The sequence below is a fragment of the Schistocerca nitens genome, chromosome 2 (genome assembly GCF_023898315.1).
Source record: "Schistocerca nitens isolate TAMUIC-IGC-003100 chromosome 2, iqSchNite1.1, whole genome shotgun sequence".
NCBI classification, from domain to species: Eukaryota; Metazoa; Arthropoda; class Insecta; order Orthoptera; family Acrididae; genus Schistocerca; species Schistocerca nitens.
The window spans coordinates 958,652,503-958,940,860 of NC_064615.1; the positions used below are offsets into that span (position 1 = coordinate 958,652,503).

Sequence of the window (288,358 nt, forward strand, 5' to 3'; positions counted from 1 at the left end):
CTCCCCACATCCACCACTGCTGGCGGCTCACCTCCAACTGCCCAGCGCTACGCGCTGTTCACAGCCAGCTGCCTAACACTACAATGGTTGAGTATTACAACAATGCAAAGCAGCCACAGACTGCACACGGCACAGCCGGTGATTTTCATACTGAGGTGGCGTTATCAATAAAAAAAACCTAAACAGCCTACTTACAACAGTTACGTACAAAACTAGAAACAGTAGTTAAATGAACATGAAGACAAAGTTCTGCAGGTATCTTCGGAGCCCCACCTAGACCAAACTTCCAAGCGAATTAGCAGTGCCGCTAACCAGATCGAATGGTGTAGTTATGGGAAGTAGACGTGTTGCCTAACGCGACAATTATGTTTCAATTTTAATGTAAATGTAGTGAAATGTCTAGTAGATGGGTACATAGAGTCATGAGTCAGAGACTTTTTGTTTGGTACAGTCAGTTGTATCTTAGTTTTACTTAGAAATATTAAATCTCTATCAGCTTAAGAATAAGTAAGCGGTAATCATGTATTCGTGTTGAGAAAGAAAGCTTGTGGATTTGTTGATAACGTGTGGATATAGTTAGTAACTAGCAGTTCTTGTGATCTGGTAGAGAAAATACAAGTGGCGTCCATAAACGTTGTAAGAATCAGTTTTGCACGTAACATCAGTTCCTCGCTGTCAATTCATTGCAGCCTCAGGACAACGGACCTACGACCTGCTTGCCACTGTCTGCGCAGGGGATAGGTTTGGAAGAATGCAGGTTGGTAAAACTTAACAGAACTGTGTAAATATCACTAAGAGCGGCGAAAGCAACAAGACATTTCATGTGTAAAGCATTCTCACTGCAAATAGCATCATTAACACGTCATCTGTAGTAACACAGAGGAGGCGGCTATGTTATTCATAATCGTATTATTAAGTCATAAGTTACTGTAAAAGTGAGATCCTGAATTAGTTAACAATACATCTAAAAATTTAACTTACGAAATCCCCATGAATGCCTCTGGAAAAAAATGGTTCAAATGGCTCTGAGCACTATGGGACTCAACTTTTCAGGTCATCAGCCCCTAGAACTTAGAACTAGTTAAACCCAACTAACCTAAGGACATCACACACATCCATGCCCGAGGCAGGATTAGAACCTGCGACAGTAGTGGTCTCGCGGTTCCATACTGCAGCGCCTAGAACCGCATGACCCCTATGGAAAACAACCATAACAAATTGTAATATTGTCAAAAGCTAATTGAAATACTAAGGTGACTCGTGACTTGTGGAATGATAAAGTATGACGAATTCCAGAATATGAATAAAGGATCCTGTCATCTTACAGCTGTTAGATTTAAAATTGCCAGTTGATTCAGACCTTGCACCACTGAAGATGTAATTTGATCTGACTGGCCGGAGCCAGAAACATAACGGCGAATGCCACAACCAACGCACATTTCATAAAATGCAGCTTCTACATCGCAAAGTGCTAACAACATTGCAGAACATAGGCTGGCCTGGCTTGCCGAGCAGTTCTAGGCGCTACAGTCTGGAACCGCGTGACCGCTACGGTCGCAGGTTCGAATCCTGACTCGGGGTTGGATGTGTGTGATGTCCTTAGGTTAGTTAGGTTTAAGTAGTTTTAGGTTCTAGGGGACTGATGACCTCAGACGTTAAGTCCCATAGTGCTCAGAGTCATTTGAACCATTTTTTGCAGAACATAAAACATATAAGGATGCACATGATGACAAACAAAAGCAGAAAAAGTGAAAATTGGTGGTAGTGAAATAACAAGGCTAAAAATGAGAAGACAGGCCTTTAATTTAGTTCCAATAGTTCTGTATTTATTGAAGAATTTTTATTTAATGAAGTCAGTGGAAATAAAACCTCATTGAAAATTGCTTGAAATGCTTTCAGAGACTTTGCTAAGATGGAACTTTATAGCAATGTGAATATATCATGTTACATATTGTAGTGTAGTATACATTTTGCTTATAATGAAATTTTCGCCTCTAGAGCCAATGTAGACGGAAAACGATTTGCCGTATGTGTATCGAGCTTTACAGGAATGATGTTCAGATTATGCGTTGTAGGGTTTTCGGTGTGAGTAGCGTTATAGCAGTTTAGTATCATGACTTGCCATTTGGCGCCGGTACTGGTATGCGACGTAAGACTGAAAATTGATCATCAATGTGCATTACTGTCAAATACGGTCAGCATGAGTCTGGAGAAGGTGAACTGGGTTTTACTCGTAAAGGTCGTGTATCAAAACACAGCAACAGTGCTGCTGCAGTTACCGAGTATCCACGCGTAAAGAAACAGGGAGAGGTCCCTTTCACGCACCGGGCTCGAGGAACGTGATTCGGAAATTAGAATTAACTGGGGATTTGGGAATTTCTTCTGGCAGAAGCCGACGGCCAACTACATTACGCCATAAACTGTTGAAGCTGCTGTTACCGCCACTGACAATGCTGGACAGAATGAGCGACCTTCAAGGTGAATACAAGCTGTATCACGTCAGCTGAACGATCCAAAGTCCACCGTTGTTTCCGCCAACTAGAGATCAATCTCTTCCGTGTTTCCAGGCCGTCGTGGATGCAGATGGTTGTCACACAGAGCAACGTCCGTATTGTGTAACTTAAAGATGGTACTCAATTAGGGAACGTTTCCCTCTCATGTGGAAATTAAGATGTCTTTGTGATTCTTGAGTTTCTCCCGGCGTATTTGATAATCAAAATATCCACGGGTGTGCTGCCGGTCTCTAGTGTCCAACGGGCACAATATTTCGGCGATCATACATGTCGCCATCATCAGGTGAACTGACGGACTGAGCTCCTGTGAACGTGCCGGCACGGAGATCCGTACGCTATGGCTGCTCAGAGGGAACTGGGTTCGGTCGCGGCGGCGGCCGATTTAAATACCCTCCGCCCGCGGCGCGCTCCCTCCGCCGTCCGCGCCCCGCGCCACGGTCGCGCGGTGGAACAGATTGCGACGGCGTGTGAGATGACGTCGGTGTGATGGCTCTGTCCGCCGTGGTCGTCACAACTATACGAGAAACTCAAGAATCACATCATACACCTTTACGGGGAGGAGATGTATCGCAGCATTAAGAAATTTGAAAAGTTGCGCCACCGTAGATGTCGTTTGCTAAGTACTCTTGCCTTTCTAAAGAGATGTCGTTCCGAGAATGTTGTTCCAAATTTTGCTAAGGTTACGCATCACATCGATTCTGTAGCAGCTAAGAGAATCAAGAAACGAGCCAGCCTCGCATTGGTACGTGAGAGAGTGCAATTCACCCGCCGGAGCCTTGAGTTTATCTCACAGGAATTACTCAAACTACATTTGCAACTGGCTAGTAAGTTCACTTCTTGTTCCTGGGACGTCAAACAGCTAAGTTCTCACGTCTCCTTGACAAACCATCTCTGCAGGTTCCGTGCAAGACTGTCATCAATTTGAGTGGCATGGTGTTGAGTGATGATGCGGTCTCGGTTTTGCAGAAAGGTCTCAACTTCGCTCCCAGCCGATGAAGTCAAATATCAGCAGTAAAGAGAGGGCGGCCATTCGTGATCTGAGGGAGCGCTCTGAAATTGTTGTCTTACCGGCTGACAAAGGCAATGCTACAGTGTTGTCTCCCATAAGGACTACACTGATAAGATGAAGAACCTGCTAAATGACGATTCCTACCGGAAGATCAGCGTTGACCCTACAAAGAAGGTGGAGAACAAGACGAGGGCGCTTCTCAAGGACGCAGATTTACCGGAGGGTGACGCTAAGAAATTGTTACCCCAAGGTCCGGTACCGCCTAGACTATATGGACTCCCGAAGGTTCACAAAGAAGGGGTACCATTACGCCCCATTATCAGCAACATCAGGGCACCTACATATTTTTTGGCCAAATACCTGACGGGACTATTAAGTCCTTATGTGGGTAAATGCCCTCATCACATCCGTAATTCCGTGGATTTTGTTAAACGCCTTGATAGCTTCAGGTTGGATGAGTCTGATATCATGGTGACTTTTGACGTCGTTTCCTTGTTTACGAGGGTACCCCTACGAGAGTCACTAGAATTGATTAGTCAGAAGTTTGACGAGAAGACCACTCAACTTTTTAGGCATGTCTTGACTTCCACGTATTTTCTTTTTAATGGAGAATACTACGAACAAACGGAGGGAGTCGCCATGGGTAGCCCACTCTCACCGGTGGTAGCGAATTTGTACATGGAGAACTTCGAGGAGGAAGCCCTGTCGTCATCCGTATGGAAACCTACTTGCTTTTTCCGTTACGTGGACGACACGTTCGTCATCTGGCCACATGGTATGGATAAACTCCTTGACTTCCTTACACATCTAAACTCCATACACCCCAACATCAAATTCACTATGGAGACTGAAATGGAGGGTAAATTACCTTTCCTTGACGTCTTGGTCAAGAGAAGGGCTGACGGCACTCTAGCTCATGGGGTGTATCGGAAGACAACGCACACTGATCTGTATTTGCACGCAGACAGCTGCCACCATCCTTCACAAAAGAATGGGGTACTTAAAACTCTAGTACATAGGGCGCGCACTATCTCTGACGCAGAACGTCTACCCCAGGAATTGGAACATCTGAGAACTGTATTTCGAAAAAAATGGGTACTCAGAGTGGCAGATTCAACGTGCTCTCCGTCCAACCACTGCAGCAAAACCTGTTGAGATGGATGAAGTCACGAGGGAGGAGGTAGGCACTGCATTTATTCCATACACAGGCGCACTCTCGGGGAAAATCGCCCGCATTCTGAAGAAACACCGGGTGGGAACTGTGTTTTGTCCTCCAAATAAAACTCGTGCACTGGTGGGGAGCGCCAAAGATGACCTCGGTTTGAGGAAGGCCGGCGTGTACCAGATTCCATGTCAATGTGGCAAGTCGTATATTGGTCAGACGATGCGCACCGTCGAGGATCGATGCCGTGAACACCAGAGGCACACTCGACTGATGTATCCGAGAAAGTCGGCGGTCGCTGAACATTGTTTGTCGGAAAATCACGCCATGGAGTATGACCGAACGAGGATTCTGGTACAGACGTCGAGATACTGGGACAGCGTTGTTAGAGAGGCCATCGAAATTCGCACCAATGACGACCTCATAAACCGTGACTGTGGCTATAATCTTAGCAAGGCTTGGGAACCAGCGATTGGGTTAATCAAGAGTAAATCGAGCAAACATATAGTTGTGACGACCACGGCGGACAGAGCCATCACACCGACGTCATCTCACACGCCGTCGCAATCTGTTCCACCGCGCGACCGTGGCGCGGGGCGCGGACGGCGGAGGGAGCGCGCCGCGGGCGGAGGGTATTTAAATCGGCCGCCGCCGCGACCGAACCCAGTTCCCTCTGAGCAGCCATAGCGTACGGATCTCCGTGCCGGCACGTTCACAGGAGCTCAGTCCGTCAGTTCACCTGATGATGGCGACATGTATGATCGCCGAAATATTGTGTCCGTTGGACACTATAGACCGGCAGCACACCCGTGGATATTTTGATTAAGATGTCTTTGTTTCAATGGCTTATTCGTTATTTCTCTTTGCAAATAGCCGGCCGTTCTGGCCGAGCGGTTCTAGGCGCTTCAGTCTGGGACCGCGCGACTGCTATGGTCGCAGGTTCGAATCCTGCCTCAGGCATGGATATGTGTGAAGTCCTTAAGTTAGTCAGGTTTAAGTAGTTGTAAGTTCTAGGGGACTGATGACCTCACATGTTAAGTCCCATAGTGCTCAGAGTCACTTGAACCAATGTCTTTGCAAGGTCTTAAAAATAATTCCATAAAGTTTTATTGTCCCATGATTACTCGTTTATCATGGGGGCCGAGTCATATAGCGAAAGTTTAGTAATAACCACCCTGTATGATGCTGGTCTGTGTCGTATGCAGCTACGAAGTACACCACTGGCCATTGAAATTGCTACACCACGAAAATGACGTGCTACAGACGCGACATTTAACCGACAGGAAGAAGATGCTGTGATATGCAAATGATTAGCTTTTCAGAGCATTCACACAAGGTTGGCGCCGGTGGTGACACCTACATCCTGCTGACATGAGGAAAGTTTCCAACCGATTTCTCATAGCAGTTGACCGGCGTTGCCTGGTGAAACGTTGTTGTGATGCCTCGTGTAAGGAGGAGAAATGCGTACCATCACGTTTCCGACCTTGATAAAGATCGGATTGTAGCCTCTCGCGATTGCGGTTGATCGTATCACGACATGGCTGCTCGCGTTGGTCGAGATCCAATGACTGTTAGCAGAATATGGAATCGGTGGGTTCAGGATGGTAATACGAAACACCGTGCTGGATCCCGACAGCCTCGTATCACTAGCAGTCGAGATGACAGGCATCTTATCCGCATGGCTTTAAGGGATCGTGCAGCCACGACTCGATCCCTGAGTCAACAGATGGGGACGTTTTCAAGACAACAACCATCTGCACGAACAGTTCGACGACGTTTGCAGCAGCACGGACTATCAGCTCGGAGACCATGGCTGCGGTTACCCTTGACGCTGCCTGCGATGGTGTACTGAACGACGAACCTGGGTGCGCGAATGGCAAAACGTAATTTTTTCGGATGAATCCAGGTCCAGTTTACAGCATCATGATGGTCGCATCCGTGTTTGGCGACATCGCGGTGAACGCACAATGGGAGCGTGTATTCGTCATCGCTATACTGGCGTATCACCCGGCGTGATGGCATGGGGTGCCATAGGTTACACGTCTCGGTCACCTCTTGTTCGCATTGAAGGCACTTTGAACAGTAGACGTTACATTTCAGATGTGTTACGACCCATGGCTCTACCCTTCATCCCACGCGTAATCCTACACTCCAGCAGGATAATGCTCAACCGCATGTTGCAGGTCCTGTACGGGCCTTTCTGGATACAGAAAATGTTCGACTGCGGCCCTGGCCAGCACATTCTTCAGGTCTCTCAGCTTGTCACAATACGCCAGTCACTACTCTTGATGAACTATGATGTGTTGAAGCTGCATGGGCAGTTGTACCTGTACACGACATTCAAGCTCTGTTTGACTCAATGCCCAGGCGTATCAAGGCCGTTATTACGTCCAGACGTGGTTGTTCTTGGTACGGATTTTTAACGATCTATGCACACAAATTGCGTGTGAATGTTATCACATGTCAGTTCTAGTATAATATATTTGTCCAATGAATAGCTGTAATCATCTATATTCCTTCTTGGTGTAGTAATTTTAATGGCCAGTATTGTAGTTTGCGAAGCTATGAGCATCCGTTGACACAGAAATAAAGCTGTTCGTCTTTACGTATGAATAATCGGTACAGTGTCGATAACATTCGTCTCTTAGCTCCCGATGGATACAGGCTAACTGGAAGCAATTAGCAGTGTACTTCGTTTACCTTCGCATCTGTCGTGCGACCGTAATTTTCTGGATTACACAATAATTCCTGTCACGTTGAATTTTTAAAGTGTAAGAACCACGACAGACCACGAATTATGAAAATCCGGTACGTCCGTTTCTGCCTCACGTGTCACATCAGCCAACCCTCAACCTGTCGTTTGACATTCACATGTAGGAAATTGTTTGGATCCATGCTGCTGCGGAAACTACATTAACTCCTAACGCGCACGAAAGCGTGTGAGCTTGCAAATAACACGTTATAAAGAACTTCTGTTTCATTAACTCACGCCACAGCAGCAAGTTCAGTCCAGCCAAGTAACTATCGAAGCTTACATTGACGAGATACCCTGTAGCACTGTAGGAGCTCACAGTATTTGAATCAGTCGGTTACTTTGTTTATACATTGTTCATGGAGATAATAACTCCATACTGTATTCGGAATTTAAGTGTTCGCATGTATTTACAATACTTCGCATTTCGACACGCACGAACTGTTCGACTCATTAACTATGGGCAATTGCTCTCTCCTTCGCACGCAGCACTCCAGTTTTCCTCATTATATTCAATGAAATTAACATGAAAAGTTACATAAAGCTGAAATATTACATGCTGCGCGGGGTAGCCGGGCGCTCTCGGCTGCTTTGTCATGGTTCACGTGGCTTCCCCCGTCGGAGGTAAGAGTCCTCCCTCGGACATGGGTGTGTGTGTTGTCCTTAGCGGAAGTTAGTTTAAGTTGGATTAAGTATTCTGTAAGCTTAGGGTCCGTTGAACTCAGCGGCTTGGTCACATAGGACGTAACCACAAATTTCCAAAATAAAAAATATTACACACAAAGGCAAACATATTATAACGTGATTAAGGCGATGCACAGTTGTATATAATCGTTACTATAGAACAAACATGTGAAACTGCGAAGATGTATATAATTTACCCACATTCCTGTTTTGCAACAGCAGAAGATGAAGTAGCACTCTTAGCAACGCCTTCGCGCACACAACCAGCTGGCTGCGATTTGAGAGAGGTTCAGCAACACGACGGAACTGAAACCTGACCCATTATATTCGTCGCCGCCACGAACTAGCCTTCTGTGGGCGTGAAGTGTAAGAACAACAATGGGATACATAATTGGGGTGCAGCGAAAAAGTCCACTGCTCGTCTAACCTAAGACAAGTCTCCCATAAATAACGGCAATCGAGGACGAGCAACGACTGCGTGGACCTGTATATTGAGGGCACTTGTTTGGTCCCTGGATGGTTCTCGAATCTGTTGTACTAAACGACTTCCCCAGGAAGAGTTAGGTACTAATAAAACAACTGTGGCAATACATTCTCTCTTATTCTTAAAGGAGCTCACTACCACCTACTGTGTTAGAAGAATTCATTTCAGGCAACGCATTCGAAGTACTAGAATAAGCAACGACCTGCCACTGTTCGCATTTCTTATGGCATAGGGACTAGTTTGTGCTTACGAGAATAAGACAGCCGAAGGAGGTAAGCAAGTCATCCCATCTGTATGGCCTCCCACTTCCGTAGGTGCGTAATGAACAACTACACCCTCAGCAGAGCGGCAACAACCTATGTTTCGGCATCCCCTGCTGCTGATGTTATGAATCATAGTCTTACGTATACAATGGTTTGGTGTAAGTGATTTGGGAAATAGTCTGAGAAAAGTTGCAGCTCTTATAATGCAAGCTCGAGTTATATATGTGATTTGAAATACACACTGACCTTACATTTGAATAGTATTATCAATGCTAGTTAATGTTTGTTTCTTGTATCTGGTGATTTTGTTGATGTGGTCTTCAGACGTGAGACTGGTTTGATGCAGATCTACATGCTACTCTATCCTGTGCAAGCTTCTTCTTCTCCCAGTACTTACTGCAACCTACATCCTTCTGAATCTGCTTAGTGTATTCATCTCTTGGTCTCCCTCTACGATTTTTGCCCTCCACGCTGCCCTCCAATGCTAAATTTCTGATCCCTTGATGACTCAGAACATGTCCTACCAACCGGTCACTTCTTCTTGTCAAGCTGTGCCACAAACTCCTCTTCTCCCCAATTCTACTCAATACTTCCTCATTAGTTATGTAATCTAATCTTCAGCACTCTTCTGTAGCACCACATCTGGAATGCTTCTATTCTGTTCTTGTCCAAACTATTTATCGTCCATGCTTCACTTCCATACATGGCTACACTCCTACCAATACTTTCAGAAACGACTTCCTGACACTTAAATCTACACTCGATGATAACAAATTTCTCTTCTTCAGAAACGCTTTCCTTCCCATTGGCAGTCTACATTTCATATCTTCTCTACTTCGACCATCATCAGTTATTTTGCTCCTCAAATAGCAAAACCCCCTTACTACTTTAAGTGTCTCATTTCCTAATCTAATTCTCTCATCATCGCCCGACTTAACTCGACTACATTCCATTATCCTCGTTTTGCTTTTGTTAATGTTCATCTTATATCCTCCATTCAAGACATTGTCCATTCCGTTCAACTGCACTTCTAGGTCCTTTCCTGTCTCTGACAGAATTACAATGTCATCGGCGAACCTCAAAGTTTTTATTTCTTCTTTAAATACCTACTCCGAATATTTCTTTTGTTTCCTTTACTCCTTGCTCAATATACAGATAACATCGGTGAGAGGCTACAACCCAGTCTCACTCCCTTCCCAACCACTGTGATACAAATGGATAAATATGCAATGACCAGTATTTTAGTAAAGAACAGCAGTTCTTAATGGAAAAATGTCTAGATTATTACTACAACAAGACTAAAACTTACAATGAACAACGTATTCCAGTTAGAGGCTGGAGTAATCACATCAAGAATGTGAGACGTGTTGGAAAAATGGCAGTAGAGAACCCGAGTACAGGCTATTGATCAGCACCATAAAAATATGGGGGGGCGTATTGGTTAATGTAGTCATTTTCAATTCATTTTAGACATCAATAGACAATTAGTAAATGAGATTGTGGCAAGCTGATAAGTCTGTCGTCGATTATGAAAATACACGCCAGTCTTGGGGCAGTTTACACACAGACAAGCGTGAGTTGAATTTAGGCATTTAGTGATGTTACTCCGGTTCGAAAAGTTCCACTGCTAGGGAGATACAAGGACTTGTAAAGTTTCCTCAGTTGCTTCCTTTCTTTCTGAGATTTCTCACTGTCACTGGTAGACATTAAGCTACATATCTGCATTAAACGCAATGCCCGTGGCTTACGGGAAGAAGCGGATGATTCTTTGTGTATGCTTCGAACCGATATACGAACTGTGGAGGATATTTGGGCTGATTTCTTTCACGAAGGAAAGTAGATACAAGACGTGTTCCAAATTTTGCAAAAACAATGTTTGCAATATATTAATGACAATGTCGACTTTCTGGTTCTTAGTAACAATGATTGTTATAATGGTGAATTTGGCTTCAAACATAATGGTATACCGTTCCATCTCAGACTTAATAACTTTTACATACATAATCACAGATACTCTGTCATCTTTGCAGCTGGTGCTACCGATGGGGGTATGCATTGTAACTGACCATCAAAACCTGCGGCGTTACTTCAAGGAGCTGAAGTACGCAGATGCTCATCTACAGTCGAAGAAAGAAGACAACATGAAGACATTGGGAGGATTCCTGCTGGCTGTATACCTGACTGTGGCAGTTGCAGTTTTCGCCACTAGTGGTCTAAAGACTGCCCGAATGTATTCGGGCCTGATAATAATATATTTTTTATTCTTCGACATGTTGGTGACGCTGCAGTTCGTTCTGCTGGAACTCGAGCTGTGGGCGCGGTTCCGCTTCCTGAATTCGCGCCTGCTTGAGATTGTCCCACCGCGCCACACACCGGCGTCGCTGTTTCGACCCACGAGGTCACTGTCTCCACCTCCCAGCAGACTTCGCCGGTTGTTAGAGGCGTACTTGGCACTGAGTCGCGCTGCCCAGCTGCTGCAGGACCACTTCGGAGCGCCGGTGGCTGTCACTGTAGCGCAGTCGGTGTGCTGCTCCACTCGAAGCGCGTACGAAGTGCTGCTGAAACAGCTGCAGCCTCAGTGGACCTCACAGCTGCACCTCAGCTCTTCGGTGGGCAACTCATTCATGTGGTTTGCGTCTCACTGGCTACGACTGTCCACCGTCGCGCTGTCGTGTGCGGCGGTTGAACAAGAGGCGGCTGCTGCCACTGCCCTCTTCCTGAGGGCCTCTGTGGCGTCTGAAGGTCGCTGTCCAGAACTGGAGGCCTTCTTGCCGCTCCTGGTACACAGTCCTCCACTGCGCTTCTCTGCCGCCGGCTTCTTCACGGTCGACCGCCGGCTGCTGGTGTCAACACTAGCCATTGTCGTCACTTACGTCGTCATCTTGGCTCAGATTACCCCGGCACAGTAAGCTCCTGCTGTGTGAACAACATATGTAATGGTAAATGGCAGCGTAACCCGCTCACGAATGGAGGTAATTCTTAAGTGCTATTCATCTGGCTGGTACGTTTACATAGTAGAAACATACAAGACACAATTGAGAGCTTGTGTTGAAGCAGCTTAGCTTGCGATAAGAGTTTGCTTTTGCTATGAGTAAACTGTGATATGCTAATGTGAGCTCATACGTAATCGCAGATGGCAATTGAGACCTGAATGTAATTTAGCGATTGGAAGTGACTAATGTAGATAAGACGCTATACACTAATTATTTCTGCAGGTATTATTATATTGCATTTATTAAGTATAATATGCATACGAAATCATAGCCATCACCAATCTTGTTCAAATATTGTACCACAACTGTCACATTAAATTAACGAATAGTATAAATAAATAAACTGTGAAGGAATTCTTAAAATTACACAAAATGAAACACAGAATGGTTTAAATATGTGGCAGGTTAATGTAGTATCTACAGACAATTTGACCACATGTGGTCTTTGTGATAATATGACATATCGTCAGTACGAACTGTAACAATAGCTTACGTGTTTCACTGGAGGCACGAATCACCATCACACCCACTTTTCCCTGAGATCACTCTAAACAGACATAAAAGTTATTGCAGATATGGAAGAAGCACAGATTTTGAGCAAATGTAGCAATGGTAATTCGTGTGAATCACTCATGTTACGGGAGAGACACTTGATCTAGGAAGTATTGTTAACCTGGATTGTGTTGGTGAAATGTGTAAATAAAACTTACCTTTAGGAATTGTGGTTTGAGTCATGATTTAGTGTAAATATTTCCAGTGTCTGTGTCTATTACCACGCAATAAAATGTATGTAACTCCGTTCCTACTTATTGTTGCTGTACATATTACAATTTCATTTTGATTTAAGTTTTTGCTGAACAAATATAGCACCTAACTGTTAACATAAACACATAATAGACCAAGCCAGAAACGTCCCATACATATAAATGTACCTTCTTGTAGTCGAAAAGAAGTCTATTGGCACCCACAATGTAGCTATAAAACAATAGCCCTGTGCATATAAATGCGTGGTACATGGACTGGAATTAATACAAACAACGCCGTTACCTGTTTATTCCATAAAGTTCATCACGCAGTTATTGTAACTCATATAATATGCTACTGCATGATTTACAGATCGAAAATTTTTACATCTGACTGTCAGAAAAGCTATAGTTATATGTGAAATACAACACTACTGAGTAGCGCAAATAAAAGCTGCTCAGACTAGTGGATAGGCTGGACGTGAATGTATGCATACCATCATATCCCGTGACGAGCACATCCCGTGTACGCCCGCCACATGATCCAAACCGGTTCTGAGCATAGTGCAGGCTGTGTCAAAGTGAGTACGGCAGTGGAAAGGTCAGCCTGATCGTAGTCCTAGCTGGCCACCCAAGTCATCTTATCTGTAAGTGTGCGGTTACTTTGTGTGGAGAGCCCTTCAGTGTAAGGTGTATCGCAACAACCCTCATAGTATTTCAGAACTGCAGCAGAATATTCCAGATGAGACTGAAACAATTCCACCTGTTCAAATCCACCTTCAGCAATTTGCTAACCAGGGATCAGAAGTGCCAAGAGATGAATGGTGGTCACTTTCAACATGTACTATGGTCAGGTTAGTACTAGATTTTCTTCCCTCTGCTGTGCTTCTTTGTGCCTTTGAACTCTGTTCTCTGTGCCACTTTCATTTGCGCCACCCAGGATGACTCTAAGGATATTATTGGAATCTTAGCGGAAATATAGTTGTATGGAGACCCTCTTTACTACACTGCATCTTATTTAGTTAGATATGTAAACATGATTTAGCCGTGTAGTCTCCAGTATGTACAATGTCTCCACACGAAATATTGATACCCGACGATAATTAGATGTAAAATAAGGATAATGGTACATTTTATTACTCATGATGTGTCGTATTTCACTTACTTGACAGCAGGTGAAATTATACAAATACATCGCATTTAAGTGTTTATTTATGTGTATGTATACTGTCAGCTACATTATATTAAAATTTTCACTTTTAATGTCAGTGATGTAGGTCATATTTTATGTTCTTTGAAGCCACAGCTTTCGTAGAGTCATGTTATTTCTTGTAAATAACAACGCGAGTAGAGAGTTGTTGTGTAATTTTAGGTCTTTATTTCGAGTACTATAAACTACACATTAATTAAGCTATTTACGATGTGTTGCTTCCATCTTCATACAAAAAGTACACAGATGTACATTATTCACACTGTCAGATAACTCTCATTCTGCTTCTTATTCTGGTTGCTAAAATTTGAAAAAGATGCAGTCAACATTGTTTTTTATGAATTATTCAACATCTTGAAAATCCACACCTAAAAAGCAGTGACTGTTTTCCATAATCTATGTCGTAAGTCAGACATTTAACGTAGCAGTAAACATCAGTTACTTAATAGTTTTCTAAAATTTTTCATTTAAGCTGATGTACTGTGTGACACCTTCAGCTAACTATTAATTTAGTTTGTTTGATGTTTAAGATGAGGCTTTCAGCAGATATCAATTAAAATTTGAAAACTGATTTGTTTAAAAACTAAATTTTGAAAGTTAGTTCTATCTGAATCTCTTGTTATCCAGGCCTTAGGCCCTTGAGTTGTTCAATATCCGGTGTGTGGCATTCACCAATGTTTTTACGTGAAATATTTTTAAGATAACGCATTCAGCGGTCTTAAATTAAAATTCTGAAAATTGATTTGTTTAAAACAAATTTTTTGAAAAATTTGCTCTATCTGAAACTCTTGTTATCCCGGCCCTGAGCCCTGAGTTGTTCAACGCCTTGTGTGTGGCCTTCAGCCAAGTATTTACGTGAAATATTTTTTATGCGAGGCCTTCAGCTACGCGTTTTCTCTAAAGCAGTTTTTGTACCTTGTGTTCGGGCCTTCAGCCATTCTTGTTTTTGTTGTGGTTTTGTGCCTTTATCCCAGGAGCTATCGCAAGTTTTCTTAACTATGCCTTCAGCCGTATTGTTTTAATTTGATCGTTTTGAGGCAATGTGTAAGTAAGCAGTTCTTAGGAAAATAAAAGTTGGTGTGTTTTGAGCAACTAACAGTAACTGATGACTGCCCCCTCCACAAACATAAACTGATCCGCTCTATCCTGCATAACCAGATCGCATTAACAGTTCTACACATAACTAAGTATGACTAAAATCATTCAAAAAGAAAACACCCAAGAGTACATCCGTGCACAACCCATTTACTACACAAAATTCTATAAGTCCTCACTCCTAATGTAACACGCCCGGGAGTACAAATGGGTGGGGTGTAACTTTAAGTGGTTGTCGTTTCGTGACCGTAAGCCCTGTCCACACCACGTACCTGGTAATCCCGCGGCGGTCGTACTGTTCTGCTCCACACTGCTGTTGGCTTGCCTGAAATTATCCATCGAAATATGCAAGCGGGTTTAGGGGATCCACTCAACGTTAAAACACAACAATGTCCTATGTCTGGTATGAACATCTATATTCTAAGACGATACGGAAACCACAGGTTGCACTGCGGTGATTGTTGATAATGCGTAAACGCAATGATCGAACGCATATCCTCACGCTGGCTACAAGACACTGGCACTTGACTGCACTCTATTATGGTAATTAATTTCTACTGATTCACATCAGGCCGGCCGGTGTTGCTGTGCGGTTCTGGGTGCTTCAGTCTGGAAACGCGTGACCGCTACGGTCGCAGGTTCGAATCCTGCCTCGGGCATGGATGTGTGTGCTGTCCTTATCTTAGTTAGTTTTAAGTAGTTCAAATTCTTGGGGAATGATGACCACAGATGTTAAGTCCCATAGTGCTCAGAGCCATTTGAACCATTTTTTGATTCACATCGGTTCATTCTGGGAGACCGAACACGGCGCGGATGGTTGATACTGTGCGACGCGCAACGAGAGGATACACAAATACGTTATCGGCGGCACTGCTCATTTTTAATAATATCTTGACGCACTTTCCTCTGAATTACTTCCATATTTAATCACTTTACTGTAACAGCACTTGTAGCAACACTTCAACCCGAATACTAAAAAAAGCCTCTCACATGCAGAGCTACACACTACACAACATAACAGTACTGTGTCCCGCGCTCGACTCACTACAGACGCGGCTGCCCGCAAAGATTCTCCACAACTAAGCCAGCGATATGACAATACGCTTACACTAAGCCAGAAATAGTGTTTCCCTACAACAGTTAGTGGCTTGTCATTAACAGTTGGACATGGCAAATATGACCATCACTATGTCACAAACTTGCAAATACTGGCAAATTTATTACACTGCCAAAAATCTCATGGTTTATGGTAACACCAACGAAACGCAGATTAATCCGCAGAATGTCATTGATATTACGTCAATTTTTTATTCATCCACGAAGGCTCCTACTGTTGACTGTACCCCTGTAGTGTCAATTCTGCAACCCTTCTCTCTCCTCAGGCTTGGAGCAGTGGGGCACCAAGTGCCCTAACTGGTTGTATTAAAAACACGTATTTTTACTGGCTAACTTGGGATCAGATTGAGTAGACAGACGCTGCGCAGGATTAGCCTAGCGATCTAAGGCGCTGCAGTCATGGACTGTGCGGCTGGCCCCGGCGGAGGTTCGAGTCCTCCCTCGGGCATAGGTGTGTGTGTTTGTCCTTAGGGTAATTTAGGTTAAGTAGTGTGTACGCTTAGGGACTGATGACCTTAGCAGTTAAGTCCCATAAGACTTCAGACACATCTGAAGTAGATCGAATGGAAGTCGTATCCTGCTGTAGATTAGACCTGAACAGCAGAGGTACGCGAAACTCGTCACTACATCTAACATTCTCAATAGTTGAAACCAATTTATCTAATTCAGCGAATATCAGAGGCTTGCTGCAGAACATATTTTGTCACTTGTCCTCTGGGTGCATTCACTCTGATACGTTATTCAGTCCTCTACCATCAAAACGCCGAAGCACAGGGCCACAATTGCGATCCAGATATCATAAATATACTGTACCAGAGTCTATTTCTGTCCCTGAACATGATAGAAATGTCTACTCACAAGATCATTGTGAATCCGGTTGTATAGATTTCTGCAATACTTTGCATATCCACTTACTGATTCTTCATCGTCAAGGGTTGCTTTAACTGTCACACTTAATTTATCTCGAGCAAGGGCTAAAAATCACCTGAAATGTCACCAAATCAGTGTCTTGGAGCTAGAGCGATGTAAACCCCTCTACGTTCGTCCTCTTGGGGTAAGGAGCTCATGTGTCAAATTTGAACCATTTTGGTCCAGGGATCTGGGAGGAGTTCTTACATACACTTACATAACCTCAGATTTACAGATATGCAGATAACCAAGAATGGAGTAGCAAATAGATCTTACAACCAAGGTATTAAAGTAAAGTGCCTTCTGGTGCCAAATTAATAAAACAGGCAAAATACGTTGTGGCAACAAAGAAATTAATTATTCAAAAATAAAACAGCTCAATGAAAATCAATAATAGAACAGTTAACGCTGTTGAATGGTCTGAAAGTGTAAATACAAAATATTAATATTAACTTTTGCCTACTGGTGCAGCAATGTGCAGCAAAACAATAAAAGACAACAGAAAATGGTCGCAAAATCGCGAAGGTTCGACCTCACCCAAAATAAGACTCAAGCATTCGAAAATTTCAGCTGAAGCGCACAAAAATGTAACTAGCTGGCCAGCTGATTTAACCCTTTCCAACCTGAATTTTTTTCTGGAGGATGGAAATTTTTTTTCATGGTATAATGGTATTAGGTGACTTTTTAAAACAGATTTTAGGTGTAAGATGTATACAAAAATATGTACCACTTTCAAAATATACTTTGTACGCTTGGCTTCTTCTTATGGAATAAAACCACGAATTTTGAAATATTCACTGTTATAACAAATAACTTTTCAAGCAATAATTACAATGCAGCATAACAATAGTAGCTATATTCATTTGTACAGTGGAGATATGTAACCGACCCCTTCCGCGTATTCTGGAGACAACAAACTTCTCCGTACTACTACACTGACCTGTTGATTTATTTTTTTGTGAAGCCCAAAAGTTGTAGCATTTGTACATGATAAAAAGATTGAACCGTCACAAATACATACGAGAGGTCTCAAAAAAATGGTTCAAATGGCTCTGAGCACTACGGGACTTAACATCTATGGTCATCAGTCACCTAGAACTTAGAACTACTAAAACCTAACTAACCTAAGGACAGCACACAACACCCAGCCATCACGAGGCAGAGAAAATCCCTGACCCCGCCGGGAATCGAACCCGGGAACCCGGGCGTGGGAAGCGAGAACGCTACCGCACGACCACGAGATGCGGGCGAGAGGTTTCGACTGGGGATAACATTTCTGTTCCAACTAAGAGACAGTGAATTTTAATGTACATAAAGCCAGTAGTCAAAAAGGGTTACTAAAAGGAAACAGATACCTTAATTATCTAGTACACTCAGAATTTAAGTAGTACATTAAGGTATCCAGTTCTTTGCTTTGAATTAGCTGTCAATTGAGGCAACTGGTAGCAGGCACATATAACTATACGGCGAGGCCCGTTTCTGGACTTCTTTATCATTTATACACAATAACAAAAAAAATAATCATATGCAGAAATATATTAAAGACGTTGCTTCTAACACAGGCACATATGCACAAATGAACTTAACAGCATGGACAAGGACATAAAATGCAAACCAGCAGGGAAATTTTAAAGAAAATCTTTTAAGACCACAGCTCACTAAAAGAATAACAATGTAACACATGAAGCTCCAGTGAGCACCTATCAGCTTCGCACCTTCAATAAGTACGGTAACGATTCTCCTGGTGCACAGTAGCAATAAAATTTAGAAAAGAAAACATGTCCACAACAAATCATGATGTTTGCTCTAAACGGCTACAAGCAGCCTAATACAAACAGGACACGTGTTTAAAAAGTTCAGATCGCTGCCGTAATGACGGAAATAGATGCTGACCGGAAAGGTTCCAACAGTTTTGAGATGATAAGGTCAGATTCCAATCTGTCCAATGATAAGATTTCTTGTGTATCGAATTCAGAGAGGCGTCTCAGCACAAAGAGCCATCAGGTCAGGCTGCCTTTTCTACTGTTATGATCACAGTGCATGAAGGCAAGCATATACACTGCAGCGTAAGCCCCAAAGATCACACAGTGCCGCCTGTATAGCCAACTCCCCTCACGTATGCGGTGAACGCCCGTATTTCACCGCTCAGCATCAGACCGCCCCCACTTTGCGGAATCTCATCCAGCAGTTAACGAGAAACCAGGGAAAGACGCTACCACAAAATGGCTGCTATCGATACTGCATATGCACATCTCACATAAGGCTGACACACAATGAGAGACACTTGAGAGGTTAGGAATCGGAAAGCATTTCACTACTGGCGGTATTTAATCAGGCTGTCGTCTGATTCCTGTTGGGCCACACGTCACGTCAAAATCAGCATTTGTTGTGCCTCCGTGTTTGTATGAAGTTCGTAGAGTACTTTTTGCTTTGAGGAATGTACACACCACATTTCAGCAGTCTACAGATATGTTATTTATGGGTTTAACCAACTGTGTGTTTGGTTTTTATAGAGACCTTTTTCACAGACAGTTGAGGAACATTCCAAATGGCTAACCAACATGTTATCGCGACTGAGAGGCCGGCACTGATGTATGAAGCTCGAGAAATGTTCTGTCATGGAGACTCAGGTTTAGTAACTATGTCGCATTATTAATTCTGGTGGGACTAAATTTGATTTGGGGCTTACAGAAAACATTAACTTTTTCCCTATATCCACCATTGTGAAGTAGTTTCTATCACTTCTAACCTGTTTCTATCGCTGATATGTCAAAGATTATGTTACTGTGACTAAGATTGACCATGCTATTGAAAAAGTGTTAACCTCTGAAGGGACTGCAGAATGTGAGACAGCAATGCTGTTGTCAGTGGTGGTGGGCGACTGGTGCTGGCACTGCTTAGGCAATTTGACAGTATGGAATGGAGCCCCCAGACTCGGGAGCCCACTGGCCGATGGCGTCGATACTCAAACGCTATTGGGCCCCCAAAACAGTAGGACAAGGGGGAGTGAGCGAAGGATAAAATGCGGGAAGAGACAGAGAACAATTACGTAAGAGACAAATTAGTTATTATCTTATCGGGGGTCGGTGCTCAAGTCAAAAATTACAAAACAATCATCTGGATCGCCCACTGTCATACTACTTATTATGTGCTTTTCTGTCCCTTCTGTCCCACATACTTAAAAAGGAGCAGTAATTAGTGTTTGCATTCCGGCTATAATAATAAACTTTTTCGCCCAATATATGAGTGTAATTATATTGCTGCCCGAACGGTTGGTCATGCGGTCTAACGCACGGCTTTCCGGGCGGGAAGGAGCGCCGGTCCCCGTCACGAATCCGCCCAGCGGATTTGTGTCGAGGTCCGGTGAGCCGGCCACTCTGTGGATGGTTTTTAGGGGTTTTCCATCTGCCTCGGCAAATGCGGACTGGTTCCCCTTATTCAGCCGTTCCCTGGGGGGTCCACTGGGGGCCGAACAGCACAATAACTCTGGGTTCGGTGTGGGGCGACGGAGGGGTGTAGTGGACTGTGGTAGTCGTCGTGGGGTTGTGGACCACTGCGGTTGCGGCATGGACGGAGCCTCTCCGTTGTTTCTAGGTCCCCGGTTAACATAACATAACATACCTATATTGCTTCAAATGAGAGACCAGTGTTTGATGCTTGGCCACTATACGGCATTTGCTAGTCTTCTAAAATCGGCAGACAGAACACACACACACACACACACACACGCACACACACACACACACACACACAGCAAATCGCATACATGCAGAACGTCTTATGCAATACGTCATAAAACGTATACAAAGATGAGAATCCGGTATTCGCAAGAAAGATAGTCCACATCACTGACACCCCTCACCCGCCCCCCAGTCTTGACCTACAGACCAGTAACGTCCGATGAGTTTTCAGTTTCAGATTGTCGATTGACATTCTTCCCACTTGATGTATATTCATAATTTATGTTTTTGACTTCCACTCCTCTTGCACGAAGAAAATCTTTACACCCATATGCTTGGATTATTCCAAATCCTCACAATTTTCAGCCAAGTTTCTTCGCACTTGGTTATCAATGAAGATGTCCATAGAATGGGGCTGAACATAATCTTGATCCATGTCACTGACAAAAGCTCCTCATCCATTTCGCTTACACAGAAGACGGAAAAAAACCTCTGCTTCATATGCAATTAGTGTAACAATGCGTTGATTTAAGCTGCTCCAGATTATCGCCACACTCTCGGAATTGTCAGATATGCACTAAAAGACCTACCATGATTTAGATGAGCTCCCCAGTCTTCATGAGTTTAAATTTTTATATTCTGACCCGAATTGTGTGTTTTACTCCCTGACAATGGGCCTCACTTGGGTTGCTGCTAAACTGGCCTAAATACGTTTCTAAGTCTAGCCTCCTTCCCCATGAACCATGGGCACAGTTAAAAAGGAGACACATGAGTATGGCTGGCCCATGAACCATAGACCTTGCCGTTGGTGGGGAGGCTTGCGTGCCGTACCGTAGGTGCAACCACAACGGAGGGGTATCTCTTGCGAGGCCAGACAAACGTGTGGTTCCTGAAGAGGGGCAGCAGCCTTTTCAGTAGTTGCATGGGAAACAGTCTGGATCATTGCCTGACCTGGCCTTGCAACATTAACCAAAACGGCCTTGTTGTGCTGGTACTGCGAACGGCTGAAAGCAAGGGGAAACTACGGCCGTAATTTTTCCCGATGGCATGCAGCTTTAATGTATGGATAAATGATGATGGCGTCCTCTGGGGTAAACTATTCCGGAGGTAAAATAGTCCCCCATTCGGATCTCCGGGCGGGGACTACTCAAGAGGACGTCGTTATCAGGAAAAAGAAAGCTGGCGTTCTATGGATCGGAGGGTGCAATGTCAGATCCCTTAACCGAGCAGGTAGACTAGAAATTTTAAAAACAGAAATGGATAGGTTAAAGTTAGATATAGTGGCAATTAGTGAAGTTCGGTGGCAGGAGGAACAAGACTTTTGGTCAGGTGAATACAGGGTTATAAATACAAAATCAAATAGGGGTAATGCTGGAGTAGGTTTAATAATGAACAAAAAATTGGAGTGTGGATAAGCTAATACAAACAGCATAGTGAACGCATTATTGTGGCCAAGATAGACACGAAGCCCACGCCTACTACAGTAGTACAAGTTTATATCCGAACTAGCTCTGCAGATGTTGAAGAAATTGATGAAATGGATGATGAGATAAGAGAAATTATTCAGGTAGTGAAGGGAGATAGTCATGGGTGACTGGAATTCGAGAGTAGGAAAAGGGAGAGTAGGAAACATAGTAGGTGAATACGGATTGGGGTTAGTAAATGAAAGAGGAAGCCGCCTGGTAGAGTTTTGCACAGAGCATAGCTAACACTTGTTTCAAGAATCATGAAAGAAGGTTATATAATTGGAAGAATCATGGAGATACTAGAAGGTATCAGATTACATAATGGTAAGACATTTCCAAGGGCAGATGTGGACTCTGACCACAATCTATTGGTTATGAACTGTAGACTAAAACTGAAGAAACTGCAAAAAGGTGGGAATTTAAGGAGATGGGACCTGGATAAACTGGAAGAACCAGAGGTTGTACAGAGTTTCAGGGAGAGCATAAGGGAACAATTGACAGTAATGGGGGAAAGAAGTACAGTAGAAGAAGAATGGGTAGCTGTGAGGGATGAAGTAGTGAAGGTAGCAGAGGATCAAGTAGGTAAAAAGACGATGGCTAGTAGAACTCCTTGGGTAACAGAAGAAATATTGAACTTAATTGACTTAAGGAGAAAATTTAAAAATGCAGTAAATGAAGCAGACAAAAAGGAATACAGACGTCTCAAAAATGAGATCGACAGGGAGTGCAAAATGGCTAAGCATGGATGGCTAGAGGACAAATGTAAGGATGTAGAGGCTTATCTCACTAGGGGTAAGATAGATACTGCCTACAGGAATATTAAAGAGGCCTTTGGAGAAAAGAGAACCACTTGTATGAATATCAAGAGCTCAGATGGGAACCCAGTTCTAAGCAAAGAAGGGAAAGCAGAAAGGTGGAAGGAGTATTTAGAGGGTCAATACAAGGGCGATGTACTTGCGGACAATATTATGGAAATGGAAGAGGATGTAGATGAAGATGAAATGGGATATACGATACTGCGTGATGAGTTTGACAGAGCACTGAAAGACCTGAGTCGAAAAAAGGCCCCCGGAGTAGACAAGTGGGAGAGCCAGTCCTGAGAAAACTCTACCATCTGGAGAGCAAGATGTATGAAACAGGCGAAATACCCTCAGACTTCAAGAAGAATATAATAATTCCAATCCCAAAGAAAGCAGGTGTTGACAGATGTGAAAACTATCAGTTTAATAACTCACAGCTGCAAAATACTAACGCGAATTCTTTACAGACGAATGGAAAAACTGGTAGAAGCCGACCTCGGGGAAGATCAGTTTGGATTCCATAGAAATATTGGAACACGTGAGGTAATACTGACCTTATGACTTATCTTAGAAGAAAGATTAAAGAAAGGCAAACGTACGATTCTAGCATTTGTAGACTTAGAGAAAGCTTTTGACAATGTTGACTGGAATACTCTCTTTCAAATTCTAAAGGTGGCAGGGGTAAAATACAGGGAGCGAAAGGCTATTTACAATTTGTACTGAAACCAGATGGCAGTTATAAGAGTCGAAGGGCATGAAAGGGAAGCAGTGGTTGGGAAGGGAGTGAGACAGGGTTGTAGCCTCTCCCCGATCTTATTCAATCTGTATATTGAGCAAGCAGGAAAAGAAACAAAAGAAAAATTCGGGGTAGGTATTAAAATCCATGGAGAAGAAATAAAAACTTTGAAGTTCGCCGATGATATTGTAATTCTATCAGAGACAGCAAAGGACTTGGAAGAGCAGTTGAACGGAATGGACAGTGTCTTGAAAGGAGGATATAAGATGAACATCAACAAGAGCATAACGAGGATAATGGAATGTAGTCGAATTAAGATGGGTGATGCTGAAGGAATTAGATTAGGAAACGAGACGCTTAAAGTAGTAAAGGAGTTTTGCTATTTGGGGAGCAAAATAACTGATGATGGTTGAAGTAGAGAAGATATAAAATGTAGACTGCCAATGGGAAGGGAAGCGTTTCTGAAGAAGAGAAATTTGTTATCATCGAGTGTAGATTTAAGTGTCAGGAAGTCATTTCTGAAAGTATTTGTATGGATTGTAGCCATGTATGGAAGTGAAACATGGACGATAAATATTTTGGACAAGAAGAGAATAGAAGGTTTAGAAATGTGGTGCTACCGAAGAATGCTGAAGATTAGATGGGTAAATCACACAACTAATGATGAAGTATTGAATAGAATTGGGAAGAAGAGGAGTATGTGGCACAGCTTGACAAAAAGAAGGGACCGGTTAGTAGGACATGTTCTGAGGCATCAAGGGATCACAAATTTAGCATTGGAGGACAGCGTGGAGGGTAAAAATTGTAGAGGGAGACCAAGAGATGAATACACTAAGCAGATTCAGAAGGCTGTGGGTTGTAGTAAGTACTGGGAGATGAAGAAGCTTGCACTGGGTAGGGTAGCATGGAGAGCTGCATCAAACCAGTCTCAGGACTGAAGACCACAACAACAACAAAGTCTAGCCTTCTACCCGTTGTCCAGTATAGATGATTTACAATTGAGATTTTGTTTCTGATGCATCCTGTCCGCTGAGCTTGTTTTCATGTGCCGCATTTTGTAGTTTTCTACTCATTATGAGGGATTTTCACTGGTTTCCAGTTCTCCATTTCAAATTCTTTTAACTTTTTTTTTTTTTTTTTTTTTTGCATGTGACGTTTGGTGTGAAGTCTGTGTTCCATTTTGTCCCGTAAGGCTAATCGACTGAATATGACGTGCTACTTCTACATCTTTTAATAAAAATTCGGTGTTTACATTTTTTCGTTTCCATTATTTCACTTTTCTCAAAACACACCTGTTGTGACAAGATGAAACTAATTTCGTGCAGCCATAACTGTACGTTCTTTGACTGATGTGGGAGATGTTTCGTCAAACAAGAACACATGAAATATTAGTTGACTTTATTACATTAATATATAAAAGACACACTTCTTTACCGCAGGAGTGCTGGATAATGGTGCTGTCATGGTCTAGCAAAGCATCGCTTTTCGCACTGATTAACAGACTGTTCTCCTGAGGTACAAGTTCATCAGAAACTTTAACGACTCGGTGGTCCTACGCTGCGAGGGTGACTCCTTCAAATGAGGTCACAAACTGGAGGAAACCTCTTTCATGTTGGACGCAATATTGACCTCAGCACCAGAGCGCTGCTATGCCGAGAGGGTGGCCTGGTCTTCTGGAGTGCTTCCCATTCTTTGTTGCATATTGCAGCGAGCCCTCGCTAATGTCTGTGATATCAATTCGCGTTGCCGAATTTGGTGTGGCTCCGCGATCTCTGATCGATACCACTATGTCATCCACATATGCAGTTACTACGAGCTCGCACTATAGAAGATAGAAAGCACAGAGCACACGCGTCAGCTACTTATCATAGTATACCTTGTTTGAGCAGAAACTGGTTGATTGTTTCACTCCACCTTCTTCCGAACGGAAGCAACCCACAGATGCTGTTTACGAGCCTGCAGATCCACTCATTGTTCAGCTCCTCTTGATCTTGAAGCCTTTGAATTTCCTTCATAGTTTGACTGTGGCATCTGTAAAACTAACAGATGCTGCCACACAGATTTCATCCTTCAAGCCAGCCATGCCGCAACGACATCTAAAGTATGAATTTTTCAGTCGCGTTCCTACAAGCAGCCAATTAGTTTTCGTTTTTACGACTGCACCGTAACATTTGTCAGAATCAATTCATGGTCTTCGCTCATTATCTAAAACTGCAACTCGTGAACTATGTTTGCCAATTATTCCATTTTCATTATGTTTCCGCTTGAAAACACATTTCATGAGTATCGTCTTCGGGTTCTTAGTATGTAGTACGAACGTCTAGGTTCGGTTTCACATTAGGTTTTCCAATTTTTCTGGCACTGCGTCTTGCCTATTGTTCTTATCGTCAGCTTATACGGCTCTCTTTACCTTTGGTGGATCTTTGTTCTTGGTGTGCTCTCCTTTTCAACTGCACATGCCTTCTTCTTTTCATTTGTTTTGCAGTCCTTCAGTCATTTCGGTGATCTGACTTGTCGCCTAGAACGACTAATGTTGTTTTCGTTTATTGTAGGTTCTTGTCATCTATTGTGGTGTAATAGTTCTCAGCACCCATTCCCCCTTCTGTCCTGTCTACATTGATTTGTTTGCAAGCTATGCATGTTTCCAAATTCTCACCGTTTCTATACCTATATTGTTTACAGCTGTTTCATTGCCTCCAGTGGTTGTTTCTTTTGTTACATTTTTGCCCGATTTTTGAGAAATTATATTTTCATAAGATACAACAATCAGACAATCGCTATATTTCCTGTTTCCAACTTCCATAGTCTGTAGGATTTCATGATCTGGGACTATCCCAACACTACATGATGTTGCCCTTTCAGTTCACATGTCAGAAATCGGTTTTTCATTTTTATCCATTAAAATTATCCGAATGATCGCAGGTGATCATTGTTTTTATCTAGGTCATGGCATTGTTTTTAGGGGTTTCCTTCGCCATTTTCAGTTGATGGATATCAGTTTCTCATGAGAACTGCCCAGTTATACTAATGTGAGTACCTGTCAAAGTCTTTTGCTTCTCAGATCGCCGTAGGACGTGGAGAACAGGGTCAATGGCGTTCTGGAAAGCACCGACCGCCGAGCGAGGTGATGCAGTGGTTAGCACACTGGAATAGCGTTTGGGAAGACTAGGGTTCTAACCCGCATCCGGCAATCCTGATTTACACTTTCTGTGATTTCCCTAAATCCCTTCAGGGTAATTGTGGGATGATTCCAATGAAAGGGCTCGACTGATTTCCTTTTCAGTCCTGCCCTAATCCGATGGGGTCAATGACTTCGCTGTTTGGTCTCCTCCACCAAATCAACCAACCAAGCAAGGTAACGACTCCAGTGCCATGGGAAGCTACGCTAGGTTTCTAGGCTGAGGATCCATGGATCGAACTGCCAGATTAAAGTGGTCCGACAGAATCTCTAATGGATTTAAATCCGGCGAGTTTGGCGGCTGGGGCAGTACAGTAAACTCATCCTGGTGCGCTTGGACAAACGCACGTGTACTGCGAGCTGAGTTACAGGTTGCATTGTCGTGCTGGTAGATCCCATCATGCCTACGATGAGGAAACTGCATGTAGGAGTGGACGTGGTGCCGAAGGATGGATGCAGCATTGTGGTGATGCATTGTGCCTTCCAGCATAACAGTATCTCTCAGGAAATCCCACGAAGACATTCCCCAGACAGTAATGTTCCCTCCTCTGGCCTGGACCCTTCGGACATTTAATGCAGGGTGTTTGCTTTCATATGTTTCACGCTGTACAGACCAACGGCTCTATGTCCGATGGAGCATAAAGCGTAATTCCTCTGAAAAGGCCACCTGTCGCCACTAACTGGACGTTCAATTACGATTCTGGTGTTCACGTTCCAGGCTTTGGCTCGCCGATGAACTGCAGTCAGCGTGGGTTCAAATGGTTCAAATGGCTCTAAGCACTATGGGAGTTAATATCTGAGATCATCAGTCCCATAGACTTACAACTACTTAAACCTAACTAACCTAAGGACATCACACAGGTCCATGCCCGAGGCAGGATTCGAACCTGCGACCGTAGCAGCAGCGCGGTTCCGTACTGAAGCACCTAGAACCGCTCGACCACAGCGGCCGGCTCAGCGTGGGTGCATGAAAGTAATGCCTGCTGCGGAGACTCCTAAGCAGGAACGTTCGGTGAAATGTAGTTCAGGAGACACATCTGGCAGCAGCTTGGTTCATCTGGACGGTCATTTGTTCAACAGTTGCACGTCTGTTCGCCCATACATAACTCCTCAGCCTGTGTCGCCTCGGTGCACTACAGTTTACTCGGCACCGGTTTTGAATAGCGCCAGTTTCCTGTGCACGGTATGCTTTAACCACGGCGCCATGGGAACAGCTTACTAACTTAGCCGTTTCAGAAATGCTTCCACCTTTGGCCAAAAAGCCAATGATATGCCCTTCCGAACGTAAGATAAATCGCTCGGTTTCCGCGTTACGACCATGACTACACTGTTTCCCGGGTCCCGCCGACATGCTTTATACACCTTCCATTGCTATTGCTGCCACTTGCCGTATGTGAATGTTTATTGCACGTTGATGTAGATTACAGATGGTGGTCACATCAATGTCGCTGAAACACATAATGTGCCGCTGCTAGTATTTCGTCCCAAAACGTATTGTGACCTCCTCTCTCCAAAAGTATACATTACACAGTATTTGAAAGGGACTGGTTCAGCCGTTCTGCACCACCATATTGTTGATGTGTGCCGGGGATGGTCAGCTGCTTCTCAATTCCTTCTTTTCGTAGATATTCTTCGAAATCTTTACTCACATATACGCCTTCATTGTCTGAATGTAGCAGTTTTATCCCTTTCACTTAAAAAATTTCTAAATGTTGTTGTTGCTGTGGTCTTCAGCCCAGAGACTGGTTTGATGCAGCTCTCCATGCTACTCTATCCTGTGCAAACTTCTTCATCTCCCAGTACCTACTGCAACCTACATCCTTCTGAATCTGTTTAGTGTATTGATCTCTTGGTCTCCCACTACAATTTTTACCCTCCGTGCTGCCCTCCAATACTAATGTGGTGATCCCTTGATGCCTCAGAATATGTCCTATCAACCGATCCCTTCTTCTAGTCAAGTTGTGCCACAAACTCCTCTTCTCCCCAATCCTATTCAATACCTCCTCATTAGTTATGTGATCTACCCATCTAATCTTCTGCATTCTTCTGTAGCACAACATTTCGAAAGCTTCTATTCTCTTCTTGTCTAAACCGTTTATCGTCCACGTTTCACTTCCATACATGGCTACAGTCCATACAAATACTTTCAGAAAAGACTTCCTGACACTTAAATCTATACTCGTGGTTAACAAATTTCTCTTCTTCAGAAACGCTTTCCTTGCCATTGCCAGTCTACATTTTATATCCTTTCTACTTCGACCATCATCAGTTATTTTGCTCCCCAAGTAGCAAAACTCATTTACTACTTTAAGCGTCTCAATTCCTAATGTAATTCCCTCAGCATCACCCTATTTAATTCGACTACATTACGTTACCCTCGTTTTGCTCTTGTTGATGTTCATCTTATATCCTCCTTTCAAGACCATGGTTATTCCGTTCTGCTGCTCTTCCAGGTCCTTTGCTGTCTCTGACAGGATTACAATGTCATCGGCGAACCTCAAAGTTTTAATTTCTTCTCCACTGATTTTAATTTCTACTCCGAATTTTTCTTTTGTTTCCTTTCCTGCTTGCTCAATATACAGATTGAATAACATCGGGAATAGGCTACAACCCTGTCTCACTCCTTTCCCAACCACTGCTCCCCTTTCATACATAAACTTTACATTTCTTGCATGATTGTATTACTTCACCTTTGAATTTTATTAAAAAATATTACCGTGTATGGCTAGTAATCATTAATAAATGTTACAAAAACTGAGGATACAGATATTACACCAGAGTGTACCACACGTCAAGGTTCAGTTTCCTGTTTTCAGTCTATTTTGGGAAAGACTTGCCTTTCATGTTTATTTCAATGCACACATCGCACGACTGGCGCTACTAGAGTTATTTTACTATATTTGCCCTGGTTCTTTATTTTGCCAACGTGAATGTGGTGGGCTAGCCTTCGTTTCCATAAATCCTTTTCCTGTCTAGTGTTAAGATTTGCGACAGGGCTACGACCACGCTTTGAAAAACTCAAGTTGTCTTCACTACACAGTACAGATTGTTTTTCTTTGAAGCTTTCGCAATTGTTACCCCATATTATTTAATGATTGTAGCTTCAGCTTTTGTTAAAGGTACCATCAGTCTTTTATCAGTCGCTTGTGGGACTGAAATAAAATTACACATGATGCCTGCAATGTACAAAGGTATGTGGAAGTCTATTGCTTGTTTTCCACGTTCATCTGATACATGCGCACACTGCCGAAAACAGTGCATTTTAATGTCTACCTCCACCTTCTTTTACTGAATCTTCACGTTCGTTACGACTGACGAACTTTTCACGTTAGTAAGTCATGCGATCTATTTCCCTACTGTCCAGAATCACTTATTTCGTTTTCTGGGAAAGTGGTGTACGAAGTGTACGAGAAAAGTAATGAGACTAACAACATTGCCAGTGGTCAGGCAATGCTGAGCTGTTCTACTTGTGTCGACCGATGTGTGCATCGCCTTACTGGTCCTCAGTCTAATTTTAAGCTCTTTACAACCATCACGTGTTTCTTAGAGTGCCATTAGTGGAGTTGTGTTTCTGCTATGTGTTACATAACTAGAGCAGCTGAATTTAGAGTGCCGTCATACAGTCAGGTTTTATGTGGAACTTGGGGAATCCTTGAGTGTGATCTTTGACAAATTGTAACAGGCCCATGGGGAACATTCCTCATCAAGAGCACAATTTTTTCACTGCCACGAATCATTTTTGGAAGGTAGAGAACCCGCTGAAGATGAACTTCGCTCAGGGGACCTCCAACTTCATATAACGACATAAACATCGAACCTGTGCGTGCTCTTGTGAAATAAGGCGTCTAACAACAGGGGTGATGGGTGACCTTTTGTTCACTTCCACCGTTAATCAAATTTTTACCGAAGATTGGCTCACTTTGTTCCAAAAGGGTACCGAAAAACCTCATATCTGAGCGGAACGGCAATCGAAGTAACGTGTGCGCTGATCCTCTTCAGAGGAATGGATCAGTCGTCCGATCACAGGTGATTTGTGTGTATGTGTGTGTGTGTGTGTGTGTGTGTGTATGTGTGTGTGTGTGTGTGAGTGAGTGTGTCTGGTGAGCCCTTGATGCAAATGTTTATCGTTAACGCCATTACGGCGACTTGTGTGTCGATGAGGATGAAATAATTGCGAATAGAGGACACCACCCAGTCCCTGATTGGAGAAAATCTCCAACTCGACCGGGAATTAAATCCTGGCCCCTTGCATGGCATTTCGACACGCAGACCTCTCAGCTACAGAGGCGGACGATCACAAGTGATGATATCTGGATTTTTTAGTACAATCCTGCCACAAAGCGGCAAATTTAGGTGTGGCACACTAAGACTTCTTCTCGACCGTAAATAGCTCGAATGAACAAACCAAAGATCAAAACAAAGCTGAACTGCTTTTTTGACAATAGGGATACTGTACATTAAGAATATGTTCCTACAGCACAAACTGTTCACCAAGAGTTATAGAAAGATGTCGTTGAAAGACTAGTGGACAAATGTCACACGGCTTCCTCCATCACGGAATTTTTGACCTCAAAAGGGATTCCTATTCTTCCACAGCCTATTCACTTGAGCTTTTTTCTTTCAGCGGAATTCAAAAATGTCTTCAGAGGACTAATTTTGGACTTCTGGATCACATTCAAAAGAATGTGAGCTACATGTTAAAGGCCCTAGCGGCTTAACCCTTTCAGCGCCGCTACCAAGACTCTGAACAATGACTCCGCCGATGTATAGGTGCCGAAGCGAGCTACTTCGAAGGAGACATCTGTGTTGTTTGAAAAAAGTATAAGGTTAGGTGGATAAAATATCAGTTTCAGCACTTTTCTCACACGCCAGTACGATGCATGTGAATACACAACAGTGGCCATTCATTTGAAGGATTGCAATTTGTGACCTTACGTCGTGCTACCAGTGACGCACTTTTCCTAGCAGTTGGTGTTACAGGATTTGAAGATATTACCGTGACTGTTATCACGCCGGCTATTGCCACGGCCTCGCCCCCACTGAAAACATTCGCCCCGCGTTGTTTGTTCTTTTCCGATAGTCAAACCTTCCGGTTTCTCGACTCACTTTCGTATTTCGTGTTTTTAAGTGGTCGTTTTTCTTCTAAAAGACGGATTTTGAGTTTATTAAGAGAAAAAGCGGCCTCACCGCACCCCACACCTCTTGCGAAAGTTTCATATTCGGAAGGTAGGCCCATCACGGCATGCCAAGCTGCTTTGCAAAGTACTTGACTACTTTGAACAGCAGTGGGCTGCTTCTCGCAGGGTAATCTAACTTCGATTCGTCAGTATTCTTTTCGATGTTGGCATATTACGTTAACGCAAGAATTCCGTTCCATAAATGAAAATGTGTAGGGAAATCTTTCAAATGAAAATATCTATGGAATTATTTCAACACGTCCTTTATTTCTTTCACAGCCTTGTACATCATCAAGTGAATTACTGTTGATAGTAGAATTCCCCTCGACCTTCCATCTTCCTTTCCTTCGTTTTCTGTGATTGTTTTTCCCACGACAGCGTAGATCGCACGCATTCGCTGTTTATTTATGAGAATTACCTCAATTTGTTTCGATCAGTGGTGGTCATTATGTTCATTCAACTGTTAGATTTTTGTCTTGTCTGCCGTATTCGCTTACATACTAGAAGCAAAGGATAAAGTAAGAAAATAATTCTGCTTATTTTCTTAGAATTCAGTCGTTTATCACTTTTACACTGATTTTGCAAACATCGCTTGCGAATCCTCTTCGCAATCCACAAAACCAAAAATTTTAAATATCAAAAGTTGCTCACTGTTTCTATCTTCCAACCTCTCTTGTTATTTAAATGGTTCATTTCATGTCTGTGGGGATAGGTGATCCTGTGTCCATAACCTGTGAATCCTCTTCGGAAAAGAGGCTGCCACCCCACACAAACACACAACGCATTGCAAATGAAAGAAAACAACTATTTTAACATCCATACCGAACGCCTTATACATTACCTTAATACATGAAGACAATAATGAGTACTTCGAAGTTCACGGGAAAGCAGGCTTTATCGCTGACAAGATTACTTGCACACGATTCTGAGAACATCCGGTTCGTCAGCCACTCCTTAAGCTTGTTGAAGATAGTGAATGATCCTTCTAAATCACTGTTACGAAAATTATTTTGTCAGATACCCAAAGATTATAGACATCAGGGTGATATGCTACATTATGAGAATAAACATACTGAGCTATGTCGCAATCTCTGTTCACTATAACTTCTTCCTCTTTGACTTACATTTATGACTCATGCAGCTTGAGATACTCTCTTAATAACTGTGGCATTCTATGGCATCGTTACTGTACATATCTTGTATATGCAAATGTGTTAATGAACCTTATATAAACAAGAAAGCGCGTTAAGCATAGTATTATGCGTCATTATTGGATGTATTGCAAACCAATATACAAAAAATTAGAGAATGCAATCTATAATCTAGTAATTAGGAAAATGAATAAAATCAGTTCCTTACAGTGACTGTGGTAAGGTTGCTCAATACCTTCCTGAAACATTTCAGTCGCAGACACTGCAAGTATTGTTATGATTAGGAATAGGAATGCCTTGCCTTGGAAGGCTGCATCTTTAAGAAATAAATCGTTTTTCCTTCTACGGGGAAACTGGTTTAGTCACTAATTTCTGTATCTTCAAATGGTTGGTTTGTGTATTTTTAATGAAGGTGCTCTAATGCAGTATAAGTTGGTAATTAACTCTTGACTTTCTGTTGCTTTTTCACACGACTGTCATAAAATTTCTATTGTGCTACGCCTCTGATACAGGATTAAACAGTCCCACGACAAGTGTACTATCAAGTTTTCTTTGAAGACAAGATTGCTTACAACTCAAGTACTCTGTACCTATTAGTATTAAAGATGCTGTGACAGATTCTCATCTGAGATTTCTTACTTAAATGTGTTTACTTATGTATATGCATCATCTTTAAGTTAACTTTGTCCCATGTCTCCAAAGATACTACCATATAACATTTGAGTAACGGAACAAAAACTGCGAATAACATTATAACCTACCGTTATAGCGCCGAAGCGCCGTAACAAATACGTAGGAAAAGGCCATGCACAGAATCGTGGTTTCGACCGGCTGGGGGGTATCTTCGTCCTTGGTTCCTATTTGAGCTAGGAACGTCGGGTGTAAAGACTTTCATTTAGACCAGATCAGCGACCATTTGCCTAGCAATTCGAACAACTGCCTACCTGTAGGTATGTTACATTTGTAACGTCCTTTATAAAATCGTAACGTTCTTTATAAAAATTAACTGATAGTTTGTCGATGAATATGAAATTCGTAATGTTTGTATTACGCAAATTTACTGCGTGACATGTTGTTGAGCAAATGGTCTGCTTAATCAGTTTCAAGATAAAGAAAAAAAAATTTTATCACTTAACTTGGTAATCAAATATGCAGTGCCCATAATGAAATCAATCCCTCTGAAATATGCCCAGTCTCGTGAGCCCCGAGTCCTACGTCCTTGCAAAATAAACTGACAAAATTCCCTGTGCAAATAAGCAATGAAATAAATTTTTCTCAGCTCTAGAGTCGTAACATATATAATCTTGGTATTCTGTTCTCTCCACAGTAGGCATCGAAAATATGCAATTTTGGCAGCCGAAGTGCAATGCGAGCCGTAAAATAATTTCATACAAATAATATCAGTAGATTAGCTGATAAATCAGTAACTTTGCAAATGTTCAGTGAAAACAATGGATTAGGCTCTGCGCTGCACAATGCTGCCCACATTGAAACTGATACAAACATTAATATTTTTCTGATTCTGACACATTAACATTTTTGTGATTCTGGTTGAAAAACGATTTCTTGTAAAGAGACATTCATTGGTTTTAAATAAACATGACATTGAAGAGGATGAGGTACTGATGAGGGGCTATGCTAAGACCGAATGCTTCATTTTGAAAACTGTATTCGAAATAAACTTCCACATTCACAAAATCTGATATGTAACATTTTACATTAACTTCAAAATCAGTGAACTTCTCAAATGTTCTTCCATTCTCAGTTACTGTCGTAATTAAAAACACTTGGATTGTTACGTGAGAAAAAGTCTGAAATCGTTTGACAAAATGGATTCCAAAATTTAACTTCTCTGTCTCAGGATTACAAAACACGCAGAATGTTAGAAATCGGATATACCTAATCAACCTCTACATTAAATCTTATGGAAAATACTTAGGTCCTGCATTCAAGGGTCGATATTGTAAAATTCAGCCAAATCCACATATCGCGTTGCTGCAAACTTAAAACTAAATATACACACTTTCATTACCTTACAAATTTGTTCTAGTTGCTTTCTCTTTGAGTTACAGAATAAATTCATTACTCTTCCATGATTTCAACGGATAATGGTCAGTGTTTGGTAACGATCACAATCACTTCAATTCTTGATAAACATGTAGCCTCACAAATTAATAATAAATACTTTACACTTTTATAGAAATAACTACGACTTAACTTTTACTGAATGTTTGTGAGCATAAACAATATCATTCATCATTTCATTTTATAAAAACTGTATTATGCTGCGTCCATAGACCAACAACTAATTCCTCACATCTAGCCACTAGCTTTAATTCTTACATCCTACCTATGGCACGGTACAATGGCAACTGGCACTGCGCTCTGCACGCTCCTACTTACAATCGGTTCTACAAGCTAGGCAACATCTTTGGTTCAGTAATGTCAAAGATATAATGTCTTCTACATATGACAGCCCTTTTGGGTCATATGTCATGAATTATATTACAAAACTGTGCTCCACATACAAGTGGGGCCCTATTCAGCAAGATGTGAACGACGAAATGGAGCTGGCGTCCATCCAAATTTTGTGAATCGACCAATTACTTTTCAGAAAGAAATTAATGCTCAGTTTGTGCACCATTTGCATATGCAGCGTTCGGATTTTAGGTGCCAAAGTCGCCGTCGTTCGGATTTTAACTGCAAATACATTCACCCGTCGGACTGGAATGAAACTGGTGGTTCATACGTAGTCCACCGGTGTATCGGACTTTGGTTTAAGATGAGTTTCAACAGTTTGAAAAAAATCTTGCTTTGTTAGGATTGTACGTGAAAGAAACACGAATTCTGTGTGTTTTCGTTACGCGTGCCACTTCTGTGTTTCACACTTGTGTGAATAGGTTCAAATTCTTTTAATATGGTAGACATATACATGTAATTAACGGACATACTTTTGTTTTGTGGATGCTTTATTCGTTGTCGTGATATAGCTGTCTAAAGTTGCAAGTGAAATATACATAAAAATCTTGTTTTACGTGAATCGCGTGCGCTGAGACGGTTGAAGTCATACAGATGATAATAAAAAGAAACTCACGTGAGTTTTTCTAGCATTTGATTCTTAATTTTTACTTTTTATTATTGTGTTCTTTAAATAAACAATGACAAGACAAGTAGACACAAATTTATGTTGCCTATAGAGGTGGATGCATCTGCTACAAGAAGTATAAGAAGGTGGGGGGAGGGGGGTGCACCTCTAATAGGAAATATTCCAGAGTGGAGTTGCATGCTTCCTAAACTTTACAACACGTTGTAACATATTGCAGGACATGACAAACGCCATGTTGGATGACACGAAGGCATGTATCATGTTATACCAAGTGACATCACATATTGCTATACCTTATTTGACATGATGTGTTATGTTACATGACATAAGTACAATAACTTGCAAGTAAAAAGTAGAATGTGTCAAAATGTTTGGAATCATAACTTTTTGAAGCTACCAGTAAGTGGAAAACTAGTTCTCTTATTTTACATCCGTAGCTGATTCCAGCAATGTTTGCATTTTTTGTGCTATTCTTTCTTCAGTCTGGTAAATATTCATCAAGTATCTTTTTTCCCGACAATATTTCTTTCGTGCATTTTCTGACATTTGGGAAATGTCTACGTAATAACTAACATTTATCTACAAAATTGAAAAATAAAGTTGTGCACGTGTATAGAAAGGTATAGAAAAACTTTTTGGTTCGATTAGTCTACTTCATATAAACATTTTTCCATTGACATTACTCCAATTGTAAAAGAAATTCGTAGCTACTACATGATAATCCTCAGAAACAATGCACAATCTCATGAGTGACAAGTGATACAACACAAGTAGCTATTTTGTTCACATCAAAACTTTTTTGTTTACGTTGTTATTCAATGTACAACATCCGTAAAACTTGAATAAAATATTCAATCATAATCCAAACCAATTTTGCCTGAAAGAACAGACACCATTTTCATCCAGTAGCCATAAACAATTAAGACACAGAGGAATAACAGACATTAGCTGCGAGTGGATATTGATTTAAATCAGTGGTAAAAGCTGAAAATTTGTACCAGGCCAGAATTCGAAACCGGTTTTTCTTTTTCCTAGACAGAGGCACTGACCACTGAGCCACCTGGACACAGTGGCCACTGCAACAATGCAGACTACCCTAGCACACATCCCGGCAGATCCAAATTCTCAACTTGTCCACACGCAACTAATGTAGCGCCCTTGCTACTGGCTGCAGTACGCCGATTCACGTAAGAGTTCAAGCCTTGTATGTATATCTGCTCTGAAGAGATCATTCCCCTTTATTTGAGCTATTTAGTGTGTGACCGAGCATGGATTTGGTGTAGCTTTTATTTGAGATCGTTAAATGATTTGTCGCAACATCGGACCTATAGGAATGGAACCATCCTTAAGGTTAAATTAACGTTACCGCTTGAAATGAAGAAAGTCATTAGATGACTGGACAGAAGTGCTGAGGGAACGGAATATTTTGGACCACCAAATGCTCGGTTAACCCTAGAACACTACAGGGGGAAAATGTTACATTACTACTAAACTGTGATAAATTGTACTATACCAAATTTTATTCAAAGGAAGTTGTAACCTCCCCCTCACTTATCGACCTCAATGACTGTGAAAAATTAAAGTGCGAGCACCTAATGGAAATTTGGGAAAAGCAATCGTCACCGAAGTTAATTTGTCGGTAAAGAGGGAGGAAAGGGTTACATCTAAATGAAAGGAAAAATGCAAATGAAATGGGTGGAAATTAATTTTGAGAGAAGGGTAAAATTAATAAAGAAAGTAAATGTGCGGTCGTTACGTTAACAATTAATTAGCGTCAATTAGATATTTGAGATTTGGGGAAAATTACGGTCGCCAATCCTATGGACAACTACTATAATAACTGAAAAAGAAAGGTTATTGCACATATAATTAGCACTAAAAGCGTGGCAACTGAAGGTTGACACATGTTGTGTGAAAACTGAATGTTTGTCAGAAGTAATAAATTTCTCTACACTCTGACTTAATTTAGCAGAAGAATTGATAAAACCTTAAAATTGAAAGTTAATTTAGTGACTTCATTAATAGTGAACTTTGTTTCTGAAGCACTACGAAATTTAATAAAATAAGGTTAGTCTTGGGCTACCTCAACAATCATTTCAAAAGCTACTTGAATCCACGCAATTTAGAAATAAGAGATTTAACTTTGAACTTGAATTAAATGATTCTGAATAATTAACAAAATAAAATGTAGTACGTACCGAGCTGGGCAGCAGTCACAGGTAAGCTAAAATATGGTAACAAAACCCGCGCTCTTAATTTGTGCTTGTGTAATCTAAATATTGTAGCCAGCTATGAATACTTTAACTGAATTTTGAAACTAAAGCAGTGAAATGGAATGATATTACTTTAATGCTGGCGTTTGAATTCCAGCGACACTCGGGTTCATTCCGGAAAAGGAAGGGACCCTGCTTGGTAATGCAATTGGGACAATGAACAACAAAGGTTCATGCTACGTTGCTGTAATTTTGAAACAGTTTGAAAAGCTGAGGTTTGCCATACAGTTCTAAAACTGTACGTGCTTCCATTGTTGGTTGATTGAAGATTTGAAGCCGTCGATCGAGGAGATGGCGACAGTCACTCATTGTCGGCTGTCGCTGTTGCAGAAGCTGGATGTTGGCGCGCCTTCTTCTCGACACGGTCACCAGGCGAAATGGGCTCTTGGTGTGCGCCAGCTAATGCTTCCCGTCCGCGACACCGTGTCAGAAACTATCATAGCAAGTCGAGCGCAATTACATGCTGCCAAACAGCGAAAGCGCGGCAACTCGTGGGAGCGTCACACAGCACACCTGTTCCACCGCCCTACTCCAGCCAGACTCCCCTCTGTCCGCGCTCCACGCGGCAGAGTTAACACTGCCAAAGATCCCAAACACTTTGGTTCTCCACACGACCTATCGATGTAATCGTTCGATAGCTTAGTTTTCCCTAGGCAAGACCCAGTGTAAAAATACAAATAGTATTTACAAAACAAACCAATTATACATTGACATATATATATATATATATATATATATATATATATATATATATATATATATACACAAATAGTAAAACAATAACAATATATAAAGACACAGAAATGTCATATCTTCAGGTAACAAAATTAGGAAAAAAATTATAGTACAATAGATGGAGATAGGAGGATACGCATTTTCGGCGTTACAAAATCATATTTTGTAGGGCATGCATGAAGTACAACTTTTAGATCTGAAATTGTATGTTACCTACCACACCTTACTGCAATTGCAATTTTTACCACCGTTTAATAATCTAGGGTTGATAGCTATTTATTCGCAGGCAAGCATTTTCGACCAAGCCACCATCTTCAAGTGACGGATTACTGCTAAATCAAGTTAAATTTGGAACTGGTACCATTTGCAGGGTCTGTCACTTACAGGTGGATCAGTGAAGATGGAAAACTATTTACCTTACACGTATCCAACCTCATAGGAATGTTATTCGACCGTTCCCTGCGGGATTTACGTTCTCTGTACTTTTAGCATGACCACTTACCGTCAGGTGCGGTACTGTTACGGTGACGTAGCGTCAGTATGTATTACAGTTGTAGACAGTCAAGGTGGGCCTTGAGGAGGTGGGTAGGACTTCAAATCGTTCAAATGGCTCTGAGCACTATGGGACTTAACATCTGAGGGCATCAGTCCCCTAGAACTTTGAACTACTTAAACCTAACTATCCTAAGGACATCACAAACATCCATGCCCGAGGCAGGACCCATACCTGCGACCGTAGCAGTCGCGTGGTTCCGGATTGAAGCGCCTAGAACCGCTCGGTCACAACGGCCGGCCCAGGGCTTTAGTCGTGAAACTGATTTATCAAAAGAACCACAATAGTGCTGTTGCTCTAAGTGACTAAAGAAGCACCGAAGGAGTGCGGAGAGGCCATCTTTCCATTCTGGGGTGGAAGAACCTGATACGGTAGTTTGATTCGGGAATTGCTTGTGGGAGAGGCCGATGGCCAATTGCGGTACAAATTGTTGAAGAAGCTACTGTTACCATGGTCGTAAATGCTAAACGCACCAGCTGTATCACAACAGCTGAACATTCCACTGGCCACCGTTACAAATGTGTTGCGAAGATTTGTGAAATTGTAACTGTAAAACTTCAGAGATATCGTCTATGCAGATGGTCGTCACATTAAGCAACGCTTCTAACCTAGAAAGTTAACATTCTACGCAATTATCAAATATTACCTTCTCACGTGAAAATGAAAAAGTATTTCTTTCAGTGGTTCATTCGCCATTTCTCCTTCGCATGTCTTTACAACTTTTTCCACGAAGATTCATTGCCCTACGACCACTCGTTTTTCATTCGTGGGCAGGGGGTGGGGGGGGGGTGGAGAACGATCTCAAGTAGCGAAAGTGTGTGCGAAATCTGCAACAACTGAAAATTATATTATATATTATAACAGCTTTTACTGATTCGAAGATGCCATCGTGAAACTATCAAATCGTTTTCCAATAAAAAGCACAGTTATGAGTCCATACTAGAAAGTCTGTTAGATAAGTACGGTAGGACAAATTGGGTCTTTTCTTATTTTGCTAAAAGTTTGGTCTGTATGGATCAAAGTGGGTCACTCTACGAAAGTCGGAACACATTACAATTTTTTCTCGTAGATCCACAAGAGGAACTAATTTCTGTGTCAGAAGAAACTCACAGGATATGCTAAACAAAAGGAAGATGCCCTATAAAGAGTTAATTACCTGTAATGCTCCAAGATGCTGTTGAATACGGCGTATGTATGAACTGCAGCCTTCTTTAGCCTCATCACACAATGCGGCTAGTAGGGTGGGAAACGATACAGTTACTTTTGACAGGCCAAGATCGATGATGGTTGCTGTTGTCATTCTTAGAGCTGTCACTACTCCAGCTGCTGCCGCTGCTGCAGTAGCGCTGGGGCCTGCTAGACGCAGTATTTTACTTTTTTAGTGAAACCATGTGAACAGCGTCAAGAGTACAGAAACGCCTGTTCTAGAATTACCTGATTTCAAAGAAATTTATGCTACGAACGCTCCGATATATCAGTGTAAAAAAGCTATTTAGAAGTGCTAATATATTTGCCACTCATATTTCTGATCTCTTTTTAAAGCTGTTAATATTCAACATTGACATAGGCACCAAAATTTGATAAATTAAATTTAAGGAAATTATTAAACTGGAATTACCTGACATATTGCTGTAGGAGTCACTAGATAATCGTTTGATTGTTTACGTTGCCAGAGAAAAATATATAAATGTTTTGGAAAGGTCATTTAATTCAGTTAAACAATGAAAGTCCTGTACAAATTCACTCATTGCCTTGAACTGATACTTGACAAGTTCCAAAAGTAAACACCGTATCCAGTCAGACGAGTAAAATGCAAAAAATCAAATTCAAATTTGTAGCTCTGCACTCTTGATTTCACATAACATGTCAGAACATTATATTTTTGTGTAAATAACTTTGGCTGCTCCTGGGTCAAGTGCTCCACAGTGTACATAACATTGAATGGACGCCAACTCCTGAACTGCCGCCACTCAATGAGATTTAGGTTCCTTCATTTGTTTTGTAATGCCTAACGCTAAAACGCAGTAACTGATTACTTTGGACTATGTCATCGGCGTACCTAAATGGTGGTATGCTTCTCAAATGAACCTCAATGTTGGAATAAATTGTTTCAGCATAAGCTATTATATAAGCTTCCTAACATCGTGTTTTAGATACTTAAATTAGAGTTCATGTTGCATCTACACAAGCAGTTGTTTATTGACAGTAGTAATTTATTAACACCAAGAAACAAGATACCTTCTCGAGACTTCTCAATTAAGTACTGAAAATATTTTGAAGTGTTCAAAAAAATGGCTCCGAGCACTATGGGACTTAACATCTGAGGTCGTAAGTCCCCTAGAACGTAGAACTACTTAAAACTAACTAACCTAAGGACATCAAACACGTCCATGCCCGAGGTAGGATTCGAACCTGCCACCGTAGCGGTAGAGCGGTTCCAGACTGAAGCGCCTAGAACCGCTCGGCCACACCAGCCGGCTTTTGAAGTGTATGGTGGCCTTCTCGCTATGAAGAGATAATCTTTGAACGTTATTTTGTTTAGAAAATCGGAGTGTCGGACTAAGAAAAGTGCCTAATCTGACATTAAAATGACGATGAGTGAGAAACAAACAGATAAAAGTTGATTTTCCAGACAGAGAGAAGGTAACTTATGTACAATTTTTGACCAGAAGCCTAAGGTACTGTTCAACATCTAAATCCAGAAGATATTTCTATATGCGCATAAAATGGCTTCTTTCCCCACAGAAAACCAAAGTTCAGTCTCAGCTGTGTCTGTTGAGTGGTGCTGACTGTAGTGAGTTTCCAATGTAATGTCAAGTTTTTTCTGTGTAAAGAAAACAAAAGAGAGACTTCGAAAGTCGGTTCTCGCACATAGCGTACTTCTTTTAATTAACACCAAACTACCAAGGACAGTTTCATTCAGCTTCTTCACATTCCAGTACTTCATGAGATGCTGTGGAATGCTTTAGGTTCTAAACCAGAGAATATATGCCAGGAATTTTATACCTCTGCCTCTTCTTCTAGGAAATTATGATCACTATTTAATTCCTTTTCGGCGGTTGGAGTGTTCACTTAATAACAGAGCTCACATTTCTTGATCGTATTCCTTATAACACTGATCACTTGTCGAAACCATCACCACCATGTTTAGAGTCTCCATTCTGAGTATGTATGCACATTCTGCATGATTCACTCATTTCGTCTCTCCCTTAGCAACCAGCTGTGTTAGATTCAAGTCAAGGCTTTAAGATGACCACATGAATTGCACCTTTACTCAAATCCCAGCCTCTGCAGAATCTTTACTGTTCACAGTAACAATGCACAACAACGATACTGTACTTCAGAAAGGTAAAACTTACTTCAACCACTGGGTTTCGTACTGACGACCTCGGAGGCGAGTGCCGACTACTACAGTGGCATACTATGACGATCTCGGCTACGGACCCGGTTGTTTACCAAATTTTTGGCATACCTACACATATGCTTATACTCAAGACTCATTTTTGACTCACAAGGCATGGGAAGTTAGACCTAGTGTAAAACGGAGGCTACAAGTGTCTGTCAGTCGAAGTCAGCATCCACAGAAGCGAAAGATAACCATTTTTTCTTCTCTATTTGATATAAGAAATGCTATGCGATTATTGTAATAAAATGCAGACCTTAGTTCACACGATCAGCTTTGTGAGTGATGACAAGTAGATTGGTGTATGCAGACACTTCAATGAAGGTAAAGAAACTTATTACACGGTATGACTCGACGTTGTCGTTATTATTATGTTAGTTCTGTTACAAGTGCGAATTTCAAGTGGTACATTGACATATATCTCCTTTTAGGTATCTAAGTTATTAAGAGAGGAAATGACCAATCTAGCTGATTTTTGATGTTAACAAAATTCTAGTAAAACAGGCAGAGGCTAAGTTTCCTTTAATTTACGTCTATGGCCACAAACTTTTTGTTAACACATTACCGGTTTCGTTGTTTAATGACCATGATCAAATCTGTTTCATAAAAACTAAGTCGTAACCTTACTGCGGCCATAGTGGCTGTTTTTATGAAACAGATCTGATCATGGTGATTAAAGACCGAAACCGGTAATCTGTTAACAAAACGTTTGTGACCATAGACGTAAATTAAAGAAAACTTATTACATATACGGGTCACTGTTATTTCGCGATGATGTCGCAGCATGTGAAAACACGGAGAGGCGTCTGTCAGAATGCCCTGCCGTCAGAAGGCAACGCATTGAACTGCAGCAGCATGATGGTGTGTGTGACGACTGTGGCCACAAACCACGCCAGCAGCCTGCCGTCCACGTTGAAGAGGCAGCAAGCGCTGAAGGACACAGGGCGGTGACGCACCTGCTGCGACAGCTGGCGCAGCTGCTGGGACAGCTCCTCCTGGCCATCCCCTGTGGAAAGCAATAGTAAATGCTACTCCCGTTCCAGTTATCAACATTTACCTGAACGGCGTAATAAAGAATGATTAGAGTTTAACGTTTTGTCGCCGTCGAGATAATTAGAGACTGAGCATCAACTTGTGTTGTTGAATAAAATTGCCTGTACCCTACTCAAGAAGCCATCTTGGCACTTATCTTAAGCGATACAACTAGACCATCTTGACTAAGTGCGACTGGATGTTGATGGCATTTTACTTTGCCTAAGTGCTTCACATTCACAGTTCAAAAAAGTGGTTCAAATGGCTCTGAGCACTATGGGATTTAACAGCTGTGGTCATCAGTCCCCTATAACTTAGAACTACTTAAACCTAACTAACCTAAGGACATCACACACATCCATGCCCAAGGTGGGATTCAAACCTGCGACCGTAGCAGTCTCGCGGTTCCAAACCGAAGCGCCTAAAACCGCTCGGCCACTCCGGCATTCACAGTTCATATGAGATAGGTTTGGTGATTACGCAGGCTGATCGAGTTGATGTACACGTTGTGTAGTCTACTATCGCTTGCTTACTGGAACAACATATCTCTCATTTTATGACATCAAGAGATTTCTATGGTTGGTGTTACTGATTTAAACCGCACTGGATAACATCGGAAGTTCACTGAGGCGTTTTGCGGATGGTGCTGTAGTATATCGATAGGTTGTAACAGCGGAAAATTGTACTGAAATGCAGGAGGATCTGTAACGAATTGACACATGGTGCAGGGAATGGCAATTGAATCTCAATGTAGACAATTGTAATGTGCTGCGAATACATAGAAATAAAGATCCTTTTGTCATTTAGCTACAGTATAGCAGGTCAGCAACTGGAAGCAATTAATTCCATATATTATCTGGGAGTACGCATTAGGAGTGATTTAAAATGGAATGACCATATAAAGTTGATCGTCGGTAAAGAAGATGCCAGACTGAGATTCACTGGAAGAATCCTAAGGAAATGCAATCCGAAAACAAAGGAAGTGGGTTACAGTACACTTGTTCGCCCACTGCTTGAATACTGCTCACCGGTGTGGGATCCGTACCAGATAGGGTTGATAGAAGAGACATAGAACATCCAGCGGAGAGCAGCGCGCTACGTTACAAGATCATTTAGTAATCGTGAAAGCATTACGGAGATGATAGATAAACATCAGTGGAAGACTCTGCAGGAGAGACGCTCAGTAGCTCGGTACGGGCTTTTGTTGAAGTTTCTAGAACGTACCCTCACCGAGCAGTCAAGCAGTATATTGCTCCCTCCTACGTATATGTCGCGAAGAGACAATGAGGATAAAATCAGAGAGATTAGAGCCCACACTGAGGCATACCGACACTCTTTCTTTCCATGAACAAAACGAGACTGGAATAGAAGGGAGAACCGATAAAGTTACTCAAAGTACCCTCCGCCACACACCGTCAGGTGGCTTGCGGAGTATGGTTGTAAATGTAGATGTGGATTGCTCATTGTCTCTCTTATAAATGCTTGTAGTTAGAACTTACATAGGTAATTTGCTCATGCTGAAACCATACTATATTCCATTAGTTTCTCCAGTGGCTGTTTTGCTACACTATGGGTAAAATTCTGAATGGTGTATCGTGTAAGCGAAGAAATGGCGAGAGGCAACGTAGCTCATGGCCCAGACTGGGAAACACAGGACGTACACTGAGGGAGAGTGGGATTCTAACACCACAGACCCCTCAACAGTTTCTGAAAGCTTCTCTAAATTGCGTTAAGGCAAATCACGAATGGTTCACATGTAGAGGCCATTCATTCAAGAGCCGACTGGTTGTCCTGATTTGTTGAGATCTTGTTATCTTCGAGACACTTGACTCTGTCTTCCTGCCCTTCAAATCCGAGGTGCACAAGTCAACCAATGGTGATCCTTAAAGAATCTATTCATCCCAAATCGTTTGTACTTTGTGCATGAAAGGAGAGATCACAGTTTCAGCAAAAACACGTTTTCTTGCTAAGTACGTTTTCTTTATTCCATTAACACATTTAGGAGTATCAGTCACTGTGTCTAGTGTCCTCGATTAGTGTCCAGTACTAATTTGGTGCATCCAATGAGAGTGCTTTTGCAATACACATGTTCACTGTACTTCCTGCTTTTTTAGCATAAAGTGCTATTGTGGTCTCGTGGGCTCTTTATGATTGAACCATGCACCCATTTACGATCTCCTAGTCTTGACCCATGCAGATCTGCTGGGAGTTTAGACGTGATTACCAATACGAAACAATGTATAATCAGAGATTATGTTTGGAAATCTGACCTAGAAAATATTCTAGAAGCATAATTATTGTATAATCTGCACGTTTGCATTGTTCCCCTCGTGGTTGCATGAAGACAAAATTACGATAATTATGTAATGATAAGATCTCCATAGTAGTGTCGAAAATGCACAGGTGTGGATCACAAATCTGACAGATTAGTAGATTACCTGAGTTTAGTTCAAAACCAGAGGCCCAGACCACGTGCTCTTTCTATCTGAAGAACAAAGTACCATAAGCATAATCGTTTTCTCTTCTGGAGGGGCGTGAGGCAGTGAAACACGATTCGTCAGAGATAAGTTGTAATTAGTTCTTTCTCTCTTTAGTAGTTGACAGATTAACGAAAATGTAAGGAATGGTTGATTAACTGAACATATTACAGAAAATGCGAGTGAATAACGATTAGATAGTAATATGCACTACTGAACGGAATAGAATGAATAAAGCGAATCAGTTTTCAATGTGAAAATTACAACTCCATTACACGCCTGGGAATAGTTCTCAAATTATACTACCCAAAATGCTAACTTTTCTTGCCTGCAAGGACCAGAGGTCACAACACAACTAGTAACTTGTCTCGCTTTAAAGAACATAGTGTGCAATAGCGGCTCTGATCTAGTTTAACAAATACATATTAACAATACATATTAGCCAAGCTTCAGTTCGTGCAGAATGTGGGTGACGACAAAAGGATGTGAAATAAAAAAAAAAAACTATTTTTACTTTTACATTATTCTTCCAGAAATGTAAAAATTCCACGTTCTATAACTGAAACAATAAAATAACTAGCAGTGGTAGAAAGATGCCAGAAAGGGAGCCAAGAAAAGTGTCAAATGCCCACACTGACACTTCTCCTTAACATATGAAAATTGTTTAGTAATGGATAAAAAGTATCTCCTTGTGACGGTTTAAAGTCTTTGTAGTGGAACACAGGAATCAAGTAACATTATAATCTAGCTTGGTGGTTTTACGATAAAAGAACGAGTTCTTCAGTTCGCATGATGTAAGTTGTTGATTAGTTTCGTGGTTCCACGTTAACTAAGACAATTTTAAAGTAGCTGTTTTCTTATCGTTTATCGTCCATCATTGACGTTAACATCTTTTACAGAAAACCCATGAAGTAATTATCAGCCTATTCAGGTCATGGATAACACAAACTTTAGGAGTTGTGAGCATCGTAAGATTGGCAAGAATGTTTTATCATAAGCACGGAAGTTCTCTACGTCCTTATTCCTTTTTCAATCGCTTATAGTATATAATCATCATTTGTTGTATCTGAACCATTGCTGAGTCATTCACAAGAATATCCTTTGTCCTAGTGCTAGGTAGACATTTACTGAAGTGCACGGCAATTGTTCATAATTTTCTTCAACAAGAGAATTTACAGGCTTGATGTGCTTATCGCTCAATGGTCGTTTACTGTAATGGTAACATATTTCGTGTTTCGAGGTAGCCTGCAACCAAGTGCCAGAATGGTCGGTTTCAAACCGCAGGAGCTCCCCCATTCTTTATTATGACTTCGTAGTTGTCTGGCCACGTGGAAATAAAAGAACGGCTAGTATATATTATGAGAGATATCTGATTTTTAGGTATGAATATATTCAGATTGCTAAAGCTGCAATGCTACTGAAAATTTTTTAGTGGTATTGCTAGATTCAATTTAAGCACAGACACATAAACGAGTATATTTCACTACCACAAACCTGTATCGTTCCAGACTACTAGTTCTTCGGCGAGTGCCGCTGTTTCCTTTGCCTCTGCTGATGTTGACTGACTTGCTACAGTTAAAACTGTCATCTGTATAAATAACAGAGCAACGAAGATTATGGAAACTGCCATTGTTATCAGTGATCTATAAAATGAATCCACGAAGATGCTGATGATAAAAAACATAATCTGAGTAGTCAACAAGAGAGTCTGCACTACATACATTAAAAGTCTTAGACTGTACATGTCGTTAAGAGACACTGCGAGTTTAGATAGAGTCATATGGAGAACTCTAAACTCCATCACTCGTTTTATTGTCACCGGCCGTGTGGAATACGACTGTTTCCGCGCTGTTATACAAATGATTGTCTGTCCACCACGAACAGATCTTACTCCACCGGGTGTCTGTTTGGGAAAGAAACCCAATTCAGTGAGTAACGCCCCGTTAAGCCACCTGAACCTCTGACCGAGAAGGAGACAAGCTGTGGCAAACTGTAGTAATATCAGTGACATTATGAAGTTATGCACTATCATAAGGGCAAAGAAAGGTGCTGCTTTAACTGCACAAAAAAAACTACAGATGCCAACAAAATGCACGCTTATTAGAGACACGCTCACAGCTAAGAAATATTCTATTCTCTCGTTGCCTCGCATTCTGTCTCTTTCCAGCTGATCGTCTGCTCGTTGAATTTCCATAATGAGTTCCATGAAACTGGGGCATCGTCGCGGTGGACAAGTAAGAATGCATGTGGTCGTGCTTGCAGTGCACAGCAAGCGGATAAGTATTCCTGTCAGAGCCCAGTAGGTCGACGTATGCGTTCTCAAGTCATAAAGCACATGCTTCGAGCCAGCGAAACCGAGGTAAATCATAGTCATTACGAGTGCAGTCTTGTAGGCGCGAGCGCACGCGATCACCAGTGGCCGGCTGGGTTTGCACAGCGGCACCCCACCTAGTGCGGACAGCAGGGACAGAGGCCTCAGAAAGTGTTCCAGGTCTGTGCGGCCTCTACTCCGGAAAAGAGGAGCCATCACTGCTCGCAACTGGCGCTGTACTGAAGCTTCGCAGACAAGCAGTAAAGTGTCCTGTCATTAGTTACTCACGACGCCATTTTGCTGGGAAATAATTAACAGTTAACAGGTATCTCCGAAGGAGTGCATCAACACGTGTCAGCGAAGTTTTCATTCGCTAATAGACACAGCCGTATCGTGTTTGCGGCGTGATGATTGAATTGCCTTGTTTGAATTTGATAGTCGCTTGCAGAATTTGCGATGAGATAGGGAAGTGTCACTTGATTAAATACCCATCGACATGTGGCAGTGTATGACGACCGAAATTCAGCTCACTTTGTAGCAAGTGAATTTGTGTAATGCTTTTACAAAATTAAGTACTTCCACTAATTGAGAGGGGAACAGCGAAACGCTGATGGAACACAAGATATATTAGAGGAAATCGCTTTGCGCTGCAACGCTGGCTGAACCAATCGACTGAGCTCGGGCAGCGAGAGCAGTTATGTTGGCGACCAGCACAGTGTTTCAAACTCTCAAGTAGCTGCATCCTCCTCAGAAAGCAACGTGTAACGAAGTGCAGATCAGCAGAATCCTCAGGTTGTTTTAAGCAGCTCAGGCAGTTCACTCTCGTCAACAAAAAATAATAAAAAGGATGTAATGGGTGACTATGTCTCAGCTAGTAGGAGACCGTTACAGCTACTGATTTTCAGGTAAAGCATATTATGTACGAGGATATAAAATGCTAGGAAATTTAAAAAAAATCGGACAGGTCAACTCTCTCTTCGTTCTATAGGTGAAATATTGTGGATGAACTGGGTGCTTAAATAACTGACAGAATATCTCATAATATTTTAATATCAGCAACAGCTAAATTTCATTTTATTTTGATACTATTGTACACTTTAGACTTTAGGCATTTAACAAGCATCCTCTTAACTAATTGCTGTAGCAGAACATTACATCTTAACTAATTCACCTTTATTAGTTCATAGCAGTAGTTTAAGAAGAATATAAGTTACATTAAGTGTAATTACGTACTGGATACATTTATTTGCTCTGTGAACATGAAACATCTCCTATGGCCAAAATTGACAATGAAGTGGAAGGTGTTGCTACAAATAACTTGTTCTGGCCATAAATCGCATCTTTAGAGAGATGAAACACACTTGTCAAAAGTATTCTGTGTTTATCTAATACTGCGTTTGTTGGGCCAGGAGCAGCCGCTATCTTAGTTGCATTTTAGCTACACCAGTGTTTAAAATACCATATACAACAGAGTAATAAAATATGGAATCATTTTTCTTCTGCATATGACAACAACAACAACATGACAACTGTAGGATTTAAGTGTACCGACTAGGCGGAGGGACTTTCATTTGGCCACTTTTTTTTCCGTGCGATGAAGCTCATTATACTGCAGCACACGAAATATTAGTCCACTTTGTTATATAAATGAATATAAAATTTGCTCAAATTCGACAAACCTTGTTGCCACAATTTAGTACAGGAAAATTTACAACGGCCATGGACTAGCAAAACATAAGTTGATGCACTAACAAACTGCTCTTTCGCAGTACAATGTCCTACTCCATCAGATGAGGTCACGAAATAGCCAGAGCACTTGCTGGCTTAGCACTACATTGACCTCAGTGAGAAAGCGCTGCAGAGCTGATAGGGGAGGCAAGGTCTTCAAGGGGCGCCTCCCACACGTCGTTACGGATTTCTGCTGGCCCTCGCTAATGTCTGTGGTATCGATTCGCGTCACCATCTTTGGTGTGGCAACGATATCTCTATAGGACACCACATAAGGTCTTTCACAATAATCTTCACGTTTTTTAAAAAGGATACATGCAAATAACGTCCTAACTTTGAAGAAGAAGTTATATTGGTTAGGGACTCACGCCAACAGAGGAAGAGCAATTTCACTGTATTTCCATGCTTAGATTCAATCACTGAAAAATAACAAGCTCCTTGATCAACAAAATATCATGGAATGTTTCTAAACCATTTACTTAACAATGATCGATGGAATATATACTATGTGAAGCAAAGTTGCATCCAGAACCATGGATTTACAGAACCCGTTGCTGAAACGTAGCCGTTCAACTCGCTTATTTTATTCCGGAAGGACACTAAAAGTTGTGGTACGGCAGCCATATAAAAGGCGAGCGTCAACTCGTGGCGACAGCGCCTGATAGTGTATGGGGACAGGAGCACGACGTCCGTCTCTGAACACATACTGCAATGCTAATGTGTGGCATAGAATTAGGCAAATGGGTCGCAATAAATTACTAACATGGAAGCCTCTCATACACACCTCAAGGAAAGAACAAGAAATAGGACGCATTGGATTCAACCGAACAACAGGAGAAGAGACAATTTTGTGGCATTTTTAAAACTTGTTGAGGACTTGTGAAATGATGCTGATAAATTTACGATGAATGTGCAAATTTTTTACGATCTATACGTAAGAATAGAAGATTCAGTCCAACGCCAACACGTCTTTCAAAGAATATATCCAATGTATACACATGTTCGCAGAGACAATCAAATGACTGAAAATATTACACCTTTTATATTTTATTGTGATTTTCATAACTCTTTCTAATTACTTTAATATTGCTTCGCAGAAGGTGAACTTCCTAACCAATAGCGCTTGTAAACAACATTTATTGTCAATTCCCACTTCCGGTAAACATAATTATCATCTTCAGATCTGCGAAAGCGTTCATACAATTTGAAATTATACTGAGGTAAAATCAAGTATAATAGCAGATGCATTTACTAGCACGAATCATAAAATGAAAGTATTCCACAATGTCCTTAAAGGCAACAAATTAGATATTTTAGAGAACTTACGGATATACTGTCACAAGAAACGGTATAAAGAAATGGACTTAATAACCAGATAGAATACATTGGCTATAATTTTTTCAAAATATTTCATGATGTCCTATGAATTACTTTCCGTAGCGAAATGCCCCTATCTCCCTTTTTCACATATAATTAAATATAGTTATCTTGTCAACCAATGTTTCACTGAGCCCATACACAGACTGTGTGCTACGATATCGTGCATTAACAGTTGGTGGTTTATTATTCTATGTGTCACTTAGGTGCAAGTAATTATCAGGATCTGTATGTACCGGGCTACAGTGAAATGCCAAATACAGATTCAAAATACACTTTTAAATTCAAGGAGTTCAGAAGCTGTATGAAGCACTGAACTAGCAGTTGTAAACCTTGAGCTACATATCAGGTCGTATTTCCTACACATTTTATTTCACATATTTATATCAAACGTCGATGATAAGCAGTTGAAGATCGTGGCATCGACCGCACTTACTTATCAACATTAGCCATGAGACAGATTTTACGTTACTCCTACGTAACCTTAGATTTTTGTCCACCCATATTTCATTCCATAGGTTACTTCACTGCATCCTTATATTAGCAATCTCATATGATTAACTGGCTCGAGGGCAATATTATGGGAATAGAAGGGGACGTAGGTGAAGATGAAATGGGAGATATGATACTGCGTGAAGAATTTGATGGAGCACTGGAAGACCTAAGTCGAAACAAGGCCCTGGGAGTAGACAAGGTTCCCTTAGAACTACTGATACCCTTGGGAGAGCCAGCCCTGACAAAACTCTGCCATCTGGTGAGCAAGATGTATTAGACAGGCGAAATAAACTAAGACTCCAAGAAGAATATAATAATTCCAATCCCAAAGAAAGCAGGTATTGACAGGTGTGAAAATTACCGAAATATCAGTTTAACAAGTCACGGCAGCAAAATACTGACACGAATTCTTTAACAGATGAATGGAGAAACTGGTAGAAGCCGATCTTGGGGGCGATTAGTTTGGATTCCGTAGAAATGTTGGAACACGTGAGGCAGTACTACGACTTATGTTACAAAATTGATTAAGGCAAGGCAAACCTACGTTTCTAGCATTTGTAGACTTAGAGAAAGCTTTTGACAATGTTGACTGGAATACTGTTTTTCAAATTCTGAAGGTGGCAGGGGCAAATACAGCAAGCGAAAGGCTGTTTGCAATTTGTACAGAAGCCATCTGGCAGTTATAAGAGCCGAGTGGCATGAAAGGGAAGCAGTGACTGAAAATGGTGTGAGAGAAGGTTTTAGCCTATCCCTGATATTATTCAATCTATATATTGAGCAAGCAGGAAAGGAAACAATCGAAAAATTAGGAGTAGGAATTAAAATCCATGGAGAAGAAATAAATACTTTGAGGTTTGCTGATTACATTGTAATTCTGTCAGAATCAGCAGAGGTCCTGGAAGAGCAGTTGATCGGAATGGACAGTGTCTTGAAAGGAGGATATAAGATGAACATCAGCAAACACAAAACGAGGATAATGGAATACAGTTGAATTAGATCAGGTGATGCTGAGGGAATTAGATTAGGAAATAAGACACTTAAAGTAGTAGAGGAGTTCTGCTATTTAGGTAGCAAAATAACTGATGATGGTCGAAATAGAGAGGATATAAAATGTAGACTGGCAATGGCAAGGAAAGCGTTTCTGAAGAAGAGAAATTTACTAACATCAAGTATAGATTTAAGTGTCAGGAAATCTTTTCTAAAAGTATTTGTATGGAGTGTAGCCATGTATGGATGTGAAACACTGACGATAAATAGTTTAGGGAAGGAGAGAATAGAAGATCTCGAAATTTGGTGCTACAGAAGAATGCTGAAGAATAGATGGGCAAATCACGTAACTGATGAGGATGGTCTTAATATAATTGGGGAGGAGAGGAATTTGTGGCACAATTTGACTAGAAGAAGGGATCGGTTGGTAGCCATCGAGGGATCACCAAGTTGGCATTAGAGGGGATCGTGGAGGGTAAAAATCGTAGAGGGAGACCAAGAAATGAATACACTAAGTGGATTCAGAAGGCTGTAGGATGCAGTGGTTACTTGGAGATGTAGAGGCTTGGACAGGATAGAGTATCATGGAGAGCTGCATTAAACCAGTCTCTAGACTGAAGTCCACGACAACATGATGATTAACTGACCCATCAATCTAACTCACCTCTGTAAGTTGCAAGGCAGCAATCACGTAGTATTTTCAGGGAGCCGCATTCCCTTTTTACCGTGGTTCCGGTGTAAGAGAATTAAGATGATCACTGATTCGTAGTCTTGTAAGAAACCAAATACAGGAATAAAACACTTTACAGCCTAACTTATTAAAACACGAAATTTTGTGCCAGGACCTGTTTCAGCCACAATGATAACTTCTTTCCAGCTGATCTTTATAGATTGCCACCTTTGCAGCTTCGTTACGTTTTGCACTGCTACTGCTACTGCTACTGCACTGCTACTGAGTTCAAGTCATTTGTTGGTCTATGAAGACAACATGCCCTACTAAGGACGCTGGCAACCTTGTGCACGTAGACATCGGGCAACGCATCACTGTGTACATAACATTATTCAGACATTGGGTTTTAGTCTGTACAAGCAGTGAAGATAAATACAGCTCACGGGAAGGTACTGCTAACAGATCTTAGTTATGAGAGTGTCGTGCGTCTGCCCGTGAATTTTATTTGTTCATTACGTACGTTTTTCTAGATCTTTCATATTTGTTTAACATGAAGGTAACTCACTGACTTTAGCATATGCAGTAATATCGTTATCGTTATTCTATATTTTTACGGAGTAGACTCCTGGAACACAAGGTAGCCTCAGATAGTGACTCTGACATGGACAATAAAATCGTGTAATTGTTGTTTCTATGTGAATTATTCCAATTATCTTGTAACTGCGTACATGGTAATTACTTAGGCTGTTATCCGCAGCTTTGATTGCTATCCAAATTACTTTTCAGAAGCACACTTTGTAACTTGAGTTCTGCATATTTCTGTAATTTTAATAATTTTACAAGTACATCTGCAGATTTCTATAAATAGCGAAGTATTGTCATACGGCAGTTTACTGTACATCAGACTGTAGAAAGTACACCAAGCTGTAAAGCAGATTCTACATGTAAGAGGAACTGCGCTGTAATTAAAATACGTAAACAAATTTACGTAAGAAGCATGAATCCAATAGCGACTCGTGTTGGTGGCAAATTGTCAATGTTTTCCGGCCACTACCGGTCATCACCTAGCGGTGCTTTGGCTGCAATGAAGTCACGGTAGTGTGTGGTCTGTGACACAAGTATTTGACGAATTACTCTGCATGTTGTTAGTTTAATCTTGACTTGTCGACGCATCGGTCATCTCGTCCCTCAGATATCTGACAATGTTTTAGAAACGGTACTTGTACAGCTGGTGTACGAGACGTCTAATAACCTTTTATCTAGGTGTGTTGTAACACGGTTTGCTTTTACAATGCAGCCGCTATGATACTCAATTGTATTTCGTATTGTACAAAAGCGGTTACAGGTCTGCAGAAATTAACGATCCATTCCGAAACTGGTAATCGACAATGAAAGTTGTTTACAAGAGATCTTGGCTAGGAAGTTCACCTCTTTCAAGAATTTATGCGGATCTCCGCTTTCCACTGAGTACGAGTTAACCAATGGACCATTAATATTTTTACATACTTGATAGATACTTAAGAATCAAATACACCTGTATTGAAATGGTCAAAATTTCAAATGCAAAACAACGCTTTAAATGTGTTTGAGCAAAATGTTCCTCTGAAGTCTTGGTGAATAGTGTCCATGAGATGTACTGCGATAAGCGGCCACACTTGCATTTACTGATCCTTTTTTGCGGTTTTTAATTCCTGACCAGTTTTGTAATACTTTCAGCTGGAGATCCATTACTTCAAAGTGTATAAGAAGGGAAGTATACGTTGAAAAGGGATATATGTCCACTTAGCCCTTGGTTGAAGGTACTAATTAGTTCAACTGATTCTCCCTTCCTTGTTTCTGGTTTAACGCTGTCACTGCAAAGGGTCCGAGAGGGGGGTGGTTGAAGGGGCTTATTTATTGCCATTTTTTACAAATATTGTATATCATGAAGTAGTCCCAGCTTGGTAGTACATGTTGTTAAAATTCTACTGGTATTGCTAAGAGATATTTTCAGGTTCTAAACAATACTTACACACAAGTATCTCTTTAAAAGCGTGTAGTTGATGTAAGTCAACAACATTTAACGAATTTTGTAACCGTTTTGAGGTTGGACATAAGTGACCCCCCCCCCCCCCCCCCTCCTGGTATGGTTAAGTAGTTGTACACATGAAAATTCGTACCAACGCCCCGATTTCAGACCGGGTGTCCTGCGCACTAAGCAGATATACTAATGTAAGTAGGCTGTTTAGGTTTTTTTATTGGTAACGCCACCTCTGTATAAAAAAATCACTGGCTGTGCTGTGTGCAGTCTGTGGCTGCTTTGCATTGTTGTAATACTCGCCATTGTAGTGTTAGGCAGCTGGCTGTGAACAGCGCGCAGCGTTGCGCAGTTGGAGGTGAGCCGCCAGCAGTGGTGGATGTGGGGAGAGAGATGGCGGAGTTTTGTAATTTGTCATGAACTGCTATATATATGATGATATCAAGGTAAATACATTGTTTGTTCTCTATTAATATCTTTCATTTGCTAACTATCCCTATCAGTAGTTAGTGCCTTCCATAGTTTGAATCTTTTATTTAGCTGGCAGTAGTGGCGCTTGCTGTATTGCAGTAGTGGGAGTAATGAAGATTATTGTGAGGTAAGTGATTTAGTGATTTGTGAAAGGTATAGTTTAATGTTAGTCAGGGCCATTCTCTTGTAGAGATTATTGAAAGTCAGATTGCGTTGCGCTAAAAATATTGTGCGTCAGTTTAAGCACAGTCGTGTAAAATTATTGAAAGGGGACGTTTCACTAACGACCACCCCACATCGGCAAAGTCGCTGTGCACAAAAGCGTGGACTACCCTTTCACGCCTCCCTGCTCGATCCAAATTCCCTTTTAAACCTCAGCCAGTTGGCATTCCTCCTAAATAGAGGCTCTCCAACTCTACTGAAATAGCATCTCAGCACAGAACGAAATGGGTGATCCTACCTGAAACCGAGGCATAAATGCTTTAATTATATGGGGTAGGGGTCAAGGAAGGAGCCTACGCAAAGAATGTGCTAAATATAATTACAACATTCGGGCGTCCCCTGGGCAACAGTGTTTCGCTGACTAATCCTTCCAACCGGCACTGCAACACAGCAAACTTGGCAACTACAGCATTAAATTCAAATGGTCTTCCTCAATACCCCAAAATTCTGACAATGGGTACAACCTTGATGCTCTGTTACCTGAATATCGAAGTAATCTCTAAAATCGAACATGAATATATCTCTCGTCTATGCTGTGAGAGCAATTTAGACATAATTACTCTATAAGAATACAGTGATCTCCAAAGCAGAGCAAAAATCCCAGGATATAGATCACCAGATGCTCTTCACTATGTACATCATGTGTACAGAATAGCAACGTATGTTACGATGGATATAATTGACTACAGACAACATTCTTATCTTGGCAGTAATGACATGCAGGGCTGCTATTAGCAACATCTACAAACCAGCACTATTGATTTGACCCACACCCCTATTCAGACTTTATACTGACCTTGGCATCTATGTTAGCCTTCTGCCACCGAGCAGTGTGTCAGCAATGCGCAAGTAGCAGCAAGTGGCTTATTTAGCGTTCATATAACTGTTGTAGTCAAGCTGAAAACTTGTTTGAGTGTTCTTAACGCACTTGTTTAGTTAAATCCGTCAAATCGTTGTGTAGTTTCGTAATTAGCAGGGGCAGATTTGCATTGTAATATGTGTGACGTGTTAAGTCGCGTAGTCGTATGTCATTTGTGTACTACTTTCAAATAGTCTTTGTACGTTACTGACAGTGCAGTTATCCTTCCGCCGCCCAGCAGTGTGTCAGCAGTGCGCAAGTAGCAGCATTACTGCGTATATTAGGCAGTCTTGTTTTTAATAACCGTTTAAATTTTGTGCCGAATTGTGTCTGCTCTCTGTACATTAGTTCAGACGTTCGTTGCACAACAGTATTTAGCATGGATAGGGACTGCGACTGCTTTGTTCGGATGCGGGTTGAGTTGGTATCCCTTCGCTCCCAGCTTCAGGCAGTGTTGGCTTCGGTCTCGGAGCTTGCGGCTGTTGCCAATGGGCTTCACTGTGGGGGTCTGGATGGGAGTTTGTCGGGGACGGCCAGCTCGTCCCACGCATCCCCCGATCGGACTACGGCTGTGGCTGCCCGGGATACTGCCCACATTGAGGCTGTGTTAGAGTGAGAGGTCGTCTCGAGGTGTGGCAGGGGGCGAAAGACATTCCGGAGGGCTGAACGGAAGGTCTCTCCAGTTTGTCTGACGAACCAGTTTCAGACTGTCTCCAGCTGATACTGATCTTCGGCCGGACATGGCTGCTTGTCCTGTTCCAGAGGTTGCCCCTCAGTCTGCAAGATCTAGGTTGTGGCAGAGGGTGGACTTACAGGTAGTTGGGAGCTCCAACGAGAGGCGCGTAATGGGGGCCCTTAGGGATATGGCTGAAAGGGAGGGGAAGAAAACGAATGTGCACTTCGTGTGACTACCGGGGGAAGTCATTCCAGATGTGGAAAGGGTTCTTCCGGATGCCATGAAGGCTACAGAGTGCACCCATCTGCAGGTGGTCGCCCACGTCGGCACCAATGACGTGTGTCGCTATGGATCGGAGGAAATCCTCTCTGGCTTTCGGGGGCTATCTGATTTGGTGAAGACTGCCAGTCTCGCTAGCGGGGTGAAAGCAGAGCTCACCACCTACAGCATCGTCGTCAGGGCTGACTGCGGACCTTTGGTACAGAGCCGAGTGGAGGGTCTGAATCAGAGGCTGAGACGGTTCTGCGACCGTATGGGCTGCAGATTCCTTGACTTGCGCCATAGGGTGGTGGGGTTTCGGGTTTCGCTGGATAGGTCAGGAGTCCACTACCCACAGCAGGCGGCTACACGGGTAGCAGGGGTTGTGTGGCGTGGACTGGGCGGTTTTTTAGGTTAGATGGCCTCGGGCAAGTACAGAAACGGCAACAGCCTCAAAGGGTGCGGCGCAAAGTCAGGACATGCCATTATCATCCCAAAGTGTCTGGATATGCTGTTTCGATCCACTTACTGATTTAACGCAAGACCAGAACTTTCTAGGATTTTCTGTCAAGTCAGTACACAGAATTTTACTTTTGAATTCAATGAACGCTTCAGGCATAGCCCTCCTTACTCAAACTTTGACATCGTTTAGCTTCTGTTTGTCTGAGAGGTTTTGGCTGCGTTTAAATTTGCGGTGAATCTCTCTTTGCAGTAGTTTCCTAACTTTGTTGTTGAACCACGGTGGGTTTTTCCCGTCCCTCACAGTTTTACTCGCCACGTACCTGTCTAAAACGCATTTTACGATTGCCTTGAGCTTTTTCCATAAACACTCAACATTGTCAGTGTCGGAACAGATATTTTCGTTTTGATCTGTTAGGTAGTCTGAAATCTGCGTCCTATTGCTCTTGATAAAAAGATAAACCTTCCTCCATTTTTTTATATTCCTATTTACTTCCACATTCAGGGGTGCTGCAACGGCCTTATGATCACTGATTCCCTCTTCTGCGCATACAGAGTCGAAAAGTTCGGGTCTGTTTGTTATGAGTAGGTCCAAGATGTTATCTCCAATTACTGATCCTTTTTTGCGCTTTTTAATTCCTGACCAGTTTTGTAATACTTTCAGCTGGAGATCCATTACTTCAAAGTGTATAAGAAGGGAAGTATACGTTGAAAAGGGATATGTGCCCACTTAGCCCTTGGTTGAAGGTACTAATTAGTTCAACTGATTCTCCTTTCCTTGTTTCTGGTTTAACTCTGTCACTGCAAAAGGTTTGAGAGGGGGGCGGTTGAAGGGGCTTATTTATTGCCATTTTTTACAAATATTGTATATAATGAAGTACCCCCAGCTTGGTAGTACACGTTGTTAAAATTCTACTCGTATTGCTAAGAGATACTTTCAGGTTCTAACCAATACTTACACGCAAGTATCTCTTTAAAAGCGTGTAGTTGATGTAAGTCAACAACAGTTAACGAATTTTGTGACTGTTTTGAGGTTGGACATACGTCGTGGCCCTCAGTCGTTAACTGCTATAACCCAAAACTGTTCCTTACCTTTTTTACTGTTACTGGATCGCCATCTGACTGCTACATCGAACTGCGACATGAATATACTTACTCTGTTTTAGTATACTTTCTTAGCTGCTGGTGGGCTGTCATAATAAATGGCTGTATTTATTACTAAAGCTGACGTTATTCATTAATAGCAAAGCTGACGTTATTCTTTACTTAATTTGAATGAAGTTACGTAATTCATAGTTACACTTTTTCTTGACAACAATAAAATTTTTGCAAAGTTTTACGTTAATGTTTTGTGGGATGGATTATAATTAGTAACGCAACATTGCTGGCAAAAATTACACTCCTGGAAATGGAAAAAAGAACACATTGACACCGGTGTGTCAGACCCACCATACTTGCTCCGGACACTGCGAGAGGGCTGTACAAGCAATGATCACACGCACGGTACAGCGGACACACCAGGAACCGCGGTGTTGGCCGTCGAATGGCGCTAGCTGCGCAGCATTTGTGCACCGCCGCCGTCAGTGTCAGCCAGTTTGCCGTGGCATACGGAGCTCCATCGCAGTCTTTAACACTGGTAGCATGCCGCGACAGCGTGGACGTGAACCGTATGTGCAATTGACGGACTTTGAGCGAGGGCGTATAGTGGGCATGCGGGAGGCCGGGTGGACGTACCGCCGAATTGCTCAACACGTGGGGCGTGAGGTCTCCACAGTACATCGATGTTTTCGCCAGTGGTCGGCGGAAGGTGCACGTGCCCGTCGACCTGGGACCGGACCGCAGCGACGCACGGATGCACGCCAAGACCGTAGGATCCTACGCAGTGCCGTAGGGGACCGCACCGCCCCTTCCCAGCAAATTAGGGACACTGTTGCTCCTGGGGTATCGGCGAGGACCATTCGCAACCGTCTCCATAAAGCTGGGCTACGGTCCCGCACACCGTTAGGCCGTCTTCCGCTCACGCCCCAACATCGTGCAGCCCGCCTCCAGTGGTGTCGCGACAGGCGTGAATGGAGGGACGAATGGAGACGTGTCGTCTTCAGCGATGAGAGTCGCTTCTGCCTTGGTGCCAATGATGGTCGTATGCGTGTTTGGCGCCGTGCAGGTGAGCGCCACAATCAGGACTGCATACGACCGAGGCACACAGGGCCAACACCCGGCATCATGGTGTGGGGAGCGATCTCCTACACTGGCCGTACACCACTGGTGATCGTCGAGGGGACACTGAATAGTGCACGGTACATCCAAACCGTCATCGAACCCATCGTTCTACCATTCCTAGAGCGGCAAGGGAACTTGCTGTTCCAACAGGACAATGCACGTCCGCATGTATCCCGTGCCACCCAACGTGCTCTAGAAGGTGTAAGTCAACTACCCTGGCCAGCAAGATCTCCGGATCTGTCCCCCATTGAGCATGTTTGGGACTGGATGAAGCGTCGTCTCACGCGGTCTGCACGTCCAGCAGGAACGCTGGTCCAACTGAGGCGCCAGGTGGAAATGGCATGGCAAGCCGTTCCACAGGACTACATCCAGCATCTCTACGATCGTCTCCATGGGAGAATAGCAGCCTGCATTGCTGCGAAAGGTGGATATACACTGTACTAGTGCCGACATTGTGCATGCTCTGTTGGCTGTGTCTATGTGCCTGTGGTTCTGTCAGTGTGATCATGTGATGTATCTGACCCCAGGAATGTGTCAATAAAGTTTCCCCTTCCTGGGACAATGAATTCACGGTGTTCTTATTTCAATTTCCAGGAGTGTAATTATATTCTGAAAACATTTCTTCAAATATTTACTGCTGGTAATGAAATGATTTTACAAACGTTCAATTGGGACTTACGTTTTACAATAATCTTACAAGTAGCATTGCGCAAACATGCCTTCAGTAGTCTTGAGCTTCGCAAAGGAAATAACTCAATAATATTAGTTCCTCTTATGATAATAGTTAGCTGATGTCTCTGTACTTCCGTTTATAATCTCTTGTAAATCATAGCTGGTGGCTGGCAGGTACACCGCTCCTCTCAACCTCTCGCTTCAGATCTGTTACCAACTTGCTTCACATCTCGCTTATTACTGACTTCCTACGAACGCGATAGTGCGGCCTCTCCTGCCAACAATGCTTTTTGGTGCAGACAATCCCTGCTACCATTACAAAATGTATCAATGCGCGGTCTTTCCGGCTCTTTTCTTAAAATGTATCCATACGCCGTCTCTCCTGCCCTTTTTAAAATTGTATCAATTTGCGGTCTCTCTTGCCAACAATACTTTGGCGCAGACATTCCCTGCTACCACAATTATTTCCAACATGACAAATAGTAATTATTTCTACTTCATCCTATTAGTAAAATATAAACATCTTTCATAAATTGTTGTTTGACAATAGAAAATAGAAATATACACGTCTTACAACGTACATTTTTCTGTTAATTGTTAGCTCCACGAAGAAGAGTGGGACTATTAACCTGTCATTCAACAAATCACATCACACATTCACTTTCGCACACTCTTAGCATTACGCGATGGGGTTTATTTCTCCATATGCGGCAATTGTGTTTACTTTCCCGGATGTGTGGAATGTGGCGTCGATAGAGAAACAGACAAAATCGAGGAACGTCTTGTTTTCATCCATTTTAGCCAGAATTGTCCCCGCGGATGCGTTCCGTTGCGGCGTGTCCTTAGGCTTGGTTTTGTGACAAAACTGCAGTTTGTACTCCCATAGCCGCAACCTTCTCTTGACTACATCCAGTACTGTCGAACGAGGTAACTGTAGCTGCCTACCTGCTTGTCGGATTGATTTACGAGGTTCACGCAGGAAAGATGAGCACGGATTAATTCAACAGTGGCCTCTGAGTGCTTGGCGTGGCGGCCCTACATTGAGAGCAAACTCCCACCTTCCCGACTGCATATGTCTCATTTCTTGATTGTTACGTAAGTGGGAACATGATCAGTTGGTCGCAGGCCACACTCAGACCGTAAACGACGTTGTACCAGTGTTAACAAACCTCAGCTCTACGAGAGACAGCACACAGAACACCTGGTTATGGGGAGTCAAATTGGCTAGTGGCGCGCATTTACGTGGACACAGCAGTTACGCGCATGCGCAAATGATACCAAGCGCCACAAGCAAGCACAGAAAACAGTTCTAGTACCATACGTGTTAAAACAAACGGCCAACAAATATGTCGGGTTCGTCAGAAGTTATTACATTTTACAGGGTGTTACAAAAAGGTACGGCCAAACTTTCAGGAAACATTCCTCACGCACAAATAAAGAAAAGATGTTATGTGGACATGTATCCGGAAACGCTTAATTTAATTGTTAGAGCTCATTTTAGTTTCGTCAGTATGTACTGTACTTCCTCGATTCACCGCCAGTTGGCCCAATAGAAGGAATGTAATGTTGACTTCGGTGCTTGTGTTGACATGCGACTCATTGTTTTACAGTACTAGCATCAAGCACATCAGTACGTAGCATCAACAGGTTAGTGTTCATCACGAACGTGGTTTTGCAGTCAGTGCAATGTTTACAAATGCGGAGTTGGCAGATGCCCATTTGATGTATGGATTAGCATGGGGAAACAGCCGTGGCGCGGTACGTTTGTATCGAGACAGATTTCCAGAACGAAGGAGTCCCGACAGGAAGACGTTCGAAGCAATTTATCGGCGTCTTAGGGAGCACGGAACATTCCAGCCTATGACTCGCGACTGGGGAAGACCTAGAAAAACGAGGACACCTGCAATGGACGAGGCAATTCTTCGTGCAGTTGACGATAACCCTAATGTCAGCGTCAGAGAAGTTGCTGCTGTACAATGTAACGTTGACACGTCACTGTATGGAGAGTGTTACGGGTGAACCAGTTGTTTCCGTACCACGTACAGCGTGTGCAGGCACTATCAGCAGCTGATTGGCCTCCACAGGTACACTTCTGAGAATGGTTCATCCAACCATGTGTCAATCCCCATTTCCGTGCAAATTTTCTCTTTACGGATGAGGCTTCATTCCAACGTGATCAAATTGTAAATTTTCACAACCAACATGTGTGGGCTGACGAGAATGCGCACGCAATTGTGCAGTCACGTCATCAACAGAGATTTTCTGTGAACGTTTGGGCAGGCATTGTTGGTGACGTCTTGATTGGGCCCCATGTTCTTCCACCTACGCTCAATGGAGAACGTTATCATGACTTCATACGGGATACTCTACCTGTGCTGTTAGAACATGTGCCTTTACAAGTGCGACACAAAATGTGGTTCATGCACGATGGTGCTCCTGCACATTTCAGTCGAAGTATTCGTAAGCTTCTCAACAACAGATTCGGTGACCGATGGATTGGTAAAGGCGGACCAATTCCATGGCCTCCACGCTCTCCTGACCTTAACCCTCTTGACTTTCATTTACGGGGGCATTTGAAAGCTCTTATCTAAGCAACCCCGGTACCAAATGTAGAGACTCTTTGTGCTCGTGTTGTGGACGGCTGTGATACAATACTCCATTCTCCAGGGCTGCATCAGCGCATCAGGGATTCCATGCGACGGAGGGTAGATGCATGTATCTTCGCTAACGGAGGACATTTTGAACATTTCCTGAAACAAAGTGTTTGAAGTCACGCTGGTACGTTCTGTTGCTGTGTGTTTCCATTCCATGATCAATGTGATTTGAAGAAAAGTAATAAAATGGGCTCTAACATGGAAAGTAAGCGTTTCCGGACACATGTCCACATAACATATTTTCTTTTTTTGTGTGTGAGGAATGTTTCCTGATAGTTTGGCCGTACCTTTTTGTAACACCCTGTATATTATTATATGATTAAACTGGACGTCCTCTAATACCAGATACAATATGCCGTGCACAGCAATATGCCGTTGCTACCACGAAATATTTAATTATCATTTTGTTTATGTTAGTGTTTTCTTTAGCTGTTTGCAACATATTTTCATGGTCTTGTAACAAATCAATAGCTGTGACTTGAATGAAGTAGGTTATGGAACAAATGTCTTGTTTCCCACAGCTTTTTTGTAGGTTCTACCTCCTTCCCACTTAATAAACGAAAATAAAATAAATTTTACTTCTATAATTTATTATGATTTACGACAACAATCAGATGTCATCAAAACACAAAAGAAATTTTCTTTAACAGTAGACTGAACCCTTTGCAGCGGTTTGCTAGTGACAACAAATACGTGAGACAGATACTTTTAAAAAAGGTATTAACAAAGCTGTTAACCTAATGAATACTATTGATCGTTAGTAGTAACGTGACATTGACTGATAACTGTTTCAGCAAAGTGGTGTAGAAATCGAAAAGCTTAATTTGAAATTCGCTTTATAAGCTAGCAGGCCATCAACTAACGAGGTTGTTTCAGGCTGTCAAGTCAGTTCCTCAGAAACAAAAGTTTAGTGGCACTCTTACAAATTCTACCTGCTATTGATTTCAAATATGGAGTTATTTCTTCCTAACTCACAGACGAGGCACGGTTTACAAATAGTACTGACGTCCTGTAGATATCCTTAAACTGCTGCTAAAATGTGTCACTACAACTAGCATGATTCCAGTTAAGACACAGAACTCAACACTATGATGGTACTTTACAAGAAAGTATGGATGAGATTCCGTGTTGGCTTCCAGCCCTTATGTAGATTATGGTGGGCGTTTGGGCTGGGGCCATTTCCTAAAGGAAGCGGACATGAGACGTGCTGCCTAAATCGCAAGATGACTTTGTGGAAGAAATTGATTACTCCTTCTGTATTCTGGTTCTTTGTGATACTAGTCATAACATTTATAGCTTTATACTCACATGTGAAATTATATCGTAAGATTTCACAGCTGATAACGCTCGCTTACTTCGGCTTAGATATAGTATCGTCACTGAAGGTGCTGTTGACGATGGGGATATGCATAACGACTGGACTTCGCGAATTACGACTGTATGGTAAAGAGCTGAAGAATGCAGATGCCCTCCTGGTATGGAAGAAGTCAGAAAACGTCAAGATGCTAGGAGGTTTCCTGTTGGGTATCAACCTAGTAGTAGTTGTTGCTTTGCTCGCCACTATTGCTCAACACTCAAACGGGCTCCGTGAGTACCTGGAAGTCATATTCTCTCTGTTCTTAGACTGTATGACAACCTTACAATTTGTTGTCCTGGAATTGGAGCTGTGGGTTAGATTCTGCTCCCTGAACACCAGACTGCAGGAGATGATTCCAGTGCGAGTGACTTCTGTATCTCTGGAAGGGGCTTCGCCGCCGCCACCTCTGGGCAGACTTCGCCAGCTGTTGGAAGCATACACGGCTCTGCGTCATGGAGCGCAGCATTTGCAGAACCACTTCGGAGTGCCTGTGGCTGTCAGCGTGGCACAGTCGTTGTGCTGCTCCACTTGTAGCGCCTACGAAGTACTGCTGATACAGCTGCGTCCCCAGTGGGCCGAGCAGTTGCCGCTCAGTCCATCTGTTGGAAACTCACTGATGTTTCTGACATCGCACTGGCTGCGACTAACCACAGTGGCGCTGTCTTGTGCGGCGGTGGAGGATGCTGCAGCGACTACTGGCGAAATTCTCCTGTGGGCCTCAGTGGTGTGTAAGGGCCGCTGTTCTGACCTGGAGGCCTTTTTGCCAGTAATTTCACACGGTCCGCGGTTGCATTTCTCCGCTGCTGGGTTCTTCAAAGTCAACCGTCGTTTGCTAGTCTCTGCATTAGCCATTGTCATCACTTACCTTGTCATCTTGGGACAGCTCACTCCTGTACAGTGAACAGGTGAGAAGGTTTTCTACCATACACATCATAGGGTCAATGGACATTATTTTCGACATACCCTTAAAGAACACCCTAGTAGTTTTGGAAGATGATGAAGAACTTGACCAGAGGGTATTAGGACCATCTACCAGTGATGTACGTCATAGCAGTGAGTTCATGTCTATCTTGGAGTCGAATGTATGGACTCAGTGCAGTGTAACAGGTAGACATGGGAATGTAATGGAATGGCAGAAAGGACCTGCCCATGACCACACCGTGAATGAAGTTGTCTGTTTTGTTGGTGTGTCTAGGTGGAATGTTCAAGGCGTACTGTTCTACTTGCCTCCATGCGACATGGGATCATTGAAAATGTCTGGGGCTGTTCGGAACAGGATGTGAAACATAGCAATCAGCAACACAGCAGTTTCTTGGCTTTACATTATTTAATCATCAAAAGGTTTCTACATAATGCACAAGCGAGATGATGTCTTGTGGTATTACCGAAATCTACTGAAGTATTTTTTGGTTCACTGTGGTTGTGTTTCACGGTTTTCTTTAAGTACTAGTTTTAGTTTCAAAATTATTGTCTATAATAATGTGCCAGCTACACACTCAGCTTTCTCCTTGCCCTCTTTTATCATAATTATTAATAATATCACTGTGATTTGTTTGGTAGGCCAGACAGTGAAGAGGAAACTTAACACTATTCCTTACAAAATGAAACTCTAAACTATTAAAGACTGATTGTTAGTCAGTACGAATTACTAATGTAATCATTTTATGATAGATATCTGCCACTTGCATGTATTAGAATTGCAAATATTATTGTGCTATCAGACCAGTAATGTTTAGCACGTTCTTAGTAATTTCTGAGATTGGTTGGTAACGTAAGGACAAGCATTGCGAACTGAAGCTGCAATGCTACTGGAGGGAGGCAAAAGGAGCTGGCAGCGCCGCATTTAAGTAGAAACAGTTTTACTTAACATATCACTTTTTGGATTCCGGAAGGTTTGCTCCACTGAGAATACTATTCATAAATGCACTCAACAAAATATTGAGATATGTTATTTTTTGTGAATTTTTCCAATGTGTTTAATTGTGTACATCATGTCACACGCTTAGAAAAACTCATATCTTATGGAATAGATGGCTTTACACACAACTGATTTAAATCGTTCGTAATAAAGATAATGCAAAATGTTGTGCTGAATTATTCGAACAATGTTGGAAGTGTACAAAATTTTGGTGACTGAGGAGATATGAAAAGGTAACCCACAGGGTTCAGTCTTAGATCTACATCTATTTCTTATATTTGTGAATGACATTCTACTTAATGTTCAGCATGCAGAAATTGTGTTTTTTGTAGGTGGTACTAGTATTTCAAAGCCAAAGACCTTGCCACAGTCAGTTGAATGGGTGTCGTGTGGTCTGCCGAGCACTGTTGGCAAGCGGGGTACTCTTAGCCCCTGTGAGGCTAATTGAGTAGCTACTTGATTGAGGAACAGCGGCTCCATTCACGAAAACTAACAACGGCTGTGAGTGTGGTGTGCTGACCACTTGCCCCTCCATATCCTCATCCAGTGACGCCTATATTCTAAGGATGACTCAGCGGTGAGTCAGTACTTTTGGGGCTTCAGAGGCCTGCTGGGATGGAGTTTAGTTTAGTTTACAATTGTAATGGCAAATCCCATTAGAAAGGAAGCCACACCCAGAAGAGGTTGTTGATGACGTTTTTCGTAGAATTATTACGTGGTTCTCCAAAAAAGGGCTGAGGACGCTATAGTCAGTTCATTACAGAGTCATACCAGCAACTGATGTACTACATGCATGAGAGTCAGTGAATAGGTTAGAATGCTCCAAATCTTTGGATGTGTATACTGATAAAACTTGAACTGGAGGAAACCTGTTACCAGGCTTCTCGAAAAACTAAGTCCAGCTAATTTCGCCTTTCATATAATATCTAGTCTTGAAATCCAACTACCACTCTTCTGATTCTTTTTGCATGTGGCTGTGCGATGATATCTTATGGAATATGACCACTTAGAAAGAAAATATTTATTTCTCAAATGTGAGCAATAAGAACAATATGTGCTGTTTACCCACAGTCAGCATGGAGATCCTCCTTCAAAAACTTAGGCATTTTAACTGCACCGTCACAGTACATAAATTCGTTAGTGGAATTCGCATAAATAATCGATCACAATTTGAGAAGAACATTGACGTCCATAATAAGATACCAGAGGACAAAATTACCTTTATTACCAACTATTAAAGCTGTCCCCGTCTCAGAGTGGAGTGCAATATGCGTCATCAAAAATTGTTGATCATTTGTGTAATAACATTGTGTGTCTGTCAGCGATCATAGCAAGTTTTAAAATTGACCTAAAATCATTTATCCTGCACAAAGTCTCCTACTCGGTGGACGAATATCTGTTTGACAACTGTTAGCCTAAAAAAACAACAAAAGAACACTTGAAAGTCTCTTCGGGTTTGCTGCCGGATCCTAAAATCAGCTTGAGTCAATACGATTTTGTGATCCGGCAGCAAACCCGAAGAGATTTTCAAGACTTATTACGCCGGGAAAGCCTACATATTCACAAAAGGAGACTTGTTTTCGAAGTGTAGTTGCATGAGTAGGACAAAAAATAATATACCCATTAATGTTAACACTAATCACGTACAGATATATCATATAAACTGACTCGTTCCACATCATTTAGATGAATGAAACGTTCAAATGAACACTGGAACATGTAACTAACTAACAAAACATAATGTGTCGGCTATGAGCCCAAACCCTTAATTTGAAGAATTACACCTCCTTCAGGCGAGTTAAAGGGGATAATTACAACAACATGGCAATTAATAGACTACTAGCATCCATTAATATGTAAGTAGAACCCTTCTTGCCTTTTTGTTTCCATGTTGCTCTATTTGTACACGTAAGATTGCCTGAAGATGGACACTGAATCCGCGGAAACCAATTAAATTATTTAAATGGTGGTACTGTGGAAACGTAGAATTTTATTTACTTTACACCGTGGGTGACATGGTACGTCACATTAAGGACATAATTACAAATTGATAAGGGTTTGAGACTGTTCCTAATACAGGGAGGTACATAAAAGCGTATTTGCGTAAGATCCCATGATTACAACTTACATTGCCGAAACCGGTCATCAAAATAAAAAGGTACTTAGCGATTTTGAATGTCTGAAGTTTTTGCTTCTATATCTCTCGTACAGATCTAGTGTGCTAAAGTGCAATGACAGAAAGCAGAAATACACAGATTTCATGTACAGCAAACAGGAGAAAACGAATCCAAAGTATAAAACTACTACCAGTATGGACTCAAAAACGGGATGATCTCCACCAGCCATCTATGTAATGTTACTGTATAAATACAAACACCCGTTTTAATACATCACTGAAAGACATTCTACCAGATGTCAATTATGACTGTTCATTACTTCTTTTAAATGAGCAGCTGTGTGTTTTAGGAAAAAACAGAGACTTTCCAATAGTAATACATCTCATATAAATTCGAATCTTCACGGACGTTGTTGTGAAGAAGAAAAACTAAATAAGAGACCATTTCGCATACTGGCTCGAAACCTCGATTTTCTGGTATGTATAACCATAATGCCTGTAACAAAAAGTGTATACTGCGACACGATGTTAAAATAAATGAAGAGGATGATATAGCTTTAACATAATGATTTGATCAGGCTGCTTCGTTACATGGTAGTAATTCGAGAAAAAAATTTAAGAAATTATGATGAACATTCCTAACAGACTGTATAGTTGGAACTAACATTCCTATAGTTTTTTGTGGCACTCATTTGCGTAACTGCATAAATGTTTTTGGTTCGCTGAAAAATCATCAGTAACGACACGAAGCTGTTAGATAAAAATATCGATGTTTAGTTTTAAGTTGTTTTGTAATAGATTCTGATTCAGAATCAAAAGGAGAAAAGAACTGATGAATAGTTTTTCAGCCTGTTACTGCTTTTGGCATTAGGAATTGGGGTGCGCCCACAGTAAGCATGAACCTCAATAACATATTGCAAAAACAATGAGATTTCTCTAGTGACACCGAGAACAAAAGAGAGAGCGAGAAACCTATCCGCAAGATGACGATTCGAGTAAGTTTTATTGCTTGTAGCTTATTTGTTGTTAATACCCAATTCAACAACGCTTCTACATAATGCTAATGAGATCGAAAAACTTAATGTATAATTCATTTTTGGTGTATGTAGGCCACCAGAGAATAAGGCGATTCCAAGCTGACATGCCTGCTATTGACAGTTTCACTTACGTTAGTTCCAAATAAACCGAAATTCAACTAATTTGAGCTGCAACTAATGTCATCCTGGCACTCAGATGGGACTGTTTCGGAATTGTAAGGACTTCCACTACACTTTGCAGTCTGTCACTGTAATTGATTAATCTTCACAGAAGACAAAGAGTTTAAACACAAGGCAACTAGAAATTTCGAATTGGCTTCACACTGTTATATGGGCTGCAAGTGGCACTTGGAGCAGCACCGTTGTGAGTAGGAAGTGAAAACACATTTTGCTGGAAACATCAGAATACTAATTTGAAGAATATAATACCCACATCTATTTCTGATTTATTCTGCTTATCAAAATGGAGACTGTGTACTCAATTGTGACATTTCAGATCTCATAACACTCACATAAATAGTCCCATATGTATTATCAGCATTGAAAGTGCTGCTGACATTGGGGATATACATATGTTGTTGCTGGCCTGCAGGAGACGCGTCATTAGACTGAAGAAATAGAATTACGATACTCACGTACTACTTAAGAAAAGCTACCCACTTGGTGTCTACCCACTTGGAGGTTACGGTAGGTGTCGTCATCGCTATTGCACAGACCTGTAGCAGGCTTTATGAATTCCTAGAAGTCATATTCTTCCAGTTCTTTGATTCCTGACGACGCTGCTGTTTGCGGTATTGGGATTAAAGCTATGGATGAGGGTGCGCGCCCTAACTGCTAGATTTATGAAGGCTCCTCCGGTGCCACGTTCCATTCTGGGTCCCGTGACTCACGTCCATATCATTTCCAGGATTGGGCTAGTTTCCTTGTCTTGCTCCTATCATAATCGTATACATAATTTGAACTCTGAGACGATATGTATATGTAGTGTGCTGAAATATTTCGTCATGAACAGTAGCCTTATTTCCTGTTGTGTTTCTTGCTGTAATGTCAGAGGTTTCGATTTTTCTATTGATGTCACAAAGCTTTATTAACGAAGTAGATTTTGTTTCTAAGACATCTTTTCTGCAAGAAGTGTGACGTTATGTGTATGTAAGAGACAGACTACAATACTGTGTCTATCAGTATATATATTTTTTTATTTACACGTCAAGTTCCGTAGTACCAAATTGAGTAGCAAATCTCCAAGGTCCTGGAACGTGTGAGTACATGAACTTACAACATAAAAGTAATAATAGATAAAAATAAATGTTCATGAACCTGAAAAAAAGTTAGTCCATAAGTTTAAGTAAACGCTATCAGGAATACAATAAGAAACAGCTTAATTTTTCAACGAACTCCTCGACAGAATAGAAGAAGTGACCCATGAGGAAACTCTTCAGTTTCGATTTGAAAGCGCGTGATTTCCTGCTAAGATTTTTTAATTCGAGTGATAGCTTAATGAAAATGTATGCAGCAGTATACTGCACAACTTTTTGCACAAGAGTTAAGGAAGTCCAATCCAAATGAAGGTTTGATTTCTGCCGAGTATTAACAGAGTGAAAGCTGCTTATTCTTGGAAATAAACTAATATTGGTAACAAGAAACGACAATAAGGAATATACATATTGAGAGGCCAATGTCAAAATACCCACACTCGTGAACAGAGGTCGACAAGAGGTTCGTGAACTCACACCACTTATTGCCTGAACCGCCTGTTTCTCAGCCAAAAATATCCTTCTGGAATCGGAAGAGGTACCCCAAAACATAATACCATACGACATAAGTGAATGAAAATAAGCGAAGTAGACTAATTTACGTGTCGAAGTATCACTCACTTTTGATACCGTTCGAAAAGTGAAAATGGCAGTATTAAGTCTTTGAACAAGATCCTGAACGTGGGCTTTCCACGACAGCTTACTATCTATCTGAAGTGTCTGCTGGAATCTGTAGATAGTAGAATATTATCGTTATTTTTCGTTAAATTCCGTAAATATAGTTATAAACAACCATGAGGGCAAAGTATTTCAGCTTCTGGAGGAAATTTAGTTGTGTGGTTCTATGCAGCTGTCGTGACACATGGTTTCAATGGGAGGAAAATAATGGAATGGGTATTCGGGGAGTGACTGGGGTATTGCAAACTACGTTCAAGGAATAGGAAAATATCTGAACAGGAAGGGAAGATCAGAGCCCTTAACGTTCAACTTGATGGTTTTACTGCGGAACTGATGAAATTAAGGGGGGTGAGGGGGGATGGTAAATACAAGTGGGGGGTGGTAGCTGGTACAGAAACAGAACAGTATGTAACAGTTTCATTAGTAGTTCAAGAAACAAATTTGACTTGCTACCTCAGTTAAGAAACGAAGGAGCTGAAGTAGACTTCGGTGTAGTTAAGGCGCAACAAATTTTCCTTAGGAAACCAACTGTCGCAAAGAAAAAATGTAGACAGTAGGACACAAGTTCTGTTCTTACGAAGTAGCCGTGGAATAGGTATGATCCAGATTTTGTAGGAAAAATTAAGTGGCAGGTATCTGGTCAGAAAATGTTTCAAGACCAGTGCATGTCTCTTCCAAGTGGTAGAGAATGTAAGATCCTTGTGGAAGGGCTTTACAAAGTAGGATCACGTTGTGATTGTGAGTGGAGCACGAATTGTTATTGATAGGGATCAGGGTTACAATTTTCAGAATGATCTGGTAAAAAAGCTTCTGTAACGAACCATCTTTGAGGTGTGGCAATGTGGAGTTGGACTGGCTGCTTTTTGTGGATACTATGTCAGATATGGGTTTGGTTCCTGTCGATGCTATTGGTAGGTAGGATATCAGTAGCCATGGCCTGCATCTGAATAGGAAAGGGAAGGGTAATCTGGCTGGGTTGATCGCAATATCCTTTAGGGGGAGGGGGTAGTGAAAGTCATAGATGTACCTGTTTCTTAGGCTAAGACACTGAAAGAGAGTGGGCAAAATGAGGTCCGCAGAAAGGTAGATACTAAAGGTTCTTGTAAAATAACGGTGAAAAATAATGTTAGCATATTGCATCGGAATAACAGAGGATAAAAAAAAAGTAAATTAAATTGTTTGTTTAGTTGATTTAGAAACAGAGTACGCAATAGATATAGCATACCTGTCTGAACATCATGTAGTCACATGTATGGGAAAGGTAACTGTAAGCAGATATAAGCTTTCAGCACATGCAAGTAGAGACAATATGGAAAAATGAGGAGTTGCTTTATATGTTAAAACATATCATAGTGTGAAAAACTTAGAAACCTAAAGGAAAATTGTGTAGAGCAACATATAGAATCATATGTCTGTCAACTTTAACTTAATAATGGTAATTTTATAATTACAACTATGTGTACATCACCACTGGGAAATTTTTGCAGCAGTTAGAGTGGGATGAGGTGGACCAGGACCGCAATCCTAATTTAAGTATTTCTAAAAACACAGTGAAATGCAATTATAAGAAACCATGGAAAAACCAGGGTTTACTATAGTGGTGAAAATATATTTTAGTTGGAAAGTGAAATATTTGTGTCAAGAAGAAGGTGTAATGACCCAGAAACCTTTAAATATTACAAAAACTACTGTACTATGTTAAGGAAGGTATTAAAATTTCCATGAGTACTATGTCTGAGATTAGTACCTGAGACAATTTGGAAAATTGTTGAAAGGGAAACGGGGCAATCAGGAGTACAGGAAGACTGTGGTACTATCAGACTGAATGGAAAGTTTATTATCAAACAATCAAAAGTTAAATATATTTTAATAATTATTTTTATAATGTCATTGGAAAAAGGATCCAGATGTTAATTAAAAAAGGCAAGACTATATTTTGAGGAGACAGTATCTATGCAATTTTATAAAACCGAAGTTCTACTCACCTCACCTACTGAAGCTAGGAAAATAATAAACTCACTCAAATGTATTTGCTCACATGGAGTTGATGGCATCTCCACCAAAGTACTAAAAACCACTTCCCAACAAGTAAGTAGGATTCTCAGTCACATTTGTAATAGCACATAAAACAGGGCAGTTTTCCTGATAGACTGAAATACGCTGTTCTTGAACTGTTGCATAAAAAAGGGGGTAGATCTGATCCCAACAACTACTCCACAATCTCACTTCTGACAGCTTTGCCCAAATTGCTTAAAACAGTAATGTATTCTACAGGGGCTTCACATTTTTAAAAAAATAAAGTACTAACAAAATGCCAGTTTGGTTTTGAGAAAGGCTTTCTAATAGAAAATACTACATATTCTTTTACTGACCAAATTTTAAACGCTCTTCAAACATCACCAGTTTAGATTTTCTGTGAGCTCTCAAAAGTTTTTGACTGTATAAATCATGAAATCCTTCTAGATAAGCTTAAATATTGTGGTATGGGGAGAACAGTGCAAAAATGGTTTAACTTCTGTTTTATTGGAAGAGTACCAAAGGTTGAAATAAAGAGTTCACAACATAAGCAAAAAGCAGCAGATTCCCAAACTGCAGAGGTATCAAGAATGGGATTTCACTTGTTCCAGTCGTGTGTCCCTTATTGTACTTAATATATGTTAATGAATTGACACACTGTATTGACGAATTTGAAAAGGCAGTTCGCTTGTCTGGTGTTACAAGTTTAGTAATCATATGCAACACTGAAGAATTGGCTAAAAAATTATAAATAATTCTTTTAGAAACTTATTAAGTAGTTCTCTGGAAATGGACACTCATTAAATTATTGTAAAATGCAGTGTATGCAGTCCTGTGTAGTAATTGGCACAGCACCACTGATAAATGTTGAGTTTGAACCGAAGTCTGTAGTTAAGGAAGAATAATCCAAATTTTGGGAGTATATGCTGATGAGAGATTGAACTGAAGTCTGTAGCTAAGGAAGAATAATCCAAACTTTGGGAGTGTACACTGATGACAGATTGAATTGAAAGATACACACTAGAGGTCTGCTGAAAGGTCTGAGTTCAGCTGCTTATGCTGGTAGGGTTATTGCAAATTTTGGCAATTAAAATATAAGTTAGTTAGCTTATTATGCCTAATTTCATTTACTACTTGGGATAATTCTTCATTAGGAAGAAAGTATTCATTGCACAAAAGCGTGTTATCTTAATAACAGCTGGAACTTCATGATACTTTCGGGTAATTCATCACTAGAAAAAAGTATTTATTGAATAAAAGCGTGTAATCACAATAATAGCTGGACCTAAGCCAAATCATCTTGAAGACATTTATTTAAGGAACTAGTGACACTCTCAGTGGCTTAGCAATGTATATATTCACTCAAGAAATTTTTTATTAGTATCCCATTGAAATTCAAATGCAATATCTACGTGCATAGCTTGAACAGTAGGAGAAAGGCTGATCTTCGCTATTTTGGGTTAAATCTAGCTCTCGTACAGAAAGTGGTGAATTACGCTGCCACAAAAATCTTTGGTCAGGTACTAAATATCACGAAAAGCCCGATAGATAGCCAACCAACATTTAAAAACAATTTAAAATAATTTGTGAATGACAATTCGTTCTACTCAACACATGAATTTTTAGATAGAGATCAGTAATCTTAGAAATAAAAAAACGAATATACTTTAATAATCGAATGTAAGGAAACCTTTTATTAAAATGACAGATTACACATCATTATGAAGTCACGTATTCATGACACATTGAACAAGCATTAATCCATCCTAATCCAGTCTTTGGCAGGTTCCTTCACCTCAATGGTTGGTAAAAATTCTGTGAATCTATTCCATTGGTCAGAATCTGATCCTCCAACCACATACAGGTAGATGCAGGTGTGACCATTTCTTCCTTCACTATCACACCCTCAGAATAGGCTTATGTAAGTCTTGACTGTATCAGTTGAACTCTTACAAGTTTCAGACTGTCTGCTATTTACAATCATAAAGTAATGTTGTTACTGCCAATTTACTGAGTGTTGTGAGAATGAGTGCAAATGCTCTCACTTGTCTACAGACTCTTCAGTTTAGTATCTAGATCATAATGTGTGTGTGTGTGTTTGTGTGTGTGTGTGTGTGTGTGTGTGTGTGTGTGTGTGTGTGTGTGTGTGTGTGGATGGTATGGTTTCTGACATTATGCTTTTCTTCCATCATAGGATTTTTCAACGAGATTGTGGAACAGATATGCATGCTGTGGTATAGACTTGTTCTCTGACAGTATACTACTAAATGTAATCACTCGGTGGCCTCTGCAGGAGATTAGTGCCTGGACATAGACACAATGGTCAGTGTAGTGGCTGTGCATGAGGCGAGTAATAATTTCACCCCTGTTCTACTTGTATATAAAGCATTTAATCTACCTCGTCTACTGCATGTGTTTTGTAGAAATAGAGAAGGTTGCTAAGTTCCCTGATGAGATGCCTAGCCCTTCTTTAGGAGATGTGCAATCAGTGACACCATTTTCATCACAGAGTTCTCAGGGATGGACTACAATTATAGGGGATGCATATGTATGAGAATGTGTGCGGTACCACAGGTACATGGTGCTTGAATATGATTCCTGTGCCTGAATTATTTCATAGAGACAAGTAAACTCTCTCTCTCTCTCTCTATTTCTCTCTCTCTCTCTCTCTCCCTCTCTCTCTCTCTCTCTCTCTCTCTCTCTCTCATTCACACACACATACACACACACACACACACACACACACACACAGGAGTTACTTATGAGTGTCACAGTTGTCTTTTGCCTTGCAGCAACTTTGGAACGTTCCAGAGGCTAGTTTTTGTCAGAACCACTCTACCACTCTCTGGCCCATTGGCATGCTTTCTTCATGCCTGTGTCCGCTGATACTGTGCCCATGTCATTTGACACCATGTCCATCAACAATGAATTCACAACGCCTCTTATTATTTACCTATCCTTGACCAATGACATTGTAATAGCCACCTGGATATACCTATCCATCGACTAGCAACAGCTCTATTGGTCTAGAACGGCAGTATCAGGTTAATAAGATGCCACCTTTAAACTACTCTGTGTACTAAGGTCCACATAGGCAACTATACTCCAGGTTACTGAGATCTTACTCAGTTTCTGAACACACCTAGCCATCCTGCAATGTGGGCTGAAAGTCCTCTATGATCTACAGTATCCCACCATTAAATGCTATGCAGTTTTATTCTGTGAACTAATACACCCCCAATTCAATTATAGGGGATGCATATATGCGTGAATGTATGCATTACCACAAGTTCACGATGCTTGAATATGATTAACGTTTTTAAATTATTTCATAGAGACACATACATAAACATACTCTCTCTCTCTCTCTCTCTCTCTCTCTCTCTCTCTCTCACACACACACACACACACACACGGAAGTTACTCACGGCGTGGGGGAGAAGTCTGGGAGGGGAGGGGGGAGAAATTGTGTTGTATCACAGAGGGCCTCGATTGCTGAGTCATTTAGACAATTCACCTCAAACGAAGCAGAGTGTATCTCGTATGACACTAAGCTATACACTTCACTCACTTGTGTATGATCCATTGTAAAGGGATTCTCCTATATCGATCTTACAAAGGATGTAGCTGTTGGACAGGGTTAAGATGACAAGTTTCGCTTTGCTTGGTCAAAACTGGCTTGTGAAAGGAGTTATAACGCAAACCCCCCAGTGCCCTAATTAATATGTCACAGATGATTTTTGCTCATTTTATAACTTTAATGGCATACATTGCCCATTCCATTTCAGGACGAAACTGAAGTTGAGAGGCACAATCCGCGTATATCAGTTAACATTTATGGCCTGATGCCAGAAGAAAAAGAAGAGGAAAAAGGAAAAGAAAGAAAGCCAGAAGGGGAGCACAGTTTGCAAAGTAAGAGGTAAAACGAGAAGTAGCCGAAAGCCCTACTTTTATAGATTTGACGGTCAGCGGCGAAAACATATAGATTTGTTGACTGAAAGGGAGAAAGAAATACTACATCAAGATCGACTTCACTCCCAACCAAGTAACCATCATGGTGAACGCCATTATTTTTCTATATGACTGAACTCATTTACTATGAGTGAATGTTTAGCAAACCATCTGATATATCGCTCTAGCTGAGTATCAGTACGTACGAAAATGACCACAGAGGCTGACAAATTTTTGAAGTTTAAAAAACGTCAGCCATCAGGAGCACTGCGCCATTGTAGTATACACTGATGGATTGCGTCCTCGCTTCTGCTGTGTGCTGTGAGGTGACCCAACTGCCTTCCATTGTTGCTTCAGAGCATGGCACGTACCTTCTGCGACAGTGTACAAAGATGTATCCACGGATGACCTTAGTCTTAACCATTTCAATTCATATGTCATAGAAATTACTGCAAGATTTCTGCTTGCTGAGTTCAAAGAATTTCATCTGATCTACCACATCGACTTTCCCATGACCAAATTGCATGAAAATTATGGATTGTACAAGAAAACGTTGACTATCATATTTGTGAGCAGCCATTAGAAAGAAAGTCGGAACCTGCATGTAGGGACCACTCTCATCTAACAGGGGTGTCCTGCAGTGCATCAGATGACGCATGCAAATAAAAATACCAGTTGCCACAACACAAATCCGTTTTCTGCCACAGTTCAGATGCAGTTACTGATTCCGTTACCTTTGAATTCCCTTTCACTCAGGTCGATGGAAAACCAAAAACAAAATAAACCGTTCTTGCATGCATATACATTATTTGTGATTGAGTTTGCTTCCATTCTTAAGCTACCCAGTGTTGATTGTGTCAAATAATCTCATACTACAGCTGTGTCGTGTTCTTGCATGTGCTACACGTCTCAGGTTAAATACAAAATTTTATCATGAGGCAACTATCACTGGTGTTATTCGTCCCTTGTTCATAATTACTTGTGAGCCACAGTCTTAGCTCCATTGGATTATTTTTGGAGAGAAACTAATTCCAAGATTTCAGAGTACTGCAAGCATGCACAATATATTAGCCTGCTTAATTTACTTCCACTGCCGCAAAAATAAGTGTAATAGAGTACCATTTTAGTAACATCTCTAACGGGATAGTTGATGAAGAAAATTTAGCGAGAATAGTGGATGCCATCTTACCTACTATGAATATTTGCTAACGATCATTGTAATGCATGTATTTTTTTTAATCATGAATGTTCCATAGCGTAACTAAAGATATTGTACTTCCTGAATGTGTACGACCTGAACACACATATGTAATGAATTAATTTTATATTCCACTTGGTACATGCATGTGGTGTGAAAAGAAAGAAATACTTTCATATCGATGTTTGCAGCCTTTTAATATACAATGTATGAGAAGCATTTAATTGCACATATACATTGTTAGAGCCAGAATCAGCATTTTGATCTTTACTTTGATCCATTAGTCTTGTACAGCACTTATTATTTTCCTTGTATGTGCACGGATTTTTACTGGACTAGATAAAAGATTTAATTTTCCAGAGTGGTAGCTATTACAAATTCGCATCAGTTTCATTTTAAGGTATCCTCTGAAATCATATCTTTATCGAAAATGTTACTATATTCCAACTAGGGCAATGTACAAGAATACTGCATGTCAGGGAAATCAGATGCATTTCGGCCTAAATTTTTTTGCAACTGTCTCCAATGTCTCCACTTGCGCATATGTGGCTCTGGACACCCGATTAGTATTTTGTGTGCATTTGATCAGTTCGTTCAACGAAAATAAAACAGATGCTTTACTATAAGATGTATTGTAGGTGGAACGTTCTAATAAATGCAGCAGAAAAACTCAAACAAGTGTGAACAAGGAGGACCATTTTGGGTTGTCGTTCTTTATGCACCCACAACAGAACGCAGTATATTAAAGTAAAATAAATCGAAGAGGCAGCGTTGGTGAAATAAGATACCGGAACTCAAGTTTCTAACTGAAAAAAAACTGTAGTAACTCTTCCTTCGATGAAAGCTGAAAATTTTTTCCAAGTACAAAACTTAAGAGGTGTCTCAGCTCCACAACCATTCATCATAACAGAGTAGTAGGGTATTAAAGTATATCGATTTGTAGCAGAAAAGCGAAGCAGCGATCCTAGATACTGTGTGACCACGGTATGTGTATTTTCTTCTCTCTCCATTTAGTTATCGTTACAGCAATTTGTCTCACTATTAGTATGGCTTTGGTAACGTAAGGACTGTGCAGCTCGTGCCAGTTTTGCGAATGAAGATCTTCATATAGGACAGACATGTGATTGACGTCACGCGCACTTCCGCGGATTTTTCTTCTGGGCCCTTAGCTGAAGGGCACTGAGCTGTGGTCGGGTACGCGGTACGTAGGACAGCTACGTAATGTGCAAAGTACAGAAGGAATCGCACTTAACAAAAGATTCACTTCCCATTGTCGCAGATAAACTTTTCCGATACATTCATTGCATTTCTTAATTTTATGCACATGGGGCATAGCACACTGCAGTTCGTCAGTGCGTTACCCTGCAGATATGTCTGACCTATAAGGGAAATTCCATTTTAATTGTGTTATTACCATTCCATTCAACTTTAGTTTTGTTCAGTCCACATATGGATGATTTGGTGAAACTATTAGTCTTCATTCTTCAAGATAAACTTTGTTCAGTAACACTACAGTGGACATGGGTTGCAGCATCCTTCCATTTTTGCCCGGTTGTTTATAATTCTGCAGGCACTACAAATCTGGTGAGTGTGTTCCAATGCATGTAGCAGTCTGATTATATAAATCTTCTGTGAAGGTTCTGGTGACGCTCTGCGCAATTCCTAGTCGAATTTTTGACGCACCATTTGTATTCGATACATTCCCTAGTTTGATTTATGGGATAAATGAGTGTTCTATGGTGAGTTTTGAATTGTTGACCACAAATATTGGGTTTTGTACAAATTATATATATAATGGTACTCCACATACACAGTTCCCACGAACTGAAACGCCTTTATCCCAAGGCACTTCTTTTCAATTTATTTGTGAATTCTGGACATGAATTTCAGCGTTTAGTTAAGTAAACAGATGGAGAGTAACAGATGGAGAATAACATACTAGTCAGGTAAAAATCACTTAAGATGTATGATTTTCAGTGTATTTGTTATGCAGAGGACTGTTGTTACATGGTCGTCGAATAAAATCTTTTAATAAGGGGTAATATAAGAGAAACATTTGAACCTGGTCTAGGAAAGGTTTCGAGAGATGCTTTATGTTAGGAAAAATTACTTAAGATGTATGATTTTCAGTGTATTTGTTATGCAGAGGACTGTTGTTACATGGTCGACAAATAAAATCTTTTAATAAGAGGTGATATAAGAGAAACATTTGAACCTGGTCTAGGAAAGGTTTCGAGAGATGCTTTATGTTAGGTAAAAATCACCTAAGATGTATGATTTTCAGTGTATTTGTTATGCAGAGGACTGTTGTTACATGGTCGTCGAATAAAATCTTTCAATAAGGGGTGATATAAGAGAAACATTTGAACCTGGTCTAGGAAAGGTTTCGAGAGATGCTTTATGTTAGGTAAAAATCACTTAAGATGTATAATTTTCAGTGTATTTGTTATGCAGAGGACTGTTGTTACATGGTTGTCGAATAAAATCTTTTAATAAGGGGTGATATAAGAGAAACATTTGAACCTGGTCTAGGAAAGGTTTCGAGAGATGCTTTATGTTAGGTAAAAATCACTGAAGATGTATGATTTTCAGTGTATTTGTTATGCAGAGGACTGTTGTTACATGGTCGACAAATAAAATCTTTTAATAAGGGGTGATATAAGAGAAACATTTGAACCTGGTCTAGGAAAGGTTTCGAGAGATGCTTTATGTTAGGTAAAAATCACTTAACATGTATGATTTTCAGTGTATTTGTTATGCAGAGGACTGTTGTTACATGGTCGTCGAATAAAATCTTTTAATAAGGGGTGATATAAGAGAAACATTTGAACCTGGTCTAGGAAAGGTTTCGAGAGATGCTTTATGTTAGGTAAAAATCACTTAAGATGTATGATTTTCAGTGTATTTGTTATGCAGAGGACTGTTGTTACATGGTCGACAAATAAAATCTTTTAATAAGGGGTGATATAAGAGAAACATTTGAACCTGGTCTAGGAAAGGTTTCGAGAGGTGATTTATGTGGGTTCTAACTAGCAGAGTTACTTTCAAGCATTTAAATTGTAACAAAATGAAGTTCGAAGCACAGTTTTAAAACTCAGTAGTTTTATTGCATACATTGTCATTCGTCTCTTATCATGCCTAATAGAGAGTTAGAGTAACATAAGTGTAGAACAGGAAGTTTTCATGTGCTCTAATTATAACCTAAGATTCACAAAGTCATGTTGATAACAAAGTCATGTTGTTTACACATTAGCTTATTATTGGAGGACACAGCTTGCTGATTGGGGGAGGAAAATATCACTACAGAACTGCTTGCCTGTGAGGTGTACCCTATGACAAGCTGTACGTGCAAACATGGCTTCTGTTTAGATTTAGTGTCACATCGCTGCATCTTGCTTCCCGTTTGTTGATACGCTGACAGCGGAATCACAGTTCAGTTTTGGTTTTCAGTAGCAAAATTAGGTAACAGGAATTTGTAGCCAATCAGGACATGGGTATATTAATATCCTCCTGGCATTGTTACAGCATACGCTTTCAGCAGCAAAACTGGAAAAAATTTCGGTGCTAGACTTGGCGCCGATTGCAAGGCGGTATCCTACTTGCTAAACTGTGAGCAGTTCTACGACAACAAGAGTCTGACTCGAGCTTCTAAACATGTTCCCCAAACTACCCCTTCTGCCTCACCACCGGATTGTACACGCTCGTTTCACTGTCCTGTCATCCACATATTAGGATATTTGAGAAAAGCAGTTTTTCTGTACCACCGTTTCCAACACCCATTCACATAGCAACACTATATGCCGAGCACAGCATTGTAATAGGCACATAGCAATGGACAGATCATAATGTGCAGTGACAGTTGTGGGGATAGCGTTGTCAAAGAAACTTCTGAGATGTAACTGGGAAATTACTTTATAAATAGAGGTGGATATTTTTCTCTGCGTCTTAACGAGACTCTCAATCTCTCTCTTATGTCACAAAACATGGATCGTGTTAGAGCCACCTGCACTCCCATTTTTCTTTAATATTGCACTTTAACATCTGAAACTACACATCTCTGACTGTGTAATGGTACTGTTGGTTTATGAAAGTGTGGTCTTCCTGCATACACTGTCTTCTGGTTTTTTGGTTGGCGTAGAGTCATCCTCTGAGAATTTAAATTGCCATGCACTGTGGTTATTTATACCTTGAAAATGGCAGCGTGTTAAGGTGTCGAAGTATCGGCGATTGCTGGGAACCCAATGGGGCTACAGTTGCCTAAGTTTTTTAATTGTTCAGTAATGTGGAAGAATCTCAAATGTCTCGTGGGCTTATTTCGTGTTCAAGCAGATGACACTGGATTCTCCAACAAGAATGCTCATAAACCAACTTCGGAGAAACTGGTCCCTGAATAGGACTAATCCAATGCCGTAACCAATGCCTGATAAACTTTACATCGCCGTGACATTACATCCTTCCAGTTGACGTGTATGCTGCAACCATGCAGGGTTAGAATCTTCGGTCTATCGTGTACAGCCAGTAACACCAGTGGAGAGGCGCCTACTTGTCAGGCTGTCCTCCGGCCTCGGCTCCTTTCTCACAGACCAGCAGCTCTGTGGCGACCTCTTCTTCTCTGTCGTCCCCACTCTTGCCTCTGTCCTCGTGCCCACCGCCAGCAGAGAGTCGGCTGCCGCCCTGCCGCCGTTGCCGCCCCTTGTCGGCGAGCCAGCGTAGCTGTGGCGCCAGCAGCGCCGGGTCCAGGCTGGTGGGCGACGTGGCACCTGTTGCGAAGCTGGCGGCGGCACCCACCAGCATCACCACCAACGTGCCCAGCAGCGTGTAGTACATGTAGGACACGCGGAACAGCGCTGGCACCGAGCCTGTGGCTTCTGGCCTGTAAAGCAACAACAAACACACCTGGCGTGATCCCAGAGTAATGATCAAACGTGGCTAAATCTCTGGGGTGCAGTGTGCACTACAATTCACACTTATTATACACTTCGTAAGTAGCCTGTTTACATGCTTATACACTACTGGCCATTAAAATTCCTACACCACGAAGATGCCTTGCTACAGACGCGACATTTAACCGACAGGAAGAAGATTCTCTGATATGCAAATGATTAGCTTTTCAGAGCATTCACACAAGGTTGGTGACGGTGGCGACACCTACAACGTTCTGACATGAGGAAAGTTTCCAACCGATTTCTCATACACAAACAGCAGTTGACTGGCGTTGCCTGGTGAAACGTTGTTGTGATGCCTCGTGTAAGGAGGAGAAATGCGTACCATCCCGTTTCCGACTTTGATAAATGTCGGATTATAGCCTATCGCGATTGCGGTTTATCGTATTGCGACATTGCTGCTCGCGTTGGTCGAGAGCCAATGACTGTTAGCACAATATGGAATCGGTGGGTTCAGGAGGGTAATACGGAACGCCGTGCTGGATCCCAAAGGACTCGTACCACTAGCAGTCCAGATAACAGGCATGGCTGTAACGATTCGTGCAGCCACGCCTCGATCCCTAAGTCAACAGATGGGGACGTTTGGAAGACATCACCCATCTGCACGAACAGTTCGACGACGTTTGCAGCAGCATGGACTATCAGCTCGGTGACTGTGGCTGCGTTTACACTTGACGCTGCATCACAGACAGGAGCGCCTGCGATGGTGTACTCAACGTCGAACTTGGGTGCACGAATGGCAAAACGTAATTTTTTCGGAAGAATTCAGGTTCTGTTTACAGCATCATGCTGGTCGCATCCGAGTTTGGCGACATCGCGGTGAATGCACATTCGAAGCGTGTATTCGTTATCGCCATACTGGCGTATCACACGGCGTGATGGGTGCCATTGGTTACACGTCTCGGTCTCCTCTTGTTTGCATTGACGGCACTTTGAACAGTGGACGTCACGTTTCAGATGTGTTACGACCCGTGGCTCTACCCTTCATTCGATCCCTGCGAAACCCTACATTTCTGTATGATAATGCACGACTGAATGTTGCAGGTCCTGTACGGGCCTTTCTGCATACAGAAAATGTTCGACTGCTAGCCTGGCCAGCACATTCTCCAGATGTCTCACCAATTGCAAACGTCTGGTCAATGGTGGACAAGTAACTGGCTCATCACAATATGCCAGTCACTATTCTTGATGAACTGTGGTATCGTGTTGAAGCTGCATGGGCAGCTGTACCTGTACACGCCATCCAAGCTCAGTTTGACTCAACCCAGGCGTATCAAGGCCGTTATTACGGCCAGAGCTGGTTGTTCTAGCTACTGATTTCTCAGGATCTATGCACCCAAATGGCTTGAAAATGTAATCACATGTCAGTTCTAGTGCAATATATTTGTTCAATGAATACCCGTTTATCATCTGCATTTCCTCTTGGTGTAGCAATTTTAATTGCCAGTAGTGTATGTTGGCAGCGTGATACATTAATAACTCTGACAGCGCTGTGCGCCCTCTATAAGAGACTCTGTGGCTGGTCGGACTCACAGTTAGAGGTAAATAGCCAGCAGTGTTGGAAGTTAGAAGTTAATAGCCAGTAGTGATGGCAGTTGGAGGTGAACAGCCAGAAGTGATGAAGGTTGGATGTTAATAGTTGGCAGTGGTGGAGGTTAGAAGTCTGAAGTGTTAGCACGAGCGGACGGTCTAGACTTGTGTCTGTCGTGGAAATTTAATTTAGTTGATGATTATTGGGACTGTATGTCACATTATTAAGGTAAAATTCGCTAAATACATTGTTTGCTCTACAACAAAATATTTCCTTTGCTAACAACATGCCTTTTAATAGTTAGAGCCTACAGTAGATAGAATCTTTTTATTTAGCTTGCTGTATTGGTGCTTGCTGTATTGTTGTAGTTAGAGTAATGAAGATTTTCTGTGACGTAAGTGACTTATGAAAAGTATGGGTTATTGTTAGGATTTCTTCTAATTCAGGACCATTTTTTGTGTTAATTATTTGTGCAGTCAGATTGCGTATCGTTGTATATTGTGGACCATAAATGAAGAGAATAACTTTGATCTGTATCTGTCAGGGAGAATTCTGTAGGTCAGCGTTGAAATGATAAAAATATAGCATAGTGATAGTACGTTCAATTTTATGCAGCAGTTTAAGAACATTGAGTAAGCATGCAGGAGCTCAAGTAAAATATAATAGAAACTTTTCAACTTGCTTGGAGAACAAGCAACACACAGCCACTGCGCAGGTGTTTGGAAATCGGCCAAACACAGAGCCCATAATCTCTAGTCTGCGCGCCAGCAAACACACACACACACACACACACACACACACACACACACACACATACAAAGACAGACAGTTATGCAACTGTAAGAAAAGGTTTGTCATAAGAAGTACTGCACAAAAATGTAGCACTGACCCCAGTCAATGCGGTGCTATGATTGGAAATCCTTACAAGTCTCTACAACACGATTCTATCCGCAGACTACTACAATAAAAACATGTGGAAAATCTACTACGTCCTACTTTCCCTGAAACTATACACCTACTTATAGCAGTTCATCAGTCTCAGTTTGCAGTTCTGCAACACGCTAATCCGTTGCCTCCTCATGCAGCCAAAAACGGCTCACCAGGAACAATGCCTTTCTTTTAACCATTATGCCTTCTATCCAAATTCCTCCTCTGACCCCATCTACCTCCTATATCTTCAACCTAACAGAAAATCCATTTTTTTTTGTCGTCTTGACCACTGGAAACCCTAGAAATGATGGCATTCCACACCCCTCTTCAGATCCAGGCATATAAACATCATATTAACTGCGTTCACTTATTGCATGATTTCTATCAGGCATGCCTGTTCACTATTAACAATATCAACTCCCGTATCTTCCATTTTCTTCAGGTGTATCCCAAAGCTTTGACCTCACTCCTCACATATGTTTCCAGGTGCTAAGTTTGTGTTCAGTCCATCTCAAATCACTCCAGATACATTGAAATACAGGAGCATTTCGAATGACCCCATTTTTGAAATTTCGAGAATCCATATATCAGAACAATTCAAGAGACATATAAGTTGCTGAGCCAAAACATTATGCCTTCTATTCAACAGCGTGTTGTTCCTATTTGCAACACAATGCTGCAGCGACTCTGCATTGCATGGGTTGGATGTGTAGGAATGTGCTACACAGAAACTGTGTTCATGTAGTCTGAAACTGCCATGATGGCTTCTGTTACTACCGCAGGTGCCATAAAAGATTTATTCCATATCCCCTATAGCACAATACACCTGCCATCAGCCCGCATGTACGGTGAGGTGAATATTTCCAGCAGCTGCTCACATAACAGCGTATCCAGATACGACCATAGGACTGGTGTTATAAGATAAGTGATTGATCTGATCAGGCGACACCTTTACATTGCCAATGGTCCAATCTCAACGATCCCAGGCGCACTGCGATAGCAACTGACGTAGTTTTTAGGTTAACACGTGCACACATGGGTATCATCTGACCCAGAACACCATGTTCAACAATGTACTTTTACCTCTATATCTACGTGACTTCTCTGCAGTTCACAATTAACCCTTGGATGCACGAGTGTTAGGACCTATGTTATTGCATGATGGGGGCCTTAGAAGTCCCCATTGAGATTTCTATCTACGTTTATTACGAATACTTACTTTTATTTACGAGTGAATACAGTCTTACAAAACATATCCGTATTTAGTTTAAGTTAGGAAAACATTAAAGAAAATGTTTGGGTATTAATTTCAGTGAAATAAATATCAGTTTAATCTCTACTAATCTTATTATTTTAGCATATAATAACTTATATAAGCACTTATATAAACTAGCCTTGGTGAGGTAAAACGCAAATCAGCGTGCACAAAGCATCCAAACACAAAATGAAAAGAAAGAAATTTCAAAGTTATATATTATATAGCAACAAAAAAATTAAGCTACGCAGCCCTGTGTCCAAATAAATATTAGACTGCTTGTCACAAAGTTCTACACATTACTGGAAACAATCTTCACAAACAAGCACACTGTGTTCATTGAATACACAGGATGGTTGAACAACATTGATCGATTTTCCTTTCCAGTTAACGTGGGCACAAAAAGCATCTCTTCTGGTCGTTTATCTTTGGTGGACAATACCCGTTTCCTAGCCCATTTTGAAGCCACTTCTAGCCAGTGCTTATAGGAGGAATCTTTGTATATCTGGAGTTTAGGGTCTGGGTTCTATATGTGGACGAATAAGTTCTAGGTCCAAGTCTTTTAAGAAAATCCTCTTTTATGTGATTTTCCATTTTGATATTCTGGATGTTGATTTGTGAATAAACAGAAAGCAATTATTACTTAAACATCCATTACATTAGCCTATGAAACAGACGTCATCTCCTTGTCTATCTTTGACAAGTGCAAGTACGTGCCTTTTGGTCAAGAGAACCCACACCTGATTTTGTTTCGTTATAAAATATAATAATTTATGGTTTCTTTTTTCAGTGAGTCTAATCAACTGCGGCGTCGTGATACGTGGAATTTATTAGCATCACGCTCTTATTCTTATTTCATGACATAACTCACAATAGTGCAATCATCTCTGACTCAAAATGCTGAAGACAGAACAAGTTTTGTCTTACATGGTTTCCTTTCATGTGGAATTTATTGTTTGCTATGGTGAATACTACCGATTGCTGTAATTTTATGCTTCAACAAATCTTGGAACCGGGAAACACTGGTAGAGTAGTTGTCCATCTTCATATTGGTTGAGCTTCCTCTAAGCGTCTTTGCCAGGGTGTTTACCACACGATCTGCAACATTAGCTTGACGAGGGTGACCTGGATTTTTCCTTGAGTACATTAGCTCATCTATAGCGTGTGATGTCAAAGAGTCAAGCCAGAATATCTCTATTCCATACTTTCCTGGTTTGCTTGCAATGAATTGTAAAAATCTGCAACGCACTCCGAAAGACACTAGCTGCTCATCTGTTGTGAAATTCTCACCTGGATGAAATTTTTGTCTACAGTTGTTTGTGAATAGTTCACACTCGTTTCAGAAAGCTAGCATAGTAGAATCTTAGCTTCTAGCTTGTCGAGTGTGTCGTCTGTCACCGAACCTAACGGCTCTCCTTATTTCTTAACACCTGTCTATAGAAGAAGTTGCCATTTGAACTGGTCTGCCAGTAGAGTTGTGAAATAATTTTCTTATAGAAATATCACAGATTCTGTGACTTGCTGCTAATAGGAAAATCCCTAGAAATGAACTGATTTCTTTATTTGTAACATTACACAATATTTGACCTGTTGTAGCTGCTGAGCGTCCTCCTTCCAGATTTTTACCATGAGCTATTTCATCCACAATATTATTTCTGATGAAGTAACTCCAAGCATCTTTTGCCGTCTGTGTATTTGTTCCCCTAACAAGATCTGAAGAAACTTTCACTACATTGTGAGTAAGTATTTTGCTAGAAGGAGCTAGTGATTTGCTCCACTGAGTTACATCGTAACTGATAAAAAAGCTACCAGTTTGGGCAGCACTTGCTATATTATTTGCATTTTAAGGCTGCGTTAAGCTTGGTATATTATTTATGTCTGAATTTTCTTGGGGTACTTACGACATTAACTTTACCAGCCGTTGATTTTGTACCGTTGAGACAGACGCGCTGAGGAGCTCAGCGCGTCTGTCTCAACGGTACAAAATTAACGGCTGGTGAAGTTAATGTCGTAAGTACCCCAAGAAAATGTGGCAGGTCCGTTATTGTTTAGAATGGATATCAATAATCTAGTAGAATGCGTTGGAAGCTTTTTAAGACTGTCCGCAGGAAATGAGGTTGTCTATAAGAAGGTAGGAACGTCAGAAGACTGTAACGATTTGCAGAATGACCTGCAGAGGTTTGATGAATGACGCAGGAGCTGGCATCAATATCTCCAAGGATGTTCTGAATGCACTAGAAAATCTGGTCCGATATTGGATAAGCTCGATTTTTTTTCCTTAAACGGCATTAAGGGACGTGTTAAAAGCATTCCTGAAGTCGAGGAACATGACTTCAACCTGAGCGCCTATGATTACAGCGCTGTGGATAGCATAGAGAAACAAAGCTAAGTTGGTTATTTTTATATAGGACACTTTTATTCTTCAAATACGTTATGAGCATAAAAGATTTCCCATAAATCTACAGTAGATTCACGTCAGCGATATAGTTGTATGCATATGTCCTATCACCCTTCCTGAAACAGGAACGAACTGCGCTTTTTTCCAGCCGGTAGGTACCCTTTGTTGCTCCAGCGACCTACGATAAATTGCTGCTAGAAAGGGAACGAGTTCTTTGGCATAATTTCTGTAGAATCTTATAGATATCTCATCTGGTGCTGATTATCCACCATAAAACTAGTTGTTTTTTCTTCATTGCGTGAACTCAATATCTATCATTTTTAAGTTCGTACGATGATTGAAATGAGGGACCGTTTACGATTTTAGGCGGTGAAAAAATTTTGGAAGACCGAATTCAGTATTTCGCTCTTCACTATGTTATTTTCCATTTCGGTGCTGTTATGGTAACTGAATTATTGAATACATCATTTCGAAGCTCTTACAAAGTAGGCTAGACTAATACCTCCTAGGGATTTTAGTCACGTCGGGTGACAAAATTTTATTCTCAATGTCAAGATTAATGATACTGGTGTGATACGCATAACCGAAGTATTTCATCCCAGACTTAAAGGTTCATATTGCATTTAGTGCTAATCGTATTTCAGAGCCAGTATTTAAGGTAACTACCCGTTAGAAAGTAGCGCAAGAAGCCTTTCGTTTTAATATCCCTGCGTAACCGATGACTAAAGAATAGCTCGTGCACTTAAGTCGCTTTACCGTATATATTAGACTTCTCATTATTACAATACTTCCAGGGGTGAGAATGTATAACTACTCAAATCATTTGGACGATACACGAAATATGTGTTGAGCATATGTGTCACACCAATATGGTACAACGAATTAAGTAAGCTTTAGCGAAGAACTGCCTCGCTATTGAAAATAGGGTGAAGTATAACTGCACCAAGTGTTTAAAACACCCATCGAGATCCAGCTACATGGTTCAAATGGCTCTGAGCACTATGGGACTTAACTTCTGAGGTCATGAGTCCCCTAGAACTTAGAACTACTTAAACCTAACTAACCTAAGGACATCACACACATCCACGCCCGAGGCAGGATTAGAACCTGCGATCGTAGCGGTCTCGCGGTTCCAGACTGTAGCGCCTAGAACCGCTCGGCCACTCCGGCCGCCCCTGCTACATGATCAGCTGATAAATAAAGACAGCGGTTTCCAGCTAAGTAAGGCCTTGAGCATGCTCAATGTACAATCACGATCAGCTGGAATGTCGAGTCACGTCATGGTAGCTCAAGAACTGAGATCTCACTATGTAGACGTGCCTCCTCCATGTCAGTCGCGTACCGAGCCCTGCGGTGGCAGCAGAAACACTGTGATTGCTTGCTGTTCTGCTGTGGACTTCCGCGTCCACCACGCCAACTGAGCCGTCCAAGGATACTGCAGACCTAAGTGCGACAGTGTGAGCGAAGGGATGTACAATAGCTTTCCCAGCGGAAGGCAAACAAATATTTTGGGGAGCGGTAGAAGTTGGCAACAAACTTCCCGAAATTTCGCCCCATTTGGACGAAGCCATCTGACTAATTTACCCGATGTTCCCCGAATGGAGTCTGACAAGCGAACTGAATGCAGAGCAGTCACTGCGCGACTGAGTCGGCTCCTTCCCTACCCCACGAAACAAGCTCACGGCTGCTGCGCATGCAGCCGTCACTGCTCAAGGTACACCTCGCCGATTGCACAGCGCCGGAGTTACCTGGGAGTGGTGGCGGCAGCGGCCGAGGCGATGGCGGCCGTGACGTTGGCGGAGCAGCCCTCCACGGAGACGGGCAGCCGCGGGTATTTCATCAGCCCAGTGGTGAAGGCGTGCTGCGCGCCCACCATCATCGCCATCACCAGCAGCATCCCAGTCGCAGACCCCATCACAGCGCCCTGCGACATACCAACTAGGGTGAGCCTCACGTATATCCTACCGTTTGCGAGAATGTGAGTCACGGATGACTTTAATAACGAAACGGTTCCTACTCAAACATGAACTCATAGTTTTCCAAATGTACAAGAGTTGCCCAGAAAGTAACGCACCGCATTTTCTTTTTCTCAGCCGAAAACAATGCTATGAAAACGAAACGTTAATACCTATTTACTGGAAGTCTCATGAGTGAGCTTCAGTCCCCGTTAGCTGAGTGGTCAGCACGGTGGAATGCCACGCCAAGGGGCCCGGGTTCGATTCCCGGCTGGGGCAGGAGATTTTCTCCGCTCACGGACTGGGTGTTGTGTTGTCCTCATCATCATTTCATCCCCATCTCCGACGCGCAAGTCGCCCAGTATGGCGTCGAATGTAATAAGCACTTGCCCTCGGCGGCCGAACTTCCCCGAATGGGGGACTCCCGGCACACAATGCCTCACGCTCATTTCATGTCATGAGTGAGCGCGCCAAGTTTCCGTCACTTCCGCCAGATAGCGTAGCTCCAGGACAGTTTCAAAATGGCGTCTGTTGGTGACGTACGCTACAAGCAACGCGCCGTCACTGAGTTATTGAGTTACTCCCTACAGAGAAACAAACTGTGGAGAACATTGACAAACGCTTGTGAAAAGTCTATGGAGCATTTGCGGTCGATACAAGTACAGTTAGTCGCTGATCAGGGAGGGTGAGGTCGTTAGAGACGCGCGGGATTAGCCGAGCGGTCTTGGGCCGCTGCAGTCATGGACTGTGCGGCTGGACCCGGCGGAGGTTCGAGTCATCCCTCGGGCATGGGTGTGTGTGTTTGTCCTTAGGATAATTTAGATTAAGTAGTGTATAAGCTTAGGGACTGATGACCTTAGCAATTAAGTCCCATAAGTCTTCACACATATTTGAACATTTTTTTTGAGGCCGTTAGAAAGCGGTTTGGCTGAGCTGCACGATTTGCTGCTGTAAGGGAGACCATGCACCGCTGTCACACCTGACATATTGCAGAGAGCTGACGTTGTCGTTCGCGAGAACGGACGCATTACGACTCGGCCGTTGACGCTGCATCTGTCAGTCGGCAAAGAAAGTTCACACAGTGAAGCACTGGCTTCGCCACCAGGACAAGGATTGGTACCGACAGGGCATACATGCTCTAGTTTCGTGCTGGAGGAAGGCCGTAAAACGGGATGGAGATAACGTGGAAAAATAGGGTGTAAAGATAAAACACCATTATTTCGTGGCTGGCTCTGAGCACTATGGGACTCAACTGCTGAGGTCATTAGTCCCCTAGAACTTAGAACTAGTTAAACCTAACTAACCTAAGGACATCACAAACATCCATGCCCGAGGCAGGATTCGAACCTGCGACCGTAGCGGTCTTGCGGTTCCAGACTGCAGCGCCTTTAACCGCACGGCCACTTCGGCCGATTATTTCGTGTTTGTAATTCTCATCACGTTCAATAATGAATTGTTGAAGGAAACAATCCGGTGCAATACTTTCTGGGCAACACTCGTAGCGTCCTTAGCCATTAAAAAGTGTTGATACAGTGAGATTAAATTGTTTTCAACGTTGGGATTCGAAACGAAGCTTCTACTTGTCGATGGAATACTTCTTGCTAAATACGCAGTCAGAACATAGCTCACATTCAACATTCTTCAATCTAGGAGTTCCTGTCCTGTACTATTACTAGCTCTTGTCTAAGTCGGAAATAAGTAGTGGGTGTGCAAAAGCTACTGCAATAATTCAGATACAAGTATTTTTTTTGCTGGGCGTGCAGTAACCTACAGATAATTTTCGTGGTGGGTCGACCTCTAGCAAACAGTAAGTGAACTCACAGGCATATGGAGTGCCCGTTACTGAATCCTAGCAAGATCAGATTGAGACAGGAGGCAGAAATCGCAGTATCACGCCAGCTCAATGTCAGCACAGCATACAGTTCCACCTAGATGACGGTGACGAGCAGATCCGCGTCAGAGGTAGCTGCGTAGCACATCAAGTGTTATACAATGCCCTAAGCAGTCACAACGCTTTTCCGGTAGTGTTTCAGAAATAAACAAATGAAAAGTCATTGCTACGGCAGAGCCACAACGGTAACGTCTCTGACGCCATTGCAGAGCATATATACATTTATATCGAAACGAACTAACATATTTCTTATAAGAGGACAGTATTCAATAGTATTCACTGCAACTCCCTCTCTCTCTCTCTCTCTCTCTCTCTGCCAGTTGTACTCTTCCTTAGAACCTATTGTGAAATAGCTCTTAGTATTAACTATCGTCGTTCTTTTTATCAGACTTTCATATTCTCAACTAACATTTGTAGTAATTCACAAAACATTCACGACTATACGTGCATTTCTATTTTACTTGTACATTATTATTATTATTATTATTGCCATTATTATAATTGTTACTGCTATTGCAATTACTATTTGTGTTATTATGCTGAAACATGACTCTCTAATCACTGTCAATATGTAGAAACATCACAAAAAGCTGTTACAAAAGCGACGTTTGTACACTCACGTTTAGACTAAACAGACTTTCATATTCTCAACTAACATTTGTAGTAATACACAAAACATTCTCGACTATACGTGCATTTCTATTTTACATATCCATTAGCATGTTGTGCAGAAATGATTAGCATTTCAGTCACCTCGGTTCGGCATGTATAATGTTGACTTATAGGCACAGGATCTGCCATGGGCTGTCATAAAACTGGTTCCATGCGCGATGTATAAGGCGCGAATAGCGTCCTGTGGTACAGTCATCCATGCTGCGTTCACCTGGTTCCAATGTTCATCTCTTGTGGTTGCTATTTGGTCACAGGGCTGCATCTGTCTTTCACCATATCCTACATATTTTCGACTGGTGACAAGTCTGGCGAGCGAAAAGTCCGGTAATCTGATAAGGTTGGGCAAAAGGCTGACATCCCGTGACACCAAGAAGGCCCATGTTCATGCAGCAAGATGTGGACGTGCATTGCCTTGCTAAAAATGGCGTCTGGGGCGTTTTGCGGAAAGGTTATGGCTACGAGTTGCAGGATGTCATTCACGTGGGCTACACTGGTAACAGTGCCCCAGACCCGCATCATTTGTGATTTGTAGTTGCACCCAATTGCACCCCACACCACAAGGCCTCGAGTCGATGCTGTTAGTCTTGTGCAAATACAGTCACTGTGATCCCGCAACCCCGTCTGCGGCGGACCAAAACCTGGATCTACATCTACATCTACATCTATACTCCGCGAGCCACCTTACGGTGTGTGGCGGAGGGTACTTATTGTACCACTATCTGATCCCCCCTTCCCTGTTCCATTCACGAATTGTGCGTCCGAAAACAATATGTGATTTCTATTTTTAATTTTTATTTAAATTTTGCAGGTCTAGTTCCGTAGGGCCAAATTGAGGAGCAAATTTCGAAAGTCATGCAACGTGTTAGCACATGAAATTACAACATAAAAGGCATAAAACTAATCTCCACCCGAACAGGTCCTGAAGGCCTAATGGTACCGACCGGCCGCCGTGTCATCCTAAGCCCACAGGCGGCAGTGGATGCGGATATGGAGGGACATGTAGTCAGCACACCGCTCTACCGGCCCTATGTCGGTTTACGTGACCGGAGCCGCTACTTCTCAATGAAGTAGCTCCGCAGTTGGCATCGCAAGGGCTGAGTCCACCCCGTTTGCCAACAGCGCTCAGCAGACCGAATGGTCACCCTTCCAAGTGCTAGCCGTTCCTGACAGCGCTTAACTTAGGTGATCTGACGGAAAACGGTGTTACCACTGCGGCAAGGCCGTTGGCATAAAACTAATTACAGATAACATAAAATATTTATGAATCCAAAAAAAGACAAGTTGTAAGTTTATGTAAACACAGTCAACAATATTACACAGGAATTAACTTAACTGTTCATGTATCTGCTCGACAGAATAGAAGGAGTGACCTATGAGAAAACTCGTCAGCTTCGATTTGATAGCGTCTTGATTTCTGTCAAGACTTTTGAATGTTCATGGTAGCTTGTTGAAAAGGGATGCAGCATTATACTGCACATTTGTCTGCACAAGAGTCAAGGGCGTTCGATGCAAATGCAGAATGGATTTCTGCCGCGTATTAACCGAGTGAAAGCTGCTAATTCTTGGGAATAAGCTGATATTGTTAACAAGAAACGGCAGTAGAGAATATATGTATTGAGAGACCAATATGAAAATACCCGGACTAATGAGCAGGGGTCGACAAGAGGTTCGCGAACTTACACTACTTATTGCCCGCACCACCCGTTTGTGAGCCAAAAATATCCTTTGAGAATGGGAAGAGTCGCCCCAAAATATAATACCATACGTCATAAGCGAATGAAAATAAGTAAAGTAGGCTACTTTTGTGTCGAACTATCACCTACTTCAAATACCTTTCGAATAGTAAAAGTGGCAGCGTTAGGTCTTTGAACAAGATCCTGAACGTTTACTATCTATAACAACCAAGAAATATGAACTGTTCTCTTTCACTAATCATATTCCATTCCTGTCCCCAGTGACGTCCTTCTATGCACCATTGCCGTCTAGCATGTTTCTGTGCATCCGTCAGAGGTACGTGGAGAAGCGGAAGACGCACACATAGCCCATACCGAAATAAACGGCGACGGACAGTCTTCTCTGAATGTGTAGGATGTATTACACTGAAACTTCCTGGCAGATTAAAACTGTGCCGGACCGAGACTCGAACTCGGGACCTTTGCCTTTCGCGGGCACGTGCTCTACCATCTGAGCTACTCAAGAACGACTACCGCCCCATCCTCACAACTTTACTTCTGCCAGTACCTCGTCTCCTACCTTCCAAACTTTACAGAAGCTCTCCTGCGAACCTTGCAGAACTAGCACTCCTGAAAGAAATATTGCGGAGACATGGCTTGAACAGAGCTTGGAGGATGTTTCCAGACTGAGATTTTCACTCTGCAGCGGAGTGTGCGCTGATACGAAACTTCCTGGCAGATTAAAACTGTGTGCTGGACTGAGACTCGAACTCGGGACCTTCGCCTTTCGCGGGCAAGTGCTCTATCACCTGAGATATCCAGTACGTCGTCTCCTACCTTGCAAACTTTACAGAAGCTCTCCTGTGAACCTTGCAGAACTATCACTGTTGAAAGAAAGGATATTGTGGAGACATGGTTTAGCCACAGTGCACACTCGGCTGCAGAGGGAAAATCTCAGTCTGTGTTCCACTGTTCCACTGTTGCACCAGAGCCGAGGAGGACGTAGGTCTGTCCTGCAATGCCATTTGAGTGTGGTGTCAATTTTCGCGGGTTAAGGTCTGGTTGATACGGCCTGACACATCTTGTCTTGTTCTATGGCCTTCCGTGAACCATTCTGTACAGATCCGTTACACTGCCGAAATACTTTGTCCCGAAAGAGCAGCAGTGTCCCGGATGAATGCATCACATTCCCTCATGCCAATAACTGGTCTTCTTTCAAACTCACTGATTAGACGGTACGGTTCAGATATAAATCTACGAGGTATCCCGCACGACTGCTGAAGTGAAACTGATCTGTTACTTTCGGTTCATAGCGACAACGAGAGGCACAGTCTAGTTTTACTGGATGGTGCTGTTGCGCCGCGATATCGTTTTTGACCTTGAACCCGCGTGCTAATCATTTCTGCAGAACATACTAATGTACAAGTACTGTCAATATGAAGTCCAATCTCTAGTCGTTCAGGGCGTTCTGGTTTTTCTGAACATGAGAGTATAAATAAAGCATTAAAATAAATAAATAAATATCCTCGTTGAGAAATGCTGTGACTGACGTAACATCCCTCTTGTGTGTGTTAGGGGCGGAATGTTGTGAGAGAGAAAAGAAAAGAGAGAAAGAGAGAGAGAGATTGCAAGAATGCTAGTTCAATTCTAAATCACTCGAAACGCAAATTTCTCTTCAGCAACGGTTATTAAAGATTGTAATGGTTTATGAAACAGAAAGCTATGAGTGATAACTGTACCGAAATTGTCACATCCCAAAAATACTGTCTGATCGAATCCAAACTTAGAGGATGTGTAGGACAGTATACCAATAGCAGATAATTTTAAATTGCCGACATAAGGCACATAGGAGGCCCATATGTGTACGGACTGTCAGCGTTTGGCCAAGCTCTTCAGCTATATATCCGCGACACAAAGTGGAAAAACCTGAATACAAGGGACTTAATGGAATGAATGATTGTGGTGTGGGGCGGCTGGTAGAATTAATAATTGTTAATAATATTTGGTTTGTTATGTAGAAAAGATGCATTTCCCGGCCGATGCACCATTTGTGGGGCGGCTGGTAGAATTAATACTTGTTAATAATATTTGGTTTGTAATGTAGAAAAGATGCATTTCCCGGCCGATTAACCATATGTGGGGCTGCGGGTGGAATTAATTGTTATATAAATGTTCCTATTATTTATGCTGTCTTTTGCCGTTCTCAACACTGGCTCTCTAATTACAATATTGGCAACCACAAAGTGATTAGCGAAACGTGAAGCCTGTAATTAGAATTCCTAGTGCCCACTTCATCTGAGAAATACACTTATAGCTACAGCTTATAGCTCTGAGGAATTAGGAGATTGTCTGGGATTCATAATCAAAAACGATCCTGTAAAAACGTTCGCTATATTCTGAATGTCACAGATAAAAAAAAAAGTATCCACACAATTCAACTACCAGAGAAGTTCAGAGTCTAATGCGCTGATGCAACTATAACTGTCCAAATTAAATGTTTAAGTGAATGCTCGCCATAATTTGATGATAATGTTCATCAAACGCCACGCTAAATAATGGTAGAATGTCTGTCCCGCGGCGGCAAGTGAAAATACGACATACGCAAACTGAAGATACATCATTAAAGTCATCCCAGAATCAACACTTCACTCGAAAATGATTTCATGGTTACGTGTATCCCGAGTAACTTATTACCACATACGAGGCTGTTTATAGCAATGATACCGACGCGACGCGACTCCTGGCACAGGTGGTGTGCTATTCAGCGTCTGGAGAGAACTGGCGCCTTTTTCTCGCACAGCGTTCTTATATATAAAGCCGCGGTGCGGACGGCTAAGGGAACGCCTGATCAAATCGGCTCACCCGACTAGCCGCTGGGCTAGTAATGCACCACTTTAAGTTATCGAATAAATAATTGCTTCCTTTGATGTTGGCCGATGCAGCTCTCAATTTAAATGTGCAATCAGCACACAGGTAAGTAATCATAATAAAAGTCTGAGGTGGCTAAGTCAAATATTTTAGGCGAGAGAATTAATTTAATTACACTACACGCAGTAGACGAGCTCTGAACTTGCCCTTTGGAGATACGCTATCGCTATAGTTTTATAGTTATTCAATTGAAACTTCTCACATCTTTATGATTATAGCGGATCTCCCTTCTACTTAAATTTAAACATCCTAGCCTTATTTATTCGCCTACTTAATCTATCTTGCTTCCTTAATTTTTAAAACAAAACCCAGAAAATTATGAATTTCAACTAAAATTTTAATTTGTGAGATCCTGAATACTTTTTCCACTAATTTATTATGAAAAAGGAATCTAAATATAAATTTTTAAGTTTCTAGCTCTTTTCTGTTGCGCCAATGATTTTTACAGAAAAACATCCAAATTTTGAAAATGGTTAAAGTTATTGAATAGATATTTAACACATATTGATTTAGTATTACTCCTGACATGCTAGAAACGTTTCAGGTTATTTACTTGATTTTTAAAGTATTGCGCAACATTTATGACGTCAGAGCTAGTTACAGCGGACTGGCTGGCACACAGTGGAAAGACTGATGTGAATTTATTACAGCGTGAGTAGGCTGCTTCCCTACAGTGGGGAAACAATGATTGGAAGGAACACGTAATCTGATCACAAGAGTGAATGATCGTAATGTTGTAGTAATGAAACCTACAGTTTAGTCCAAATTTCGTGCTGGACGTCGGAACTCTTGAGGTTCTGTGTCCATTACTGTACGTCGCTTCCTGCATGCTAGATTAATACTGAGCATGTAATTTCGCCGGCCTCCCTTCGTCCAAGAACAGACTGTACCAGACACGGGGACTCTGCTGGTGTATTGGTGGGTTTTCGGACGAAACTCATTTCATCCAATCCTCATGTGATGGACGCGCAAACATCGGAGACTACTGCTATGGTCAAAATCTGGTAAATTTCAGTTTTCAGCCCAACAGGAGGATAAATGTTAAATGATATATTTCCATGAGGCACTGTCTCTGATCTAGGAGTGTACGCATCAAGAGTAATCTTTACAACAAAGTCCAGAGGGAGGTCTTAGTGACAGTCACTTCCTATGTTTCAAGCAACTTTACCTGTCACATTTCATCAGAAGATCTCCTTACCACATACGGTGAGTGATGACAGCTGCCGCTTTCCTACTGTGCTACTCGCTTTTCCGATTTTGTTGTCCTTGCTGCTAATGGTTTCTCTTGGTGAGCTGACTGCTATGACCCAGCAGTCACTGTAGAAGCTTTGTGGAATCACATAGAAAGAACATTCCCCAGAAATGTGCCCCTGATCTTTTGGAGACAGCAAAGGACCTGCAAGGGCAGCTGAACGGAATGGACAGTGTCTTGAAAAGAGGATATAACATGAACATCAACAAAAGCAAAACGAAGATAATGGAATGCAGTCGAATTAAATCGGGTGAAGCTGCGGGAATTAGATTAGTAAATGAGACGCTTAAAGTAGTAAAGGAGTTGGCCTATTTCTGGAGAAAAATAACTAATGATGGTCGAAGTAGAGAGGATATAAAACGTAGACTGCCAATGGCAAGGAAAGCGTTTCTGAAGAAGAGAAATTTGTTAACATCGAGTATAGATTTAAGTGTCAGGAAGTCGTTTCCGAAAGTATTTGTATGGTTTGTGGCCATATATGAAAGTAAAACGTGGACGATAAATAGTTTAGACAAGAAGAGAATTGAAGCTTTATAAATGTTGTGCTACAGAATAATGCTAAAGGTTAGATGGGTAGATCACATAACTAATTACAAGGTATTGAATGGAATTGGACAGAAGAGAAATTTGTGGCACAACTTGACTAGAAGAAAGGATCGGTTGGTAGCGCTTATTCTGAGGCATCAAGGGATCACCAATTTAGTATTGGAGGGAAGCGTGGAGGGTAAAAATTGTAGAGGGAGACCAAGAGATGAACACACTAAACAGATTCTGAAGGATGTAGGTTGCAGTAGGTACTGGCGGATGAAGAACCTTGCACAGGATAGTGTAGCATGGAGAGCTGCATCAAACCAGTCTCTGGACTGAAGACCACAACAGCAAAACTTTTGAATTTCGTGCCAGTCTCGCCAGCAGCACAGGTGACTTTCTGACTTACTGAATTCCTTGAAACATTGCTAAACATTTATGCATCATCGTATTCTTCTTTCCATAAATGTCTCTGGTGATATCTGACAAACTTTGCAACACGTGCACCCACCTATGCACTGGTCTCAGAAACCTACACCATCTCTGTGTTTCAAGAGCGTAATAAAGGGTGGGTGGTGGTCTGATGAGGTGGAGGGAGAGGGGAGAACTTTACAGTTTGTTACAATCTCTCCTCGCATTCCCTTTCCAAATTTAGCATGTCACCACGGCAGTTTTAATATTTTACGGATACTTATGATTATAACACTAACTACGTAATATGCAAAACTGATGGTTGGTAGTAACTTTCGCTTGACGTGTACTGAAACTTGGGCCGTACACTCAAAGAACTGCTACAGTCCAGAACAAAAAGACATCTGAAAGAAAAAAATAGTGTGATGAACAGAAATGAGTTTTTATTTAAAAACAGTTCCTACACTGAAGTCACCGAGATTCAAGATGGTCCCCCGGTCTCAACAAAAAGCGGGACATGTTTCTTAATAGGGTGTGTGGTCGCCCCACACAGCACGTGCTGCTGTGCAAAACCGCAAGGTTGATAAGGAGTTGTTGTGGTTTGAGTTCCATTGCCCCACCAGCGCGATTTACAGCTGTTGGTTATATAATCATAGGTTCGATGGAACATCAGTTAAGAAAAATTCAAAGTTTGAAAAACATTTCGCAGAATCATTTAGAAGCACATGTACCGTGCAGCTGATTTAAGAACTATAGCAGCAGCAGCAAACTCTTTCGACTATTACAGCATCAGAATTTACGGGACAGAAAACTGAAATGTGCATTGACCATTATCAGTATTTCAGTCAGCACTACGACTCTGAACGCAGGTCTGCAATCCATGTCTGTGCAGATGTCTATGTGAGGAAATTCTGTTTCTGTCACTTTGGCGTTCACTCTAGGAGCCAGTGTACATAGTGACGACTGGCAATGAGGCGTCTTACATTGTCTGTCTAGTCTTTGCTTACTGTAAATATAAGTTTTTTATGTGGGCAATAGCAGGTTGATGTATACCTTGCTAAAGAAATTAGAAGACGTTTGCGGTAAAATATTCTACAAAATTCGTAGAGTCCGCTTGTGGCTGCTAATCCTCGTTTATTATGAAATCAAAGTTTAACTAGTTTCGCGGTAGTGAATCACATCTTCAGGTTAAATTCCTGTGGCTTGTCGGTCCTAAGAAAAAAGCACCTTATCGTTGCCATTTGCGAGGCTCTTGGGTTTCACGTTATTAGAAGTGAGCTGCGAAATGTGGAAACTGATATTTGTAAGTATATAGGAAGTTTTACTAAATTTTATTTTTTGAGGGGAGAGGAGGGAGACTGTCAAGACTCTCTTAAATCCGCGTGTAGAAGCCGAGTTGATCTAATAAGGAAATAGTCCAGTTCGGCTTGTAAAACACACCTTGAAATGTTTCGCACAGGAAAAATACACCGAAAGAAATGCATCTTAGCTGCTAAGGTGCACTGCAAGTATTCAAACAAATTTAAAGTTTCTCTATTTTGCCATGAAACGAACCGCTCATAACAACGGTTTGTACAGCATTTCCTGTTTAAAAAGCGCGATCCGGCGAATAAGCAGACACAGCTGTGATACAACAACGTAACGCTGCGCAGCGCAAAAGTCCAGAGTGCACATGCAAGAATTTTGAGCACTTGAATCATATCAAAAAGGTATCAGATTGTTAATTTTTCGAATAACTAGCAATTCATATTGACAGTTAATCTGTTATAGATGGAATTGTTACACAGGTGACTGGCGAGGAAATGAAATCAAAGTTGTGTGATACGTTATGTCATGTTAAATAACAAAAGGCTTCTACCAATCTGGACTTTAATATGTTTCCATCAAATATTTTACAAAAATTCCTGCAGCAGTGTTGTTATGATAATTATTGATTAATGTATATTTTACTAACAATGAAAAGTTATTCGTTTATACTCTGTAGACATCACGAAAGTGCGAAGTATATATTGAATGACGAAAACAAATATTTTCCTAACACAAGGAACATCTCATAAAAGGAAAAGTATTGTATTCAGGTGCTTCACAGAAATTACTAGTTTCATTTTGAGAGAATTAGTATGAAGTAAGAAATGGTCATGGCCTTTGTTCTGCATATTGTGCTGCGTAGCAGGCATATTTGATCAAATTCTTGCAACACGATGATGCACACTGTCGATGCATAAAAGAATGGAGTTTGAAGATACTGATACGCTGATAAACGTGAAACGTCGTAGAACCGCCGGCTGTCCATCAATGTTCTGCAAAATGATTTACACAGTCGAAAGGTTTCTTTATTGAGGGGCGCAATCGCACTATTACTTCTGGGCGGATGCCAAATTATATTAACAGTCTTTTCTGTCCTCCTCCAAAAGACTGATGTGTCGTTACGTCAGGGTAAGATTCCAACAAAGCAATGAATAATTTTCTGCAACTAGTAAGAAGACGTCCCAGACGTAGTATTGAAAATTATTCTCTTCCACACATACAGATTTTTACAACGTCGATTACAAGATTTTATGTTTTAGGGTTCGTGTCACAATCTGCAACAACGGAACCCTTCTAGGATCCCTTTTTTGTCATTTCGCCTGTCTGTCTGTCCGTCTGTCTGTTTGTCCGGCGGTTAAGAACTCTTCTTCTCAGGAACGGGAAGACGTATCATGTTCATTTATCTCACATATTATGGCCTACTCTCCCTAGGTAGTGTAAAAATCTTAAGCTTCTTCGTCGGTTCAACCAAACGTTAAGGCCATTCATGTCATTTTGATGCTCGAAAACTCATTTATCAAAACTTCCCGTTGACCCAGACTCATGATATTTGGCACTAGATAAGGTATCGCGGTACACATAAAGGAAAAAATCCGATAATTGTTAATTTGCAATTATATGAAACAAAAAATTATTTTTTGTCATTTTTATGATTATGTCTATTACTGCCCGGGTCTTAAGCAATTTTTCTCTGAGACAGTATGGCACATCAAGTTGAAACTCACTACTGGCCATTAAAATTGCTACACCACGAAAATTACGTGCTACAGACGCGAAATTTAACCGACAGGAAGAAGATGCTGTGATATGCAAATGATTAGCTTTTCAGAGCATTCACACAAGGTTGGCGCCGGTGGCGACACCTACAATGTGCTGACATAAGGAAAGTTTCCAACCGATTTCTCATGCAAAAATGGTTCAAATGGCTCTGAGCACTATGGGACTTAAGAGCTGAGGTCATCAGTCCCCTAGAACTTAGAACTACTTAAACCTAACTAACCTAAGGACATCACATACATCCACGCCCGAGGCAGGATTCGAACCTGCGACGTAGCGGTCGCACAGTTCCAGACTGTAGCGCCTAGAACCGCTCGGCCACGCCGGCCGGCTTTCTCATGCACAAATAGCAGTTGACCCGCGCTGCCTGGTGAAACATTGTTGTGATGCCTCGTGTAAGGAGGAGAAATGCGTACCATCACGCTTCCGACTTTGATAATGATCGAATTGTAGCCTATCGCGATACCTGTTTATGGTATCGCCATATTGCTGCTCCCGTTGGTCGAGATCCAATGACTGTTAGCAGAACATGGAATCGGTGGGTTCAGGGGGGTAATACGGAACGCTGTGCTGGATCCCAATAGCCTCGTATCACTAACAGTTCAGATGACAGCCATCTTATCCGTATTGCTGTAGCGGATCGTGCAGCCACGTCTCGATCTCTGAGTCAACAGTTGGGGACGTTTGCAAGACAACAACCATCTGCACGAACAGTTCGACGATGTTTGCAGCAACATGTACTATCAGCTCGGAGACCATGGCTGTGGTTAACCTTGACGCTCCATCACCGACAGGAGCGCCTGCCATGGTGTACTCAACGACGAACCTGGGTGCACGAATGGCAAAACGTCATTTTTCGGATGAATCCAGGTCCTGTTTACAGCATCATGATGGTCGCATCCGTGTTTGGCGACATGGCGGTGAACGCACATTGGAAGCGTGTATTTGTCATCACCATACTGGCGTATCATCCAGCATGATGGTATGGGGTGCCATTGGCCACACGTCGCGGTGACCTCTTGTTCGGTTTGACGGCACTTTGAACAGTGTGTTACGACCCGTGGCTCTACCCTTCATTCCATCCCTGCGAAACCCTACATTTCAGCAGGATAATGCACGACCGCATGTTGCAGGTCTTGTACGGGCCATTCTGGATACAGAAAATGTTCGACTGCTGCCCTGGCCATCACATTACCCAGATGTCTCACCAATTGAAAACGTCTGGTCAATGGTGGCCGAGCAACTGGCTCGTCACAATACGCCAGTTACTACTCTTGATGAACAGTGGTATCGTGTTGAAGCTGCATGGGCAGCTGTACCTGTACACGCCATCCAAGATCTGTTTGACTCAATGCCCAGGCATGTCATATCCGTTATTACGGCCAGAGGTGGTTGTTCTGGGTACTGATTTCTCAGGATCTATGCACCCAAATTGCGTGAAAATGTAATCACATGTCAGTTCTAGTGAAATATATTCGTCCATTGAATACCCGTTTATCATCTGCATTTCTTCTTGGTGTAGTAATTTTAATGGCCAGTAGTGTACATGTCACATACTAAGTTTATAGCCCCTTGGAGGGTGCAAATATTTTAAGCTTCTAATTCAGTGTAATCAGATAATCCTGCCACGTATGTAACATAATTTGATATTTGTAAACTCGCGCATCAGAAGCTATAGGTAACTCCCATTGACCTAGAATCATGAAACTTGGCAAGAAGCAAGAGTTCACAGTACAAACTAAAAAAATTTGAATCACATCACATAAAATATATCTTTTTTTGCCATTTGAACATATACTGCGTTTATCATCCGTCCAAAACATAACAGGAGAACATTACTGCATGCAAACAAGAAATGTAAGTTGTAGTCGCGTTTTAGTAGGTAAATAAAATGTTTTATTAAACCTTCTGATCGCGGGGAGGCACTTTACGTTGTGGCAGTCCACGGGACACAGAGCCGGAGGCTAGGCTTCTCAAGAAAGACTCCTTTTTTTAGTCGAAGTCTGGATCAGAAAAGACCAAAGCTGCTGTGTTCTGCCCTGAAGCATCTCGTGGTCGTGCGGTAGCGTTCTCGCTTCCCACGCCCGGGTTCCCGGGTTCGATTCCCGGCGGGGTCAGGAATTTTCTCTGCCTCGTGATGGCTGGGTGTTGTGTGCTGTCCTTAGGTTAGTTAGGTTTAAGTAGTTCTAAGTTCTAGGGGACTTATGACCACAGCAGTTGAGTCCCATAGTGCTCAGAGCCATTTGAACCATCTGCCCTGAAGAACGCTACAGAATCCACACAAGTGACCCGCCTCGCGCGAAGGATATTGGGTAAAACCGAAGGCATGAATACGCTAGCGTTTTTAGCAGAGGGCTGAGTACGTCTCTTGTTAGCAGCTTTAACCAGGCAAAACTGCATCGGTTCTGAAAGGCTGACAACATGTCTCACATAGGCACAGCCGAAGTTGCTCTGGGACAAACCTTGTAAAGATTTGACTGGGCTCTTTGATATAAAAATTTTCAAACCAGTTCCCTAAAATATTCCTTTAGTGGCTGCCACCCAGTAAACAACTTTGTCACTGAAACTATCAATGGAAACTGAAATTCGCTTCACTAATTACAATCGCGAGGTGCCATGTTATCTGTGTATTTATGTGCCGTAAGTGAATGATATGTGCCTGCCGTTTTGCACATGTGCTGTACATTTCTGTAGCCATGTGGTGAGCTACGAATTTGATAATTGTTCAACATTTTTTTACAAAAACACTTATTGTGTGTCGAAGCAACTAAAATTTTGACATTGTGTTTATTTTAGTTTACTCTTTCTCTATAAAAAAAATTCAAGGCAGATTTCGACGTGTCACAGCTGTATGATATCGGTGTTCCCGGATGGCAACTTCTGTCTCTAAGGAAGCAGGTGTGGGTAGCTGCGCAAGTGCAGAATCTGCAACATTTACACAATGACAGTATTACTGTTTATTATCCGATACTTCTGTACTGCCAGCTGATGACTGTGGCCCAGTACCACGGTGGTGCCTAGCGGACAGCAGAGGAGTATGCTGAGTCAACGGATTGTTGTGCCAGCACAACAGCAGCCTAGTACGACAGTGGCCTTGCTGCGTAAATCTGTGTCAGCTATGCAGTGTCAACTATGCAGACTAACAAGCTTTAAAGATGGATTAGTCTATACTGCACTTGGGCGAAAGGGTCTGGCTGGAAAGTGCAAACACCCCAATTTCAACCCAAGGCCATCGGAGACTAGGTAGTCTGCCAGGCGGTGACATACACTGGATAGTATCACCTCAACACATCCAGGTCGAAGCCTTGGAGCCATTTGGACTAGCTAACGACTCATAGAGCCGTGGCTTCACAAAGCTGATGATGCCGCTTCATTAGGCTGTACCTGCTAGGCCGACCATTCGACCTATGACTAGCGTGGAGATTCCGCCAGTCGAATGCATGGTTGTAATGGAATGCTGCTAACAGCTGAGTTGGGAGCATATATCCAGGGTGTCAGGGCTACAGGTATGGATATTGTGATAATTTGTACCTCATCACATACCCACGTCAATGTGTTAGTTTTTTCTTACATCCAACAGATTTCACACAAAAAAATCACATAATTTGCTATCTGACGTTTTCTGCACTGTCATAAAGGGGACACAATGTGGAATGTGCCTGTCTCTACAGAAATTACATATTGCATTGTGTTGTGATCACTTCAGTATCTGAGCTGCTGCCCAGGGTACAATAAACATTGATGGCTTGCATGTTCCACATGTTCTTCGAGGTATTAACCAACCTAATAACATACTACTTGTAATAGCTGTCATTATTAGTCTGCAAATGACTAAATTACTTATGAACATTGTCCAGCACACTGTTCTTAGGAATATCTGCACTTATATCCCTAACATCCTCTGTTTGCACTGGCTCGGGGTACTATGATAGGAGTATGGTTCTCTTCAGGCAGTCAGCTGTGGAAATGCTGCTCAGTGCCACAGCATGTAACAATCTGGTCAACTTGTGATGGTAAAATTCAATGTTGCAGAGTGATAAGCATATGTTATAGCACTGGCTTGCGGTGGAGTTACGCCGGTAGCTGGCCAGCATACACCTTATTTGATTGCTGAGGCTGATGCCGCAGTATGAGCCTGATACTCACCCACGGAGTGTCTTCAACTATTATCATTCAGCAACATTAAAGCCCGCATCTCGTGGCCGTGCGGTAGCGTTCTCGCTTCCCACGCCCGGGTTCCCGGGTTCGATTCCCGGCGGGGTCAGGGATTTTCTCTGCCTCGTGATGGCTGGGTGTTGTGTGATGTCCTTAGGTTTAAGTAGTTCTAGGTTCTAGGGGACTGATGACCATAGATGTTAAGTCCCATAGTGCTCAGAGCCATTTGAACCAAGCAACATTAAACCACGAAGTACTTGATGCGGCTCAAGCAGAACTATACTGTTAGATGCCCATACATTCAATACTGGCTGCGATTGGTGTTTTCTGTGTGGATTTGGCGTATTCGTTAATAACAAAACTATCCTTGATAACTGAGGGCTAGATAGCTCAACGTGGGTGTGATATGCGTCATAAAATCTTTTCTACACCTGAGAGACAAGTTAAACAGAACACCTGGGTGTGTCAACCACACGGAAACGATGTTTGGCTGCATTCATCCACTCTTTACTTCGGAATGCAAGTCCAACAGGTGCAACAGGTGCATGTAGCCATGTTCCTACATCGTAACAGAGTGATCCGTAACCGAGTCTTGACATATCACCCTGTCTACACTTGCAAGTTATAAGATAACCTGAGGAAAACGGGACATCAGTCAAGTAAAGGTGGGCTCCAGATTTTATAATTGTAAGTATTTATATGATATGAGGGAACTAGGGAATCGACCATGTAAATAACTTCTGAATTCTTGCTAATTTAAAATCACTTTTACCATTAGAAACAGACTTTTGTGCCTTTAAATGTTTTCACTTATAACAGAGGTAACTGGAGGATATTAGGGGACCAATTCTTGATCTTAAACATGCTGATGAAGTCGAAAAGGTAATCTGAATTGAAAAATGGCAGTCAAAAGAATCTGGATGGAGCTTTAGTGCATACAGGCAGTAATATTATCCCATTGCTACGTAGGCAGATGTAGCATAAGAGGTAGAAAGGGAAAATTTTGGCCAACATGAGTTACAGAGATAATGCAAGGGAAATAAACGAGGGAGAATACACATATTTATTATCTGTCACTTACCTTCCAGTTAGCCCACGGAAACACCATGCCCAAAGTGAATGTACCAAGCAGAGCACTGTTCGCAATTCCAGAAGTGCTGTATGCTAGCTGTGAAGAGAAAGAAGATGGCTCTGTCACATAATATATATAAATAAAAACTGATTCATCCTTAAGAAAACCAATTATTTGACGTCGCATTAAACAGATAAAAGTCATATTAAGAAGCTGCACATTTGATTAATGTGAAACGTATGTTTCATGGAGAAATATACTGAGCTCATTTATTAATTATGGTAGAGGTTGCATTGTATTATATGCATTAGGTTACAGAGAGAGGGAAATGTAATGCCTTTCACGTGAGTAGGGGATGGAGGTAGTTGTACTACAGTTACTGCATTTGTACCATGTCTTTCTCGTACTGGGTTTCGCAGTGGAATCTCGACAGCAGGTGTGCGTGTCAGCGAGGCATTAAAACTCATTAAATTGTACGTGTTCAATATATACAGTTTCTGAATGATTTTTGTTCCAAGAGTAATGCATTAGCATGGTAATTCATAGTATTTTCTGTCGTTCTTATTTAGAGATTGAGGATGTGTATAATATGCCAGCCTATAGAACAATAGTTATGGCTATCAATGTAGTAGGTGGAGCAGACTAGAGTTTCCAAATGTACCAGATGTGACATCTCGTTTTGTCTCTGCTCGATGGTGATGATTGTTCCAGTCGAGATGACGTGGATCGGCGTCCGTCGACCACGACAACGCCAGTCTGTAACTATTATAAAAACAAACTCCTCGAGCGGTTTGGTTATTTTTCAGATACTGTCTCTCAAAACTGATATAAACTTCTCGATGGAGCAGCACGCCAGAGTGTGTGCGCCGCCCTTGCTTCTTATTAAAGCAATCGTGTTCGATGTCTATCGATATTCTCCACTTGTAAATATAGCGACTGCACCACTCGATAACATGATGACTTCCTTGATCTGAAATGATAACCAAAAGTCCTTTGGGTGTTCGCGACAGACTTTTCAGTTTACGCGAAATTGCTGACTGTATTTCTTATGCCAGCCTTGAGAATGGGTATTCAAACGTTAAAAATATAATGTCTTGAATCATCAGACCATCACACAAGCCGATGTCACATCATGATTTTTGCGAGGATATTGCGTTGTTAATTATTATCCCGTCGTCAAGGCATCGCTACGTCGCGTATTCAACAACTACACGACGTAATTCCAGAGATAACATACCCTTGAGCAATGTTCAGAATGCGTCATATTTCGGTGTAAATTTATTGCTGTTTACAATTAAATTGTCACTAAATCACTTTCCAGTTTTATGTTATCCGAAAAATCAGTTAATTCCACAAATACACTTTAAATATCCATTAAATGATGTAGGTGACTCGAAGAAATAAAGTTGAATTAAAGTTCCGGTTTATTGTTCTTCGTAATTATTTGTCCCTACATGGAGCACACACACCGCACACCGATTTTTCATTCAGGGAATTGCGCCTGTTAGCATCAGCAATTCAGACTTTGACGATAGCTTCTGACAACACGGCGCAATTGTAAGTTGTTCGTAATTGTGACTACCTGTTGCCTACTCAAGTCTAACAATTGAGTTTATGTCGGCAATCAGTCTCTTTCTGTGCCCTTTGATGTTTGTGACTACTAAGTATCACGAAGGCTAAGTCCCATCACAAATCAGCAATCACACGAGTTATTTTTCTGTCACATATATCAACTATCCCGTTATCTGTCTAAACGGTAAAGATGATTTTACTTCAGTCCGACTTCTGACTAATTCTTCCAACCGTAAAACTTTTTAAACTTCAGATCGGTTTTAAAACAATCTAGTAGCGCTTAACATGTGTACTACTATTGCAAGAGTACAAGAGAGAAGTGAAGTTAACATCTCCATTGCCGAGTTACATTGTAGTCACAGCTCGATGCGGCTACAACTCTCTTCTAGGATAAAGGTTATCTTTGGTCAATTTATGGTCTGGGCTTTAACCTTCGAAAATAATTTTTTTTTAATTCTTTCTTTAAAGTTCCTGTTTCGTAGCATATGGTATTCTTTCATTCAGTCCTTTCTTTATGTTAAGCATTAGTATTTACATGACATTCTTGTTAATCAAACTGTCAATAGTGTAAATTTTGTTGTCAGCTGCTGTCATCACAGCCAGAATGACTTATTTTTCTATTTCTTTTTGCAACAAAAGGGTGTTCTTTATGGGTTCTATAATTGGGGTGTTACACAGAGCCTAGTACATGCGTTCCTACCGAGCAGACCAAAAGATGTGCCATGAGATGCCACAAGGTTTGTGTATCTAATGACCCTTGCTATGTCATCAGTCGGCAGGTACAAAGTATTTACTTCAATGAAAACAGCTATACTACGTGCATGTTATGTGAGGGAGCAGGGAGGCATCAGTGTTACCGTAAACGAATGATTTTTTACCACTTATCATTATCTTAAGGCAAATTATAGTTTTCCGATGTATATCTATCAGAACATGGACCAGTAAAACTATTAATTATATCATTATAACGGCTGTACGTCAGATTTGTAACAAACTTAATTTACCGTGAAGCACAAAATCTATGATAATATTCTGTTCCCAGTTCATAAGTAAATCGATCATGTCTCTTAAAGACAGTTCACTTACTAAGTTACATTACATACCGATTGATTGAATTACTGCATTTTAAAAACTAGAGTGTAAATTCAAAACTATTTTAGAATTTTAAAATGAAAAGTTCTGTTTTCAAATGTGATGTTTCACAGTCATTATATGTATGCATCTATTATAGCCATTATTGGCATGAACGTGCAACCTGCACACAAAGCGAAGTTCTTTCAGAGCAGAGCACTGAATGAAATCCAAATGCAGGAACAAGAACTTCAGTGCTGGCTGGAAATCCTATAAGCTAAACGGCATGATTGATACTGCCTCATGTAACGGATGTTCTAGACAGAATCACTGATGCATGCCTGGTTCCCGTTCCTGGGAGTTGCTCGGCTTACATGACATGGCACTCACATATATGGTGACCTTAAACAGCGATCTGTAGTGCCTCTGAGCTCCACCACCACCACGACCTGTGATGTCTTGGTAGTTTCTAAATGAAAGTTGTTATTATTGAAACATAGGAAGACAAATAACAGCAAAAAAGTTTATTTCAGTTCTTTGTAATAGAAAACTGGGTGTTTATTGACACATATCTTAAAGCAAAGTAAAATTTTCCCAGTCGGTGTTGCTACAATTTTCAAATTTGTAAACTACTTCTGAAAGCCATTTACCTTTCGGACTTGCTACCACTGAACATCAAACTCAAAACACTCGCCTGTGTGGATGGAAAAACGAAGTTACATATGGTGTCATATTAACTGCTTAACCTGCATGTGCATATTGTACTGATTAGCTGTAGGTTTTTTACAGCAGATTTTTGCTTATGCCAATAATTGCAGCGCAATCACACTGTAACATACTAGATGAATTATATAAACTTATTTTACGATTAGAAATAGCGTATTTTAATCCGCGTTTCTACTCATTATCTAATGTGTTGAGTAATGACAGATTGTCTAGCACTAAGTGAAAGATAACTGTCATTAATGATACAACAGTATATACAAGAATATCTCCTAGATACATGAAGACGGTAGATGATTCTTTCAGACATGTCCAATAGAACGGATACCATCGGTGACTATACCATGCAGCTCTCTTAGAGTGAAATGATAATTAAATCAAGACCCTAAGCTGTCGACAGGCGTTGATATACATCAACGGGGACAGCTGAAAATGTTTGCCCCGACCGGGACTCGATCCCGGTATGTCCTACTTACATGGCAGACGCTCTATCCATCTGTGCCACCGAGGGCACAGAGGGTAGGCTAACCGGCCATTGACCTTCTTCTTCTGTGTTGGATGCACACGCATTGTCCGAACTCTCACGGGACTCGGTAAGATTGTCTGCCGCGAGTAATGAGTGTAATGGGCAGGGGCACTACGAATGTAGTGTGTGGACATTAAGTTGGGAATGTGGGTCTCACTGGGAGCATGCAAGGGATAAATCCCTGCAATCCCACTATCTTCCGTGCCCTCGGTGGCTCAGATGGGTAGCCGGCACGGTAACTCAGCGTGTTCGGTGAGTGGGCTGCTTGCCCTTTGTAATAAAAAAATCTGAGTGAAGGAATCAACGATCAACTTGAACGGATGTCTTGTGAATCCGCCCAGACCAAGCGCAACGAACAATACCGAAAAACATGGAAAAAGGGAAAAAATGGTGGATAGAGCGTCTGTCATGTAAGCAGGAGATCCCAGGTTCGAGTGCCGGTCGGGACACACATTTTCAACTGTCCCTGTTGATGTATATCAACGCCTGTCGACAGCTTAGGGTCTTGATTTAATTATCATCTCATCTCCTAGATAGTTTCTACATTTTTGTGGCCATACTGTCCGTACTTGCTTTACAATTCTGGGGGATACATTTGTTCCGTCGTTGCAACTACAAAAATGGGAGATTTTTTTTTTCACCAGACGTTATTCGCTTTATTGAGGAAAAGCATCATCAGTGGTCTGTAATTAAGTTTTTACATATTGATTTTATTTTAGATCGAGAAACATTTTGTTAAGAATATGTTGTTTTTTACGAGTACTTACGGTGATTTTCGCTTGATTTCTCGCTTAGGCCCTACATAGGGAAACGCCTCAAAAATCAACGTAAGAACAAATCTGCATATTCTTAACGATATAAAATAAAATCAAAATGTAAAAACTTATAAACAGACCACCGATGATGCTTTACCTCAATAAAGCAGCGAAACGTATCTGGTGAAAAAAAAATCACGCATTTTTGTAGTTGCGACGACAGGACAAAACTACTCTCAAGAACTTCAAAATAGTACTTTGACGTTTATCTAGAGTAGTCAGGCACACATTTGGAAAGCACAGATGGATATGTAACAAGGGGAAACAACTTCACTTGGTCTGATGCAACTGTTAGCACAAGTTACATATGTAACATACATGTCAAGTATCCAAATACCTTGATATAACCAATTTTCTAAGCCTTATTGTTCAAAGTATGATTTAGATGAGGCTCATGAGAAAGTGTAACAGTACGTCGTCTAGAAACATTTCCTTTAGCGAAGTATTCATAATCGAAACCTAAAGAAAACGATGTGTAGGTAACAAAATCGAGCCCGGAAAATTATTTGGTTTTGGACTGACCTGCCTCGTTTGAAAATCATATTTCTATATTATGTAAAGAGTATCTTGTCTTTTTTCTGAATTTTTCAGTTCAAAAATGTTTGCGTCTGATCATTCAAATAGGAAAGCAAAATTTTCAAAAATCCAGTATTATTGTCTTGCAACCCTACCTTTTTATATACAAAAACACATACATTTACTATGAGAAGATGTTAACACAATAGTCCAGATAGAAAATATGGATTTCAGTTAATTTCGTTGCGGGATTTAGTATTCAACTGGTATAAAATTACACAATCTAAAATTTGCTCATCAGTTTAAAACCTGCCGTAATAGCCATTTAAAGAATATACCACCACTGTTTCTATACTGTGAATCAATGCAATATTATCACATAGTGTGTAGAGATATCTCTTACAATTCCTGTCTTATATTTTTTATTGAATATGTATAATGTAATAGATCGGCATTACAAAATTTTGTGAAGGCTTTCCTATAAGAGATATTAAATCGGCGCCATAAACATAGCCAAAGTCACTGTTCTGTGTGACGAGTCAAGTTTCTTGATGTTAGTCAGCAATACGATACAGTGAAATTCAGACATTACAAGTCCGTCAGCAGTATTCATGTAGCTATAAATCGCCCCTTGTGTACTTGTGTTGGGCATCTTCAACTCTTCGAACATCGTTGACCTATTTGGGACAAATTAGGGAACTCTTATGTGAAGTCTGCTCATCACTGAAGTTTACAACGGCAGTAAACATTCTTTGATTGAAATTTAACTTCGGTAGGGTCTGTCTGAAGTTGTCTGTTTGAAATTGATTAAGCACCTATCACTTCATCTCCTGATAAAGGAATGACGTACAGGGCAGTCACATTAAGGGTATGCTCTGAGCACTATGGGACTTAACTTCTGAGGTCATCAGTCCCCTAGAACTTAGACCTACTTAAACCTAACTAACCTAAGGACATCACACACATCCATGCCCGAGGCAGGATTCGAACCTGCGACCGTAGCGGTCGCGCGGTTCCAGACTGCAGCGCCTAGAACCGCTCGGCCACCCCGGCCGGCACATTAAGGGTAGCATTATAAGGTTTAATCTACATGTTCTTGCTAATTCTGATTAAATTTTGGGTTTAAACCAGTGCACAAGTTGTCCACAAGACGAATACTGAAGTGCAACAGTATATTATTTCCTATAACAATGTGTGCAACGCGTAAATAAATCAGAAACAACGAGCTGCTGGATACAGTATGAAAGCAAGTACATCTAAATGTGAATTAAACGTACAAAGGGAATTCATATACTTTGAAGTATCATCTCGAAGGAATAAATTTACTTAACTCTTTTCTGTTTCTTTTTCAGATAAGGTAGGGTGGGTTCGGTGATCAGGGTGGGAAAACAGGCCTGCTGCCTCTCAAGTTCTAATACACGTCACCACTGCTGTCAGTGAGTCTCACAGGGTAGCCTAGTTTCCTCATTATTTTAGTTAAGACTGGTTCTGGGTCGTCCGATGAAAGGCAAGTACGTAGAGTAACCTATTTTTATGCTCTATGCACAATGTTACAATCCATCATCCTACCGATTTGTGACAATTTCGAATTAGTTAATCATATTTATAATCATCTCTGTTCTTTTTAGCGTACTGCCAATACTACATTGTAAAAGGTCTGCTACAGCCGCTTTGGATTGTTTTGGATAGTGGAACGTCAAGATGCTTTGAAAATATGCCCAGAAATCATAGCATCAAACTTGTATCCTGATGCGATGGCAAATGTGACTGAGGCGGTGAAGACTGGTAAGATGTCTCTTTCTACAGCAGTAAATTAATTTGTTGTTTCATGAGGAAAGAAGAGTTGTAGGAAAAAATAAAGATCCATTACGTGATAGAAAGATTATTGGGAAATTAGTGAGAGTCATCAATGAAGAGCAAGAAGAGTGATATTTTTGAATTGGGATAGCAATTTTATGGATTTACAGCAAATGACCTACATACCGGGTGATAAAATAATCAGTATAAATTTGAAAACTGAATAAATCACAGAATAATGTATATAGAGAGGTACAAATTGACACACATGATTGGAATGACATAGGGTTTTCTTAGAACAAAAAAAATACAAAAGTTCAAAAAATGTCCGGCAGACGGCGCTTCAACTGATCAGAATAGCAGTAATTAGCATAACAAAGTAAGACAAAGCAAAGACGATGTTGTTTACAGGAAATGCTCAATATGTCCACTATCATTCCTCAACAATTGCTGTAGTCGAGGAATAATGTTGTGAACAGCACTGTAAAGCACGTCTGGAGTTACGGTGAGGCATCGGCGTCGGATGTTGTCTTTCAGCATCCCTAGAGATGTCGGTCGATCACGATACACTTGCGACTTCAGGTAATCCCAAAGCCAATAATCGCACTGACTGAGGTCTGGGGACCTGGGAGGCCAAGCATGGCGAAAGTGGCGGCTGAGCACACGATCATCACCAAACGACGCGCGCAAAAGATCTTTCAAGTGTCTAGCAATATGGGGTGGACCGCCATCCTGCAAAAACATCGTACGTTCCAGCAGGTGTTTATCAGCCAGGCTTGAGATGATGCGATTCTGTAACGTAGGGCGTACTTCTCACCCGTCACGGTACCAGTTACAATACCGATTCTGTAACGTAGGGCGTACTTCTCACCCATCACGGTACCAGTTACAATACCAGAATCACGCATTTCCTCGAAGAAAAAAGGCCCGATAACGGTAGATGTGGTAAATCCTACCCATACCGTGACTTTCTCGTCGTGCTCTTATTTTCGGTAGCCCAAATTCTGCAGTTGTGGGCTTTGACAGACCCTCGCAGCGTGAAATGAGTTTCGTCGGTCCACAACACGTTACTCAATCAATCGTCATCTTCCGCAATCTTTTGAAACGCCCACACCGCAAATGCCCTCCGCTTTACTAAATCGCCAGGTAACAGTTCAGGATGCCGATGGATTTTGTACGGATAGCATCGGTGGGTACGCCTCAGTGCCAACCAAACAATAGTGTATGGAATGCCGGTGCGACGTGCGACTGCACTTCCCCGTGCATAGACGAACCCGCTACAGTCTCCATTTCTTCCTGAACTGTCTCAGCAGCATTACGCCTTGTGCTCGGTCGACCCCTAGGAGGTCTATCGTCGAAACAACTCGTGGCTTCGAACTTCGAAATCATTCTCGCCACGGCTGCATTTGTCAACGGACCTTTACCTATTCGAATCCCCTTCCTGTGACGATAGGATCGTAACGCTGAACTAACACATTCCCCATTCTGATAATACAGCTTCACTAAAAGCGCCTTTTCAGGTAACGTCAACAGGCTGCGACTGCTGGTGCATCTGATTCTCTCTCTTTTTTTTTTTTTTCCTTTATTGTAATTTTAATCACCTATACAGGCGGGCTGGCAGCAGCATAGTACGCTGCTCTTCAGCCTTAAGTGGAACAATAACATGACATAGAGGCGATACAAACAATACAAAAAACGGCGGGCAAAAAATGGAGATACAAAAAACAATAAACAAGAAGCCGTTCCCGTTGGACAATAAAAACACTAAAACTTGTTGACACGGCGCACAAAACACGGAGAAAGGCGACAGCACATGTGAACAGTTGAGTTGGAACTGCACGAAACACAAAACGAAGCACACACACTAGACACTGATGGCGATGATCTCCGGCGCGCGAATGTTCACTATGCGTGTGCGAGTCCGGGGACCTGCCAAGAGAGGAGGAGGAGGAAGGGGAGCGGGAGAGGGGAGAGCAGAGATGCCACGGGCAGAGGAGAAAAGGGGGGAGGGAGGAAGGGGGAGGGGAAGCCCGGGGGAAGAGGGGTGGAGGGAGGTGACGGGGAAAAAGGAAAGAGAAGGGAAGGGAAGGGAAGGGAAGAGAAGGGAGGGAGGGTGCCTAAAGGAAAGGACACAGGAAGTGGGGGGGGCAGGGTCAAAGTTGATAGGAGGGGTAGATGGAGGGGAGGAGGACATCATCAGGGAGGGGGAGCTGGCGGAAGCCACCTTGGGAGAGGGTAAGGAGGGTGGAGAGATGGAGACCAGGTGGGACGTGGGCATACAGGCGCGGCAGCGGGCGGGGGTGGGAGAGGATCGGGGAGACGAGCGGGTGAGGAGGGTCGAGTTTACGGGAGGTGTACAGGATCCATATCCTTTCAAGGAAAAGCAGGAGGTGGGGGAAGGGGATGAGATCATACAGGATCCGCGTGGGGGAGGGGAGACGGATGCGATAGGCGAGGCGGAGAGCATGGCGTTCAAGGATTTGGAGGGATTTATAAAAGGGAGGGGGGCGGAGATCCAAGCCGGATGGGCATAACAAAGGATAGGGCGGATGAGGGATTTATAGGTGTGGAGGATGGTGGAGGGGTCCAGACCCCACGTACGGCCAGAGAGGAGCTTGAGGAGATTGAGTCGGGAGCGTGCCTTGGCTTGGATTGTCCGGAGGTGGGGAGTCCAGGAGAGGCGACGGTCGAGGGTGACGCCAAGGTACTTAAGGGTGGGAGTGAGGGCGATAGGACGGCCATAGATGGTGATGTAGAAATCAAGGAGGCGGAAGGAAGGGGTGGTTTTGCCTACAATGATCGCCTGGGTTTTGGAGGGATTGACCTTGAGCAACCACTGGTTGCACCAAGCGGTGAACCGGTCAAGATGGGATTGGAGAAGGTGTTGGGAGCGCTGTAGGGTGGGGGCAAGGGCAAGGAAGGCGGTGTCATCGGTAAACTGGAGGAGGTGGACGGGGGCTGACGGCGGCGGCATATCCGCCGTGTACAAGAGGTACAGAAGGGGGGAGAGGACGGAGCCTTGGGGCACACCGGCAGCGGGGAAAAAGGTGTAGGAATCTGTGTTATGGACGGTGACATAGGAAGGACGGCGGGAGAGAAAGGAGCCGATCAGACGGACGTAGTTAATGGGAAGGGCGAAGGTTTGGAGCTTGAAGAGGAGACCGGAATGCCATACGCGGTCATAGGCACGTTCGAGGTCCAGGGAGAGGAAGATTGCGGAGCGACGGGAATTAAGCTGTTCGGTAAGGAGATGAGTGAGGTGAAGGAGAAGGTCGTCGGAAGAGAAGGACGGCCGAAAGCCACACTGGGTAACGGGAAGGAGGCGGTGCTGGCGGAGATGCTGGTGCATGCGGCAGGTGAGGATAGATTCCAGGACCTTGCTGAAGACCGAGGTAAGGCAGATGGGGCGGTAGGAGGAGACGGCTGACGGCGGTTTGCCAGGTTTAAGGAACATGAGGATACGGGAGGTTTTCCACAGGTCGGGGTGGTAACCGGTGGACAGGACTACATTGTAGAGCCTGGCCAGGGTGGAGAGGAAAGAGACAGGAGCTTCACGAAGGTGACGGTAGGCTGATTCTCTCTCATTACAGCTCCTTTTATACACGATTGTCATGTGCAGTCACTGACGTTTTGCTGTCCAGCGCCATCTGTCGGGCATTTTGTGAACTCTGTTTTTTTTTTTTTTTTTTGTTCTAATACACCCCCATGTCTTTCCAAGCATGTGTGTCAATTTTTACCTCTCTATCTATATTATTCAGTGGTTTATTAAGTTTTCAAATTTATACTGACTTTTGATCACCCGGTAGATTAGCATTCTAGATGGTGGAGCGGAACGAAATACGATGTCGTCTTATACTAATAGCCCGTACAGGAAACAGGCCACGTGCTGAGAGAAGTGTAGGACTTCATAAGAATGCATATCAAGTAGTTCATATATATTATTTCTTTCTCAATTAAACGTTTTTGGTATGGTATCTTATACAATATTGACTCAAAGAATATAAGCGGCAATGTTCCATAGATAATGATTTCGTTTAGAATGACCACTTTAATTCACATTCTCCTTCATGCCAGGTGTGTTGGTACGTAGCTCGCCGCCAGTGGAGTTAAATGAAAATGGCGCAGCTCATTAATAAATTGAAGTATAGTTGGGGTAGTTTATTTTCAGCATTTCAATGCAAACGTCGCAACTGTAACCTATGCTGAATGGGTGAAAGTATGGAAGTGTAAGGAAACAATGCATCATCTCACGACACAGTCGTTAGGTGGCACCTAGACTTCCAGTATGGTCAGCCAAGCCGGAATGACGAAGAGTTAAGTGGCAGACCAACTCCCTGCAAAGTACTGGGAATCATAAGAGAACTGGAAGTCCTGTTACCTTGAGACCGTCGTAGGTAAATAGAGGTCATAGTGGAAAACCTTCAGGATCAACACGGCGTCCGCTGCTCGTGGTCTTGCGGTAGCGTTCTCGCTTCCCGCGCACGGGGTCCCGGGTTCAATTCCCGGCGGTGTCAGGGATTTTCTCTGCCTCGAGATAACTTGGTGTTTTGTGTCTTTCATCATCATTTCATCCTCATTCCCTCGCAAGTCGCCGTAGTGGCGTTAACGAACTGGTGGAGCGGCGGCCGAAACGCCCCGCGAGGCGTATCCCGGCCACCAATGCCGTACGCTCATTATTATTATTATCATCAGCACGGCATTTTGCACATGTCAAAGATCGCCACATACAGCGTTCCGCGACTATTCAAAGCCATCCAAATTGCCTTCAAACCAATAAAGCTGTGGCAGGCCAAACCCGATGGCTTCTTTAACCGCCCAATCAGCTGAACTGCGCATATCACTATACTACCGACACAATGGGGCAAGGCATGCAGTAGAAATATGTAGATTCTCCACCCACGAAGTAGGAGAACATCCAGTCATCATTGGTCAAAATATTCCTTTGGCTTGCCACGGTGTAGTGTTAAAAGATTGTGCTCGTAAATGGCAAACCGTCTCAGCAGCATACAACCAACACCTGAAGCTCATTCTCCTCAAGACACAGTGACACAAGTTGCTTCTTTGGCCTTTCAAATTTGGTCTCACCCTTCATGTTCTCCTGTCACCTCTTCTTTCTTCAATTGAAGAAACCATTGCATGAGAGGCATTTCCAGAATCATGTGATTTTCGACTTGAAACGTTTCGGGAATCGCCAAGATGCAGACTTGCACTATCGAAGTTCCCACCTGCTTGACTATCGTTGGGAAAAATGTATCGTACTGGCGAGTGACTATGGGGACAAGACTTGAAACCGTTACGAAATTTCGTAGTCGCATCATATACATGCTAGTTGAAACTTTACGTCTACCCTTAGAAACTATACGAGATGGAAAGTGCAGCTACAGCTTTAAAAATATACGCGACATAAAAATAATAATGGTTAATCACCGTATTATTCCAAACGAAAATGACTCAAAACATAGAATATCATACAAGGTGCTAAATGAGTGGCTGGTCACAGTACTTTTTAAACAAATTAATCCCTTCAAACGCCTGAGAACATTTTGGATGAAGCACTGACCTCTAAGACTGTGCCAAGCTGCTCCACCAGGAGGACGAGGACGCAGGCGACGATTCCCACGACGAGCACGATCGCCTTCATGATGAGGTTCACAGTCCGCTCCGTGGTCTTCTCCGTCAGCCGCGGCTGCACAAAGTCCTCGTAGATGGTTCCTGCCAGCGCGTTCATCGCGCTTGACATGGAGCTGTGGAAATCACCACAGGGTCACTGCAAACAGTCTTTCCTGAAGGCGTAAGGTCGACAGGTTTTTTGGTGTGTATCTAGACGAACACTGGACTTTCTAGGCCTACAAAGAATAATTAGTAAGGACAGGTAGCTGTATAATAAATAAAATTATCAATATGGGACAAAGCAGATTTCGTCTGCTTTGAATTGGACTATATCATATGTCTACATGAACTGTAAATCTGCTGCAGCAGTAAGAAAAGTGCAGATGCTACAATGCTGTGGAGCATTAGCACGACGTCTACAGACCCTCGAACCATATTCATGGACGTATATCCCCTGAAGACATAAGCATAAAAAGTGCTGCTAACTGTTGGCGTAAGAAACAATAATGCGATACAACACACGAATTTTTTGGGGTATCAGCAACTAAATCAGCGGTAATCTACAATTGAATATTTGCAGAATGTCAGCAGAGTTGAAAATCCTCAAACACAGGAAGGAGAACGTTTAAACTTCTTGCTCATGAAACTAAAGACTTCAGGTAACACATTTCGAGTCAGTTCGGATGTCCAGGGATAACATCTTTGACCAGTAACCAAAACGTACGTTCGAGCCAATACTTAAATTCTGTATAAAAAAATCATCAGTAATGGTGGCCTACGACATCCGGCATAAGAAGTCACCCTCATCCTGCCAATGTCAATGTTCTTCTCAAACAGGGCGGAGGAGTGGGCGAAGGTTCAGGGCACTCTCTTGCCCTTATGAAGGGAAGCTGTCCTCAAAAAGTGGGAAAACGAGGGAAGATCAGTGACATGAGGAAGCAGAAGGCCATGGAAGCCGCCGCGAGAAAGACACATAATCTTTATTTACATGACATATGGCCTATAGCTGAAAAAATATCATGATGATTTCTCCATCGGCAAAGATTCCTGATTAATCCTCCATTCGGGTCAATAGGAGGGGACTGCCAAGGGGGAATGGAATAACTAGCCATAGAATAACATTCTACCAGATGGAGCATGGAATTCCAGTAGGAAAGATGGGAAATCTGAAAAGGAAAATACAGAAGCTCAGTCTAGACGTAGTGGGGATCGGTGAAGTAAACTGTAACTTAACAGGAGTAAGCTGTTGGTGTAGATAGGTAATATGCACTATGTTCAAGCACCAAGAGGTAACAATAACAGTGGAAGACCAAGAACGAAGCACTCGGATTAAAAAGTGTGTAAGGCAGGGATACAGCATTTTGCCATTGCTGTTCAATCTGCGCATTGAAGAAGCAATAGCGGAAATAAAAAAGTGTTTCAAGAGTGGGATTAAATTTCATGGTGAAAGGATATCAATGATAAGATTCGCTGATGGTACTGCTACCCCTGGTGAAACTGAATAACAATTGCTGCACCTGTTGAATGGAACGAACAGTCTACTGAGTACAGAACATGGTTTGAGAGTAAACCGGTAAGATACAAAATTAATAAGAAGTGGCACAAATGAGAATAGGATGAAACTGTGAACAGGAAATAGGCGATGTTAGGGAAATATGGTGCTTTGAAAGCAGAATAATCCACGACGGACGAAGCAAGGAGGAAGTAGAAAGCAGACCATCACAGGCAGAGAGGACTTTCCTGTGCAATAGAAGTCTGAAGGCATCAAACATTGACGTTAATATGAGGCACCTCTAGAAATTTACGTTTGGAGCACAGCACTGTATGGATTTTGGACAGTGGGGAAACCGGAACAGGAAACCTAAACGTTCAGGGTGAAGTACTGCAGGAGATCGTTGAAAATTACGTGGACTGATACAATAAAGAATGTGGAGGTCCTATGCAGAATAGGCGAAGGAAGGCCGGAATGGAAAACAATGAAAAAGAAGAATGTAGATCTACAAGTGGTACGTGCCAATTGCTATATAGTCAAATACTCTTAAAATGGGAAAAAACTTTATGATCACTAACAAGTTTTATTGACTTTATACGAAGAGTATCGTTTAGGCAAAACTCTCTATATGACCATAATTTAAATCTGCACCAGTTATAACTGACAAGAACTTGCCAAGGTACAGGTTATATTCGTGATGCACTTTTCTAATTTCTAATCCCCGCCGGACGAACTTGATAAAGTATAGAGTGTCTGACGAATCGATGTTTACATACAATATTTTCACGACTGACCTATTGTTTTTCGTTGTTGACTCTTTGAGAGCGGATTGCAAACACGTGTATACCTTTGCTAGTGGCCACAGTCCTATGGTATTTTAGAAATGGTAACATAGCTCCACTTGGAATGTTGTTAAATTTATTTTTTTACGACTGCGAATTCACTATTATACTCGTATAACCTGAAATCGGACGTCGCTATTAAGTGCCAGGAAGACGTACTGACGACGTACTGGCAGGGATGAGGGAGAAATGGAAATACAGTGTCTGACAAAAAAAAAAAAAAAAAAAAAAAAGAAGAAGAAGCACCCAGAAGAAGAAGCGAAAATGAAATGAAACTTCTCGGGAACAGAGAGTAACTGATGTTACTTCAGTGATTACACACTCAATGCAAGTTTACAAAGGAATCAGTCGTATGAGGCCACTTACCAGTATTCTCCTGCGTCCCGTCTTGCTGCTGGATGTATCTACTGATTCGGTTGTGAAGGGTCTCATAAAAGCGTTGTATCCTCTTTTAGGGTTAGCTGCCCCACAACTGTTGTAACTGGTCTATGATAACCAGAATACTGCCACTTGATGTCAAAGATTGCCCTACACATGTTTTATCGCAGCCATACCTGGTGATTTTCTGTCCACAAGAGTATGTAAAGATGACACAGACGCTTAACAGAGCCACGTGCAGTGTGTGGGCCAGCAATGTCCTGTTGAAAATTGCAACACAACACTGTTGTATCAGAGGTAGCACATAACGACACACGATATCCGTGACTTATTATTGTGGCGTCACAGTTCCCATAATCACTTCCAGCTGTGTCCTGACCTCATATTCCATGGCGTTCCACGAAATGACGCCAAGAATATCACTGCTGCGGGTCTCTGAACGTCGGAAAAATAGGACTTCTACCGCCATCGCTACTGTAGTCGCCGAAGATCGTCATCTGGGGTGGTGCAGAGCCCTCATTCCTCGCTCATTACAATTCAATAACATTCGTCCACAGTCCATGCTTCACGGTCACGGCGTCAGTACAAACGCAATAGTTTCTGTTGTCATGGGGTCAACGGCCTTGCAGCGGTGGATTCACTGGGTCCCGTCAGGTCACCAAAGTTAAGCACTGTCGGGTGTGACTGACACTTCACTGGCTGACCATGTGCTGTTGACCTGCCGTGGTGCACTCTACCTCATTAGGTCATTTGAGGAGTTTCTTCACCTCGTAGTAGTGGCTCCTGGTCACACAATTGACAACTGTCAGGAGAACAGTGTGCTGCCCCAGGTCGCTCCATATCCACATTCGACGACGGCAGCCAGATGACGCTGACATAGTGGTGGGTCGGTACTTTGAGATGGGGGGACGGAATTAACGGTATAGGACGGTAATTTCCTATTTCGACTGCTACTAGACTCCGACCAATGGTGTGAGATGACACAAAACGGATGTTACTTACTCTTGGATGGGAGACGCAGTTTTGTAGGTGTTTCAATGGGCTTGGTGCGCAATTTAGCGATATTACCAGCTGCGGTCAGCGGTCATCGACTGGAATCCTAACAACGAGTAGGCCTACCCCTACGTTCCTCTGTAGTCCAAAATGGGGCTGCTGGCACGTCCAAATGCCCTACAAATCTGATATGGCACAATTCGACCAATTCGACCAAGAGAGCCACCGTGGTACAACAACCGAGTTATAAAACTGCTGCGGAAGCAAAGGGAACTTCACAGCAAACATAAACATAGCCAAAGCCTTGCAGACAAACAAAAATTACGCGAAGCGAAATGTAATGTGAGGAGGGCTATGAGAGATACGTTCAATGAATTCGAAAGTAAAGTTCTATGTACTGACTTGGCAGAAAATCCTAAGATATTTTGGTTTTATATCAAAGCGGTAGGTACATCAAAACAAACTGTCCAGAAACTGTGACCAAACTGGTACTGAAACAGAGGATGACAGACTAAAGGCCCAGCCGGCCGGGGTGGCCGAGCGGTTCTGGGCGCTACAGTCCGGAACCGCGCGACCGCTACGGTCGCAGGTTCGAATCTTGCCTCGGGCATGGATGTGTGTGTTGTCCTTAGGTTAGTTAGGTTTAAGTAGTTCTAAGTTCTAGGGGACTGATGACCTCAGAAGTTAGGTCCGATAGTGCTCAGAGCCATTTGAACCAAGACTAAAGGCCCAAATACTAAATGTCTTTTTCCAAAGATGTTTCACGGAGGAAGACTGCACGGTAGATCCTTCTCTAGATTGTCGCACAAATGACAAAATGTTAGATATCGAAATAGATGACAGAGGGATAGAAAAACAATTAAAATCCCTCAAAAGACGAAAGGCCGCTGGACCTGATGGGATACCAGTTCGATTTTACAAAGAGTACGCGAATGAACTTGCCCCCCTTCTTGCAGCGATGTACCGTAGGTCTCTAGAAGAGCGTAGCGTTCCAAAGGATTGGAAAAGGCACAGGTCATCCCCGTTTTCAAGAAGGGACGTCGAACAGATGTGCAGAACGATAGACCTATATCTCTAACGTCGAACAGTTGTAGAATTTTGGAACACGTATTATGTTCGAGTATAATGACTTTTCTGGAGACTAGGAATCTACTCTGTAGGAATAAGCATGGGTTTCGAAAAAGACGATCGTGTGAAACCCAGCTCGCGCTAATCGTCCACAACACTCAGAGGGCGATAGACACGGGTTCCCAGGTAGATGCCGTGTTTCTTGACTTCCGCAAGGCGTTCCATACAGTCCCCCACAGTCGTTTAATGAACAAAGTAAGAGCATATGGACTTTCAGACCAATTGTGTGATTGGATTGAAGAGTTCCTAGATAGCAGAACGCTGCATGTCATTCTCAATGGAGAGAAGTCTTCCGAAGTAAGAGTGATTTCAGGTGTGCCGCAGGGGAGTGTCGTAGGACCGTTGCTATTCACAATAGACGTAAATGACCTTGTAGATAACATCGGAAGTTCACTGAGGCTTTTTGCGGATGATGCTGTAGTATATCGAGAGGTTGTCACAATGGAAAATTGTACTGAAATGCAGGAGTATCTGCAGCGAACTGACGCATGGTGCAGGGAATGGCAATTGAATCTCAATGTATACAAGTGTAATGTGCTGCGAATACATGGAAAGAAAGATCCTTTATTACTTAACTACAACATAGCAGATCAGCAACTGGAAGCAGTTAATTCCATGAATTATTTGGGAGTAGGCATTAGGAGTTATTTAAAATATTATGATCATATACAGCTGATCGTAGGTACAGCAGATGCCAGACTGAGATTTGTTGGAAGAATCCTAAGGAAACAATCCGAAAACAAAGGAAGTAGGTTACTTGTTCGCCCACTGCTTGAATTTTGCTCAGCAGTGTGGGATCCGTACCAGATAGGATTGATAGAAGAGGTAGAGAAGATCCAAAGGAGAGCAGCGCGATTCGTTACAGGATCATTTAGTAATCGCTAAAGCGTTATGGAGATGTTAGATCAACTCCAGTGGAAGACTCTGCAGGAGAGACGCTCAGTGGCTCGGTACCGGCTTTTGTTGAAGTTTCGAGAACATACCTTCACCGAAAGTCAAGCAGTATATTGCTCTCTCCCACGTATATCTCGCGAAGAAACCATGAGGATAAAATCAAAGAGATTAGAGCCCACACTAAAGCATAGCGACAATCTTTCTTTCCTGGAACAATACGAGACTGGAATAGAAGGGAGAACCGATAGAGGTACTCAAAGTGCCCTCCGTCACACTCCGTCAGGTGGCTTGCGGAGTATGGATGTAGATGTAGATGGAGACATAAAATAAGTCCCCATTCAAACTCTGTCAACTGCTGATGATACCGTCTAAATTGAATATGCAGCATGTCCGTGTCTTTCACAGTGATCTTTCGAAATATTACGCTGTTCACACCCCTTATATACGTCACCAAGGCTCCTAAGAACACTGAAGCATCTGTGGTGGCGATTCTACCTGTCACAAAGAGCTGGTTCCCTAATCACTTACATATCCGCCAATGGCGTGTTCGTGTATGAAGATTTTTGGCAGACAGTGAATACGACGTCTGTTGCCACCGAAGAGGAGTCTCTGGCAGCAGTTCTCTCGTACCTGCGACACTGTTTGGACAATCTGTGTAGTGCAGACAAACTGTGAAGTCCTGTAGATTGGTTGATCTCAAACGTTTACATGATTACATTATTTTACGAATTCTGGGACTTCGGGAAATATCTGATACGATTTCACTGCCGAGACAATGCAGAAATGGATGGAGAAAAAGGGATGTTTTAACCTGTACAACGGCAGACAGTATGGCTGAGCGTAATACTTCTGAGAATTTGTGGGGGATGAGGACACTGCTGTAACCAAAGCATTGGAAGTCCGGACCAGGGTTCATCTTCCTCATGTTGAAGCATTTACTATTTAAAAAAGAACCGTAGATGCAGGGTGTTCTTTATTGATATAAGAACGACGCGTTTCATTCGGACAGGGCATCATCAGGCTATGTTAAAAGATCAGAAATTGTTTGCCAAAAGCATCAGTCAAGAAGGCATGATGGCGCATAAAACATACTAAAACGCAGCCTTATATCTTACGCGGCGTCATGCCTTCCTGATGCTTTTTGGAAAACAATTTCTGATCTTCTACCTTAAGCCGATGATGCTCTATCCGTGCGAAAGGCGTCGTTCTTAAATTAACAGCAAGCAGTCTGCAACCTACGCCTGTTATTATAAGTAATAACAGTGCAAAGTTGCTGTACCATGGCGCCAAGTTGAAATGGAACATTGCTTATGATGTATTCACTTTGTTTACACCTTCGTTGAAAGCTGACACCAAACGCCCTTATAATGTTTCCCTTAAAATGCATCTGCGAGTGCTGTGGTATCATCTTATATAATACAATACTGGCCATTAAAATTGCTTCACCAAGAAGAAACGCAGATGATTAACGGCTATTCATTGGACAAACATATTATACTAGAACTGACATGTGATTACATTTTCACGCAATTTGGGTGCACAGGTCCTGAGAAATCAGTATCCAGAACAACCACTTCTGGCCGTAATTAGGGCTTTGATACGCCTGGGTACTGAGTCAAACAGAGCTTGGATAGCGTGTACAGGTACAGCTGCCCATGCAGCTTCAACACGATACCACAGTTAATCAACAGTAGTGACTGGCGTATTGTGACGAGCCAGTTGCTCGGACACCATTGACAAGACGTTTTCAATTGGTGACAGATCTGGAGAATGTGCTGGCCAGGGCAGCAGTCGAACATTTTCTGTATCCAGAAAGGCCCGTACAGGACCTGCAACATGCGGTCGTGCAATGTTCTGCTGAAATGTAGGGTTTCGCAGGGATCGAATGAAGGGTAGAGCCACGGGTCGTAACACATCTGAAATGTAACGTCCACTGTTCAGTGTGCCGTCAATGCGAACAAGAGGTGACCGACACGTGTAACCAATGCCATGACGAATACACGCTTCCAATGTGCGTTCACCGCGATGTCGCCAAACACGGATGCGATCATCATGATGCTGTAAACAGAACCTGGATTCATGCGAAAAAATGACGTTTTACCATTTGTGCACCCAGGTTCGTCGTTGAGTACACCATGGCACGCGCTCCTGTCTATGATGCAGCGTCAAGGGTAACCGCAGCCATGGTCTCCGAGCTGATATTCCATGCTGCTGCAAACGTCGTCGAACTGTTCGTGCAGGCGGTTGTTGTCTTGCAAACGTCCCCATCTGTTGACTCAGGGGTAGAGACGTGGCTGCACGATCCGTTACACCCATGCGAATAAGATGCCTGTCATCTAGACTACTAGTGATACGAGGCTATTGGGATCCAGCACGGCGTTCCGTATTACCCTCCTGAACCCACCGATTCCATATTCTACAAGGGAAGTCATTGGATCTCGACCAACGCGAGCAGCAATGTCGCGATACGATAAACCGCAATCGCGACAGGCTACACTCCGACCTTTATCACAGTCGGAAGCGTGATGGTACGCATTTATCCTCCTTACACGAGGCATCACAACAACGTTTCACCAGGCAACACCGGTCAACTGCTGTTTGTGTATGAGAAATCGGTTGGAAACTTTGCTCACGTCAGCACGTTGTAGTTGTCGCCACCGGCGCCAACCTTGTGGGAATGCTCTGAAAAGCTAATCATTTGCATATCACCGCAACTTTGTCCTGTCGGTTAAATTTCGTGTCTCTATCACGTCATCTTCGTGGTGTAGCAATTTTAATGGCCAGTAGTGTACAAGAATCGAGCTCAAAACCCTAATATCCAAGCCGCAGCATGGGCGCAAACGCTGCCGTGGGTGCATAGCCACGTCACGGCTCTCCAGTGTGGAAGACGAAAGTAGCGCAGGAAACTGAAGCACACACCCGTTCCCCCGGCCACTCCCTGAAAGGGAGCACCTCAGCCGTATGGCGATGGGATCCGGCGTCTACATAGAGGCACCATTAGAAATGCAATATATTTAAACCACCACTCCGCAGCTACAGAGAGTTTCGTCTGAGGAAGGAAACTACAACGCGGCCGAAACGTTGCTTACTTTAGATTTTTAAGTATTATGTTTATAAGATGACATAGCAGCACACGCAGGAAGATTTTGATAAAATTAACAGTGACTTCGTTTTAGTTTCCTTGTGCCAGGATGTCGAGACACGAGAATTTAGGGCATAAAGATGGAGAATGCTCGCCACGTACCTGAGAGCAGCACTGAAGACTCCGGCCACGTAGAGGCCCGGCAGCATGGGGACGTGGGAGGCCACCTGCATCACATAGTGCGGCAGCAGCTGGTCTGGCCGCTGGATCGCCTGCAGCACCGCATGCCACACACCAGAAGGCACTCAGAACAGAGTTAAGGTCCATGCAGCAACAACAGTGTCGATGGTTGTACGACAGTGGAGCACCAAAGGGTTCGAGGTTTGCGGTACGTCAGTCGCAACTCTTATAAAAGATACAGTTATTCAGTAACCTAGAGGTAGTGCTAAGAGAATCATCTCGTACCGCAAGAATACTATACCTGTTGTTCTATTTATCTCGGCCACTCGCAAATAATTTTTTCTCCAGTACAAAATAAATAATGTATGAAGTAAATGATGTTTGGTTATGAGAGGCACACTACCCAGCAAGTTAGGCCTTCTTGTAACTTGTACGTTACGGTAAACAAGGAAATGCACATATTTCATTGAATCGGTCTTGTTCAGTTGATGGTTTTTGTGATTACAATGTACGCCAGCAAAGAGAAAATAGATTTACTGGTCATCTAAGGAGAATATGTTAGCAGAATAGTACAAAAATACGTAACTTACTGATTACATACGTAGTGTTAGATTTAATGACGTTCAGATAACTCACTTGAAAATTCTTAATGATAAGTTGTAACAGGCCGTGTATGTGAAAAATAGTTGATTTCTCACCTTGCTCATTAAGGGGTCGCAGTCGTAGTATAAGGAATAAACCAAGAGACCAGTCGAGATGCTGATAATGTTGGTGATAATGATACCAATTGTGAAACCCATCAGGGACCTACAACAACATATATCACAGGCAACATTAATGATATTTTCTGATTACTTGATTTGTTCAAAATATCTAACGTGAAACCAGAGACACAAATTTTACTTTCCCTAAAAGACTATATTATAAATTCTTGATCTGTACATAAACATCATTTATCTAGTTTACCATTAGCTACGAGTGAGAATTTCGATATAATTGTAAAGTCTGGCAAGTGAAAATAGTAAAGTCTCTGAGACTTAAGTGGTGATATTACTTTCCCCGCAATGCTGGCGTTTGGTTATTTCTATATAATTGTGTAATGTAAACTGTATGTTTGCAGTACTATACGTCTTTTGTAGCTATTGGGAGCTATTTTGTGAATGATCATTCTGAACACGTTCTCTGCAAAGCATTATCGACACTCTTAGAACAAGGGCTGTTTTAGTGAATGGCAAACTGTACGATAACAAGGTTGCGTAATTTTAGTGTTGTAATACGAAATGGATAAAAGAGTCCTCTACAGCGATACTCTTCTATAGCTGTACTGAGAAATGTAAAGTGAGCTATCACTCAGTAAACCAGTGAAACAGTGCAAAGAGAAAAAGGAAAAAAACAAAACAAAAAAACGTTTTTAAGAACAATTGTTTATGTTACTATCAGTACTAATTACTATCTGCAATGATTTCTGAAAAGCAAGAGACACATTTTGTGTTAGGTTAGACGAATATAGTCTTGCTAAAATCCTACCAAATATAGTGTTTCCTGCATACACTCCAAGGGATCACAGTTTGGGTCTCGGGTAGCCACTTTTCAGTCAGAGGATGTTAAGTTAATTTTATTAAGGGGAGTTAGAATGGAATTTATTTTTTTCACATTTTCGGATTTTTATCTCATTATAAAATTTGCAATTTTCTGCATAAAATTAATATATATATATATATATATATATATATATATATATATATATATATATATATATATATATATATATATATATATAACTCACATGGTAAGTACTTTATTTTTTAAAATATAATACACACCTGTCCAAAATGTTAAAATTTTTTCGCGCATTACTTCAAAATCTAATCAAATTGGTAATTTTTTATATCGAAGGCTATGGATTGCTGTATTATAAAGATTAAATGTTGGTCATGTCCAGAAGAGAATGAGCACCAGGTTGAGGAAGTTGAAACAAAGTTTGAGAGGCAAGGACCTTCTGATAGTAAAAGCTTAAGAGGTAGGCTGACAGAAAATATGATGAAATACAGCAGTATTATGGAATAGCTATCAGAAAAAAAATATTGAGGATTTGTTGAAAATGAAGCAGGCAGTATGGTCTACCTTCTTCCACAGACTGTCAGCTGATGAAAAACAAGTACACCACCTTTGCTCTCCTGGACCTGATTCATGGTGCAATTATCGCAATTGTAGTGTTGTAATACGAAATGGATAAAAGAGTCCTCTACAGCGATACTCTTCTATAGCTGTACTGAGAAATGTAAAGTGAGCTATCAGCAGAGTCTGCAGCACAGTTGGACACTAAGGAGTCCAGAAAGAAGAAAACAAGAAAAAACTTGGAAAAAGATCAAGAGAATGATATACAGTATGGTGCAAGGTGCTTCTGTGTGACTAAAAAAAAATTAAGCATATATTAAGTGAGTTACAGTCTTTTGAAACTTCGAAGTCGTTCCTGTAACTTTACATTTTCTGTTGCATTTTTCCCTATATCTCGGAAACCTCTTCGAGTAGAGTATTAAAATTTTCAGGGAGTAACAGCATACATATACTGAGTCTATCGAAGTAAAAGAAGAACATAATGCAATGTATAATTAAAATTATTTAGGATAACGTGCAAACAAGTATACAAAATTTTAAATGTTTAAGTAAAAAATTGTATTTCCGAAAACAGTGGCTGAAGTGCAATTATTGTAGTTCAGTAGCCTCCGAACATTCAGATTAATGTCCTGTAACAGTATTATGTCAATGGCTACAGTGGTTCCTGAAATACAGGGAAGCCAAGTCACTAAATTTACATTGTCGGGATACGGCGTTCCAACTCCCCCTAATAGGGTATGCAGTTCTGACGATGCGCTTGGTAATGGAGGCAACGCTTAAAAAGGTAAGAAATCTTAGTAGGATTTGCCAACTGGAAAACTTTCTGCATCATAAAATGGTGGAAAATTATCACAAAATTTGTTATATTGTGCAGGGAAACACAAAGAAGGAGCAATATAATTAGATGACAAAGAAAAAAGTGCTAGAACTAAAATTGTCTAAAATAGGGATTCAGTCTTTCTCCCCTACAAGTCAGTCTGTACACCAAACGAACAACGAGGACATAAAAAGAAGAGTTTCGAAAGTGGAGTGAAAATTCGGGGTGAAAGGATATCAGTTGTACAGTTCCTTGATGACAACTGCTATAGTCAGTGAAAGTGAGGAATGAGTACATAATCTGTTGAATGAAATGAACAATTTACTGGTCACATAACAAATGCAGAGAATAAACCAAAGAAAGCCGAAGCTACTTAATAGCAACAGGAATGAGCTAGCGATAAATTTCACTTCTGAACTGAATATACATAGTAGACGTAGTGAAATAATACTGCTACACTGCTACCTTTGAAGTGAAATAACGCATGACGGACGAAGCAAATAGAATCCAAAAAGGAGAGAATGCACTCAGCAGTCTGAGAAAACGTAAGGTACAGACTGCCCGTCTACGGGTCGCTGCAAAGCCAGAACATTGTGATCAGTTTTAGTAGAGCGTGGCTAAGACATTGTCTTTTATAATCTAAAGCGATACAAAGGTCACCGGTCCTTAGTCTAAAGGCCTCATGTCACCAATAACAGTACTTACTAACAACTAATAACGTTTATACTAGCGGTACTACTACTGCTATTCCATCTGTTGCTACTCCTGCTGTTGCTAATAATAATAAAAGTAATACCAATTCCTACCCCCCTTACAAGAAGATATTCACAGGCATATTCTCAAACTGAGAAATAACAGGGCTTCGGGCGAAGATGTTTTCATCAACGAACTCCTAAGAATTCAGACCGAATTCCCTCAATGAACTCACACAAATCAAGACAGAGATTTCGCAGTGAAAAACATCTTCATGACTTCTGTCGGTATGCGTCCTCCAAAGGGTTCAGAAGCAACTCGATCACAAAACTGGAGAGTATCAAACCGGATTTCGGACTTGTCGGAAGTGTATACGGCAGGTACTCAATTTAAAAACAACATTAAAATACAAAACGCTCAGAAATATTCCGATTAAATGCACATTTATGGACTTCAAAAAAGCGTGTGATGCAGTCGATTGGTAATATCTTTTTCTTTTCCTCAAAGACTCGGAAATCCAATATCTCATCATACAAACACTCACCAACACAGCAACCGAAGTAAAATACATCATTGAGGTGTCAGAACCTTTGTGATCAAAATAAATGCTTGGCAGGGCGCCGGTCTCTCCCCTACCCTCTTTGATATGGTTTTGGGCAAAGTCATGCGAGAGTAGGACAAAATTTTGTACGTACACAAAAGTAATCTTTCTGGCAGGGTATTCTGAGGGAATGAAATTTGGGCAGACTGCACTAGCTAAGAGCTTTGAAAAGTTGGGAAGATTTGGTTGGAAAGATAGATATTTGGTTTCAATGGGGCTACGTGTGCGTATAGTGACAAAGGTACAACATACTAGTGCCTCAACGAGTGTGGCATCAACGGTCTTTCGAAAGTGGTCGAGTAATGGCTGATTGATAGAGTAGGACAGATAGACTTTAGCTCTAATTGTAACAGGGATTTGTACCATTTTATATTTGAGGAGCGGTTCAACTCGACAATACGGTAGAGGAGACAGGGTGTAAGGATAGCTCTCCATAAAATGGTGATACGCGATGAAAAAGCTGGAAGTCACAAGTATATTGTACGCAGGCGTTTATCGCCAGTTCTAGACGCTGTGGACTTTTGTCACAGGACCTGACAGCATAACTTCGCTGCATTCAATCTTTAGAAGTGTAACAGTTTGTACAGTTTTGTTTTTCTTATTAAAAGGGAAGAGCTTCTCATATTTTCGAAGAACATGGAGAGACGCCTTTCCCTTCTTGCACATTGCATCCATTTTTGATCTTAGACTCGTTGCTGAGGGTCATCACAATAAATCAGCTGGACGAACTGGTTGCCAAGTTGGAAAGAGATGAGGCTACAAATTCAATAGGACAGTGCCAGTGTCCAAATAAATGTAGCAGTTAACGAATGCTCCATTGTGGCTGACGCAACACAGAATTGTTGTGATAGCTGCTGGGTTACCTTTTGGCGGCGGCCAAGTCTGGTAGAGCGATGAACCTCTGGACCATGTCCTGGTTGATGGCGCGTCCAGCCATCCAATTGGCAGTCACGCCGAGGGTTACCGTCCAGAAGGAAGTGCGCACGAACGGATTCAGCGTCATCCTGTAGAAAAAAAAAAAAATACAGTGACCTCACATCTGTCTCTGTCCTAAGTTCGACGCTCGTAAAGGTGAACGTATTGTTCCTTTGACAATATTCTGACTTGCAACAACCAAATGACTTTCGCTACTAACAAGGAATGTGCCCAGGTTCGAGCGATTAAGGCCGACAAAAAATTATTTCAGAACTGGAAGATGTGTTAGTCCTACAGTCCATCATATTTTAGTGAACTGGTGTGCTAGGAGATATACAGAGGGTTGAAATTCAAAATAGTAACTGCTATGGCAGTCAGTCGCAAATGATAGTTATTGCACATCTAGGTTTCGACGCTTTGTGGATGTTTTCAGGGTGACCGTGTGAAGAACCAGCTAAAACAAGGGAACTCGCATGTCTTATTGAATCTACAGCTGCATAAGCAAGTCAAGCATAAAATACATAGAAGTAAATGGCAGTTAAAACATTAAAACGCTTGTATATGCATACAGTCCCGACTGGACACGTCAGAGGTTGAGGTCACACTGAGGCAGCTATTTACAACACAGCAAGCTTTACTGTATGTCATACCAAAATACAGCGCCCTCCTTACATGTATGATGCATTGAAAAAGTATTAACTCTATTTTACCTTCACAATTCGTATGTTTTATCACTTTATTTATCGTTTTAAATTTTTTAAAATATGTATATAAAGAAAAAAGGTGCTTCTAACTAAAACTAGTCACTAATTTTTTACAGTTGTACATGAAGGTGAGCGTGTGAATTAGCCAGTGGGGTTAGTTATTGCGACACATTTTACATCTAAACATGATTTTAAAAAGTACAAAACAACTTATTGAAATATGTAAGTTAGTAAAATTTTATTAAAACCGCGTTACATACTAAATACAGTTAAAGGATCTGGCAGAGACATTAGTGGTGCTATAAGTCGTCGTACCATTGGTAGTATGTCGAAAGGCCAAGAATCTTCCTGCTTTGAAATGTCCTCTGTTATGTGTTCTACATCTACATGAATGCTCTGAAATTCACAATTAAATGACTGGCAGAGAGTTCATTGAACCACTTTCAAACTAGTTATCTACCGTTCCACTCCCGAAGAGCTCGTGGATGCTACGAACACTTGAAATATTTCTGTGCGACTCTCATTTCTCTTATTTTGATATGGTGATCATGTACGTAGTCTCTTTAACAGACCTGTTGCATATTCTCAGTGTTGTACTAGTAAATCGTGGTCTTTGGTTTGGTTTACCCATAAAATTATTTACGTGATCGTTCCAGCTAATGTTATTCGTAATTGTAATTACTAAGTATTTAGTTAAATTTACGGCTTTTAATTTTTTGCGTGAGTTATCGTGAAACCGAAATTTAGCGGATTCCTTTTGGTACTCATGTGGGTATCTTCACACTTTCCACAATTTTGAGTCAACTGCCACTTTTAGCACCAGACAAATATCTTTTCTAAAACGTTTTGCAATTTGTTTTGATCATCTGATAACTTTATAAGGCGATAAATGATAGTCTCATCGGCAAACAATCTAGGAGTGCTACTTACACTGGCCCAAACATCGTTTATGTAGATCAGGAACTGCAGAGGATCTATAATACTTTCCTGGTGAACGCCAGACATTTTTTCTTTTGTACTCGATGATTTTCTGTCAATTACTATGGTGACCTTTGTGACAGGAAATAACGAATCCAGTCGCACAACTGAGGCAATATTCCGTATGCATACAATTTGATACAAATCCATTAAAATTTACGCATTTTGGTGTTAAAACTGATAAACTGCCAACTTCATCATGTAATAATGTGGGAAACACACTACATTTGTCTGCAGCCACTTTGTACTCGCATGTGATCTTGAAGGAGAGTAATCATAACTAGGTCATTAACCCTTTGTGCGTCACATTTAGAAAAAAAATTGGGAATTTTTTTTTTTTTGTGATGAATGTTTACTGTATAAGTTGAACATATGCCATATCTATTGCAAATGTTCTTTTGAAGCTATTGGTCAGTAAATAAGACAACGATTCCAAATGGCTTCATTAGAAATTACATATTAATTACTCCAATAATGCATACATAACTGTATTGTAAACTTACCGTATTTCTTTCCCTTGCCCTTGAGGAATACGTAAAGTTGGTTCCATAACCAAGAATTTCACTATACACAGAATAAAACTAAACACAACAGTTATTATTCACTCACAAATGCAGTAGCACAACTCACGACACTTCTCTGCTATGCACTTCAAACAAACGGCGAGTCACGAAAGCAAACGCCACTGTGATCTGTTGACCAAACTTGGAACTACGTGAAGCGATGCCAGACGGTATCATTGAAGCATTGGGAAGCTCAAAAAAGCCAGGAATCCTTAATGATGCCATTTGGAATCGCAGACGCAGAAAGGACTAATTTCAGCTTAGTGCTTGTGTTGGGATCGATGAATGGTAGCCAAATCCCAATGATTTTTAAACACTTCCTAGAAGTGGAAGCTTCTAATGACCAGTGTCACACGAGACGACGCCTGATGGCAAAATCTTTCAAACTTCTCCAACGGCTCCATACGTCTTCCCTTATCGCCTGGGTGGAAACTTATAACACGTAAAGACAGAATTTGTGCACTGTGCCCACTTTCAACAAGGTGCTCAGCTAAGTTAGATTTTTCTGCCTCATTTCTGCCTGAACCTAGTTTCCAGCCATCTACCAGTTTGTCCCACATAGCAAGCATTGCAGTCGGGTCATTCGGTTTTATAGACACCTGACCCGTGGGGAAGATTTCTCTTGCCAACACCATTTTTTTTTTTTATTGTACCGAGGTACCCCGTAGCAGAAAACGCCACCTGGGCTTTGTAGTTTCGATGAATGGTGAGTGCCACGGCGTCCATCAGAGGAGTTGAGTGACTGTAGCAAGACGGACAGTGTTCATGAAAACTATTGTTGCAACAAGCTCAGAGCAACTGCAAGTAAGCAGCACCGTCTGGTGGCACAGGCAGGCGTCGAACCATGACGACCAAGATCTGCAGGCACTGGCAGGCATTTTCAAGCCCCGATCTCGCGGCCTTCGGCAGCGAGTGTTGTCGTGAACTCACAAATAGCTGCTATCCACACTGAAAAATATTGATGAAGCGGCGTTGTATTGCTGCTGCACCTTAGCAGTGCTGTGTGAGGTGACTTATGTGACTGGACTTCGTACATTCATCTCCATGTGGATACTGGGACGAGAGCTAATATTGCAAAATACCTAATGAAGGTAACACTATCAGCTGTACATCCTGGTATTATTCATACGCAGCGGTATCGGTGATACAAGGCATCGTCACCAAGCCCCTGGATATGGCAAGACTAATGCACTACAGGCCATTAAAATTGCTACACCACTAAGATGACGTGCTACAGACGCGAAATTTAAACGACAGGAAGAAGATACTGTGATATGCAAATAATTAGCTATTCAGAGCATTCACACAAGGTTGGCGCCAGTGGCGACACCTACAACGTGCTGACATGAGGAAAGTTTCCCACCGATTTCTCATACACAAACAGCAGTTGACTGGCGTTGCCTGGTGATGTTCAAATATGTGTGAAATCTTATGGGACTTAACTGCTAAGGTCATCAGTCCCTAAGCTTACACACTACTTAACCTAAATGATCGTAAGGAAAAACACACACACCCACGCCCAAGAGAGGACTCGAACCTCCGCTGGGACCAGCCGGACAGTCTATGACTGCAACGCCCTAGACCGCTCGGCTAATCCCGCGCGGCGTTGCCAGGTGAAACGTCGTTGTGATGCCTCATGTAAGGAGGAGAAATGACGTTTTGCCATTCGTGAACCCAGGTTCGTCGTTGAGTACACCATCGCAGGCGCTCCTGTCTGTGATGCAGCGTCAAGGGTAACCGCAGTCATGGTCCCCGAGCTGATAGTCCATGCAGCTGAAAACGTCGTCGAACTGTTCATGCAGGTGGTTGTTGTCTTGAAACGTCCCCATCTGTTGACTCATGGATCGAGACGTGGCTGCACGATCCGTTACACCCATGCGGATAAGATGCCTGTCATCTCGACTGCTAGTGATTCGAGGCCGTTCGGATCCAGCACAGCGTTCCGTATTACCCTCCTGAACCCACCGATTCCATATTCTGCTAGCAGTCATTGGATCTCGAGCAACGCGAGCAGCAATGTCGCGATACGATAAACCACAATCGCGATAGGCTACAATCCGACCTTTATCAAAGTCGGAAACGTGATGGTACGCATTTCTCCTCCTTACACGAGGCATCACAACAACGTTTCACCAGGCAACGCCTGTGAACTGCTGTTCATGTATGAGAAATCGGTTGGAAACTTTCCTCATGTTAACACGTTGTAGGTGTCGCCACCGGCACCAATCTTGTGTCAATGCTCTGAGAAGCTTTGCATGTCACAGTGTCTTCTTCCTGTCGGTTAAATTTCACGTCTGTAGCAAGTCCGCTTCGTGGTGTAGCAATTTTAATGGCCAATAGTGTAACAATTTTCATAGATATGGAATTAAATATTTCCGAAAACAATGATAAACGTATTTTTTCATGACAATACAAATTTAAATTTTCGTATATTTAGATTTAAAAGTGCTTTCACAAAGAAACACTTTCATAAAACATTTCGCCCCGTAGTTAACCTGCTACAGGGTTGAATTTCTAAAAATACTGATTCAAATATTTATTATCTTTTTAACCGACAAGCGAAATACCAAATTTCATGTAAGTAGCTTTAAAAAGACTTTAGTGGTTCTTTAATAATACTTAGCTTTCAAATACTTTTCACCCACTTTTTTGCCATCGTAGAGGTTAAATCAAAAAATTGCAAGAAAGCTGACACACCTATTGCGTTTCTTCTGACCGAGAAACCAAAGATCAATTTTCGTAGGTCTAGCTTCAAAATTGCTTTAATAGCAACAGATTTCCCAAAAATTTTGAAAAATCCATTCTTAAACGACTCTCACAGTAAATAAGATCAACACCCTTCCCAAACCTCTAGTTTCTATCCTTATAGTTTTTGCGCTGGAGATGATGAGTCGTTCGGTCAAGACACAATGTCTTATACACATACGTATACGAGGGTCACTCCAAAAGAAATGCACGCTATTTTTTTTTAAATCCATCTTCTATTCTACATGTTTGAAAGTTTTTTAAAGTGTGTAGATACATCCTTTAGGAACAATATTTTCATTTCTCCACACAATTTCCTTCCCTCTCAACTGCCTTACGCCATCTTCGAACCAGTGCCTTTATATCCCCACGGTAAAATTCTGGACCAACCTGTTGGAGCCACTGTTTGGCAGCATGCACAAGGGAGTCATCATCTTCGAACCTTGTTCAACGAAGAGAGTCTTTCAGTTTCCCAAAGAGAAGATAGTCACATGGAGCCAGTTCAGGACTGTAAGACGGGTGTTTCAGTGTTGTCCATCCGAGTTTTGTGATCGCTTCCATTGTTTTTTGACTGACATGTGACCGTGCATTGTCGTGCAACAACAAAACATCCCCCTTTTGCCGGGTGGACGAACACGACTCAGTCGAGCTTGAAGTTTCTTCAGTCTCGTCACATATGCATCTGAATTTATGGTGGTACCATTTGGCATGATGTCCACAAACAAGAGTCCTTCGGAATCGAAAAACACCGTGGCCATAACTTTTCCAGCAGAAGGTGTAGTTTGGAATTTTTTTTCCTGGATGCATGATGCCACTCCATTGATTGCCTTTTCGTCTCTGGTGAAAAATGAGGGAGCCATGTTTCATCACCTGTCACAATTCTTCCATGAAATTCAGCTCCACTATTCTCGAACTGTTCCAAAAGTTCGCTGCATACCGTTTTTCTTGTTTCTTTGTGAGCCACTGTCAACGTCCTGAGAACCCACCTGGCACAAACCTTTTTTAACGCCAACACTTTCAGTATTCTGCAAACACTTCCTTTCCCTATCCCAACGTAGCGTGACAATTCGTTCATTATGATCCGTCTGTCAGCAGTCACCAATTCGTTAACTCTCTGCACATTGTCTGGAGTGCAGTACGAGGCCTGCCACTGCGAGGACAATCCTCAATATTGCCGTGCCCGCTTTCATCACGTAACCTGCTTGCCCACCGACTAACTGCACTGCGATGGACAGCAGCATCTCCATACACCTTTTTCTACCTCTTGTGGATGTTTCCCACTGTCTCGTTTTCACAGCACAGGAATTCTATGATAGCACGTTGCTTCTGACGAACGTCAAGAGTAGCAGCCATCTTGAAGACATGCTGTGACGGCCCCACGCACGGGAACAGGTTGAACTAAGTTTGAAAACAAGCGGGAGGATGTATCTACACACTGTAAAACTTTCACACATGCAGAATGAAAACAGTACTTTTACAAAAATAGTGTGCATTTCTTTTGGGCCGGCCGAAGTGGCCGTGCGGTTAAAGGCGCTGCAGTCTGGAATCGCAAGACCGCTACGGTCGCAGGTTCGTATCCTGCCTCGGGCATGGATGTTTGTGATGTCCTTAGGTTAGTTAGGTTTAACTAGTTCTAAGTTCTAGGGGACTAATGACCTCAGCAGTTGAGTCCCATAGTGCTCAGAACCATTTCAACCATTTCTTTTGGAGTGACCCTTGTAGCCGGCCGGAGTGGCCGAGCAGTTCTAGGCGCTACGGTCGCAGGTTCGAACCCTGCCCCGGGCATGGATGTGTTTAATGTCCTTAGGTTAGTTAGGTTTAAGTAGCTCTCTAAGTTCTAGGGGACTGATGACCTCAGAAGTTAAGTCCCACAGTGCTCAGAGCCATTTGAACCATTTTTTGACCCTTGTAGATGAAGTAGCCACCGTTACGTGCGTGGCAGCTGAGGGAGTGACTCACTCGAAGAGGTCGACGCGGCCGCCCTGGTCTGCGATCCTCCAGACGTTGAGCGGCCCTCCAGCGGTGTAGAGTCCGAGCCCCATGACGCCCAGGCACGCACCGAGTGCCACCACGCTCTGGAGGACGTCCGTCCACACCACCGCCTTGAGGCCGCCCTGGAACACCACCACGTTCGTCACTACACCGTGACATTTCTATTGCTTGCGGTTCGCATTTCAGCCTGTGGTAGATAGCTTAATGTCAACTTGGGTAGGACATGTTCACTACAGAGTGGAGGATTCTTCTGTCACCAGTTACTGTGCAGATTCTGTGGATGATCTGCTTTGTAGACCCAATGTACACTACTGGCCATTAAAATTGCTATACCAAGAAGAAATGCGGATGATAAACAGGTTTTCTTTCGAAAAATATACTATACTAGAACTGACATGTGATTACATTTTCACGCAATTTGGGTGCATTGATCCTGAGAAATCAGTATCCAGAACAACCAACTCTGGCCGTAATATCGGCCTTGATACGCCTCAGCATTGAGTCAAACAGAGCCTGGATAACGTGTGCAGGTACAGCCTCCCATGCAGCTTCAACACGATACCGCAGTTCATCAAGGCTAGTGACTGGTGTATTGTGACGAGCCAGTTGCTCGGCCAACATTGACCAGACGTTTTCAGTTGTTGAGAGATCTGGAGAATGTGCTGACCAGGGCAGCAGTCGAACATTTTCTGTATCCAGAAAGGCCCGTACAGGACCTGCAACATGCGGTCGTGCATTACCCTGCTGAAATGTAGGGTTTAGCAGGGATGGAATGGAGGGTAGAGCCACGGGCCGTAATACATCTGAAATGTAACGTCCACTGTTCAAAGTGCCGTCAATGCGAACAAGAGGTGACCGAGACGTGTAACCTTACCATCACGCTGAGTGTTACGCTAGTATGGCGATGACGAATACACGCTTCCAATGTGCGATCACTGCGATGTCGCCAAACACCTATGCGACCATCATGATGCTGTAAACAGAACCTGGATTCATCCGAAAAAATGACGTTCTGCCATTCCTGCACCCAGATTCGTCGTTGAGCACACAATCACAGGCGCTCCTGTCTGTGATGCAGCGTCAAGGGTAACCGCAGCCATGGTCTTCGAGCTGATAGTCCATGGTGCTGCAAACGTCGTCGAACTGTTCGTGCAGATGGTTGTTGTCTTGCTAACGTCCCCATCCGTTGACTCAGGGATCGAGACGTGGCTGCACGATCCGTTTCAGCCATGCGGATAAGATGCCTGTCATCTCGACTGCTAGTGATGCGAGGCCGTTGGGATCCAGAACGGCGTTCCGTATTACTCTGCTGAACCCACCGATTACATATTCTGCTAACAGTCATTGGATCTCGACCAACGCGAGCAGCAATGTCGCGATACGATAAACCGCAATCGCGATAGGCTACAATTCGACCTTTATCAAAGTCGGAAAAGTGATGGTACGCATTTCTGCTTCTTACACGAGGCATCACAACAACGTTTCACCAGGCAACGCCGGTCAACTGCTCTTTGTGTATGAGAAATCGGTTGGAAACTTTCCTCACGTCAGCACGTTGTAGGTGTCGCCACCGGCGCCAATCTTGTGTGAATGCCCTCAAAAGCTAATCATTGTATATCACAGCATCTTCTTCATGTCGGTTAAATTTCGTGTCTGTAGCACGTGATCTTCGTGGTGCAGCAATTTTAATGGCCAGTAGTGTATTTGCACTAGCACTGCGTTTGCATTCATTGGAATTCTGTTATAGTGAAGGAGCAGAAGAAAGAGTTACAGGAGAATATCGGCTTGCTAGAAAGAATGAGAGGCCAGCGGCCGTGCCGTAGTGATATCACCGTTCCAGTCAGATTATCGAAGTTAAGCGCTATCGGGCTTGGCTTCCAATTGGAGGGGCGAGCGTCTGGTGAGCGTAGTTGCAAACGGGGTGCACTCTTGTGAAGCAAACTGAGGAGGTACCTGACTGACAAATAGCGGCTCCGGTCACGAAAATTGACAACGGCAGGAGAGAGACGTGCTGACCACATATTCCTTCATAGCCGCACTCAAGGACTCCTGGTCGGTCAGTACCGTTGGGTCTACAGAGACCTTTCGGACGGAGAGTAATAGTAGTGAGAGAGGAGAAAGAGTAATTGAGTTCTACACAAAAGTTTAGCAAGTCTGTTCAAGGAACATAAGAGCAGGAGATACACTTGGAAAAGTCAGGAGATACGGGAAATTTCCGGTTGGATTACATCACTGGGAAACCAGATATTGGATTTTGAGACCTACCCAGGAGCAGATACAGACTGAGATCACAATTTAGTAATGTCGCAAAGAAGTGGAATATGGAAATACCAGTGAGTGGAGACGGGTGCTTGAAGTACTCTCAGGCTGTACGTAGTGCGATAATGAATAGTTAAAAATGAAAGTTCAGTTGAAGAGTAATGAACATTTCTGAAAAGGGAAATCACGGAAGGTGGGAGGAGAAACAAAGATACAACGTAGACAACTACGAATATAGGCCTACTTCATTTGATCGACGAAATAAGGAAGAACAAAAATCTGCAGGTAAATTCATCAATACAGAAATACATATCACTTAGGAATGTAACAAATATGAAGTACAGGCACCTAAGGCGAAATGATTACAAGAAAAATATTAAGAAATCGAAAAAGCAATGACTGTGGGACTGACTCAGCTCACAGACAAGTCAAAAGAATCTTCAGTGAAATTAAAAACAATGGCGGTAATGTTAAGAGTAAGATGTTAATTCCACTTTTAAATGTAGAGGAGAGAAAGGAGTGCTGAGAAAGATACTCTGGAGGCATATTTGAGGGGGAATTGTCTGATGACCTGATAGAAGAGGAAACTTGAATAGACAGGGAAAAGATAGCGGATCCATTGTCAGAGGCAGATTTTAAAAGAGTTTTGGATGACTTAAGATCAAGTGAGCCTGATGACACAGACAAAATTAATTCAGAATTTCTGAAATAGTTGGGGGAAGTGGCAATAAAACGACTACTCACGCTGGTGTGTAGAATGTATGAGACTGGCGATATACTATCAGACTTTCGGAAAAAATTTCGTCCACACAACTCCAAAGACAGCAGGAACCTACAAGATCGAGAATTATCGCACAATCTCGTTAACAGCACAGGCATCCAGGATGCTAGCAAGAATGGTGTACAGAAGAATGGGAAAGAAAATGAAGGATCCGTCGGATGACGATCATTTTGGCTTCAGGAAATATTTAGGCACAAGACAGGCAGTTCTGACAATGTAAGCAAGACTGAAGCAAATAGAATTGGTCGTCCTGGAAAGCGTTAGACTATGTAAAATGGTGCAATATGTTCGAAATTCTGAGAAAAATAGTGGTAAGCTACAGGAAAAGACAGGTGATATACAGTACGTACAAGAAGCAATAGGGAAGGACAAGATTGGAAGACGAAGATCGAAGTACCCGCATTAAAGGGATGTAAGAAAGGGATGCAGTCCTTCACCTCTACTGTTCAGTCTACATGTAGAAGAAGCAATGACAGAAATAAAAGAAAGGTTCAAAAGTGCAAATAAAATTCAATGTGAACGGTGAGATTGCGAATTATACGAAGTTAAGGAATTCTAGCTAGGCGGCAAATAACCCCTGATGGACACAGCAAGGAAGAAATAGAAAGCAGACTAGTAAAGAGGGCATTCCTGGCCAGGAGAATCCTGTTATTATCAAATACAGACCTCAATTTCAGGAATAGATTTCTGTGAATGTCCTTTAGAGCACAGCATTGTGTTTTCGTGAAACTTGGACTGTGGGAAACCAGAACCGAAGAAAGTCGAAGTCTTTGAGTTATGGTGCTACACAAGACTGTTCAAAATTTAGTGGACTTATAAGGTAAGAGATGAGGAGTTTCTCAGGAGAATAGGCGAGGAAAGGAATACATGGAAAACACTGACAAGAAGAAGGGGGTGGGGGGATGGTATAACATGTGTTAATAGATAAGGGAGTAACGTCCGTAATATTCTGAAATATTACGTCTATTCTTCGAGGAACACAGACATATTAGTAATTTGAAAACGACGTATTAATTTTCCAGAATAATACTATTGTGAAATATTAATACTTTCAATTCAAGTTGTTATGTAAACTTCCGTAATGCTAGAGAGAGCTATAGAGGGAGAAATCTGTAGAGAAAGACAGAGATTCGAATACATGCAGCAAATAACTGAGGACGTAGGTTGCAAGTGCTACCCTGAGATATAAGAAAAGGTGGCACAGAGATTCCTGATAGCCGCTTCAGAAAAGTTAGATAACTGATGGCTCTGAAAAAAAACAGTGTTAAAGTGGAGCGTTCAAAGGGTTTTCTGTAGGTTTAGCATCATAATGGAAGCAAGACATCGAAACATGTTCACAGTATTTGTAGATGTAGAAAAAGCGCTGTAAAATGCAAACTGGTGCCAGATGTACGATATTTCGGGGTACTGGATATACGTTATAGGGAAAGATGTGTAATGTAAAATATGTAGAAATCGGAATACGAGAATTGAAAATGGAAGACCAAGAACCAATTGCCCGTATTACTCGAAGACAGAATGTATGACACGGATGCAGGGTGCAGTTCTGTTGTTCCTATTGTTTAGTCTCTACATCGAAGAGGCAGGGTAGAATTCGCGAGGGGCAAGGATATCCTTTACAAGCTGCTGTCCATAGTGTGAGCGAGGAAGAGTTACAGGACTTGTTAAAGGCAATTGATGGTCTATAGATCACACAGTGTGCTTTGAGAATAAGCCGACAAAAGACTTAAGTGATTAGGAGTAGCAGAAATGACATTATCGAAATTAACATCAGCACTGTTGACCACGAGTAGACAAAGTGAATGAATTCTGCTACCTGAGAAGGAGGACAACGCACGAGGTTGCAAGAAGGACGTAAACCCCAGTCTAGCACAGGTAACGGAGTCATTACTGGTCAAAAGAGGTTTACTAGTATCAAAGATTTGTGACAATTTGAGGACGAAATTCCTGAGAATGCATGTGGATAACGCGCCGTGTAAAACCTGAAAGTGAATGAATGAATGCCGTATGACTAGGGCCTCCCGTCGGGTAGACCGTTCGTCGGGTGCAAGTCTTTCGATTTGACGCCACTGCGGCAACTTGTGCGTAGATGGGGATGAAATAATGATGATTAGGACAACACAACACCCAGTCCCTGGGCGGAAAAAATCTCAGACCCAGCCGGGAATCGAAACTGGAGCCTTAGGACTGACATTCTGTCGCGCTGATCACTCAGTTACCGGGGGTGGACAAACCTGAAAAGAAGAGAATCGAAACCTTTCAGAGATGGTGGTAAGAAATTAAGATGTCTTCCATTCCACAATTGCTGCTGATACTGCAACCAGTAAAGGATTTGAGATAAAATACAGTCTTGCTTGCGGAGATTTTTATTTTCAAATTTCAATGGCGCTTTTCGCCTGAGGTAGGCATCTTCAGATTATCTGCAATGCAAAAAATTACGGAAATAGGTATAAGGAAACATCCTGATTCCACCTTGTGCAAAAACGTACTCTACGGGTAACAGTTTTTTGCAAACTTACAGACACAAGTCACGGCGCATGCTGTCCGTAAAATGATTGCACGTTATGAGTACATCGATAAAATGCGGCTGGGATACCAAAAAGTTGAAAATCTCCACTTCCTGTCAAGTGCGTTCCCCAAAATAACAGGACAGATGAAAAATTGCAGAGGATATATTTTAGGAATTGATAGAATAGAAGTAATTGGCTTTGAAATGGGAGTAAGTAGTGCAGTGGAATCAGAGACATGGCGTTGGTTAGACTATTCATTATCAAATGTGTAGGACCGTATTCGTATACAGAACGTAAATACCCTTATAAATCATTGTGCACATAATTTCTAAAATGATAGCGGTAAAAATAAATTTAAGCTTAAGTTCCGGTAAGGTAATTATACGTTATGAAAAGGTTGTCATACATCTAAAAAACAAGAATTATTTATGTCTTAAAGATAAGGGAGTCGAACAAGACGCCAATGAGACACCCTAATACTTCACCGCACCTATGTTAAACTTCTTTAAAAACGGACAAAAAATGATTGATTTTTGCTAATCATTGAGGAGGCCATCAAAAACGTGCGTTAAGCGATCTCAGATTCCTCAAGTATATTGAGTTTTTGACCAATATGGGCATAACGCAAAATTTGTGTCTTATTGATGGAAGGCGTACTATGTTCTACGAATAACGAGTGTAGTTTTTTCTGCCCTCTTTTTGTGAGCAGGTGTTCCTGAAACGTAGTTTTAAACAGTCTTTGCGTTTGTAAATAATCTAAAGATGTTTACCTCAGGCGAAATGCCTCTTTGGAATTTGAATATAAAAACCTCCGCAACCAAAAGTGTATTTTTATCTCAGAAATTACGATGTTCTTCGCAAAACCAATGAGGAGAAGAATATATGGAAGACATTGTTAAGAATACGGGACAGGATTGTCGATTATGTGTTGCAACATCAACGAATTAGTATTCGTGGGAGCACCAAAGGATATAAACTGTTGGCGAAGACAGAGACTGGAAAATTTTCAACAAATAATTGAAGATATTGCGTGCAAGTGCTACACAAACAAAGAGTCACGCACACGCTGGGAATTCATGGCAGGCGGCACGAAACCAGGTAGAAGACTCATGTCTTCAATTTAAAATAAAAAAAAGAAAGGAAGAAAGAAAGTTGCAAGTTGGAAAATAGTACAAGTACACCGAGACGTATACTGGAAGAATGGTTTGATGTGTATGAATGTGACTAACTGACTTCTTGATCTAGATCAGGAAAAGAACATCAGAATACTATAAACTGTCATAACTATTTTAAAAATCATGCTGTTTCTGAGTGTTAATACGAAAGGTTTAAGTGGTACTGAAATTCAACAGAAAAACTGAGTTGCAAAGATGTCTGAAAAAAGAAGGTGTATGTTTACATGTTCAGTAATGTGCTGTACTGAGTGGATACGGATTTCGTGTTCGCCTGGGTTATGCCAGGGGCAGAGTTACAGTCCATTTCTCTTGGAGGGGGGGGGGGGGGGGTTGTGACTGTTGAGTATAATCAAAACTACTAAAGAAACTTTGCGACTTCCTTTATACGAGGTGGCAAAGATCACTAGGAAGAAATGAGAAAATTTGTTCAATTGTAACACATTTACATCTACACTAGATGGATACACTTCAAATAAGGGTCAGGCAGAGGATTCATCGAACCACCTTCACAATAATTATTCATTATTTCATTCTCGAACAGCGTGTTGATAAAGCAAACAGCTATATGTCTTTGTGCGAGCTCTGATTACCCTTATTTTATTATGAATATCGTTTCTCCCTATGTAGGTCGACGCCAGCAAAATACTTTCGCATTCGGAGGAGAAAGTTGGTGACTGAAATTTCGAGAGAAGTTTCCGCCGCAACGAAAAACGCCTTTGTTTTAATAATTTCCACCATAAATCTGCCCTATTCCCTATAATACCAAGCGTGCTCCTCTTCTTTGGACTTTGTCGATGTTCTGTGTCAATCCTATATGGTAAGGAGCCCACACCGCGCAGCAGTACTCCAACAGAGGACGGACAAGCGTAGTGTAGGCAGTTTCTTTAGCAGAGCTGTTGCATCTTCTATGTGTTCTGCCGATAAATCTCAGGCTTCGTTTCGCCTTCCCCACTACATTTTCTGCGTGTTATTTCCCATTTTATTTTATTGCAATCGTAATTCCATGGCGTTTAGTTCCATTTACGGCCTTTAGAGCCGACTGATTTATCGTATAACCGAAGAATAAAGGATTCCTTTTAGCACCCATTTGAATAACCTCACACTTTTCATTATTTAGGGTCAACGCCAATTTCCAGACTATACTGATATCTTTTTTAAATCGTTTTGCAATTCGGTTTGATCTTCTGACGACTTTAATAGACGATACACAAAAGCATCATCTGCAAACAACTTAAGACCGCTGCTGCTAAATCGGTTACAAAAACGAGGAACAGCAGAGAGCCTTTGATATACTGCGGGGAACGCCAGAAATCACTTCTGCTTTACTCTGGGACTTTTCGTCAATTACTACGAACGGGCCAGCCGATGTGGCCGAGCGGTTCTAGACGCTACAATCCAGAACCGCGCTGCTATTACGGTCGCAGGTTCGAATCCTGTCTCGGGCATGGATGAAATCTGTGTGAAATCTAAGGTCATCAGTCCCTAAGCTTACACACAACTTAAACAAACACACACACCCATGGCCGAGGGAGGACTCGAACCTCCGCCGGTATCAGCCGCACAGTCCGTGACTGAAGCGCCTTATACCGCTCGGCTAATCCCGCGCGGCATGAATGTGTGTGATGTTCTTAGGTTAGTTAGGTTTCAGTAGTTCTCATTCTAGGGGACTGATGAACCCAGAAATTAAGTCCCGTAGTGCTCAGAGCCATTTTTGAACTACGAACGGGGACCTCTCTGACAGGAAATCACCAATCCAGTCAAGATTATGTCAGCTGTTACATATGTCGTGAAGCATTCATTTAATATCGATGCTGTCATGGCTGTCTCCTTTTCTGTTTGATACAGCCGAGTAACTAAGAATTTCGAACAAAAATTAGGACAAGGCGGTGATACAGTTCACAGAGTGCAGTTAAATGAGGATAACTGTGAATTGTGAAGATTTCGGATAAATAGGATGCAAAGAGTTTACTTTGCTCGTTCTAAGACGTGTTAGAAAGAAATTAGGTTCACCGAGGAAAAAGAAAGTCAGGAAATATTAGCCCGAGATAGAATTATTCAAAGGTCAGTCAATCGTTTATCAGCTGAAAGTGCAGTGCTTTTCAGTGAGAGTAACATTTTGTACAGCAGTCGGCGAAAACTGTAAAATATTTGAGGAATTTCTTTCCATGTACTACAGCTGCACTTGCTTTCCAATTACTGTTCAGAAAACTAATTCTGTGAACATTGGACCGACTTTAGAGCTGAGTTAAAAATAACAATCTGAGCACCATACAATAACTAACATTACAATATGACCATAGCATGGTGTACAAAACCTCCCATTGTCACATGGGGCAAGTTTCGTTTACGTTCATATTGTAAGAATCGGCTAATATAATGCTTAGCTGCTTTGCAGACATATCTGAAGCATTTAAAATGTAAAATGGTGCAAAAACATAAAAATTCTGAGAAAAGTTTGGAATAACCTGTAGGAAAAAGACGGGTAATGAAGAAGAACTAAGGATATGGACTTAAGATGGGCCGATATTTCTAAATGGGGACAAATTTCAGAAACTGATACCTGAGGGGATAAAAAATAAAGATGTTCATATCATCATATGTCCGGAAATTTGTTTCTAGGAGGCAAATTCACTTGGAGGTGGATGCAGACAGTGTAGGTTTCAATGATGAAAAGCGCACGTGATAACAAACCAAGTAAGTGGGAATATTCTCCCTGTTTGATGATGTAACCTTCTTCTATTTGCAGGCGGATTTTTTTATTTTTTTATTTTCTGATTAGCCGTTTCATAGTTATAATTTCAAAGCAAGACGCTGCGATTTTGTATATCGTTGTAGCTATTCTGGAGGAGAGAACACGGATGTAAACCTTGAGCTCTCGTTGGTTACATCATATGTCTTTATTAATAAATACTCTCTGCGTTTGTCAGTCACGAGTCTGTAAATCAGTTCGTTAATAGGTGCAATATATGTGAGACAGTGGTGGAGAGTAGCTGTCACACCTGCTCGCTGTCACTATTGTGAAGGGCGATATGCACCTATTCACCAAGGAGGAATGGCAACTTCATGGCCGCATTTCAATACAGCATCGCCGCATTCAGTTGTTGTTACGAGTAAAGGACAATCATACGCAAAGCTGCAAGTGATAGCTTCTGCAAGAGAGAGCTTTCTATACAGACATATTACGTCAATAGGCGTCAATAAAGTGACAATGAAATGTGCTGCATATTTTGGCAGAAAATGAAAAATCATTAGCTCTAATAAATACCGCAGGAAAGAATGTTGAGTGAAATAAAACTTACCTTACTCCTGCTGCCTGAGGTCTCGCTGCTGCCACCAAAGACGTCTACTTGAATCGGCAACGGTTCTATTGTTACGTAAAGACAGTGGGCTCTTTCTGCATAACTGTTCCAAAGTTTGTGTAAATGACACCCTGAATTCCTTCACTTCGGGGAGTACCTTCCAGAGCGAAGCGACAAAGGTGTAAAGTATCATTTGTCTTAAAATTCTTCGTCTTGTTAGTAACCCTGTTCTTGACAAACGCCCTAATAAGTTAAATAGCGTTGAATCAGCTATGCGGTACATTCAAGCACGGAAGTTTCTTTTCCTTATCCACTAAGCGCAATACACTTTCCAAAAAGTATTATTATGACCCAAAGATCAGTCGCGCATGTTCCAGTGTGTAAGCTTCAGTAAATTCCCGCCATGGCAGGGCATTAAACAGAAGCTCCACATTGTTGGGTTCCTCCTATGTAGTAACGCAGTCCTTTCTCGATCTCCTGGATGGGTTCGGTGATACTGAATTTATCATCGTGTGATATGGAACCTGGTCTACAAGAATCGCAGATCTGTTTGTTAATTTTTTGAGACCGCTCCTAAATTACTCTTTGTTGTGTCTGTCATTCGTCTCAGAATGATAACCTACTCCTCCTTTTTTGTGCAATGAAACATAAGTCAGCATTTTGCACGAACCAGTCTTCGTCCCCGGTGTGCCTTTTTCCAGGACCGGGTGGTGTCTGAATCCCGCCTTTTTAGCCATTCCTCCCTGATAAGTTTCTCTGTGATAATCATATACATTTTCCGAAACATAATGCGTCTTTTGTTCCTGCTATCCAAACTTTCTGGAATGATTTGCACCACACCAATTATCAATAGTGTAATAGACAGTCCATCCAATGTTTCGTAAGTGTTTGGTTTCCCGCAAGAACTCGCCGCTTTTTCCTGAAAAGTTGTTATTTTCCATCAGCAAAGGTTGAATGTAGAATGCTTTTTGTATACGAAGCGCATTTTCCGAACACCACGCCAAAGGGTAGTTTCATTTTTATCAGGAAAGTCTACCGCTTCAATCTTCAACTTTTCAATACGGCTGCTATAGTTGAAAATGGCTTTTGCGTATTTATGTCGTTGATTTTCCTTCTTATGATTCCCTGTGTAAACTCGTGCAATGAAGACTTCTTCCGCCTGCCGGTTATTTATTTTTTTGTTATGTAGGACGGAGTTTCAGTATACTCTCTCGGAAGCCCGCGCACGGCTCTTGTTCGGCCTCTAAGAAGCACGCGCACTGATAACCATAGACTTTTCACAAGTTTGTAAATGATGCATGGTTTCATACAGGTACAAGGCAACCTGCTGTGTTACGATAGACTCCTTCAAACGAGTACACAGCAACGAATGGGATCACGGTTGTTATCTATCCGACGGGAAGCCCCGCTGTAAATACTGAGACTATGAACAATGAAGTGGAAATAGTGGCTGGAGGCTACATTGCACACGCGATCAAGAGCGCGTTAAGACTCAAAAGCAAATAAAGTAATGAGTTTATATTAGCGCTTTATGTAGATTTTTGTGCATAAAAATTACAGCTTTGAAAGGTAACAACAGAGCTTGTATCTACATTTCTCGTTAATATGCATCTTCACTAGGCGAACTGCGGTAATCCACATTCACCATTATTAGGAGAAAATGTATAATCTGAAAGCAAGGAAAATTTGCCTGTAAGTAAAGAATGATTGTAGCTTTAAGCGGTAAAAGGGACGTTTTACTCCTAGTGACGGTCTGCTACCGCGTATTCCCTCCCCCCCCCCCCCCCCCCCCGCCTCAATGAACTAAAATTTATCATTCGTGCACCAAAAATGTAACTATTCCCACAATTCCCAGAAGATGGAACTCGTAGATGTATGTCATACTCTGTAACCAGAATACTAGCTCAAAGTCAAGGGTCAACTACAAGGTGCTGTGGAAGATCATGCCGAAGATATTAGTAGCACAGGTAAGGAAGTACAGTTGGAGAATATCGAAATGAATTCAGGAATGGTACAAGATATTTACCCCAAAACAACTGTTAGAACGTAGAGTCTTAAAAAACAAAAAAGATGTAGTAACTCTCGTGGCCTTCGCAGAGGCATTTGAAAAAATGGTTAAAATGGCTCTGAGCACTATGGGACTCAACTGCTGAGGTCATAAGTCCCCTAGAACTTAGAACTACTTAGACCTAACTAACCTAAGGACATCACAAACATCCATGCCCGAGGCAGGATTAGAACCTGCGACCGTGGCGGTCGCGCGGTTCCAGACTGTAGCGCCTAGAACCGCTCGGCCACACCGGCCGGCAGAGGCATTTGAGTTCATCGACTGGAGGACTCTTACAAGGATGAAGAAGAGAGGACTGGTCGGCAGTAAACGGGAACTAATAACGGCGATTCTGACAAAGAGAAGGGCGAGATGTAAGAGGACCACTATCTTGAAAGTATTTGAAAGGAAGGCTGCTGTCGACGGAGAGATGGATTATCCCCATTTTCGTTCAGCGTAGCACTAGACGAGGTGATCAGATAGCAGGGAGCAATAAGCGAGTAATGAAAAGAGATATATACAATAAAGACGCTACAAGGCCGTGGTGAGGTACGTAGCCATTTATACAACTGAGACGATAACACTGGGATGAAATAGTCCACGAAAACAACAAAAAGGAAAGAGAAGAAAACGAAGAAGTTCCAATACACAAAGAGATGGGGTGAGAAATGGCTGTGAAGACTTAGGAAAGAACTGTACTGGATCATGAATATAACAGTAGAAGTTAAATTGAAAAGAACTACTTTTGACAGACATGTAATCAGGATGAGTATGGATAGAATGGCGATATCTGATGGGAAACAACAGAATAGACAAGAGGAGAAACAAGACCCAAATGCGTTGTTGAACTCGAGTCAAGCAAGGGGCTCACAATGATGGAAGGGAAGGAAAATAGGAGAAGCATGTGCGTACCGACAAAATCGACGACAGAGGAGGATATAGTAAAAGAATAGAGCGTCCCCACAAAGCAGACAAGAGAAGAGGATACTGAAGATCCCGGAAGAGGAAGGAAATGAATAAAGATATTCTTGAAGTAGGAGGGCAAAATCTAATTCACGAAGAGGCTACCCGTTGTGTTAAAGAGGCAGTAACGCCAGAAGAAGAAAAAGTGTAAGAGGAAGAAGGAAATAGATTACAACTTCACTCGTAAATACCATGAAATCCTTCAGTTCCGATAACCCTCTGCTGGAGGCTTTGTTGCCTACAAAACACATTCAGATAGTGAATTTACATCGACAAGACCGCAGTAAACATTTTGAAGCGTTATGAAGAGAGCCCTCGGCTCATCTGTTAGTGGACTCAGTCCGTAAGCTGCTTCTACGTGTGTAAACAGTCATATATCACGGAAACTATGCTATGTTTTAGGTATATTATTTATTTACTCACCAACATAGTGTAGAAGATACACACAGCGCATACAATAGGTGAGATCACGTGCACACCGATACCAGAAACTGAAAGAAAGGAACATAGAGAATTACAGACACTCGCCTAAAACAATAAGTGAATTGATATGTTGTATGTGCACATGTGTAACACAGTGTGATGTGATAATTCATAAATTCTTCTGGCAGTATATTTGAAATACATTTGGCCAAATCAAATATTTCTGTTACTATTAGTTATTTTACGGATATGGCCCGCTAGAACTGAATGTATACCGGGGCAGTAGAAACAATCTTCTATAATTTCATGAAGTGTTTACTAACAGATCTGTTATAGTTACAGTACATGCGTTTGGTGGTAAGTGTCGAACCAAATGGTTCATTCTCAAGCCTGACCTTCGGAAGCAAGTGCCTAGTCTTCATAGCAAAGATCAGAATGGTAATATATGCTTTACAAAGTGATCGCAGACAATTGTCACAATCAAAATATGCCTACTTGGCAAATGTGATTCTGACTTGCTGAGTATTCACATCTTGATTGTGACGAGAATCTGCAGTCACTTTGTAAAGCACGTATCGCCGTTTTGGTGTTTGTTATTAAGTTTAGGCAATTACAGTGCAGCCCCAGTGGGTCAGGCCTGAGAATAAACCATTTGGTTCGAATCTTGTCACAAATATATGAACTGCAATTGTGACAGATTTGTTAATAAACGTTTCCTAGCATACTAAAAACGTTGTTGGTCCTTTATCAACAAAATGATCAAACTGCAAAATTCTTCTATAATTTTGGACTAGTAAGTGAAAATCAGAAAAAACTATTTCCATTGTGTTTAAATCTGGAAGGAGCTTCTGAGAAATCTGTTATTTTCATAATAAAATAGCCTTCGTAAATTGCTGTAGTGTACTCTATTTGAGAATTACAGCTGATAGTTACTGAAGACGGTGCAAGATGACAGTGGCGAAAAATAATAAAAAAATAGATGTTATGAATGGACGGCAGGTAAATCCGTTGCAATGGAAATGAGGAATTAAAAAGGCTGATTCACCTGCCTCTACCAATGCCTTCAAATACTACAGAAAATGTTTCCATACTCTCGACTCGCTAAGTACAAACTATTAATCATCCATAAGAATTGAACAGGACTTTTTTCTAGCAAATTTAATAAAGTAAATATTTATACTAGGCTTCGTTTTTGGTGCAGACCACGGTTTTCGAGCTATTCAAGAAAAACGCGTTTGAAGGTAACTTTTGTACATTTTTCTTGAATAATTCGAAATTACGGGCTGTAGCGAAACCGCTCCACAATAGGAAATTTAGCTATATCAAATTTCCTACAAAAAGGTCCCGTTCATTTTTTCTGTAGGACTAACAGTTTGCAGGTAGCGAGCGAGGGAGTATGTAAATCTTGCACTTGGTTTCTGACGCCATTACGAGTTGCATAAAAACAGTGGTAGGGGAGATGAACAAACCCACATGTTTTCAGACAACCAATTACACGCTTAAAGCAATATTATCAGTCAGATATACACTACTGGCTATTAAAATTGCTACACCACGAAGATGAGATTCTACAAACGCGAAATTTAACCGACAGGAAGACGATGCTGTGATATGCAAATGATGAGCTTTTCAGAGCATTCACACAACGTTGGCGCCGGTAGCGACGCCTACAACGTGTTGACATTACCGATTTCTCACACACAAACAGCAGTTGACCGGCGTTGCCTGGTGAAACGTTGTTGCGATGCCTCGTGTGAGGAGGAGAAATGCGTACCATCACGTTTCCGACTTTGATAAAGGTCGGATTGTAGCCTATCGCGATTGCGGTTTATCGTATCGCGACATTGCTGCTCGCGTTACTCGAGATCCAATAACTGTTAGCAGAATATGGAATCGGTGGGTTCAGGAGGGTAATACGGAACGCCGAGCTGGATCCCAACGACCTCGTATCACTAGCAGTCGAGATGACAGGCATCTTATCTGCATGGCTGTAACGGATCGTGCAGCCACGTCTCGATCACTGAGTCAACAGATGGGGACGTTTGCAAAACAACAACCATCTGGACGAACATTTCGACGACATTTGCAGCAGCATGGGCCATGAGCTCGGAGCCCATGGCTGCGGTTACCCTTGACGCTGCATCACAGACAGGAGTGCCTGTGATGGTGTACTCTACGACGAACCTGAGTGCACGAGTGGCAAAACGTCATTTTTTCGGATGAATCCAGGTTCTGTTTACAGCATCATGATGGTCGCATCCGTGTTTGGGGACAACGCGGTGATCGCACATTGGAAGCGTGTATTCGTCATCGCCATACTGGCGTATCACCCGGCGTGATGGTATCGGGTGTCATTGGTTACACGTCTCGGTCACCTCTTGTTCGCATTGACGGCACTTTGGACAGTGGACGTTACATTTCAGATGTGTAACGACCCGTGGCTCTATCCTCCATTCGATCCCTGCGAAACCCTACATTTCAGCATTGGTTCCTCTGGCCTATTTTACATTGCCTTTGAAAGAACGAAGGTGACTTTTCACATCGGAAATCCTCAGCCGCAGTCGCTGATGGTGAATATTATCGTTTATATAACAAACGAATGCACTCATTGTGAAAACTCTCAGCCACACCGAAGCCGTCTTCCAATGAAAGACACAGACAGTGACATATTTCGCACATCGATGCATGAGCTGCTGGATACCTTGATTGTAACGCTCTATTTCTTAAGGAGAAGTGCCAATTTCTTTCTTCACTTCATTACCGTCCTTCAAATATATGGCATGTATTCAGCTTCTCACCAACGGAAAAGAGGAAGAACGGAAATTAATGAGAGACAATAAGGGTGAGAATGGGATGTGTAACAAAATATCATATGCCAAACTAGCCTCATGCATTATTGTGTGATGTGAAGACTATGCTGGTGCCTTGTCGTACAGCTATCAAACTCTCTTGTGCGAGCCTCCTCCAGCGTTTTCTTTCGACAACCCTCTACAAGATCGACACAAAACGCTAGTAACACTTTTGATTACTATTTTTGGCTGATGTAGGTGTATTCTGTCAGCATACAACATGGCAAGTCGAGAAAGAGCAGAAGTAGATCGTGGATGAAATCAGGGTTCTACCCTTTCTGTTCGTGGAATAGTGGGTGAGGGGGAACGGGGAGGGGGCGCCTTAGATGACAAATGTTCCAATGCCTGTCCTACTGCTCCATCTACATCTACATATACATGGATACTCTGCAAATCACATTTAAGTGCCTGGAAGAGGGTTCATCGAACCACATTCACCATTATCTATTATTCCAATCTCGTATAGCGCGCGGAAAGAACGAGCACCTATATCTTTCCGTACGAGCTCTGATTTCCCTTATTTTATCGTGGTTGTCGTTCCTCCCTATGTAAGTCGGTGTCAACAAAATATTTTCGCATTCGGAGAAGAAAGTTGGTGATGTGAATTTTGTGAGAAGATTCCATCGCAACGAAAAACTCCTTTCTTTTAATCATGTCCAGCCCAAATCCTGTATCATTTCTGTGGTGTCACTGCTAGACACCACACTTGCTAGGTGGTAACTTAAATCGGCCGCGGTCCTGTAGTACATGTCGGACCCGCTTGTCGCCACTGTGGGATCGCAAACCTAGCGCCACCACAAGGCAGGTCTCGAGAGACTGAGGAGACCTCGTCCCCAGTTGTACGGACAACATAGCTAGCGATTGGACGTGCTAAGCCTTGCTCTCATTTGCCGAGAGATAGACAGTAGAATAGCCCTCTGCTAAGTTAAATGGCGACCACCTAGCAAGGCGCCATTTGTATCAGTGCCAATAGCTTACGAGTATGCAGGAGAGATGTATTCCAACAAGAGAATAAAGTTAAGTATTAAAAAAGCTACGTATTTTTCTTTAGTGCATTTATAAGTCTCATGTTTCAGACTTCACGCCCGTCTGCGTTAGCCTTGCGTGCCCTATCGGCTACAGCATTGTGTCTGGGCTGTATGGTCTAGACACAACAATTTCTATGACACTCTCTCCCATATTTCGCGTTAATACAAAACGTGGTGCCTTTCTTTGAACTTTTTCGATGTACTCCGTCAGTCCGATCTGGTAAGGATCCCACACCGTGCAGCAGTATTCTATAAGAGGACGACAAGCGTAGTGTAGGCAGTCCTTAGTAGGTCTGTTACATTTTCCAAGTGTCTTGCCAATAAAACGCAGTTTTTGGTTAGCCTTCCCCACAACATTTTCTATGTGTTCCTTCCAATTTAAATTGTTCGTAAATGTAATACCTAGGCGTTTAGTTGAAAATACGGCTTTTAGATTAGACTGATTTATCGTGTAACTGAAGTTTAACGAGTTCCTTTTTGCACTCATGTGATAGATCTCACACTTTTCGTTATTTAGGGTCAACTGCCACTGTTTGCACCATTCAGATATATTTTCTAAATTCTTTTGCAGTTATTTTTGATCTTCTGATGACTTTATTAATCGATAAACGACAGCGTCATCTGCAAACATTCGAAGATTGACTCCTAAATCGTTTATATAGATAAGGAACAGAAAGGGTCTATAAAACTACCTTGGGGAACGCCAGAAATCACTTCTGTTCTACTCGATGACTTTCCGTCAATTATTACGAACTGTGACCTATCTGACAGGAAATCACAAATCCAGTCACATAACTGTGACGATATTCCATAAGTACACAATCGCAATTTCACTACGAGCCACTTGTGTGGTACAGTGTCAAAAGCCTTCCGGAAATCCAGAAATACGGAATAGATATGAAATCCCTAGTCAATAGCACTCAACACTTCATGTGAATAAAGAGCTAGTTGTGCTTCACAGGAACGGTGTTTTCTAAACCCATGTTGACTATGTTTCAATACCTCGTGATGACTGGGTGTTTGTGATGTCCTTAGGTTAGTTAGGTTTAATTAGTTCTAAGTTCTAGGGGACTGATGATCATAGCCGTTAAGTCCCATAGTGCTCAGAGCCATTTGAACCATTTTGAATATGTTTCAATAGACCGTTTTCTTCGAGGTAATTCATAATGTTCGGACACAATATATGTTCCAAAATCCTGCTGCATTTCGACGTTAACGATATAGGCCTGTAATTTAGTGGATTACTCCTACTACCTATCTTGAATATTGGTGTGACCTGTGCAACTTTCAAGTCTTTGGGTACGGATCTTTCGTCGAGCGAACGGTTGTATATAATTGTTAAGCATGGAACTAATTTATCAGCATGCTCCGAAAGGAACCTAATTGGTATACAGTCTGGACCAGAAGACTTGCTTTTATTATGTGATTTAAGTTGCTTCACTACTGCGAGGATATTTACTTCTACGTTACTCATGTTGGCAGCAGTTCTCGATTCGAATTCTGGAATATTTACTTCGTATTCTATTGATAAGGCATTTCGGAAGGCTGTGTTCAGTAACTTTGTTTTGGCAGAACTGTCTTCGATAGTATCTCCATTGCCATCGTGCGGAGAAGGCATTGATTGTTTCTTGCCGCTAACATACTTCACATACGACCAGCATCTCTTTGGATTTTCTGCCAGGTTTCGAGACAATGTTTCGTTGTAGAAATTGTTATAAGCATCTCGCATTGAACTCCGCTGTAAATTTCGAGCTTCTCTAGAAGATCGCCAATCTTGGGAATTTTGCGACTATTTAAATTTGGCATATTTCTTTCGTTGTTTCTGCAACCGTGTTCTAACCCGTTTTGTGTACCAAGGAGGATCAGCTCCGTCGTTCGTTATTTTATTTGGTATAAATCTTTCAATTGCTGCCGATACTATTTCTTTGAATCTAAGCCACATCTGGTCTACATTTATATTATTAATTTGAGGTGAATGGAAATTGTCTCTCAGGAAGGCGTCAAGTGAGTTTTTATATGCTTTTCTGAGTAGGTATACTTTTCACTTATTTTTCGAGGATTTGGGGATTAAAATATTCAATCTCGCTACGACAGCCCTGTGTTCACTAATCCCCGAACCGCTTTGATGCTCGTCATTAACTCAGGATTATTTGTTGCTAAGAGGTGAAGTGTGTTGTCACAACCGTTTACTATTCGCGTGGGCTCATGAACTAACTGCTCGAAATAATTTTCAGAGAATGCGTTTAGCACAATTTCGGATGATATTTAATGCGTACCTCCGGAATTGAACATGTATTTTCGGAAACATATCGAGGGTAAATTAAAGTCAGCACCAACTATTATCGTATGAGTCGGGTACTGTTTGAAATGAAGCTCAAGTTTTATTTGAACCTTCCAGCACCTGTATCATCTGAATTGTGAGGTCGGTAAAATGACTCAATTTTTATTTTATTCCGGTTGCCAACAATGACCTCTGACCATACTAACTCATAGGAAGTATCTACTTCAATTTCGCGACAAGTTGAACTACTTCTGACAGCAATAAACACGCCACTGCCAACCGTGTTTAGCCAATCCTTTCGGAACACCATTAGGTTGTAGGCAAAAATTTCTGCTAAGCTTATATCCGCTTTTAGCGAGCTTTCAGTGCCTACAACGATTTTAGCATCAGTGCTTCCTATTAGCGCTTGGAGCTCTGGTACTTTCCCAACATAGCTACGACAATTTACGACTGTTACACCAATGGTTCCTGTATCTACGTTCTTCCTGTGTTCAGCTTTCACCCTTTGTCACTGAAGTCCTTCTTGTGTTTTCCCGAAACTCTCTAACCTAAAAAATCGCCCAGTCCACGCCACACAGCCCCTGCTACCCGTGCAGCCGCCTCCTGCGTATAGTGGACACCGACCTATTCAGGGGAACCCGAAACCCAACCACCGTTTGGCGCAAGTCGAGGAATGTGCAGCCTACATGTCTGAGCCTTTGATTCAGACGCTCCACTCGGCTCTGTACCAGAGGTCCGCAATCGCTCCTGTCGACTATGCTGCAAATGGTCAGCTGTGCTTTCATCTTGCAAGCAAGACTAGCAGCCTTTACCACTTCTGTTAGCTGCTAGAAACCAAAGAGAATCTCTTCTGATCCAAAGTGACACACATCGTTGGTAACCGACGTGAGCAACCACCTCCAGTTGGCTGCAACCTGTGCTCTTCATGGCATCTGGAAGGATCCTTTCCACATCTGGAGTGACTCCACCCAGTATGCACACTGGTTTTCATACCCTTCTTGTCAGCCAAGTCGCTAAGGGGCCCCATAACGGGCCTAACGTTGGAACTCCAAACTACCAATAATCCCACCCTCTGCGATTGCCCGGAAATTGCAGGACAGGTGACCGCATCTGGCTCAGCGACAGTGTCAGCCACAGACAGCACCTGGAACCTGTTTATCAGACAAACCAGGGAGGCCTTACGTGCGGCTGCCTTTGAAGTCTTTCGCCTCCTGCTTTGCTCCAGGGCGACCTCCCACTCGACCACAGGTGAGGGATCAGTGAGAGCAGTAACTGGGTTGGCCACCGGTGAGTACCGATTGGAGGACTCTGACGAGCTGGACGTCCGTTGGATCCCCACGGCCGGCCCACAACAGTGGTGCCCACCCACTACGGCCTCAAGCTGTGTAACCGAAGCCATCACAGCCTGAAGCTCAGAGCGAAGTGTCACCAACTCGGCTCGCATCCGCACACAACAATCGGAGTCTCTGTCCATACTAAAGACGTGGAAAACTAAACTATGCAGATAAATGAACTATCGGCACATGCTGCGCAACTCTACTGTAGAACCGGACAAAAAACCAGGAACTGTGTCTAATAATACGCAGATATTCAAAAACCTAACTACCAAAGCCCTCAGGTGAAACTAAGTAATTCGACCATGATTAGGAACTTGTAATACTGCACAAAATAAATTTACTTTCCGACACAGACGTAAACGAGAGAAAAGTGGCTATCAGATATTAAATTTACACGCAGAAACTCAAGAAACTAAACTATTAAATCACACAGATGATGTAATAAAATTCGCTCGTGGTTAGGAACCGTAAATGTCACAGAAGCGGTTACTTCACTGTTGCTGCGTCTGTCTCGGTCGGCTACTACTGCCTGAGCCCCAAAAATGTCCAGTGTCCGAATTGTTAAATTTTGAAGTTTTATTCCATCCTCGGCAGGATGTAGTGACAAATTTTATTCCATCCTCAGCAGGCTGTACTGACCAGCTCATCAGATGTGGTAAGTAAGTGAGCAACTGGGCAGTTTGGTGACACTAAATCAAAAACACTCCGGCCTGATGGGGTTTTCGATATCACTCATAGCCAAGGCAGCTAACTTCAGAACACAACGTGACCAAGAGTGAAGTAAAATTATGTAACTCGGGGCATTTCGGTGCTACAGAGAAAATCACACGTTCCAAACTTAACTGGACCTAGCAAACCAAGCTTGGTGCAGAGCAAGCTAGGAGAAGCTGAAGGGATAAGTTATATGACAAACCCATTCGTCGCTCGCCCCAGTGGGACAACTTCATAAGCGTAGCTATAAGGCTACAAATGACCGAGCCGAGGACCTCGAAGCATTCCGTCTTCCTGTCATTCTCTCTGCCCCCTGAACCGGAGGGAATGACGAGTTTTTGACCCCTGAGAAAACACGGCTAACACTTGGTGCTAAAGGTAACTGGTTACATGTCAGCTGGTTAACTCATCGAGTTCCGGCGGAAGCTGCAGCCCGCGACCCAGGATAACTGGCGTCGAAGGCTAATAGGGGTGTCAGCGCACTCTGCAATCGGCTAGGTTGGCACGCAGACAGTGCGGTACTGAGGTACAGGTCAATACTACCACCGTTTAACAGCATGCCCCAGCATGAATCTGTCCTCTCCCTCACCATTTCGCTCACCCAGCCTGACTCCCAGTGGCCAGGAAGAGGCCTGGTATCGTTTTATTCTGTCTCTGTAGACGCTTATTGAAGTTTGCTCCAGATTAAGAACTTGTTTATCAATATTAGCACACAGAGAAAAGTTTCATAGACACCAGTATTTGATATTTGTAGTCGTGTAGGTAATCCTGTTACTTGGCCTAAGTTTATCGGCTGCACAATCACAATGACTATGAAGAGTCTGTACTACACGGAAACAGTCGCACAAAGGATATACCCTGTAACATGTAGAATAGATTTTTTGGTTTGTATAGTGATTATCTTCATCAGCTCTGCTTTCTCATCATTATTAGTTTTTGGAGAAAGTATAACAATGATGTACTCACAGTTCCGCCAGGTGTATTAGATTCTGAAAACAGCCGGCATCATCTGGTTGGAAAAGCTGCCACTTTCTTCCAGCACCCTTACACAAGCAACTGTGATCCGCACCTTTGCTATGTTGAACCCATGAATTTTTGACTCAACGATTTAAAAGAATAATGCGTCTCAACCACATATGTTAAATTAAGCATGTGAAAATGTAATGAGATTAAAACTGCCGCATCCCGAAAGAACAGTCTTCCCTCTTCAGATTCAAAGAATGAAACCACTAATCGCTTCATTAAACACAGAAAAATTTGCTAAAGCAGCACCCTCCGCGTACTTCCATTGGTAGTTCTCTTATTTATCACCATAGGAGACTGTGCAGCGTCCTTGTTCAACAGCGTTTGAAACTGACAACACCAACTTGTTCTCGTGCTCATCGTCAGAGACAAAGATCATCAGTAATGTTCCATGGATGTCTCATGGGAACGCTATTATTTTTCCGAACATTAATAATCTGGTGGACAGATCGCCCAGCAATCTGCAGTTGTTTCCTCATGATGCTGTAACGTACGGAAAGGTGTGGCAGTCGAGTGACTGTAGGAGGATACAAGATGATTTAGACAAAATTTGTCGTTGGTGTGGTGAATCGTTGCTAGCTATAAATGTAGAAAAAAATATGTGTTGCTTTCGATAAGTAGGAAAAGTAAATCAGTCTTATTCAGATACAGCATTTGTAGTGTCCGGTTTGACAGTCACTTCGTTTAAATATCTGCACGTAACAATGCAAAGCGATATGAAATCGGACGAGCACGTGGTAGGGGGGGGGGGGGGGAGCGAATGGTCGCCTTCGGTTCATTGGGATCACTTTCGGAAAGTGGTTCATTCGTGAAGGAGAAAGGAGAGCACATTCAGGTCACTAATGTGACCTGTTCTTGAATACTGCCACAGTGTTTGGGATCGGTAGCAGATCGGATGAAAGGAAGACATAGAAGCAATTCGGAGACTGGCTGCCAGATTTGTTACCAGCAGGTTCGAACAAATCGCGGGCGTTGCGGAGAACCTTCGACAATTGAAACGGGAAACACCCGAGGGAAAACGATGTTCTTTTAGAGAAACACTATTGAGAAAATATAGAGAACCAGCATCTGAAACTGCAGAACCATTCTGCTGCCGCCACCATATATTTCGCTTAAGGACAACGAAGATAAAATACTGGAATTAATGCTCACGCGGAGGTATATAGATAGTAGTTTTTCCTTCGTTGCGTCTGCGAGTGGAACAGGAAAAGAAATGACAACCAGTGGCACAGGGTCAAGTCCACCACGCTCCGTACCATTGCTTATGGAGTATGTAGGTAGATATAGACGTAAATCGGATCCACCGTACACTGGAACTGCCACTTACACCACGTGTGCACATCTATGCCTCAAATGGGTGACGACGTGTTAACTGCAACATAGCTATCCGCCTCTGCTCCCCCTTCGCTACATTCGAAAAACACAGATATGTATTCAGAAACTAGTCAAGGACTATCTTTAACCCTCATATATACATCTACGTAATTGCTTTGGAAACTACACTTAAATGTGTGGTTAAGTGTTCACAGAAACTCTTCCAAAGTATTTCTGGACTGCTCCAATCTCGAACAGCAAGTGGGAAAAAATAAGCATCTAAATTTTTCCATGCGAGTTCGGTTTTATTAACATTATTACAATAATCATTATTTCTCCATTTGTAGGTGGAAGTGAATGTAATATTTTGGCATTCAGAAGTGAAAGTTGGTGATTGAGATTTCGCGGAAAGATCTCACCGCAATGAAAAACGCCTTTCGTTCTAAGGATTGCCACTGGAAATCGCTAATCATGTGCGTGACAGTATCTCCAACACTGGGCGATAGTACGAATCGAGCTGCTGTTATTTGAAACTTATGGTACGTTCCGCCAGTCCTGTCTGGTAAGGAGCCGATATGGCGCACAGTACTGGAAGAGGACGGACGTTTTTGGTGTAGCCAGTGTCTTTGGTACGTTTGTTGCATTTTCTAATTGGTCTGAAAATAAAAGGTTGTGCATGGTTCGTCTTCCCCACAACATTTTCTATGTGACGGTTCCAAGTGAAGACTTTCGTGATTGAAACAGGTATTTAGACAAATTTACAATCTTTAAATTTTAGTTAATCAAACTTGTAACCGAAATTTCATGGATTTTTTTAACACTCATGTGGGGGATCGTGTATTTTTAATTGCTTAGGATAAATTGCGACTTTTCGTTCCTGGCAGAGATCCCGGCTAAATGCCTTTGTTTTAATCTTCTGAATACTTTGCTAGACTCGAAACTACTGCGTTATCTGTCAAAAATCAAGAAGGGATGTTGAGTTTGTCTCCTGAATCGCTTCTGTAACTTAAGAACAGAAGAGTGCATACAACAACTCTTTGGAGAACCCCGAAAACACTTCTGTTGCACCCGATGACTTCCCATCAATTACTTCACACTGTGGGCTTTCTGGCAGGAAATTACGCATCTAGTGGCACTACGGAAATATTATTCCGTCGGCATGTAATGTGATTAGAAGCCGTTAGTGACGAACAGTGTCAAAAGCTTTGTGGAAGTCTGGAGATATGGAATGAAGTTGAGATCCGATTTCGGTAGCGCTCATTACTTCGTGTGAATGACGAGCCAGTTATGTTTGACAAGAACCTTGAGTCCGTGGTGGTTATGCTACAGTATGTCGATGGATTTCATAATTTCGGATCCGAGTAAATGTTACAAAATTGACGAACGTACCTGTAGGTAACGTTGTGTCACAGCAACCTTCTAATCTGAAGGGATGTTGGTTTTCACAGCCGATCTGTCATAGTGATAGTGCTCTTTTCCGCACTATAGCTGGAGTTACATTTTACAGTATCTCCAAGATGCATTCGTAGGTCTGACTTGCTTTACTTACAACGTGCTTGTTTGCTTTTTATTTGTTGAGTAATTTGGAATCTTGTGGTGACGTCAATCTGTATATGAAAGCTTATTATTCCGAAATGTGATAGTACTTATCTCATAAGACTTCAGCGTGATGAACATCGAGGGGAAGAATTCTCTTGAAAAGTTAAATTACAAACTAGACTTTGTCTGACTTAAATTTATCATTGTCCCATGACTAATTTTCACACCCTTAACCACTGATTGAACTGTAGTGAGTGCTCTTCAAGTGACAGAGCCGCGCCATTATGATAAATGTTCGTTTCTTCGACTGAGACGGACAGATACATGGCGTCTGATCTTCCAGACTCGTTTACTTACACTGCGAATAACTACAACACTTCACTTTGAGCCATTGTGTCCATACAAAGCTAAGAGCTCATAAGGAGCTGCCTCGTCGATTTTTTCCTCATACATTAGAAACTATAACGACCTTCTTCCAAGTTTGAACCATTTTGCATAATGTCAGTCTCTGAAGGACTGAGGTAAAATTTTTAAAACATCTATCTTCAACAAAGAGGCTGAAGTTACTCTTCAGTTTAGTCTCCGCTGAATTGAACAATATAACAAAGTTTAAGGAAAATTTCGAGGGGATAATGCTTACCTTGGTTGAAGACTAAAGCCGGCACGTAGATGAAGAATGGTATATGAAGTACCATGTTGAAAGCATAGATCCCAGATGCTATTACCCGCAATGTCTTGTTATAGCGGCGCTCCAAATACTGAAAGTAATGCAAAATTTCAAAATACAACGTTAATAGCCGTCAAATGAAAGTAACGTGGAAGAAATATCGCAAAATATGACACATTCCAAACATTTACCTTCAATGTATAGTAATTACATTAACGGCGCTGTATTCATTAACTGATACTGATCGCATCCTTTTTAAACTCTACAGCATCTACATAAAGCATAAGCACTATTAACTCTTTCATTTATGGTAACAATATACTTTCTAATATAACTACTTCTCGCATTTAGTAGTGTAGTAATAACTTTTTATTATTACATTCAAAGACAAAAATAAAAAGACGCAAAACAAAGAAATTATCAGAATAGGACGGAAATTGTAGATGCATGTACAAGCAAACAAAAGATTACAGTTTCAGGAAAATTGGATGATTTCTTCAAGAGAAACAACTTCACAAATTGAGCAAGTCAATACGGTGTTGCTTTGACTGAAGGATTTGTAGGATGGTCTCCTAAGGGATATCGTGCCTACTCTGTCCACCTGCCACATTAGATTGCCAAAATCCCGAGCTGACTGGTGGGCCCTGCCCATAATGCTCCAAACGTTTTCAGCTGGGCAGAAATCCGGCCACCTCTCTGGCCACGGTATGGTTTGGTGGCCGCGCATTATCTTTCTGAAATGTGAGTTCCTGATGGGTAGCCATGAAGGGAAACGAAACGGGGCGTAGAATATTGTGGACGCACCACTGTGCTGATACGGTAACGTTGTCCTATGTAAAGAAATGGCCTTCAGATTATCACTCGTGGTTGTCGAGCCGTATGGCAGGTGACAGTCCGGTTGGTAAACCATTGCGGCCCGTAGCCTCTCCAGACAGATCTACACAGGTCATTGGGGGCCAGTTCGAAGCGGAACTAATCACTGAAGACAATTCTACTCCAGTCGACAAGTTTCCAGCCGAAGTTGTTTTAGAAATTACATTTTGTAGTGTTTTAGACGAAGACCCGACTTCCCGCTGAACTTCGATTCAATAATGTATGCACTGTTTACTTATACTGTAAGTTCATTAGGATGTTAACAATCCTCTTATGGAACATCTTGTGATGTGTGTTATGATACGTACAGCTATTGAAAGGAAAATTGTATGCCTTGAGTAATAAATACTGTGTGTTGAATAACAGCTGATGTTCACTTCATACAACGGCGTGACAATGTAAACCACTTTTGTGTATGCTTTAATGGGATTTATTGTTCTTCGTTTGACTTAAACAGTTCAGCAAAGACTATCGCGCAGAGTACTCGACATTTAGTCACGTTGAGAGAAACATATATATAGTCACATTTGCAGTATTTCCCTTTGTGACACTCGGAGTCAGCAAAATGCAAGATGACTTCCATCAAATAAGAGGTTGTTTGGCGAGCACGCTCAAGTTGAAGTTTGACCTACAGGCAAGGTGGCTTAGACCTTAGACCACAGATGATGTAGACTGCATGTTGCTTCATTAGAGTGAAATCCACATGTCGATTAGCTTTAACGAGAGGTGAGTAGAGGGCGGTTTCCTTTTGCAAGTGACTTCTGAAACACTGATTAATTTACATTTGTCTCAACTGTAGCAGCTTCGATAAAGTATTTTTTTATTATAATGGTGAAACTTTTCCATTTGGCTGCATCGAAAGATATCTTAAAAACATTAATATTTAGTTCCACAAGTAAATGGCCCTCTGTTTGAGTGTATTTGTTTGTATTTACATATTACGAACTGCATGAGGAGGGTCATTATATACCTACCAAGTAAGGAAGTTCATCCTTTTTTTCTGTTTTCTCTTCAACATCGTTACTTCGTTTTGCTTAATATCACAAGTAAGGTTTTCCACCAATCAACTAACGTATGATTTCATACTTTGAGAGGAAGGATTTATGGCCAAGTGACTGCAGAAACATATGCAGCAAACATATTTCTAAATCTTTGCAGAGATATATCCCTGAATTTAAAGAGTGTTTATTGGTTCTCAGATCTGAAACTCGATCAATGACGAAGATCTGCAGATGGCCAGGTGTTAATATCTACCTCACTACAAGGGTTTTCTCTATATTAAAAGTTTTCTAATGTACCGTAGTCCTTATCTTGATCTCATCCACAAATATTTAAAGCGTCTGGATTTTACAGACCTTACATGATCTCAGTGCATAACGACAGTACAATACAATATGAGGTCCTCAGAAAACTATATTATCAACAAAAAGCAATTGCAGTAATCTCATGTACCAAGAACAAAACATCTACCAATGTAAGTTAAAGTGAAACGCATTTTGGAGACGAACTGAGCTTCAGTGCAGAAAGGGATAAGGCCAGAGCAATACATTATTACTTTTAATATAAATACGGCTGGGACCGAGGGTAAGTGGTTGCGCGGATTTAACAGGGCTAGCTGCGACCCGGCAAGAAAAATAAAAATTCTCCTCTAACGAGACGGCGGTTGGCTGAAGCCATACTGGACGATGCAAATGCGACATGGTGGAGAGATCTCCATTACATAAAAGCATTTTGAGAACTAAAAATTTCTACATCTCTCTCATTTCACGGCAGACTGCACAAGTTGTGGAAAATAGCGAGGGCGTTGAGGTCTTTGCATCTGCGAAATGTGGACGATAAGACTCATGTATCGTGGTGACTGACAGCAAAGAGGTAGTCAATTATTCCTGTGGGCAATTTTTCTGGTAATGAAACTGTGCATGTTGCTCCAACCCTTGTGAGCGTGCAGTAACCATTATTTTGACTAGGGAAATATTATTTTTCTACAGAATGCAGGAAAGTTAAGACTGAGTGAATTCAATCAAGGCCAGAGTAGGGAATTAGCGTTTCAGATCTAGCCCAGAGACAACGCTATTGCAGATCCCGATTGGTAAAGTACCATCGCGCATTAGGCCACAGTAAATTTTGAATCAAGATTTTGCTCACACCAACCTGAGTACGCTTTGACCATTGAATATCAGAAGCTAGGATAGTATCATACCCTTATATTAAGTACACGAGAGTTTTTTCATTGGTTTAAAAGGTTAATTTACTATCCACCAACTTAGTGCATTGAGCAGCTACGATATTGTAGAAGTAAAATTAATAGATGATAATTTTTAATCATTTTTGCCTGTGATAACTTTTCCATTTGTAGAGATTACTACTTAATAACTGCCAGTTCAATATGTCCAAGAGTTAATTATTTTGTCATTGAGTGTTGAAAGTAATTGAACATGATTATTGTGTATCACTTGACCCCTGAGAACACAGTTGATAAATTAGGTGTAGAATGAAAAAGGGAACAGGTGTTTTGTCTTTCTAGAATAGATCGCCAACTTTCACTTTTATTAATTCATGCATTATAGTTACGTGACAGCCACATTTCTGATTATTTGTTATGATCTGCACCTAATATAAGCTACCTTACAGGGCCACATTCATGTTTATATAGAATGTCTGTTGGAATGTCTGTTTAACACCCTGGGCTTGCGTGGACAGTTCGGATGTTTTATACATTTGCTTGCATGTCTTATAACATTATAAAAATGGATAAACGGTATTTAGGAGGCGCAGATTGATTCAGTGTCGTTAAATGGCGGAAAATGAAGTGACATGATCTCTCCATGAAGAACTTGGAATCGGAAAAGGAGGCCAGTCTTTCAAAACCATGTTGATTGTAGGATGCGAAAATCAGTCAGAACGGTATTCAACTTGCTTATTAAATGCCTGCTGCCACAGGACGATAAGTCCGACACTGTTCAGTACTGAGGAAATTGGATAATTTTTTTTATTTCGTCCATCTCAATTGCACTGATAGAATATTTTACCAGAGTGCTCACTGGTCTCTCGATGAGACGCCCATTCTCAAACCACACACATTGTTATTAACTGTAACTACTCGCACAATGTGGTGCCAAAAAGCATGAAAAGCTTCTGTAGAGAAAACATCCTGTTGGCAACAAGTACCTTAATTATAATAGGCTACGTGTTTATTGCGCCTGACTGACACAACTGAAAGGTGAATACGAAGAGGACAACGATAACCATCGAGTTTCGAATTCACAGTTAAATTTTGTAAAGGGAATAAGTACAACTTCGTCACTTTGCGCTGTCGCTCTTACCTCATAGGCAGACGTGACTTGCAGTCCGAAGAAGACGGGCAGGTAGATGTAGTGGATGGCGACGGCGGTGAGCAGCGCCGAGATCCACGACCACCCCAGCAGGCTGCCGTACAGGTACACCTCTGAGGGCACGCCCACCAGCGTTAGGCCGGACGTGTGGCTGCGGCAGCAGCACCAGCGTTACAGTGACTGTAGCTACTAGTAATAGTTACTACTTCTACAGTGCTATCAAATCAAAGACACCTTCTCTCCTTCCAGCTAGAAACTGTGTAGGAGTTCGCTTCTAAAACAGAGGCTAAAGAGCAGTTGCTGTCCTCTCTTTGAAAAGTTATTACTTAAATACCGAAGTTAATTGGTCAGTTGGATATATAAATTGTAAGTTGCCAGAACAGCTAGTCACTCTACAGAATTCTCCCCTCACTTCTACTATCGTTGTACGTTTCATATGTCGACCCTTAGCCAAGGATAATTCACTGGAATCTTCTGATTTTTTCTTGTAGTTTGTGTAATTAGTGTAACTATTGTTTATTGCTAGCGCGTAATTGTAGACAGAATCTCCTTTGTAGTTGCAGTCTTTCATTGTTGTACAGTAAAACAGTTGTGGCATGCATGTAGATTTGCACCAAGTATTTCGCAGCTGCGCTTGCAATTAACTACATATTATTTTCAGTGCTATGTTAATGTGTTCTCTTATTTTTGCTCTTCAAATTGTGCTTTTCTGTGTTATCGTGTGAAATATTGTGACAATAATGGCGTGTGAAAAACGTAACACTAGGCTTCAAAGTAAACTGAGAAATAATAGTGACGACGAGCGTAGCTTATCAGCACCACTGTGTAATGAATTAACAGACATTCGAAGTAGTAATTTGGTAATTGTGCATAGGGAAATGGACCGGGCGGCAAATAATGGTGTAGACAGTGAAACAGGTAGTGAACAAGGAAGCATTATTGATCGATCGGTCGGCAACAGCTCGCCTCAGGAATCCGAAATGACAGAACACAATATTGCAAATACTGTAGACTTAGGTTTTGGGTCCTCACCGTTTTCTCAAATGAGTCAAGACACATTTTCTGCTTGTCAAAATGTGAATGTGGCCGGTGAAAATGCACTGCCAAAAAGCATAGAGAAGCAGATTCCAGACACTAATACATTATTATTGCAATTAATGCAACAAATGGAACAAAATCAGAGACAAATGGGATAAAGGCTTCAAAAGTTAGACACAATGGAACAACACCAGAGACAAACACAGCAACAGTTAGACACAGTGGAACAAAATCTTAAAAAGTTAGACACCACGCTTGAACAAACACGTGAAGATTTAACTACTGAGTTACATAACATCGAACCGAAAAGTCTGTAATGACGTAAAAACACAAATTTGTGAGCATTTCCAACCTATTTTTTCGCGTCATGAAAATGCATTACAGAATCACGAGGCAGCCATAAAAGAACTGCAAACTATTGTCCATGAAAATCACGACACCTTGCAAGCTAAAATTGACTCAGTTGCATCTACCGATTCGGTTACGCAACTTGCAAAAACTCAAGAAAACTTAAAGGACACAGTAGATACGATTTCAACACAAATGGACACTCTGAAACTTGGTTCAGAAAAACACACTGAGGAAATAAGTACACTATCAGAGAAAATAGCCGAACTTTCGGATCAGTTCACTAACTTATCTGCAAAGGTAGATGACGATCTGAATGACACAAGACCTGTAGCCATCACTGACACGGAAGAGTATGAACAAATTAAGAAATTCAAAGAAAATCAGAATCAAATTAATACGCAATACAAAAGGGAAATCCGGGAAGTACAAGATCAGTTGGCACAAGTAATAAAAAAATTTCATATTTCAGAGGACACTCGCGCTCCAACACGGGAAGAGGAACTTAGAAATACGGAAAAGCTACAAAATAATAACACAGGGCATTTCGGAAATTATGAAAGAAATTGGCAAGGTGCACCGAATTTTGAGATGGAACCGCCGACACGACGTAACAATGACCGATATGCTACTCGCCGACACGATGATTTTGACTATAAGCTGTTCATTACTACACGTAAATTCAAAACATTTAAGAATTCTGGCAACGACATTCATCCACAAGCATGGCTCCATCAATTCTCTCATTGTTTTCCTCCCAACTGGTCATTAGAGCACAGATTAGAATTTATGTGTGGCTACTTAGAGAATGAACCAGCTGTAAGAATGCGATCGGTCATTCACGATTGTCACAGTGAAGGAGAATTTTACCATGCCTTCCTCTCAGCATATTGGTCTCAAGCTACACAAGACCGAGTAAAACATAGCATCATAATGATGAAACATTTCGAACAATCTGAATTTTCCAGTCTTGTGAAATATTTTGAAGACATGTTGCACAAGAATCAGTACCTGTCAAACCCATACAGCCCCTCAGAACTCATCCGCATTTGCTTAATGAAATTGCCTGAATATTTAAGAAATATTATTTTGGCATGGCGTTACATAGACGACATTGAAGCTTTTCAGGGACTCTTACAAGAATTAGAAATCGACACAGACAGTCGCGGGATGCGAAAACAGGAAAACAATCACTACAGGTCACATCCGTCACAATTCCGTGACGACAGAAACAATAACTGGACACGACAAATCTATTCTTACAACGCAAATCGTGACCAAAACAGACGCCACCACTGGCAGAGTAATAACAGTTACAGAGAAAGATCGCATTTCCGTAGTAATGAATATGACAGAGATTACCATAGAAACAGACAATATGGGAACCAAAATAATTATTATCAGGGGAGACAGAATAACGTTAGATGCAATGGTCCAGCGCGCAGTTACGATTCAGGGAGAAATTCTCCACCACTTAACCGACAAGAAAGAAACTACCGACATGACGACAGACGATATAATCATAACGACAGACCTGAATTTCATCAGAACTGGCGGGATTTAAACAGGGCTGGGCCCTCTGGGCAAGGTGAATTTGTAGAAGTTAGGTCTTCTAATCCCAATAACGACGCGCACCAACAAAGAAACAGACAATGACTCGCACCGCAGGCAGCCGCGTGCGCCGGCTGGCTCAGAGAAAAATAGCATAGACGCTAACCTTGAGAAAAATTCCAGTATTCTTTACCGACGTATACGACATGATAATTGTGTTGAAGTTGAAACTCTGCATACTAGGAAGAGTAAAGGATTGCACCACATTTCACATGTAAAACCGTTTATTGAAAGATAATCTGCCTTTTAACTTTGTCTTTGCCATATAACTTTTCACTTTACATTAGTAGTATGCTTGTCACACAGAGAAACTGTTAACATGCAACAATGTTTGAAGTTAAATATCCAGTCAAGAACCAAGAGAACTTACTTCAACAGGAATTACGAATGCATTGTTATAGTAAACAGACGACACACTGTTGTTATTTGTACATTGTTGCTTGTTAGTTGCACGATTACGTAACGACTATAAGGCTCACATACTTAGAACATTTACCAGTACTGCTAATGAGATTTTAATGCAACATTTTGGTTTACTGGAAAATACATTCTTTATTTAAAGTACTTTCTGTGAAATACCAGATGACACAGTGGTTAGTTTATGTGACAGCTACACGATTTTATCACGACGCTACTAATGAGTGACAATTTGCAATGTTGCTTTTGCGGTGTATCTGTTTTATATCTACAGTTTTTCTGAATTCTTCTGTAAAGTAAAACATGTTTTAGTAGTAACTTTTGTGCTATAGCTACAAGGAGACAGCCTTTTCCATAGGACAACAATACGTTACAGCACAGTACTTTCTTCATCATGGCAATAAGCGTAATAACTAAGATATCTATACGCAAAGCATTTCACTTTAGTTTATCATGAGGTAAGTACATTGGCTTCCGCAGAACTTAGCTTTCGGAGGACAATAACTATGACACTTCCACAGAGATTATCTTACAACAAGACGCACAGTTTAGCGCTACAGTACACGTATTTGAGTGATTAATTTTGTACTTAAAACATTTATTTTTAAAGATATTTGAAGTACAATGATACAATGGTTTTCAGTGATACATTTCATTCCATTGCTGTAATCTGTAACACCTGAGGGTATAATTATATCCTCAGGGGGGTAGATGCTTACTTTGTGTACCATGTGTTTGGCAAGCACAAGGAGCCCTAGCTAATATGGTATTTGCTTATACAACTTTACACATCGGTACCATATTTCTCTAACACACAAATTACACAGCTATCTGATCATTTAACTGAGAGATAAACTTTTTTTTACTACATCAGTGACACATGTTTACGCAATTACACAGTTGGGTAACTTCACACTTACGAAATTGTATTTTGTCTGTACTTTGTGAACTGTTCATATTTTTTCGGACCCATTGTGATATTATGAGAGCTTTGAATGATATATTTGGTATGGGATCACGATTTTTAAAGTACTGTAGTGCAAACTGGTGTCGTAAATATTTCCGTAAGAAAGTTAAGTGACCACCTGCACGTAATGCGTCGTGGACACCCAGATGGGCGACAGTTGCCTGGAAAGAAGTCATTAGTGAGTGCCTTTCAGAAGCACAGGTGAAAAAAAAAAAGAGGCCATTATCCTCGCTATTGACATTCCTTTGTAGAAAGCATCACAAAAAACGACACGGTCGAACTTGAAAACATATGATTATACTGTGGAGCTCTTAATTTATGATATTTACTAAAATGCCTAATGAAACGATGAGAAACATTTCACGGCTATTGTCTTGCTAATTGAGAGAAATGCCATATGGCTTGCTTTATGTACTTATTTACTCATTTTGTTTAATATCTAGTTTCTAGCTGCACTGCAGCATTGGTTAAAATAAAATTTTATAGATGTACTAATATAAATATTTTCTGTCTACAGATCGAGTAAATAATAATTTTTTCAAAAAATGAGGGAGCACAAAAAGACATTTACCTTCACAGGAACTGCATTCATAATTTTCTTTTCAAGTACTTGGTAATTTATTTTGTAGAATAAGTTGTGGTGCACCACTTTAATGACATAGATATTAAGATGTAAATAGACATTTCCGTTATCTGCATTGTTGTCTTTACTGTAATATTTTTCTGCTTGAGCTCTGTCATGTTTAGATATAATTTATTGCATTTGCTTCTGCTGTTTGCCAGGCATAGTACTACTAAATTTCACTTTACATTACTCTGTTAAGCCAGTTTTACTACTGATTTATTTTTCTTGTTTGCTGCTCATTGCGTAATATTAGTTGTAATATAGCTGCTTGCTTGGCCAATTTGAATATTTTGTCATTGCTGTTTGTGTCAATTGTTTTGTACTGCTGCATTGAGAAGCTGTAAAAAAATGGTTTGGCCAAAAAAAAGTATTTTGAAAGAGAATATGAACCAAAAAAGTAGGGTTTAGGGACAACAGGTTTAGGGACAACAGGTTTAGGTAGGATTTTCTTGGAAATAAATAATGAGGTAAGAAATATGTGAACATATAAATACAGAAAGCATGCTTGGATAGGATTTTTTTGGTGGAAACAAATGTTGAAATAAGACGAAAGATCTATGGAATGAAGTTTTGGGTTGGACTGCAGTACCAAATGTTACACTGAAAACAAACCCTGTCCTTTCCTCCTGTGTTATTCTGGTATGTGTTTGTGCACTCTTGTGTATTTGTGTTTTTCCTGTCTTTATGTGTTTATCTGATAAGAGATATGTTGTAGAATTTTTCAAATACTTTGTTATTTTCTTTGTAAAGATGTTTAGACATTATTTATTCTGTTTTGTTTTAATGCTCATGTGTGAAGTTGATGTTTCGAAAGTTATTCTGATCTTTTATGTATGTACTCATGTCATAATTCCTGTAACACTGACGTATATGTTATTTCGATTCTTTTGTAAAGCCTGTACTACAAATGTTCTCTGTATTGTTATGTTCTTTAATGATGTATTTTGTACCTTTGTAATTGTATTCTTATGTTATAAAATTGTAATTGACACCAGGTCATCAAATTAAGTAACTTGTAAGTTCCATTTCACTGCACACGTTTCTGTTGGTCATAGTATATGGACAATATGTGAGAAGTAGGGACTGTTAGTGTTTGCACGTGTGTTAATAATTCAGCAAGGGACTGGTTAACAGCATTGCTGGTTCTAAGGACAATTAGATAAAAACTTTGTGAGTGCACAAGTGGTGGTTTATGGACTTGCTATATTCTCTGCAAGACTCTTCGATGATGATTGTGCACCTGCACAGTCGCAACGGATGGCTGTTAGCCATCTCTACAAGGACTACAGTGGGGCTGCATCTTTGATGGGCCACCAATACCATTATTTCTACAAGGACTACAGTGGGTCTGAATCTTTGATGGGCCACCAATACCATTATTTCTACAAGGACTACAGTGGGTCTGCATCTTTGATGGCCCACCAATACCATTATTTCTACAAGGACTACAGTGGGTCTGCATCTTTGATGGCCCACCAATACCGTAATCTCTACCAGGACTACAGTGGGTCTACTCTGTGATGACCTACCTACCAGTATTCTTCAAAACTTCGACTGACTCTGCGGTGGGTTTGCTCTGTTGTGGCCCATTACCTGTCTGCATGTCAAGAGTCAGCACTGTCTTTTCGTTGGAAGGACAACCCTACTGATTCAAGACTGTGTGGAAATCCACTACTTCCGTGTGCATTTTCTTTTACTGCTCAGACTTTGAGAAAAACACTGCAATTGTACTGTGATGAATGATCAGGACTGTTTTTATGGACTGTGAGAAAATTTTAGCTTTTGACCAACATAGTATCAATAAGTGTGTACATTTTATATCTTTTTTATTGTAATTATGAAAAATTTTATCAAATCATTATTGGCCACTGCCCAAAACAATTTGTAAAATTTTTTGTGGGGAGCATGGGGGCTATGTAAGTAGGCTGTTTATGTTTACTTATTGGCAACGTTACGTAGCGCTCTGTATGAAAATCACTGGCTGTGCAGTCTGTGGCTAGTTGGCATTGTTGTCTGCCATTGTAGTGTTGGGCAGCGGCAGCTGGATGTGAACAGCGCGTAGCGTTGCGCAGTTGGAGGTGAGCCGCCAGCAGTGGTGGATGTGGGGAGAGAGATGGCGGAGTTTTGAAGTTTGTAAGACTGGATGTCATGATCTGTTATGTATATTATGATTTTTCAGCACTATTAAGGTAAATACATTGTTTGTTCTCTACCAAAATCTTTCATTTCCTAACTATGCCTATCAGTAGTTAGTGCCTTCCGTAGTTTGAATCTTTTATTTAGCTGGCAGTAGTGGCGCTCGCTGTTTTGCAGTAGTTCGAGTAACGAAGATTTTTGGTGAGGTAAGTGATTTGTGAAAGGTATAGGTTAATGTTAGTCAGGGCCATTCTTTTGTAGGGATTTTTGAAAGTCAGATTGCGTTGCGCTAAAAATATTGTGTGTCAGGTTAAGCACAGTCATGTATAATTGTTCAAAGGGGACGTATCATACGTAGCGTGACCCAGAGAGCGCATTTATTTGACTAAACAGTAATGTAGCGATGCAGAGCAGGAAAGCTGGCTCGGAAGCCTGCAGGACCGTAGCAAGGTCACAAATTTTGCCGTTAAGCAGAGGGATACTCTACAGTCCAGACAACTTGGCACCACCAGAGGCTCGTCCACTACTTTAGGACACAACTTGGCCACGTTTTGATAACTGTAGGGAATGCCTAGTGAGGGTGGCGGTACTTTCTGGGCACCACAGCATGTGTTGGTACTGGAGCCAGTGTGGCAGGCCTCTCCAACGGAAAACTCGAACCGAGCTTTTATAAAACCACAGGGCATCCCGTTTGTTCTCTCTCGCCTTCATCAGCTGCCTCCCGCCAGCACATAAACTTGTGAAGAGCTTCCATGTGGAGAGCCGCCCCGTCATCATTCCCTCTTGCGGAATAATCAGTCGCCGGCCGTGGTGGCCGTGCGTCTAGGCGCTCAGTCCGGAACCGCGTGACTCCTACAGTCGCAGGTTCGAATCCTGCCTCGGGCATGGATATGTGTGATGTCCTTAGGTTGGTTAGGTTTAGGTAGTTCTAAGTTCTAGGGGACTGATGACCACAGATGCTGTCCCATAGTGCTCAGAGCCATTTGAATTTGAATAATCAGTCGTTTCGACTCACTTTAGGGACTCCATAAAATTACCGCTAGGTCACCTAGCTGCAGTTGTGTAATATGTGTTGAATTTGGATTTTCCTCTTTTAAGATGAGTGTTTGCATCTGTGTGTGTGTGTGTTTTGTAAGTTTGTTTCTGTGCGCACATGTGTGATCCTAGAAATGTGTTCTTCAAGTTGAGAGCATTCTGTGCCCACAACTAGCTGCTAATATAATGTGGCGTGTAGACCATATTCGGTCAAAAAATTCCCCCAGAGCCTAAGTGAGTTGTTACAGAGTCACCTGCCGGCGGGTGAGAGTGTTACGCATTGCAAAGCAAATCAGAGCCGACTGCTGCAATGCGTTAGCAGCAGGACTGAAGGCTTTCCTTACTTCCTCCCACAGAAATCTTTAGAGTACGTGCCTAAAGCTGTAAAGGAACATAGTCTGGAGTGCCTAAGTACTCAGCCAATCGCATACTAAATCATTCTCGTCTCAGTATCACAGTCTACTTCACGTACCTGTGAGCGACATCGCAGAATGCAATACGGGGTCTGCAGACAGGACAGCCTGCCCTGAATCACGAGGGACCCACCCACTTGCCGGAGGAAGTTTACAACCATCTTCAGCTGCGCCCTGACACTGTCATCATGATCGCAGCTAGAGAAGTTCCTGACAGTGGCATTCGATTGACACCACGCTCTGCCCCCACGTGAGAGGCAACTGGACGCCTCCATCAAGCTGTTCCTGATGTTCTATGGCTGAGGGCCGGAATAAAAAAATGAACTGAACAAATCTACCATCATCTCGACTCCTCATTTCACTCTCCATGGGTGACAGTCTAAGGGTCATTTAACAGTAAGACTCTGAACTTGGTTCTGGTAGTCGGAAGCTGTACTGTTGGCTAAATTCCATATTAAACTTTTGGTACTCGTTTTTCTGCGACACATGATCTTTTTGTGTTAAGTAAAGGAGATAGAGAGAAGTTACTTTATTCCTGGCAAGATACAGTGACTGTCAAATTAATTACAGGGTAGCAACGTGCTGTGCATGTAGGGAACGGAATCCGCAGTTCCTCTACAAGGGATAAATTATTAGAGCATATTAGTCCCAGGTGAACTAATTTTCCTTGCAGTACATCTACTCCAGTTACCAGCCACCAAATGGAACCGATATCTTCCTTCCCACTACCGTTCTACTGGTATTGATTGGCGACTCCATGTCTTGTGCACAACGACCAGATAACAGGTATACTTGAAAAAAGAGACAGCATTGGTCGTATATTTTTACTATTGCAGAATCGATTTTCTGTCACTGAGTGACCATCTTCAGTGCTAGAAGTTAAAAAATTTTTCACATTACGATCAGAGAGTACAACATAGAAAATCACAATTACATCTGTATATGAACATTACACTTGTTAGAAACAAACCTATATTGTATAACTTAAATTGGGATGCACTGTTGACACTATGCATTACGGCGATCACATAGACTGAGGTCGCTGTTTACCTGCACTTGTTCAGCAGACCTCGGTGTGACGGGGCTTGACACGCCCTCTATGTGACATGTGTCACGTGAAGACATAGTATTATTGGTTTTGCGAATTATTAACACTAAATAACTCTTGTACTTTTGTGAATGGTGTAGTAATTCAAATTTAAAATGTACGTACAACACATAGCAGATGCAGGAGAATATCTAAAATACATTGGCATATTGTTTTTTATAAACTATGAAACATAAAATAGATCGATGATAAGTTATTAGCGTGCAGAACATGTAAAAAGCAAAAGACAATGCCAAAGAATAATAAATGAACAACATAAAAAGAGGCGCAACACACGTCTTTCTTAAAAAACGTAACACCCACCATCTGGCGTGGGAAGTCAAAAGTACAACGTTCGTAATTTAGGTAACAAACGTTAATATCAAGGAGTCAATATATAAAAAATAATAACATTAATACCAAGGAGTCAAATATATTAAAAATAATCACATTACGAAACTGCCGTTACTTAATAATTAAATTAAAACGCCGTGCAAATGTAAGGTGCGAACAAGTAGTATACATCAATCATCGAGAAACCAACATGAGGAAGGACAAGTAACAGTGTCACTTATACCAAAATGTACATCGTACTTTAGAGAAATTAAACAGACTATGCACGATATCCAGCACTTATTCAAATAGCAAAAGAATTGTTAACCTACATTAAAAATAATTACGTAAAGTGATAACCGGTTTGTATTACTTTGTGTCAACGCCTACGAGATGTCGACTGTCGTAAAATTATGTTCAGTAGGCGTCCATAAGTTCTGTAAATTACAGAACAAACAAGAAAGAAGCATCTTTTAAAAACCGAAATTAGTAATGTTATTAAAACAAACTAAAAACATGTGTGTCAATGTGTTGAGACAGTTGAAATAGCGACCATTATACGTGTTCTCGTAGCGACTATGACTGAGGCGTTGTATATAAGGGATAACAAGCAGCTGACTATGAAATGCAAATTGTGATAAATGACCACAAGTTGACTTTATTTCATAGTAAATCGGAGAAGCATTCCCAAAAATGTGTGCTTCTCGATATCGTTTGCTCGTTGAGCAGCGTGATATCTGGAGCTTTATTATGACAAAAGATCTCCATCTCTTCCATAAGGTCGAGAAGGCGACCTTTTTTACCCTTGTGCAACAATTTCAATTGCGATGTCAAATCTGGAGTTGTATGACCAGTTGCTACCAGATGGGCTGCGAAATTCGATTTTTCAGCAATATCTTTCCTCTCAAGTGCTACGTGCTCACGGAACCTTGTTTCTAATTTTCGTCCTGTTTGCCCTATGTAACCTGCATTACACGCGGCACACATAAGTTTGTAAACACCTGATTCATGTAAGACTTTGCGTTCATGAATGTTATTCCTTAAAAGCACGCCCAGTCTGTTCGCCGTCGAGAAACCTACATTAATATTTCTCTTCTTGAATACACTGGCAATTTTATTGCTAATGGGACCATAGAAAGGCAATGTGATAAATTTTTGATTTTTAGTTTCGCTTATCTCATTCCGCCTTAAATTGTCTTTACTATATTTTTTGGATGTCATCTCATAAATGTTCATGACATATTTCAACGGGTAATTATTATTTCTTGCAATTTGTTTAACTATGTTTAACTCTTTCTCATGGTTTTCCTTAGATAATGGTAATCGGAACATACGATGAAATGCAAAGTGGAAAAACGCTTTTTTGTGTTGGTCTGGGTGTTGTGAACGATAATCCAAGATGATATCTGTGAATGTTGATTTTCTGTAAATGTCAAATGTATGTTTTCCATTTTCCCTTCCAATGGTTAGGTCTAAAAAATTAATGACTCCATTCTGTTCTTTTTCAACTGTGAAAGCAATTTTGTTGTGTAAGCTATTAAATGTACTGACGACTTCTTCAATATCAGATTGACTACCATTAATAAGCAATAGCGTGTCGTCTACATATCTATAGTAGTATACGATCTTTTTAGCTACTGTTGGAAAATCTTTTAGTAATTTCAATTCAAGATAGTTAATAAAGATATCTGCCATAATCCCTGATACAGAGTTTCCCATGCTGAGTCCGTCTTTTTGGACATAGACTTTATCGTTAAATGTGAAGTAGTTATATTTTAAGCAGAATGATAATAATTCTATGAATTCGTTTATTTCCACGCTGGACATATTACTGTGGTTTCTGAAATTAGCGTCAATGATTTGTATTGTTTCATCAATCGGGATATTCGTATATAAATTGACAATGTCCAGCGAAAGAAACGTCATAGTGTCTGCAATAGGTATATCTTTTATTTTCTCTACTAATTGGGTACTATTTTTAATCGAGAACTGTTGCACAAATTTATAATGCTTATTCAAAATAGTTAAACATTTTTTCGCAATATTCACCAACGGGCCCCCTCTCCCATCAACTATCGGTCTAACGGGATTAGATTGCTTATGAACCTTGAATTGTGATCGTAACTTAGGGATTTTTGGATTCATTATCTTGAGATACTGTATCTCACGAGGGGTTATTATATTTGAAAGTGATTTAAGTTTTTCATTTAACTTTCTTTGGATCTCATTCGTTGGGTCTCTCGCAATTGATGTAATACCGTTTTCTTGAAAAAATTGTAAAGTTTTTTCTACATACATTTCTTTTGTAACAATAATAACAGAATTCCCTTTGTCTGCCTTTGTGACAATTGCATTACTTTCTTGTAATTTATTATTCAAATTTTTCACTGTCAAATGGTCCCTCCTGTTTTGGTTATTTTCTTTTCCTACCTCGTTCTTCAATAGCTTTTCTACCGCTACAGCCATTTTATTCTGTTCTACCTTATTTATTTTACAACTATCCATCCCAAATTTTACCTGCACTAGTGTATTCTTAATTGCCCTCCTATCTAATTGTTTATGTATGTTGTACTTTAAACCTTTATTCAAAAGTTCCTTTTCTTCCTGATTAAATACTATATCCGTTAAATTTTTAACTCTAGGATAGAAGTTATATTTATGTTCGCCATTTAACATTTGTCCTTTCCCTTGTCCCACTAGCTTAGCTATTTTTTTGACATGTTTAGCTCTTACTTTACTAACTACATTATACACAATCTCATTTACTCTTGAGAGTAGCAAATCTAAAATTAAAGGAGAGACAAGTTCACCCAAATTGGCGTGTGCTTCGAACAGTTGTGAATTAATAACACTTTTTTTGAAAAACAGTTTCCTAATTTCACTTCTCATCAAAACCAGTTCGCATTTTTTCATTGTCACTGCGCACATTTGTCGTCGTATATTAAAATAACTCTGTACATACCGTGGGGTAACATTTTTCTTAATACACTCTTTGTTGAACTGTATATGTTGACTTGTGATCGCCAGCTTGATTTTTAACTTCTTGTATTTAAAATACGCTGCACAAGCCCAGCTAGGCAAAATTTTATTGATTGGCGACTCCATGTCTTGTGCACAACGACCAGATAACAGGTATACTTGAAAAAAGAGACAGCATTGGTCGTATATTTTTACTATTGCAGAATCGATTTTCTGTCACTGAGTGACCATCTTCAGTGCTAGAAGTTAAAAAATTTTTCACATTACGATCAGAGAGTACAACATAGAAAATCACAATTACATCTGTATATGAACATTACACTTGTTAGAAACAAACCTATATTGTATAACTTAAATTGGGATGCACTGTTGACACTATGCATTACGGCGATCACATAGACTGAGGTCGCTGTTTACCTGCACTTGTTCAGCAGACCTCGGTGTGACGGGGCTTGACACGCCCTCTATGTGACATGTGTCACGTGAAGACATAGTATTATTGGTTTTGCGAATTATTAACACTAAATAACTCTTGTACTTTTGTGAATGGTGTAGTAATTCAAATTTAAAATGTACGTACAACACATAGCAGATGCAGGAGAATATCTAAAATACATTGGCATATTGTTTTTTATAAACTATGAAACATAAAATAGATCGATGATAAGTTATTAGCGTGCAGAACATGTAAAAAGCAAAAGACAATGCCAAAGAATAATAAATGAACAACATAAAAAGAGGCGCAACACACGTCTTTCTTAAAAAACGTAACACCCACCATCTGGCGTGGGAAGTCAAAAGTACAACGTTCGTAATTTAGGTAACAAACGTTAATATCAAGGAGTCAATATATATAAAAAAAAAAAAAAAAAAAAAGATATTGCTGAAAAATCGAATTTCGCAGCCCATCTGGTAGCAACTGGTCATACAACTCCAGATTTGACATCGCAATTGAAATTGTTGCACAAGGGTAAAAAAGGTCGCCTTCTCGACCTTATGGAAGAGATGGAGATCTTTTGTCATAATAAAGCTCCAGATATCACGCTGCTCAACGAGCAAACGATATCGAGAAGCACACATTTTTGGGAATGCTTCTCCGATTTACTATGAAATAAAGTCAACTTGTGGTCATTTATCACAATTTGCATTTCATAGTCAGCTGTTTTTTTTTTTTTTTTTTTTTCTTTATTGTGATTTCATTCCCCTGCCCCATACGGGCAGGGGAGGGCTGTCAGCAGCACAATCCGCCGCTCTTCAGCCGAGAGACACGACAATTAAAACAAGAATAAAATAAGACATACATAAGGAGGTAAAAAGGGGGAACATAAAACAGAGTAAGGGGAGAAAATGGAGGTAAAAATACACTGATATGTAGACGTTCATTGGGGACAGTTAAAAAAGTCACCAGAAAGTGAAAAAACACAATTGGTGATTCTTAAAACACATGGAAGTCACTAGATGCACAGGCACAGGTTAAAAGTCGGCCACAGTATTAAAAACACTCCGAAACAACACACTTAAAACCCACTCGGAGCACACACGACGAAGAATAAAACTACCAGGTGGGACCTGCCGAGGGAAAGGGCAGAGAGGATGGAAAAGGAGGGGAGAGCATGGGGCAGCTGGGGAAGCGGCGGGAGGAAGGGAGGAGGGGAACCGTGGGTTCACGAAGAGGCAGGAGACACATGGGGCGGGAGAGGAAAAGGGAAGACAGGGCAGGAGGGAGTGCAGAGACACTGAAAGAAGGCACAAGAGGTGGAGGGGGAGGGGAAATCCGCTCAGAAGGGGGGAGGGGGAGGAGAGGGAGCCCTGAGGAGGAGGCAGGAAGAGGGGGTTAGAGTTGGTAGGAAGGGTAGATGTCAGGGCGAAGCTCATCATCCGGGAGCGGTAGATGGTGGAAGTTGTGTCGGGAAAGGAGATGGAGGGTGTGGAGATGGAGAGAGGGAGGGACACAACGGTAAAGGCGCGGCAACTGGTCGGGAGTGGAGAGGAAGGGAGACACCAGGGGGTGAGGGGGATCAAGGCGACGGACAACATAGAGTGTGCGGATGTGTTCAAGGAAAAGGAGAAGGTGGGGGAAGGGGATGAGGTCATAGAGGATGCGCGTGGGGGACGGAAGGCGGATGCGGAAGGCGAGGCGGAGCGCATGGCGTTCGAGGATTTGGAGGGCGTTATAGAACCGGGGAGGGGCGGAAATCCAAGCGATGCTGGCATAACAAAGGATGGGGCGGATCATGGATTTGTAGGTGTGGAGGATGGTAGAAGGATGCAGACCCCACGTCCGGCCGGACAGGAGTTTCAGGAGGCGGAGGCGGTTGTGAGCTTTGTTTTGGATGGTAAGGAGATGGGGAGTCCAGGTGAGGTGGCGGTCGAGGGTGAGGCCAAGGTATTTGAGGGTAGGAGTGAGGTGGATAGGACGGCCATAAATGGTGAGGTAGAAATCATGGAGGCGGAAGGAACGGGTGGTGCGGCCTATGATGATCGCCTGGGTCTTGGAGGGATTAACACGGAGGAACCACTGGTTGCACCAAGCGGTGAATTGGTCAAGGTGGGTTTGGAGAGTACGTTGGGACCGTTGAAGGGTAGGATAAAGGGCTAGGAAGGCGGTGTCATCAGCGAACTGGAGAAGATGAACAGGAGGGGGAGGTTTGGGCATATCAGCAGTGTACAGGAGATAGAGGAGAGGGGAAAGGACAGAACCTTGGGGCACGCCGGCAGAGGGGTAGAAAGTACGGGAGTTGGAATTGTGGATAGTCACATAGGAGGGACGATGGGAGAGGAAGGAAGCAACGAGACGGACGAAGTTGATGGGGAGAGCATAGGTCTGGAGTTTGAAAAGGAGCCCGGGATGCCAGACACGGTCATAGGCGTTCTGTAGGTCAAGGGAAACAAAGATAGCAGAGCGACGGGAGTTAAGTTGGAGGGAAAGAAGATGGGTAAGGTTAAGGAGCTGGTCGTCAGCAGAGAAGGAAGGCCGGAAGCCACATTGGGTAAGAGGAAGGAGGCGGTGCTGGTTAAGGTGGCAGTGGATACGGCGAGAGAGGATGGCCTCAAAGACCTTACTGAACACGGAGGTGAGGCAGATGGGACGATAGGAAGAGGTATCAGAGGGGGGTTTGTTAGGCTTAGGGAACAGCAGGACACGGGAAGTCTTCCACAGGTCAGGGTAAAATCCAGTGGAGAGGAGGACATTGTACAGGGTAGCAAGGACAGACAGGAAGGATGGAGGGGATTCCTTGAGGTGACGGTAGGTGACGCCATCATGACCAGGGGCGGTGTTGCGTTTGGAGCGGAGGACGAGTGTGATGTCTTGCATGGTGATGGGAGTGTTGATGTCGGAGGGGGGTAGCCGATCCAAGTACTGGAAGCTAGGGGCGAGCGGGGGGACCGAGGTGTCAGTGCGGTCAAGGACAGTGGGGAAGAGGGAGTAATCAAAATGGGGATCGTCAGGAATGGAGAAGACCTCGGATAGGTGGGAAGCAAAATGGTTAGCCTTACTGAGGTTGTCAGGAAAAGGGCGATCGTCATGGAGGATGGGGTAATGTGGGGTGGGATGGCTACCAGTAAGGCGGTGGAAGGCTGACCAGTACTTGGAGGAGTTGACAGGGAGGGTGGAGTTGAGGCGTGTGCATGTCTGACGCCAGTCCCGGCGTTTCTTTGCTGTAAGGAGGTTCCGGATATGTCGCTGTAATTGCCGGTGGCGGGTGAGAGTATCCCGGTCACGAGTGCGGAGGAAGGAGCGGTAGAGCCTGCGGGATTCACGCAGAAGAAGGACGGCCTGCGGAGGAAGCGTAGGGCGGTGAGGGTGGATGAGTTTGGTAGGGACATGAGCCTCCACAGCGTCAGTGATGGTCTTCTGGAGGAAGGAAGAGGCATGGGTGATGTCATCAGGGTGGTGGAAAGTGAGGGGGTGGCTGTCGACCTGTAAGGCAATGGATTCCCGGTAGGCATCCCAATTGGCACGGTGGTAGTCATGGACAGACTTTGGAGGGGCAGGGGGGCGGGTGGCTGCAGTGGCAGGACGGGTAGAGGAGATGGTGAGAAGGACAGGGAGATGGTCACTACCGACGGGATCGAGGACATCAACGGCAATGCGACCAAGGAGGTTGGGGGAAGCGAGGATAACATCGGGGGTGGAGTTACTTTCAGGACGGGTGTGCTGTGGGAGAGGAACAAGGTCACCATGGAGGGTGGCAAGGAACTGATGCCACCGCCGAAGGGTGGCAGGGTCACGGCTGTGGATGTTGAGATCAGCGGCGATCACATAGGTGGAGAAGGTACGGTCAACATGGGAAATGAAGTCAAAGGGGAGAGGAGCTGCGGGGCGAATATAGATAGTGGCACAGGTGACGGTGAGGGAGGGAAAAAAGAGGCTGAGGAGAAGGTGTTCGGTGGGGTCATTGAGGAGGGGTTGTGGCCGGACAGGGAGATGCCGGAGGTGGCCGATAGCGACCCCGCCTCGAGCTAGGGGAAGGGGATTGTCAGTGCGGTGAAGGAGATAAGGGGAGATGCGGACCACATGGTGGGGTCGGAGGAAGGTTTCATTAAGGATGAAGGAGTCAACCTGGTGCTGGGAGAGGGTATGCATGAAGAGGTATTTGTTTGCAAGGAGGGAGCGAATGTTGAGGTAGAGGAGACGATACTGTTGACGAGCCATGAGAGTGGGTGCGGGAAGGGTGCGGGAAGGGGAGAGGGGCTTAAACGAGGGTGTCTAGACGGGTGAAGGTAAAGTGGGCCTGGTTGTGGGAGTATGTGGCGTAGGTGTTTAAGTGGAAAACAGAGCGGGCAGCGAGGGAAATCTGCTGGAGTGTGTGGGGGCGCTGGAAGGGGTGGATGTTCTGCAGGACGACGGTGAGGAACCGGATGATGTCTTCTGCCGTAGGGGGAGGGCGGAGGGAATTGTTAGGGTGGATAGGTGGGTCAATGGGGCGAAGGGGGACAGTGAGTTCAGGGTTGGTGGGAGGGGGCTTGGCTTTGCATTTGGAGGAATAGGTGGGGTGAGGTTCATTGCAGGTGTTGCAGGATGGGGGGGAGGCGAGGTTGGGACACTGTTTGAGGAAGTGGGAGGCTTTACAATGGGGGCAGGTGGGTGGGTTCTTGCAGTTCTGGGTGAGGTGGTCATTGTACAGAAGACAACGCTGGCAGCGGTAAGATTGAGGAGGGGAACGGGACGGGTCAACAGGGTGGCGGCGGTTGAAAATCAGGGCTCCCTGCGTGAGGAGGTGGTCGATGGAGGAGGGGGACTCTGTAAAGATACGCATGAGGAAAGTAGGGCCAGAGGAGTTGTAAATACGGCGGGCAGAGCGGATTTCCAGGGAGGGGTGGGCATTCAGTTCCGCCAACACCTCAGCCTCCGTGACCACAGGGCTGAGTTTTGTGATGACGGCAGTGAGGGTCGGCGGACGACGAGGCGGTTGGGGTTGGCGAGGAGAGGAGGATGTAAGGAATGGGGTGAGGGATGCGTGGGGCCCAAAGGTGATGCGGGGAAGGCGCCGGAGGAGATCAGTATGGAAGGATGGAGAGGGAGACTTGATGAGAACAGAGTCTCTGCGAGGGATAAGTTGGGTGATGGGTGCACTGGGGATGTACTTCCGGATTTCAAGGGTGAGGGTGCGGGCATCCAGGAATTTCGGATCAGGGTTTGCTAGGACAAAGGTATACAGGGAGGGGGCTGGAGAGGAGGGAGGTGGGGTGGTATCCATAGTGGGGTCAGTGGGAGGTGGGGGAGGCGGGGCGGGCAGTGGCCTTTTGGAGGAAGGAGTAGAGGAGAGGTCGCCACTGGGCCGTTTGGAAGATTTTTTGGCGGGTGTTGCCTGGGAGGAGGGATGAGGGACTGGATGGATGGGGAGGTGGTGGGAGGCAGGGCCCTCCTGTGAGGCAGGAGCACTGGATGAGAGGGTAGGGCGCTCTGTGGCGGCGACTGTGGCGCGGCGGGCGGAGACTCCGGTAGGGGAAGCAGCGGTAGTCGCAGGGGGTAGAGGGGGGAAGTCGTCTCGGCGGGCGACAGGAGTGGGAGGGGGGTTGGGAGCAGGGGCAGAGGCAGTAGCGGGAGAAGTAGCAGGGGCAGTAACAGGGGCAGGAGCAGGAGTGACGTACAGGTGGGGATACATCGATGGAGAGGAGATAGATGGGGAGGAGACTGTGAGTAGGGGAGGTGCATGAGACGGGTGAATCCCAGAGGAAGCACTCCATGACGTTACAGTGGGGGCAGGTGAAGGAGAGGTGTAGATGATGGTGGTAGTTGGGGCGTCCATGATCGCAGGCGGCAGCGAACACCGAGAGACGGCGGCAGAAGAAGCGGCGAGCACCAAGAGACGGCGGCAGAAGAAGCGGCGAGCACCAAGAGATGGCGGCAGAAGAAGCGGCGAGCACCAAGAGACGGCGACAGCGGCGGCGGCGGCTGAAGAAGCGGCGACCAGGTGGCGGCGGCAGAAGAGGAAGCGGCGAGCACCGACAGACGGCGACCAAGCGGCGGCGGCGGCGGCGGCGGCGGCGGCGGCGGCGGCGGCGGCGAGCACCGACAGACGGCGACCAAGCAGCGGCGGCGGCGAGCACCGACAGACGGCGACCAGGCGGCGGCGGCGGCGGCGGCGGCGGCGGCGGCGGCGGCGGCGGCGGCGGCGGCGGCGGCGGCGGGCAGCAGTGACGGCGTGCAACAACGCGACAAGCACGAGCGGGGCTCTTCCACGTCGAAGGTACACCCTGAGAGTAGCCCAGGCAGTGCGAGTCCTCGATGAGGAAGTGAGGGAATCCAACCCTCGAATCGTGCATAGTCAGCTGCTTGTTATCCCTTATATACAACGCCTCAGTCATAGTCGCTACGAGAACACGTATAATGGTCGCTATTTCAACTGTCTCAACACATTGACACACATGTTTTTAGTTTGTTTTAATAACATTACTAATTTCGGTTTTTAAAAGATGCTTCTTTCTTGTTTGTTCTGTAATTTACAGAACTTATGGACGCCTACTGAACATAATTTTACGACAGTCGACATCTCGTAGGCGTTGACACAAAGTAATACAAACCGGTTATCACTTTACGTAATTATTTTTAATGTAGGTTAACAATTCTTTTGCTATTTGAATAAGTGCTGGATATCGTGCATAGTCTGTTTAATTTCTCTAAAGTACGATGTACATTTTGGTATAAGTGACACTGTTACTTGTCCTTCCTCATGTTGGTTTCTCGATGATTGATGTATACTACTTGTTCGCACCTTACATTTGCACGGCGTTTTAATTTAATTATTAAGTAACGGCAGTTTCGTAATGTGATTATTTTTAATATATTTGACTCCTTGGTATTAATGTTATTATTTTTTATATATTGACTCCTTGATATTAACGTTTGTTACCTAAATTACGAACGTTGTACTTTTGACTTCCCACGCCAGATGGTGGGTGTTACGTTTTTTAAGAAAGACGTGTGTTGCGCCTCTTTTTATGTTGTTCATTTATTATTCTTTGGCATTGTCTTTTGCTTTTTACATGTTCTGCACGCTAATAACTTATCATCGATCTATTTTATGTTTCATAGTTTATAAAAAACAATATGCCAATGTATTTTAGATATTCTCCTGCATCTGCTATGTGTTGTACGTACATTTTAAATTTGAATTACTACACCATTCACAAAAGTACAAGAGTTATTTAGTGTTAATAATTCGCAAAACCAATAATACTATGTCTTCACGTGACACATGTCACATAGAGGGCGTGTCAAGCCCCGTCACACCGAGGTCTGCTGTACAAGTGCAGGTAAACAGCGACCTCAGTCTATGTGATCGCCGTAATGCATAGTGTCAACAGTGCATCCCAATTTAAGTTATACAATATAGGTTTGTTTCTAACAAGTGTAATGTTCATATACAGATGTAATTGTGATTTTCTATGTTGTACTCTCTGATCGTAATGTGAAAAATTTTTTAACTTCTAGCACTGAAGATGGTCACTCAGTGACAGAAAATCGATTCTGCAATAGTAAAAATATACGACCAATGCTGTCTCTTTTTTCAAGTTCTACTGGTACTTCTAAGGCTGGTGCTGTCATACGGCGCCTTCAGAGTTCATTTCTAAGAGTTTCAAAGTCTTACGAATAGAAATGTAGCCTCCGAGTTACCGGCGCTTACATATTTTCACCACTACGCCCGTACGCCATAAGGGCGCACGTGCATCGTCCCTGTGGACGGCATCCATGTCAAGTACGGGCGCAGCTTTTCCATTTGCAAAGAGGCCTCATCCAGCAAGCTACGAAACTGCCGGCTGCAGGATGGATTGTATTATGTCCAGTACGGGCAGCAGAAGTCAATTAGAAGTGGGCCTTTACTAAACTTGTGGTAGGAACATTAGGCACTAACTGTGTCGAAACCGTCATGTGAACAGGAAAGGCCTACCAAAGTGATTCAAAAGAAGAAATTTGAAGCAAAGTAAATGACGTTTTTGGGGGAAGAGTCCTATTGTAGCCCTGAACTGAAAAAATAAACCTGATGTACACTGTCTCATCCCAAAATATCAGGCAAACACCAAAGACGTTTCTACACGTTCAAATGCAGGTTAGCAACAACAATAAAGCCGAAAATTGTTGTAGATTATAAGGCGAACAGACTGATGTACACCGTGTTAGTCAGCGTTACAGATACTACCCATTCGCAAGCAAAACAATGAAGCGGTGGAAAGAAACGTGTCGTTCATATTTTCATAAAATCTGCTGTGAATGGTTTTATTTTGTACAAATGTGTCACCGACCAAAAAATACCTCTAATGGACGTTATGGTCGTCATTTTCTAGAAGAGGTACCATCCACTGCCATTAAATTGAGAACCGCGTGCTACTGACAAAAGAAAGAAAGTGACAAGGAAGTGGATAACGAAAGAAAGTAGGTAATGGTGCAAAGACTTCAACGTTGGACAAAACGTAACATAATGTTTTCTAGATTACAATTTGAAAGTAAATTACATATAAATTTCAGATAATCTTTTCTGTCTTCAAATTTGAAATAATTTTTGTTTTAATTTCCACTCGAAATCTTTACGAGCAAAGTTTAAACATTTCCCAGGGGCAAGTATTTTCATAGTTTTGGCAACGCTGCTACACCACTACTGATGTGAACATGTATACAAGGTCATTCTTACTAAGGTTTAAAAAGCTCCGAAGTGATGTGGTCCACGCTCAGACAAGCAATTTAATATAAGACACATGGGCCGCAAATGTCGGGAAATGCCCGAAAAGTGGGTGAGAAATTGAAGTTGAACATGTAACTTCACCAGATAACGTACCTCGCCGCATCTGTAGTGGTTGATTCTATGGGCCAGGCGCTTAGGGTCATCCCAACCTAAATCACGTACTCACGTCGGTGTAGCTTTGGGCCTACGTGCGCGAACTTAGAGCGTGGGGCTCATGGTTAGAGTCTTGCGTCTGGCAGGCAGAACGTTTTTATACGTTAGACAATTATATGTTTTCACTGAGGTAAAATTTGTTATTTTTTTATGATCTTGTCGTATCCGCTGGTTTATTGCAGAGTGCAATACATCAAAAACCTACCTCATAGCGTCACAAGCAGATCAGTTGATTCTTCCTAATTGTATCGTTACCAGGAAATAATACCTGTAAGAAGGGACAAAACGAACGAAACAGAAAATAAAAATGTCTTTCACTTAGTTACTGCGAGGACATTAATTTTGTAACCTCTAAGTTTACAACAAGTCACATTTACATAAGGTGTCAGAAATTTGCAGCGTTTGCTCCAATGGAAGTATTTCGTTTGCTCCAGTGCAAGTATTGCATCGCTCAATCATCTGTTCATGCCCAAGCCAAACCGCTGCAAGTGCGGCGACGTGCATCCTCAGGTGACGTCACATATTCTGCACTTCCGTTTTTGGGATATTTCTCGGCACTCACGATCCTATGTGTCTCACACTACCCTTTTCAGTGTCATCCATGTCGCTTCGGTAGCTTTTAAACGTTAATAGGAATCTCTCTGTATAAACAGCGTAGTTCCTAATCTCTAAAATATATGGTTTAAAATGATACTAGATGTGTGCCTTTAATATGGTTGACCATCGTGTAACTATACTTTCAATTTGCTATAGCATCGCCAGCTCACTTGTGCATTCGAAGAGTACACATAGTAGTTTTGAATATATTATAATATTTACAATTTTGGTAAACATTTTTGGAATACAGTGATCAATTAATTGTTATATTTTGATTAAAATTCAGTCTTGATCACGTTATGTCTGTTTTAATGAAAAACCGGTTTCGGTTTTTTCTATAAAACCATCATCAGACCCATTGGCTCCCTAATCAGTTGACTGCACAGCAACAAGGAGAGCTCCACCTACCAACCCAAGGGAGCCAATGGGTCTGATGATGGTTTTATAGAAAAAACCGAAACCGGTTACTCATTAAAACAGACATAACGTGATCAAGACTGAATTTTAATCAAAATATATAATATTTACATCTACAATCTGCAAACCACTCTAAGATGCATCAGAGAAGGTACTTCTAACTGTACCGCTTACAACAGTTTTTTTTTTCTTTTCGTGGACGGAGCACGGAAAGTATAACTATGTAAATGGTTCTTTGCATACTGTAATTTTTATTTTTAATCATTTTGTGCCTCAAAAGCTAAATAATGCAAACGTTAATGAAAACCATTACGTTTTTTGACCAGGTGGTTTTGCCACACAAAAACTAGATTTGTTCTAAAAATGTTCAAATGTGTGTGAAATCTTATGGGACTTAACTGCTAAGGTCATCAGTCGCTAACCTTACACACTACTTAACCTAAATTATCCTAAGGACAAACACACACACCCATGCCCGAGGGAGGACTCGAACCTCCGCCGGGACCAGCCGCACAGTCCGTGACAGCAGCGCCCTAGACCGCTCGGCTAATCCCGTGCGGCCCCAAATGTTGCCAAGGTAGTTACTGATACGTTGCAGACGTTTCTCTGCGATGTCCTTACACATCTCCATACAGTCCCGATCTCTCCCCGTGAGATTCCCATATTTGTGGAATCCTGAAGAAGGATATGCTCCGGCGATTTGGTTGGGAAACGCTTCAGCATCCTCCGTACATTGCGGATGGTTCACCGTGTCATTTTCACATCTTTGGTGAACTGAAGAAAGACATGCGTGAATGTTGGTTTCAGTCGGACGAGGAAGTTCAAGAGCGGGTGTTGTTGCAGATCCGTCAGTGGTCGATCGCTTTCCTCGAATCCGGAATTGATCATCTTGTCTCCAAGTGGGATGAATGTCTTAACGCGTATGTTGAATACTTTGAATTGGAAGCATTCCACGGTCCCGTTGTGGTGGATTTTAGGTTATCATTTGGTTCAAAAATGGCTCTGAGGTCATCAGTCCCCTAGAACTTACAACTACTTAAACCTAACTAACCTAAGGACATCACACACATCCATGCCCGAGGCAGGATAGAAACCTGCGACCGTATCGGCCGCGCGGATCCAGACTGTAGCGCCTAGAACCGCTCGTCTACCTTGGCCGGCGGTTATCATTTGACTGCCCCTTATACTGTGCTGAGAACTATCCTCAAGAGCTGAATTTTCAGCCTGTTTTGTAAGCAAACCATATAACGTAACTTTCTAGCACGTTCTCTAATCTCTTTTCGGTACAATCGTTTGACTCTACAAAATGGTTACTACAAATTTTCATTACAGAGTACTATTCTGTTTGACTGTTATTCTAATAGCACATTAACAGCATAACAAAATAAATATCAGGAAACACGCTATTAGAGATGAATCAAACGTTAACGTGTGTAAAGAAGTTTTTACAACAAATTCAATTTCATAACGCTAGTTTAAATTCTTAAATTACATGACGAAACTTTTTGTACTGGAGATGACCCTGTTAACTAACCACGAAAGGTTATAAATATGGTATTATTCACATATAAAACTAAATACGCATGTTTAACCTTGGTATGATATGGTTTAAAGTTCTGTATTGGATGGGGTTTCGAACACCTAATCGACTGTTAATTAAGCACAATCAAGTGTCAGGTATCGAAATTTTCACCAGTAGAGAGATTATTGAAAGTGATATGACGAGGCGAAAATTTTCGGCTGACTGGTATTCAAACGCAGCAGCTATCGCCATCATTTCCTAGCTATGAACAGACATTAAATATTAGTTTATTTCATCGGTACCACATGTACTCATGTCTGAACTGGAAACTATATCACTAAATGTTTTGTGCTGACTGCAAATCGAACCATCGCATATGTCATCTTTGCTGACAATATTCGAAGAAACATGAACTATTGAACTCTTTTTCTAGGTAGGAGTGCCACATGGGAACCTGAAATGACACGATTAAAAGCTTTGTGTCTGACTGGGGTTCAAATGCTTCACATGGCTCTAAGCACTAGGGGACTTAACAAAATGGTTCAAATGGCTCTGAGCACTATGGGACTTAACTTCTGTGGTCATCAGTCCCCTAGAACTTGGAAATACTTAAACCTAACTAACATAAGGACATCACACACATCCATGCCCGAGGCAGGATTCGAACCTGCGACCGCAGTAGCAGCGAGGTTACGGACTGAAGCGCCTTGAACCACTCGGCCACAGCGGCCGACTGACTGGGAGTCAAAACAGGCGTCTATTGATACTGTTGACAATACGTGAAGAGACGTTAAAACTAATACACTCCTGGAAATTGAAATAAGAACACCGTGAATTCATTGTCCCAGGAAGGGGAAACTTTATTGACACATTCCTGGGGTCAGATACATCACATGATCACACTGACAGAACCACAGGCACATACACACAGGCAACAGAGCATGCACAATGTCGGCACTAGTACAGTGTATATCCACCTTTCGCAGCAATGCAGGCTGCTATTCTCCCATGGAGACGATCGTAGAGATGCTGGATGTAGTCCTGTGGAACGGCTTGCCATGCCATTTCCACCTGGCGCCTCAGTTGGACCAGCGTTCGTTCTGGACGTGCAGACCGCGTGAGACGACGCTTCATCCAGTCCCAAACATGCTCAATGGGGGACAGATCCGGAGATCTTGCTGGCCAGGGTAGTTGACTTACACCTTCTAGAGCACGTTGGGTGGCACGGGATACATGCGGACGTGCATTGTCCTGTTGGAACAGCAAGTTCCCTTGCCGGTCTAGGAATGGTAGAACGATGGGTTCGATGACGGTTTGGATGTACCGTGCACTATTCAGTGTCCCCTCGACGATCACCAGTGGTGTACGGCCAGTGTAGGAGATCGCTCCCCACACCATGATGCCGGGTGTTGGCCCTGTGTGCCTCGGTCGTATGCAGTCCTGATTGTGGCGCTCACCTGCACGGCGCCAAACACGCATACGACCATCATTGGCACCAAGGCAGAAGCGACTCTCATCGCTGAAGATGACACGTCGCCATTCGTCCCTCCATTCACGCCTGTCGCGACACCACTGGAGGCGGGCTGCACGATGTTGGGGCGTGAGCGGAAGACGGCCTAACGGTGTGCGGGACCGTAGCCCAGCTTCATGGAGACGGTTGCGAATGGTCCTCGCCGATACCCCAGGAGCAACAGTGTCCCTAATTTGCTGGGAAGTGGCGGTGCGGTCCCCTACGGCACTGCGTAGGATCCTACGGTCTTGGCGTGCATCCGTGCGTCGCTGCGGTCCGGTCCCAGGTCGACGGGCACGTGCACCTTCCGCCGACCACTGGCGACAACATCGATGTACTGTGGAGACCTCACGCCCCACGTGTTGAGCAATTCGGCGGTACGTCCACCCGGCCTCCCGCATGCCCACTATACGCCCTCGCTCAAAGTCCGTCAACTGCACATACGGTTCACGTCCACGCTGTCGCGGCATGCTACCAGTGTTAAAGACTGCGATGGAGCTCCGTATGCCACGGCAAACTGGCTGACACTGACGGGGGCGGTGCACAAATGCTGCGCAGCTAGCGCCATTCGACGGCCAACACCGCGGTTCCTGGTGTGTCCGCTGTGCCGTGCGTGTGATCATTGCTTGTACAGCCCTCTCGCAGTGTCCGGAGCAAGTATGGTGGGTCTGACACACCGGTGTCAATGTGTTCTTTTTTCCATTTCCAGGAGTGTAATTACTATTAATCTCTAGTTTAGAGTGCACATACAATAACGTGATATGACATGGTAACAAACTTTATGCTGTATCTGCATTCAGAAATCAGAATCGAACATTTCGTTTGAAATCTTGTGGAAAGAAGGAAATGATTCAGTTGAAACTTCCTGCCAGATTAAAACTGTGTGCCGGACCGAGGCTCGAACTTGGGACCTTTGCCTTTCGCTGGCAAGTGCTCACACAAGGTAGAGCACTTTCCCGCGAAAGGCAAAGGTCCCAAGTTCGAGTCTCGGTCCGGTACACGTTTATAATCTGATAGGAAGTTTCATATCAGCACACACTCCGCTGTAGAGTGAAAATTTCATTCTGGAAATGATGCAATTGTCTCTTCCTGTGAAAAGGAAGATCTGAGTTCGAATCTCAGTCCAGCACCAATACTTTCATCTCAAGCCCAAATACAATAAAAAATCAGTGCCCAGTGACCTTACATGACGATTGGTTCGTTAATAAAATAAAATTTCTGATACATGAAAGCTTACTCTCTACAGAGTTTCCACTTACAATAACTTCTTCCGCTGTCATGGCCCAACCAACATTGACCATCTACTGGTCAGTAATAAAGGGATATCATGTCTAATATGGATTTAAAGTCAGGCTTCAACACTATGTAATATCGTTGGTATTGACAGAGGTAAAATAGATCTGTTCGTATTCGTTATAAACGATTAAAAATGGTCGTCTGAAGTGTTAGTGGAAAATAGATCTTATACATTCAAAACCAAAGTTATTCCAGCATTGTGTGTTTTCGACTACCGGTCAGCATAGATGATTTCGTGACGGTATTTCTAGTTCTATACGTCTCTCGGCTGGTGGAATGAACTAATATTAATTATTCAGGGCTAGAAAACAACAGCAATATTTGCCCGGTTCGAATCACTAAAGACAGAACATTTTCTTCTCGTCATATCATTTTCACTCATCTCGGTATTGGAGAAAAATTTCGACATTTAAAATTAGATTGTCCTTGCTTAACAGTTGATTACAAGTTGTGTTCCAAGTGCCACCCAACACAAAACTTTGCAAGCCGTCTTTACAAGTTTAAACAACCGTACACTTTGTTTTTTGTGACTGAAGCCATACTGAATACTGAAGAGTTGTTGTGTTTAATTAGCAGAGACCGAGAACTAGACAAAGATTTATAGATGTCTTCCAATGGGTTTTAGTTCTGAAGAGTTGCTAGGTCGACGAGATGACGTTTTGAGTAATGAATGTATACTTTGATCGTTGTTGTTTTTGGAAGGTAATCTTACACTTCCTCAAAAACTCTGAAACAGGTTATTTTTATTTGTTTCCTTCCCTTAGATATTACCTGGGACCCTGCCAGTAAAAACGGTATGTTCCCTCTGGACAAATAATTAGTCACCACCTTAAAAGATCATAGCACTCACCTTCGAACGCCGATTATGAGGCCCTACATCTCTAGAGCACGTCATGGCACTGAAAAGATGTGAATGTGCCAGTTGATTTCGTGGAATCAACGATGTATAAAGAGTCGTCAGTATAACGTAAGCATCTATCGTGTTTGAACGTGCCGTGAATAAAGTTTCCCGATTTGTTTGTATCAAAGCGAAATGTGCAACGCTTTTACAAGGAATGGTGTACCATTCACAACCATGTAACACGATTGTAGAAAGACTCTAACGGACAGAAGTGGTAGACGAGTTTCACAACTTTGTTAACGACAGTTAGTTTGAAATCCTACAAGAATTTCTGTTGTCAGTGTGTGTATGTCCATATCTCAATTTCGGAGCAAACATTGTGTAGACAACTGCATAAATCAACGTTAGGACTTGGGTACCTATCAGAAGGCCATTGCTCATAGGAGTGCTTCAGGTTACACGTCGTCTGTGGGCCAAACAATAAAGAAAGAGGAAAATGTTCACTGATGAGGCGTAGTGCTACCCACACGAGTGTAGCTCTGAGATGAAGAGGTTGGCACTGGAGAGGAATTAGTTGCCAGTGGTATCAGAACAATCTACTGACTCATGACCAAATAATATTTTTAAAAAAATCATATGGACGGCTATGCCTTGGCAGTTCCTTCTGCCTCCTCACGCTGTTGATCCACAGTTTAGGAATAGTTTGCTACCACGAGGTGCTGAGGTCGTTCCCATGTGATGTGAGGCACACAGACAGCCCAACAACGCATTTAACCCACCTAGAATAAAGAGCGTACTTCAAGTCAGAGGTCCTTCTTTACTGTTTTGGTTGTGGTTTTTATATCAAGATGTGGGCTCACTCCCTCTGGTTATCGTGAAGAGGATGTTTATTTAAACATTATCAGTAGTCGAGTGTTTCCGTTTTGAATGGTTCTTTATTTACGTGACCATTACGGCACTCCAACCCCAGTTCTCGATACCAGAAATATCGTACTACTTTTCTGCGAAGGAACAGACATATTTTTGTGACAATATTCACATTTGGTTTTATTAATGTATAGGTACTCCGATGTATCGAGTTATTACAGACATGGTTCTTGTGTGTATCCATTTCTGTGAGACTGTCATAATCTTTAACTTACTTGTAACCGTTCTGGTGCGAATGCGCACAGAGCAGTCTTTGTTTCACTTTGCTGAAGATAAGTTGTTATTTCGCTTTGTAAAAGAACAGGCAAGCCTTGTGTTCAGTTAAAGTGGAAATTAAATATATGAAGTTTGATACAAAACTGTTTTCTTGATGATGTGACAATTAAGAAGAAGTATATGTGAATTTACAAGATGTTTAATAAAAATGTGGATCGTGAACACTAAGTCAAAAATTATTTCTACCATACCATTGTTCTGATCTGGGATTGTTTGATCATTAAGAATTTCCTGAAAAACGCATTTATTAGGTCTTCAGATATTGCTAAAATACAGATCTGGACCTTCTAGCAGTCAAAGTGGAATCACCCTAGAATCAACAAGATGACCCATAACAACTTCGACGAAATCTACGTGGGAATCCATTCAACATAAGTACCAAAATTAATGACTTTTTCCCAGTTACTTCATTATTTCCATTCTGACGATGCCATCCACAGTCAATAACTTTGTTGTTGCCCGATAAAGCGAACATATGCTGCGTGAGCAACATTATTAATCTGATTTCTAACCTACTTAGCAAGTGGTGGTATTGTTAGACGTTTCTTCTACATCTTCATGAAGAGTATGCTGTAAAGACTCCCGTGTTCCAGGAAAACAACAGCAGTGCTCACACGGCTGCAAGCGTAAGTTTCCTGCTTTTACGAGCACTCTGACACCCTATTGTACCTCAACTGGCTCCTTAAATTATTAAATTTGTTCCTAAAATACCTGGGTTTTGGGACAGTGAGTGAAACTTAGGCATCAACATCGCCATAAGTCCACAATTTGGTGGCTACGTGGGCCCAGCGAGGAGCTTTGGAATGTTATGTTACGCAAGGCGAAACTTGAATGTGCTCTTCCTCATCAAAAGGAGGTAATCATCAAGGCTAGACGTTGTTAGCTTCTTGTGGGACTGGGTGACTAATTTCTTGTTTGTGGTACTTATTTACTAGCATTTGTATTGCTAATTCTTATTTGGCTGCAGGTGCCCGTATATTTTAATTCTAATGTAATGGAGAACAATGCCTGGAATTTTACGCTCCCGAGGATGCATAAAGAAGAAGCACTTTCGATGTTAAGAAGGTTGGTTTTGTGTGGTTTGATGGTACCTGGCGATCTGGGAGATGGCAATGGGCAGGACACCCATCCGCTTGCCGCCGTGCAGGTAGTCGGCCTTGGAGGTGGTCTGTTCCCGCCGGAAGAAGCCGTAGTAGACGCCCACCGCCCCGGAGACGACCAGCATCAGCAAGAAGACCGCGTGGTCCAGCCATTCGAACCTCAGCGGACCCACGTCCAGGCCCGCAGCTGTGCCGTTCAGCGACATCTCCCTGCCGGCAGGTCACGTTACTTACATCAATACGGTTTCCGAGACCTTCCTTCCAGAAAAAAAAGAACAATGCGATCTGGTCCTTCACATACAGCACACGTCTTCTTATATGAAATTTGGAGCCCACTTCATGGAACTCCTCCACAGTCTAGAGAGGACTGTCATGTCCTCAGCAAATACTAGACAATGAAGGCGAAATTTAATTTGGAAATTCTTATTAATATCTGTAACTTCAGTTTCATTTTGTCATTATCCCATTACCTTTTCCAGAAATAACATGAATAGTAATCGCCTAATTCATACATGTGTCTGCCTCTTATTTTGTTTTCGATTTTTGATATATTAGTCAAAGTTTCTTAGATTACTTCACCTCTTTTTTCATCAACTTGTGATTCTTCTAGAATGTCGCACTGTATAATTTTGAGAATTTAGTGGATGATTTTAATGTTTAGAATGTTTTCTGCTCATGATCACCTTGTTAGAAATCCCGAGTGATACAATATAAGTAAGTGACCTTTGTGTCGTACACTTGTAATTAATGCTTTATAGAAAATTTTGTAGCCGACTGAAAGTGAGGTAACTATTCTCAAATTATTTATATACCGAGTGACCAAAAAATGAATATAAATTTGAAAACTTAATAAACCACGAAATAATGTAGATAGAGAGGTAAAATTGACACGCATGCTTGGAATGACATGGGTTTTTTATTAGAACCAAAGAAAAACAAAGTATTGCTAGACGCGTGAAAGATCTCTTGCGCGCGTCGTTTGGTGATGATCGTGTGCTCAGCCGCCACTTTCGTCATGCTTGGCCTCCCAGGTCCCCAGACCTCAGTCCGTGCGATTATTGGCTTTGGGATTACCTGAAGTCGCAAGTGTATCGTGATCGACCGACATCTCTAGGGATGCTGAAAGACAACATCCGACGTCAATGCCTCACCATAACTCCGGACATGCTTAACAGTGCTGTTCACAACATTATTCTTCGGCTACAGCTATTGCTGAGGAACGATGGTGGACATATTGAGCATTTCCTGTAAAGAACATCATCTTTGCTTTGTCTTACTTTTTTATGCCTATTATTGCTATTCCGATCAGATGAAGCGCCATCTGTCGAACATTTTTTGAATTGTTGTATTTTTTTTGGTTCTAATAAAACCCCATGTCATTCCAAGCATCTGTGTCAATTTGTACCTCTCTGTCCTTATTATTCCGTAATTTATTCAGTTTTCAAATTCATACTGACTTTTTGATCACCCAGTATAATAATTCTGCTTTCTGAAAAACTGAGAAAAGTAAATCACACTGTCATTTTTTTCAATTCTCTTGCAACATTAATTTCTCGTCACACATTTTTAAACATCGGATCTAAATTTCTGCCACCTATTTTCAACAGTCTTGCAGTTACATCCCCTTTGCCTTCCAGTATTTTGTTTTCTGCGTCTTTTCTTTTGATGAACGATAATTATTGTTTCGTCTTATAGCTCAGCACTGTCTTCTGGCTTCTGCTTTCTTGTACTCAGCAAAGTCTTCTCGTTCCGAGAACCCGCGAGGTGGTGCCATTAAATTGGAGGAATTGGTGTAGTCTTTTGCCCCCACTGTTTGGTCTATACATTGAAAAACCAATGTCTGCCTAAAAATAAATGTTCAAGAGTAGGATTAAAATTCAGGATGAAAGGCTACAGCTGATGACATTGCTATCCTCAGTGAAAGCGAAGAAGAATTACAGGGTGTGTTGAATCGAATGAACTGTGTAATGAGTACAGAAAATGCATTGATAGTAAATCGAAGAAAGAGAAACTAACAAGAACTAGTAGAAATGAGGACATCGAGAAACTTAACATTAGAACTGGGGATCACGAAGTAGACGAAGTTATGGATTTCTGCTACCTAGACAGCAAAATTACCCATGACGGATGGAACAAAGAGGACTTCAAAAGCAGCCTGGCTCCTCCAAAAACGGTATTCCTGCCCAAGAGAAGTCTGCTAATATCAAACGGATGTATCATTTTGAAGAAGAAATTTCTGATGATGTAAGTTTGGAGCACATCAGTCTATGGTAGCGAGACACGGGCTGTAAGAAAACTGAAACAGTAGAGAATCGAAACCTTTGAGACGTGCTGCCACAGAAGACCGCTGAATATTACGTGGACTGGCAAGGTAAGGAATGAGGAGGTCTTCCGAAGAATCTGCGAGGAAAGAAACATTTGGAAAACACTGACAAAAAGAAGGGATAGGATGACAGAACATCCGTTAAGATATTACGGAATAATTTTCATACTACTAGGGGAAGCTTAGAGGGTAAAAAATGTAGAGGAAGACAGAGATTAGAATATATCCAGCAAATAATTATGGACGTAGATTGCAATTGTTGCTACATATGGCCAACACAAGAGGCGATCTGCTGATAACTGTTCAGCACTAGGCATCGAGACGATAGCCTGCGTAACCATGCTGTTAGCTGCCACGGAGGAGAGCAACAACACAGTGGTCCGATGCATCTGCATTGCAGAGCATACAGGGTATTCTGAAGTACCTCCAAAGTCAACTTGTAGAAATGCTCTGTTCACTGTTATGTGTCTTTTTCTATATGCCTTATTGTTTTGTCGCAGTCGTCTTCTGGAACCGCTGGGCTTCGATAAGGTGGGGTAGCTTGCGGAGTGTTTCATTGATGCAGAAGGGCAGCCGAACAGCAAGCGATGTGGTTGCTCTTGTTATAGACAGTGATGATCGCTAGTTCCTACTTGGCTCCGATGGATGGAGTCACGAAATGGCCACATTACTACTACGTTGACAATAATGATTGACCTGAGCCTGAATAATTACTTTTATGGTTCTGAATTGGATTGGTGATACGGGGTAACTTTATATTGTACCTTTATTCACGTGTGTAATATTCTCGTAATGTATCAGGTGTATACAGGCAAAGTGGTTAATGTTCAGGTTTGGTAATGACAAATGTTTTCATTATATTATAAAAACAGATTCCTTTAATTAAATCTCTTAATTCAAAAGCAAGTCGGTTTTTCTTAAATCATAAATACGGATTGGGTCTATTTAGTTCGGGTGATTACAAAAGCCAAGAGGGCTTTTCGTAAAGAGATTTTACTGTAAATTGTAGATTTGTTTTCCATATTTTTACTATTCATAATATTGTTGTAATGAATGTTTCTAGCTTGTTTTAATTAAAAGGATCGACAATCGCACATCTACTCACTCCATTCCTTATTCTGCACCGTGATAATCTAATCTGTCACTATGATGTTCCATTTGTTTTTGGACTTCATTATTTCATGTGTTAGATAAAATATATTTGTTTCCCTGTAGCTCATTTCTCGTCCTATTAAGCATTGTGTAGACAGGTACTGGTCTCAGAGGTCACGTAACATTATTGTCCACACATCATTGGTGCTGTCATTACTTTATATATATTTTAAACAGTAGATCTCTTCTTACTATAATCTCTGTAGCTTTCTGTCCACACCATGTTTTGATATGTTAGTATGACCCTGCCCAAGACAAAAGTTCACATTCTCTAACTTTCTTAACCTCTGTTTTTAATTTAGAGGTATTTGAATTACATTCGTTTTCTACTTTCAAAAGCAGATACCATCCTCGTTGCATATCAACATTCTTTTTGTCTGACACGAATTGTCATCTACAAAAGAGCATTTGGTCTAGGGTAAAGTTTTAAATTAAAGTGTTTTGCTAAAAAATTTTGCCATTTCTATATGACATCGTAGATATATAAATTAAAAAGAGTAAATGATACAAGGCACTCGTGAATAATTACATGGGTTATTTCAGATTGAGCTTTTCTGTTTAAATTATTAATATATGTTCTGTCATACATTATTTGTATTATTCTTATTAAATTTAGCGAAACACCCAAAAAATTGAAACACTTTGTTTATATACCTTGTAAAAATGCTTTATAAATTTCAATAAAAGCTACCTCATTTGGTATATTGTCTGTAACCAAGCGTGTTCACCACAATAGTGAAATCTTCATTACCATCAACATCAACATCATTTGTTTCTTTTGTAAACTTTATGGAAGACTTTAAGTAAATTTAGAATGTAGGGGAACGTGTTTGTCGCTGTGTGTCTGCCTTGTTCTACTTTCAACATCTGATTTTGTGTTTTCTTTGAGCACCCATTCTAGTAACGTATCTAAAATAGTTACAGCATATCGTCTAGAGTACTGGTACTGCCAGACAATACCTCCATCGGAAAATTAGGCCTAATCACGCAGTTTCAGAACATGTATCGAGGCAAAACAAATTTCCGTCCTTGTTGCAGATGCCTTGCTGCATTTATTACAGCTCTGTGAGCGAAATGTAAAGACCGGCGTATAAAACAGAATATATAATCTAGAGATGGGATATACTATTTAGTAACTGAAAAAAATTCAAACAACAATCACTTTACTGAGTAAAGTTAGTGCTGCAAAACTTATTTCATTGTTTAGAATATTCAGGAACGTAACGAAAACAGCAGCGACACCCTGGTGTCTACAGAATCTAAACTCATAGAATTTGTGCCATCATATTTCCAGAGAAAATAAACGAGCAATGATAACTCCAAAAACGCGGTGAAACATTTTTCGGTTATAAAATGGATCCTTTTAATTATATTAGATGGAGATACGATCATGGAACGCAAAAATACAAAAATATATCTAATTATTAGCGTTTGAACTGTTTTTGTTAAACATAATGGCTAAATTAATTTGGTTCTTATAAACGCAAAGACGCAAAAAGAACTTCTTTCTGACTTATTTCAGCAGTGGGCAGCAAATTTTAAACGTTAACGAGTATTATTATTTTAGTTCTTCATTGCTATATGTGTGTCTAATTTTGTTTCACTTCTTCATGCTTGTGATGACGGATTTTTCTTTAGGGTACACTGTCTCCTTATTTCTTGTTTTAATGCAAGTATGTGTGACACAAAGTCTTATAAGTACCTCTACATATTTTAATGTTTGTAAGAAATATATATTATTTACGAGGGGATTTTGAAAAGTCCATGCAAAAATAAAAACTTCTTACGTGTTTGGGGTAAACCATTTTTATTTTTCGACATAGTCTCCTTTTAGACTTATACACTTCGTCCAGTGCTGTTCTAATTTGTTGATCCCTTCCGAATAATAGTAATTGTCCAAGTCTGTAAAGCAGCTATTAGTTGCTGCAATCACCTCCTCGTTTGAATAAAATCTTTGCCCTGCCAGTCATTTCTTCTAATTGGGGAACAAATAGTAATCCGAGGGAGCCAAGTATGGAGAATAGGGGGGATGCGAAACTAGTAGGAATCCTGTTTCCATTAATTTTGCGACCACACCTGCTGAGGTGTGTGCTGGTGCATTGTCGTATTGGAAAAGGACTTTTTTGCGGTCCAATCGCCGGCGTTTTTCTTGCAGCTCGGTTTTCAAACGGTCCAATAACTATAAATAATATTCACCTGTAATAGTTTTACCCTTTTCCAGATAGTCTATATGGATTATCCCTTGCAAATCCCAAAAGACAGTCGCCATAAACTTTCCAGCCAAAGGAATTGTCTTCGCCTTTTTTGGTGCAGATTCTCCCTTGGTAACCCATTGTTTAGATTGTTGTTTGATGTCAGGAGTAGAGTAATGCTTTAGAAAAAACGCCATTTTGTCTATGTAGTGCGTGATTGAGTCTCTTGTAAACTTTTTTTTTTTATTTATAGACACAATCACATATTTATGACACAGTCATAACCGGTTTTTGACATACAATGACCATCTTCAGATGCTAAGGGCGGCATACACTGAACACAGGTTCATGTGCTGTCAATAGTAATGTATCCATGTTTCATCCACAGTGACGAAACGACGTTTAAAGTATGCGGGTTCTTCCTCCAAACCATCCTTGCAACACTTCACACGATTCCGTTTTTGGTCAAGTGTGAGGAATCGCGGAACCCATCTTGCGGATAGCTTTCTCATGTCCAAATGTTTATGCAAAATATTATGTGCCCGTTCATTCGAGATTCCCACAGTACTAGCAATCTCACACACCTTAACTCTTCCGTCATCCTTCACCATATCATGGCTTTTATCAATGATTTCTGGAGTCGTAACCTCCACAGGGCGTCCAGAACGTTCAGCATCACTTGTACTCAAATGGCCACTCCAAAAATTTTGAAATCACTTATAAACAGCTCTAATCGAAGGTGCAGAGTCACCGTAATGTTTATCAAGCCTCTCTTTAGTCTCCTGACGCGTTTTGTCTTTAATAATGTAATGTTTAATCACCACACGAAATTCTTCTTCGTCCATTTTCTGACAATCAATCGACTTTCTTGATTCACACGAACGACAAACACAACGTGGCTGAAGCTTGGTGTGCATTCTTTCCAAAGACTCTACTAACTAAACATGACCTCGATATGCGCCGGTGGTGCCATCCCTCGGACTTTCCACGGCCTTTCCAAAGGCCCCTTGTATTATTAAATGTTGTAGCCAGCAAAGTTAATATACAAGGGTTAGGAAATTACCGTTACAAACTTCTAGGACTTGTAGAAGGAACTGAGTCAGATACGTAAACGAGGCTAGAACCAGGTGCTGAGAGTGGTAGGATAGACATGAAGTGACATCAGCCAATCCGACCTAAGTACCCCTGTCCCCCCCCCCCCCCCCCCCCCGCCACCCCGCGCAACATGACTACACTGTTGCAAACCTACCTAACAATCTCGTTATCAAACGGCTGCAGCAAGGAAGCGATACATGGGCTGCTGTTCAAATAATTATGTACTCACTACGCTGTAAGAGTTCTAGAAGTCTGTAACGGGAATTTTCAACACCCATTTAAGATCGGTGTGAGAATTGTACAATATGTTATGAGTAGGAATGAGGATGGAATGGAAGTGGTTATCGTGAGATTCTCTGCCATGCTGGTTGAAACTTAGCGCTGATTATATGGAAATGTGGATTTTAAAACAGCATTAGAGTAAAATACAGACTGTGTAACTTCAGCTACGGTAGCGAACGTTTATTGCAGTTTCGTTAACGACTTGTGATAATAAGTACACTGTTTTATGAGCTATGGAAGGAACAAGGACGTACGTGATGAAGACATTTTTTGAAGTTAATAAGGGTGAGAAGTATTTAATTTAATAGTTCACACATAAAATTGCGTACTGTAAGTCGAAGGAGATATTTAGATGACAATCTGACTGATATATTTATTTTCGGCGGATTTTAATAAACTATGACGATAAAGAAGGACATCATTTAATTGCTAAAAGTTAAATAGTTGCCCTGTGCCATTTATTTTTGTTGTAACCACCCCTATATATAAGTTATTATAAAGAGAGCTTTTCACTTACAGGCCAGGTACAATCAGATGTTCTGTAGAAGTAGCGATGAATTACCTGATGTTCATGTTATTGTATTTTTCATTAGCAGTAGGTGTGAGGGTCTGCATAAGATGACTGTTCTATTATGAGTTGCAAGCTGAAATGTACTGGCAAAACAGAAAGCGTCTTATTAAGGGGCTCCGGAACGCCCTATACTTGCAATGTTAAAATAACGCTTATAAATTACATCTTTCCTCACAAAGTATTTGAGGTAGGAAGTTGAACTTTTTACAGATTATTTATTGGAATATGGGCTACAACTTAACACAGGGATTTTACAAAATTTTAGTTCAGTTATTAAAGATGATTTTTTTTCAATTGTAATGAAAATTCACAATATTTTTTTGCAATTTTTTATTTATATATTCAAAAACATACAGTTTTTTGGAAAAAGGCTGTGTTAAATTATGCAGAAGGTACTGTGTAACATTTACTGAAAGTTTGAAACAAATATGTTTCGAAGATCCTTAGAAAACATGTAATTAGTATGAGAAAATAAAAGTTTTGGGAATCGAGCGACAAAGATTGGATTAACTTTTTAGTGCATTCCAGGCCCATAGGATGGATTATCTTCATCCTCTGCAAACTCCTCCTCCAGCTTCCTCTTGTTCCTCCTCCTGTTTACTCTTGCTTGTATTTCTAGACTCTTTACAGCCCTGTCTGCAGCCCGAAGGCGTTCCTTGTCTAAAGCAAGCATCGCTCGTACCATGTTAGAACCTATCTTCATTCCCATATTTCTAAATACCTTGCACCTCACAATGTTGCCATCATTGAAAGTCGCAACAGCATCATACACACCAAAGTGAAGTGTTTCTATTCCAACAAATACAGTCTTGGCGATTCTCGACCATATAACACTATTTACACTTTCATTGGGGTTTTGAGTTTTTCCGTGAATACACTTTTTCAACAGTTCAGGTGCTGCTAAGTCTCTGAAAATAGGTTTTATACTTTATCTCACATCACTAAAATGTACCTGATGAACACGGACGTTAATAATAACACCATTTGACAGCAGTTTAACAGCGCCACAGTGGGTCACGCCCATGTAGAACACATTTCAAAAAAAATTTAAAAATAGTTGCAGTCTTCGGAATTGAATAAATAATATATCTATTAAAAGGTAATAGTCTGCAGATTCAGAAAACGCAAAAAAGTAAAAATTGAACTTTTCATGATTTTGAGCCTTTCCGGAGCCCCTCAAAAAAAAAAAAAAAAAAGAAGGAGGGAGACCTTACAAAACACTCAATCAAAGCAACCTCTAACACATTTTACGTCTTAGATCAACAGTGTATCAGTCTTTTGCATACACAACTCACTGCCACAGTCATCAGCAACGTAGCGATTGAAGACCCAGAATAAACTGTGCCTGACTATCCTGCAAGGTTGAAGCTAGTGTTTGAACTGTAATGAAATTTTACGTGTAGTGTAGACGTGGGTAGAGATACGCCAGATGAAATAAAGACGATTGTAAATAGCAAATATCAAAGCTTTTTTAATTGACAGAGACACGTAAAAAATAAATGCGTACAGAAGTCTAGAGCAGAGTGAGTCAGAGATTGTTCCTACAGTGGAATTGCAGCCATGTCCAAAGAATTTTCTCCTAGGAATACTCGGCTGCCACTAGGTCGTCACAGAGGTCTCACGCCCTTCCCCCCTCCTGCATGAGGGTGCGGAGCACATGGGGGAAGAGGATGCTGCTGCTCAGATTCGCAGAACTGTGCGTGACCACGCGTGCCGTGGTGCCGTGGATGGCTATCCGAAGGTGGAGCCGGTATAGCTAGTAACAGTCAAAATGCGAGATGAGGCGGTAGCCGATGTGCTCCTCCAAGACGAGAATGAAGTTTGGGACTGGAGAGAGGTGGAACTTTACTGAAGGGGATGGTGAGGCTGATGCAGTGGAATTGCCTTGATCTGATGAGGAAGTTGGGGATGAGAAACCTGTTGCAGGAAACGTGGAAGTGATCGAATACTCGATCGGCCTCCGATGAGAGGCAGTATTGTCGGGAGAATGACTGTGGTGGTGTACCGTCATAGAAGCGTTACTAACCATGTTGTCCTTCCACGACGAGAAGGTTGTCCGTTAGTTTGGCTGAGATCTCTTCGGGCTGGAACTGGTTAAGTCAACTAGCGCTGTAATTATTTGGTCGTCTTAAAATGAGTGATATCGCTCATGTTGCTACTGATACTCAAATCGTGTTGGTGGCGTCTTCCAGGATCCACGCCGGCTATTGCCTGTTAACCATAACAGTGATCGGTTTACCTTGCAGCAAATTGCCAAAAGTACTGTGGTCCAATCTACTTACTCTATGAGGTCCTGAGTAGGGTGGATATAGTATCAGTCAGACAGTATCATAGCATATCAGTACGTGGTCACAGTCCTACAGTGTTTTATGGACGAATATTTTCTGGAGTCCATACACTTGGGGTAGTGATATCTTTAGGGTGTAGTACTTTGCTTCATTTTGGAGACAGGCTGAGGCAGCGCTTTGCCTGTAGGTAAATGGAATGTTTCCATGCCGCCGGAAGAGTGAACGGTTCTCTGTAAAGAAGTTCTGCGAGAGATGCACAGGGATCTTCTTTGTAAGCCGTATACACATCTTGAAGAAGCCATGGGAAGGCAACTGTACATTACTCTCCAAAGCAAATGAGACCTATTTTTAAGGTGTACTGTCAGCGCTCTACGAGACAATTACTTTGTGGGTGGTAATCTGTTGTTGGATAGTGCTGGACGCCACAGACGGGACAGAGTTCAGTGAATAAAGCTAACTCGAATTGCCTGCCTTGGTGTGTTCTTACTGTGGCAGGGCAACTGAACGGGAAATCCATTGGCTGTTAAATCATTTTGGACTTGTTTCAAGAAGGATGTCTGGAATTTCTGTAGCCGCGAAGCTGCAAGCTACTCTGTCCATTGCTGATAGAATATGTAATTATCCGTTTGAATCAGGAAGTGGCCTAACGGCATCTAAATTGGCATGCTGAAAACGGCACCATGTAACGGTGAAACGGTCGAATCATGGTTGTACATACCAACCTATTTTGGAACGCTGGCAGGCAGTGCGTGCTTACGTTCAAGACTGACCGCTTTTCTTGACATTTGGCCAGACGAAACCGGCGGAGACAAGCTCTAAAGTTGATCGATTCCTGGGATGGTAAAGTACGTGAAGTTTATCGAAAAATGTGTAAGTAGGCTGTTTAGGTTTTTATACTGGTAACGCCACGTAGCGCTCTGAAAATCACTGGCTTTGCTGTGTGCAGTCTCTGGCTGGTTTGCATTGTTGTTGGCCATTGTAGTGTTGGGCAGCTGGATGTTAACAGCGCGTATCGTTGCGCAGTTGGAGGTGAGCCGCCAGCAGTGGTGGATGTGGGGAAGTGAGATGGCGGATTTTTGAGAATGGATAATCTGGAGGTGTGTCCATCAGAAACAGTACATTTGTATGACTATTAAGGTAAATACATTGTTTGTTCTCTATTAAAATCTTTCATTTGCTAACTATGCCTATCAGTAGTTAGTGCCTTCCGTAGTTTGAATCTTTTATTTAGCTGGCAGTAGTGGCGCTCGCTGTATTGCAGTAGTTCGAGTAACCAGATTTTTGTGAGGTAAGTGATTTGTGAAACGTATAGGTTATTGTTAGTCAGGGCCATTCTTTTGTAGGGATTTTTGAAAGTCAGATTGTGTTGCGCTAAAAATATTGCGTGTCAGTTTAAGCACAGTCTTGTATAATTTTTCTAAGGGGACGCTTCAAATGGATGGCCTCATGGGGCATGGTGTTAGTGGACTATGGAGGTTTTTGGGAGAATCATGTAGTAAATGTTTTGAAACAAAGGACGTCATGGCTTTAGATGGAAAATAATATTGTGTTGTCAGGCAGAAGTCCCCAAAACATTGCGTCCTCTAATGGCAGTTGCAAATTTACCAAAATGGATACATATTGAAGGAACATTTATCCTCGAAAGGAAATCATATACAACATTGTCCATTCCATTCCTATGTCGGGCATGTGTTGTTAATTCTGTGATGAACTACACACTGCAGAAGCGATATTAGAAGGTACCCCTATACCTTTTGGCACCTCAGTGTACTCCGCGTTGGTGTATGCGTAGTGAATGCTGTTCTACCCTTGTCACATCCCATACAGTGTATACAACAAATATAATTAATAAATTCTGTACGGAATTGGCTTCGTTATAACGCCTCTAAGTAATTTCCCGGGCGCCCTAGATATCTACAAGGACCCCTGCAGGTTTCAACGGTGTTTCGCATAAACTGATGGGTCGAAATATTGTTCGCTGAGTGCATCCAACAAATGGCAGACAAAATAATTTCGAGATACTGTGAGCACTGATTTGTGTGATCTTATTTAGAATATGTATTATGATAATGGATATAATATTTTATACTATGTGAAAACTTTAATAACACGAAGTAATATTTAGCTCTCTAACACACGAGAATTTGTACGCTTCTGTCGAAGGAGACACAGTGGAAGGGAGATGTATTTCTATGTGCTCTAGAATATAAATCGCAAGAATTATTCGACAATAGTAAATCATTATCTTTAGTCTTAGTATGCACAAGTGATATTACAATTATCGATTTTGGTAAATTTAAATTAAGTAAATATTTTTTCTTTCCTTTGTGTCAGAAGCACAGATACTAAAAGACTTTGAGAGACATTTACTGTTCGATGATCTCAGAGCTCGAATTAATACCCAGTGAGCAATGAAGCCATTGTTTGAACACCACTAATAAAAAGTGGCTAAGATTCACGCGACTTTGCTTCAGATACGGTGACTGATAAATTTATCCCCTTTGCCAACACGCAGATGTGTTTGAGTCACTTCCACTAGCACCAGTATTTGAAAAAAACCATTCGGCAAGGGAAAGACTGTGATTCAAGAAAATATTTTCTTAAACTCATAGTGTTCCGTAATTCCCGTTGCTAGCTTCTAGGACTAGTAGAGGGGAGACAGCACATAATATTTTGAAAAGTAATCAATGTCTGAAGACGCACCGGATCCGTGCAACAACCAATTGAAACCATGTTAGTATCGCGACAACTTTTAAAAATAACTTGCTGGGCCTGACCGAGTACATCACTTGTTTTACGGTTCCGGTCATTAACAACAAAAAAATTGCTAGTGTTCTTGTTGACGGGTTCTCTTCAAGACGATTCAGTACGGCCTCTTCCACTTCAGTTGTTCGGTGTCTCATTGGGTCACCACAGTCATGCCTGTTGACGGCGAAGATGGCCCTTTCTCGAAGGCATTGCTTAATTGTGGCGAAAAGGGTCTTTGATGTTGTCATACGTTGTGGATAACGATTTTGTAAAGGCGACTAGCAGCTCTTCCATTAGGGTCATCTTCGCCATACGCTAGGCTCATGCCAATGTACTCGTATTCTGCAGATGTGTACTCAACCATGTTGCTCTAACACTCATAGGCATATGAATTAGGCTCGAACTACATCAGAGAGGTAGGATGTCAAATATCAGCCAGTCCGACGTAAGCACCTCCGACCATGGCTACCCTTCTGCACACCTACCAAGCAAACATGTTTTCAAACGGCTGTACACCGAAACGGTACGTTCCCGGACATTGATTCCAATTCAAAGTGTTGTCTACTCAGCTAGCTTTACAAGTCCTAGAAGTTTGTAATGGGAATTTCGAAACACACTGAATGTTCCTTACGCTGCTTTCCAGTTGCTGTCGTACTGTATAAATCGCCATCTTTTGCACCTTTTGGGAAATCACTGAGTGACATCTTTTGATATCTCAACAGATATGTCAATTCTTGGCTATCCCAGATTAAATATTTATTGGAATATGGGAACTAGAGTGACTCTAGGGGCAGAATGGATGTCAAGGACGTGTTTTTTTCAATAAGAAGAGCGTTAGCTGGCGACCTGAGATCGAAAGACAAATACTGGTAAAATCGTCCTTTATTAAACACTGTCAGAGCTGGCTGTTTACAAAGTCTTAGTACACAGATTGCGTCCATTGATGAAAAAATAACTCCTTTCTGCGGCAAAACTATGATCGAGCAATTCATTCGTGGAAAGCACAATCACTGTTGCCTCGAAAATTTCGTTTGCCACATCTACATACGAATTACCACTTGACTCCTCCGTATAATTGAAATATGACATTATTTGGAGTTTCTTGAACGTGTAGGTTCTATAATTTATATGAACCGATATTTCACATTAGTTGAGGTACTAGACTATCTCCACTCAGACCGAAGCTGTCAGGGCACAAGAACAATTCAGTGTTGTTGAGCTCCAGGTCAGAACCACTTCCAGTCGCATTCAGAAATGAAAAAGGCAGGTCGGGGCTCAGTCGATCAATCTCTGCCTGGTGAAGGACGGGGCACCATTAGTAATTGGTATGACAAGAAATGTATTATTGTTGCCTCATCTGCGAAGAAAAATATCCCCTGGGACAGTACAGGCATTGGTCAAAGCAAGACAAAGAATATGTCGATATCAGGCCGCATCTTACTGTTGAAAAGATAATGACAATATGAGTGAGGTTGAATGGTGGATCGTGTCACTGCTGTGTGCTGACAATGTGCAAAAAAAAAAAAAAAATAAAAAATAAAAAAATGAACTACCTACGATTTAAAATTGAGAAATTAGAGCGTCTACTCCGTTCTGGAAATGTTTCGTTTTATGAAAACAACGAATCTGCAGAAGACAGTAAACAAGTGGATACAGTTTCTGGCTCCTTGAAAAGAAAAAAAAAAAGTTCCGGCACCAATTACGGGAGGTCGTAGCTTATGGAAAGATTCATCACTGTAGACTACGTCCAAGTAAATGTGTAAGAACGCGAGTTTTCTCCACAGAGCGCATACTCATTTGTGCTATCTGGAGGGAACAAATTGCTATCGATATTTTTGCATGCTCTGACCTCGCTGTGAGAAACCGGTGTACGTTTGTCTAAAGTATTTTTAACATTTTCATACTGTAACTGTACATTTATATCACTTTCTTTACCGAACTCGCGAAAGTAATGAACTTATATATTACAGAATAACGTAAACTCATTCACAAGTGTTCTGGCAGTACTAAGGTGTCGTATATGACAGACACTTTTCTCTGGCAGTACTAAGGTGTCGTATATGACACACACTTTTCTCCAAAAACCAATGAAATATTTAGGAAAGTGAAATGTTTCCTTACTAATTTAGATCATAATATCAAATAAAATTAAAATTTTTAAGTAAATTGAATCTGTCTGGTAATGGATCTGAGGAGTATCCGTTATTTTCTTCTGTCATCAGTCTCATTTATTTTACACGAACGTTTCAAAAAAATAGTGGACTGCTGGCTCCTTCTCACTTGATCGACGAACTTTTTTCATGCAATGTGGCATAATTTTCGAATGTTACACTCAGATCTCTAGTAGAGGGAGAACGGCAGTATGTACGTGCGTGTGTGTGTGTGTGTGTGCGTGTGTGTGTGTGTGTGTGTGTGTGTGTGTGTGTGTGTGTGTGTGTGTGTGTGTGTGATATAAAGGTATTGCTTAAAGCTCGGTAACTATATAAAAATAGAAGCACATATAATATGTTAGGGCTAAAAATGTGATATTCGAAATCATTCAAGTCTCCATTGTATTTTTGCAGAGATTTAGATCAATAGATGGTTGATGAATCATTTCTGGGTTATCAAAAAGATAGAAAGAAAATTGTGTTAAGGGGACTGGAGATGTTAAGTAGGTAAAGAGAAATAGTTTACTGATTTAATGAATTTATCGAAACTATTTTGAATGATGAAATTACTCTCCATTTACAGTTATCATCAGCCATTCGATGTTCACCGCTGTATAAATGCCTCCTCCAGACATTAAAAATTAGTCTTCAGCTGTATGTGTCTACACTAATTGCTCCTTCCTCTTTTATGACGTCATATACCCTCCTTCCATTAGATCGTCTTACTAACGTTTTCCCTTCGCTTGTAATCCTTCAAAGAGTATACTTGACCCATCAACCATTCACTCGCCTGCCTTCATAGTCTCCCTTTCTCCATTTCATTTGAAATATTCATTTAATCACATCTTCTAGTCCTGTTTGCTACCTATCCCAACATGCTTCTTTCTGCTGCTCGCCGCGCAGTCATCAGCGTCTAGATTATTTTCGCACTAAAAGTTCGTGTCTCACTGCCATAAGGCGACACTTTAAGAGATGTTTAATCTCAATTTACTCATTCACGAAAAAGCACCCACGGTCATTTATTACTTTTCTTCATTTCTTCTCTCGTCCTAACAATTTGTATCTTCAACTCCCCTAAATACAAAAGCTCGTCGATACATTGTATGACTTCATAGTTAATTTATAATAATTTATCATCGAAAATTGTTTTTGATCGTGACGTTGTAGACCTTCGGGACTATTTTCAATCATTTCCTATCGTTATAGTAGTTAATCTACACCAGAGGCCAACGGCAGAATATCGCTACAAAATGCAACACCCGTTAGATGCGATCTCAGCGGAGGAAAATCCACAAAAATCTTTCCTATAGGATGGCCTTCACATCGCTCTGAAAGAGTGAGTGTTGCCTAGAAATTATTCATAAGAGTTGCCTTAGAATAGAATAACATTTGGTCGGGCTGTTAACCATTACATTTAACATGAAATATTTTCTTCTGAATAAACAGACTTGATTAAGACAATACGATAACCACTAAATTTAGAATTATAAGGTCACAAACTTCTGTTCACACTTGCTCGTGGCACTTCGCGAAATAAAAATATGCAGGCTCTATGTGACACACATTGGTGATTATTATCTGAATATGACCGCAATGGCAACTAAAAACAGATTACGAGCAAGGCGCCTAGTTCTGTTCACAAAAATTCACTATTTGTTAACGGAGATAAACTATTAACATAGTAATAGAACTAAAATGATGTATCACAACACAGTATTTTGTCTTCATCACAACTCAATATTTAACGTAACTTTCATGGACTATACGTCCGTTCGATTGCCAGCCAGAGGTGAAGATAACAACCAATCACAAGAGAGACCTAAAAACAAGTAATTCAAAAATTGCAGAGATTGTCCTCTGTTATTCTTGGAGATGATAAGTCAATGTTATTCGGATTTAAGAGCAAATAGCATCCGAGTCTTTCCTCTTCAATAAAACATCACTGTCTTCTCGAATTAAGTTTTGTAGGCTAAGAGAGAAATGAAATGTCTGTGTGCAAAAATTCAGGTGATACGTTTATCATCATTTAGCATATGTACTTTGTTACATTTCATACTTAGGACTACAAAGATTTTATCTAAAGATGACGAGAGAAGTTTAGGGGGTATGGGATTTATTTACCGAAGCCCTCATTCAATTAATTTCTCACTATTCTCAGTATGTGAAAAGGAAGTGCAGTATGTTCTTCTGTGCACTAATGTATATTCTTCAGTATACTGACGTAAACTAGAATAACTAATACCAAACAAACCAGTCGAGTCAAAGAAGTTAAGACTGCCGCAGCAAATTTGAAGATGGTAAAAATATTTCTTATTTTTCTAATCAGATTTTTTCATGACCCTTATGAGCGGAGTAGAGTTCTTAGTAATTTCACTGGACAGGGCTACTAGTCTGTTTCATAAATATATTTCTCCTATGTCCTCTCTGAATATCAGTAATATATCTATGTAAATAGTATGAAACAATTTTAAAACCACTGATCCCATATTCTAGATGAAACATAAAAGAAAATCTGTGGTAACTAGAGGAACCTTATTGTGAATTTCGTGTACAATTAGCATGTAAAATAGTTTAGAGAAAATACAGGTAACCAATCGATGTATTTTGACCACTTTGATATAAGTAACTAGACATTAGAAGCATGTACAAAAATGCAGGATTACTAAACGGTTTCATGATTGAAGATGTTCCCACTTTGACATGGGAGGTTGGCATAGATGATGTCACGACAGCAAAAATACAAAAGGTAAGCAAAGAAAATCTGAATAAAAATACAACTTCAAAACTAGAGACAAAATAATAATTTCGACTGCACTAAAAATGATTAAATACAGTTTCTTTTTTTTCTTTTTTTTTTTAATGGGGTCTCCATTAGCATCTGCGTGCATCACGACCACCACACTGATATTAATAACAGATGGAGGGTCAGCAGTGGTTGTTGGAATAGAAATCTTTATTTTTATTGCAATTCGATTTCAGACAGTGCGTGAATATCATAAGTGCTAGAATGAAAGTCCTGCGTACTAATAAATAACAGCAGTAAATCTGCAATATCTGCATATTTCAATGAAGAGTACTCGCCAAACCGAACATAATATAAATATAGTTCTCTAAATATTTATGCTAATTGCAAAGCAGATAGCTCTAAACCCTCCCAAACCGAAGATAGTAAACGCGAAAAACTGTGTCACTTGGCCAGTGAACATTAAGGTTCCCCACAAATAGGCACACCATTGTTCTCCAATCATAGGTTTTCATCGGCTCTAATGGTCTCGTTGTCGACTAGTGTTAAACCCAAAAGAAAATCTTGCTTCACACACAAAGTATGACACAGAGCAAAGTCACGTTGCCACACCAAAGTTGGCAACGCGAATTGATACTGAAGACATTAGTGAGGGCTCACTGCAGTACGCAGCGTGCGCTCTTAAACACCATGCCTCCCCTCTCAGGATAGCAGCGCCCTCACGCTGTGGTCAAAATAGTTTGGAACTAGCTAGAGCTTTGCCCAAGTTCGAGACGGCAACAGCAGCAGCCAACATCATCGCATACGAGAGTGACACTTAATGATTGTCATGAAATGTACTTATTAATGTTGAACATAGTTCCTCAGGAGAACTGTTGTTGATAACTGCATCAAGTAATGCTTTGCTAGTCAGTGACAGTTGTAATTTATCCATAAATACTGTGGCAAAGAAGTGTATCAAAGTTATGTAAATCTTTTTTTTATTTGTATAAAAAAGTGAACCAATATTTCACGTGTGCTAGTTTGGCTAGTCCTCCCCAGAGTAGTCAAAGAACCAAGAGATGTCGCGATGCACGATAGTATTTTTGCCTGGTCATAACAAAAACTTTACAAAACAACAGCTGAGCCGATGTACACTGTTTCCATAAATTCCGAAAAATTTCGTAGGCAAAAAAACTCACACAAATTTTGACATGTCACAGTAAATGAGAATATGTGCCATCGTAAGTTTTGCAGGACTTACACGTTTACCAGTCGCGTGATTCTTGACATGGCTTTTAAATTTTTAATTTCTAACAACTATTAGCTATCTAATAATTGTAAGAACATTCATCGTGATGTACACTGCGATGACAACAGCCATGGGATGGCGATATTCACATATACAGATTGCGTTAGCATCCTCTACACACGGTACAAAACGCCAGTGCAACGGCAGAGCTGATATTTGTACTCAGGTGATCTGTCTGAAAAGGTTTTGAATGTGATGTGATGGCACAATGGGACTTAACAGACTTTGAACGTGGAATGGTACTTAGAGCTAGAAGGACAGGACAGTTCATTTCGGAAACCGTTAGGAAATTCAATATTCCGCGATCCACAGCGTCTAGAATGTGCCGAGAATTCCACACTTCAGGCATTACCTCTCACCATGGCCAACACAGTAGCCCACGACCTTTACTCGCCGACTGAGAGCAGCGGCATTGCCATTTGCGTAGCTTTGTCGTTGCTAACAGACAAGTAGCACTGCGTTAAGTAACCACAGAAATGATTGGAAAAGAGCACAGGTAGTTCCAGTTTTCAAGAAGGGTCGTCGAGCAGATGCGCAAAACTATAGGCCTATATCCGTGACATCGATCTGTTGTAGAATTTTAGAACATTTTAGCTCGTGTATCATGCAATTTCTTGAAACCCAGAATCTACTCTGTAGGAATCAACATGGATTCCGGAAACAGCGATCGTGTGAGACCCAACTCGCTTTATATGTTCATGAGACCCAGAAAATATTAGATACAGACTCCCAGTAGATGCCATTTTCCTTGACTTCCGGAAGGCGTTCGATACAGTTCCGCACTGTCGCCTGATAAACAAAGTACGAGCCTACGGAATATCAGACCAGCTGTGTGGCTGGATTGAAGAGTTTTTAGCAAACGGAACACAGCATGTTGTTCTCAATGGAGAGACGTCTACAGACGTTAAAGTATCCTCTGGCGTGCCACAGGGGACTGTTATGGGACCATTGCTTTTCACAATATATATAAACGACGTAGTAGATAATGTCGGAAGTTCCATGCGGCTTTTCGCGGATGATGCTGTGGTATACAGAGAAGTTGCAGCATTAGAAAATTGCAGCGAAATGCAGGAAGAGCTGCAACGGATACGCACTTGGTGCAGGGAGTGGCAACTGACCCTTAACATAGACAAATGTAATGTATTTCGAATACATAGAAAGAAGGATCCTTTATTGTATGATTATATGATAGCGGAACAAGCACTGGTAGCAGTTACTTCTGTAAAATATCTGGGAGTATTCTTACAGAGCGATTTGAAGTGGAATGATCATGTAACATTAATTGTTGGTAAGACGGGTTCCCGGTTGAGATTCATTGGGAGAGTCTTTAGAAAATGTAGTCCATCAACAAAGGAGGTGACAAAACACTCGTTCGACCTATACTTGAGTATTGCTCATCAGTGTGGGATCCGTACAATGTCGGGTTGACAGAGTAGACAGAGAAGATCCAAAGAAGAGCGGCGCGTTTCTTCACAGGGTTATTTGGTAAGCGTGATAGCGATACGGAGATGTTTAGCAAGCTCAAGTGGCAGTCTCTGCAAGAGAGCGCTCTGCATCGCGGTGTAGCTTGCTATCCAGGTTTAGAGAGGGTGCGTTTCTGGATGAGGTATCGAATATATTGATTCCCCTTACTTATACCTCCCTGAGATATCACGAGTGTAAAATTAGAGAGATTCGAGCGCGCACGGAGGCTTTCCGGCAGTCGTTCTTCCCGCGAACCATACACGACTGGAACAGGAAATGGAGGTAATGACAGTGGCACGTAGAGTGCCCTCCGCCACACACCGTTGGGTGACTTGCGGAGTATAAATGTAGATGTAGATGTAAATGTAGAAATCCATGTGGGACAATGCGGGAAAATGTCGCATTAATGGGCTACGGTAGCAGACAACGCACGCGAGAGCCTTTGTTAACGCCACAACATCACTTGTCCGTGGCGTCGTCAGACGAGTCACGATTTCAGTTGGTAAGAGCTGATGGCAGGGTTCGAATGTGGCATATACCCCACGAAGCCAGGGACCCAAGTTGTCTACAAGGCACTGTGCAAGCTGATGGTGGCTCTGTAATGTGTCAACTGTGTTTACATGGAATGCACTGAGTCCTCTGGTCCCACTGAACCAATCACTGACTGGAAATGTTACGTTTGGCTATTTGGAGACCATGTGTAGCCGCTCATGCGATTTATGTTCCCAGAGAATGATGACGTGTCACTGGTCCACAGTTATTGGCGACTTGTTTCAAGAACATTGTGCACAGCTCGAGAGAATGATTTGGTTATCTAGATGCCCCGACTCGAATCCCATCGACCATTTATGGGACATAATCGAGAGGTCAGTTCGGGCACAACATCCTATACCGGCAACACTTTTGCAGTTACGGGCGTCTATAGAGGCAAGATGACTAACAAGGGGAGGCCGCCAATTGTGCAATTCAGATTCGATTCATACTGCGCATAATAAAAGCTCATGGCCAGAGGTGTAACGTGGCAAAGCACCAAGATGCACTTCTCAGCCGTTGTCGTGAAAATCGACAGTTAAAAGAAACCGTTGCGTGAAATATTCTCTACGATTAATAATTTTCTACAGCGTCATGGCGCAGCGGTAAGCGCTCGGCTTCGTAATCCGAAGGTCGCCGGATCGAATCTCGCGCCATGCACTTTTTTTTATTATTAAAAACTGGCGACTTCGAACATCATTATGTTTTCCGCAAACAAAGTTGTATTTCACAAATGTTATTAATTGTATTCATAATGTTAACCACGCATAGTTAACGGAAGACGTAGAAACGATATTCCGAAACGAATACGTACACCTATAGCGTAAGTCAAACGTTCGAATTAGAATAGAGACCCCACGAACACAAATTTGCTGTGGCAGGTATGAAATATAAACTCTGTTACTCGCTCGTTACACTTGAAGGACAGATGTTGAATGGGCCGAAACGAGCCGCCGCATAACAGCGAAGTTGCTTGCTAACTTCGAAAGAAGGTAAATGCGGTCCCTAGCGCAACTTATAACATCATCGAAAATCAGTGCGGACGGGAGAGCTTTGGTACACCCTGTTAAAAAAACGGAAAAATGGAGGCGGTACAATTGGAGAGCGATCCGCCTTCACCAACATGCATATATATATATATTTGAATTACAAAAACAGATACTAAAAAAAAAAGGTTGCATGGCGCGAGATTCGATCCGGCGACCTTCGGATTACGAACCCGAGCGCTTACTGCTGCGCCACGACGCTGTAGAAAATTGTTAATCGTAGAGAGTATTTCACCGCAACGGTTTCTTTTAACTGTCGATGTTCTCGACAACGGCTGAGAAGTGCATCTTGGTGCTTTGCCACGTTACACCTCTGGCCATGAGCTTTTATTGTGCGCAGTATGAATCGAATCTGAATTTCACAATTGGCGGCCTCCCCTTGTAAGTGTTTCTGCAGGGAGCTTCCTGCGACTAGTTAAGCCCATGCCATCTCGAGTTGCTGTACTGCACTGTGGAAAGGAGGTCCGATACGATATTACGATGTATCACGTGGTTTTTGACACCTTATCGTATATTTCTTTGACCGATTTGAAAATAGATGTGTAGCAAAAATTGACCAACTATGATTTCTAAAAGACGTTGTTATCGAATAGAATAACGTGGTGCAAGCAGTTTTAATAGTGTTTGTGATCAAATGACAAAAAAACGAACACAAGTTAACTGACAAGCGAAATAGTTACTACAAGCAGTACTGGAGGAAAGTCCTCCACTCAATGTGTCATCAGATGCTGACAACTTCATGTTTGATAGTCGGACGCAAATTCTCGTGGTGGGGGGCCATAGTGTAGGATATCAAGCTTGGTTGAGGAACGTCAGCCATTGTTGAATAGACGAACTGCAGTGGGGGATGGGGTGGGAGGGGGGGGGGGCTTGTCAAGTTGATGAACAGATTCAGCTCTGGGCGAAATGGTTAGTGGTTTCTGGTAGAATTCCTGCTGCTCGCAGAATATGGTGACAAATTTTGACAACATGTAGAGCCGAGCATTGCTATGCACTTCCTAAATGTGACTGCATCACCATTCCACCTACCATATTGCCTTTTCGTATATTCTAAAGTGAGTAATGTCATATGATTATGAGTTCTCTTTATGAGAGTGGCATGTGTGTAAAGTGTGTGTCGCTTATTAAAGGCGTAAATATTTAAGTTGTCACTTTCACCTGTGAAGCAGACCGGATATCAGTTGAAGAACTTTGTTTTCACCGACTTTTCTCACTTTAACTTACAAACAGACGGAGGATGTAAGTTTCTTTGGCATGGACCTGAATTCATTTGTGTACTGGATTGTATACGTAAATACTTATAGTCGGTAACGTCCGAAGTGCCATGATGTTTTTTGTGGATTATGTTGTTGTATATACAGAAGTCGTAACGCTTGAAAACTGTATTGAAATACAAGAAGAACTACAGTACATCGACACTTGATGTAGCCATTCGTAGTTGACCATCAACATAAACGAATGTAATACATTGTGCCTGAAATGGCAGAGGTAACCATATTTTGTGATTACACGCTTACAGAATTCTGCAGTCAAAAGGCCACATTTAATCTTGGTGTCAGAATCCTGCTTGCCAAAATTTCCTGACTCAGATTGGCATAACATTATCAGCTCTAGCCTCTGGTGTAATTGAGTCCCCTCTTTGACTGAATATGATGGAGCTGTGATAACGACTCTGGACTCTATATAGGAGCATCTATTCTCTCTGACCATGCTGATTTATTTTTTCGATAGGGCACCATATGGACGCCAGTGCGAGGGTCGTGTTGATTTGATTTCCCTAAATTACTTACGCAAATGCACGGCCGAAGTCCTTCCCTGTTCTTCACTGAATCCAAGATTGTGCTCCGTCTCTAATGATCTTGTCGGCACATGAACGCTAATACCTAATCGTCCGTCGTATTTATCCACAATGTTTTCTTGACAACGCCGTGGACGACGTGTTCTTCTGTCCTTATTTCACTGAGTGCAGTCTGAGTCCTCAGTGGTTTTCACATCTTCTACCTCTCAAATAAAGCTAGCTCTGTAGTGACTAGCGACTTTAAAGCACACTTTACATTTAGATCCCTCAAAAGAAAACAAAAAAGGAAATGAAATATAAGAGTTTACAAACTTTCAGTTTCTTGTATTTCAGCCTCTTTTCGCCCGCAGAAAAGCAAATGTAAATAGACAGTTGTTGCATTTCAGCTTACCGTGGTTAAACACTTGTTCTGTGATACTGTAAACAGTTATCTTCTGCACTCTTGAGTTTCCTGTTTGTTTAGCGCTTTGTCGCTGTTTTCTTAACACAAAAGCGGTTCACCTGCTGCTACTGCTGCTGGTGCCTTCTCCAAAGCTACTGGATCTGCAGAGGTGCTCACGCTACCTAAGTAGCCGCTCAACTTGGGTCGGCGTTATCTAATACTGACGTAAGAACACGTGTCACGATTCGCTTCACATTGTCCTGCCACATCACTCCCAGTTTGCTTACGTACATACGGTTGCGTAAGGAGACAATGGGGTATTACACTACGTCATACTTGAATGACGGAAAGCTATGCACGGCCAAATTATCTATTTTCATGAGGAGTCCCAACACAGAGACCATGAAGTTTAACTTGAAATCCTACAGCAAACACTTATGACTTAGAGTACATTATTTACGAACATGTGTACAGCCGCGTGCTATCCTTGCCACAGAAAAAAACTCGTCTGTGAGCTTGAGGCTAGGTCTCACGCTCCGTGAGCACAGAGCTGATACTAGAGCGCAAGTGGCCTCGGTATTCCACTAAAAAGCGGCGCATGAGCTTTTATACACATGCAAACCTCATTATTGAAACAGTAGCACCATAAAGGATACCAAACAGTGTACGTTCGCTTATTTACCGATACAGTGTAGCAGGAAGAGTACATGATTATGTACCGGGTGATCAAAAAGTCAGTATAAATTTGAAAACTTAATAAACCACGGAATAATGTAGATAGAGAGGTAAAAATTGACACACATGCTTGGAATGACATGGGGTTTTATTAGAACCACCCCATATTGTTAGACGCGTGAAAGATCTCTTGCGTGCGTCGTTTGGTGATGATCGTGTGCTCAGCCGCCACTTTCGTCATGCTTGACCTCCCAGGTCCCCAGACCTTAGTCCGTGCGATTATTGGCTTGGAGTTACCTGAAGTCGCAAGTGTATCGTGATCGATCGACATCTCTACGGATGCTGAAAGACAACATCCGCCGCTAATGCCTCACCGTAACTCCGGACATGCTTTACAGTGTTGTTCACAACATTATTCCTCGACTACAGCTATTGTTGAGGAATGATGGTGGACATATTGAGCATTTCCTGTAAAGAACATCATATTTGCTTTGTCTTACTTTTTTATGCCTATTATTGCAATTCTGATCAGATGAAGCGCCATCTGTCGGACATTTTTTAAACTTTTGTGTTTTTTTGGTTCTAATAAAACACCATGTCATTCCAGGAATGTGTGTCAATTTGTACCTCTCTATCTACATTATTCCGTGATTTATTCAGTTTTCAAATTTATACTGACTTTTTGATCACCTGGTATGTAGATGATTTGGGAGTACACTGGATGCGAATTTTGATACACGTAATAGCGACCACCGGCAGCAACAGTGGCTCTAATGAGACAGGTCGGAGAGTCAAATTGAGCTGGGATAACAGGCACGAGTATGTCATTGCATGCAGCTTCATCTCTTCGCCAAGTCTGATCAGTCTCAGTGGCTGTAGAGCATCTGTCCCTCGGCATTCCATGAACAGATGCAGATGAGAAATCTCGACCACGCCGTCGAACACCCTCTGTGTTGAGGTAATTAGGACATCACTGAAAACATGTGGTCTTCCGTTGTCTTGTTAAAATATAGCTTGACGGAGCCCTCGAAGATATATCACGGCAGCCGGTTTTAACATGTAAGAAATATAATGGCTGCAGTTCAAATTAACAGCTGTATGAAACACAGTTGATCGTATTGTGTACCTCATGCCGCTTGTATTCATCACGCCAGGTCACTGGGCCATACGACGACAGTGAATGTAATCTGGAAACGTTCATCCTCTTCGGAGCTCTCACAAACGAAAACATTTTCTCTCTTTCTTTCTCTCTCTCTCTCTCTCTGTGCTGCTTCAAGTGAAGCCGTAACAATACTCCAGATACCGTCCTACTGCCCTAGTAGGGATCTGTCATGCTGCAAAGTAGCCGACTGTGTCATGGCTACGACCTCCCACGGCCAAGTGAACAGCAAATTTGTCCTCCCGGACCATTGAAATCCTGTATAGTTAGGAGAATGGCCCTCCTGAACCCAGAGGCACCATATTCACTTGACAGTCGGGTGATCCAAACCAGCAACATCGCGGAATGATAAGCCTTAATCTGAGAGATCACCATCCTGCCCCTGTCGAATTCCGATATGTACTGGTTGAAGTTTCTCTTTCTTGTATGAGGCGTGAGACGAAACAAAAAAATGTCCGCAGCTCGTGGGCTAATGTCTAGCGTAGCTACCTCTGGATCACGGGGTCCTGGGTTCGATTCCCGGCCGAGTTGGGGATTTTTCTCTGCCCGGGAACTGGGTGTTTGTGTTGTCCTCATCATTCCATCATCAATCATGAAAAGTGGCGAGATTGGGCTGTTTTGCTATTGGGAAAGCGTTCATGCGCTGATGACCGTGCAGTTGAGCGCCCCAAAAGCCAAACATAATCATCCTCATGGAAACAAAATTCATATGCGATTTCGGAAACCCACTACATATTCTTTCCTTACCTACAGAATGTAAATGACGTTACTCGTAACTATTTTGAGCAGTTGGGCTGAAATGCTCATCATCTGGATATCCAAACATATGGTACATTTGTTGCCAATTTGTCGTTTGTTGCACGCCGCCGTCGTGATGGTACCTTATTAATGGCCCCCATTGTATACAATCTTATGATAGTACACCGGTTCGGCGACCCGCTGTTAGTCGTAATGGTATATGGAGCATATAGTAGGGTTAGAATTTTAACAGTATCTCTAAACTGGTCCTAGGTTGTGTTCCAAAAATGAACAGCATAGAGACAGAAGTGATGACACTTACTGCAGGACCTGACCATCACTTTGCAGAACAATGCTCAAGCAGGTACAGTACAAGCTACTACTGATTTGTTTGACTGACGGTGCTGCTGAGTGATATACCATCTACTGCACTCCCCTGAATTAAGCCCTCATGAGTTCAATTCGATTTCTAAACTGAAGGAAACACTTCAAGGCATTCGCTTCAGAAGTGCTACAAATTCTTCAGGCAACAGACCGAGCCGCTCGAACTGTGAACACAACTGGAACTGCTAACAGTATCCTACGACTTCCACATCGCTGGCGAGGGGTTATACACTATGCTGGTGACTAATCTGAAGGTCAGTAAAAGTTTGAAATACGTATCTATTTTCTACGAACTGTAAATAAATATATGCCACTAGTAAAGTTTCAAGCCCCCTATAGAGCGATTAGACGCAGTGAAAAGACGTCTCGGATGGTCTCACCGAGTATTGAGGGCACTCCATTGATGTAAAAATGGGAAATTTGTGGTAGGTTCGTATGGCACCAAACTGCTGAGGTCATCGGTCCATAGAGCTACATACTGCTTAATCTAAATTAATCTAAGGACAACACAGACACACATGCCCGAGGGAGGACTCGAACCTCCGACGTGGCAAGGCGAGTCAGACCGTTTGGTAACGCCAAGCGGCTCCATTGACATCTTTTTGGGCCTGAACCGGTGTAATTTGTGACAAGGAAGCTATATAAAACCCTTAATCATGTACAAAAATATAGTAAATTTTGTAATCCACGTCCGTGCTATAATTCTTCGCTGGGAAGACAATAATCTCTACACAAACTCTGGACATCAGAAGAAGATATACAGTATTTTCGATGGTTATTGACTTTACTCTCGATACTCCTTCAACACGGAGACAAAGGAATAGTTTAAAAATTCCGCCGTTTTCGGTATGCTGAGTACTTTACTACTAAAAACTACAATGAAATAACGATTGGTAGTTTCCTTCGCGAGTGAAATGCAATCCAAAATCCTTTCGATGCCTTTATACTCGACATTACCAATGCGGAAAACGTGACACAAGTAATGAGACTATGGTAAAGTTGGTGTTTCTGAAGTTAGTCAGCCGACGCTATGGCCGAGCGGTTCTAGGCGCTTCACTCCGGAACCGCGCTGCTGCTAAGGTCGCAGGTTCGAGTCCTGCCTCGGACATGGATGTGTGTGATGTCCTTAGGTTAGTTAGGTTTAAGTAGTTGTAAGTCTAGGGGACTGATGACCTCAGATGCTATGTCCCATAGTGCTTAGAGCCATTTGAACCATTTTTTAAGTTAGTCACCAATTACATCAAGTCCAGGAGAGAAATCTCAATATCCTTCTTCCTAAATTTCGGGCACTCACAGGCGGATTTACATATAGGCTCAAGAGGGGGGAATCAGCTCCTAAAGGCGGCATCTTTTGCATTGTATTTGATTTAACATGTACCTTTAGAAATAACTGCGCTCACAAATGACAAAAAATATTAATGTTGTGAAATGCCTTGGTAGATTAAACAGCCCGTAAGAACAGGAGTATATTGAGGGTCTATACAAGGGCGATGTACTTGAGGACAATATTATGGAAATGGAAGAGGATGTAGATGAAGATGAAATGGGAGATAGGACACTGCGTGAAGAGTTTGACAGAGCAGTGAAAGATCTGAGTCGAAACAAGACTCCTGGAGTAGACAACATTCCATTAGAACTACTGACAGCCTTGGGAGGGCCAGTCCTGACAAAACTCTACCATCTGGTGAGCAAGATGTATGAGACAGGCGAAATACCCTCAGACTTCAAGAAGAATATAATAATTCCAATCCCAAAGAAAGCAGGTGTTGACAGATGTGAAAATTACCGAACAATCAGTTTAATAAGACACAGCTGTAAAATACTAACGCGAATTCTTTACAGACGAATGGAAAAACTGGTAGAAGCTGACCTTGGGGAAGATCAGTTTGGATTCCGTAGAAATGTTGGAACGCGTGAGGCAATACTGACCCTACGACTTATCTTAGAAAATAGATTAAGGAAAGACAAACCTACGTTTCTAGCATTTGTAGACTTGGAGAAAGCTTTTGACAATGTTGACTGGAATACTCTCTTTCAACTTCTGAAGGTGGCAGGGGTAAAATACAGGTAGCGAAAGGCTATTTACAATTTATACAGAAAGCAGATCGCAGTAATAAGAGTTGAGGGCTATGAAAGGGAAGCAGTGGTTGGGAAGGGAGTGAGACAGGGTTGTAGCCTATCCCCGATGCTACTCAATCTGTATATTGAGCAAGCAATAAAGGAAACAAAAGAAAAGTTCGGAGTAGGTATTAAAATCCATGGAGAAGAAATAAAAACTTTGAGATTCGCCGATGACATTGTAATTCTGTCAGAGACAACAAAGGACTTGGAAGAGCAGTTGAACGGAATGGACAGTGTCTTGAAGGGAGGGTATAGGATGAACATCAACAAAAGCAAAACGAGGATAATGGAATGTAGTCGAATTAAGTCGGGTGATGCTGAGGGAATTAGATTAGGAAATGAGACACTTAAAGTAGTAAAGGAGGTTTGCTATTTGGGGAGCAAAATAACTGATGATGGTTGAAATAGAGAGGATATAAAATGTAGACTGGTAATGGTAATGAAAGCGTTTCTGAAGAAGAGAAATTTGTTAACATCGGGTATAGATTTAAGTGTGAGGAAGTCGTTTCTGAAAGTATTTGTCTGGAGTGTAGCCATGTATGGAAGTGAAACATGGACGATAAATAGTTTAGACAAGAAGAGAATAGAAGCTTTTGAAATGTGGTGCTACAGAAGAATGCTGAAGATTAGATGGGTAGATGACATAACTAATGTGGATGTATTGAATAGAATTGGGTAGAAGAGGAGCTTGTGGCACAACTTGACTAGAAGAAGGGATCGGTTGGTAGGACATGTTCTGAGACATCGAGGGATCACCAATTTAGTATTGGAGGGCAGCGTGGAGGGTAAAAATCGTAGAGGGAGACCAAGAGATGAATACACTAAGCAGATTCAGAAGGATGTAGGCTACTGTAGGTACTGGGAGATGAAGAAGCTTGCACAGGTTAGAGTAGCATGGAGAACTGCATCAAACCAGTCTCAGGACTGAAGACCACAACAACAAGAACAGCAATCGATATTACAGGTTTTGAACAATTATTTGTTTACTTGACGACTGAATGGAAATTCAAAAATTAAATTTCCGTCTAGAATTGCGTTTATGAAAATTTTCAATAATATTTTAATCTAAGCTATCAGGACGACAATCAACATTAAGAGCTTTGAAACGATATTACTGAAAGAATGCAGTCGGCTTCTAACTTCTGTTCCATAAGAACAGAGAAATAGGTGAAAGTGAAATTATTTTTCTGCATTGTCGTTCTTGTTTTAATTATTTTATTGCATAGCACAGATCGGTCAATTAATCCAAACTTTGTCCATGTGAGTAGTGTGGTACGAGTTCAGCTGGATACTTTTTTTATTTTCTTATGTGTTCGTGTTGGTTGACTGTTGTGTTTAAATTAAAATTCTTTGTACTCGTGTACCATGTAGTATGATTTTGAACTGGATACTTTATCCTTACAAAAATATTTTCCTTAGTGTTGGTGCTGGCTGACAATTTCTGAAGTGTCTTTAACATGAATAAGAGTGACAAAAACAGATGTGCAAAATTAATTGTGGCGGCGATGGAAAAGCGAGAACGAGAAGTAATTTTATAAAAACCCTTGGTAGATTAGACAAATTTTTCACGAAAGATGTTGCTGGTTCGACTTCAAGTGGGACTGATGACAGGTCTAGCACAAAAGCTGTAACGAAAGAAGTGAATATGAATGAAACAATAGTCAAAAATTAAGAAAAATGAAGTATTCCTGAATTCGGGTCTCACAAGAACCTAATTGTCGATTCAAATGTTACAAGAAGAAATGATCTCGATTGTGATGATCCTACGGAATGCTGTGTTAATGAATCAACAATCGACATTCTCCTACACAGTGCATTAATCAAAATGGTAACGGGGATTTTTATAAACCACGAATGTCAATAGGCTGAAAAACGAGATATTTTTAACAATAATTTATTTTATCGTAAACTTTTTGTACGTTGAACCAGCTTTGTGTGATTACTCAGTATACTCACGTAGCATCGGTGCAATTTTTTATGCATCCTGTAAATTGTTCGGAGATAAGACCGACCGCGCTTGCTAATATTGGTATTTCAGACTGGAGAAATATTTCTATCATTTATCTCATCAAGAAAATTCACTTCATTACAAAAGTTTTTAGTTAGCACTTTTAACAAAAAAAAGACATCGGTGCAGCCGTGAAAACTCATTTCGAGTTGACGTTGAGACAGAAAATATGGGATGTCTGCAATAGTGAAGCTGCTAACAAGTCATGGACTTCCCCTACGAGAACACGTTGAAGAATTCCACTCATTACGTAACAGTCAATTAATAATGTCTTTTGAACTTGTAGCCGATTTCGATTTTTGTCTTTCAGAGCACAATGAACGATATGGAAAACCGGAACAATCTCTGATAAAATAATAGAGCTGCTACCTGAAAGAATAAAAAGAATTATCACTAGTGATAGCAAACAGGCCAGATATTGATCAAATATCTTTCTATTTAGATATGAGAACGAGAATGGTGAGCCTTTTGGACGTTTGCCTTTTCTTTTATGAAACCCGTAACACAAGCTGTAAAACCTAGGTGAGGCCGTACTGAAAGTCCTGACTACAAATTTCATTGATGTTACTGACTGTAGAGGAACTTTTATGTCAATGTCTTGAGCCTACACAGGTTTTCGGGTACTTATTAAAGAACGAAATCCCAAAGCTCATTCTGTGTCTTATGCAGCACATTTCTTGAATTTTGTCACCACTAACGTTGCAAGCTGTTGTCAGGAAGGATGTTCATTTTTCAATTTAGTGCAAAGCGTTTATAATTTTTTCTTTTCTACACAACTCTGGCGTCAACGTCTTCCTTTCGTCAAATCAGGAAGCAATTAAAAGTCTCCAAGGAACACGTTGGTCAGCAAGAGAGGAAGCACATGTAAGTCTAAATGACAACTGGCAGAGCATTATCTATATCCTCCTCACACATGTTACCAATAATACCTGTGAGAAACCACATGTGTGATATGAGGCTTCAGCTTTAGTGAATCAACTCAGTAGTCTATATGAAGAAGCGGACACAGAAGAATTTTTGTGACTGGTGGGGAGAAATTTAAAGTCGATACTTTTTTCCCCAATACTCGACAACTTGTACTCTGAGTTAGTGAGGAGGAAGGAAAGTTATAAAGCACTGTCTAACTACTTCATAGTTTGCAGTAAACATAAGAATAGTTTTCCTGATGTTATTTCTGAACGGCACCAAAACTGATTCGGAACCTTCCTTCCCAGGTGAATGTGTACATTTCGCAGCAGTTTTGAAATCTTGTGAGATTAGTGACGTATCTGTTGAAATTAATGAATTTTTACCCAATGAACGGATACAGTCCATGCTTCTGAATGTCGACAATGCTCTTAGAATGTTTCTGACTACGGCACTTAGAAATATCCCAGCTCTTAAGAGGCTGAAATCATATCTGAGTTCTACAGTGTGTGAGGAGGGACTCAACGCCTTGTCAATTCTTCACACCAGAGCTGACGTCCTTACTGCTGAATACCGCCTCAAATACGAAGAAATGTTTAACTGGTTTCCTGGCATTGAAGTCAGACGCGAACTTCACTGACTGGTGAGTTTTGCTTAATACTTCATATTAATTTGAAAATTTCAGGATGCAATGTGATTTTTATTATCAACTTAAGAGCAGATTAATTTTGATTTAAAAACTGTATATTTATTATTTAAAACGTATTTTTGGAGAGGCGCATATATTACGGTGTGCCTATGAACACAAACATTTTAAATTTGCCCTGGTGGTAGTGTAACAGAACTACTACATTTCTGTGAACCTTATGTACACTGTTTTCAACGTATTCTACTATAGTCTGTTTTCTCTTTCAGCCTTACTGAAGGCATTTGTTTGCATAATTACAAAAGTAAATTGAAACAAGGTGATCCTAACCTATTCAGCTCCTAATCATGAGTTGCTTTTCATGGTCAACCTCCTGCTTTCCTACAGTACTTAAAATGTAACACATTTTTCGTCACTAAACTCTAATCGCCTCTCCCTACTAGAAAATATGTGTATGTTCCCACTTAACAAAGTCTAGAGCTTGTCCTAAATTTAAAAAAAAAATAATTCACGGCTACCTAATATCAAAAATTTTTCAAGAATCAAGTAAAATTTCTGTATTGTTGTATCCTCTTTCAAACAAAAACTGATCATCTAACACGTGATATTCCATTTTCATTCTTTTCCAGTTGCTTAAGATGTGAAAAGGTATCTTCCATCACTTCACAGAACATCAGTCTGAGGCAATATGTGTTTCTAGTTTCCGGAAAGAAAACAGCTTCGTCCATACAAATGACAGGATATTCTTTGTGTTAAGCAACTTGCATTCATTTCATAAATCTTTCATTTACTGCGAAATAGTTACGTGTTTTTCATACAAAATGGAAATTGTTGTAAATACTACCTCTTTCTTCTCTCCTCCCACCTACGCAGTCACACGAAACCCCTGTAGCGTTATACAAACCTGTGACTACCCATCGCACAGACCATACGTACTAGACTTATTTTCTTTATCGCCTTTAATTATTACACCGTATTAATCCTCCTGTAAGTTTACTTGTTACGATTTCTGTTAATAGCCCTAAAGTATAAGGCAACCTTCGATGTTTTAAAGACCGAGTTTGCTTAATTATTAACGGCGCGGTTCTATTGTTTCCGATACACAGGATTCCTGGAGAGCTTAATATCGTAGTTAATGGTTGTAATAATTCTTATAATTGTTTGCTTCTTCCATCTTTACGTCTCCATCCAGCTTTCTGACATCGACTGACAGAACACAAGAGTCCTCCGTTAATGATAATTAATTGAAACCCTCAGCTGCCGACAGGTGTTGTTCATATTCCTCGATGGGGAGAGCTGAAAAATGTGTGCCCCGACCGGGACTCGAACCCGGGAACTCCTGCTTATACGGCAGACGCTCTATCCATCTGATCCACCGCGAACGCGGATGAATAGCGCGACTGGATGGACTTATCCCTTGCACGCTAACCGTGAGACCCAAATTCCCAACTGTCCACAATCTACATCCGTAATGTACCTAATAGATATTTGCCCATCCACTCATTACTCGAGCACACTAGGGTGACGATTCCCGTAAGAGTTCGGGCAACCTGTGCGCATTCGCACAGACGAAGGTCAAGGTCTGGTTAGCCATTAACTATATATGAAGACAGTAACTGCTCTCGAAAGAACAGATACCACTAATGACCATGCAGGTACATTACGTATGTAGATTGTAAACAGTTGGGAATATGGGTCTCACGGGGAGTGTGCAAGGGATAAGTCTCTGCAGTCGTGCTATTGATCTGCGTCCTTGGTGGCGCAGATGGATAGAACGTCCGACAGATAAGCAGGAGATCCCGTGTTTGAGTCCCGGTCGGGGCACACATTTTCAGTTGTCCCCATCGAAGTATATCAACAACACCTGTCGGCAGCTGTGGGTTTCAATTAATTATCATTTATTCTAGAGAAGCTGCATGGTTATCAGTGGTATCTGTTCTTTCGAGAGCAGTTACTATCTTCATATATAATCCACCATTGCTTTTCACATTTATCTACGTGTCATTACGTCGGTTATTCATTGGCACACTTTCTTCTTAATCCTATCTCGTGTTTCGTAGGTCATAGATGCTGGTCATCACTTGAAACAACGAACACTTAGGATGCTCCTATACGAGGGCGTTCAAGTAGTAAATTCGACGCTTTTTTTTTCAGAACTCAGGTTCGTTTTATTCAGGATTCCAATACACCATATTATTCCCCACTCTTTTGGCTGATAAACCCATAATCTCCGCACAATGCGAGGGCTTCACGCCATCTTACTGGGAGGGCTCGTGTGCCCGAACGTCACCACTCTACTGGTCGACGCCGGACCTAACGTCTTGCTACATCAGCAACCTTTATATCATCCATGTAGGATTTCCATGAAGTGCATCCTTCATCGTGCAAAACAGATGGAAGTCGGAAGGTACGAAATCCGGGCGGTAGGGTTGAACAGAAAGAACAGTCCAATTAAGTTTTGTGAGCGCTTCTCGAGTGAGCAGACGGCCTTGGTTTTTAATGGAGGACGAGAAAGTCTTTTATATTTTTGTGGCGACGAACTAGGTGAAGTCGTGTCTTCATTTCCGTACGGCTATGTGCAACCGATCAGTACGAGTGAGATCTGACGCGATTGCGCGACCTCGGTGCAATAACGACAGACGCCTCACCCAACGACTCTTCGTGCTTTTATTCAGTGCCAGGTCTCCGTAGACATTTCGCAAGCGCCTTTGAATATATTCTACGCTCTGATTTTTCACCGAAGGAAACTCTCAATGACAGCTCTCTGCTTGGAACACACATCCTTTACAGACGCCATTTAGAAGGCTACGTAAGTTCCGCCACCTATCGGAACTTCATGGAGCTATAGGGGGTGATGCGGTAATATTCCACGATCTGTGACAGCAAATTCCCCATTTCTTTAACCGTAACTGGCTGAGAAGAAAATGTGTTGTAATACTCACTGGACCACCGTCGTACTACTCTGAAGGTGCCTCGTACTTTACAGCTTGATGACCGAAGTTTTGAAACGTTTAGCCTCATTACTGGTTCGCATGTTTCTCCTCAAGAACCAGCTCTTTTGGAATCACCGTATAAGACAGTTCTGCTTCTACGCAGAATAATCATACCATGTATCATTCCCATTGCTAGGGTCTTACTCTTGCATTCAACAGAAACATCGTGTCTTGTTTTAGAAGTAAACAACGTTTATTTTTACCTCATAAGAATTACGCTTATACTTCTTACTACAGCGAATTTCTTTTGCAAGATCGTTCATTTGTTGCTCGTCTCTCTTAATCTTCAACAATTTAACTTTCTTATGCTCCCATATTGATTTCATTTCTTAAGTATCAGTTGTCTTCTGTCTGAAGATCAGTTTGGTCCAAGTAATACGCTAGTTTATATCTGGTGCACGTCTTTTTCTTTCTGCATTACTATCGCAACTTACATCGAGTAAAACAGAAGTGATCTCAGGCGTTACACAATGTAGTGCTATAGGCCATTTGATGTTCCTTATCTATATAAACGATTTGGGAGACAATCTGAGCAGCCGTCTTCGGTTGTTTGCAGATAACGCTGTCGTTTATCGACTAATAAAGTCATCAGAAGATCAAAACAAACTGCAAAACGATTTAGAAAAAATATCTGAATGGTGCGGAATGTGGCAGTTGACCCTAAATAACGAAAAGTGTGAGGTCATCCACATGAGTGCTGAAAGGAACTCGTTAAACTTCGGTTACACGATAACTCAGTCTAACCTAAAAGCCGTAAATTCAACTAAATACCTATGTATTACAATTACGAACAACTTAAATTGGAAAGATCACATAGAAAATGTTGTGGGGAAGGCTGCGTTTTATTGGCAGGACACTTAGAAAATGTAACAGACCTACTAAGGTGACTGCCTACACTACGCTTGTCCGTCCTCTTTTAGAATACTGCTGCGCGATGTGGGATCCTTACCAGATAGGACTGACGGAGTACATCGAAAAAGTTCAAAGAAAGGCAGCACGTTCTTTATTATCGCGAAATATGGGAAAGAGTGTCACAGAAATGATACAGGATTTGGGCTGGAAATCATTAAAAGTAAGGCGTGTTTCGTTGCGACGGAATCATCTCACGAAATTTCAATCACCAAATTTCTCCTCCGAATGCGAAAATATTTTGTTGACACCGACCTACATAGGGCGGAACGATCACCACGATAAAATAAGGGAAATCAGAGCTCGTACGGAAAGATATAGGTGTTCATTCTTTCCGCGCGCTATACGAGATTGGAATAATAGAGAACTGTGAAGGTAGTTCGATAAACCCTCTACCAGGCACTTAAATGTGATTTGCGAAGTATCCATGTAGATGTAGATGTAGATATATCAAGTTGAACCACATTGTTGTAGATAATCCTTGGTCTCCCCCTACATATTTTACCAGCTATACGTCCTTGAGTTACCAAATTAAATATTCCTTGATACATCTGGACACGTACCATCAACAGATTTCTTCTCTTAGAAGTTTTGCTTCTAGTGTGTCCTTGTATTAACTGTTTCTCGTACTCTTTTCACTACATTCCAGACAAATACTTTCCTGAAAGAATTTCTAACATTTTTTTTTCAAGAAGTTAACTTATTTATATTTCTGTATGAAACATTTCATTGTATTTCCAGCTTACATTATATATATCCTCCTCGTCAGTTATTTTTTTCTCTTTCAGCTTCATTTTACTTCCCAAATTTCCGTTTAGTTACCTTGCTTGCTCAGTGAACTGATTCAGCAACATGTGGGATAGGCTGCAACAGTGTCCATGCACTTGTCTGCTACTGCCTACCTTTCATGTCCTCTGACTCTTAAAACTGATGATTCTGGAACAATTTGTTTCTGTATAAGTTGTAGATAATCTTTCCCATACTGTGTTTTATCCCTGCAACCTTTAGAATTGCAAAGAGTGTACTCCAGTCAAGTTATTCAAAAGCAATCTCTGATTCTACAAGTGCTGTATTTGTAGGGTGGCCTCTTTTCAATCCGTCTATTAAGATTAATGTTAGTATTGCTTCACGTATCCGTACATTCCTCTGGAAACTGAACTAATCTTCCCCGAAGTCGAAGTCTAGAAACATCTACCTTCTTCTGTAAATAATCGCTATTATTATTATGCAATCACTACTTATTAAACTGATGGTTGTTAATACTCACATCTGTCGGCACCCGCGATCTTTGTAAATGAGCTAATTACATTATTCTAGGAGACTGAGGCTGTTCCGCCTGTCTCATTGTCTTACTTAAAAGATAGAGTAGTTTATAATGATTGGTTCTCACAACCATGTAAACAATGCTGAGTGAATGTTGTCTATCTTCAGTGTCCACTTTTGGTGCCTTTTATTTACTTAGGCTTTTCACTACAATCTTGTAATATAACATTTTCCATTTCATCTTCCCCTACTTCCTCTTACCTTTCCATGACACTGTTTTCAAGTTTTATTTCTCTTAATATAGGACTCCTGCATACTCTTCATAAATCTCATCCTTCCCATGGTCATACATTCTTCTACAGTATTACATTTCCCATACGGTCAATCCTCCTTTTCCATTTTACAATTCCAGTTGCAGGCCTCCTATATTATGATTTCCCAAAACCACGTTCATACAAAAACGGTTCAAATGGCTCTAAGCACTATGGGACTTAACATCTGAGGTCATCAGTCTCCTAGACTTAGAATTACTTGAACCTAACTAACCTTAGGACATCACACACATCCATGCCCGAGGCAGGATTCGAACCTGGGACCGTAGCAGCCCGTGGTTCCCGACTAAAGCGCCTAGAACCGCTCGCCAACGTTCATTCAATTCCGTCTCTAAATGATGAGCCAGGACATTATATCAGTTATACTTGGTGTTATGAGTTAGACAGGCTGTTCCAGAGGTTCGATTTCTCAAGGCAATATGTTGTACTTGAATGCAAATAGAGATCTGGAGTTCATAAATTCGAAATTACACATTGAAATTTTAAGTTCGCTTTGGTAACAGATGTAAGTTGCTAGTTCACACTGTTACCGATTGGAGTCTCCTTGGTGGATCGATACTTCTGCTTGTATTGCAATATGTTTGATGATATCAGGAAATCTATCGGCGTACCTACTGCTAAAATGTTGGTCGAACGTGTGTGAAGCATTTAACTTTCACTTATGCAGCTTAACTTTTGATCGTGGAACCGGTATTTGTGTGTTCATAAATAGAAAACATTTAATTTCAGTATCATTAAAAATACTAGGAACAAACGTCCAAATGTTTATTTCTTATAACATCTTTACTGGTGTAACAAAGGAAAAGCAAAATGGTGTCCTTCCGTTCGTTTAAGGGCAGCTGCACTGCCTCATGTTGTGATCAACTGCCAGTAGCAGCCCCAAGTTAAGTGTCAGTCATCAGCGGGATCCTTCTTCCTTTCGACCCTTTTTTTTATACGGCAGCTTCATTCGCGATCAGCTTCATTTGCATAAACGGCATGTTACTATTATAAGTGCTGATGTCTTTATTGGTGACTGAGGACAGTGGTCTAAATGGCTCTGAGCACTATGCGACTCAACTTCTGAGGTCATCAGTCGCCTAGAACTTAGAACTAATTAAACCTAACTAACCTAAGGACATCACACACATCCATGCCCGAGGCAGGATTCGAACCTGCGACCGTAGCGGTCACGCGGTTCCAGACTGCAGCGCCTTTAACCGCACGGCCACACCGGCCGGCTGAGGACAGTGTTCTGAACAATATTGCACCAGGTTTACTTCATTTGGAGACTGATAATTGTAGATGTCACAGACAGTCGATTAAATGTGTGTTATGTAAAATTTGCTTACTTTAGGCGCAAGAGGTGAGTAGTATAACTAAACGTCGTAGTTTAAGGATTATTTCTATATGGCATACAATATAAATTGCTTCAGTGGGTTTTGTGACGAACAGAATTTATTGTAAACATGGCGATGGGGCAGGCTGGCCCAGAGACGACAGGGCACGATGGCCACCCGGGCCAACCTGCCCCGACCTATACAGAGTGAGTCACCTAACATTACCGCTGGATATATTTCGTAAACCACATCAAATACTGACGAACCGATTCCACAGACCGAACGTGAGGAGAGGGGCTAGTGTAACTGGTTAATACAAACCATAAAAAAAATGCACGGAAGTATGTTTTTTAACACAAACCTACGTTTTTTTAAATGGAACCCCGTTAGTTTTGTTAGCACATCTGAACATATAAACTAATACGTAATCAGTGCCGTTTGTTGCATTATAAAATGTTAATTACATCCGGAGATATCGTAACCTAAAGTTGACGCTTGAGTACCACTCCTCCGCTGTTCGATCGTGTGTATCGGAGAGCACCGAATTACGTAGGGATCCAAAGGGAACGGTGATGGACCTTAGGTACAGAAGAGACTGGAACAGCACATTACGTCCACATACTAACACCTTTTTATTGGTCTTTTTCACTGACGCACATGTACATTACCATGAGGGGTGAGGTACACGTTCGACGGGCGTTTCGTAGGACGTGGAGGACGCATAAATTGGCCAGCCCGTTCTCCTGATCTTACACCTCTGGACTTCTTTCTGTGGGGTACGTTAAAGGAGAATGTGTACCGTGATGTGCCTACAACCCCAGAGGATATGAAACAACGTATTGTGGCAGCCTGCGGCGACATTACACCAGATGTACTGCGGCGTGTACGACATTCATTACGCCTGAGATTGCAATTGCGTGCAGCAAATGATGGCCACCACATTGAACATCTATTGGCCTGACATGTCGGGACACACTCTATTCCACTCCGTAATTGAAAACGGAAACCACGTGTGTACGTTGAAAGGTGGCTACACTGAGCCACAGCGCCAGAGATCGCTAGAGAGCATTGTTCCGCCCGCCTCCACTGGCAGTGATTATTGAGATGTCGTAGTGGTCAGTGCTTGTCGAGGACTGGTAGCAGTCAGTTCGTGTTGAGATGTGCTAGTAGGGAGTGCTTGCTGAGATGTGATACTGAAAAGTTCTTGTTGAGATGTGGTAATAGCGAGTCGGTGTGGAGATACATTGTAATTATGAGAGTGATTTTGGTCAATATATGAAGGTACGAAACTTGATTTATTTTTCATTATTTCCATGTTTTAAATAATGCGTCATTACAGGTTCAGTCAACAAAGCATCTGGCTTGTGTTCTTGGATTAGAGTGCAATTCTGGTTTTCTTGAGTAATTATGGTATTTCTATTTTCTTTAATTAATTCAGTATAAATGATATTTAAAATTTCTTGTGTTGTTGAAGAAGAACCGTGCCAGATGCGTACGTTGAGTCATACTTCCACACACAGAACAGTTACACTTGTGCTTTGGTTTCGTAGGTTTTATAGTTGCTGGGGACTTAATTAATTAATTGTGTTAATGAAAATTTCCATTTCATTCTTTGTTATTGTTCTATGCAGTCAGATAGCGTAATAATACTAGTCAGGGCCAACCGTTACGAGACTTCGTAACCGAACAGACAGCTACTAAAGCAAAAATTAAAATTATTTGCATTCCATTTAATTGAGCCCCCATGCACGTGGCGACCGTTGCTTCGGATCGTCCCTTGGAATTCTTCTGATTGTGTAGACAGTAGTATTGTTGTAGTAATTGGTAGTTTAGTAATTGTAGTCTATATTGCATGTGTAGATTTGGTAATTGTCATTCTTCTAATGGTATTTATTTTGCAAAATTTCATTTCTGTTGTCTTGTCTACGGGTTTGACAATTAGTGCAATTATTTCAATTGTTCGATTAATCGTGTTTGAGGGAAACATTTCGTGTGAATGGTACTGTTGGAGATAAAGTGTCATTGTGTGTAATTTTCATATAGTGACGAGTTTGTATGTTTTGTAAATGATTACGCGGTCGATGAAAAAGGCAAAAATGATGGACAGTGAGAATGACGAAATTGTTAACATGGCGAACTCGCCAACAGAGGAAAACAGTATGATGGATAATGAAGTGGAAAACAATGTAATAAGTCGGGAAAATAGTCCGGAACCATTTCAAAATTCTTCTCAATCAGAAAATTTACAGAATACGAGATTAGCGACAGAAGATATGGAGCAGTTGATGAGTGCTATATTAAATTTGGGAGCACGAATGGAAACACGGTTTGACTCACAAATAGGAACAATTAAAACAGAGATTGGAACAATTAAAACAGAGATGGGAACTTTGGGATCTGAATTAAAAACAGTGGGATCACAGTTACGATCTGAAATTAAAACAGAGATGGAAACAATGGAAACACGGTTAGATTCACGAATAGGGACTTGTTTCAAAAACATGAAAGATGAATTAAAGAAAGAAATCAGAGAAGAAGTACAACCGATTTTGAATTCTCACAATAATAGATTAATTGCAGTAGAGATTAGACAAAGGGAACAGGATAGAGAACAGGAGGAGAGAGATCGCGTGATAGTACAGAAATTTTCAGAGTTAAATTTACAATGTGCACACGATAAGGATGAGATATTTGAGAGAATCGAGGAATCCGTACCAAATGACAGAATAAATAATCTAACACAACAATATGAACAGTTAACTACCAAATGTGTCAACACTGAAACCCGAGTCGCGACACTTACGGAAGACGTAAATAAACAGAAAGAAAAAATAGGTGACTTATCGGAAAGAGTTGAAGAGATTTCAGATAAATTGACAAGTCTTAGTTTACATGGGGGAAGAGATTCGGATGATACAGCTCCATTACCATTTGCAGAAACCGAAGAGTACCAGAACATAAATAAGCATGTTGAAAGTCAGGGAAAATTTAATGAACGTGTTAAAAGGGAAGTTGAGGCATTACGAAAGCAAGTCAAACAAATTGAAGGGGAAATTGTAGGAAAAGACAGCGAAAGAAATTTGGAATCACAGATAGCAGAGGGGTTTGAAGAAAATAATTTGTTTCATTTACGGGATGCAACAAGAGAGCGCCAGGCGCGCGAACTTGACAATAATCGACATTGGGACTGGGACAGACGCGGTAGGTCTTTGTCGCCACGAGGCGAAAACTTTGACTATAAACACTTTTTGACTGTTCGGAAATTTAAGATCTTCCGCAATTCTAAGAATGACATACATCCATGTGCATGGTTAGATCAATTTATGTACGCACTCCCACCAAATTGGCCACTAAGTCACAAACTGGAATTTATGTGTGGATATTTAGAAAATGAACCGGCGACGCGGATGCGCGCACTCATTAGAGATTGTAATAATCTGAATGATTTTTATCATGCATTTCTATCGGCATATTGGTCCGAAAACACGCAAGACAGAGTCAAACACAGTCTTATTATGCAGCGTAATTTCAAACAGTCTGAGTTCCGCACGCCAGCGGAATATTTTGAAGACATGATTCGAAAGAATCAGTTCCTGTCCAACCCTTATAGCCCGACTGAATTAATTCGCATTTGTTTAACTAAGCTGCCACAATCCATAAGACAAATTGCTTTAGCTGGAAGATGTAAAGACGACATCGAGACTTTTAAGACTTTGTTACAAGAACTTGAGTATGACAACGACGACGGGACTTCTTGTAACTTTTTCAGTAACAGTAATTACGATAGATTTTCAGAGAAAAGGGATAGTGATCGGAACGGGCGTTATATGGGTAACTTTGAGAATGACAGACGTAACAGACAGGACAATAGATACCAGCCTTATGACAATAACAGACGTTCTAACAGAAATTACACAGACAATTATAATAACGGTAATTCGTACCGGAATGATCAATCATACGGAAACAGTAATCGGTATCATCAAGACAGAAATTTTTCATACAATAATAGAAACTCTTACTACAGAAATAACCAGGGTAGTAGGTCTAACAATAATTTCAGAAGTGACAGTCGAAATTATACAAGAAGTAGTTATGCAGACAGACAGGAAAACAGAAATTTTAATAACAGACACAACCAAGAATTTGCATCTAACAGACAGGAAGGACCTAATTGGCATCCTCCGCGTGACAGAAATTCAGAGAGACAAGTGGAAATAGTAGAAATTGATCCGCGAAATGTCGGGAATATTCAAAGACGTGACGCAAACAATCGACAATGACTAGCAGCTTCGGCTTCTGGCAGCAATATAGACGGTTCAGAAAGTAATGACACTACGACTTTACACTACGTACGCCTGGAAGACATGAGAGACATTTTGCTAGATGAAAAGGAAAATAATATAGATACATTTTTACATCCTGTTATTGAAGTATGTGTGGGTAAGAATAAGTTCACTGCAGTTTTAGATTCTGGGAGCCCATTGAACGTCATTAGTGAATCAGTTTTTCGTATATGTGAAAGAACTATTGCCTGTCCTGTGTTACCTATTTCTAAAACTACAATTCGAGGAGCGATTTCTGGAAAAGGTGTGGAAGTTAAACAACAGACCAACCTAAATTTCATTTGTCAAGGATACGAATTGTCTGCTAATTTTATTATTGTTCCATTACTCAGTACACAAATTATATTAGGTATGGAGTTTCTTAACGCACATAAGGCAATTTTGAACTTTAAAGAAGGAAGTGTGAATTTGACTGTTGCCGGAATGCCGAAATGTTTGAAATTTTTCGAGTGTTTAGCAAGATCTGAATCAGATACAAAATGTTTAAGGTTTCTTACTTCTGATGCTTTCGTTGTGCATTATGACGACAGTGTGTTTATTCATGACAATGACAATAGATACAGAGACGCGATGGAGGATATAATTAGTAGCGAAGAATTAATTAATGAAAAGGTTAAAAAAGCTGAAGTGCCAGATGACGTTGCAAGAGAAGAGCTGCACCATATTTTGACTTCACATGCTACAGTGTTTAGTCATCACACAGGAACTATACAAGGCTTACAATATTTATTTAAAGTAAAAGAACACACACCATTTCGCGGGAAAACGTACGCTATTCCTTTGGCTTACAGAGACAAGGTTAAGAATGAACTTCAATACATGTTAGATCAGGGCATTATTGAGCCAGCAGTCAGCCCTTATACCAGCCCATTACACGTTGTTCTTAAAAAGGATGGGTCAATTCGTTTGGTTCTGGATTCCAGACAGATAAATAATATTATTATTCCTGAAACTGACCGTCCACAAAATTTAGATGAACTTCTTCAACATTTCCATGGAATTAAAGTTTTATCCACGATTGATATGCGCGCAAGTTTTTGGCAAATAGAACTCCACCCTGATTGTAGAAAATATACTGCTTTTTTAGCCTTTGGTAACTGTTACCGGTTTCGGAAATTACCGTTTGGACTTACTGTATCTTCAGCAGCATTCATTCGTAGCTTAAATGAAATTTTACCTGTTTGTCTTCGTGACAATATTACTTCTTATGTTGACGACATTCTTATTGCTAAACGTTCTTGGAGTGAGCACAACAAAATTTTGGATTCATTATTACGTATTTTTGCACGAGTTGGCATGACAGTGAACTTGGAAAAATCAGAATTTGGTCGTTCTCAGGTGAAATTTCTCGGTCACATTATTTCTACAGAAGGTATTCTTCCCGATCCAGAGAAACTAGATGCTATTCGTAATTATGCTGTTCCTACCACAAAACGTGATGTTCGTAGTTTCCTGGGTGTCTGTAATTTTCTTAGACGCTTTGTTAGATTGGACAATTTGGCCACACCTCGTTTATGTGAACTATCTGGAAAAAATTCTAATTGGTGTTGGGATGAGGAAGCTCAGTCAGAATTTGAACAACTTCGTGATGCTTTAGTTGCTGCTCCACTTCTTTCACATCCGGATTTATCTAAAGATTTTTGTTTGGCGACGGACTCATCATACAAAGGCCTAGGTGCACATTTATTTCAAGAGATAGAAGAAAACGGCGTTGTAGTACAGAAGACTATTGCATTTGGAAGTCGTGTTCTCTCTAAATCCGAAAAGAATTATTCGATTACGGAACTTGAAGCTTTGGCTGTTGTATGGGCTTTCACAAAATTTCGCACATTTTTGTTTGGCAGACATACTAAGGCTTACACCGATCATCGAGCTCTGGAATTTCTTATGTCAACAAAATTAACTCACGGCAGATTGTCACGATGGGCGTTGTATCTACAGGAATTTGATTTTAGCATTGTTTACATACAGGGATCTTCAAATATTGTTGCTGATGCTTTATCACGTGCACCTATGGGTTTGAAACAAAGAGCTGAAGAGGACTGCAAAGAAAACCATTATTGTTTGATGTATATTCAAGGTGTTGCGTTTGAGAACTTTATTTCGTCTTCGCTCCAGGACATCGCTAAGGAGCAAAACAAGGATCCAATCTGGAAGGACATTAAGGAGAAGTGGAGGAGAAAGGAAAGCGTAGCGATTAGACAGCATTATTTAGTTCGCAATGATATTCTTTTTAAACGAAAATCGGTCGAAAACTCTGTTTGGTTAGTTTGTATTCCTGATGAGTGGGTCAATAAATTGATTTGGTACACACATTTCAGTTATGCGCACTTTGGTCCCAGAAAATGCTTTCATAAATTACGGGAAAATTGCTACTTCAATAATATGGAAAAACGTATTCGATCTGTTCTTGCCAAATGCAAATTATGTCAAAAGGCTAAGCCGCCAACTGTTTCTCACAGAGCACCGTTGTTTCCTATCATTCCAGCGAAATTAAAGGACATGGCTGCAGTCGATTTGTTCGGTCCAGTGGTTCGTTCTACTAATGGTTTTGCGTACATTTTCGTAGCAGTGGAATTGACATCAAAATATGTGTGTTTTACACCTTTACGCAAGGCAACAGCTCGTTCAGTATCTAATGCTTTCATCAAACATTTTCTTAAAGAAGTTGGTCATGTTGATAAGGTTATATCAGATAATGGATCACAGTTTCGCTCTAAAATTTGGCTTCGTACTCTACGGCGTCGGAAAATTAAACCAATCTTCATTTCACTTTTTCACCCTCAGTCTAATGCTTCAGAGAGATGGATGAAGGAAATCAATAAATTGTGCCGTCTTTATTGTCATCAGAATCACAGAACTTGGGATCAGTATCTTCATATTTTTCAAAACATTCTGAATGAACTTCCTAATGACTCAACTTCTTTACCGCCTCTATTGATATTAAAAAATAAAGTACCAACAAATCGCATTTCTGAAATCGTTCCTTTTCCGCCTTCACGGAAACTGCGGCATTCTGAAGTTGTGAACCTGGCTCTGCAAAATATTGCATCTGCAGCTGCTAGAAGAGAGAAATCAGCTAAGCGTCCTGGTCGTTTAAAAACTTTGTCAGTTGGCCAGAAGGTGTTAATTAAGTCCCACCGTTTGTCTCATAAAGGAAAAGGCTTGTGTCGCAAATTTTTTCTGCTTTATAACGGTCCATACAGAGTTCGCAAAATTATTCATGATAACACTGTTGAAGTAGAAACTCTTAAATCACGACGCTCTAAAGGAATACATCATATATCGAACGTAAAAATTTTTGTGGAATGACATACTTTAGAGAAACTAACAGCTACATGTAAACATGCGGAGAATACAAGGATACCGCGCCGTGTTCCGGCGGCGGCGCCTACTCAAAGCAACAGTCAGTCTGCGCGCCGCACGAGGCAGTCGTTGACCGCAAACAATGAATTCCTACGTCACGCGCCTACAGCTGATCGAGCGCTCAGTGCGAATGCACTGACAGACGTAAACAAATACACAGTCTAATTTCTCGGATTAAATTCAGTATAAAGCTATGGTGACCTCATAAATTATGTTATTAACGTTCAGTATTTTTCAGGATACGGTTGTATAAAGTATTTAAGACCTTCAGGTAAATTCTGTGCGTGTCCGACGTTAAGACGACTTGCTTTGGAGAAAATTTTCAGGAAGAATGTCATTTCGAAGAAGAAAGTAATAGACAAAAAAAAGGTAACGGTTAATTGAGTTTATTTTTCAGGTAACATAATTCCACTTAGGTACGTACTTTAGACGTAATTTGCTGCTCGCGATTACGTGACTCATACTTTGTGCTAAATTTTATGTTCTATGAATTTACTTGTGAAGCGACGTGCTTGTGTACATTTACTGATTTTGACAATTATTGATTAATGAACAGTGTTATTACTTGTGTATATTATGCATCGCTTGGCTGCTATGCTTTTTCACTGATGTCATATTTTTTTTTATTATGTGCCTGCTGTGCTTATTTATTTAAATTATAATTGTCACCTGATTAGTTGTGCTGTTATGTATGTAGGTTACACTTTGTGATTTATCTGCTTGCGCCTTCATGTGTACTTATTAAGATTACATATGAACATTTATTTGCTTATGTCGATGTGATGCTAATGACCTGTTTATTGTGTAAGGCATGTTTGCTGCTGTGCGTATGGATTGCATATTTACACATTTCTGTTTTGTTGTCATAACTACTCTTCAATTTAGTATATAGCAATGCTGATGTACAGTGTACGAACATAGAGTTTAGGTTACACTGTGGTATTAATTATAGATTGTTCGCTTGGCAGAGCCTCGTTGTAGGAATTGTGCTGCATCCACTTGTTGACTTTCTGTTCTCTACTGGTATATTTACTCGCTATTGCATGTTTTACTTACGCTCAGTGCCTTATATTTTTAAGATAAGAAAATGAACTGCTATAATTCGACGAACGACATTAATACGAGAAACTTCATAGAAGTCACATGACCTGGAGGTTTTATGGAAGCTGTATAAATTTATGCTAATAGGAAGGAAGCTAATGACATGACATACCAAAACTAGGTTTAGACCATTGACAGTTATTACACTGCCTTCTTCGTGAGCAATTGAAATAGGAAGTGACACTTGACACAAAAAATACTCCACATGTTTGCTTCTGCTATGATTCTTGAAGTGGTGTACACACTGTGAAATATTATGATCATTCACACTCCGTAATCGTACTTAATTACTGAGAGTTATTCGAACTAAAGTCTGTTAGAGGTCATGTATGCATTTCTTTTATTTAATGATGGACAAGGAACCAAAATGTATCTTATAATTTATAATGAGTAGAAAATTTGGGTCAGATGGATTACACAGAGGTTGTGTGTGGACACTGTGTCTTCGGATTGTATGGGATGCTGAATTGAAGTTGCATTAGGATTTTATGAGTACTTGTTCGAGGAGACTGACTAGAGGAAAGAGTTGTTATGGAAGTGAAATGATATTGGTGCTGAGGTTTATATGTATCAACGTATTATTGAGGTATTGAGAGTATGTGAAGTAGATGATTATTGGAGTTTTCGTGGACAAGAGGTAAGGTAAATGATATTGATGATCGACGTATTGAAGAGGTATTAGTGAAGTATTGAGATTATGTGATGCTGAGGTTTATGGGAGTTTTGGTGGATAAGAGGTAAAGTAAATGAGGAGTATATTTTTTTTGTTGGTCCATATGGAACAAGGAGGATGAAGATGGCAGACTAGAACACTAAAGTGGAAGGAAGATTGTCTATACACACACTTTGTTAAATCACTAAGCAGTATATACTTTTTTTTTTGCGAGAGGAAGCATTTGCATATCTTGGTACACTGACAGTTGTTCAGCAACCGTACATTTTGATCTGGCTTGGCAAACATTGGTCTTGACATGATGACTATGACGTTGACTTAACCATTATTGACTGTTATACATTGCTGCCACTACTACTTGATACACAGGATGAACATAAAATTTTGACAGAATTGCATTTACACAGTTAACACTATTCAATTACACAGTAGCACTAATGTGGATGAAAGATGAGTGAGTGTGTTTTGTGTGTTTTCCTTTTATAATCCCAGAGAAGCGATCCCAACCTATCTCCTAAATATTATTTCACTTGTTTGTTGTGGCTTGCACTGACACCCATAAATGTTATAGGTTTACTGGATTTGTGTATTGTAATAGTTAATAGGACAATTATCTGATATCATTTGTGTGTTTATTATGATTTGTATGTTTAGTGTAAGAGCATTGATTATATTTTGTTAAAGAAATTGTATGTGCATTCAAACTATTGGTCATGACTGAACTGTCTCAGCAGTTATGGTGAATAGTATGGACTGTTACTTGCACCTTTTCTACATGATTGGTGCTACAAGGATATGTTTAATTTCTGCTGATGAACTGTGTGATCAGTGATTGTAAAAAAATTATGGACTGTTACTTGGTGCCACTAGGACATGTTTAATTTCTGCTTATAAACTCTGATGAACAGTGTGATCAGTGACAGTGTATTTTATGGAACTGCTTCTGCTGAGAAATGTGACTTGTTGCTGTGTGTACCTGCTCAACATTGCTGGGTACCACTGATGGACTGCTTCTACTGAAATGGTGTTACTTGTTGGTGTCTGCACCTACTCAACATTGCTGGGTGCCACTGATGGATTGCTTCTACTGAAATGAAGTCACCTGTTGCTGTGTGCACCTGATCAACATTGCGGGTGCCACTGATGGACTGCTTCTATTGAAAAAATGTTACTTATTGGTTTTTGCACCTGTTGACCATTGCTGGGTGCTACTGCTGGAACTATCAACTGCTTATTCTTGAGCTATGGAAAGCGTTTATGTGAATATTTGTATAAACTGATTTTTTGTGTATTACTGTTTGTGGATAGTTATGAGACTGTTACCTGCACATATTCGTCATTGCTGACGCTATTGATTGAACTGTTTAACCACATAATACTTGTGTAAACTGTTATGTAAAGTCACATGTATGAAAGAATTTGTATTGCTTACTGTATTTTATATATTAGGTTATTGAAAGGTCAGTGCAAAGCCAAAATTTTATCTAGTTATATGATATTTACGTATTAATATTATCTTTCATTTTTGTCTGTATTTTTTTTTTTGACGAATTTGGTGGTATTTTCACCACCAATGCTGGCAAAAATACCATCAAATTCTAGCCGTGGAGGAAGGGCATATGAAAGGTGGCTACACTGAGCCACAGCGCCAGAGATCGCTAGAGAGCATTGTTCCGCCCGCCTCCACTGGCAGTGATTATTGAGATGTCGTAGTGGTCAGTGCTTGTCGAGGACTGGTAGCAGTCAGTTCGTGTTGAGATGTGCTAGTAGGGAGTGCTTGCTGAGATGTGATACTGAAAAGTTCTTGTTGAGATGTGGTAATAGCGAGTCGGTGTGGAGATACATTGTAATTATGAGAGTGATTTTGGTCAATATATGAAGGTACGAAACTTGATTTATTTTTCATTATTTCCATGTTTTAAATAATGCGTCATTACAGGTTCAGTCAACAAAGCATCTGGCTTGTGTTCTTGGATTAGAGTGCAATTCTGGTTTTCTTGAGTAATTATGGTATTTCTATTTTCTTTAATTAATTCAGTATAAATGATATTTAAAATTTCTTGTGTTGTTGAAGAAGAACCGTGCCAGATGCGTACGTTGAGTCATACTTCCACACACAGAACAGTTACACTTGTGCTTTGGTTTCGTAGGTTTTATAGTTGCTGGGGACTTAATTAATTAATTGTGTTAATGAAAATTTCCATTTCATTCTTTGTTATTGTTCTATGCAGTCAGATAGCGTAATAATACTAGTCAGGGCCAACCGTTACGAGACTTCGTAACCGAACAGACAGCTACTAAAGCAAAAATTAAAATTATTTGCATTCCATTTAATTGAGCCCCCATGCAACGTGTACCTCACCCCTCATGGTAATGTACATGTGCGTCAGTGAAAAAGACCAATAAAAAGGTGTTAGCATGTGGACGTAATGTGCTGTTCCAGTCTCTTCTGTACCTAAGGTCCATCACCGTTCTCTTTGGATCCCTACGTAATTCGGTGCTCTCCGATACACACGATCGAACTACGGAGGAGTGGTACTCAAGTGTCAACTTTAGGTTACAATATCTCCGGATGTAATTAACATTTTACAATCCAACAAACGGCACTGATTACGTATTTTTTTATATGTTGAGATGTGCTAACAAAACTAACGGGGTTCCATTTAAAAAAACGTAGGTTTGTGTTAAAAAACATACTTCCGTGCATTTTTGTATGGTTTGTATTAACCAGTTACACTAGCCGCTCTCCTCACGTTCGGTCTGTGGAATCGGTTCGTCAGTATTTGATGTGGTTTACGAAATATATACAGCGGTAACGTTAGGTGACTCACCCTGTATATTTTTTTAAAACTCGATGAAAGATTTGTTATTTTCAATGATAATAATATTTATAATTCGTCGAGTTTATGTAATTATTAACATAATTTTCGAAGTTAAACATATTTTGATACGTTTCAGAGGTCAAAAGATCGTCATATTCACGAGACAAAAAGCGTTTTAAAAAGAAAACACCAACCTGTAAATTTTGTTATAATCTTAAATAGAGATCTGAGTAGTCAGAATCTGGTTCATTTCTTTGTTTTTAGAACATCAGAGTTACGGCCTTAGTTTAAACCATTTGTTTTATCTAGAGGAACATAAAAATGGCGCGAAATTATAAAAGAAGAAAAATAGGAATCATTTCTGAAGATACGATGCTAAAAGCAGTTTTAGAAGTAAAAGAAAAGGGAAGATCTGTGAGAGCTACTAGCGAGGTATTTGGGATTCCAAGAAAAACTTTGGGGAGGTACTGTGCTAAGTACAAACAGACCTCATGTCAACCTACACAGTCAATTGAACTTCAGGAAACTGAAACTGAACCTCAACCCATGCCAATGGACCGAAACCCTCAGCCTGGAGGAGTCCTACAAATACTTAATGACAAAAAGAAGCTTTGGGATAAATTTGGCTATGTTAAAAGATTTCAGGTATGAAATGTTGTTAGTTGAAATTATTTTTATTTGAAAAGCTATTTTTGAAATTCTAATGTTTTTTGTCTATCCCTGCCACTGTTATTGTGTCTCTACGCCGTCTTGTGCACTGTAGGCCTACTGATTATTCTCTCTCTCTCTCTCTCTCTCTCTCTCCCTCACTCTCTCACACACTCACACATACACACACACACATGAAAAGAAAAACCCTGCCTCTATGGGTAACTTAACTAGAGTTGTTTGTTTTCAGATATTTAATTCCGACCAAGAAGATATGCTTGAACAATACCTCATGAAGGCAAGTGACATATATTATGGTCTTTTCCTTAAAGAAGTCAGGCGGTTTGCGCATAGATATGCTATTGCATGCAACAATAAAATACCCCAAACATGGACCGAGACCGAAATGGCGGGAAGTGATTGGTTCACAGGATTCTTGAAGAGGCACCCTCAACTCTCCATTCGGACTCCTCAAGCAACTAGTTAAGCCCGGTGCACCAGTTTCAACAAGCATATGGTAGAACTGTTTTAAAAAAGTTTAAAAGTGACCCCTGCGGACATCTGGAACTTTGACGAAACTGGAGTAACTACCGTCCAGCGTCCTAATCGTGTAGTCGCTCGAAGAGGTTTGATGGAGCAGATCATCCTTCAGGATGGATGACGGAGACTAACTTTGCAAAATATATGAAACATTTTGTTCTACACGCTCGCTGCTCAAAAGAACGCCCTTGCTTGGTTTTGATTGATAATCACAGTTCACATCTCGACTCTGAAGTTCTTGATTATTGTTAAGATAATGGAATCACCTTTCTGTCTTTTCTGGCGCATTGTAGCAACAAGCTGCAGCCTTTAAAGTGTTTATGGGCCTTTTAAAAAGTTCGTGAACTCAGCATGTGATGCATGGGTTATCAATAATAAACGGCCTATGACTATTTATGACATCCCGTCTATAGTGCGAATAGCACTTCCCAATGCTGTAACTCCCAATAACATAACCAGTGGATTCAAGGTAACTGGGCTCAATCCCTTTAACAAAAATATTTTTACTGACAGTGATTTTATGCCTTCCTACACTTCGGATAGGCCAGACTCAAACACTGAAAACAGTCCATCAACTCGAGCTGAGATAAACGTAAGACCGTTTCCAACTCCAGAAGAAGTCAGACCTTTGGAAAAAGCAGAGCCCACAGAAAGTATGGGAGCTGGGAAAAGGAAAAGAGTTTCTGCCATAGTGACAGACACTCCGGTAAAAAAAGCCCTCGAGGAAGAACAAAAAGGTGCAAAAGAAAAGAAGACAAAAGCATTGGAATGAAAACTTAAATCAAGGCTAAAAAAGCACTTTTTTTAAAAAGAAAGTAGGAGCAATGGTAGAATGAAATTAACTAAATCAACTGCAGTAGGCCTAAAACGCAAGAAGAAGCCAATGGAAGTTGACGATGATGAAAATGATGATGACGATGAGGAAGATGAAGTTTCACTGCGCCTAAGCCTTTTTCAAACAGTCAACCTGGAGCACAATGGATTCAGTGCACAAACTACAAGCGTTGGGCTCATCAGATATGCGTGAAAAATGAAATCCCTGGACTATTTTATGAGTGTTATAACAGTACTGATCCTTTGGATGTGGACAGTGATTAATGTTGATTGGTTTGTATTAAGACACTATAATTCCTAATAATTTTAAGCTTTCCCTTGTCATAATAAAATGTTAAGCATTTAACTCAATATTCAACTTGATTTGGTGTACATTAAAGTATGTTTCTTGAGAACTATTCGTTTTATTTTGATATCCTAAAGTTATACCAGTTTAACTTATCAAAATATTACGTGGGTCAACGTGCCCCAGCCTCTTGGCCAACTAACCCCGAGGTAGGGGCAGATTGGCCCACTTGACATACGTCCAGTAATTAATTTTTTAAACTTTTTAACTATATTTTCAAGGTTAATAATTGTGATCCAGATTCAGTAAGACTGCTCTAAATATTTAGCCATAATTTCATAAATTTAAATATGTAAAAAAAATTAATATAATTTTTTTTTAAATTATGGCCAATGTGCCCCGGTCTCCCCTACTTCTTCTTGTACGAATCACAACGAGCGCCATGTCTTAAAGCGCCATACGCGTTCTGAAGGTTTGTATACCTCACATAATAAATTACTGAACACATTTTTTCGGTCATATACTATTTGTCGCACAGATGACAGAATGGTAGATATCGAAATAGATGACAGAGGAATAGAAAAACAATTAAAGTCACTCAATAGAGGAAAGGTCGCTGGACCCGATGGAATAAAATTTCTATTTTACACAGAGTACGTGAAGGAACTTGCCCCCTTTCTTGCAGCGGTGTACCTTAGGTCTATAGAAGGGCGTAGCGTTCCAAAAGATTGGAAAAGGGCTCAGTCATCCCCGTTTTCAAGAAGGGACGTCGAACAGATGTTCAGGGCTATAGACCTATACCTCTGACGTCGATCAGTTGTAGAATTGTGGAACACGTATTATGTTCGAATATAATGACTTTTCTGGAGACTAGACAGCTACTCTTTAGGAATCAGCACGGCTTTCGAAAAAGACGATCGTGTGAAACCCAGCTCGCGCTATTCGTCGACGAGACTCAGACAGCCATAGACACTGATTCCCAGGTAGATGCCGTGTTTCTTGACTTCCGCTAGGCGTTCGATACAGTTCCCCACAGTCGTTTAATGAACAAAGTAAGAGCATATGGACTATCAGACCAACTATGTCATTGGATTGAAGAACTCCTAAAAAACAGAATGCAGCATGTCATTCTCAATGGAGAGAAGTCTTCCGAAGTAAGAGTGATTTCAGGTATGTCGCAGGGGAGTGTCGTAGGACCATTGCTATTCACAATATACGTAAATGATCTTGTGGATAACATCAGAAGTTCACTGAGGCTTTTTGCGGATGATGCTGTAATATATCGAAAGGTTGTAACAATGGAAAATTGTATTGAAATGCAGGAGGATCTGCAACGAATTGACGCATGGTGCAGGGAATGGCAATTGAATCTCAATGTAGGCAAGTGTAATGTGCTACGAACACAAAGAAAAAAAAGATTCTTTAACATTTAGCTACAATATAGCAGGTCAGCAGCTGGAAGCAGTTAATTCCATAAATTATCTGGGAAGAGGCATTAGGAGTGATTTAAAGTGGAATGACCATATAAAATTAATCGTCGGTAAAGCAGATGCCAGACTGAGACTCACTAGAAGAATTCTAAGGAAATGCAATCCGAAAAAAAAGGAAGTAGCATACAGTACACTTACTTGCACACTGCTTGAATACTGCTCACCGGTGTGGGATCCGTACCGGATAGGGTTGATATAAGAGATAGAGAAGATCCAACGCAGAGCAGCGCGCTTCGTTACAGAATCATTTAGTAATCTTGAAAGCGTTACTGAGATGTTTCAAGAACATACCTTCACCGAGGAGTCAAGCGGTATATTGCTTCCTCCCACGTATATCCCGTGAAGAGACCATGAGGATAAAATCAGAGATACTAGAGCCAAGACAGAGACATACCGACAATCTTCCTTTCCACGAACAATACGAGACTGGAATAGAAGGGAGAACCGATAGAGGAGCTCAAGTTACCCTCCGCCACACACCGTCAGGTGGCTTGCGGAGTATGGATGTAGATTTAGATGTAGAAAATAAATTACTTTGATCCGTAGGTTGCATTTACAGCAGACATAAACGCAATGAGACCCCTCGTCTGTCCAGAATATAAGGCTTAATTTCGAATTTACTGAACGTGAAACGTTCCTCCACAAACAGGAATGAAGCTAGTTAGCATTAGCTAGCAAGTGATTCCTTTGCCAGTTGTAGGTCGCGCACGTAATAAATTTTCATTAAAAGTAACTTGAACAGATGTTACACTAAATTGTTCCACATATCTTAAACCATGCTGTTAAAGCCTCATACGTGTTCTGAAGGTTTCAATACCGCACATAATAAATTATTGAACACACTTTTTCGGTCATATACTATATCACAAAATAATTCGTAAGTAACAATAGTACAAGCAGCCCAAGAGTGAATTACTTCTATGGGTAAGTAATTAGCTATAGACACGAAATTCGCATTACATGTGTGACCTAACACGAAAACATGTTACTAATGCTCATTCATGAATTTACAATTATCTACCAAGTTATAGAGCAAAATTTAATTTTCTTTTGTAAAAATAAAAGTCATGTAGGTTAACTAGTTATATCACCTGCCAAAATATAAATTAAATTAAATGCAACTATGCTGAAAATCCAATCTTTAAGACAATCTCTCTGGCGTGAGAGGACAATAATGTGGAATACTTCTGTAATATTAATTAAATTAAAGGTAGAGTGGGGGAGAAAAGAACGCAAAGGAGCAAACGGTACGAGCTGCATCGGGACTTTACGCGGAATCTGTTGCGACAAGTGAAAATGTGCACCAGACCGGGATGCAAATCTGGGATCTCTTGTTTACTGGGCTGTTGCATTAATCAATTCGCCACCGGGACACAGTGTTTATCGCTATAATCCCTGTCTTTCAGCGGCTTAGTACATCACATTTACGGAACGCCACATAAAAATAATTTTCAACAGAAAATATTTACTGATTATTGACAATAATAGGTGATCTATGGTTCTCTGCAAATAAGTAGACGACGGACCATATTACTTTACATTAATTCGGTACCTTGCATTGTTATTTAATATGCATCAGATAAGATCCTCGAGTCGGCAGTCAAACTGAGTATAAGTGTATTAATGTTTGTGATCATGAGAGCAGCAAAAATTTGCCTACTGCTCGCTACAACAACCAGACGAGAAGACGAGTGCAGGTAGAAAGGTAAAAATCGAATCGGATGAAACAAGCTCTGGGTGACACTACTCGCACCAGCGGTCTAATGTCAGCCTTTACAGAGATTTTTTTCTAAACAGAGATCAGTTTATGAAGCTCAGATTATAGAAATTTCGTTCTAAATAGCGATACATATAGCCTTGAAAATTACAATACAATCTAGATACTTCATCAACATTTTCAGTTTACGCACATGGAAAGAAAAATCAGTTTCAGTAACTATGCCGATAATATTCTGAATTCAGTGGATATTAAACATACTTTGTTGACGGTGAACGACTATGATTCTCAACGTTTCTCTTTCTTAGGTTTTTGATAGTGGGATGATATTTCTCCATTTTGCATCTGGGATAGACCTCTATTATAAATAAAGTACATCACTTGAGGAAACGCCTATCTGGTGAACTTGTTAACAGGTATTTAGTGTGTGTCACCGTCATGAAGACATCAGGAAACTACAGATACTTGCCTCTCATATATTATGAACTTCAGCTATAAACTGTGTCGTACGTGCAACCTTTTTTTAATGACTATGTATCTTCAACTCTTCTTATCTTCAACTAACTGATGATAACTTGTGCGGTGCTTGAGACCTACCATAACCTTTCAGGCGGTGAAGGGTGTTCTTAGGTTAAAATTTTTTTTACTATTAGATGATTGTAACGGGCTTTTCTGTGTGGGGGTTCTTTTTAAATACATTGTCATTTGGCCCTGAAGGAGTTCTTTTCTATTTGACCGTGACGTGTTAGTCACCTTAAAACCGATGCAGCTCTGTTCCACGTCGAGTCGCAGAAAACTTAATTGTTCTGCAACATACTAGCTAAATCGTCACCATGTGGACAGTCGATTGCTGGTAGCAAGTTCTTGGCTAGTTTCTGGATACCAAGAACAAAGTTCCACTGACACTTGTAGCTTGAGTAACTTGAGTACAGCGAGTTTACGATAGTCAGCTGTAATAACAGCAAGACCTGGAACGAAAGTAAAATCCACCAACGCAGTTACAAAAAAAAATGGTTCAAATGGCTCTGAGCACTATGCGACTTAACATCTGAGGTCATCAATCCCCTAGAACATAGAACTACTTAAACCTAACTAACCTAAGGACATCACACACATCCATGCCCGAGGGAGGATTCGAACCTGCGATAGTAGCAGTCACGTGGTTCCGAACTGAAGCGCCTAGAACCGCTCGGCCACCCCGGCCGGCGACGCAGTTACACATTTTGTAAACAGGTGCTTAGTTTTTCGATTTGTTTCATTGCGTTAGTTATTCTTAAGGATATTATATTAATTTTCATAATGGCTCTTCCTGATGAAAGTGGACCTAAATATGCACTATTTAGAAAACGCAGGTCATCAAATATTTATCTCCTTCTCTCTCGCAGCGGACGCGTAAGTCTTATCTCCGGCGTTAATTTGTTACCTGGCCTCGGAAAAGTGAACAGTTCTATTCTTTTCCGTCCTGATTTACAACTCGTTACGTACGCAGCTACTTCGGCTATCTGTTACATCGCGGAAACTCGCGGGTTACCAGGATGTTGCTAACAACGAACTGTTTAGCCCCATTACGTAAAGTGTGACGCGTCACGTCACCAGTTACTTCACCCAAACTCTACGTTATTTGATTGTCGTTCAGTGACTGCCCAAGCCGATAAGGTCTCACAACCTAGACATAAAATGTAAGACATCAAAAATACGTTGCAATTGACGATGTACTTTCTTAATATCTTCTGTGAGTAATTGCTCAGGAATTAAAGTTTCATTTAGTATCATCTGTATTTGTCCTGTTCCGCAATGTTTTTGTTAGCTTCCTCTGAAAGTTTAGGTAAAGTTTTGTATTCAGAATAATTACTACTATCACCCGTCAAAGCACGTGCCTTTCCTCCTGGCGCTCAACCTCTATGTGCGCCCGTCATTATATAGTTAATCTCCTGCCACAGGTTTGGTTACGCAGCTATATGGAAGATCTTATTGCCGTCTGTTGATGAAACATAACATTAACTTTTTGCGGGGATCTAACCTTGTAATTGGGAAAATAAACTTTTCTATGAAAGGCACCCGTGGTCTAGGGATTCCGGCACGGTAGCTCAGCGTGTTCGGTCAGAGGGTTAGCTGCTCTCTGTAATAAAAAAACGGAGTCAATCGACCAACAATGAACGTAAAAGGATGTCTTACGACGTCCGCCCCGAGCAGATGCAACGAACAGAAGCGAACAAAATGAGATTAAAAAAAAAGGGATAGCGTCTTTGATTCATAATCAAAACGTCTTCGGTCCCGGGTTCGATCCCCGCCACTGCCCCAATTTTGATAAATAATCAGCATTGGCAGCCGAAGACTTCCAGCATAAGAAGTCAGCCTCATTCTGCCAACGGCCTTGTCAAAGAGGGCGGAGGAGCGGATAGAGGTTCAGGGAACTCTCTTGTCCTAGGGGTGGGAAATTGCCCCTAAAGGCGGAAGAATCAGCAATGATCAGCGACATGAGGATGCAGAAGGCAATAGAAACCACAGCATTAAAGACACGTAACGTGTATCCGCAGGACATGTGGCCTGTAATTGAAGAAGTGTCATGATGATCTCTCCATTGGCAAAAGATTCCGGAATAGTCCCCCATTCGGATCTCCGGGAGGGGACTGCCAAGGGGAAGGTTACCATGAGAAAAAGATTGAATAATCAACGAAAGGATAACGTTCTACGAGTCGGGGCGTGAATGTCAGAAGTTTGAACGTGTTAGGGAAACTAGAAAATCTGAAAAGGGAAATGCAAAGGCTCAATCTAGATATAGTAGGGATCAGTGAAGTGAAGTGGAAGGAAGACAAGGATTTCTGGTCAGATGAGTATCGGGTAATATCAACAGCAGCAGAAAATTGTATAACAGGTGTAGGATTCGTTATGAATAGGAAGGTAGGGCAGAGGGTGTGTTACTATGAACAGTTCAGTGACCGGGTTGATCTAATCAGAATCGACAGCAGACCAACACCGACAACGATAGTTCAGGTATACATGCCAACGTGCAAGCTGAAGATGAACAGATAGAGAAAGTGTATGAGGATATTGAAAGGGTAATGCAGTATGTAAGGGGGACGAAAATCTAATAGTCGTGGGCGACTGGAATGCAGTTGTAGGGGAAGGAGTAGAAGAAAATGTTACAGGAGAATATGGGCTTGGGACAAGGAATGAAAGAGGAGAAAGACTAATTGAGTTCTGTAACAAGTTTCAGCTAGTGATAGCGAATACCCTGTTCAAGAATCACAAGAGGAGGAGGTATACATGGAAAAGGCCGGGAGATACGGGAAGATTTCAATTAGATTACATCATGGTCAGACGGAGATTCCGAAATCAGATACTGGATTGTAAGGCGTACCCAGGAGCAGATATAGACTCAGATCACAATGTAGTAGTGATGAAGGGTAGGCTGAAGTTCAAGACATTAGTCAGGAAGAATCAATACGCAAAGAAGTGGGATACGGAAGTACTAAGGAATGACGAGATACGTCTGAAGTTCTCTAACGCTGTAAATACAGCAATAAGGAATAGCGCAGTAGGCAGTACAGTTGAAGAGGAATGGACATCTCTAAAAAGGGCCATCACAGAAGTTGGGAAGGAAAACATAGGTACAAAGAAGGTAGCTGCGAAGAAACCATGGGTAACAGAAGAAATACTTCAGTTGATTGATGAAAGGAGGAAGTACAAACATGTTCCGGGAAAATCAGGAATACAGGAATAGAAGTCGCTGAGGAATGAAATAAATAGGAAGTGCAGGGAAGCTAAGACGAAATGGCAGCAGAAAAATGTGAAGACATCGAAAAAGATATGATTGTCGGAAGGACAGACTCAGCATACAGGAAAGTCAAAACTGTGGTGTCACCGCCAGACACCACAGTTGCTAGGTGGTAGCCTTTAAATCGGCCGCGGTCCATTAGTATATGTCGGACCCGCGTGTCGCCACTGTCAGGATTGCAGACCGAGCGCCACCACACGGCAGGTCTAGAGAGACGTACTAGCACTCGCCCAGTTGTACAGCCGACTTTGCCTGAGATGGATTACTGACAAATACGCTCTCATTTGCCGAGACGATAGTTAGCATAGCCTTCAGCTACATTTGCTACGACCTGGCAAGGCGCCGTATTCAATTGATAATTAATATTGAAGCATGTATCATCAAGAGCGATGTTCTACAAATGTGGATTAAAGTTAAGTATTCCAGAAGCTACGTACTTTTCTTTATAGCATTCATTACGTATCCTGTTTCAGACCTGACGCCAGCCTGCGTGAGTTTAAGCGCGTGCCTTTCGGCTCCCTCTCATTGTGTCTAGGCTGTCTTGTCTAGACACAACAAATACAACCTTTGGTGACATTAAGAGCAACGGTGGTAACATTAAGAGTGCAACGGGAATTCCACTGTTAAATGCAGAGGAGAGAGCAGATAGGTGGAAAGAATACGTTGAAAGCCTCTATGAGGGTGAAGATTTGTCTGATGTGATAGAAGAAGAAACAGGAGTCGATTTAGAAGAGATAGGGGATCCAGTATTAGAATCGGAATTTAAAAGAGGTTTGGAGGACTTACGGTCAAATAAGGCAGAAGGGATAGATAACATTCCATCAGAATTTCTAAAATCATTGGAGGAAGTGGCAACAAAACGACTATTCACGTTGGTGTGTAGAATATATGAGTCTGGCGATATACCATCTGACTTTCGGAAAAGCATCATCCACACAATTCCGAAGTGCGAGAATAATCGCACAATCAGCTTAACAGCTCATGCATCGAAGCTGCTTACAAGAATAATGTACAGAGGAATGGAAAACAAAATTGAGAATGCGCTAGGTGACGATCAGTTTGGCTTTAGGAAAAGTAAAGGGACGAGAGAGGCAATTCTGACGTTACGGCTAATAATGGAAGCAAGGCTAAAGAAAAATCAAGACACTTTCATAGGATTTGTCGACCTGGAAAAAGCGTTCGACAATATAAAATGGTGCAAGCTGTTCGAGATTCTGAAAAAAGTAGGGGTAAGCTATAGGGAGAGACGGGTAATATACAATATGTACAACAACCAAGAGGGAATAATAAGAGTGGAAGATCAAGAACGAAGTGCTCGTATTAAGAAGGGTGTAAGACAAGGCTGTAGCCTTTCGCCCCTACTCTTCAATCTGTACATCGAGGAAGCAATGATGGAAATAAAAGAAAGGTTCAGGAGTGGAATTAAAATACAAGGTGAAAGGATATCAATGATACGATTCGCTGATGACATTGCTATCCTGAGTGAAAGTGAAGAAGAATTAAATGATCTGCTGAACGGAATGAACAGTCTAATGAGTACACAGTATGGTTTGAGAGTAAATCGGAGAAAGACGAAGGTAATGAGAAGTAGTAGAAATGAGAACAGCGAGAAACTTAACATCAGGATTGATGGTCACGAAGTCAATGAAGTTAAGGAATTCTGCTACCTAGGCAGTAAAATAACCAATGACGGACGGAGCAAGGAGGACATCAAAAGCAGACTCGCTATGGCAAAAAAGGCATTTCTGGCCAAGAGAAGTCTACTAATATCAAATACCGGCCTTAATTTGAGGAAGAAATTTTTGAGGATGTACGTCTGGAGTACAGCATTGTATGGTAGTGAAACATGGACTGTGGGAAAACCGGAACAGAAGAGAATCGAAGCATTTGAGATGTGGTGCTATAGACGAACGTTGAAAATTAGGTGGACTGATAAGGTAAGGAATGAGGAGGTTCTACGCAGAATCGGAGCGGAATGGAATATGTGGAAAACACTGATAAGGAGAAGGGACAGGATGATAGGATATCTGCTAAGACATGAGAGAATGACTTCCATGGTACTAGAGGGAGCTGTAGAGGGCAAAAACTGTAGAGGAAGACAGAGATTGAAATACGTCAAGCAAATAATTGAGGACGTAGGTTGCAAGTGCTACTCTGAGATGAAGAGGTTAGCACAGGAAAGGAATTCGTGGCGAGCCGCATCAAACCAGTCAGTAGATAGATGACAAAAAAAAAAAAAAAAAATGAAAGTTTAAAGCGTGTATAAATCATCTGATACACCCTGATATGGCGCGCGCCGCTATCCTGTGATCTTGTTTAGAGCGCGCGCCATAATCGATTATACACTCCTGGAAATTGAAATAAGAACACCGTGAATTCATTGTCCCAGGAAGGGGAAACTTTATTGACACATTCCTGGGGTCAGATACATCACATGATCACACTGACAGAACCACAGGCACATAGACACAGGCAACAGAGCATGCACAATGTCGGCACTAGTACAGTGTATATCCACCTTTCGCAGCAATGCAGGCTGCTATTCTCCCATGGAGACGATCGTAGAGATGCTGGATGTAGTCCTGTGGAACGGCTTGCCATGCCATTTCCACCTGGCGCCTCAGTTGGACCAGCGTTCGTGCTGGACGTGCAGACCGCGTGAGACGACGCTTCATCCAGTCCCAAACATGCTCAATGGGGGACAGATCCGGAGATCTTGCTGGCCAGGGTAGTTGACTTACACCTTCTAGAGCACGTTGGGTGGCACGGGATACATGCGGACGTGCATTGTCCTGTTGGAACAGCAAGTTCCCTTGCCGGTCTAGGAATGGTAGAACGATGGGTTCGATGACGGTTTGGATGTACCGTGCACTATTCAGTGTCCCCTCGACGATCACCAGCGGTGTACGGCCAGTGTAGGAGATCGCTCCCCACACCATGATGCCGGGTGTTGGCCCTGTGTGCCTCGGTAGTATGCAGTCCTGATTGTGGCGCTCACCTGCACGGCGCCAAACACGCATACGACCATCATTGGCACCAAGGCAGAAGCGACTCTCATCGCTGAAGACGACACGTCTCCATTCGTCCCTCCATTCACGCCTGTCGCGACACCACTGGAGGCGGGCTGCACGATGTTGGGGCGTGAGCGGAAGACGGCCTAACGGTGTGCGGGACCGTAGCCCAGCTTCATGGAGACGGTTGCGAATGGTCCTCGCCGATACCCCAGGAGCAACAGTGTCCCTAATTTGCTGGGAAGTGGCGGTGCGGTCCCCTACGGCACTGCGTAGGATCCTACGGTCTTGGCGTGCATCCGTGCGTCGCTGTGGTCCGGTCCCAGGTCGACGGGCACGTGCACCTTCCGCCGACCACTGGCGACAACATCGATGTACTGTGGAGACCTCACGCCCCACGTGTTGAGCAATTCGGCGGTACGTCCACCCGGCCTCCCGCATGCCCACTATACGCCCTCGCTCAAAGTCCGTCAACTGCACATACGGTTCACGTCCACGCTGTCGCGGCATGCTACCAGTGTTAAAGACTGCGATGGAGCTCCGTATGCCACGGCAAACTGGCTGACACTGACGGCGGCGATGCACAAATGCTGCGCAGCTAGCGCCATTCGACGGCCAACACCGCGGTTCCTGGTGTGTCCGCTGTGCCGTGCGTGTGATCATTGCTTGTACAGCCCTCTCGCAGTGTCCGGAGCAAGTATTGTGGGTCTGACACACTGGTGTCAATGTGTTCTTTTTTCCATTTCCAGGAGTGTAGTTCGCTGTTCTGGTGCGGGTGGCGCTCCGTGGTGATTTGCTGTTACGCCGCTGGCGTGTGTTTGCGGGCGCCGGCAGAAAGCGAGAGATTAGTCGGTTTCCGGGAATTGCACGGAACGTAAAGTTCGTTCTGCCTGACCTGCTGGTGACTAGCGCTAAGGTTGTTGTGCGTCGCAATATGAGCAGAGTGGTCTGGGATGGAGGCGACTCACCGCTGTGCTGGCCATGCGGTGGTGAGTAATTGGAGTTGGCGTACTTGTTCTGCCTGCCTGTCTGATGTGGAAGTCCGGTGTGGTCCTGTGATACTCTGGCCCGGAGACAGCTAGTTCCGTTCATGTATGGTATATTTGGCGTTTGATGTAATAGGTAAAGTCTGCCTAAGAAAGGCGGTTTTGGGCAGTATATGCATAGTGAATTACTGCTGCTTGGTATATGTGGTCTTCTGGGACCTGAACAACACGATCTCGTCAATTTGGTTTGTGTAACAGCATTTAGTGGTGTATTCTGTATTTTTATCTCACTGTGTTATTATTAACTTGGTGGAACAGACGCGTTTGGTGTCGTTAAGGCACTTCTAAGACTGTGGTTTGACTATTTATGTGCGCTTGGCTATTATTGTTTTGTTTTAAGAAGCTATAATTGTTTATTAAGATTTGTGTGTGTTGGCTTCCGGCACTTGATAAGAGCGCCTGAGTTAACGGCACCGTGGTTATCATGTGCTGTCGGGATGTTATATTGTTATTTGCTTTTTGAGTTTTATATTTTATTGATATTATCTGTCGTGTGTTACAGAACATAACCAAGGTGCGTAAGTGATGAGCAGTTGTGAGAGGCATGTCGTGGAGCTCTCAGCGGTTTATTTCGGGGACCGTTTCTAGAAGGAAGGCTCCGAAGTGTTGAGAGCTCGCTCGTCTGTGATTGGGTTGGAAGTTGCCCTTGCGCTTTGATTGCATCAAATTATTATTTTGTTATTATATTTACTGGTTGTGTGTTGCGCTTCTGATTTTATCGTGTCAAGTGCCATTATCTTTCTCAATTTTTTTTTTAATTAAGTGATTATAAATTGTAATGCCAAGTTAACTTTCTATTGGATCTTGGTCTGTGGAATTAAATCTTTTAAAGCACCATTGTAATTTGTTCTTGCAGGAGAGATTTCTCTTATTTTATGGTGCCAGGTTGCCATTATTATTATTTTTTTAGTTCATTACTACTCTTAACGTTTTCCGATTTTATGGTGCAAAGTGTCATTATTAATCTTAAAGGTTTTTGTAAATGACCTTATGTTGTATTGCGAAGTTAGCTTATTATTGGATTTTGTCTCTTGAGTAAACCCTATAAGCACTACTGTAAAAGGTTCTTTGATTTTATGGTGGAAAGCCGCCGATATTGTTTTTAACGCTCATTCTTTTAACCATTTGTTAAGTTCTGTAGGTTATATGAATTTGTTGTTATTTAAAAGAGTTTAGTACTGGCAATTTAATAAATTGTGTAAAGAGTCTGCTATTTGGATATTATTGGGTGGAAATCCTTGGATATTTGTCCTATAAGAACACACCTTCCACACCCTGTATATGTTTCAACGTTTTTGAAAATCGAAAGGGGCTTAATGGTCATGACATCGCTATGGCGGCGATGGTTACTGAAGTTAATATTCCCCCAAGAAGGCTAGGACAGTATTTGTGCTGAAAGAGTTGGTAAGCAGTCGTTAGCATCATACGCAGAGAACATCATTTAGTACCAGTTTGTTGGACCTAGTGGAATTAGGGTCATAGTTTGAACTGACTTTAAATCGCCTTCTGGAAAAGTAGGTGTCGAGTAGGTGGGTTAAGAGCGGGGAAGTTCCACAGTGGCTTCATAAAGAAATTTGGAAAGTGCTGAGTAAGCACTGATGCTTGCAGTGTGGGTTCTAAATCGAAATGAGAAACGTAGACAGGAAAATGGTAGTGGAAATTCGTGAGTCAGGAAAAATATCGACATACGAAGAACACAATTTCCACCGTTACCATTTAACGAAACTTCTTGCTGGCAACCGAAGGACATTCTGGTCTAAGGAAAATTACTAGACGAGACGAAAGATTCTATCCAGGCATTTGTTGACCGATCTGGTGTACCAACAGCAAAAGGAAGGCTGCAGTTTTAAATTCCGCGTTCAAAATATCATTTACGCACAAGGGCGGGTGCGGATGTACCATAGTTCGACCGTTCGGCATAGATATGAGAATCCCTTGTGTTGGGAATAATCTGAAAGATTTGAAAACAAATAAGATGGCAGGTCAGGATGGAATTTCATTTCTGTTTTACAGAGAATGTTATTCAGCATCCACCCCTTTCTTAGCTTGCATTTATTACGGATCTCTCGTCCACAGCAATGTCCCAACCGCCTGGAAAAAAACTCATGTGACTCCTACATAAAAAAAGCGTAAAATAATGGACCCGCTAAATTACAGACCAGACCTGTACATCTGTTTCCTGCAAAATCCTTTACCACATGCTAAGTTCGAATGCAATAAATTTATTTGAAATAGTAAAACTTCTGTTCACAAATCTGCACCGAATTAGAAGGCATCGCTCGTGCTAAACTGAGAATACCCTTTTCTCACATCGTATTTGGAGATCCATGGATGAGGACAACGAGCAGGTTTCGTATTCCTAGATTATCGGAAAGTGTTCCACAAAGCGCCCTACTGCAGACTGTTACCAAAGGTTCCCAGATATGTGAGCACCTCGAAGATACGTTAAGTAATAAAGCCAATTACCTTGTCCTTGAGGATGAGTTTTCGTAAGATACAAGTGTATCATCAGTAGTGTTCGTTTATATATAAGTGAGCTGAAGGACAGGATAAGCAGCAGTGTGCGACTGCTCTCTGATGACGCTGTAGTGTCGTCGTTCAGTAACTGCGTAAGGATACAGGATGACTTAGACTTTTGTGTCATGAATGGCAGATTGATCTAGATGTATGAAAATGTAAGTTAAGAAAAAACAATCCTATAATTTTCGAATACAGTAAGAGTAGTGTGCTACTTGACACAGTCACGTTGATTAAGTAGTTATCTGGGCGTAAAGTTGCAAAGCGATATGAAATGGAACGAGCCTTTAAGGCCGGTAGTAGAGAAAGTGAATAGTCGACTTCTGTTTATTGGGAGAATCGAAAGAAATTGTTGCTCATCTATAACAGAGACTGCGTAAAGGACGTAAGTGCGACCCATTCATGAGCACTACTCAAGTATTGGTATCTTCACCATGTCTGATTAAAGGAATACAGAGTAGCAGTTTAGCAGCGTCCTGCTAGATCTGTTATCGGTAAATTCGACTAACACATGAGTATAGTGGTGATGTATCGTGTACTCAAATGGGAGTCCCTGGGGCTGAGACGAAATCCTATTGAGGATGTTTATAAGTCTGGCTTTTGTTGCTGTCTGCGAAACTACTCTGCTGCCACCAAAGTACAATTCGAGTAAGAACCGTGAAGACAATACAAGAGAAATCAAAGCTTGTTCGGAGAGGTACAGACAGTTGTTTTCTCCTCGCTCAGATCTAGAGTGTGACTAGGGCCTCCTGTCGGGTAGACCGTTCGCCTGGTGCAAATATTTCGAATTGACACCACTTCGCCTACTTGAGCGTCGATGTCGATGAAATGATGATGATGATGAGGACAATACAACACCCAGTGCCTGAGCGGAGAAAATCTGCGACCCAGCCGGAAATCAAAGCTTTAGTATTGACATTCTGTCGCGCTGACCACTCAGCTACCGGGGGCGGACAGTTTTAGAGATGAACAGGAATAGGAATGAATAGGGCTGGTAATTTTACAAGATAGCATTACCCATGAACCGTAAGATAGGTTTTCGAGTATATACGTGGTGGTCCATTGATCGTGACCGGGCCAAATATCTCACGAAATAAGCGTCAAACGAAAAAACTACAAAGAACGAAACTTGTATAGCTTGAAGGAGGAAACCAGACGGCGCTAGGATTGGCCCTCTAGATGGTGCTGCATAGGTCAAACGGATATCAACTGCGTTTTTTCAATAGGAACCCCCATTTTTTTATTACACATTCGTGTAGTGCGTAAAAAAATGAATGTTTTAGTTGGACCACTTTTTTCGCTTTGTGATAGATGGCGCTGTAATAGCCACAAACATATGGCTCACAATTTTAGACGAAAGTTGCTAACAAAATGGTTCAAATGGCTCTGAGCACTATGGGACTTAACATCTGTGGTCATCAGTCTCCTAGAACTGCCCGAGGCAGGATTCGAACATGCGACCCTAGCGGTCGCGCGGTTCAAAACTGAAGCGCCTAGAACCACTCGGCCACACCGGCCGGCACAGGGTCCTACTCCACAGCGGAAGGCTGTTGGTAACAGGTAGGTTTTTTAAATTAAAATACAGAACGTAGATACGTTTGAATTTTTTGTGAACTTATCATTTCTGAGAACGCATGCTGTTACAGCGTGATTACCTGTAAATACCGCATTAATTCAATAAATCCTGAAAATGATGTCCGTAAATCTCAATGCATTTGGCAATACGTGTAAAGACATTACTGTCAACAGCGAGTAGTTCACCTTCCGTAATGTTCGCACATGCATTGACAATGCGCTGACGCATGTTGTCAGGCGTTGTCGGTGGATCACGATAGCAAATATCCTTCAACTTTCCCCACAGAAAGAAATCCGAGGACGTCAGATCCGGTGAACGTGCTGGCCATGGTATGGTGCTTCGACGACCAATACACCTGTCCAGAAACATGATATACAATACCGCTTCAACCGCACGCGAGCTATGTGCGGACATCCATCATGGTGGAAGTACATCGCCATTCTGTCATGCAGTGAAACATCTTGTAGTAACATCGGTAGAATAGTACGTAGGAAATCAGTTCCACTTGTCGCAGCCATCGTGGATTTTCCGTTGCCCAATAGTGCATATTATGCCTGTTTACGTTACCGCTGTTCGTGAATAACGCTTCATCGCTAAATAGAACGCGTGCAAATAATATGTCATCGTCCCGCAATTCCTCTTGTGCCCAGTGAGATAACTGTACACGAGGTTCAAAATCGTTGCCATGCAATTCCTGGTGCATAGAAATATGGCACGGGTAAAATCGATGTTGATGTAGCATTCTCAACACCGACGTTTTTGAGATTCCCGATTCTCGCGCAATTTGTCTGCTAATGATGTGCAGTTTAGCCGCGACAGCAGCTAAAACACCTACTTGGCCATCATCATTTGTTGCAGGTCGTGGTTGACGTTTCACATGTGGCTGAACTCTTCCGGTTTCCTTAAATAACGTAACTATCCAGCGAACGGTCCGGACACTTGGATGATGTCGTCCAGGATACCGAGCAGCATACATAGCACACGCCCGTTGGGCATTTTGATCACAATAGCCATACATCAACACGATATCGACCTTTTCCGCAATTGGTAAACGGTCCATTCTAACACGGGTAATGTATCACGAAGCAAATACCGTCCGCACTGGCGGTTTGTTACGTGATACCACGTACTTATACGTTTGCGACTATTGCAAGCGTAAAAAGTATGTCCAACTAAAACATTCATATTTCTTTGCGTACTACACGAATATGTAATAAAAAAATGGGGATTCCTATTTAAAAAGCGCAGTTGATATCCATTTGACCTACGGCAGCGCTATCTAGGGGGCCAAACATACAGCCATCTGGTTTCCCCCTTCAAGCTAGACGAGTATTGTTCTTTGTAGTTTTTCCGTTTGATGCTTATTTCGTGAGATATTTGGCCCGGTCACTGTCAATGGACCACCCTGTGTATAAATGTAGACTTGAAAAAATCATTACAGATCGGCGTGTGAGATGCTCGCAAATTTGGAATGCAACCCAGGACACAGCTGCGAAATCTGGTGATCAGAAGCCTTGTGGTACAGCCTCCCATACATTCGTCCACAAAATACTGACGGTGTAATTTTTCACCACCAGTATTATAATCGTCTGCTTTCAAGTCGATTGCCAACGCGCAAATGTGACTATGTTACTGATTTAAGACGCAGCTAAACCCAAGCAAATTGCAGATGTCGCCATAAAAACAGTACGGCACTTAATTTCCATTGAATATTATATTAAGTGTATTGATACCAGTTAACGTGTTATCGATTGTAGCTGTGCGAAGGAAATACATTATAGACGATGCGCATTTCTTTTCACTCTGCAGGATGAACCTTCGAAATTTCGTGAATGGAATTCTGTTTCACCCTTGTATATACCTTCTTTCTTATTTGTTATTACTTTCAAATAATTTTTTTTCAAAACGGTACATAGATGTGCCGTTTATTTTGATTACAGGGACTCGTTGCTTTTCATTCATTTCACTATACAGCCGTCTTATTTAAAGCTGCTTGCAGTAAAATCATGTGAGGCAAAGTACTTTTTTTTTTTTCGAAGATGCAAATTCTTCGTGACCAAACATCCAAGAGTATTCGTATTCCTCTCTTCCACTTAGATGACATCATTATTTCTGATAATACGTTGCAGCCAATTCACTTAGCAGTGTCTACATAAATTTGATGTGTCTCCGTTTTTAAAAGCACTCTCTGTCCCCAGATTTCACTGAAGAGCCAAGATATTACGACCACCTGTTTAATAGCTTGTTTGTCCGTCTTTGGCACGAAATACATAACTGATTTTACGTATCAGGGATCAGATAGCTTTTTGGTTGGCTTTGGAGATATGTGGCATTTGATGTTTACCCACAGGTCATGGAATTCGCGTATGTAACGGGCCGCTGATTTCTGTACATGATGATGGCGCCTGATAATGGCCTAGATGGGTTCCATAGCATTTCCGTCAGGCGAACTTGGTCGCCGACATGTCAGCTTCAGCTAATTGTATGCTCTTCAAGCTACTGCAGCATCGTTCTGGCTCCGAGACACTGACAGTCGACATTTGGACTGATGGAAGATGACATCGCCGTCGCGGGAGACATCAAGAATGAAGGTATTCAGGTGGGTCACAGTTGTCAGCGTGTCTTCGATTGTTACCAAATTTCCCATGCAAGCGCAGGAGAATGTCACCCACAGCATAATACAGCTCCAGCCAGCCTGCTTCGGTGGCGCGCTGCACGTTTCGAGGCACCGTTCACCTCGATGACGGCGTTTGTGGAGACGACCATCGACGTAGTGTAGCCAAAATGTGATTCACTCGACGAGCCTGCAAGTTTCCGTTGAATCCCACTGCTGCGAAGCCCCATGTTGAACAGTGTACAAAGAACTGTGTGCTCCTAAACACTTGTGTGTGCACCAGTATTGTGCTTTTTCGGCAGAGATGCCACAGGTCACCATCTATCCTATTTTATAGAGCTGACAATCCTCCGAATCCCACATTCTGTGAAGAGTCGAGGACGTTTAACCATTTAGCACTTAGCAGTAGTTTTACGGTCCGACCTATTACCTTAGTTGCTGACGACAGTACAACGTGAACATTCTACCAGTTTCACTTTTTCGAGATATTCCTTCGTAAGCTCCGCGTAACAAAAATCTTCCTTTTGTCAAAGTCACTTGTCTCAATGGATCTCCCCATTTGCAGCTCATATCTTCGTTAGGGTTACCCCTGTTCGCGTCTGGTCTGTTAACATACTTTTTTTTATTTCATGCCGTGCACAGAACGCCACCACATGGCATCATAGGTGTTGGTGGGCTGTGGTGATACTGTTTTAACCGTTCAGTGAATGTACTCCAGGTTCCCTTAACAACGCATCAGGAACCCTTTCCAGCCCCTGGTGAACATGTTACGCAGATATTTGCCATGTCCCACTCTGTGTAGTATTAGTGCACTGTATCTAATTTTTTGCCTTTATTTGAATGCAACAGTTAAATGTTGCTAACTAATTACCAACCATGCACAGGCAGGGTGACGACTCCAGCGAGTGACCAAATGGTGTAAATTGTCCTGAAGATGTCCCCATCGCGGGTTGAAACCGGTTGGCGGCAAAATAAATAATGCAATTGTGACTGTCATTTTGAATAACTGATTATAAGTAAATTAATAGCTGTTTATCTCCATAGAACTATCCTGTCTAAAAAATATCAATCTGTGCAGTACAAGAAGTACATGATATGAAACACTGAGACGAAAAACTAAATCAGAATGATACAAAACATGTGGAGGATCTTAGGCGTATTATCTATGCATAAAGGTCTATATGGAATCAGGTTAACTGATGTATTTATCAGACAGCCGATTCCACTGTGACAGTTGTAGAGTCATTCAAAGAAAGTGTACAGACTGTGGAGGATCTTAGGCGTATTATCTATGCATAAAGGTCCATGTGGAATCAGGTTAACTGATGAATTTATCAGACACCCGAATCCACTGTGATAGTTGTAGAGTCATTCAAAGAAAGTGTACAGACATAAGGGCGGGAAAACCCAGATCATCCAATACTGATTGGAGGTTAAATTAACGTACTGAATATAAACCGAGTTGTGTAGGCAAGTATTGGAACAATATTCGTACTAGTCTTATGTACCGTTATCCAAGATGGCGGTGATGACGTCAGCAAAGATGGCTTCTGTGACGTCATCCAAGATGGCGGCGATGACGTCTTTCAATATGGCTTCTGTGATGTCATTCAAGATGGCGGATTGTGATGGGTAGTTTGAATTTTGAGGGAAAGTGCCACACCCCCTCCCCTAGAAAAATAGCGCTATGTTGATGAAATCACATCACTGTTATATCTACAAAGCAAAGGAAATCGTGGGAAGATAGGACACTTATCCTACATCCACTAACCTAAGGAGTTGTGGGAAAAAATGGACTTTATTATTTAACCAGTTTCAAGCAGGTGTGTTCACCACTGGTGCTGGACTCCAACTGGCTTAGTTCATAACGTCGCCACTAGAGGACGCCACCGTGACGTCAGGTGATGACGCAAGTACCATTATTCAGGATGGCCGCACCGAGTGTGTTCACCACTGAGGCCAGAGCCCAACTGACTTAGTTTATATCGTCACCTCCAGTGGACGCCAATGTGACATCGGGTGATGACGCAAGATCGTCTGCTCTCTCTCTCAAGCTGCGTCAGCAGCCTGCGAGCACACGATCACTGACCTTTATACTCCCTCCAGACATAGTCTTCTGTAAATATTCTAACTAAAGTACCACCCACATTGCACATCTTACCTATAAATTACCGAAGAACTTAATTCCATTTCAATTTTAATGCAGCACTTCGATATTCAAGTAAGAATTGACACGTTTTGCATTTTCCCACTAGGAGCACAGTTTGCCTTCATGACGTACCACCCCCACCCCTAGAATATTGCTCTCCTATTGGCTATTGCACTAGTCAAGTAACTCTACATTATAGAACCTATATAAACCAGACCACAATCCAACTCACCCTCACTCTACTCTCTGGATGTGTGCCCCCAATTCCCGCTGCCAAAATCACCATTCTAGGTATATGGCATACGCCTTGTGATATACCTGTAACATACATAAGAAAAAAGTATAAGTTTGATGATGTAGATTTAAAAGAGCAATAAATAATAATAAGACTAAATAGTGGTAATTATTTGGTCTAGTGATTACCTTCAATGCTATTCACCTTCACCACTCTGGCTCCATGGTTTGATCAACTCATTGCCACATTCAACCAGGTCTCCCACCCAATCAGGCAGATCGACTTCCTCCTCTAAAAACTCCATAATTGGGCGGTTTCCTGGAGCAGCCGACATTTGACCCCTATCTTGCACACCACCCTCTGTACTCTCCTCCTTATGCATGGAACCATGATCATCTAGAAAGAATAGAATATGTCTAAGAAAGCTCAATCTTAACACTTGGAAAACGAGTATATATATTACTTGGAATTATTTGATTTAAGACCTACGATTTTATGACAAATGTACTTATATTTGAGCTGTGCTTGCGCCCTCTCCATCTCTAGCTGCCGGTCAACCTCCTCCAGCACTTAAGAGATATAATCTAGAAAGATGGAAGAGACAATATAATATCGGTTATGCAAGAAAATATCAGTAGAACAAGTGCAATGAGTTTAATGGTACAGCAGTCAGCGGCCCTACCGATAGTGATTTTGATCAGAATAATGGTGTAATGTCCGCTAGAATACTCAGTGGTTGCCAGGGCTTTTGAGGGGCGCATCTCGTTCACTAGAATTGAGGATCCAGGAGGGAGGTACCACGACCCTGTTGGGCTTTTAGAGGCCTGCCTTCCTGTCTTGGAGACAGATTTGCTCAAAGTCCTAGAAGATCCGCGATTTAACGCCATTAAATGCAGTGCAGTATTATGCTGTGAATTGAGTCATCCCCCTAAGCATCAAGGTGACGCAGAGACAACGACTCTGCACTATATATGGGGTGATAATGGCGTTATTTCTCGGAGCACATCTATTCCTGAGTTGTATCGAGAATCCACCTTGGGTGCTATTATGGCTCGATTTTCCAAGCTGGAATTACGTGGGTCTGCTAAAGTGCTCAGCTGCATACCGGGCCTCCATATCCATATACATGTCTATGATCCAATAAATGGAGGTTCCAGTTACATTAAACTCCCTAAAGATATTAAGAACAAGTATGCATGCATTAATGTTCAAAATCAGTATGATAATACTTGTTTTGCATGGTCAGTCGTGGCTTGTCAGAGAAATAACAATTACAAAGATCACCCTGCATTACAAAGTCAAAGATATTTAGAGACTATATAACTTTGATGGTATCGAGTGCCCTGTAAAGATCCAGGACATAAATAAGTTTGAGGCTCAGAATACTAGTATATTGGTGAAGAAGAAGTAGAAGGAGAAGTCAGATGACCAAGGCAGACACTCAGTAGTAGACTCCTTTCTACCCAACAATCAAAAAATCACTATAAAAAGCATATTTGTTTGAGGAGTTTGAATTATTTTTGATCTGAACAGTTATTAGCGATACATCTAGTAGATTGTGTTTCCAAGGATGTGGTATGTGTGATTATGCCTACTGAGGAAAATTACTTCATTAAATTTCAAAATGCTCACCACCAGCGCCAATGCCCTTTTCTAGTATACACCGACTTTGAATGTCTGCTGGCCCCTATTACTCGCACTGAAGGGAACCCCTTAGCCTCGCACAAAATATCACACAAAAACACGTACCTTATGTGGCAGCATTCAAAGTTGTATGTGCATATAATTGTAAACTCAACCGCTACCAGTATTATGTAGGGAATAATCCAGTGGTTCGGCTTCTCACTGAGCTTGGAAAACTCTCATGGGAAGTTCATAGGCTCTACAGCACTAAAATTCCCAAGAGCAAATCAAAGGAAGATACTGAAATGTATGAAAAGATGGTTAATTGTCATACTTACAGGCTGGCTTTAGACAGAAAAGCGGAAACTCCTCGTAGAGATCACTGTCATCTTACAGGTAAGTTCCGTGGTACGGCTCACAACGCATGCAATTTGAAGTATCAGTTACCTAGACACATACCGGTCTTTTTTCATAATTTGAGCGGGTATGACACTCATTTTCTCGTTGAGCACTTGGCTAATTTCGCCATAACTATAGCAGATTATGAGCATGCCGTGAATGTCTGGCGGGAATCCGACAACCCTAATTTGGGAGAATATGCAAGGTTATACATGGACACAGACGTGTGTTTGCTTGTAGATGTTTTTGAAAAGTACTGGACTGTCTGTATGACCATGACCTCCTTGAAAGTGTTGAGAAGTACATTTCTTTTTCAAAACGAATGACGTCAAAAAATATGCTCTGCTTCCTTGACTCTTTACGCTTTATGCAGACTTCACTCCAGAAACTGTTTGGGACTTTACTCAGAATGATATGCATATCACTCGACCTGCTTTTTCCAATGAGGAAGAGTTCCAACTTGCGACTAGGAAAGGAGTTTTCCAATGCGAGTATGTTGATAGTATGGCGAAACTCAATGAAACCAGGCTTCCCAAGATATCTGCATTTACCAGTACTCTCACAGGCGACGCCATAACTATAGCAGATTATGAGCATGCCGTGAATGTCTGGCGGGAATCCAACATCCCTAATTTGGGAGAATATGCAAGGTTATACATGGTCACAGACGTGTGTTTGCTTGTAGATGTTTTTGAAAAGTACTGGAGTGTCTGTATGACCATGTACTCTCTGGATCCTTTTATTACACAGCACCTGGGTTGTCCTTTGACGCTATGCTCAAACAAATGGGGCGCAACATTAAACTTTTGACTGATGCTGCAATGCTTCTATTATTTGTGCGAGGGATCCGTGGGGGACTTTGTCAATGTGTTCACAGGCACACCAGGGCAATTAACCTGTGGATGGGTGTCGAGTTCAACACATCCCTTCATTCTAGTCACATTTTGTACTTAGATGTGAACAACTTATATGGGCATGCCATGATGCAGCCACTGCCAGTTGGTGGGTTTTGATGGGTGCCCGAACATGAATTGAAGGGATTAGGTGGACAAATAATAGGTCTTGCAGCTGATTCTGATTTAAGGTATGTGCTTGAGGCAGACATCGCATATCCTAATAATTTGCATGGAGAGACAATCGACTTGCCGTTATGTCCAGAGCAGCAAATTCCGTGAGGAAGCACCATCCCTAAACTGTTGGCTACTCTTTGAGATAAGCAGAGGTACATTATTCACTATCATAACCTCCAGCAGTGCATCAGATTAGGGATGAATCTTGTTATAGTCACCTGGGCAATCTCATTCAAGCAATCCACATGGTTGAACGAATATATTTAACTAAATACCGAAAAGAGGGTGGTCGCGAGTAATGATTTTGAAAAAGACTTTTATAAATTAATGAATAATTCCATTTTCGGGAAAACTATGGAGAATGTACGAAATGACCGCGATATTGTGATTAGAACCGAATGGGAAGGGCGTTATAGCGTGAGAAAATGTATAGCCAGGCCAAATTTTAAGCGTACCACCTTCTTCAATAAAAACTTTGTTGCCTTGGAGATGTCGAAGACTCCAGTATAATTTATGAAGCCTATCTATTTGGGGATGGGCATACTGGATATCTCCAAATTCTACATGTACCGATTCCACTATGAGTTTGCGAAACCTCACTTCGTAGAACCAAAGTATGTATAGAGACAGATTTATCTATTGGATCAAGAATTTCAATCCATATGAAGTAATTAGGTGGTATGGTAAGGAATTCGACACATCTCCTTGTGGGGCTGACAATCCTCACGATATTGTTCCTCAGAACAAGAAGGTTATCAGTCTCATGAAAGACGAGTCGAGTGATTTACCGATTGTACATTTTGTGGGGTTGAGGTCCAAAATGTATGCATATCGTACAATGCACGGGGTCACTCTGAGGTGGGCAAAGGGTGTTAGAAGCATGGCATCTTGTGCTCTTACGCTTGAGAACAATTTTCAATGCCTCTACGGTCGCAGCGTTCAAGGTACTCTTCCACGAATGGTTCAACAAAGTAGCATTCGATCACGAGGTCACAACATGTACACTGCACTGCAGTCTAAAGTTGGATTGTCTCCTCATGACTTTAAAAGGGTCATTTGTGAGGATGGGGTGGAAACCCTCCATTACTCACACTATTTACTTGAAAGGAAAGCAGGGGTGGGGGACTCTTGTTGATTGATAGAGAGGGAATAAGCGTGTGAATGGGTTGAATGGGGGTTATGAATGGAAATAATATGGCTCTTTTATCATAGTGTAAATATTGGATGAGTGTGTTGTGTGGAGTGTATCAGTCTGCATGCTTCCGTGTATGCCTGAGTGTGCAAATGAGTGTGGGAGCCTGTGTTAAGTGTATGTCTATGTAAATGTATATTCATTATTTAGCCAAAGCAAATCATAAAAACGAAAAAAAAATTAAAACTTAAAAAGGATTAGAAAGAAGTCTCTATCTATGTCAACATTTTTCATCATTATTACTACTTAATATATGAACAAAAAGCAAGTTTTAGCACTTCATTTGTAGCTGTATATGAAGAAAAAACCAAGTTTTTGCACTTCATATATGCTTCCTTGTGAGTGGTTATAGATTAGATTTTAGATGTAAGTTTCACCAACCACTAGCCATCCAGTCAGGACTAGTTTTAAGGAGTATGTGAGTTCCAGTTGTTGTAGTGGAAAATATTTAGAGCCACTTACTTCGAAGAAATATATATGTTCAACTGCCTGTGGTAGTGGAAAATGTTTAGAGCCCGCCACTTCAAAGAAATATGTTCGCCTTTACTTAAATGTCTTCTCTTTTTCTGGTGGAACTTTACTAGCGATAGTATTTACCATGTAAGATAGTGTAATTAGCTTGTATTACGTCTGCATTAGCTGTAAACTTATATACATATATATATACTGGGTGTTACAAAAAGGTACGGCCAAAATTTTCAGGAAACATTCCTCATACACAAATAAAGAAAAGATGTTATGTGGACATGTGTCCGGAAACGCTTAATTTCCATGTTAGAGCTCATTTTAGTTTCGTCAGTATGTACTGTACTTCCTCGATTCATCGCCAGTTGGCCCAATTGAAGGAAGGTAATGTTGACTTCGGTGCTTGTGTTGACATGCGACTCATTGCTCTACAGTACTAGCATCAAGGACATCAGTACGTAGCATCAACAGGTTAGTGTTCGTCACGAACGTGGTTTTGCAGTCAGTGCCATGTTTACAAATGCGGAGTTGGCAGATGCCCATTTTATGTATGGAATAGCACTGGGCAATACCCGTGGCGCGGTACGTTTGTATCGAGACAGATTTCCAGAACGAAGGTGTCCCGACAGGAAGACGTTCGAAGCAATTGATCGGCGTCTTAGGGAGCGCGGAACATTCCAGCCTATGACTCGCGACTGGGGAAGACCTAGAACGACGAGGACACCTGCAATGGACGAGGCAATTCTTCGTGCAGTTGACGATAACCCTAATGTCAGCGTCAGAGAAGTTGCTGCTGTACAAGGTAACGTTGACCACGTCACTGTATGGAGAGTGCTACGGGAGAACCAGTTGTCTCCGTACCATGTACAGTGTGTGCAGGCACTATCTGTGGTGTCACTGCCAGACACCACACTTGCTAGGTGGTAGCTTAAATCGGCCGCGGTCCATTAGTACATGTCGGACCCGCGTGTCGCCACTGTGTGATCGCAGACCGAGCTCCACCACACGGCAGGTCTCGAGAGACGTACGAGAACTCGCCCCAGTTGTACGACGACGTTGCTAGCGACTATACTGACGAAGCCTTTGCTCTCATTTGCCGAGAGACAGTTAGAATAGCCTTCAGCTAAGTTAATGGCTACGACTTAGTAAGGCGCCAATTGTCACAGTGCATGTATCTTACGAGTCTCATTTGTATAGTCAAGAGAGATGTATCACAAGGATTGATTAAAAGTTAAGTATATTCCAGAGATACGTATTTTCTTTATAGTATTCAATACGTATCCTGTTCCAGACTTGACGCCAGTCGGCGTGTGTGTACGCGTGCCTTTCGGTTTCCTCCTCAGTGTGGCGTGACTAGCTTGTTACGCCACAACACTATCAACAGCTGATTGGCCTCCACGGGTACACTTCTGCGAATTGTTCATCCAACAATGTGTCAATCCTCATTTCAGTGCAAATGCTCTCTTTACGGATGAGGCTTCATTCCAATCTGATCAAATTGTAAATTTTCACAATCAACATGTGTGGGGTGACGAGAATCCGCACGCAATTGTGCAATCACGTCATCAACACAGATTTTCTGTGAACGTTTGGGCAGGCATTGTTGGTGATGTCTTGATTGGGCCCCATGTTCTTCCACCCACGCTCAATGGAGCCCGTTATCATGATTTCATACGGGATACTGTGCTGCTAGAACATGTGCCTTTACAAGTCCGACACAACATGTGATTCATGCACGATGGAGCTCCTGCACATTTCAGTCGAAGTGTTCGTACGATTCTCAACAACAGATTCGGTTACCAATGGATTGGTAGAGGCGGACCAATTCCATGGCCTCCACGCGCTCCTGACCTCAACCCTCTTGACTTTCATTTATGGGCGCATTTGAAAGCTCTTGTCTACGCAACCCCGGTACCAAATGTAGAGATTCTTCGTGCTCGTATTGTGGACGGCTGTGATACAATACGCCATTCTCCAGGGCTGCATCAGCGCATCAGGGATTCCATGCGACGGAGGGTGGATGCATGTATCCTCGCTAACGGAGGACATTTTGAACATTTCCTGTAACAAAGTGTTTGAAGTCACGCTGGTACGTTCTGTTGCTATGTGTTTCCATTCCATGATTAATGTGACTTGAAGAGAAGTAATAAAATGAGCTCTAACATGGAAAGTAAGCGTTTCCAGACACATGTCCACATAACGTATTTTCTTTCTTTGTGTGTGAGGAATGTTTCCTGAAAGTTTGGGCGTACCTTTTTGTAACACCCTATATATATATACAGGGTGAGTCACCGCTGGATATACACTCCTGGAAATTGAAATAAGAACACCGTGAATTCATTGTCCCAGGAAGGGGAAACTTTATTGACACATTCCTGGGGTCAGATACATCACATGATCACACTGACAGAACCACAGGCACATAGACACAGGCAACAGAGCATGCACAATGTCGGCACTAGTACAGAGTATATCCACCTTTCGCAGCAATGCAGGCTGCTCTTCTCCCATGGAGACGTTTGTAGAGATGCTGGATGTAGTCCTGTGGAACGGCTTGCCATGCCATTTCCACCTGGCGCCTCAGTTGGACCAGCGTTCGTGCTGGACGTGCAGACCGCGTGAGACGACGCTTCATCCAGTCCCAAACATGCTCAATGGTGGACAGATCCGGAGATCTTGCTGGCCATGGTAGTTGACTTACACCTTCTAGAGCACGTTGGGTGGCACGGGATACATGCGGACGTGCATTGCCTGTTGGAACAGCAAGTTCCCTTGCCGGTCTAGGAATGGTAGAACGATGGGTTCGATGACGGTTTGGATGTACCGTGCACTATTCAGTGTCCCCTCGACGATCACCAGTGGTGTACGGCCAGTGTAGGAGATCGCTCCCCACACCATGATGCCGGGTGTTGGCCCTGTGTGCCTCGGTCGTATGCAGTCCTGATTGTGGCACTCACCTGCACGGCGCCAAACACGCATACGACCATCATTGGCACCAAGGCAGAAGCGACTCTCATCGCTGAAGACGACACGTCTCCATTCGTCCCTCCATTCACGCCTGTCGCGACACCACTGGAGGCGGGCTGCACGATGTTGGGGCGTGAGCGGAAGACGGCCTAACGGTGTGCGGGACCGTAGCCCAGCTTCATGGAGACGGTTGCGAATGGTCCTCGCCGATACCCCAGGAGCAACAGTGTCCCTAATTTGCTGGGAAGTGGCGGTGCGGTCCCCTACGGCACTGCGTAGGATCCTACGGTCTTGGCGTGCATCCGTGCGTCGCTGCGGTCCGGTCCCAGGTCGACGGGCACGTGCACCTTCCGCCGACCACTGGCGACAACATCGATGTACTGTGGAGACCTCACGCCCCACGTGTTGAGCAATTCGGCGGTACGTCCACCCGGCCT

At 41.8% G+C, this 288,358-nt stretch overlaps 2 protein-coding genes across 2 annotated transcripts; one reads left to right on the forward strand and one right to left on the reverse strand.

Annotated features, from left to right (window-relative positions):
- Positions 1-10,909: 10,909 nt before the first annotated feature.
- LOC126235471 (uncharacterized) lies at positions 10,910-11,776 on the forward strand. Its single transcript, XM_049944192.1, has one exon. The coding sequence runs from the start codon at positions 10,910-10,912 to the stop codon at positions 11,774-11,776; it is 867 nt and encodes a 288-aa protein (XP_049800149.1).
- A 71,646-nt stretch (positions 11,777-83,422) lies between these two features.
- On the reverse strand, positions 83,423-230,149 carry LOC126234736 (sodium-coupled monocarboxylate transporter 1-like). The gene is made up of 13 exons (XM_049943481.1): positions 230,013-230,149; positions 205,939-206,157; positions 175,126-175,285; positions 170,903-171,020; positions 158,181-158,248; positions 144,691-144,845; positions 137,690-137,830; positions 133,296-133,404; positions 132,580-132,689; positions 123,559-123,742; positions 110,988-111,074; positions 93,106-93,281; positions 83,423-85,173 (listed from the first exon to the last, which is right to left on the reverse strand). Exons 2-13 carry the CDS (start codon positions 206,151-206,153, stop codon positions 84,840-84,842), a joined length of 1,857 nt encoding a protein of 618 aa, XP_049799438.1. The 5' UTR covers positions 206,154-206,157; positions 230,013-230,149; the 3' UTR covers positions 83,423-84,839.
- Between the last annotated feature and the right edge of the window lie 58,209 nt (positions 230,150-288,358).

Coding starts and splice junctions, on each gene's coding strand:
- LOC126235471 (XM_049944192.1), top strand. CDS start 10,910: ATGGGGGTATGCATTGTAACTGACCATCAAAACCTGCGGCGTTACTTC.
- LOC126234736 (XM_049943481.1), bottom strand. CDS start 206,153: ATGTCGCTGAACGGCACAGCTGCGGGCCTGGACGTGGGTCCGCTGAGG. Junction 123,743..132,579: donor GTCTTCAGTGCTGCTCTCAG/GTACGTGGCGAG, acceptor TGATTTCCACAG/CTCCATGTCAAGCGCGATGA. Junction 85,174..93,105: donor GCTGCCGCCACCACTCCCAG/GTAACTCCGGCG, acceptor GTTGCTTTACAG/GCCAGAAGCCACAGGCTCGG.